Source organism: Electrophorus electricus, chromosome 14 (genome assembly GCF_013358815.1).
Source record: "Electrophorus electricus isolate fEleEle1 chromosome 14, fEleEle1.pri, whole genome shotgun sequence".
Classification (NCBI taxonomy): domain Eukaryota; kingdom Metazoa; phylum Chordata; class Actinopteri; order Gymnotiformes; family Gymnotidae; genus Electrophorus; species Electrophorus electricus.
In genome coordinates this window covers 19343314-19631671 of record NC_049548.1, presented here as the reverse complement: position 1 = coordinate 19631671, position 288358 = coordinate 19343314, and the positions used below count along the sequence as shown (strand labels likewise).

The following is a 288358-nucleotide window of genomic DNA, read 5'->3' as shown; positions in this document are numbered from 1 at the left end:
TACTTCACTTTGTCTTGGTAGTCTGTCCAGTTTATCCATGATTTTCAATGTCAGGTCAGCAGCTCTATTATTGAGGTTCGTGCATGGACTCACTGGGTCTTGGATTCCAAGTTTGTGGGGATGATGATGATGATGATGATGATGATGATGATGATGATGATGATGATGATATCTCCCCTCTTACCTGTTGTCCTGGCTCCCCTTTGCCATAGCATATGTGCTGTACCTCATAAATCTCAGGTTCTGATAGCAATTACCACTAGCAGATGTTGGAACACTGAGCTACCAGTTGTTTCTGAATTAGTCTAGATGTTGGGTTTGAAGAATCCATAGTTCCCACATCCTCTGCATACACCCCCTTACACTGGGGCTGCTTGTATAGTAGCATTCCAAAAGTCCTCTATTCTCCACTCTCATCAATGAGTGTCTTGTAATTGTTCAAGTAGTCCACTTTCATCAGATTGCCCTGGTCCCCCAACATCTGAGATAGACCTTGTTGACCTGGGTGACATCTGAGCTGGTGTGACTCATTTATTCTCATCTCTCATTGTTAATAAGGTAGACAGGCAGTGTTAAGGGCCTTGCCTAATGGACCACACTGGAGACACCCTGGTCAGGAGTTTTCTTAATGCTAAGATTTGTATTTCACACTTCCACCCATAAATTCTTTACTCCCAGGCAGGGCCACAATCTATGTTGGTCCACATTAATGTTTCCACATGAGTACAGGTATTTAAAACATTTGTAATTAATTATACCTTCCCAGGAGAATTCTCTCCATGATCTAGTGTTAGTGGAACTGTACTTTGTGTATATTATTCCATTCCTTTCCTGTTTCCTGCTTATACCAATTAAACCTTCTATTTGTGTGTTTTTATGTTAATGTATGATTGTCTCAGCCTACCATTTTGTTCTGAGAACTCCACCACAAGGATTGCCATAATATAGCCTAAGGCAAAGACCCATTCAAATGGAAAGAGAACCACTTGGAGATCTTCAATTGTTCGTTTACCATTTCCTAATGATCATAGAAAAAAGAGAAAATGGAGTGACTTACCAGAATTACTGTCATGGAAAGTAATTTATACACACATACAAAGTTACTGTGATTTCATTTTCATCAGTGTTAATAACTGGTTAACATAATTGAACATAACTACACACAGTTTATCATCTTTGTAAAATGTATGCTGTAAGTAAAATAATAAACTATAAACAATTCAGAAAATTAAATGCATCCAGTTCTTGAATTAAGAGTTTGACATTTTTTTCAAGTTATTAAACTGTAGTGTTTTAGTAGGTGAAACATAATGGAGCGGTAACGCTTACTTATGTGTTGACAGGATCTGCTCTGCTGATAGTGTAATAGAGTTCACCAAAAAGAGAACTGCTACTCCACACATACACAGTCTAGAGAAGGAAACTGGACAAGACCAAAAAGATGTTTCACTGGGAATCACTACGGTTTTCTGTTCTGCGTGAGAATCCCATCATACCACTGTCAACACTAATCTACTGCTCTCTGCAGTACTTTACTTACTGTCCATCTTTGTGTTTTTATATCTAGATTTTTTTCTGGTAAGGAAAGTCTAATCTTCTGTGAGGTAGAGTGGAGGAGCAGGTGATATCTGATTATGATGGATCAAACACTTAGACTGTCCTGGTGAATTATATTACAGATCAACAGGTTTTGCTGTCTGGGTTTGCCCTAGGTTTGCCATTCTGTCTAGCTCTAGGTCCCTAAGCATTGTAACTAGCCCTAGGTGTCTAAATCCCAGCACTAGGAAAGTACCCTTTGAAGCACACCTCTTCTACCACCAGTCATAAGTACTTGAGGTTTGGGGTGAAGTTCACATCATGACAAACTTGGTAATAGGTAGTCAAGGTCAGTGAGGCTTTGAGGGAACATTTAAATCAGCTGCCCCTCAGGGAACAAGGGTGTCACGTTCCCCCCCACCACTGGTGTCACAGTTCCGAGGGCCCTGCGTTATATGACTGTGTGGTTTTAGTTTAGCTTATGTCTCTGCCCCATTTCTTGGTCTGTTCTTCATGGTCTTTACTGCCTTCACTTGTTTCTTTCATTACTTCATCTTTTTAAACCTGTGCACTCATGTCTGACTTTGCTGAACCTCATTGGTTTTAGTGTTGTTTTTGTTTGTGATTTAACTCCTGATTCCTTTTGTTGATATATATATATATATATATATATATATATATATATATATATATATATATATATGTATGTATATATATATATATATATATATATATTTTTTTTTTTTTTTTTTTTTTTTTTTTTTTTTTTTTTCCTTTATATGTTTGACTACTGGTTCTCTGATTTTGGACTGTTCTTTCATCAACATCTTTGGAATTCCTTAATTAATAATATTTCCTTTTGTCCCTCATCATCCAGTGTTAGTTATCTGTATATCCATTTCTGCTTTAGTGGCTTTATTTTTCACATAGTCAGCCCAATTTATTGGTACATTATCAATAGGTATGTTTAGGAGTGTTGCAGCAATGTCCAATCAGATTCTTGTCATTCCCTTTACATTCAAGTATGCATCAGCAGTTCAGTGTAGTGCAAGTTTTATAATGGCAGAGTGTGTAGAGGAAGGTGAAGGCAACAGCTGTGGCTGTGATACACCCTGCCCGTATTTATGGAGGAAAACCACAACAGACTACAGTGGTGACATACAGCTGTGGACTTGTGTCTATGTAGTGTGTCTCAGGTGGTAATGGAACATTTATTTTGGAACTAAGGAAACAACAATTTTACCTGTTGGGCTGAAAAACAGCGAACATGTTACTCATACAAATCAGACTGAAGTGTTTAGGCCCAGGGAGAGGCTGTAAGTGAGTGGTGAGTTTCTCAATACTTAAGCTTTCAGCAAGGTAGTTCTACACATGATTACTGTCACACTGACTGCAGACCAGACCACCTCTGGACACCAGAGGGAAGCCTCCCAAGAATTCTCAATTCCTTGAGTACCATCTGCAAGTAGTTTATTATAATATCATGGGCCTTCTAATAGTAATGGCTTGTCACCTTCCACAAGGCCTGTACTCTAAAATGCTCAGAGATATAACTACCTTGGTTGCTAAAGTGACTGCCACAATCTTGTTTAGAAGACAATTTCTGTCTGCCTTCAACTATAATATTTCAGTGCACAAACACGATGTTCACTTTTAGTCTGTCACACTATAGGAGATGACACTGAAATCTTGACCCAACTGTCAGACTGAGCGATTACACCTGTGCTGAAGTTCAAACTATACAATAAAGATTTTTTGATGATAAGCCCATCGTTTTGATGTAAGAAAATTATACTGCTTTTGTCATCCAAATGCAACTTCTTTTTCCCAAAAAGACATCAAAAAGACATCCTGTCTGCTGCTACAATTCTAACATTCTTCTTTTTGACTCCCACATATTTTGTTTTTGTTTCACTATAATGCCTTTATATGTAGTTGGCACATGGCTTCTGTAATTCAAAATTTTTCTCTATTGTTTTTTTTTTTCTCTATTGTTTTTTGTTGTTATTCTCTCTTTGTTGGTTGTTTTTAATTTTTTTGGTTCCCTATTGGTTGCTTTTTTTGGTCTCTCTAAATCATCCACTATAAAGGATGACACGTTATGCAGCAAATCATCCACCATACAAGATAACACATTACACACTAAATCAGCCACCAAGAGGAAGACACAATACACACTAAATCATCCACTATAAAGGATGACACAATACATACTAAATCATCCACCATAGAGGATGACACATAATGCACTAAATCATCCACCATAGAGGATGACACATTACACACTATGTAGGCCACCATAGAGGATGACACATTATACACTTAAAGACAGCAGATTTTCACAACCACAGACGTCTTTCACAATTTGTGACTGTCATCTGTAACAACCTAATTGTTACAATAATCACACAGTGTAAAGCTGCTGTATAGGAAGCTGCAGCCCCCGCTTCTGTAGCTACAATTTAACATCAAAGTAGGCCCAACACCCTTTGGAACACCAGTCTCTGCCTGATTGACCACCTGGACCTTCAACTATTTGACAACTCAACCAACCGGACATTCAACTATGGGGCTGAAGAACTAAAAGACCATAAAGTATCCTGCTTGGAATTTAAAGATGACTTCACAAGATGGAATATTTGGATTAAGAAAAGCTTATGAAGACCACATTCTTGAAGGACTACTGGAATTTCACCTTTCCTATCCAAAAGGCCTTATTAACCATGTACAGTCATGTACCAAATTTTTGAGACTAGCACAAATTTTGGTTTTCACAAAGTTTGCTGCTTCAGTTTTTATGGTGGCAATTTGCATTAACTCTAGATTTTGAAGAGTGTTCAGATGAATTGCAATTAACTGCAAAAAGTCATTCCTTGCCATGGAAATTAACTTAATTACAAAAATTACTGCATTCCAGCCACTGTATTTCAGCCCTGCCACAAAACCTGTCCTGCTAACATCATTTTAGTCATCTTCTTGTTAGCTCAGGAGAAAGTATTAACGAGGACGAGGCAGATGATATTACTCTGTCATGCTGATTAGAAGAGCAGATTGGTTGCTTTAAAAGGGTGGTTGTGCATGAAGTTTTCTTCAGTTTAACCATGGTTACCTCTAAAGAAATACGTACAGTCATCATTGCATTGCATCAAAAGGGCTTCACAGGAAAGGACATTGTGCTTGTAAGATAGCACCTAAATTGACCAGTTATTCAATCATCTTCAAAGAACTTCAAGGAGAGGGATTGAATTGCAGTGAAGAAGGCTTCAGGGCAACCAGGAAAGTCAAGGAAGCACCAGGAATATCTCCTAAAGAGGATGCAGTTATGAAATTGGGTCACCACCAACGCAGAGCTTGCTCAGGAATGGCAGAAGGCAGGTGTGAGTGCATCTGCACACACAGTTAGACTTACAAAAGTGCTTTGCCATTTGCTCATAGAATAAATCCTAACAAGTAGAGTAGGTTAGAGTCCAATAAACCAATGAAGAATACTTTTGAAATACAGGGATTGATGCTGATGCCTAGAAGTACAAAATACATAAGCTCTATCTCAGATAAGGATAAGTGCAATAAACAATAAGTGCTACAGTTTGTTATTCAACATCAATGTAATAAACAAATATGCTACAATTACTAGTTTCAATTAGTCAAAATAGTCAGTGTTCATTTAAATATTCCACAAATAGATGAGTCTTCAGTCTGTGTTTAAAGACTGCAAGGGACTCTGCTGTCCAGAAAGCAAGTGGAAGTTCATTCCACCATCTAGGAGACAAGTCTCAATGCTTGTCTTCCATGAGACTTGAAGCATTGTATTTCAAGCTGAGCCGTACTTGAGGTTTTAAGTACACAAGGTAGGGATTGGGCTTTGATCATTGAAATCATGTATGTAGGGGCTGGTCCATTTTTGGCTTTTTTTTAGACAAGGTTTTAAATCTGATGCGTGCAGCTACTAGAAGCCAATGAAAGGAGCACAGCAGTGGAGTGATGTGTGAACTTTGGAAGATTGAAAACCAGTTGTGCTGCTGCATTCTGGACAAGTTGGAGAGGTCTGATGGCTCTTAGAGGAAGACCCGCAAGAAGCGAGTTGATCACAAGAGACTGCACAAGCAGATGGGCAGCTTCCTGCGAGAGAAAGGGCTGAATCCTTCATATGTTACAAAGGAGAAATCAGCAAGACTTGAATTGAGAACAATAACTGGTTGTCCAAAGTTATGCCCAGCTTCAGATAGTGATACCAGGGAGTTCTCAAAAGAAACTGCGAGGTAAAGATAAGAGTTGGGAGTTCCTTAGATGTTGGTTTTACTGGGTGCTGAGCTTCAAGTGGTGGTCTGACATCCATGATGCAATGCCATTCAAGCATGCTGACATATGTCTGGAGACTTGCATGTCAGAGAGTGGAAAAGAAATAAATAATTAAGTGTCATCAGCATAGAAGTGGTAGGAGAAGCCATGAAAAGATAATACATCACCAAGAGAATGAGTATGCAAAGAAAAGAGAAGAGGGCCTAATACTGAGCCTAGTGAAACACTGGCAGAGAGTCTACATGGTTTGGATGTGGAGCCTCTCCATGATAACTGATTGAACCGTCCCTCCAGATAGGACTGAGCCAGTGCAGAGCCAGTCACACCAAGGCTGGAGAGAACAGAAAGGAGAATGTTGTATTTTACTGTCAAATTCTGCCAAAAGGTGCAGAAGATTCAAGACAGATGCCAGTTTGGCAGCTTTAGCAGTATGATGTTTCTCCATGACCGCTATGAGGGCTGTTTCTGTTGAATGTGCTGGTTTGTAGCCAGGCTGATATGGCTCATGGAGCTGGCTCTGAGTGAGGACAAGAGATAATTTATTGTAAACTGCACGTTCAAGGGTTTTTGAGAGGAAAGAAATGATACCAGTCTGTAATTGGCAACGTTGGAGCCATTGAGTGTGGCCTTCTTGATGATTGGTACCACCCTGGTGGTTAGGTAAGGAGTTGTTGATGATGACAGAGATGAAAGGAAGTAGATCTCTTGAGATCATCTGCAACAGAGTGGAAGGAATAGAATCCAGCATGTAGTTGGACTGCTGGATGAAGTTGAAGAATTTCGTCTGAGGAGAGAGGAGAAAAAGAAGCCAGAGAGTTGGATGTTGGGGAATGAACACTGGTTGGAAGAGTAGGAATAGAGGAAAAGGACTGACTGATAGCTGCAACCTCCTCAAAGAAGGTGATGAAATCCTCAGGAGTAAGAGATGAGGGGGAGGGGGAGGGTTAAGGAGAGAAGAAAAAATAGTGAAGAGCTTGCATAGATCAAATGCTGATGATTCAAATTTCTCTCTTTAGTAGGATGATTTTGCAGATGTTACTTCCAGTAAGAACTTGGAAGGAAGAGACTGGTATAATCTGAGGTCAGATTCTAGGTGAGATTTAATCCACTGCCTCTCTGCAGTCCTTCATTCTCTCCTGTGGCAGCAGAGTGTTTCTATTAGCCAAGGGGCCGGGTGGGGAAGATTTTGCAGGTCTAGAGCAGAGAGGGCACAGAAGATTCATTGATGAGCAGAGTGTAGAAAGAGAGTCAGGGTGAGGAAGGGTGGACAAAATAGTAGACGTAAGGGAAGCAGGAATAATGGAGTACAGTTTTACATTTGTCTGACACTTTTATCCGAAGCAACTTATAATTATGACTGAGTGCAGCTTGAGCAATTAAGGGTTAAGGGCCTTGCTCAGGGGCCCAGCAGTGGCAACTTGAACAAGCAAGCTTCCAATTACAAGTCAAGTACCTTAACCACTGAGCTACCACTGATTGTGACAGAAGCTGCGATGGAAGGAGGAAGAACAACATTGGGGAGGACTGGATGGAAAGACAAGGGAGACAGAGAATGATAGAATGTGATGGATGGTGTCTGCAATGTCCAATGTTGTGGTGGTCTGGGTGAAAATCAGGTCCAGAACATTGCCTGATCTGTGAGTTGGAGGAGACTTGTTGAGGATGAGGTCAAATGTCCTTAACAGTGGAAGGATGCAGGAGGAATGTAACTTGTCTGAAATCACCAAGGAGAATGAGTGAATTTCCTTCAATGGGGAATTGACGCAGGAGGATGTCAAGCTTGTCACTGAAGTTATTATGGCAACCTGGAGGGGCGTATATGACAATGATATGAGGTTTTGTAGGGAAACACACTGTAATAGCATGACATTCAAAAGAGTAAATGGAAAGAGCAAAGAAATGAATTAAAAGAATGAAAGTGGAGTGAAACTCCACTCTTGAGGCAATAGTAAACCACCCGTGTGAAGACACTTTAGAGAATGTGTCAATGAAAAGGCAGAGGACAGAGCAGCTGGAGTCACCGAGTTCTCAGGGGAGATCCAGGTCTCTGTCAGAGCTAGGAAGTGTAGCAAGTGAGGGGATACTAGGGCTGAGATGAAGTCAGCCTTCTGGACAGCTGATTGGCAATTCCAGAGCCCTCGCGCCACCACAATCAGTGATGATGCCGAACGTTGTGAGTAAATAAGGTTTGCTGAGATTGTGACGTCTATGATGATAGTGTCTAGGAGATCTGTGGGATATGTGGATAGGAATTGCGAGACACATTTCAGATTGGATGCTAGGTTTGTGGATGTGAGATGAAAGTTTGAGATAGTGTGAGAAAAAAAGATACTTAGATGAGTTTGTGAGGTCCACTAGATGAGATGTAGAAGAGAAACTAATTTGAAAATCACAACAAAGCATTTACAGGTGTTGATTGCCACTACTGACATATAATCCAAGAGAAAAACCAAAGCACACTAAAATCTGAAGTTAATCATCCTAATTTATGTAACTTCAATAAGTGCTGAGTCCACCCCTCAAATCACACCTAAGGCCAAGGCGAAACTACACCTACAGTGAGTTACAGTGAATTACAGCTAACAGCAAACATACAACTAGGTTCAGACAAGAAGCCTTGAATTAAACAAAATCTAAAGCAAAAGTAAGTAAAGAGCCCTCCTTAACAAACCAGAGGAGGATCCCAGAGAAAAACAAAACAAAAAACAAAGCACATGAAAATGTAACTGCTCTCTTATAGAACATTGTGTGCTTTATATTGCTTATATTTTACTCTATCTCTGCATATGTGGATCAAATGGCTCAGGGGAATTAGAGTAATTGATCCCACCCATTATAGTTTAAAAGACATATATCTCATAACCAAATATTCCAAATATATCTAGTTGTTTTATTCCCATCTTTCTCTTCTTTTTGTAATTTTTTTTGATCATCTCACAAAAGCCATAGACGAGACAAAGAAGCATGAATATGAATGAGAAAAGCTAGGGATAATATGCCTCGCTCCTGCTACCAATCGAGGACAACCTTTGGTGCAGGGTCATCGTCAGCACAGAGAAGATTCGGGATCAGGTGTTATTTCCAGCCACACCATGGCCACACCTAATCTCCATTGATCCCCTTGCGTGGGTGGACCAGCCTTTCTACATCCCTTGAAATAGATGTAAGAGATGTATTTTCCATTCTTATTCCATCTCAGAGTGTCCGTAGCGAGTTGCATTTCATAGAGATTGTTCTGTCCGGGCTGATATTTCCTCCCCTCATTAGTCTATATAATAGAAATAGGACAATCCTCTCTTTCAGGCAACCCTCTGCTAGCTACACTAGTTCATTAAATCTTTGGATGGGCTACTTTGAACCATAGCTAAACAGTTCTTTGGGTTGTGCAAAAGTTCTCTCCTCTGATCCCAGTTCTTTCCATTGTTGTTTTGTTTATTATTATTTGATTGATTTATTTTCTCCCTCCATTGTCATATTGTCATTAAAGTTTTCTACATTTATTAATAAAGTTGTTCATCGTGGCAAATATATTTGAAGCAATGGTATTTGGTAACTGCACAAAATATGAACTAATTTAGAAATTAGACTGATACTGTTAATAAACCTTATGTGCTTTACAAATACTAGTTCTTATTTTCTCTATATTTTAGGGTGGTGCCCCCATTCCATAATTCATAGATTATACATTTTTGCTACACTGCCTTAAGTCTGTTACCCAAGTTCCTTGTGAGTATTTTGATCTCTGCTAATGGTTGTGCATTTTGCCCTCTGGTCTGTATTGGTCTCTGCACTTGGCTCCTAGTCTGGCATTGTTACAATTATAAATGATGGGAAATCATATTTTAAAAGGTAAGCTATAATATAAATCAAGTTAGAACAGATGCTGTAGCTACAGAGCATTTAGATGGTATTCACATATAAACATGATGCCAGACTCCTGCCTGCTTCCTGTATCTCCTGTATGAATGTATCTCTTGTAATGTATCTCTTGTAACACATTGCATGTTTCAAATGCAGAGCTGCTTTTATCTATGTGAATTCATGCACTGAATTACTGCAGTTGATTTTCATCTAATAATTGTGTGCTTTTGTACCTAGTGGTTGCTTTCTCAAGGGATTTTTTTTTTTACCTGTGTGGAAATGTGGCATATAAAGGAAACCCAGTAAAGTTGATTAGTCAGGTGTTTACACGCCTCTGATAATGATACTAAAATTCTATCTGCTCACATGTAATCCAAAATAGGGAATCTCCAGCAGAGATATATAATGATGCATTCATATTTAAATACATTCGTGCAGATTATGAGTACATTTAAACAAATTATATTTCCCCCCAAACATACTGAACAGGATTAATTTATAGTTTGCATTGTTACAATTGTCACACCACCTTGATACAACTGTCTTTCACATGTATCATAATTATAATGTCAAATACGCATCCTTTTTATTGAATGTCACAGGTTCCACAACACCTGCACCTCCTCAGTGCTCCACCTCCCTTAAGTACTGACCCACGTCATTAACAACTACATATTAAAACCATGTGCACCATCTCAGCACTGCATAGTATGAACACTCCAGCTAGTGTTGTGACGGCTGAACTCCCTGGTGTATTGAGGGCTGAACTCCCCAGTGTAGTGAGAGCTGAACTCCTTGGTGTTGTGAGGGCTGAACTCCCTGGTGTTTCTCCAAACCCCTCCCTCCAACACTGACCACACCTTAGCCTATATTCTTCTGTGTGCTGTGTGTGAACACTGTTGGCAGGCTGGGAGGACTGCCCCCTTGTAAAGCAGATTCTTGCTTTATCAAAACAGATTTTAGCTGCTCTATGAAGAGCCCAGGAAAGTCCGAGAAACATTAGTTTTCACAGGGCAGCTATTTTAGTGAGAGCTATCAGGCTTCAGATTACATGATTTCTGCTAAGTAAAAAGTAAATGGGAAAAAAAAATCAATGACACAGTAAACACAAAAATACTGTACCAGTAATGTCAAGCTCTGCAAATCCCAGTACAGTCAGAATGAAGAAAAGTACATTATCAAAGATCATTTCCATCTTATCTACAAAAAGGGAAAGACACAGAAATACAGTTTAATTAGAAGTGTATTCATGCATAAAGGTCTGTGAGTCATACCCCATAAAAGTTTACAAGAAAATTCATTGTGTTTTCCCTGGTGTCATGTACTCCTTTGTTTTGATTTCATTCCTGGTTCAGCCCTTTGTGTCAATTTTGTTCCTGCCCTTGATTTACTCCACCTCATTAGTCCTTGTATAATTATACTCCATGTTTAGTGCTCGTGTTCAATGGTCATTGCATGATCATTAATGTTTTATTATGTTTAATTCTATGAATATTGTTTTAAAAACAACACTTTTTAAAAAGTCTGAAACATGCCAAAAATATTTTGGAAAAAAATGGTGCAGTATGCTGGTACATACGACCTCATGCATGCTGGTATGTTACCTCGTGTATGCAGTGCATCTTGGTAAAGTGTTGGTGAAGCAGGCAGAGATGCTCCAGGACAAACACACATCCTTCTAGCAAACACATACTGAAAAACACCACTACTTACCTTTTACAATTTCTCTCCCATCAAAAATGAGAAAAAACGAAAGCAAACTCATGAAAAACATAACTCCTAATCCGATGTCAAATAGCCAGTCTGCAATGACATATTGTAAAACACATTATAAGTGACCTTGAGTCTGTGAAAAGGGCTATATACATTTTTTAAAATTGTATGCATTAGTGGGCTTCATTTAAGATATTTTGAATCAATTTTATTTAGTTTTAAATAAGAAATTGAAAATGTATGACTTTTGCGCTTTAATTATAATTAGTGTACATTAGTGTACAACAACTCTCAGAACCCTCAGCAAGAAGCCACTCCTCCCTCCTTCATTAGATCTACTTTTTCTACCAATCATCCTCACCTGTTTCCCATTTCACCTCATTTAGCTGTGTTTATGCCTTTCTTTAGCCCATGGTGAAGTCATGTTTTCAGTGTTTCAAAGCCCTTTCTGTAGAGATACTCTGTCTGATTATTTACCTCAACTGAGACAAATGGTCATGATGTGCTTACATGAGCTAAAGCCCTTCATGAGGTCAGATAGATATACCAGGCCATTATGTCCTTTAACTCTGATGCTATCATCAGGTGTAAAATGCAATAATGGAGAAATAAGAAAAAAAAAAAATTACTGCTCCAGTACAATGTAGTTTACCACTGTGTTCATACTTCACCTATTTCAGTATTACACACTTATTAACACAATAGTTAATGGCTAATTATTTAGTTGAATTTAAAATTTTATGTATATATAGCACACATATACAAATACATTTATAATCATGTGTATCATTCTCTCTCTGTATGTGTCTGGAAACCTTATGTATTTCACTACAATTTTGTACCTTTCAGCAGTTTTGTAGCAGAGCAAAGTGAATCCGAGTGAGAGCAAATATAAGTGAGCACATATATTTTGCATACAAGTAAAGTAAATCTGAGTGAGAGTGCTGTGTGAATGTTACTCTCGCATTTTAAAAATTTGCTCTCAACTATTGGTAGTAAAATAACGCCACAGCCCAGGAACAAGCTCTGAATACAAGATCAATAGAGGCTGAGATCTACCACACCAGGAAGGACCCCAGATGCAGGCTGTACAAAGATACCCCAAAGACAGTCCAGCACATAACAGCAGGATACAAGATGCTAGCGGGCAGCATGTACATGGAATGCCATAACCAAGTGGCTGACACAGTATACAGAAACATCTTTGCTAAGTGTGGGCTGAAAGTTCTATGTGGGGGAGAATGACCGAGCTGTGGGAGCACAGGGCAACAGACAAACAGCAGAAGTGGAACATAGTGATAGATGTAGCAATCCCAAGTGACAGCAAAATCAGGACCAAGGAACACGAGAAGCTCAAGAAATAGCAAGGGCTGAGAAAAAAGCTGGAAAGGATGAAGGTGAAGACAACAGTGATTCCTGTGATAATCGGAGCACTAGATGTTGTGACCCCAAACTGGGCTAATGGCTCCAGCAGACCCCCAGGAACAACATCTGAGATCTCCATCCAGAAGAGTGCAATCCTGGAAACCATCAAGTTTCCAGGCCTCTGAAGGACAAAGAGACTGCATGGAGGAGGGTGAGTGGGGAATTACTATATATATATATATATATATATATATATATATATATATATATATATATATATATATATATATATATATTGATTCAAGCAGCATTTGTCAAGTACAAGTAATAATGCTGATGACAAAATGGATTCGGGTGCATGTTGCTTTTTCTTGGAGCAAGAGTGTTGCAAAAGTGCAGTACTGTTATAGCAGAGTGCTACAACAGCAGAGTGCTACCATAGCTGAGTGCTGTCATAGTGAAGTGCTACCATAACTGAATGCTGTCACAGCGGATTGCTACCATAGTGGATTCAGTGCTTGGAAGTACAGTGGAGAAGCATGGTACACACACTGTATGGAATGGATCAATCAATTTTAGTTATTTAGCACTAACAAACTCAGTAGTTCCTACATGAAGCACTAGCAGTTCATACAGTTTCCTTGCATGGTGCCTGGTAAGTGAGCACCAGTCATTTCAAATCAACCTACACTTCACTGGTAGCAAGTGAAATGAGGCCAGCACTGGGCTAATGTGCTCACTATGCCTGAACCCAGTGATAAGATGAGCAACTGAGTTTTGAATCAGCTGGAGCTTCTTCAATACTCTTTAACTGAGACAGGTAAATATGTAATTACAATAACACAAATGCATGAACCACTCTCTCTATAGCCTATATCAACAGTATGCATGTAATTTTTGCTGTATTCTGCAGTTTGCAAAAAACCCATCCCTGAACAAGTTTCTTTACTGCAATGAAAAACTTAACTAAGAGTCAAAAATTAATTTTCAGAGAAGTCCTGGCATGAGTGGACCAGGACCTGCCTGCATGTCTATTGAAAAAGATCATCTGGACCGTAAATCAGGACCTCTGTGTGGTCCTCATTTAATTTTAAAACATTAAACCCCAGAGCTCCAATATTAATTACATCATTTAAACCCACAGCACTTTACATTCCTCTATACTCAATCTTTATAGTTTTTACTAATAATGAAATACCATACAACTCCTTTACATAACGCAGTTCCAGAAACCACATCACTATTAAAGGAATTATTTAATATGTTATTTATTTCCCTCTTTCCTTTATATTTTCACTGGGCTACACCTATATCAAAGTCTGATCTTTTCTTTAGTACCCCTGGTGGACATTAGTTTCTCAGTACATATTTATGGCTCTGCGAAAAATGTGCTCAGAGGTACATATATCATATTAGACCAGGTTGGCTCTTGGTTGAGTTGCCTGAATAAACTTGACAATGGCATTCAGTGTATTGATTAATTTGATTCTGCTTCTGACACTGTGACATAGTGACAAATTCTTTCTAATGGCTAATTTAAAAGCTTACATTTTATTTCCTGTTGTCAAACCAAAAATTAATCTTCTTAAGTCTTAGGGCATTTTCTCTGTTTTTGAACATTTGTAAAGCTGCTTTGTGTCAACATCTGTTGTAAAAAGCACCATATAAATACATTTTTGATTTTTGATTTAATTGAATATTATGTTAAATGAAGCTAGGATTAAACAGACTAATCTAACATCATTGTTATGCATAAAAGTCTAAACATGACTGTTGTGCTTGTACACAGTGAAAAATAACTATGAATAATTCAAAAGTACTCTAATATAAGAAGAACTGTAGATGAGGTAAATGTATTTTCATAGAAATCTACAGTATTTTTTTTACTTACAAAGAGACTCATATATAGGTGCAGACAATTTGTGTCTCAGCACTAAAGCCAAGATGGAACCTGAAATTGAGAGAATAATAAATTACATTGACACAATCCTTGTTATCACTAAGGTGCTGGTTTGCTTTTATGGATAGTAGTATTATCATTAGAACTTGCAGGGACAAACTGGACAAGACATATCATTCAGTTGGATATTTTTGACTCTTCAGGATGCTTTGTGTTTTGGACTACAAAATTAATTCATAAGAAATAAACCCATCTAACAAAAAGGCATGTGAAGATAAGGAAAAATGACTGCATGTCATACATTAAAATACTGATATATACAGTATAATAACAGAATAATTAAATGAAAATCCTACCTATGAAGAGGATTATAGTCATAATTCCACCTGCAATCAACATGATTCTATTTACTGCAGGCAAATCACATCCCAACATTACATGTGAAAAAAAAAAAAAAAAATTAAAGTCCTCTGCATTAAATGCACTGATTTGTATTGTACTGCACACTGCAGGAAGAAGCATCACTTGCCACCATGCAAGGCAGGGAACTGTGTGGGGCCCCATGCCAGTAAGGAGCCCCCCAAGGGGGCTGACAAACTTTAAGCTACAGCAGCAGCAATGTGCAAAGTTTGCAATATGAATATGAGACCAGAATTATCTTAGGGGACCCAGGAATTTTTGCCACTGACCAGAGGCCCTGGCCAATTTTAGTGCTGTATTGCAACTGTCTGAAAAATGTGCAAACAAACAAAGGATAACACTAATTTATTAACACTAATTTCTTACCATATGTCATAATATTAACAATCCAAATCTGCCTAATTGAGAAATAGACTGCAGTCTGTAAACATTGGACAGTGAAGGTTTTGCACTGTGTTCCCACTCACTGGATTTGAAATGATCCAGCGATGATGAGTTTAATGTGCAGAATATGAGCTTTAATTCAAGGGTGTTTACTCAGTACAAGTACATGAACCCTAGTTGCGCTGTGTACACGTACATGAAGTATACATGTACAATAGTTGTAAGCATACATGTACAATAGTTGTAAGCATACATGTGCAATCGTTGTAAGCATACATGTGCAATCGTTGTGCTCTGTACACATTCATTGAACTCTGAATTAACACCGTGGAGTTCATTCAGTATTTGGTCCTTTCCTTTTCTCTTCTTTTTTCTTTCCTCATTTTATCACTTTGTTGCAGTTTCATCTTCATCCTTCAGGCTTTTTGTGCACTTTTTAAAACTGACCTTCATGTTCTTGAGACTTTCCATTTGTCTGCCTCATGTGGCTAATTAACCTTAGTTAACCCTCTGAGTGTATCCCTCTGAGTGGAGTTAACCTTAGTTAACCCTCTGAGGTTAATTAACCTTAGTTATCTCTCTGAGTGGAGTTAACCTTAGTTAACCCACTGAGGTTAATTAACCTTAGTTATCCCTCTGAGTGGAGTTAAACTTAGTTAACCCACTGAGCTAAATTAACCTTAGTTATCCCTCTGAGTGGAGTTAACCTTAGTTAACCCTCTGAGGTATCCTTCATGTATCCTTTTTCTCAAGCAAATGATTTTGATACACTTATTGTTTTAGTCGTGTCTGTTTGATTCTGATACACCTTCTGTTTTTGTTCTGTCTGATTCTGATACACACAATGTTAAGACTGTGTCTGATTCTGACACACCCAATGTTTTAGTTGTGTGACTGATTGATTCTGATACACAATGTTTTGGCTGCATAACTGATTGAATCTGATACACCTAATGTTTTAACTGTCTGATTCTGATACAACTAGTGTTTTGACCATGATGGTTTTTGTGTTTTCATTCTCTTGATGGCCTACTTATTGGTATTCACACATATTTGATCGTCATGTCGAGACACATCAGTTACAGCATCCAGATGCATTATGACGTTGGCAAGGATGCAGACACGTCTCCAATGAAAAAAGTATTTAATTGCAAAAAAGAAACAAAAACACGAATTAAACACAGCAATGATAAAATATGTATGTAAACACTTGCAAAGCACAGCAGACAATAACTGACAACTAATATATTAGACAAAGGGGTTTATATATACACACTGATTGGGGAGAGAACAAGGAACATGTAAAACAAGAAATGGGCTAACAAGGGCGGCATGGCAACATGTGAGGGAGAGGTACACCCATGCACATAGTAACATGTCAACAGAAACAATTAAACAGAAGCACAAAGCCATGTGGCAAAGATGGATCTGTTATTAACTCATTCTTTTTGTCATTCTCAGGGACCTGAATTAATAATGCTGCATCCAACAGAAAAAAAAAATAAATAAATAAAATGAGCTGTAGTTCAAGCTTTAATCTCAAACCTATTCATTCATTCAATGTGCTAGGTAATAAAAGCAAGCATCTTTCTGTGATCCAAATAGTCTCAGCCTGGCAATATTGTGTAAGTGATAAAACAACATTTTAACAACATGTTAATGTTTTTATATTTTAACACGTAAGATGTTAAAGGAAGCCAATAAATACAGAAAAGAATAGGCCAGAGAACAGAGCCCTAGGGAAAACCCTGCTGTACTGGAACAGAATGAAATTTCTCACCACTGATAAAGACAAACTGAAAATGACTGGAGAGGTAAGACTTGAACCAGTCAAGCGCACTACAACACAGTCCAGTCCACCTTTACCCACAGTCACGTTTGAGAATGGCGGATGATGTCAAAACCAGCACTCAACTCAAGCAATACAAGGATGTTAATTGCCCCTGTGAACATGCTGAAATGAGGACGTCATTCACGACCTGCCACTACAGCTCTTTCAGTACTCAATAGCATCCATATCTTTTCAGTAGAATGCTCTAAAAAAAATCATATCAAATGGGTTTGATTCCTAATTCTGTTCAGGGAATGTACCAGGCACATTTGCATATGTTTTGAGAATGTGGGATTATTTCAAACTTTTAGCAGTTCGTAAATGCTGCCTCAATAGTAGTGTTAAATCTTCATTATGACCAGAACACTGCTCTTTGTTTACTGAACAGTGATGTACTTTTACACTTAATCAATGCAAGGTGCTGTTGTCTGTGTTTATGGCAGCTAGAAATTCCAAGCTTGAAGACAAGGCTGAATAAAGATTCGATATGTATGTGATTTGTAGGATCACAGTATGTTTTGAAGGGACCTTTCCTGTAGAAAGAAAGTAAATATCATAGTGATATGAGGAGCAAAGGATGACAAACACTTCTTTAAAAGTACAGCAGAAACATGATCAGGTATACATATGATTGACCTCATGTTTACTACCAACTTGGAAATAAAATCAATATTAACAACAGTAAATCTTGACAAAAACCAACAACAGAAAAATCACTGACAGTGACACTGTTATTAGATGTGTAGTACCTCATGCAATTGGACTGTAACTCACTCACTTATTCACTTGTGGTCAACAAGCAGTAAATCTTTCACTTGTTGGTGCTACTGGGAAAAAATACAACATGGCTATTATGTCACAGTGGTGCATTATATCAATCCTTGTTTTATGTATTTCCATATCAGGTTTGGGCTTATGGGGCAGAGAATTTTGATGGATATTGAAATGCTCAAAGATATTTAGGTTTGTCCAGTAATATTCACAGGATATTTCACAGTGGTGATCTGTGTGCCTAAATGTAAATGTGGTGAGGTGTCGCTGGTCATCCTATTGTTCTGGGATTCCTATCCAGGTGTTTTATTACAGTTGTAATATTTAGTGGTTGGTAATTAGAACATAAATAGTGATACAGTTTTTTATTACAGTTTTGTTGTTTGAACACAGAACTCAACATGTACTTCAATTAATTTCTCTGAACATATATATGATTGTTACTTTGCAATAAATGTAATAATCATGTTAACCTACCTAAATAAACAACCACCTAGAACACAGGACATTCTAATGCGGTTAGTTTTTTAATTATTTGTTGGATATTCCCTGTAACAATAGAAGAAAATTGGAACATGAAAAAAATTATATATTAATAATATCACAAACAACATTTCATATTGACATACTGTGGTAGCAGGGGCATGGTCAACCATTGTCTGTGGGGCAGAGAGGCAGCCCTATTGAAACAGCAGGTGATTAAAATTGGTGGGGTTAATGCACCTGTGTGGGTATAATACCATCTGTGTGGGATTAATGGCACCTTTGTGGGGTTAATGCCACCTGTGTTTAGGTTGTTGCTACCTGTGAAGGGATAATAGAACCTATGTGGGGATAATGGTAGCAGTAGGGGGGCTTAATGTCTTTTATAAACATTACCTTTTACATTCAGTGCTCTGTAAAAATATTTGGGTTCTCATCCCCTTTATTACTTTTAGGAGCCTCTTCCCCTTACTGAGATGAGTCCTGTATATATCCAACTATGCCCTTACTCTGAGTCAGCCTGAGTCCTGTATATACCCAACTATGCCTTCACTCTGAGTCAGTCTGAGTCCTGTATATACCCATCTCTGCCATCACAAAAAATATGACATGGTCCATTCTTGGTCATATTTTTGTACATGTGGAAAATGCAGTCTATAATCTATTATAAAATGTTAATCAGAGACAGAAAATGCGAAGTGTTTTTTGAAGGGTACTATAAATCTATAGTAAACAGTAAATTACTCTAAATCATATGAAGGTGCTTATGTGAAAACAAAAAAATGTTTTAAACCTAGACATCAGTTAAATTATAATTTAATATAAGAAAATATTTCTTAAAACGTACCTTGAAAACTGTCTATAAATGGAGTAAAATTTAATAGTTGAACAATCCTTAGGAGATTAACTGCAGAACAAACAGCTACCTCATTGAAAAATCCTGAAGTAAAGGCAGAATCAGTTTTATCAGTGGTTATTCACATCTGAAATCAATACAAAAGATACAAAATCTATGGTTTTAAAGTTATCTCACAGCATAACTGTTGACAGGACTGTGTTACAAAACCTCATTAAAAGCACAGTGAATATAGAATATAATTTCTAGATGTGTTTCTAGATGTGTTCATGTGCAGTCATATTTGAGGCTGTTTGAAATTCAGGTGATAGAGATTAAAGACCTAACATATAATACATAAACATTATAAAGATCATATAAAAATGTAATTTGTGTATTATATTAAACTAAAATGTTAAAAATTAAGCATTACTTTAAGAAGTAATGATTAAAAGGGTCAGGATGGGTCCTATACAATACATCTGGTTATAAATCTGAACATACAGGTCATAGTGATTTGAACAGCATTCTGTCTGAAGGACAGAGGTACTCAGTGGCCCTGTGAGATATAAAATATACATGACTTTGGCCTTATCAAGTAATAGCAATACTGGCATGAACAGCTCACTGGCATGATTCATCCACTCTATGAGCAGTTGCAGATGGCCTGACATTTTCCAGCATGGCTGATATCATCAACAATAATATACCAAGTCCTGAGTTTCTAGGGTGCAAGTCCAAGTCAAGTCTCAAATCACATGAACAACAAAAAATGATGAGGTTGCTGGTCGTATAAACTAATGTTCATTCTTGATCATAAAATCATGCAACTTGAAAGCTAATGTCAAATGTATGCTGGTCTGCAAAGACATCTTCTAAATAATTCTCCTTTTATGCAGAAGAGTTCCATAATGCCCTCAAACAAATATCTAATAATAAAGCACTCAGACCTGATGGATTTCCTGTTTTCGAATCATTTATGGACCATATAAGCCCCAGTTTTTATTAAAATGGCAGAGGAAATTAAACAAAATATGTCTATTCTCTCCACTCTTCACAATTTTTATAGGACTATTAGCAGCCATTATTTGCCAAAATACAAATCAAAGGTAATTGGACACAAAACCCACAACACAAAATCTTTATATATGTAGACTATATTTTACTCTTTCTTCAAAACCCCATTTCTGCAATTCATGAAACTATCTAAATAATAGAGGAATGCTTGAAAATATCAAATTATTCAATTAACTGGACCAAATCAACCATCCTACCACTCAATATGAAGATGTCAGTTCAGCAGAAAATACTTTACTATTTGTTGATTGAGACTCAAGTTTTAGCGTGTGGCCAACAATGAATCATTCTAGAATTGTCATCAAAAGCAAGGGTGGACCACATATTCACTGATGCCATTTTGGTTTGGTTATGTTGTAGGTTACATTCATTTTAATATACTGATCTTAGTGAACTCTGGTCATTATTAGCATTGTGCTCATAATCATCACTCTTAAGCATGTTCTCATATCTTTGTTTATTCAATAAACATACCCTTAGTTATAATGCTTGTGATTTAAGATATTCTAATATTTGGTAGACGAGAAATAATCACATTGTTGAACTTACCACTTCTATCAGTTGACACCAAATTAATAATAATTGATAAAATAATTAAAATTAATTTATTTTCCCTGTTAATCAGGCTGGTGCCCCACTTAATCTTATCAATTCTTATTGACAATTTATTAAAGTGTTAAAATTGCTACACCATACTGCAAAAATATTTTTTCTTCATTAATCTATGTGTTGTTAGTGTGTACTGTGTGTGACGGCAGCAGAAAGGAGGGAGTGATAGGCAAGTGAAAGTCGGGAGAGTCTTGACAGCAGTACAAGCAATAAAAGCGTTTAGCAACACAACAAACATTAGAGGCACTTAGTAGCAGCAGCAGGCATAGGTGACTGTCGCCAACAGCAGGTACCTGTGAGTTTCAATAATAGAGGAGAACAAAAGAGGGTGAATGGGAAACAGGTTTAGAGGCAGTAACAAATTGGGTGATTGGGAACATATACACTACGTGTGTGTGTGTGTGTGTGTGTTTGGGGGGTGGTGTCCCTCCTCAGTGCACCGTGACCCTGCAAAGTTCCTGAGGTAACTGAAACAGTGAGAATCTGTGATCATACATCATTTCTATAATACATTATTATTGTGCTAAATAGGTGCTTTAAATATATATAAAATACAAATTTAAAAAGGATAAAAAAGGACGTACAATGAAAAAGGATGTAAAAAGGGCTTTACAATAACATGCTTTGTTACCAAGCTTGTCAAGTCCCTGGGCACATCCATTCAATGAAAATTAATTGGTGCTGGGACTGAAACGGTTGACCAAAGGTTTTGTTTCCATGTATGTCAAGCCTATTGGCATTGAGCAATACAAGACGTATCGGCACTATGGTTTAAAATATACTATGATTAATTAAAAAAAATATATATTTGTCTCATTGGAAAATGTATTTTGATGAAAAAGTAATATAACTTTCAAACAGATTTGCATAAAATGGCAAAAAAGAAAATGCTGCCATCCCAATTCCTATTTAGGCTAAAATACATCTGGATGCCTCTGGTAGTGCTTAAACATTTGTTCCAAAGCAAACATGTGAGCTTAACACTAGCAGCACCATCTTAGCACTGGCAGCACACTGTAAAGAATTTTCTTCTTTCTTGGCCAAGAGTGATATTTTTGGTGTTAAGAAGAAACTAACATTGCTACCAAAACTAGTACCTAACATCACTGGCTGTCTTGACTTGGCATGCCAGCATAAGTCTAGACTGAAATGTGACTAACATTAAAGACATAATTTCAGCATGTAGATGTTGTGATTAACTTGCAGTGAACACTAGGGCTGACAATACTGAACTTAACAATAGCACGGCTGCTAGTTACAATGTCAGTGTATGCTTGATTTTTATACTTTCAGACCATGCAAATGAACACCACCAGGACACACATGCCTAATAAAAACAGCTGCAAGTTCAACTGTCCAAACAAAACTGGTGCATTAAAATATTGTTCACTGTGCACAAAATGACATCAATTGTATATTTATTTATTTTTAAGTTCACAATATTTTAAACTTCAAATTTAGTGTGCCATTTTGAATTCTAGACACTAAAATAGCCAAACCATCTTAGGACAGGGGAAAAATGGTTTAAAATAGTTAAACTGTGTCCATTTTAGAATGTATTGAATATTGAATAAAGTAATTACCCTCAAGTTGTCCCCACAGGATGAGGGCAAAGAACATAACAATGTTTGGACAAAAGACAAGGCCATGCTGTATTTTTATCATGCGGTTATCTGAAGAAGATATGAAGAAGAACTGCATATATGTTCCTTGCAGTGTAAGAAAACATTACCAAAAACATCAACAATATTCAAATGAAGATCTCACTTAACGTCCTCTTTAATACCCAACCATGGTATGCAGATAAGCAGAAGGGAAATTCCACAGAAACAAACCAAAGTACAAAGAAACAGCTCCAGATTGTGGGTGGCAGATAAACCTGTGACAAAAACTCATTATTATTCGTAATTAATTGTTAATTTATACAGAAAATAGCCCCACTGAATATGAGGTCCCATTCACTGTAGGGCCCTGTAAAAACATCACACAATAATGTAAAGTAAATGTACAATAAAATGTTAATAAAGCTAACGTTTAAAGCAATTTAAGAACAAAGAGGTTATTTTGAGGGTGCCCCAATGTCAGCAGCTTCCTTCACCACACCTATGTGTAATTGTTATAATATTTTATAAGCCGTTCCTGTTCTTATGAATGTTGTCGATCATTGATGCTGTTACACTAATTTACTTTAGTTATGGTTAGTGCACTTTTATGTTTGAGATGGAATTCAACATAGAGACTGTGAAACTGAGATGGAAAAGTATCTATGTAAGAATCTATGGAGCAATAGGTGTCCTGTTATTCTGTAGTGCCTGTTCTTACCATGATTAGCACAGGATGTCAAGAAAGCATATGCTTAATTTAGACTAAGCTGAGGCAGCAATAATATATTAAGCCTTAGAAGAAATTGGATGCAACTAAAGGAAACCTGCAGTGAATGTCTAGAGTGCAAGTTGAAGGAAGTGTTGTGTGTGAGAGGGACTATGAGAGGAAGAGAGACAAGAGCCTCAGGGCTCCTGTCCTCACAGAGAACTCCATGTGTAAGACACATTTTTTTCTGCAGAAATAAATGCACTTCACTTGTATGTGGTGTATGTCTGTTTATTCCACATAACTTCTGACTCCCAAAATTCAACAATGTTCAGCTTTGTTTTATTTGTTTCATTAAACTCTTCAGTTGGAGACACAACACACACACAACAACCTTAGATAGGGCACACGCAAGGTGATCATTGCTCAAGTAAGGAAGTAGAATGTCTTTTAATAATTCAAGGAACAGATGGAATGACCATAGACATGACTGGACAAACTGATGGTATTTCTTTTTTACTGTCTCTATCCTCGCAGCACTACATGAACAATTTGACTCTGATCATCTGGTTACACCTTTTGGTGTTTTGAAACAGAGCAGTTTACCAGCTATTCATATTACTAGATTAGCAAATTTGAAAGGTCATATATGCAAAAATGTTTCTTTTAAACAATCTAATATCATATTTTCAGAAACGTCTTTCCATTAGTTTTGTTTATTTTTAAATAGACAAATATGCATTGTCAGGTCCCAGTCCTGTACATCACTGTTATCGTGGAGATGTTCACTTACCCAACTGCAGTACTTCCACAGCTGTGTTAGCTGAGAACGCCTCATGGAGAACTTCACATATATACAGGCCTTTGTCTTCAGTTTGGATGTTCTTCAGTCTAAGTGAGAAATTTCCTTTGTGGATTTCCTCAGCCCTGAAAAGCTCAACTCTGTGTTTATATCTCTCATTAGTTGACTCTTGAATTTCACCCTGTACAAAGAGCAACACTACAATATCTTGATCGATTTTTTTCCATGAGACCTGTTCAAGCTCCTCTGGGGGGATGTGGGAGTGTACAGAGCAGCTCAGAGTGCTGTCGTCCCCCACATATGCAGACACAACATGTCCTCCAGACACAGTTAAATACTCTGAAAGAACAATCATTTGATATATTTCAGTTCAGTACTTAATTTGAAAACCTCAGGTCAAACGGATACATTTCATATTAAATTGAGCAAATTCTAAGAAATATAATGTGACTCTAGAATAAATTAACTAGTGGGATAATGTCTAAAGCACAGTTAAGTCAAAAGTATGATTCACCCACCACTCATCTTTATTTCAATCAAAGTTTCATTAGTTTCCTGGTTTCTGTAAACAACACACTTGTAGACTCCTGTATCCTTAGTGGTCACATCTGTAAGTAACAGTGAGAAGTTTCTATGGGCAATCGCCTCACTAAAGAAATGTGCCATAGTCAGGACACATGACTCATTAAGAGAAATGCAACTTGGAAGTAAAAATAGACCTTTGGACAACTGGTAGCACAAATAGTATTGGACATATTCAAAAAGAGGTATTCTGTCATTTTAGGTGTATAGCCTGTAGTCACTAACACCTTAAACTGCTATGGCTGGGAAATACAGTTTTGTGCTATACTGTCATAACCATAGTTTGTAGGTCTGAAGCACCCCCTTTAGGCCATGAGAGGAGAAATGTCTCATGGCTCACATCCAGGCTCACATCCAGATACTACATTCACTGTATTTACTTCATAAAGACCTGAAAATTGAGTCTGAATATATTGCTTTATATACTAGGTAAGAAATGTTATGTTATTTTAGAGGTGCTATATTTTACTTTACTTCTAAACTCTGAGTCATGTAGGATACCTGCTGTGTTGTGATCTGTGATAACTATGAGGAAATTAGCCAGCCTGTATTAAGTTCAGTCTTTGCCATAAACATTTGCAAATGTGTTTTTAAAATGATTTTCTCTGTTTCATTGTGTCTGTGCTGTAAGCTTAAATTATACTGTCCTGCATAACTATTTTTAGCTCAACTAATTTCATGTAGGCTAATTAATTGCCCATGTAGGTGCAATATGCACAACACATGCGTCTGCAGTTTAGAACTGTGAGAGGTGAAACATAAGAGAGAAGTAAATTAATAATTTTTTTGAGTCAGAAGCCAGGACATTTCCTAGACTCTGTAAATTATTGTTCCAGTAACCATATTCATATATTTCACTATTGGGTTACAAATGCACATTTAGGACTACATCTCAATTTTGCCGCCACAACTGATGATACCTGTCCACAGCCTATTTCTGTAAATTTGATATATGTAAAGGTGCGCTAGGTGTTTTTATTTCATTTTATAAGTAGTACAAACTAACTGCAATATATGAAAAACATTAATTAAAAACATTTTAAATATTTTAGTAATAGCATCAGCACAAGTGCATTCTGTGCCTGAGAAAAGGCACTCTGGACCAGAGTGGATGTTGTTGCTATTGAAGATTGCCCACTTGGCTGCAGGTGCATTGGTCAAGATTGGAGATTTAGGATGTGGCAGCTATGGAGGTGAATGACAATAACATGAATGGACTAGAGTACTTTTAAAAGAAAATACAGTTTTGCTCTTTTAGTTAAAAATTATTAAATGGTAATTTAAAAGAATAATTGTATTAAGCAAGCAAAACTGGTTATCCAGATTACTCCAGTAAACAGGTAATTTATCATTGTAAAAAAACCAAAAAAACAATTTTAGAGTTAATTTTATCAAAGCAGTTTCATTGTTTGAGTCATATTTGGCAATTTAAAATTCTGGCTGTATAATTAATATTTAATTCATCATCTTCTCTAACACTTTTTGTGTGCTATCACAACAGATTAAATTTTTTCAACTTGAAACAGATGGGGTTTACTTGCAAACCAAGCACAGAAATATACACCATGGAGACCATGGAAATATACACCATCTTTTATCCTACATCAAACAAGTTTGATACTCAATAATAAATAAACTAATGAATAAACATATTTTACTGTTACACACTGTACAGATAATTCACTTTACATATAAATATTTCAGAAGCAATATGTTAATTTTATTCTTCAAAATTCAAAGTTGTATAGGTCTAAATATTATTTGCCCCAAATGAAGGTTCAAGGTTCAAATGTTCAAGGTTCAAATCAAGTACTCCAGCTAAATATCAGGTTCTTAAATTGGATAATTAAGATGCATTGGGACTGGAAATACTTGAAACTGCTGTATAATATGACAATGTACACACACACACACACACACACACACACATCTTTTTTCTTTTTCACATGATAGCACAAGTACAGATTTGTCCAGGTCCTGACACAACAAATTATTGTTTTTATAAAATGAAATGAATCATATAGGCATAATATTTAATATACTGCCAGACAATACAAGAACAATGTGAAAAATTGCTCATTTAATAACTACAAAAACTGTATTGGAATAAGTGCTAGGTAATGTTACCTTAATGTCGCCTGTTGGTAAGTCATGAACTAACCAAAAGAACGAATAGATTACATTGCTGGTTCATAGTTTTTTACCTGGGGAAGTATGAAGAATAACAATATAGTGCTTTCAAGTACAGCGTGAGGAGAGAAATATGATGAGCATTGTGAAAAACATGCTGTCCAAAATTTGGCATTAGTAGTCTTCTGTTACAACTACAACTAACAACTGTCATCAGTAATGACAATGCCAAAAAAAAAAATCCAAACAAAAAAACGCCATGTGTCACCATGGGTAAAAAGCCTACACAATACATAGAAAGGCTAGTGTATGATTGGAATTTTGCATGATTGGATTTTTGGCACTTTCACTCCATTGGTCAGCTGCTTGAAAAGTCATTAGCTATTTTCTCTGGTGAGCTGCAGCAGTGGAAGTTTGACCTCTCTCCACATCAACGCTGATATTCACTCATGGGGAAGGCTTTTCTATAGGATCACTCATCTTTCAGGAGACTGCATTAGAAACATCATCCATTATACACAGCACTTTTAGATGTTATCAACATGTTTTTGATTTCACCACAACAGTCCTATGAATAAAATGGTAAAATATCCTGTTCAACATTCTTCTTACATGCTGCAAATATGACATTCCAGATGCCTTTTAAACATGAGCCTTATTGTCAGTTTTGGACAGTGTGCTTTATATTTTAATACAATAATTATGCCTTTTGTCTATGGTTAACATACACCATGTGACCACTCTAGCTCCTACTCGGGGAAATATCAACTCTTTTGTCTTACACAGACATACATGTGATATCAACAAAGATCCAAAGTTCCACTACTTCAGTTATTTCTTTCCTTCAACGGCAGAAACATGGAACTCATGCAAATGTAGTCTGTGACACTGTATCATCTGTGTGAGCAGAACCCGGCCCATACACATCCTGGCACTTATCTAGTCTTAACACTTGTAAATAAAGGATTCTGTGGCACAATTTCAGCACCATTAGAACCATTGTGTTAAATGAGGCCCTAGCACGTCTACAACTCTATTTACCATCTGTAGTGGCAGCTTATGAAAAATATTCTAGGTGTGGCTCTTTGTGACATAATCAATTTCAGCAAGCATTCAATCAGTCTTTGACAGATGACATCAACCAAAGTGAATTTTGGGGTTAGTCACCATTTTTAGTCACCTCTAAGATGTTAAAAAAATGTCTGCTTTATCCTGCTTGCCACTTCTTCTTCTTCTTCTTCTTCTTCTTCTTCTTCTTCTTCTTCTTCTTCTTATTCTGTACTGTACATACTTTACTGACATTTTCATAAATTGTATTCTTGATTTTTTCCTTGTCATCATACGCCAAATGAAGTTACCTAGCTTATGGAAACCAAATGTCATGCACATAGGGTAAGGTTTAGTGGTAGTGTGTGTGTGTGTGTGTGTGTGTGTGTGTGTGTGTGTGTGTGTGTGTGTGTGTGTGTGTGTGTGTGTGTGTTTTCAAAGTTGACAACTAAATACAAAGTTTGTCTTGGTATGTTTGCTTCTGCTTCTCCAGTTTATTTAATATGAGTTACTTACTTGAAAACTAGTGTTTAAACTAGTGTTTAAAACTAGTGTTTAAACTAGTGTTTACTGTACCGCTCACTGTATGTATACCTCCAAAATGGCGAATCAGTGATGTTACAGACTTCTCACACGTGACAGATAAAACTTAACACAAACTACTAGTGCTCTGTGAAATAGGCTGTAATTATATAATTGGCTTTAAAAACCCAAAGACTAATAATAAATATGCTCAGATAGAAGGTACAGTATGCATTACATTACATTTCAGACTGAGTATTGTTCAGAAACATATACTAGCAAACATGTTAACCAAAAATTAGGAATTTCTAGAGATTCCAATATTGATGGATGGTGTCTTATGCTACATACACAGAAATATAATTGCTATATATGATTTTATGTATGATGTGTAGATTAGTTTGTGGCTTCCAAAAATTAGAGCAACCCTGTGGGAGTTAAGAATTTTAGCTCATGCATCTTTTTATTTTGAAATGTAAAGCTGTTTTTATTAACATTCACAGTGAAAAACAATTGAATATTTTGTTAAATAAAGGAAAGCATTTTTAAACAAATATAAGGCTTGAATTTTAAATGTTAATACTGTTAACTGCCTTACATCATCTTGCTATAAATTTAGTATCAAAAAGAAAGGTCCTACTTACACATTACAACTGCCTAAACTATGTGTAAAGCGATTGATTTTGTCTTAGCACAGTTTGCCAGAACCACCACTAGAACACAGCTAGCTAGCTAACGTTAGCCAACAGTTAGGAAACAAGTTAGGTAGCTAATATTTCAGCAAATGATAGCTAGCTCAGTTCGCCATAACAACCACTAACTTAGCTACCCCCCCCAAAAAAAAGACTGCTAGAGAATTAGTGTTAGCTAACAATTAACTCACTATCAAGACCCCAAACCTATATTTCACTAGCTTAGTTAGTTCATTGATACATTGGTTCATTAGTACATGAATAGCCAGCCATCTTAGCGAGCGTTTCAGCAACATGTAGTTTCTCCACCAAAGTTCTCTCAATTGGATTTTAAAGAAGGTATCTTATTGAATTTGGGCACAGCTGAAATGCCCTTTCTTGATTAATCAAATTAATCACTGTCAATGTCATATGACTCTGCTCCAACAATGACTGATTCTGCGATAAATGAAGTGCACTGATTGGTTAAATTTATGTCTCTATGTGTGTATCTCGTGTCAGCAATTGGCTGCCTTGCTGCTCTGACTGGACAATATTTCTATGCCCCAGAAGAAACAAGACAAAGCAGGAAGCTAATTTTTCATAATGTAATTTATATTACGTTATTGTGCATTTGTAGCACACTAGAATTTAAAATAAGTAGTTATTGATTATTTTAAATATGTTTATTTTAAAAATGAAAATAATTACCACCAGTGAGGATGGCGCTCTATTGGCCAGCTGCTACTGACCATCTGACTGACTAGATCTTTTTTTATTTTTTGTCAGGATTAATCATCTATAGCCTTACATGAGAAAAGGTAACTATGGTCTGCATGATAAATACACTACAGAAGTCTATAAAATGCGTTTTTACTGTAGTGTCACTGTGACTAAAATTGTGACTATGGGATACATCTTACCTCTGCAAGATCCACTGGCTTTGAGGTAGAGCACAATAAATCTTTTAGTTCTTCTTCATTGTCTTCTTCCTTGTCACCTTCGTTTTTGTCATTTTCTCCTTTGTCTTTCTCTGTGTTTAAGAGGTAATTTGAACTGAGTTGTAAATTATAGATATTTAATATAAACCAGTTATCTTGATGGTAACTACCATACCAAGTACTTTTATATAAAACTTAATTCTAATAGAATTTTCACAAAAATGCATTCTTAAATGAGAAACGTAGCATTCTGTGATAGTTTGGCGCTGTGTTAAGGTGGTGTGTGCTACTAGATGTTATGATGCTCTGTTGCCAACAGTGCTCACTAATACACACCCATCTGAGCCAGCTGTTACAGTGGGGTCCATTAAGTTTCATTAACCTGTAAAACATGCTTTTAAAATAACAGATTTTACAAGCTAGTGGATTTTAGCCCTACTATACTAATGAACAGACAAATGTTAAATCATTAACTGCACTGCATTTTGAACATTTGTCTCCTTGCTATCTGACCATGCCCTACTTCTGTAACCCTGCCCCAATTTAAGTGTAAAATGTTTGTGTGTGTGTGTATATATATATATATATATATATATATATATATATATATATATATATATATATATATATATATATATATACACACACACACACACACACATACTACCAGATGTTGAGGGCAGCTATGAGTACCACAGAATCCCCCAGGCAAATGGGAATCATGAAGAGGCCACAAGGAAAGTAGTTACAGCCAAACACCTACCTTAGAAGTCATCTGAATGCGAAAAAAAACAAGAGTCGAGCTATCAACACATATGCCCTGCCAGTCCTCAGTTACCCCACTGGCATAATAAGGTGGCCAAAGGAGGAGATAGAAGCCACTGACATCAAGGCAAGGAATCTCCTCACAATGAACGTAGGGTTTCATCCCAAATCCAGCACTCTGAAACTACACTAAGCAGCAGGAGCACTATTCACGATGAAACAACCAAAATCCAGGAGTACACCAGGAAGATGGCCCCTCAGACAGCAGAAACAAAAGGTGGATGGAAATGAGGAGGTATAGGGACTATCATGGGAGGATAAATCACTGCATGGAATGTACAACCAGCAAATAGTGGATGTGGCTGATATGGAAAAATCCTACCAATGGCTGGAAAAATCTGTATTGAAAGGCAGGACAGAGGCACTTATCATGGCAGCACAGGAGCAAGCTCTGAATACAAGATCAATAAAGGTTGGGATCTACAATACCAGGAAGGACCCCAGATGTAGCGCTGTGTAAAGATGCACCTGAAAAAATCGAGCACATAAACTGCTCCTCTTTTATGTGAAATGCAGCGTCATGTTCTGGAGAAACTTTATTTCAGTACCCCCTCTCTGTAAATTAGGAGCACTCACTCTGCAGTTGTACCTACAGGGCACCAGCCCTAATTTCAGTCAATTCTCCTCAGAAGTTAATTGGCTGGTGGTGACTTCTTCTCTCCATTCTTCTCTACATTTTGTTCCATATTTCCTGTTTTTTTAATGCCTGGATATTTAATGTAACTATGCTACATCTGATGAATCTTATTCATAAGTATTTGCATAGTGCGAACATGTCACTCTAAAAAATATGCAAGATGCTCCAGTCTAGTACAGTACAACTGTTTTCAGAGGATAATAGTGCCAGCAGTAGTGAATTAAAAATTATAGTTGACTGTAAAAATGTAAGAGCGCCTGCTAGGTGCAGCTATAGAGTAGGGTTAGGTAAATTCACTAACTACTACTAATAATAATTAACTTTATAAAATGATCACTCTGTGTACAATGGAAACTTAAGGTCAGTAAAAAAGGTCAACCACTAAACAAATCACAGAAAGATGTCTAAATTATGTGCTGACCAACCATCTACCTCCTATGCAATAGGAAGAGATACACTGAAGAGATATGAACAAAAGTATTGGTACATACCTCTTTATCATGGAATTCAGGTGTTTCATTCAGTCTTATTGCTGTAGGTGTATAAAATCAAGCACCTAGTCTGGATTTACAAGCATTTGTGAAAGAATGGGGAACTTGAGTGTGGTACTGTAATAGGATGCCACCATTGCAAAAAGGTAGCTTGTGAAATTTCTTCCCTCCTAGATATTCCATGATCAACTGTGAGTGGTATTATTGAAAAGTTGAAGTGTTTAGGAACCACAGCAGCTCAGCCATGAAATGGCAGACCACAAGTTACAGATTTTGGTCACTGATTGCTGAGGCGTACAGTGCGTAAAAGTCACTAACACTGCTGATTCAATAACTGCAGCGTTCCAAGTCTCCTCTGGCGTTAACATTAGCACAAAAACTGTGCCAGGAGCTTTGTGGCATGGCCTTTCTTGGCCAAGTACCTGCATGCAAGTCTTACATAACCAAGAACAATGCCAAGTGTTGGATGGAGTGGTGTAAGGCATGCCACCACTGGACTCTGGAGCAGTGGAAAACTGTTCTATGGAGTGAAAAATCACGCTTCTCTGTCTGCCAGTCTGATAGATGAGTCTGGGTTTGGCAAACATTACCTGCCTGACTGCATTGTGCCAACGGTACGGATTGGTGGAGGAGGGATGATGCTATGGGGTGGTTTTTCAGGGGTTGGCCTAAGCCCCTTAGTACCAGTGAAGGGAAATCTTAATGCTTCGGCATACCAAGACATTTTGGACAATTGTATACTTCCAACTATGTGGGAACAGTTTGGGGAAGGCCCTTTTCTGTTCCACTCATGACTGTGCCCCAGTCCACAAAGCATGGTCCATAAAGGTATGGTTGGGTGAGTTTGGTGTGGAGCAACGTGACTGGCCTGCACAGAGCTCTGACCTGAACCCATCAAACAGCTTTGAGATGAACTAGAATGAAGACTGTGAGCAAGGCCCTCTTGACCAACATTAGTGTCTGACCTCACAAATGCTCTTCGGACACTCCAAAATTGTGTAGAAAGCCATCCCAGAATAGTGGAAGCTGTTGTAAAGGGAGTACCAACTCCATATTAATGCCTATGGATTTATAATGGCATGTCATAAGAGCTCCTATAGGTGTAAAGTGTAGGTGTCATAATAGCTTTGTCCATATAGTGAAGATGGGCATATAGCTGGAGATATGTTTATAAAGACATTCAAAAACTGTACCTCTTAATAAAGACCTTAAAAAGGAGCAGGAAGCAGCTGCCTCTTCCTTCACCTTCCTTCACACTGTTTGGAACATTTATACTAAGGAGTATATTCCATAGTAGCCTTGCTTGCCATAGTATCTTCTTGTCATCTTTAAAGTATCATTGGATTATCCTCTGTTGGATTGTCCTTTGTTACCTCATCAGTACATCACAAGCTGCACCCTGCATCTTGTTGAGGGCGAACACACGCAAAGTAAACGCCTGGGATATGAGAACTGACTGAATCAACGTCTAGGGAAGCCATACTAAGAACGAGTAAATAAACAGGCAGCATACATAAATGAATAACATAATACCATAGAAACAAATACAAACTCGAACGAAGGCAACATCAGGTTAACAGGAGAAGGATGAATAGCTCTCTACTGGAGTAAAACAGAAACTAAGGAAAATAAACACAAAGGCATAATTTAACAGAAGAGTATCAGCAAAACATAAAACCTATAAACATGATTAACGATCATAACGGAATACAAGGACAGGGAAATATACTGAACAGGGATACTTATCTAGACAAGCATCTAACTAGACTCAAACAGAGACACTTGTAACAGAACTAAGGGAAAGATCAGAGAGTTCAGAAAAGACAGGAGATTAAGGGAAAACTGGAAAATACTTGTGAATGCGAACAGAGAACATAATCTGAAGCAAAGAGAAGGAGCACAACAGCCTATGGAGGAGAGATTGATGAGCAAACACAAGACTAGAAAGCAAGGCTTAAATATTAACATGAACGAAGACAAACAAGGTGCAGCTGGAGCGAAAGGGCAGAGACAGGGGACCATAGAAACAGACGTTAGCAGGAAAACAAGGAAGTGATTCATGTAGCCAGGGAAACCGGAGATGCGCCGGTATGTGAGCATGACACATCTGCATGTTAATTATTATTTCAGTTCTATATTTCTCAGTGATCTAAATACATTTATTTAAAATTATCTTTATATAATTTTATATAAATATTGTGTTTGCTTATTTTATATTTCATTGCTTGGATTCGTATGCCTTTGGCTTCTCCTCCTGATTTACTGTTTGCTTTCTCCCTTGTTGGTCTGGCTACTATATGTCTCTTGAATATATTTTCCCATGTATAATAGTTCAGTAGGAGTGGCTGCCTTTTTGTTAGGGTGTGGGATTGTCTCTGTTTATGTCAGTGTAGTAATTGAAGTCACTATCTTTTTGTTATCTTAGTTGGATGTCTTTTTGCTTCTTTGGTTTTGTTGTGTTGGCCTAGGCCTCTCCTCAAGCATTTGCAGCAGTTTCTTGTACATTTCTGTATCTGAACACCAAACTTGTAAATACACTTGAATTTTGCCATCATTCTCTTTGTCTGGCTTGCATTTCATTATCTTTTGTTGTTACTGTTATCAATCAAACCCTATGTTATGGGTTCCCAGTCTAGACAGTGTCATAACAAAGGTCCTCTAGAATAATTAGTATCATGTATTAATATACATATAGCATGAGCCTGTCATATTAGTTAAATGACCAAATAAAAACAGTTCTTGGTTGTGAACTCTGCTGGACATTAACAAAGATCCCATATCCTCCTGCACTACTTACTTCTGGTCTGCTTCCCTCAACACCTCTTCAATACCTGATCAGGTCTAATTAGTGGAACACCTGAGTATGATTAGTGAATTCCTGGGTCTTATTACTGAACATCTGGGCCTGCATATTATAAACCCCTTTATCTGATTAGTGGAAACATGAGTATGATTAGTGCAACACTAAGGTGTTACACTAGACACAATAAGGAATTAATGTCTCCTGCAAAACAATCCTATAAATTGTCATAAGAAGTAGAGCTTATGTCTACTAGGCCTTCTGTGATTATTCATGTGTTTTGATGTTTCTGTATAATTGTCTCAGGCTACCTTTTTTTCTGAGGACTCCACCACATAGATTGCAATAATATAGCTGATGGCAAAAACCCATTCAAACGGAAGGAGAATCACTTGCAGATCTTCAATTGTTCGTTTACCATTTCCTAAAATGGAATATAAACAAATGAGAAAAATGTGTCGCTGGAATTGGAGAAAGCACATTCATGATATCATAATAAATTAGCATGAATACATTTTCAATAATATTGATAACTAATTAATTATTCTACTATGATGAAGGTTAATATAACAGATTATTGTTAAAAACTATATTTCCAATGAGTCTGCTGTAAATAAATAAGAAATGTTTAAAATGTACACTAGCTCCAAAAAAACAAACAAAAAAACTACTCTGATATATGCACCATACACTGATGCTCAGCAACAAGTATGTTTTTAAAAACATAAGTCCCTTCAGTTTGCTTAAAGGATTTTAAATTTAAAAAAATGAGACAACTGCGTACCAAAGTGCAAAAAAGTAGATCATCAAAGGGACAGGACAGACCAGGAGAAAAAAATAATTGCTTGGTAGTCTGGGATGAGTTTAACACTGGTGCTTGAAATAAAGTACAGGTGTGTGTGATTAAAGTATGAGTGCGTGTGATTGAAGTATAGGTGTATAATTGAAGTACAGGTGTGTGAAGGAAATACAGGTTTCAACATCTTTCACCCAAAGAAATCTGAGAAGCTGAGATTTCTGATTTTTGGAAGGAAAACAAAACTCAGACACACACAAATGAGCTTGTCTGGATTTTGTCAGTGAACACACAGACTGGTTCGTTTGGGTTTTGTCTGTGAACACAGACTGGTTCATCTGGATTTTGCCAGTGAACACCATTTACTTACTTGTTAAAAGGATCAGCTCAGATGATAGTGTTATGGAGTTCATCAAAAAGAGAACTGCTGTTGCACACATACACAGTTTAAATACCAAAGCTGTAATACAAGACCAAAAAAGAGAGGTTCCAAATACAATCCAGAATTTAAAAAAATTAAAAATAAAAAAATGTCTGTCTTCAATCCACAACACTTTTTGAAAAGGATATAGATAGATACTTTATGCATTTTATAGAATATATATACTTTATGCATTTTTAGGACACTCCATTGAATATCTCACTAACAACAATAGAAAATGGTCTACTAATGCAGGTCTTTGTGATAAGCCTAGTTATAAGCCTAAGGGAAGGAGGAAGTTTGTTCCTGGGTCTGTAAGAACAACAAAGCTTATGCGAGAAGAAACTAAGAAGTTTAACTTTAAAAAGCTAATAGCCTCTCACTAAGTCAATAAAAGTCCTAATCTTATTTTATTTTCTAGTTTAATTCCTTAACAAGTGTGTATTCATCTGAAGTCACTCATTAACTTCTGGACACAATAATGGGATTTCTAATTTCAGGTAGACGAGAAATAATAAAACTTGCAACTTTTATGAGTTGAGATCAATATATTCAATAATTAAATAATAATTAAAATGAATAGATTTTCCCTTATGATCTGGGTAGTGCCCCAATTAATCATATCGATTTTGATTACCAATTTATTAATCTGTTCACATTGCTACTTTTAAAAAGCTTAAAAACAGATTTAGAACTGTTGCAGTTGGCCCCTCCCTGGTCCTGTGCTTTATTTTGGCTTTATTTCCTGCTTTTCATTTCCATGTTCTTCTTTGTTTAGTTTTTTTTTTATGTTCTGCCCCCTTGTTTGGTTTCCCTGTCTGTCATTAGTTACACATGTTTCTAGTTCTTGTTTCTAGTCTCCTTGTTAGTCTATATAAGACCTGTGTTTGCTGTGTTTCTCTGCTGGTCATTTGTACCTAGACCATGTCATGTTCAATGTACATTTCCAATGCCTATGTAGTTTGCTTGTTTTCCTAGCCTGTGTCTTTATGTTTATTATCTCTTGTGGATCAAACAGTCTCTGTATTTCAGTTTTGGACTGTTCTACTGACCCTGATCACAGATTTTAAATCTCTTCTCAGTGTTTGCATTCACCTGCCTATTGTTCTACTTTCCAATAACAGTATTGGAAGTATTGGACTAGGAAAATCGAAGCTGACTACTGCCAAACTGTTCATGTTGATTGATAGACTCTATGCAGAGAACTCCATCTGGTGATTTTAGTTCTTTTATATAGAGCAACTCTTGTCACTAGGGTAGTACAGTCTAATAGCGCAGGCATATCTGCGGTGGAAGCACACCTCTTGAAACACTGGGCAAGGGTCATGAGGGACCTTGGGCCCACACAGTGATGTTTTGAGAGTATTTATGTGAACTGCACTTTATAGAACATAGCTGGATCATCACTTTAGTATCACATCAGTCGTGATGAAGTGCTTTGAAAAGCTAGTCAGAGACTTCATCACATCTTCACTGCCAGCCTCCATGGACCCACTGCAGTTTGCATACCGCCACAAACACTCCACTGACGATGCAATTGCACATCTGCTACACACTACACTGACTCACCTGGACGAAGGGGGAGGAAATTATGTTAAAATGCTATTTGTCGACTACAGTTCAGCATTTAACACTATCATCCTCTCCCTACTCACTACTAAGTTGGGGGATCTAGGACTGCATACATCCCTGTGCGACTGGATCTCCAATTTCCTAACAGACAGACCACAATCAGTACGGGTGGGCAACTGCGCCTCATCCACCCTCACCCTCAGCACTGGAGCTCCTCAGGGTTGTGTCCTAAGCCCCCTGCTCTACTCACTGTACACCTACGACTGCACAGCCACTTCCAGCTCCACCATCATTGTTAAGTTTGCTGACGACACCGTTGTCATGGGTCTGATCTCGGAAAATGACGAGAGGGCCTACCTGGAGGAGATTAAACACCTGGAAAACTGGTGCCAGGAAAATAATCTCCTCCTAAACGTCAGTAAGACAAAGGAGCTGATCGTGGATTGCAGCAAGAAGCAGGAGCGGCACTACCAACCTGTGAGGATCAGTGGAACCACGCTGGAGAGAGTAGATAGTTTCAGGTACCTTGGTGTTCACATCTCGCAGGACCTGTCCTGGTCGCGCCATACCAACTCTCTGGCAAAGAAGGCTCGTCAGCGTCTTTACCACCTCAGACGCCTAAGAGACTTCAGACTGCCCTCCAAGGTACTGCGGAACTTCTACACCTGCACTATCGAGAGCATCCTCACGGGGAACATCACAGTCTGGTTTGGGAACAGCACCAAGCAGGACAGACAAGCACTCCAAAGGGTAATGCATTCAGCAGAGCGCATCACTCACACGGAACTTCCTGACCTGCAGACCATCTACTACAAGCAGTGCCAGACCAAGGCCAGGAGGATTGTGAAGGACCCCATCCATCCCAACAATAGACTCTTTTCTCTGTTGAGGTCAGGGAGGCGCTTTCGCTCCCTGAAGACCAAGACAGAGAGGCTGAAGAGGAGCTTCTTCCCACAGGCCATTCGGGCACTGAATCAGGGAAACTGATAAACTGTGGGGCCCACCACCACCATGTAACATAACTGCATATCTGTATATATATATTTATATTCAATTACCTTGTTACACAACAACTGTAGATATGTTATTATACAAAATGGATCTGTACATTCTGTAGAATGTGTTCATATATACACAACCATATACGTTGTACATTGTGTTTATAATCATAATATACATATATTGTACATACATTGTTAATATATTTTGTACATGCATAGAATGTATATATTTATCTTTGCATATATATATTTCACATATAGAGAATATATATATTTCTCTACGCACCCCTGTTTTCTTTTCCTCAGTTTGGACAGAGCACTCTCCACCATTTCACTACGAGTTATACTGTGTATGACTATGTATGTGACGAATAAACCAAACTTGAACTTGAACTCGATTGTTGTGGACATCCTAGTGTAGCTGAGGAGACCTTCATGGAGGCCAGGACTACCAATGTAAACACAACCCTGAGATTTCTCGAGGGATTAGACGTAGAAGTCAGCAATGAATACATTTTAAAACGGTTCTTTTCAAATGGGTGTAAACTTTCTCTCTAATAGGCCAATATTCCATAAACATTTATTGACTATGGGCTACTTAATGGACTATAAGAGTCTGACAGCCTTTGGGGAGTTATGAAACATCATTGGACAATATATGCATACTAGAGAAAATGCATCTTGAAAAAGAAAGTTTTGCATATGTAATACAAAACTGCACACCCAGAGTGAGACATTCACTGTACTGCCAGTCTCCACAGTAACTTCAAGACAGAAGCAACATAGATCCTCAGAATCAATATTTGTAAATGCTAGATTTCTTAGCTACAGCAGGATACTGCTTTCTTTTTAATGGGAAAAACTGTATGAAAAACTGCTGTCACTGTAGAACATTTGGATGCTTTTCACATATAAACATGATGCCAGACACATGCACATTTATAAATGTTATTTCCTATAGAAATCTGAATGTAAACAACTGTTTTATCTCTCATATATATTCGGAGTGAACTACTGCATTGTGTTTTATTTTCCAAATATTGTGAGTTTATACTTCCTGGTTGCTTTACAGAAGCTGTATGAAAAAGAAAAAGTTAGCGTCAAGCGTTTACCAGCAAACCTACAGCTTTGTAGATTAGTGGTAATGCAAGTTACAATTATGATAAATCCCATTCAATTATATCAGAATTATAATCAAACTGTGTTCCCTCCACCCCCCACACAAACCCTACCTTACTACCGTGTGTAAATCAGACAATAGTTGTTGCATGCACTTTCTTTACAGTATACTGCACTAAATATGCATAAGTATTACACTGGCACCATATCCAATACAACATACTGTGTAAGCATTAAGTTTATATTGGACCTTGGTTCAGCTTTAAGTCCATTTCACCATTCGCTCCAACTCAGTATTATTGGAGAGTAAACAGTGAGAAGTCCAGTCGCAAATCAGAGCAAATCAGGTTTTGAATTACACACTGAATCCTGAAGCAAAAGGAAAGGAAAAAGGAGGAAAGGAAAAAAATCAAAACACCACAATAAATTCTGAATGCTGTACCAGTAAACCACCATTCTGTATTTGACAGTAAAATCACAATGAAGAGAAGTACATTCTGGAAGATCAGTCCCGTCTTATCTACAAAGGGAAAGAGACAAACATTTACACCGTTTAACTGACACAGTCATGCAAAGCTGTGTAATTCTATGAGTAATACAATAAAACTGCAAATTTCAATATACAGCATATACCAAGTGTTTGAGAACTTGGCTATATAAATGAATTATTTTAACTATTCAAATTGTGCAAGGCAAGTTTCTTTATTTAGCACATTTTATGCACAGAGCTAATTTTAAAGTGCTTTAAATAAGCCTGAACTGTGTGGCTAAGAACAGTATTTCTTCAGCCTGTGCTGGTTAGCATTCTAAAAGCAGCAGTGTCTGAATTAGCTGCAGGTATATAATGGTGTTTGGGGTTAGGGATAACAGTCTCTGAATAGACTGCAAGTGTCTAATGGTGTTTGAGGAGGCTTGTAAGGAGACCAGTCTGTGGGAAAGCATGAATGACTTAGTCTAGATCCTGTCTGGATATCAAATCACTTCATTTATGTTGTTCACTTCAGTCACACACATCAGTGATGTAAGTGATGTGTGTTCAGATCCATCCTGGATGCTGACTCTCATTACCCACTGAGTGCTCTGATATTTTGCACAAGTCATGTTGAATTGGCATCAGCGGTTGGCCATGAGGTAGGTTTTTGATTGGCTGTTCAATCTAACGTTTACCCAAAATAAGATACTATTGTCATAAGTTGCATAAGGGTTTTTGTTGCATTGTGGCTTGACCTACCAAGGAAGTGTGCTAGGCTAACATATTTTGCTACATGCTGCATGGTTTTGTTGTGCAATTTAGAGAACTGGTGGAACATTTGTCTTTAGTGGTAGCTCAGTGGTTAAGGTGCTTGACTTCTAATCAGAAGGTTATAGGTTCAAGCCTTCTGCCACTGTTGTGTCCCTGAGAAAGGCCCTCAAGCTGATACTCACTCATAATTGTAAGTTGCTTTGGATAAAAGTGTCAGCTAGCTGATGTAAATTTGTCATTACCTTGATGTGATGATATGCAATTTTATGGAAGGAAGGAGCTCAAGAAGAGGAGGAAGTTGCTCACAACTCACTATACTGATTATAAGAAGCCTGTAACTTCAGGAAGCACTCATTTCCTTTTGTGTTATTTTTGTTTTTGCTGGTGCAGAATGTACGTGTGTCATTCATCAGCTGTTTGGTGTGTTTGAGTGTAAATATACACAGGTGATAAGGGCAACAAGGGGCAATGGAAGGTGATCATCAGTCACTAGAAGTTGTTGTTAGTTGATCAGTGTCAGTGTGGTGTGTCCTTGTTCTAATAGTGGAGATCACAGTCAGAGTGTTTGGCAGAGCTGGGTGTTTGGCTGGGAGTTGCTGCTTCCTGGGTTGTTTATACCAGTTATCAGGCTCTTTGCTTTACACACCATAAACCACTACTGCCTCAGTTTGTCTATCTGTGCTGACCTCAGAATGGCTTGAATTATTCTTGTTTGTGCTAGGCAGTCTATCACAGTTGCGCTTTACCAAAAGTGCTTAAAGTATTTGAGAAAATGTTTGAATAAACTACATTTTATCTCATGCTTTATTGTGTATCTTTCCTGGTGTATTATTGGTAATGCAAGAATGCAAGTATCATCTAGTGCAAACACAGCCTTCTAGCAATCATCATACTTAAAAATCCTGTTACATACCTTTTTCCTCTCCTTTCCAGTTAACAATAAGGAAAACTGAAATTAAACTCAAGCCAAAGTGAGATTCTCTTGATAACCGAAAAAGGAATTCTGCAAATTACAATATATTAAGTTATCTCATTGAACCCTGTAGTAAAATATTCAACATTAAAACACGGTATGGTTTTGTGGCCCCTATTTAAATCCCTCTTTGGTTGCAGTGTTGAACAGATCCGAGAGCTGAAGTAATTCTTGACTGGGGATTTACACCTCTGTTGTTGCAGTGTTAAACTGACCTGAGAGCTGTAGCAGTTCCTGACTGCGATTTTGGACTTCTTTTTTTTTTTAAAGATTCTGTTTCAATTTTCTCGCCATTTCCTCCATGTTGGACGTGACTGCAGCTTGTAAACATTGTACCCTGGTGTAAATGACACAGGGGTCATAGGTCACATACTCTTACATGCTCACCATTCACCTTCTCCATCATTTTTGTGTTTTATTGTGGATGGGGGACTTCTGGAAAATGGATTGAAAATGCTACTGAAGCCAAAACACAAGAACGGCGTTTTACAATTTACTTGTGTTGGTGTGGATTAAAACGGCGTTTTCTAATTTACTCATGTTAGTCTGAGCTAAAAGAGCATTTTCCCATTTATGGACGAGGCCTCAAAGCACCATTACAGTTCTAAACGACTCTGGTATGTCCAAGATTCCACACAGAAACCACAGAAGGTAATGCAGCAACAGTCTATTAGTCAGTATCACCATGAGCTTCATAGAGTTCATCCTGGTCTGTAGCCTTCAGAGATTCATGGCCTCTCATGATGTCGAAACTCTCACCAGTTAGGAAGGGTTTGCAAAGAGTGAAGTGTCTCCGGAAACTACAACCTTACTATTACAAGCAGTTTTGTGACTGAAACTTCACTATGGTTCAGTATATGGTATCACGTGCTAGGTCAGAACTGGCAGAGAGTGGAATGTAAGTAACAAATGGTGTGGGAAAACTCACATGGCAAATAATAGAGCCTTGTACTGACAACAAACTGTTTAAAGTCCAGATTTCATATTCTGACATTCTGATGAGGGTTAAATGCTATAGAAAACCAATTATTAAACAACCAAGTCAAAAAACACTCTAGAATCCTTTACAACTATTCAAGAGCCAGAACTTACATCTCTGATCTCATGTTCAAAATCCTTCACTTGCTTAATAGGTTCATTGTCCACACACTCTTTTAAGGAAATCTGAAGTAATTGAACCTTTGCTAAATTGAATAAACTCCTCCTTCACCATTGGCTATGTATCTAAATAATTCAAATTGTCAGTTATCAGACCATATAAAAAAATTGTAACCTTGACCCATGTCAGCTGTCAAACTACAGGCCAATCTCAATGGACATGCTGATGTTCCAGGGTCCCTTCATGCCTGTGGTTCCTTCTGGCTGTATCCTTTTAGCTATGCTGCCATAGCTAGATCTGCCGGAGTTCCTCTTTGCACATTATAGTTCCCTAGTTGACACACTCTCATACCTGGACATGTCTAATAATCTAGTCTCTCTTTCTGCCGAAGTACACCTACACCAGATGTCATGATGTTACTGAGTCTCAACCTATCTCAGCTGCCATGGCTACTCCCACCACCCCCTGATGTCCCCTGCTGTAGCCCACCACAGCTCCATCCCCAGCCAACTACTTCTCCATTGCCCTTGATGGATGTTCATTTGCAGGATGTGTATCGAACATGCCCACTCCAAGGCAACCAGACTAGGACTTCTAGAAAACTGAACTAGACAATAATTGCATGGGTTTTTTTTCATTTTATTATTATTTATTCATTTTTCTCTTTCACTATTTATTCTGCTCCTTATTGTCAATATTGTTAATATTGTGGTGACTGTTGGGCCAGAGGAGGATGGGCCCCCCCTTTTGGGTCTTGGTTCCTCTCAAGGTTTCTTCCTCATGCTCTAGAGAGTTTTTCCTTGCCACCGTCATCCTTGGCTTGCTCACTGGGGGCTTGGACTCGAGCATTTGTAAAGCTGCTTTGTGACCACAAAAGCATAATATAATATAATATAAATAAATTTGACTTTGACTTTTGACTTTGCCAGATTCTCCTCCTGGGCTTCATGATCGAAACAGCAACAGTTTACAGTGGGAGATGCAGTGCTGCTCCATGATAACAGAGAGGATAAGAGATGGACATCAGGAGTGGGGACCAATCAGTGTGGGTTTCTTACACTGTGGTTTTTGGTGCTACAGAGGTATGGCAATGTCATGCCAATCAGTTTAAACCCCATCAGAACCAAACCACCCCTCAAAAACCTATGGATTCAGAGACAGCATTGTCATTTGAAATGGTTGCAGTGCCCTCGATTGCCCAGACATCACTAGTTGTCATTCTGCTCACAACATCTGGAAACACGTCTGGTGTTACACTCACTTACTCCAATTGATCATCATGTGTTATCGGATACCTCCTTAGCAAAAGAAATCATTATCCATTATCGCATTTGAAGAATTAGACACTATGGGACTGCACTATGAATGTTATGGGAAAGTAATGGGCTGTATGTAGTAATGGTAGAGAACCGGTTCTGCTATAAAACCAGTTCTGTTCACCGTTCACATTATGTGTGAGTGCCACCATTATATGTTAATAAACGTTTGTCACTGTCGAGGGAGTCTGTGCATCCTGCTCCGTGCCCTGCGGCTCTCGGCCGTTACAGTTGTGCTTGTAGAATGAGTGAAAGATGACTATGAATGATTCAAATGTACCCTCATAAAGAAAAGGTATAGACAAGATAAATTAATTTTCACAGGAATCTACAGCATTTCATTTTTACTTACCAAGACATTGAAATAGGGTGGGTCATAGGCAATTTGTGTTTCAGTTTTAAAGCCAAGACAAAACCTGAACTTAAGAGAACGATAAATTACATCAACATAGTTGTTGGTATCACTGAAGTACAGGTTTGATTTGACTGTTTATGCACTTAAACAGTAATATTATGACACTTCTAGTCCCTTTGAACTTAATTATCACAGTCTCCCATACTGTACATTCCTTATTAGTGTATCCTCATTTTCACCGTTCAAAATTGTTTTTCTTCTTGCTATATTTTCTGTATCTGTATTTCCAATTTTTTCAGCATTGGACTACGACCCCGACTACGATTATAGGTTTACCATCAATAAATTTGGCACATCTACATGACTGACTGTAATCCGACTCCTCCCAATCCCGCGTTACAGTACCACATTTACTCCCTGATAACTTTTATAGAGCTAACTGGACAAAGGCCAAGGAATTTCTAGTGCTCTAGCCAACATGTTAATTCATGTATATTTCTACTGTTTATATGTGCATAATTAAAAGAACAGCAACAGCTCAGTGAGAAACCATTTAGCTTAAGCCTTTTTACTTGCTGAATGATTGTTTTATATCCTCAGAGGTTTATTAATACAACATAAACCCATATAACCAACAGGCATGTGCAGACAGAGGAAAGAAATATGACCACAGAAAGACCTGACAGGCTACATAAGCAAATAGCATGCTCAAATACTTCATAATAACTTATAACCATGAAAAACCTACTTATAATGATGACTACTGTTATAACCCCAACAACAGGCAGTATGATTTTGCATTCTGCATCCCAGACATGCCAAAGCACTAGAGGAGAAAAAAGGAAAGAAATCATAAATGAAAGTCATTCTACAGTTCTACAATTATACAGATTACTGGTACAGATTATACCTGTTACGAATATATCTGTAACTTATTACAAAGGATTTACTATATTAAAATAACTTAAATAAACTACTTTCAGAAATGCCATCAAGATAATTTTTACTTAAGCTGTATGAAGTCATATGAAACAACTACTGTATCCACAAAAAAGAAACACCATGTGCACATAGAACAAATCCCCTGTTCAGCATATCAGATTGAAGGGTATTTAAATCTATTTTAGCTGAACAATACAGACAATACAGAAGCACAGAATGGTAGCAAAAAAAACATTATAAGTGGGTTCTGCAGTCAAAGGTCTCCATTAATTTCTTATTTTCATTTATTTATTTTTTTTTGCTGCCCTGACATCCAGAGGTTTTATAGACCTCCAAACTTCATATGGCCTTCAGATTAGTTGAATAACAGTGCGTAGAGAGCTTCATGGAATGGGTTTCCATGGGTGAGCAGTTGCATCCAAGCCTTACATCACCAAGCGCAATGCAAAGCGGTGGCATGGAATGCATGGAAAGCATGCCACCACTGGACTCTAGAGCAGTGGTGACATGTTCTCTGAATTTCTCTGAAGACACTTCTCTGTCTGGCAATCTGATGGACAAGTCTGGGTTTTGCAGTTTCCAGGAGAACGGTACTTGTCTGACTGCATTGTGACAAGTGTTAATTAGGTGGAGGGGGGGATTAAGCTGTGGGGATCTTTTTGAGGAGTTGGGCTCATCCCCTTAGTTCCAGTGAAAGGAACTGTTAATGCTTCAGCATACCAAGAGATTTTGGACAGTTTCATGTTCCAAACCTAGTGGGAACAGTTTGGTGATGGTCCCTTCCTGTTCCAACATGACTGTGCACCAGTGCACAAAGCAAGGTCCATAAAGACATGGATGAGCAAGTTTAGTGTGAAAGAACTTGACTGGCCTGCATAGAGTCCTGACCTCAACCTGATAGAACACCAGTAGACTTAGAGTGGAGACTGCGAGCCAGGCCTTCTCGTCCAACAACAGTGTCTAACCTCACAAATGCACTTCTGGAAGAATGGTAAAAAATTCCCTTTAACACAATTCTAAACCTTGTGGAAAGCCTTCCCAGAAGAGTTGAAACTGTTATAGCTGCAAAGGCTGGACATCATATTAAACCTTATGGATTAAGATTGGGAAGTCACTCAAAGTCATATGTGTGCGAAGGCAGACGAGCGAATACTTTTGGCTATATATATATATTGCCAAAAGTATTCTTTAAGAATACTTTTTTGGCTCTTTAAAAAAGCCTGTAATGACCATTTAATGGACGTAAAACAAACCAGTGTAGACCTTGTCAAGATAGGTGGCATTGTGTTTTTATGGAATTTATCTGACACGGTAACACTCATTTGTTTTGTCAGTAGGGGTGTGTGTGTGTGTGTGTGTGTGTGTGTGTGTGTGTGTGTGTATATATATATACATAAATGTAGTACTCATGTAGTCCTACCTGAATAAATAACGAGGAGCATCAAAGGACCTTCTACTACCGTTGACAGTTTAATTCCTGAAATAAAAAAAGAAAATTAATTCCACCTCTTTTAGATCACAGGCACCCTGGCATCCTGCTGTAGAGTTTCTGTTCATGGGTCTCTCATTCAATGCGAGCCATTCAGGCTCTGAGACAATAGAGCAGCCCCACACCATTATACTCGCTCCATCACGCTTCACACCATTATACTCCCTACATCATGGAGTGGCTCCAAGTATAATGCTGTGTACTTTTACCAAAAAGTTACATTTGTCTTTCATCCGTCCCCAGAATATGGCACCAGTAGTGATGTGAAACATCTGGTTTGCCTTTAACAAGCTAGATGACAGTAATGTTTTTAGAGAGCAGTGGATTCTTCTGTTGTAATCACCTACTGGTTATTGTTTTTATTCAGTGTGATTCTGCTGTGAAGTGCTGGAAACCAAAATCTCACGTTTTTTATGCCTAGGCAAATTTAGCTCTTGATTGATTGATTGAATTTATGGGAATAATATTACATATAACACTGCAGCACAGCCATTATACTAAAAATCACTAAGGATTTAAACACAGTGAAGCCCTAAAGCTTATTTCTATTGTTGTGGAGCACAAAACAGCAATACAATATGTAACAGCCAGACAACAGGCTTAACCATTTGTGTTTGGAACTTTAAAAATATCTAAATCCTATGCCATATATTTCTCATAATTCTATACATTATAACTCATGAACAGATAATAAACTCATCAGCCAATATGAGCAAACAGTTTTCATGGCTCCTGCTTTATTGGATGTAAATACCAGCAGAGAAACAGGAGACTTTATCTAAAAGACTCCAGTGGGCCAGACACTTATGGGGGCATACCTATGAGACAGGGGCCAGACATCTATGAGACAGGGGGCCAGACACCTATGGGGGGGGGGGGGGGGGGGGGGGAGACATCTATAAGAAATGGCTGAGGAGCATAGCTATTCATCAAAACTGTAGTCATTCTGTTGAGCTACCTTAACTGAGAACCTCTAACATCTTAGTTATGGCCCTCGGTGTGCAGTGTGCATACCTTTAGAAGTGAATGGAGAATAATACCCGAGTCGAAGAATCCTCATCAGATTAACAACTGAACAAACAGCTACTTCACCAAAAAATCCTGAAGCAAATTAAAATCAATTTTAAGTCAATATAAAGTCAGTATAAAGATATAAGCATTTGCAATGAGCTTTGAAAGCACTGAGACAGTTTAGCTGCTCATATGCTTCTGAAGTCAAAACCTTATTAAAAGACACAGTGATTGATTCTTGAGCTGCAAACTGCTGGCGTTAATTTAACTGTAATTTTTTAAAGTGTGTTCAGATGTGCTCATGTGCTGTTATAGTGAAGCTGAAGATGACTGGAAGAATGAACCTTAAGATGCTTTCCTAATACAGAAAGCCACACAAGTATGGTAAATGTAATGTGGGTACCATGGTACCATCTACTCAGTTTATATTCTTTACATATAACTGAGGTGCATTCAGCCCTGACTAGTAGCAGCACTTTAAACTCAATTCTGTAACTATTTGGAAGCCAGTATAAACATTTCAGGACTGGGGAAATATGCTCTCTCCTTTTAGTTTTAGTTAAAACTCTAGCAACAGTATTCTAAATGAGCTGTAGATGGGTAATGACCTTTTGGGCAGTCCAGTTAAAAGGCCATTATAGTAGTTCACCCCCAAAGATTAAAAGTGTGGATGAGCTTCTCTGGACATCAGATTCTTAATTCTGGTCATATTTTTTAAAGATGATCAAAGGCTATTTTGATGATGTCTTAGATGGGACTAATGAATGTGAGGTCTGAGTATATTAGAATGCCAAGATTTCAGACTTGGTCTTTGGTTTTTAAAGCTTGAGAACTGAGATGTTCTCTAATCCAAATTTTCGTCTCCTTGTTGCCAAACACAACAATCTTGGTTTTGTCGTTATTTTGTTGTAGGAAAAGTACATTTTATCCAGCAAATTTTGCCTATATTAATTGACATTTGTATATATTTATGGACATTTGTAAATACTGGAGGGTATATAGGAAAATGTTTTGTTTAATATATATTATTTTTATTGTACTATATATTGTTTCATTAACCACTAGCCATCAGTTTTATAGTTGTGTTCTATATGCTGTATTTTCTGCAAGCTAGCTAGATATCTCTCCCCTGTCACATAATAGCTACCAATTGGGGAGGATGCAGTAAGCTTCCTCCAAGATACGTGAAGCCCGGCACCACGTCTTCACAAGCTGCTGCCTTTACTGCAACATAGCAGCTGAACACACTCGAAGGAGAGTGCTAACTGCTCTCATCAGCAAGCACCTGCAAACAGACATCCCTGATTGGCTAATTTCACTGTGACTGACAGGAGACAGAGTTATGCCATCCCTCCCACCAGAGTTCAGTGTCGGTTCTACTCCAGAAGGTTGTAGCACAATGAAGGCTCAAACCAGCATCGCCATGACAATGGGCCAAACGCCAGTGTATCTTTAATTAGACAAATATACTATGTCAGGCCTCAGTCCTATACATCCCTGTTACCATAAAGATGTTCACTTACCCAGCTATAGTACTTCCACAGTTGTGTTAGCTGATAACGCCCCATGGAGAACTTCACATATATAGAGGCCTTTATCTTCAATATGGATGTTCTTCAGTCTAAATGAGAAGTTTCCTTTGTGGATTTCCTCAGGTTTGAAGATCTCCACTCGGTCTCTGTATTTCTCATGGGTCGACTCTGGTTTAATCTGACCCCTTACAAAGAGCAACACTAATATTTTGATCCATTTTTTTTCCATGAGACCTGTTCCATCTCTTCTGGGTGGATGTGGGAGTGTACAGAGCAGTTTAAAGTGGTGTCCTTCCCCACATATGGAAACACAACATGTCCTCCAGACACAGTCAGATACTCTGAAAAGAAAATCATTTGAAATATTGGTGTGCAGAACTTCATTTTAAAATTCAAGTCATATAATTTCATAATCCATCATTATTAATCAGCTATATAAATCTAGAATCAATTTAAGAAGTGCAATAAAGCATAATCAAATCAAAATTCTTTCCACAAAATGTTTAAACTATATGAAAAAAATAATTCACCCACCACTCATCTTTATTTCATTCAAAGTTTCATTAGAGTTGTAAAGGAAATACTATGTGCTTCAGTGATTCACATACATTCAGCAGTATCCTGTTCCCTAGCAAAAATGTTTATGTAAGCAAAGAACTTTAAGGGAGTGAGACAATAGATCAGATAAGCAGGAAAATGTCTCTCGTTTTATTGCCTGCAACTGCTTTATTGCTTGCAATTAAGAGATGACACTCAAGCAGATTGTTACCAGCCGGCCTGAAAGAGATAAGCAATGCTTAAAGCTGATTGGTGTATGAGCCATAGCAACAAGAGGCAGGAAGTCCGTGATTGGTCAAGGCATACAGTTAGACTTGTATATCAAGCAATGCTCTGTATGACTCGGGGCTTCTCGTGGTAGTGAGCCCCACACTCTGTGGAATCTTTCTTTTCTATTAAAACCTTTTTTACTTATCATCCACATCTGACTCCCCGTTTCATTGAATTTCCACCACAGACTCCTGCTTCCACAGTAGACTCCTGTATCCTTAGTGGTCACATCTGTTAGTAAGAGAGAGAAGTTTCCATGGCCGATCTCCTCAGTAAAGAAATGTGCCCTATCACGGTAAGCCTGGTCCTGAAACTCTGGTCAACTCTCTCCATCTTGGAACAAATGCGCTAAAGTTTCTGAGTCTGTTCTTCTCCACTCCACTTCCAGCTCTTCCACTGGTATGGGAGTTTGAACATAACAGGGCAGCATCACAGATCCTCCAGGCTGGACAGCCAGAGGACCAGAGGGGCCCAACACATGGAGTCCTAAAATAAATGAACATAAAAGCAAGGTTGATAATGTTCCATTTAAAATATTTATAAACAACCATGCTTCAAGTCAATTGCTGCATGCATTTTAACGTGGGCGCTAAAGGCTCAAATGTTAGCATTTACATCCCGGACACTAACAACCCTCCAGTTTACAGCGCAGTTACCAGCCAGAATCTAAAATAAACTAACAAAAAGGATAATGTTTAAAGCTTACCATCACAGATGACAACCACTGACAGAGCAATGCAAATGATCAGGATTGTCTTCATGTTTGGGACGCTTTCTGTCCGTTTGAATGGTGAAAGCTTTTACTTTCACTTTCCTACAAATAAGAATAATGTGTGACAGTGGATCAGATGTGGATTTTCCTTGAAAGTACCGAACTATTGAACAACTCGTGAAACATCATGTGAAAAACATTGAGAAATGTTACCCAGTTTGCTTGAATGTGCGAATAATAGACAGAACCCCAGCTGACCATTAAGTACACAGCACCCTTCACCATAAGCGTCAACAGTGTGGCAGATATCCAAAGGAAGAATGTGACTGGCTGTCTCAATCTTATTTTCTGAGAAAAATGATCTGGAGTTCTACCATTTTGCAGGCTGTTATGCTAGATACAGTGGTGCAGAAGTAGCCCAATAGTTCAGTAGGGTGTTTTTTTTTTTTTTGGTCTTATTGTTTATCTAAACACTTCAATGCATTCATTCATATTGCCATGTTATTAAATGTGCAACATCTTTAAAAGCTGTTAATACAGTAAAGGAAAGGATACCAAACACAATTTAAAATAAATTGTATCAAAAGTCTGAATTATGTGTGTCCCACAGTCAAGAAAACATGTGGTTTTGCATTCTTGTGTTCTCCTTTCCCTACTCTCTCTTTCTTAAAGTGATCTGTCTCTGTTCCCCATCTCCATGTTAATGTGATCTCTCTCTCTCTCTCTCTCTCTCTCTCTTTCTCTCTCTATTTATCTCTCTCTCTCTTTCTTCTTCGTCAATGTGGCCACGCCCTCCCTGTGTCTTACACCTGCTCCTCATTGTGTCATTATGTGTATAGAAGTCTGTTGTTTACGTGTTTCTGTTGTCAGTTTGACTCCATTAGTGTATGTGTCTGAATGTGAACGTTACATGTAAAATAAACGTATGCTTATGTTCAACGCGACTCATCCCTGCATCCTGCTTAGTCTAAGATAAGATGTTAGTTTTTTTTAAAGCATCAGTCTAGTATGAAATAATTACCTGGTATGTTTGTTGGGGGGTCCGTGGTCTGGGGGATCTGGGGTTGTTGGGTAGAGATTCCTAGCGCTGTCTCTTGGGTCTGTTTTTCTCTCTTGGGTCTAACTCTTGTCTTTAATGCTTTGAGTGGCACGGTCTCCACTTTGGAGGTCGCTCAGGCCTTTGCCGTAGTTTCCCCAGGGCTTGGGATTCCTCTGGCCCCTTTTTTCCCACTGGCCTCTTTATAGAGATTTACTGGCTTGTTAATAGAGTCACACTGTGTTGAAACAAACCTTTTTCCCCTCACACAACCCACCTTGCAAGAACTTGTGTAAATCACCCAGCAGTTGTTACATACTTTTAAAGTATACTGTACTATTGAAATATGTGTCAGCATAGTACAATATCAACAATACAACAGAATGTGTCAGCATAAAGCTTGTACTAGACATGTATTTGGTTTTAAGCTTTGGACAAAAGTGTCTGCCAAATCAATACATTTAAATATAAGAAGGAGTCATACCATTTCACTTTCTTGCACATTCAATGCAGCTTGGTATTTTAGGAGAAAGTAAAGAGTGAGAAAAAAAGACAGTAGGGACAATTAAGTATATGGATGTAGAGTTGATCTCCCCATCTCTGCTGGAGATCCTGAGAAACATGGGATCTTAAGAAGTGGTGTAATAGTGGTGTCCTGCCATTCAAAATACATGCAGATGTAAAATGAAGGATCTGACAGCTATCTTGGGACAGAGATGCATATGATACAGCATATGTAATATACAGGACGATTTTAGAACTTCTGTTTGGACAGTATTATTGCCCCCAGCAAAAATGAAAATTGTATTAGTGTGGCACTAAAGTTTCTTTCCTTAGAAAAAAAAGCTGTTTTTACCCCGACGTTGTCATCAGGAACACTAGGACACAGGTAGGTTTGGGTCCAAATGCAAAAGGCTTTAATGCATTCACAATACCGATAGGGACTGTATGAGGGGTTTGTAGGATCAGCATTAGTAACCAGGAGATCACGATGCAGAGAGTAGTCAGTCAAATCCAGGGTCAGAACCAGTAGGCAGAGTCCAGAGTGAACTGAAGAGCTAGGAGCGAGGTGTAGTCTGGGGAGGAAACAGAGATCAGCAGCCAGAAAAATCAGTAGGAAAAGAGAATGCTTGGTATGCATACTATTATGGCAATACATCATGAAGAGGTTTCAAGTTTCAAAGTTTCAAAGTTTTATTTGTTGCATATATAGTCATACATGGTATAACTGGCAGTGAAATGCTTTTTGTGACTACTCTGTCCGAGCTGAGGGGATACAGGGATACAGGGATAAATACAGTATATGTATAATATAATATGTATATATATATATATATATATATATATATATATACACAATGTACAATGTAAAATGCAAGGGGCTTAGAACACAATCCTGAGGAGCTCCAGTGCTGAGGGTGAGGGTGAATGAGGCACAGTTGCCCACCTGTACTGATTGTGGTCTGTCTGTTAGGAAGTTAGAGATCCAGTCACACAGGGATGGATGCAGTCCTAGATTGTCCAACTTAGTAGTGAGTCTGGAGGAGATGATGGTGTTAAATGCTGAACTGTACTCAACAAACAGCATTTTAACATAATTACCCCTCCTTTTGTTCAGGTGGGTCAGAGTGGTGTAGAGCAGATGTGTAATTGTGGAGCAGTTGTGACGGTATGCAAACTGCAGTGTGTCCATGGAGGCTGGTGGTGAAGAGGTGATGAAGTCACTGACTAACTTTTCGAAGCACTTCATCATGACCGATGTGAGGGCAACAGGGCGCTAGTCATTGAGGCTGGAAGGTTGAGGTTTCTTCAGGACAGGGTCGATGGTGAATCGCTTGAAGCCGGATGGGACGATACCGAGCGTCAGGAGAGAGTTTGAAGATGTCAGTGAATACCGGGGCTAGCTGGTCTGTGCAGGCTTTGAGGACACTACCGCAGATGCCATCCGGTCCCGCTGCCTTCCTGGTATTCACTCTTTTGAACACTCTCCTCACATCACTCTCCATGATGATGAGAGGGCGCTGGCCTATGGTGGGCTCTGTGCATGCGCCGTTGGCTGTGCCAAGAGCACCATTAGTGTTGTTAGCGCTAGTGCTGCTAGCATGACCGCTGCTCGATGTAGCCTCAAAGTGAGCGAAGAATGTTTTTAGCTCGTTCGCCAGAGACTCATCCGCACTCATCAGTCTGGAGGCTCCTGTAGTCCATGATCGTCCGCAGTCCCTGCCACGGGCATCTAAAGTCACTCTGCTGGAACTGTGACTCTAGTTTCCTCCCGTAGCGCCGCTTCGCCTCTCTCACCACCCTGCGCACTCCGTATGCCACAGACTTGTATTCATCCATGTTCCTGCTGACGATTCCCACGTTGTAGGCAGCAGTGCAAGAGTTTTTGTCCACCCAGGGTTTCTGTTTGGGAATCATCTTGATGGATCGTGTCGTCCACCAGTTTCCCAATGAACCCTACTACTGCCTACATAAACTCGCTGACATCATCAGTGCTGCACCAGAAAATGTCCCAGTCCACATCATCCAGAGCATCCTGCAGAGCAGCCACCGATTGGTCTGTCCAGTGCATGACCTCCCTCTGAACCGGAGTTTCCCATTTCTGCCTTTGTTTATATTTTGGTATGAGGAAGATGGCCGCAGGGTCCGATTTACCAAATGGTGGATGAGCTATTCATAACAGAACCCCCCGCGACAGGTGCATCCACAGATGGCCGAGAAAAAACTAGCCTCGGCCTACCCCGGCCTCTGGGACTTGGACAGTATGTTCCCTGAAGGAAGCCATGATTGTTCCTCTGGTTCATACCCCTCTCAATCAATTAGGTATTACAATTGACCCATACGCCTGTGAGAATCCAGGATCTCACTTTAAATAGGAAGCAGGAGGATTGACAAGAGCAGAGCCTGTAGAGAAAGGGCTATATTGAACTGGTTTTAGCAAGGAGACATGGAAGGTCAGAATGATACAATGTAACCGGGGGCTTATTTTACTGCAAGAAGACCCTGATCTCATGTTACATGTAGATACTCATACTCGCTGACCTGTATGGAACGCAGCTGTGGGGCGTCAGCGGCAGTTTGCAAACATTTGTGGGACAGGATGGTTCAGTTTAATTGAACAGTTGCCACTTTCCAGTTCTTGGCTCTGTTGTTGAACTAGTGTTGAACAAGTTGTTGAACTAGTGACATGCCAGAGCAGGGATGTCAGTAGAGGTGTCATCCCATGGGAAGAAGGCTGGCTGAAACACACTGAAAAGGAGTTATTTGTGTGGATGAGTACTTTAGTGAATTACGTGCATATTCTGCCCAAGGGAGCTATTGAGACCAGTTAGAATGAGTAGTACACTAGTTGCCTGAGGAATCATCCTAATTCCTGGTTTGTCCTCTATGCTGCTCTGTTGGACTGGGGATGATGACCTAAGGAAAGGTCTTGATGTGTCTCATGACGAGTCTCTCGAAGCACTTCATGATAATGGATGTGAGTGCGATGGGACGGTAGTAATTGAAACACGACAGCATGGGTTTCTTAGGCACGGGGACGATGGTGGTAGTCTTGAAGCATATTGGGACCACGGCACAGCTCAGAGAGATATTGAAGATGTCTGTCAGGACATCTGCAAGCTGGTCAGTACATTCTCTGAGCACATGACCCGGGATGTTGTCTGGTCCAGCAGCTTTCTGTGGGTTAACTCCACGCACATCAGCCTCACATCAGCCGCAGTCAGGCAGAGCACCTGGTCATTTTGCAGAGGGATGCATAGAAGTCATTCAGTGCATCTGGGAGGGTGACATCACTGTCACAGGAAGGTGATGTTTTCTTGTAGTCAGTAATGGCCTGGATGCCCTCCCACATGCGCCGTGTGTCACCAGTGTCTTTGAGGTGTCCATGGATCCTCTGTGCATGTGCACGCTTTGCTTCCCTGATCGCACGTGACAGTTTGGGTTCTCAGTAGCATGCACACCTCAGCAGTCATCCATGGCTTCTGGTTGGGGCGTGTGGTGATGGTCCTGGAGACAGTAACATTATCAATGCACTTGCTGATGTAGATAGTGGATGCTGTTTACAGTAAGCAGCTCATGCTCGAGTTGAGCCTTATAGGAATTTACTAAAGAGGTCCTCTATTACACTGCAGTTTGGGGATTCATATTTTGCAGACACGCTCGTATGAACAGGTTCCTGTCTGTCTCAGAGGTTGATCCAAGGCCCACCCGCTCAGCCCAGTCCTTAGTAAAACAGGAGAAAAGCCCCGAGCACAGCTCATCAGGCCCATATCTCTCCAAGAGGCCTGCACTTTAAGTAGGAATTGCCTCAGCAACTGAAAAGGTGTCAACGTTAGTGTGCCATTGCTATTCATATTTGGGAGGGTGTCATTGCTAACCAACTCCTCCTCAGTAAACCTGGGCTTTAAATATATCAGAACAGTCCAAAAATCAGGTTGTTAATTGAGCATATTTGGTGCCTTCCTCTAACACATCCAAAATTAGTCTGCATGAAGATTAGTCTGATCAGGTAAACTGTCACAAATATTTTTAATATCAGTCATGTTAGGAGGCATAACTACACACTCTCACCCAGCATCATGAATAGAGCAGAAATATTCATGGGGGGCTGGAGCCATGGTCCAAAGTCTCACCCTGCTGTCAAGAGATGTGGTTAGGATAGAGGGCTGGTGTGGGCTTGCCACCCACACCTCATCCAGAAGCCCCCCTCTCAGCTTCCTGATTTAGCTCTGATGCATCCATGGCCTTTGGCACAGAAACACACAAACCAACTTGATTTCTTCTAAATGCTATTTATTCTTTGAGAGTCTTTGTTGAGACTGGGGTTAACTGAAAATGAAGCCAAGAACACCATTGCTGGACCATAAAAGAGCTTGTGAAAACTGTGCTAGAAAAATGCCCATCAAATAAAGAATCATGGATCTCAGCAGAGAAGTTGTGGCATGGCTTGTTGCCACACCCGAAGAACCACTGCTTTCATCACCTTGCAAAGCTAGATTGAATTAATGCTGACCCTTGTGCTCCTTCAGACTGCAAGTAACCCATACAAATGAAGCAGGCAATATTACAAATACTTTATTCAAGTAACAAAACCAGAACCATTTTGAGAAAGACCATTACACTCAGTATCCCATTTAGACTGCATCAAACAGCCTCAAATTGGAACAGACGCTAGTGGTTTTACATTTGCCTCCAATAAGGAATCCTTGTCCCACCCACTGGAGTACATGCTTAAGAGCCCTTTGTCAATCCATATGCTGGATGAGGTTTGATCAACCTGTAAAACCCAAGTATAAAACATTGGATTTGTGAGGAGATTGACCTTCTGCATCTAGGATTGGGCAGCCTGTACTGAAAGCTGTTAGTGGCTGGAGAACTGGCCTTTTGAGACATCATGGGAATTCAGAGGTCCAGGAAACCGTTGCCTTTCATGTGCACCACCCCCTTCTGCCCGACGACTAGTAGAGGTCACACCAGAAGCCCACATTTGGGAACGGGCAGCCAGTCCGAACGGCTGAACCTTACTCGAGAAACGGGCAGCCTGTCCTGACCCCTGGACGGTGCTCAACAAACGGGCAGCTTGTCCTGATGCTTGGAAGTTGGGTACAACATGAGAATCCAGATATCCAGGAAACCGGTGGCTTGAACGTGCATCATTCCCTTCAGACTCACGATTGGTAGAGGTCACACCAGAAGCCCACATTTGGGAACGGGCAGCCTGTCCCAAAGCTTGGACAGGCCTTGAGGAGTGGCCAGCCTGTCCAGACACCTGGATGGGGCACAATGAAGGGGCAGTGGACAAATCATGGGAATATAGATTTCCAGAACCGCTTCTGGTCTTACATGGAACCATCCCATCAGATTCATGATGTGGGGAAACCAAACCAGGAGGCCACAAGCGATAATGTATTCTGATCTGAGGGCTGGTAGGGGCTGCCGGGGTTGCCTGCCTGGCCTCGAGGGCTGGTAGGGGGCTGCCGGGGCTGGCCTGCCTGGCCCGAGGGCTGGTAGGGGGCTGCCGGGGGTTGCCTGCCTGGCCCGAGGGCTGGTAGGGGCTGCCCGGTGTGGCCTGCCTGGCCCGAGAGGCTGGTTAAGGGGGCTGCCGGGGTTGACATGCCTGGCCACGAGGGCTGGTAGTGGGCTGCCGGGGTGGCCTGCCTGGCCCGAGGGCTGGAGGTGGCTGCACGGGGTGGCCTGGCCTTGGCCCGAGGGCTGGTAGGGGGGCTGCCGGGGTGGCCTGCCTGGCCCGAGGGCTGGTAGGGGGACTGCCCGGGGTGGCCTGCCTGGCCCGAGGGCTGGTAGGGGGACTGCCGGGGTGGCCTGCCTGGCCCGAGGGCTGTGGTGGCTGCCGGGGTGGGCTGCTGGCCTAGGGCGGGTGGGGGCTGCCGGGGTGGCCATGCCTGGCCCGAGGGCTGGTAGGGGGCTGCCGGGGTGCCTGCCTGGCCCGAGGGCTGGTAGGGGGCTGCCGGGGTGGCCTGCCTGGGCCCGAGGCTGGTAGGGGGCTTGCCGGTGGTGCCTGCCTGGCCCGAGGGCTGGTAGGTGGGCTGCCGGGGTGGCCTGCCTGGCCCGAGGGCTGGTTTGGGGGGGGGGGGCTGCCGGGGTGGGCCTTGCCTGGCCGAGGGCTGGGTAGGGGGCTGCCGGGGTGGCCTGCCTGGCACCGAGGGCGGGTAGGGGCCTTGCCGGGGTTGGCCTGCTCGGCCAGAGGGCTGGTAGGGGGCTTGCCGGGGTGGGCCTGCCTGGCCCGTGGGCTGGTGGGGGCTGCCGGGGTGGCCTGCCTGGCCCGAGGGCTGGTGGGGGCTGCCGGGGTGGCCTGCCTGGCCCGAGGGCTGGTAGGGGCTGCCGGGGTGGCCTGCCTGGCCCGAGGGCTGGTAGGGGCTGCCGGGGTGGCCTGCCTGGCCCGAGGGCTGGTAGGGGCTGCCGGGGTGGCCTGCCTGGCCCGAGGGCTGGTAGGGGCTGCCGGGGTGGCCTGCCTGGCCCGAGGGCTGGTAGGGGCTGCCGGGGTGGCCTGCCTGGCCCGAGGGCTGGTAGGGGCTGCCGGGGTGGCCTGCCTGGCCCGAGGGCTGGTAGGGGCTGCCGGGGTGGCCTGCCTGGCCCGAGGGCTGGTAGGGGCTGCCGGGGTGGCCTGCCTGGCCCGAGGGCTGGTAGGGGCTGCCGGGGTGGCCTGCCTGGCCCGAGGGCTGGTAGGGGCTGCCGGGGTGGCCTGCCTGGCCCGAGGGCTGGTAGGGGCTGCCGGGGTGGCCTGCCTGGCCCGAGGGCTGGTAGGGGCTGCCGGGGTGGCCTGCCTGGCCCGAGGGCTGGTAGGGGCTGCCGGGGTGGCCTGCCTGGCCCGAGGGCTGGTAGGGGCTGCCGGGGTGGCCTGCCTGGCCCGAGGGCTGGTAGGGGCTGCCGGGGTGGCCTGCCTGGCCCTCTTGGGAATCTAGATGTCCATAACGGCTACGGCTTTTACATGCTTCATGCTGGCCAGGTTGAGGGCTTGTGGACGTTACACCAGAACCCCACAGCTGGGATTCCTGAGACCACACTGCACTCTGGAGGCTGGATGTTTGCCCTTTCTTTGACAGCTGAAAAGGAGTGGTCCCATACAGGTGCCTGCTGCTACTTTGTTGAGCCCCCCTAGCAATCTGCTGCCTGTCAGAAGTGTATGGACTTCGAAATCCTTGAGCACTGGAATCGGTGTCTACACCATCAGAAGACCCATGGTACAAACGTCCTTGTGGAAAAAGGCGACTGGACAGAGGAGTATTTAATGCAACATTGCCACCAGTGTGTTCATGGGAAGAGGGACCCTGCAACTGGGTTTGGGTTACAGTTTCAGGAAGCTTCTGACCACTTTGGAGAACCGACTGGTAATATCCTGCTGTCCCAATTTCAGTCAGGTCTTCTGAAAAACCCTTTCCACTGCTGGAAGCCCACCTTGACTTGGCAGCTTCGTTCTCACTAGATTCTAGGCCTTGCTGCAAAAACGGGGAGCTACTTTCCATGGATGCAACACTAGAAGGCAAGTCTCCCATATCAGTAGCATTTCCAGGCTGACCTAAAGGATTTTCATTCCACACTTGCAGGACAAAGGAGAAAAAGCAAGGTTACATTCAGAACATTTGAGCAAGCACAAGAGAACCAATATCTTTCTCCAGTCTCATACCTCTATATCCCTCTGCATCTTTTACTAATAATAGTGCAGTGAGAAGTAACCAAAACCTACAAGACAAAAGAGCATTTGTTCATGAAGATAACTCCCTGTCAGTGTCAGACAAAATACCAGCACAAATGATCCACACCATATGTTTACCTCCTGCTCCACCACATCATGCCTCTAGACAGGATGACCCCAAACCCAGGGTGTAACAGCACCTTTGTCTCTCTCTGAGACTCACAGGCAAACAGATGCTTCCCTTCCTGCTTGTGTTCCTCTTAAGCCTCTCATTAAAGTTAACCTGATAAGGATCACCTGGTCAAACTCTTTTCAGCTGTTATATAAGCAGTTACAGGAACTGAGGCATGACCGACGCTGAAAAAAAAAAAAAAAATAGTTGGTGATAGTAAAGTATAACTGTGACATTGGTTTAGTACCAGAGACTGATTGTAGAAGAGTTAATGTGCAATTAATTTGTTTGTTTGTTGTATGGGTAACTGTGTGCCAATTTCACTTCTCTTTGTTTATGGCTGGTGAGTATTTTATTTTGCCAAATGTCCTTTACTAAGCTTATCATCCAAATTTTCTACAGTTCTATATTTGTTTGGTGCTATTGCCTGTCTTTTTGCACATCTTGATTATAGTTGTATATAATTGTAAATTATAGTAACATTTTTATATCTATCTAGGTTTCTCAAGAAATTCTGGACAAAGCCACTTTTATGGATTCACTGCCTCTGTAAAAAAAAACAAAAACAAACAAAAAAAACCCAACTATTAAAAACCATTCAGAATTCTAATTTGTGGGTAAACCAAGAGTGAATCCTCAATCCTGTAGTCATATGAAATGCACTGGTGAAAAATATTTAAGATTGCTTGACTGTGTGGAAATGGTACATTAGCAAATGAAAGTAATCAAAAATGTTGAAACGATGTATAACTCTTTATAATTTGAATCACATCATTAATAAATCTTCTGCATGCAGTTTTAAGAACATTCTCATTCCAGATTTGACTGCCATTCTGAAATTTGGCTTTAGTTTAGCTCAAGGAAACTTGCTGCATAGTAGGTTAGCTTCACAGTGTATGTTGCAGTAGCAACTATCCTACACTTTTGCTGAGCGAAAGGACCAGTTTACATGCTCTTGATCTCATTTAGTAATTCACTGAAATAAACAATTTTAAACTTGGGGGGAATTAATTTTTTTTTTCTTTTTTAGAACTTCTTAACTCGCCCAGCTCTGTGATGAAGACCTGTGTATTTCTCTTCTGAATTACATTTCAAAAGGCGGATCACATGACTGGTACTTTGCAACAGCTCTTGACATCCACTTCTCAACTTGCTCCTTTACCTATTTTTATTCAAAGTCTCATTTTGTGATTCAAACGTTCCATGAACTCAATTTTTAATTTGAACGATAACTATACTTAAAGTGACCAGTACTTCAGGTTCGATCTCCTCAGGTTACCCTCCGTCCTCTGTAGCCGCATCAATCCGGGGAAGTCGAGAGACACTGACACCAGTGTGAATCAAGAGAGTTCCACTTTATTGAGGAAAGCACAAAGTATACATGTGTCCTATATGTACTATCTAATCTACAGGATGATGGGGGCGGGGGGGAAGTCAGACATGTTCTAAGAGTCTATGTAGAAAGCAAAGAAGCAAGGCTAATACAGATTAGATGTTCACTGCATGAACAAGCAGGAGCTGTCCCTGTACCAGCCATTAGCTACTCCTGTGCTTAGAGAGAAAAGGAGGGGTAAAGGAGACAAGAGGAGGGAGCGGATGATCTCGGGAGACCGTCAAGCCGTCATGGCTGATGAGCAGAGACCTTGTGTTGGGTGCCTGAAGACAGAAAGGCTCCAGTGTCTAACACTCCCCCTTTGATTCCAAGAGGAATCATATATCAGTATATAGACTTTGCTCATACACAGGCACCAAGGCAACATTTGCATGATTAATCACAGTGGTGTGATTACAGGAGAACACGAGTTTATAAAACAAGATCATGGGAGAACATGTGTTTATAAACCAAGATCCCTGAGGTCCAATAAGGTCTGTCAGCCAACTGAACCAAGAATCATCAGCAGCTGGAGGCTCAGCAGTAGCGGCCTTCGTGTCAGTAATGTTCTTATAGTAACTAAAGATGTCAAAGCAACACGTTTCGTTAATGACCTAGCAGCCGCCTCCCTCCTTTGCCAAGAGGAGATCTAGGGCCAAGCGGTTTTGCAAGACAGCGGTTTGGATTTTATCTACTTCATCATTGAACAATGCCAGGGTGTTTTCAGTCCTATTGACTAAAGTAAGCACCTGCCATGCCAAGTCATTAATTTTGTTAAGTGCTGCAGTAGTTCCTCCTCCCAGGAACAAACTCCAAACCAAGTTTGCTCCAGGGTTAGTCCATGGGTTGGCCAGTATGTTCCCATCATACCTATTAGGGGGGGCCAGGAATTACAAACCATTTATTAGCCCTGCCCTGCGGTAACATGATCGACCGAGACCGGTACCCAGGGTGTATGGAACGCCTGACATACCAGACAATCCTTCTCTGGCTCTACCTCTCCTGCCGCTACCAGGGAGACCACACAGGCTAAATTACCATTACATTGCCGTTGATGAGTCTAAAAGCACTCCAGCCCCCTTTTGTACCCATCGAGACTGAAAGTAATGCCAATATTATCACACAGATGGGGCCCATTATTCATACAGTAAGGTTTTGCATACAATTATCAGGAAAACAAGGAGAGAAAGGACCAAAGAGTCTGCAAAGGATGTTAATAGGCAGATAGGATAGCTATCAATTTAAAATACCAATTTATAATATCAACAGGGCCAAGGAGTACTTCCTCTGTGTGGTGCAGCCGAGGGGCAGTCCCCCAGCATAACAAATTTTGTATCATATGTGAATGTGTTAAGGTGCATTTGGCTTGGCGGACGTGTCAGCTACTGGTAATTTCTTCGGCGGGTTGGCGTGTATCCACTGTACCGATCCCGATGTTAGCACAGCAGTTCGAGTCACTGCGATCACGGTTGTTGGGGTTCCGTACGCAGCTTCACCAACTTTCTGAGGGTTCAATGATTTGACTAAAACAGTGTCACCTGTAGTAGGCTTGTCTGTGGGAAGAGGGAGAGCACAAGAGACATTACCACGCACACTGTTCAATTTCTCAATCAACATTTAGGTGTAGTCTGCCAGGATCACGTCCGTGTCACCTGAATGAGAAACACCTGGGTTACCTCTGACCCATGGGGTAAATTATCCAGCAAAAATTAACTCAAATGGTGCCAATTTGGTGGTGGCACTGGGCGTCATTCTGATCTGACATAACATTGCTGGCAGTAGATCTATCCATTTCTTTCCTGTTTCCATCATAGCCTTTGTTAACATTTCTTTCAATGTATGATTAATTCTCTCAACAATGCCAGATGACTGAGGGATGTGAAACTTCCAGTCAAGAGTTAGGTAGGTGCATAGTTTCTGAGTTACCTTAGAAATGAAACAAAGTCCCTGATCTGAATCTATTACCTGAGGCACACCATACCTCTTTATTATCTTCTTGGCTAGGATTTTAACCACAGTGCAGCGTCTTCCTTAGAACAAGGAAACGCCTCAGTCCACTTGGAAAACCTGTATACAATCACTAGCCGATACTTCAACTGACCACAAGGTGGCATGTGAGTAAAGTCTATCTGTAGTCACTGAAAGGGATATTCAGGAGCCTTACCCTGGTTGCTTCTAGCATAGGTTAAACAGCTATCTAGGAAGAGTTTTATAGTTTTACATGTTTCAGGTATACAAAACTGCTTTTGAATGTTAGCCGTCACCCCCCCCCCCCCCCCCCCCCTTTGTGCAATATGTGAAATCCTGTGAAAAGGACGCACAAGAAATGGCAAAACAGATATAGGAAGGGCGATACACCCCTCCGGGTCACAGATTAGACCATTTTTATCATGACTACATCTTTGATCAGCCCAATGAGAGCAGTCCAGTCATGTACCCTGAGTCTTTAAGAAATGCAAATCGATATCAGTAGACACCGAGCAATGAGAAAACATGGAGACAGCTTCACATGTCGACGATACAGTGTATGGGCATGAGGGGGCATTAACAGCTGCCCAAAGTGCAACCTCATCTGCCAAGGCATTGCCAGTGTCTGTGTCAAATCCAGAGATCGTGTCCTGACCCCTGACCTTTTCGACAGTCAGCCGAGCTGGTAGTGTACATGCAGACAAAAGTGCAGACACTAATCCTGAATTAGAAATAGGCTTACCATCCGAGGTGCAGCACCCCCTGGAGTGCCAAATCTTACCGAAATTATGAGCAACCCCAAACGCATGACAGGAATCAGTATACATGGTGACAACCTGATCCCAGGATAGATGACAGGCCCTGGTCAATGCCATCAGTTCAGCTGGTGAGCAGACCTGTAAGGGCAGACAGAATATCCGCAGGGAAATTCGGAGTCAGACGGTGTAAAACATGAGGCATCTACAAAAATGTGATAGGCGTGCTAGCGAGATCAGAGTGCATGCTCAATGACTCAAGGATAGCCTCCATTCGTGGGGCACAGAGTCAGCAGAATGATTTAGCGATGTCAAAAGCGATTGTAACAGACTAGCAGATGAACTCAGGGTTGTGTGTGATTTAATGGTTCTGAGTGGCGCAGAGGATGGCCTCAAAGCCTGAACGGTGCTGTGCCATCATGTGCTGTGTTTGAATGTTATTGAGAATAATAATAACTTGATGTGAAGTGTGAAGAACCATGGTATGAGACAGTGCCAATTTCTCAGCGTCAGTGACTAGCAGGGCCGAGGCAGCCCTGGCGCGTAAGCAGGCCGGCATGCTTGAACGACCGAATCAAAAGTTTTGGAAAGGTAGGCCACAGGGCCATAACTGCCACCATGCTCTTGACCCAGGATGCCCACGGCTATGGAGCCGTTTTCAGAAACGTAAAGGTGGAAGGGCAGATTATAATTCAGCAGGCCAAGCGCTGAAGCAGAGCACAAGGCCGATTTCAGAGTCCTAAATGATGCATGGTTTCAGTCCAGACCAACGTATCAGGACAGTCTTTTCCACAGCCCTGCCTGTGGACTTTATCATGAAAGGAACAATCCAGCACCCATTAACCAGACCCAGGAAACTCAACATGTGTTGCTAGGCTGGCCCATCACGTCTGTAAACATAGAGATATTTGGTCTGGAATGGATCGTCATTTTGCCCTGTTCAAAAGAGAGAGAGAGAGATTCATTTTAAACATTAAATCATGACCCAACAGGTTCAATGGAGAACCAGGAATAACTACAAACCGATGCATCAAAAGAATTGAGGGGTCATCTGGACTTCTAACGGACAAAGAGTGCATTTTAGGACAGTTCACAGGGACCCCCAAAATTCCCACAGAACTAACGGACGAACCAGAAACCGGACCAGTGTAACAGTGCGAGCTAAAGGATGAATAGGTGGAACCGGAGTCCACCAAAAATGAATAAAAATGATTATCGATCAGCAGATCAATAAGGGAAGTGAACGAAAATCACCAGGGGTGAGCAGGGATGTTTGGGAATAGGCAAAAGATGGAGCTCGCTGCTGTGGAGAGCACGTGTGCAAGTTTGAGTGTATACTGTACAGGACATCACATAATCCCATATGTCATCAACCAGGGACTCCCACCAATACTTCCTCAGCAATAACTGGTAGTACGTGTAACCCCCAGATGTCCACTACACAATGAAGTATGTGCCCATCTCACAGGGTCACCTCTCAGGACTGTGGGTACATATTGTCTCCCTGGGGGTGACAAAAAGGAAAAGACGGAACTGGTTGATCTGGTTTAATCTCCCGAAAGCCTCCTCAGCCTATGTATTTCATCTTAGTCTCCTGTTAGCCTGCCCCTTGAGAAGATTGGTTAAGGGTGAAGCTATTGTGCCAAAATTCCTGATAAATTTTCTATAAAAATTAGCAAACTGCAGGAACCTTTGTAACTCCTTAATGCTTACAGGTACTTGCCAGTCTACAACAGCAGTAAGCTTTTCAGGATCCATTGAGATATTCCCCACAGAAATAGCACAGCTTAAGAAGGTTAGGGATGTCCAACGGAACTTACATTTAGCCTTGGCATAAAGGTTGTGTTGGGCTAGAACAGCAGCCACGTGTTGTAGATGTGGTAAATCTACATATTGTCGATATACACAATAAGGAATCTGTCTATCATATCATGAAACATCTCATCCATGAACACCTGGAATACAGGACTATTGGCCAGGTCTTACGGCAGTACCAGATACTCTGTGTGCTGTGACAAAACAAGCCTTCCACATAGCTCCTTGCAGCTTTTCATGTGCAAGGGAGATCAAGGGCAGGGGAAAAGAATACTTCATGGTTACCTCATTTAATACTCTGTAATCAATGCATGGTCGTAAACACCCCTCCATTCTTCTCCACAAAGAAGAATCCAGCTGCGAGGGTCATGTGGACAGTTTTCTATTAAGTCTAGGAATGGTTATGTGACTGGTTTCAGCTTGATTGATGGGTTAAGTAAATACCCCATATCATGTGAAATAAAACATTTATTAGAAGATTTGTGTCACAGTACACTGAACAATTTTGCGCCCTCAAACAAAACTGTCTACAAACAGTGTTAAAGCAGAAAAATAAATTGGAGGTTTTCAGATTACAATTACATTTATGGCATTTGGCAGACGCTCTTATGCTAAGCAACTTACAAACGTGCTTTGTCATTTACTCATAAAATGTATACTAGCCAGTACAGTAGGTCAGTGTTCAAGATACCATTGAACTAGATAAGCTTGGAGTGTAACGCGAGGAGGCAGAGCACGATGCGTGGACGAGTTGTGTAAAACACAATTAGACGTTTATTCCAATGCACAAGATGACGTAGCTTACAGGCTATCATGGGTTAAACATTGACTACAAGTAACGTTTAAACGAGACCTTAAATACACGCATGACAACGATGAAGAACGAGAACTAGTTGTGAGACATGGGGGGGGGGGGCGTGGTCCTACAAACGAACACACATACACACACACGGAGACGTCTGGGAGGAGGGGCCGTATCGTGACATGGAAAAAAACTTCTCATTAACTATCATCAAAATAAAGAATCTCATTATCTATCATCAGAATAGACAGAATAGAACAGCAGATAATGTTTATAAATTAATATTTCCATGTCGTGTCTTTGTTTTCCTTTACTTCCTTGTTTCATTCCTTGGTTTTGTTTTCTCCGCCCCTCGTCTGTTCCTCAGTTCCAGTCGGTGTTTTGGTTGTCCCTGCTATGTTCATCTTCGTCTGATTAAGCCTCGATTGTTCTGATTATTTAAGCTTTAGGTTTTGGCTTCTATTTTGTCAAGTCACGTTCTTCTCAGTCATGTTTATATTATGCTCCTAGTACTGTCGTCGCCATTTCTTTTCTATTTACTCCGGTCATGTATTATGTTACTCCCAGTGTTACCCCTTTGCCTCTTTGTATTTTGCCCTTATTAATAAACCGCTTCCTGCATTTGCGTTCTGCCTCTTGCCTCGTTCCTGCTGGAACTGTAACAACTGTAAATAAATTAAGATCAGGCCATTATTGAGTCCCAACTTCCTCCAGACATTACTAGCAACATGCGTTCAGATTTCTTCAGTATAGAGATTAGAATTAAGCAGCACATTTTCATCAGTTACAACCAAAAGGGCTTCTGAGGCTATGGAGTCTGAAGGTCTCGTCCTGCATTATGGAGCTCAGTCCTGTTGGGAATATCAATCTGTATGTTGTACTCTACACCAACCATGTGTGGACTGTAGATTCATTTGCAAAATTTTTAACAGCCAGAGGGGATCCCTTACTAAATATAAGCAATGTGTCTTAAAACAGCTTTGCTCTCATTTAACAACAAATAATAAGCATTAAATAACATGCACTTGCTGACCTTTGACCTGCCTGTGGTTGTTCTTGTTCTCATGTTATGCTCTAATTAAGCATGAACTTGAGTAGCATTCTAATGTAATAAAGTTAACATGCCTTATGCAAAGCACCTACCTCAGCGCTGGCTGTAATCAGACCTGATGATGTGAATTGTAGGTCTCTGAAGTGTAGGTCTCTCACACACAGAAAGGACAAACTGACCAGGCTCCACTATAATATTAACATGTGTACAGTCAAGACACTCAAGCCATAGTTAAACTCATAGGTTCTATGGCACCTCTTTGCAGTGTTGGTAAGTAATAGCCACTGCTAGTCAGCTTGCCCTAGAGAGTTCATCTCAAGCTTTCGCTTGTATGAAATGAAGTTCATCTTAATAACTTTTCAAAACCCAAATTCCCAGCCGTCTTAGTATTAGTTTGAAAGGGGCTGATCTGTTTCAGACAAAAATGCACCAATGTAAGTTGGCTGGTGGGTGCAGAGAGCCAGGTTTATGTGGAGACCAAAAATGTCTCCTCATGTCATAACTGTCTGATGCCATTACCCGAAACCCAATACAGGAATTCATAGACGGGGTAGGGAAGAGGAACCCAAAGAGAAGGTTGAAGGTGCTGAAATGTCTTTTGTCCACCCTGTGCCCCCTTAACTTTTGATGAATGGCTTCAACTGCTTTCTGTAAAGTGAGACGCCCACCTGACTCGGGTATGGTGGGGGCCGGCTGGGGACATTTTGTGAAATCTGGTTCAGATCAGCAGGTGCTGGTGTTGAGGAGTGTTGGATCTACCATCTGCACAAAAGCACACCCCACTGTCTTTGCTGCCCCCTGATCACAGAACCAGGTGGCATCTGAAGGCAGCTGGCAAACAAGCCCAATTTTGACAGATGCCCGAGATCCACTGAGCATGCTGCAGTCTAGGAGATACTCGGACTGACATATTTTCCCTTGTGCCATAGTGTTGCTGTAACCAGTAGTCAGAACAAATGCAAGAGCCATAAGTGGCTCTGATTAGCAAATAATAACAATCACTCACTTGCCAATTTGTAGGAACAACCAGTGCATCTTGTAAATGCACTGGAGTCTCAGCACTTTAATCTGTTTTATTAATAATAATTTTTGCTAGTTACACAATTTCACATTATATCTGAAATATCAAATTGGATTGTAGTTACCTGGCTTAAATCAACTTCTGAGCTCTCCTTAAAGGAAAATAACACAAGTTGTTTTTTTTCTGCATTTGTGGTCCCAGTTTGAGAGGAGCAACAGACTGCACTGCAACATTTGCATTAGAAACTTTTGCCATTTTCTCCCATACTGGTCAAAAGCATATGACCTGACTAGTTAGTGTGGGCAGTTTTAACATACTGAAAAAAAATTCAATTTCTCAACAAACAGGAACATGAAATGAAGTACAATGACATTATTAATGCTTATACCATAACAATTATAACACATATACAGTTATAGACGCAAACGCGCTAGATAGTTGTCTGTGAGCCAGGAGATTTCTGTGTGGTTATACAGAGGAGCAAGGAGAAACACAGCAGGCTACATTGCTGTCAGCTTCAGCTATAGTGGGCATGACCTGTAAAACACAAGATGGACTGTATGAGTGTGGATGTGTATTGTACATTGATGCTAATGAAGAAACCATAGAGTGTACAAATACAAACCCTTCCACAGTTTGCATCATTAAAAAGGGGGCTTTTGATGTGAAAATGACAAAAGTAGGATGAAGTGTGATTGGTCTGAGGGTACACAAGGGTGAGGAAACAATGATTTAACTGAGCATAGTTCGTTAAATTAAACTCTCAACACTGATTGTTGTACTCTGCCATGGTGGATATGTTCGGTATAAGGACAGAACATTGCTGTGCTGTGAGATGTGATATTATCCGAAGTATAATTATTCAAACTGGAGTCTATAGCTGTAGTGAGGAGCTCAAGAGAGCTCAATGATGGGAAGAACCTGTTCCTGAGCCAAGTGTTCTAGAACTGATACTCCTGTATCTGTAGGAGGTTATACAGAGTGTCACTTGGGTTCAAGGGGTCCCCAGTGATGCTATACACAGTGCTGATGATGATGATGATGATTATTATTATTATTATTAAGCTACATTTATTCAGTTCCTTTCTCAAACTCAAGGGCACTTTACAGTCAGATATCACAGACTGTCAATGGTAGGTAGCTGTGTCCCAATGACTTCTCACCTTCCTCTTCTGTCATTAAAATTGCATGTGTGCTCACTGGGAATGAAACCCATGACCCTGGTGTTGTATCAGGTACCAGCTACAGGACCACAATATTCATATTCATTTTTTAAAATATTTTATTCATATTCATTCAATATTTATATATGCTGATTTCTTTGTGTAAGGTGGGCTTGAATCCAGGTCAGCTGGGTGATGACACCAACTGCCTACTGGGTGAACAGTTAGATCTTGGATCAGGTAAAACAAAAGGAAAAAACTAAACACCACAGCGAGCGTGGAAAAAGGGAGAACAAAGGATGCCTCGGGAAGAAATTGCCACCCTGATGAACTGAGGAAAACCAAACTAAAACTTCCCAAACAAAACCAGAAAACAGGGAGGAACTAAGGGAAGCCTCGGGAGAGAGACAGACTCGAAAGGGGAGGAGACGTGTAAAAACACGGACACCCTCGCAGCACAGAAGTAAGGTGAAGCACAAGGGGGAAAACTGGAGAGGGAAGGGGACGTGTAAAAGCACAAACAACCTCAAAGACAAGAAGTGACATGTAGCACAAGGGCTCAAGCACCTAACATTACCAGCTAGGCACTTGGCTCAGAATTTTGGCAAAGACCCAGCACTGAATGATTGGGTCACTGGGCTTATATAAGGTCTAGCCCAGCTGTTGGGTGTTAAGCCTGTTTAGTGGTGTGTGTGAGACTTGAGGCCTCCCTCTGGTGGCCGGAGGGGGCCTCAGCCTGGCACCAACCCTTACAATTTGAACCTGCATTACATATTTATTTATATTCACACATATACGATGATACCTTTGATCTGTGTTACACATTTATTTATATTTACATTTAAATGAATTCTTATGAAACATATATAAAACAAATTCCCCACTTGCCCTCCCCTGGGTGGTCTTTTTGCTTCAAGCGTGGGTCCTCTACCAAAGGCCTGTAAGCTTGAGGATCCTGTGTAGTATTTTAGCTGTTCCAAGGACAGCACTCTTCTGGAGCTCTAGAATATTGTTCATGGGATCTGCTGGAGCCATTCTTCCACTTTGGGGGTCACAGCCCCTTATTGCTCTGATAATCACAGGAACCAATGTCACTTTCAACTTCCAACTTTCAACATCTCTAGCTCTTGTTTCATCCCTTGGCATCCCTTGGCATCTTTTCATGATGTTCCTGATGTTGCTATCACTTGGGCTTGTTCCATCTATCAGTATGGCCCTCTTCTACTGTTTGTCCCTCACTACTAGGTCCAGTTGGTCATTACCATTTTGTCAGTCTCTATCTAAATATCCTACAGGATCTTGGCATGGTCATTCTCCACTGCTTCTGTGGGTGTATCCCACTTAGACCTTGATACATCCAATCTGTACTCAGCACAGATGTTTCTGTATACTATGCCTGCCACTTGGTTATAGAATTCCATATATGCACAGTCTCAGTGCTGGATTTGGTGTGAAACCCTTTGTGTATTGTGAAGAGTATCAGGACAGGGCATCTCCTTGGCAAATCCTGTACTCAATGGTGACTCATTCTATTGGCCTGAAGTTGGCCCCTAGGGACATCTTACACAGCTCAACTGAGTTCTAATAAAAGCTCTTAGAGTCCTGTTGATGTTATACAGCCTCAAGCATTCCAGGATTGACTGAATCATAGGCTTTCTTATAGTGAATCCAGGTGACGCACAAGTTGGTCTTACAGTCTCGAGTGACTGTTTTATCCAGCAGTAGCTGAGGCTTAGCTCCTCTGGTGTTCTTGCCAGTGCCTTTTTTGGCCCTGCTCATGTATTAAGCCATGTGTCTACTCATCTAAGCCACAATGATTCCAGACAGGAGCTTTCATCTTGTTGAGGCAGGTTATTGGATGGAACTCAATCAAATCAAAATCAAAATTGATTTCTATTTTTATATTTACTTATAATAGCCATTAAGGGCAACAGAGAAGTAGTTGGCTTGGGTGGAGGTGTGGTGGGCTATGGGAGGGGACATCAGGGAGTGGTGGAAGTAGCGAGTGGTGATTAGGCCTAAAGAGAACTGCCCTTTTCTGGGGGTCCTTCAGGATCAGGACTGTCCTGCCATTCAGGGTGGGTTCTATCCATTAGCATCTGATTTAATTGTGTTGCCAGGTGTATATGAAGAGCAGTCAGCTTCTTCAGCCATTAGGCATAGACCATGTCTTGGACCTGTCCAGTTCTTCATACTTGAGACTCTGCCTGGATGTCTGCTAGTGTGATGCTTACTGGATCCTGTTCAGGGAGGTTGCTGTGGTCAGCTCTCAGGTTCGATAACCTCTGGACAATGTTGTGTGATACCTCCTTCTCCTTTATGCCATTCCAGTATTGTTTAGTCTCCAGCTTTGGGGGGTCTGTTCTCATGCTGTTACACTGCCACCAAGAGGGCACTTTGGATGGCCCATCGGAGAATATCCTGTTTATTCTCATGGCTTCTACTTCTCTTTGTATCTCTTCATGAACTGTTAATCTGTTAATCTCCAAGGCCTCAGGTATGGACAGATTGTTGCACTTCTCAGTTACATTTATCACTCCTTTCTGCATTTATGATATCTGGCTGACTTTCTGTGTTGCCTTTATCTTGGCCTCTAAGTATCAGTGATACTGTAGCATATATCAGCTGGTTGGTCTCAGTGATGGTTACAGTAGTGGTTGTCTGTAGTGCTGCATTCACATCTTCCAGCAGCCTCTCAGGAGCCTTCTTGGTCTTGGTAGTCTGCTACGACCGATGTCAAGGTTAGCCTTGATCTCAGGTCAGCAGCTCAGGTCAGCAGGAGGTGTTGAGCTTAGTGCATAGGTTCATTGGCTCTTGGTTCCCAAAACTGGTGTGTGTAGATGATGATGATATAATTTCTCCTCTAACCTGGCTCCACCTTGCCATAGCATTTGTGTTGTACCTTGTCAATTTCTAGTTGTGACAGCAGTTGCTGCTTTTAGATGTTAGAACACTGAGTTAGTAGTTGTTTCAGTGTTAGTCTAGATGTTTTGAAGCATCCATAGTTCCCACATTCTCTGCATATTCCCTGTCGCACTCAGCTCGCTTGTAGAGTAGCATTCCAACAGTCCTCTGTTCTCCACTCTTGTTCATGAGTGCCTTGTATTGATTCCAGTAACCCACTTTTTATCAGATTGCCCTGTTCCCCCAACATCTGACACAGACCTTGTCGACCTGGGTGGCATCCGAGCCAGTATAACTCTCTTATGCTCATCTCTCATTGTTATTGAGGTAGGCGGACAGCAATAAGGAACTTGCCTAAGGGACCACACTGCAGATGCCCTGGTCAAGGCATCAAACCTCTGGCTGGCTAGCTCCGTGGATTACACCACTGACTTCAGTAGAGGCAGTCAGGATTTTAAATCACAACATATATCTACGTATTTTTTAGTGAAATCTTACTTGCACTATACTTTGGCTATAACCAGTGAATTTTTAACAAAAAGGATGGCCAAAAAAGTAGTCAATCTTTGTCACTCTTTGTGTACATTAGAATGCCGTCATGTAATCAGGTTCCCTGGAAGTAAGAAGCTTAAGATATGGCCATGGATTTAATTTAATGCATCTTAGTGTTAATACATTTTCTTTACCTGTGAATGATTGACTGTTTAATATGCAAGAAAAAGTAACAAAAATGTTCATAATCAGTATTGTGATTTTGGTTGAACCCTTTCTTTACTTCAGTCCAAAGCAGCTTTGTTTCTCAGCTGATGCTATAGCTCATTGTGTATGTCAGCACTCAGATTGGGTCATGTTTATATATTATACTTACAGAATGCAGATATTGCTAAAGCAAGACAGCATATGGCAAAGACACATTCAGATGGCAGAAGAATCACTCTCAGATCCGTCAGTGTGCGTTCACCATGTCCTAATGATTGAAAGAGAAACGGCGATCACTAGGACTTTCTTTAAAGAAGATTTTGTGATTGTAGAACATGCACTCCTCAACCGATAAAACACAATTATGTAAAAATATGATCATATCTTCATGTAAATGCTGATATGAACAGACTGCTACATGTAGCAAAGGTATTCTGGTCTATTAATGTGAAGCTGCAATTTACTATAATATAAGAAAGTATATGTCTGTATAACAATAACAATAACAATAATAATAATAATAAAGAAGAAGAAAAATAATAATAAAATATAATACATGTCTAAGATTACAAATCAACACTACTTTAAACAGTTATGAACTGTAATTCAAAGAGTAAAGCAACATTTTGTTTAATTTTCATAGGTTACATAAAAGTGCCATTTATACATACACACAATTATACTAATTAGTAAAGGAAACAATTTAAAATGCAGAGCTCACTGACGTGTTTTCAGGATCAGTTCTGCTATTAATGAGATGGAGTTCACACAAATGAGCCCGACTGCCCCAAGCATGTATACAATTGTATATAATTGCCCTGTAATAGTATGCAAAAGGAAAAAATTATTAAGATCTAATTTTCTGAAGAAAACACTGACTTGATAAAATAGTTCAGTTAATCACACAATCGATGGGTTAAACACACACATGACGTTTAGTTTGGAGCTTAACAGTGAAAGTGCTGAAGTTGGATTTCTCCTGATGTCTCCTGATCTGACCATCAGGCTATTGTTACAGACAGAGCAGCATATTTCTGAAACCTCGTAGAAACAAATAAGATTTGATTTAATGCACTTTGAACCACTATAATGAAAACACTATAATGGACACACTATAAGGTCATTTATAAAGTCACACTATAAGGTGCGTGTGTGTGTGTGTGTGTGTGTAAATTATTCTCATACACTATATAACATTACTCTGCAAAGGTTGTAGGCACCTATGAAATTACATGGCAATAAGTGTTCCTTTGCAGGTAAAACAATAATATAAGAACAATATAACAATAACATATAAAAATAACAATATAATATAACAATAACAGCAACAACAATAATAATAAATATCTTGGGCATGACATTGAACTGCATCCAACAATGAATACACAAACAAGAATAAACCCATGCCACATTGCATAGGTAAAGAAGGGTCACGTACTCCAGTGACTGCTGAACAAGCTGTAGTAGAAAAATCAGCTATTGATTGCCCTGGTCCTCATGTAGTTACCTAATCAAGCCTCAATCTCAAGATGATCTATATTTTATGGCATCATCTGCGCAGGCAAAGTCCACCATATGGCTACTAAATGAACAAGACTAAAGTGGACTATGTAGGAGTAATACTACGCTGTTGAGAACAAGTTTGTTTACCACAAGGAGATGGATCAATAAAAAGAAGCTCCAGCTGCTGATGTCCGATGACAGTGTCCCACACCTGAAACCTTAGCTATGCTAGAGAATGTCAGAAACAGCATCTGTAATTACCATCGCAGTCCCCTTGGAAGGTGGCTCAAGACCCGAAATCGGACCAAGAACAATCAGCAAGCTGCAGGATACCATTTAATTAGCCATAACAAACCATTATCTTAACAAACCGCGCCTTACAAAGGCAATTTGTGAGCAAATAGCAGCTGTGAATCAAGTTCAAGTTCAAGTTCAAGTTCGGTTTATTTGTCACATACATAGTCATACACAGTATAACTCGGAGTGAAATGGTTGAGAGTGCTCTGTCCAAACTGAGGAAAAAGAAAACAGGGGTGCATAGAGAAATATATATCTTTGATATCCAAGAACGACTAAGTTAACCTCACCTCACCGAGTCAAAAAGCTGATGTAAGCAACAGCTACTGTCAATGCCAGAGACTAAAAATCATGACATGAACCCAGAGATTAATCAACATGGAAGAGAAAGAACTGGAACAAAATCAATAAGCATCTGAAAGACCATCCTTAGTGAACTGAAGAAACGAGTCAAAAGCAAACAAGTACACGCCCAGGCCAAGCTCATATTTCACTGAGCAAAAATGCAGAGCATTTGCATTGCATTTTTTAGATTTCGCTCATCTCTACCAAGAAATAAAAGTGAAGCTTCAGGCCACGACTCAGTGACTGAGGAGGTCCACAATGAGAAGAGAGCAGTTCTGATAAAACAAGTTCTTTGGTGAGGATGCTAAGAAATACTACCAGGAGCTCAAATGTCAGAAGAAGTCCTCATAGAACCAGCAGTAAAAGAGTGAGTCAAGGAATTCTGGCATGGAATCCTGGAAGACAGCATTGCCCACAACATATAGCAATGTGTAATACATGTCTAAAATCACCATTTGTACAATCGTTTACTGAGTAAAAGTGTCTGTCACTCTAATTTCACAAAATCTTAGAGGGCCTAAAATGTGACTGAACAATGACTTATATATATATATATATATATATATATATATATATATATATATATATATATATATATATATATATAAAGCTTCATGGAGTATCAATATGTCAAGCTTCATGTGTGCAATTAAAAATGTGCATTAAAACAACTATAACCAAAAAATTGCAAAATACAAAAAAGTCTCAACTGCACAGAACCGTATTTAATATCGCGAAAACATATGCATTCACCACCAGTTTACTTTCACACAAAAAACAAAGTAAATATTTACTAAAAGACTGTAAATTTTGTCAAACAAAAGTCATGACTATTATATTATAACATTGTAAAATAACATTAATTTAGCCATTGATCTCTGTAATTTTCATATTCTTCTTCAACAAAGTAATCAAACCCCTCAGGCTCTAAACTTCAGCAGCAGTTATCTTTTTGCACAACATTTTAGCTAGCTAACTAGATCTCAAATCAGCGAGGATGGAAATGTTTCTGACTTGAAGGGTTAATAGTTAATGATTTCATGATTGTTTATTGGTCACACAGACTGACACACAAATTAATCAATGACACAGAGTGGTTAGATGGATAAGGCTTGAGTGACACACAAGCACGCTAATCACATGGTGTGAGGCAGATGATGTGTATCTTAACCAATATCTATTCTCTATTGTTAGCAATATGTTGATACATTTTCTTATTTTAATAGCTAACTTCAGATTCTATAGTATAAGGTTTCAGTGATATAGGATATAATGTTTTTGTGTATAGTGTCGTGGAGCACAATTATTAGGCAAGTTGTATTTTTGAGGATGCATTTTATTATTGAACCACTACAGTGTTCTCGGTCAATCCAAAATGTTAATAAACCTCAAATCTGAATATTTATGTGAGGTTTTCGCTTTCTTAGAAGAATATCTATGTGTGCATAATTATTGGGCAACTATTATTGTGCAGAATTATTATGCAACTAAATGAAAAACTGACATATTCCCATCTCATTTGTCGATTTTCATCTGTTAAAGTGAGAATAATAAACAAACAACTCAAAATTTACAAATAAACATTTCTGACATAAAAAAAAATCAGTGACCCATATAGCCACCTTTCTTTTCTTTTCATAAGCCTCCCATTGATTCGGTCAATCTGTTGACGATCAACTTTTTGTGCAGCGGCAACCATAGCCTCCCAGCAACTGTTCAGAGAGCTGTACTATTTTCCTTCACTGTAAATCTCCCATTTAAGAAGAGCCCACAAATTCTCAATAGGGTTTAGGTAAGGTAAGGGCCATGTCATTATTCTTTCATCTTTAAGGCCATTACTGGCTAGCCACGCAGTGGAGTACTTCGATGCACGCGATGGAGCATTGTCCTGCATAAAAATCGTGGTCTTCTTGAAAGGTGCAGACTTTTCCCTGTACCACTGCTTGAAGAAAGTGTCTTCTAATAGGTTTGGCAATAGGTTTGGGAGTTGAGTTTGAGTCCATCTTCAACCCAAAAAGGTCCAACTAGCTTTAATAATATCAGGCCATAGCAGTACCCCACCTCTACCTTTCTCTGTCTCTGACTCTATGTGGAGCTCTGTGCCCGTTATTGATCCAGCCGTGGGCCCATCCATCTGGCCCGTCAAGAGTCATTCTCATCTCATCAGTCCATAAAGCCTTTGAAAAATCTGTATTCAGATATTTGTTGGCCAAGTCTTGATATTTTACCTTATGTGTCTTTTTCAGTGGTGGCCAGGTTTCAGCCTTCCTTACCTTGGCCATGTCCACACCTTGTAGGTCACAGTTTAGGAATATGACAGCACTGGAGGATAATGGGTTCCTGGATACTTCATGTTTGATTTTTCACAAATCCTTGGAAGTTAATTTGTGTCTTTTTTTCCTCAACACATTTTTTGCGACTCTGTTGACTATTTGCAACAAACGTTTGATGGTTCTGTGATTATACCCCAATATCTTAGTAATTTTAAGAGTGCTGCATCCCTCTATTGACCCCTTTGGCCCAAGGAAAAGAAGCTGCCTAATAATTTTGCACACCTTGATATAGGGTGCGGATCTGCTTATGCCACATCCTCCCTCATTACACAAATACACATCATGTGATATGCTTAAATCCAAAAAGCATTCAAGTTTATAGAGCTTGGAGTTGGAAAATATGTATATGCTCTCCAAAATATCAATATTAGCAGTCCCGGGAACACAGACTAAGATAAGCTTCTAATGAAATAAAGTTTTTAATGAAGTAAAAACAGATAAAGGTAGTTAAAGAGCAAGTTAATGGTGAATTGGAGAGCAAGCAGAGAATGTGTAATCTGGAACTAAACAATATATAATGTATAAATAAATCCTACTAAAAAGTAAAACATTTTAATATTGTTTCTTTTCAGTGTAAACTACAAGTAGGTGTTGTATCCAGACTTTAGTGCCTGTAACACAGTGCACTTTTGATTTGTAAAAAACATGAAAACATCAAACACACTAAAACACAATGAAGACCCGCATCTTGTCCACGAACAGAATGAGAACAGAACTTAAAATCAGGAGAAAAAAACATGAGAAAATATTTATAAAAATATATACATTTTTAAGTCGTCAAAGTTGAAAGAATAAACTTGGAAGAATTTTACATGGTGCCACATTTTGTTTAAGCAAGTAAATATATACTTTTAGCACCATCTTCTTGGGTACTTAAGATTTTATAAAGGAATACACACACACACACACACACACACACACACACACACACACACACACACACACACATTTATTTCCCTTTGAAATATTTGCAGTAGTACTTACCTGGAGATTGTTCTGTCTCAGTGTCATTAGAATTAGATCCTGTGTTGGAGTGAAGCATGACACATTGTGCATTAGATTTAATTATCCATGCAAAAAAGCAGGACATGTGAAAATAAACTTTAACCCATTGATTTATCACATGCCTTGGCACTTGCTTTGTTCTATATTTTAAATAAAAGCTAATTAAGAACATTTCCAGACACAATAGAACATTCCAAAGAGGTTCACTGTAGATTAATGTACAAGTTATTAATCAATGTAGAACAGTGTTTTATTCTGAAATTTTTATTCTGAAATTTATTTTAATTCTATTTCTGCTGGTAATTTATTTAACCTTCTAAACAGAGGGAGTTTGTGTTTACCTTGCATTCGCTGTGTCTCATCATGATTAGAATTAGATCCTATGAATGAGAAATTAAATGTGAATGAAATGTACCATTCCACAAAAAGATGTACTAGGGTACATATCCAACTCCAGAGGCAGGGGGCTTTTATGCCCTCAACAGAGGAGATTTATACTTACCCCTTACTAGCCAAGTCCTGGTGCTGATAGAATTAGATTCTGTGTTAAAGCGAGATGTGTGAAGGAAAAAGAGTCAAATTAATAGTGGAGCTCATGGGAGTGAATAAAATGTGCAATTTCACAACAAATGAATATACTGGGAAACATATGCATCAGAGGTAAAGTTACAATATGGAAAATGAATATTAGCCCATAAATCATCTAGGGGAAAATACTAATGTGTCTATGAATGACAGATTCAAATACACAGGGCATGAGCCAAATAAAAGATTTGAAAGTTATGAACTAATTAACTCAGTGTCTTTCTTTCCTTTTATAATGACATAACAACCCCTAGGTGGTTTGCATGATGAGGCAGAACACACACCAACTGAGTAAGACATGTTTAAAACAAAGACAAGAAGAAGTGAAACCAAAACATAAACAAATGCCCCATGCTCAACCACCGCTGCATGCTAGCATGTACCTGCAGGGGGATGGCACCGTGACAATTACAAAACAAATCTACCACTTGAATATACAGATTAACTCAGAATTTCAGGCATTCATGTGTAAATATAGCTGCATAATTACTGAAAAATATGTGAACATGATCAAAATAACTAATACTGTACCACATAAATGATCAAGATATTTAAAGCATGCAGTCAAAGACAAAATGTGGAGATACGTAGTAGCGCAGGTCAATGCCACACGTTCTGTAAAGAGGAAAAATATTTAATTAAGATTAAATATATTTAATCATTAAAATAGAATGATCTGAAATATGTAACTACAAAAAATTAAAAGGAAAATATTGTTTGGAAAAAATATTTGAAAATGTCATTACTAAATTTGTATTGGATGATCCTTATGAACTTAAGATACACTAAAATGTTATACAGTCACATGCTATGTGCATTTTAAAAATGTTTATTGGTTATAACCAAAGTAATGCATGTAGCATTTTTATATGCATTTATATGTAATGAAAATTTTCATAAGCATTTATATGTAATGAGCATTTGCATATGCCTCAGAAGCAGATAGCAGTGCTTTTGTCCTGAATGACCATAAATAATGTGAGAGAGGACATTATCAGGCTAAATTCTCAAATTATTGTAAATTATTACTTTACCTGTTTCTTCTATGAAGAATGTTAGAAATTTTTAATAAATATGAATTGTCAAACATCTCTATAATTTTATAAATACCTAATATGTTATACACCGAATATATAAATGAATCATGCTCACTCATCAATATTCCTACAAATGTTTTTTTTTTGTTTTGTTTTGTTTTGTTTTTTTATTTTTTATTTTTTATTTAGGGTTAAGAACTCTTTGATCATCCATGTGGACTTATCTTTAATACCCTGATTAAAGAGTCAACATGTGGCTGCTGGTGTAGGAAAGTGAGATGTTAGGATCATCCAGTACAAAAGCATCACATTATCCAACATTCAAAAGTAATGAAACAGGATTTATATCTACCTTTATCACCTTCCAATAATTCATTATGAAGATAGACTGATATTACTGTACTTAGGAACTCCAAGATACACAGAACTGATATCCAGGTCAAAACTGCAAAAGACAAAATGCTATAGAAGGTTTTGGCACAAATTGCAAAGTTTTTTTATGTCCAGTCATAGAAGACCAGGCTTTTGAATGGAGAATGGCCTATAAATCTGAAACTGATCACCAAGCAAACGTGAAGTCCCTGGTAAAATTGAGATTAAATTAAAATGGCATTAAGGATTTGCCTGTGTGTGTGTGTGTGTGTGTGTGTGTGTGTGTGTGTGTGTGTGTGTGTGTGTGTGTGTGTGTGTGTTTGTGTGTGTGGTTTTTGTATACATGGGTGAGGTAGGCTGTATGGCCAATGCATGATCACCTCTTGTAGCCTGTCACATTTTAATTTATTGTTAATTTATAATGACAATTTTCATTATTTAATTTATAGTTTTACAAGCTGCCATGGTAGAAGAAAAAAGAAGCAAACATTTATATTTGTTGGCATAGAACATCTGGATTTGGCCCTCTAACTGACATGGTCCCCTGGTCTACCCCTTCACCCACATGCTGAGATCCACCACATGGCTTTGTGTCTGTTGTCATTTTGTTGGTGTGTCGCCATGTACTTTCTGTTTACATTTACATTTCACACATGTTGCCTGAAAACGTATGTAATATGTAATGAATCATCTAAAAGTCCCTTGAGAATAAACTTGCATTTACACTTGGGAAACTGATTATACTATTCAGAATACACAAACTATTAATAGATGTACTTACATGGAACCCCCTGCTGAAAACCTAACCAGCATAGAGGCAGCAACAAAATACATCCCAGGAAAAAATTGGCTGAAAATAAGAAAAATAAGAGAATCATGCTTTTGTTATTTATTGTTTTTACTATTGTCAAAAAGCCAGGTTGCTTTATGCAATACTATTATAAAGCTAGTGTGCTTTTTCTTGAATCATAAAGTATTTGTCCTGACCCGATATGAACAGAATGTCCTAACTTTGTATGGAGGGATTTTGGTGGCTTTAATATAAATAAATACACAAAAAAATAAATAATTAAAATGATAATTGCTATGAACCCCAGGAACAACCCTCAGCGTTGCATAGCCACACCCACTGGCACACACTTCCAATCTGACTCACCTGGATTCTAGCACACACCTGATTCCCATTCCCCTCATTACCACCCCCTTTATAAGCTTTTTCTTCCCGGTTATCGACTCCTGCCTGCTTTCTAGATCTCGTCTCCTGCCTGGCCCTTGGACACCTCCCAGATGCTACCCTGTGTTTCGATGCCTGACTGACACGACCACACTTACCTTACCTGTCTGATTGGATCCTCTTCTGTGTGTGTGCAAACATTTTTCATTATATTAAATTATTATTTCATTTAATTAAATTACTATTTCAATAAATTGAATTATTTATTATTATTAAATGTTTTAAATGTTTTAAATTACTAAATTAATTATTTAAGTTAAAGAGAACATTATGCTCAAAAAGTTCACATCCACCAGAGTCACTAGGTGGGACAGATTTTGATGGCATGGTATGACTGCTGTGTCTGAGTTTGGCAGATTATAAATCATAGTCACTGCATCCCTTAACAGTCTGGGCAGCTTTTAGCTATTCTGCCTACACAGCTTAACCAATCAAACTGAAAACATCAGACTTAGGCCTGTCCACCTGTCCAACCATTGATGGATGATGTTTACATCAGTTATTTTGTGGTGCACAGTGAAAAATGCATCCATGACATAAATAAATAAATAGTTAAATGATGACAAATTATTTTTAATTAAATAATTAATTAAATATTCAAAGTGAATGTTTAAATGACAATTAAAGGAATATCAATAAATTGTATAAGCTTCTGTTGAAATGTGAGTTTAACCTGATTAATTAAATTATTAATGAATTCTCATTTTAATAATTTATTTATTTACTTATATTAAATATTCATATTCTTTCATAATATTCCCCCAAATCCCTCCAGACATTTATATTCTGGTACAACAACAAATAATAACTTCAGTAGCTAATACAAAAACTAATAGGCTACAGCCACATGCAGTCAGATATATAAGTAGGAAAATGTATTCTGAATTTTCAGATTATTTTAAGTGAAATGTTTGCCACAGAGAATATTTGTATATATAATGCTTGAAAATAATATGGTTGTATATATTGCAATTAAGCTTGGCTCAATGCACAACAGTAAGTAAACTAAATGATAACTTACCTATACTTTTCAAAGAATACCAAGTCATAATCATGAATATCCTAAATAAATTGTTTATGCATATACAGGCATATGCGCTGTTCGGGGATCCTATAAAACAACAACAAAAAATACATATTTTATACTGCAGAGCAACAGAAGGACAGAATAAACACCCACCTACTATGTGACTCTGCAAGGTAAAGTGTTTCTGATGAATAACAACAGTGACTCTACTTGGTGATGTGTTTCTGGTAAGCATCTCTTCTGTAACTCTACATGGTAAGGTGTTTCTGTTAAAGTGGCTGATGAATGTATAAGCTGTCAATTATTTCCATTCTAGGCTTTTCTCTGTGTAAACCGAGCATCCATACATTGTGTTTATCCATAGCTGGAATGGTTCACTCATTAACTCATTTACTATTCACTATACAGTGTTTGCTACATAGTGAACTGATTAGAGGACAACCAAAAACCTTTTTGGACACTATGTTTGGAAATGCTGCTCAAAGTTATATAATACTTTATGACAATAAATGGTCATCTTTTTATCATATTAATGACATTTCATCTTTTGGTCCTCTTGTACTTCCTATTTACTTTAGCCCTACATTGCTCCTATATCTGATCTCTATTATTTCCATTATTTTGTAAAAATAAAGTAAACAAAATACCTTTATGATGGAAGCTCAAGAAGAACAGCAGAAGCAGTAAAAAGAGCTGGGATGGCCAAGACAACACCATAAAAAAACTATCATTAGTGCTCTGGATGGCTTCATATTTATGCCAGTTATGCACAACCAAACCTAGAGCAAAATAAAACAACATCTTTTAAATCATATATACTCAAAGCTGAAGCAGAATAAACTCAACAGATTAATGCATTTATTGAACTGTGTAAGCCACTCTATACTTTAATGAACAGCTTGTTTCTGACATGTCATCAAGACCGGTATGGCTTGCACAGGGTTTAAGACATGATTAAGTCAGTTGATTACTGATGGGGGAATGGGGGTAGAGATAGGAGTGGGGGGCAGTGATGGGGGAGTGCAGGTGAGAGTGGTGGTGGGGGTAGGGTTACTCTGTTACTCTAGGGTTACTCTGTTATTCTAGGGTTACTCTGTTTACTCTAGGGTTACTCTGTTTACTCTATGGTGACTCTGTTACTCTAGGGTTACTCTGTTACTCTGTTTAATCTTCATCTCATTTGTCTATGAACCCATGTTCCAGGAATCAACTGACTTTTACATCTATGTTTTAACAAACTGTAACCAGGTCCCTTATGTTCCTAACAAGTACGTTCTGTCATGAAGAGTGGCGTGGCTTGTACTGTGTTTAAGACATGCCTTAAAAAAAGCTGATTACTGGGTAACTGTGGTCTGTATAAAGCATATAACACAATGCATCTCACGTCTGTCAATGATAATAGTTCGCTGTAAAATACTTTGTTGATTAAACCTAGATTTTCCATCCTAACTGCAGACACTCTGTCACTAATATAAGCCTCCCTGCATTAAACTGTAGAGCAGTTACTGACTAAACAGAGTCTCTTATGTTAACAGGAACTATCTACCCAGTGTCTGGTAAATGTTTACATATACAACTATTCATACATATTTCTATAAAACATCGAGGTAGCACATGCAATATGGGGGAGACAGGCATGTAAGAGGCTAATAGCATTTTAACCAAAAGACATACAGCATAATTCACTGTTGGTAAGAGTTAATAAGAATACCAAATGGTCATGATGGTTATTGATGCATGCGTATTTTGCATGTGAACAATTTTTAATTTTAGATTTTCTGTTTTATAGAGTTGACTATTTTAATTTGCAAAGCAATGATACATTAATCATTGTAGATCAGTGGAGGAAATCCAAATTTTATCTGCTAAAAGTTATATTTTATGTTATAGTAATTTTTGAGGTAAGAAAAGATTGAAAAGGATATTTGACACTGGATACCTTTGCAAGGTACTGTTCAGTTCCAATAACAAGCTGTGGTTTAGCACAAAATAAATTAATTGTTTAAATTTAATTTTATAATTTGTCCCAAAGATTTTGTTCACAAGATATAAGTAAGACAAATCAGTGCATTCAGAACATTCAGTTCATATTATTTTGAAAGTTGATATTGATAGATGTTACAAAATATTTAATTGCCCCCCATTGTTGAGTAAATAGTATTTTGCATACATACCTGAATAAATCACTGCAGTTATTAAAGCATATCCTTGAGAAACTGCAGTTTTTTTTATAAATCTTCTGATATTCTCTGTAATAGAATAATGTCAGAGGTTAAAACCATCATGAGCAAAATCATAAAATGACTCACTGTGAATCTGTCATCTCAATATGAAACAATTTCCAGATCTTCCATCTGAGTCTTAATGTAGACTTAATGCACTTGGATCCCAAGCATTGCTCATGGATTCATAGGTTAATTACATAGTCTACATAAATAATTTTTATGAGAATGGAAGTATAAGCTTAGTCTGTTTTTATTTATAGATACACAAACTGTTGGCAAGCAGCACTAGAACTTTGTGTTCTTGAAGAGAAAGATAAGAATTTGCTCAATCAATTTAGCGATCTAGATGCTTTAAATACTAATAATATTTATGATGATTTAAAATACTAATAATACTACACAGCAATAGCTAACTTTCAAAAACTTGGTTGGTCAGAGTTGCTTCGTTGAGTGTTTAGTGTTGTTTCTGTGCACACCACTGTAGTGGCTCCATTATTCTTAAAACAATCAAATTTAAATGTTTTTGCATTTTGGAGCACACAAGGATCATAGAAATTACTCAAACATCTACAGCAAGTATCAAATTACACTACAGAGAATTATTTACATTTACCTGACAATTTTATCCAACGCAGCTTACATTTATGACCCTTGAGGGTCAAGGGCCTTACTCAGGTGCCCAGCAGTAACAACTTGGTAGTGATGTGGCTTAAACCAGCAACCTTTTGAATATAAGTCAAGTACCTTAACCACTGACCTACCTGCAGCTAATAAGGTGACAATGATTGTAGAGATAGGGTAGTTGTATTCAAAGTAACAGAGTAGTTGATAAAGTGCATTTCTTTTTATATCTATTCATTAACTTCCATCATTCCCTGAAAGACTGCTTTATATAACATACCTGGAAATGTCTTGAAATGGGAAGTAACCCAAAGCAGGGAAAGAATCCTTAAAAGATTCAGAGCTGAGCAAGTAGCCACCTCAGCAAGAAACCCTGCAGAGAAACCAAATAATTAAATGTTAGTGATAAGCCCTTCACAGTCAAAACAGAGTGTTACAGCAACAAAATGAGCTTGGGTGGACAACCACATCAGGCCTTTGTGTGTGTCTCTGTAACCCAAAACTAAATGACATAGTCCAAGAGCAGTGAGCTAAGAAATAACTAACAAAATATACAGCAAGGGATAAAGAAGTGAAGTGAGTGGCAGAGGAATTCAGAATGATCAGTGAGAAGCAACAACTCATTCTGGCTAGAGTCCTCACAGGAAATATCTAAACACACTTTAACATGGGAGTTGATGGAGATGGTAATGAGTTGTTCATTAAAATGTTCATGCATAGTCTTTAATCTCATCAGGAGGGTGAGGAACACATGCAGATGAAGCGCAGATGGACGGTCATCCTCTATCTATTAAACTTGCTAACACAATGTGAAATATTACAATAGTTATGTAAAAGTTAGCTATGTTCAGTTAGTCATTTGTGCGATAGCATTAATGTGTTAATGTGTTAATCATTTCACACTGGTAATTTTTCAGTCAATTTTGCATGTTCTAAAAGACTAGTGTATTACATCAGTTAATGCTTTTGTTGGAAAGACCATTCCTAAAGGTATGCTTCATTAAGGAGTGACAACACATGCTACATCTGACATCACCAACAATAGTTCCAGAAGAGACATTGGAGCGAATGTAGCCAGTGACTGTTCCTCGTTATTCACATTTCTTGTGCAATGGCGTCCTTGACCTGATGTACGTTGATTACCTACTGTACATTTTAGTTAAGAGTACATGTTTGGCCATTGTCAATGTTTGCTTGAGATCTAACTTAGAATTGAATGTTATAAACACATTACGGTATTAGCCTACTGAGTTGCTAATTTAATACTCTTATTATTCCTCACTAATAATGTTTGTTATGTGATCTTGTCAACCTAGTTTTAGAACTTCACATGCAAGAATATAGAAGGATTACCACATTCTCCCCTTATAGAGGGAACTGATGGAAATCTAATTAATTTATGCATATTCATATTGCATAGCAGATTCACTGTGAATATATTACTCTATACGAATGACTAGCACTGATGATGATGGAATGATTATTTGAATGTATGTTCTGTTTTCTTATTCCAGACCGTACTTCTCATGCTCCATACTTCACTCTTCATATCCTCTACATACTTCTCACTTCATATTTTACACCTCAAATACCTAACCTTTTGTCTAAAATGAATAAACCTGAGCCTGTGTGTTAATGTGCATAGTGAATGTGCTGGTGTGCAAACATGCCTAATGTGTTGCATTGCTGAATTTTATTAAAGAGTTGAATATCACTACTAACACTCCAGTGTTCTGACTGACACTCTGAAGGAGGACAAATCGCCCCTTAGAACCTGCCTCATTATGCAGTCCACTTGCCTTACCTCTATCAAACAGCTTTATCTAGGTGAATAAGCAAATTTCTTGCATTTTTCAAACAGCCAGGAAATGAAAATGAGATTATTACAATTTTCAGCTGACCTAGACATCTGTAGTACTGTCAAAAACTAAGGAACCACTACAAGTTTTCATCTCTAACAAGAAGTCACTATTATTGCATGTTTACCGATTTATGAATCAAGCGATATCAAAATGTTAAAATTTAACAATATATCCTGTTTTTGCTATATTGATATTATTACAGTTAACATAACAATAACTAAAAAGTATAAAATATTAACTACAAATACCTACCCTCAGTCACACCCCAAAGGATGAAGGCAACAGCCAAAGCAATGGTTGGACAGCAGACAAATGTGCACTGTAGAGCCAAGTCTGATTTGGTGTTTTCTGTAGAGGAGATAAAACATGTGCATACAACTTCAAAGCGTCAACTTCATTAATATGTTTCATAACTTCTTAATTTTAGGAATAATCAAATCAACCTGACTTACTGTTATTTTTTATAGAAGTGTATGCTGCGTAGCCTAGCACAAGTAGAAGTACAAATGCCAGGATACAGAAACACAACACCCCTGTATGCATACTGGAAAAACCTGTGTGGCACAGAAATCAGTGCTTATACAATGTCATTCAAATGTAAAAATGAAAAATGTGAATGAAAAACAGAACCACTCCTGACTTGTGTAACTGTATTTTCTATTATACTAATTTGTGCTTCTAGCTGTGTTGTTTGTTTTTCAAAATTTGCATGGTGATGCTACTTTTTGAAATGCCAGGCAATGCATTAACAAATATATATATATATATATATATATATATATATATATATATATGGGCTACACCTAACAACTATCTGGGTAGTTAAAATATCTATTGATTTTTGAGGCGACTAATCAGCTATTCAGATTGTAGGTTTCACAACTAATAAGTGGATCTTATTTATGTAGCAGATTTTAAATACAGATTGATGTTTTAGGCATGTGCTAACTAATAATAAAAGTTATAAAGATTAATATTTAATTATATGTCTGTATATTTTTCATGATCCATTTTTTTCTGTCAAAATTTAAAAGAAGGACAAGCAAAGTATCAGCAAGAGAATAACAAAACTACAGCACTTTTCCTTAATCACATAAACCAGCCATCTAAATGTCAAAGAAATAAAGAGGGCGATGGGGTGAGAGGACAAACATAAACACACCCACAAATGATTTGAATTAATTCGAATGCAACCCACATTGGGCAAGCATGCACAGAGTTGTAAAATGTTTTGTGATCTAGAAACTTGTGCACTCAACAGCAACGTTGTAAATGACACTGTGCAACTGTAAATGTTGCCATGACAACAATGCATTGTTTAAGATGGCAAATTTAGAGCAGTAATGAATCCGCCATACAAAGAAAAAAAATTATCTCAGTACAGAACCTGAGAATGTTCTGCATTAAACTATGTGGAAAACTGCACTCACACTGCTACTGTGATATTAACAGACATTTCCTTACCATTCCCACAAGAATGTCAGAAAGTAAATATTTTCTTTCTTGTTTTAATACCCTTGGATTAAGTTACTAATATTCCAATTCCATTGCAATTATTTTGTATGTTTGATGGCATTAATTTATTGATCAAGAAAAAAGTATTTCATAATGTAAAATGTTATAGCTCATAACATGGATTAAAGTGGCTAATTTTAACATTAACACTAGATAGCTATCTAGCTAACTAATTTATCGAGACGAGTCTTCATCATCCATGTTCTTCCACTTCAGATGCTCCAGCGTAACTGATGTCCTTGAGTAGATGGAGCTCAGATATGTAGGGATCCCTGACAGCCCTTCTGGTTTAAACAGATTATGATTTAAACAGTGTTGGATTCTGGCTTGCTACTGTTTTTACCCTCTTGCTGTAAAATCATTAATGGAGTCATGGCTCCTGAGCAGATGGATATTTGTGCCTTCCTCATGTCCCAGCAGTGATTCACTGCATATTTGTTATGTCATGTTGTGCTCCAGCTCCCCTACATCACCCACATGCTTTGCACCACACCGAGAACAAAAATGCTTACTCACCCAGCTGCTGTACTTCCACTGTGGTGTTAGCTGATAAGTCTTCATGGAATACTTCACATATGTAGAAGCCTTTGTCTTCAATCTGAATGTTCTTCAGCCTAAGCGAGAAGTTTCCTTTGTGGATTTCCTCACGGCTGAAGAGCTCAACTCTGTCTCTGTATGCTTCATGGATTGACTCTGGCACAGTCTGACCATTTATAAATTGGAACACTACCATGTCTTCATCTGTTTTCCTTTTCTTCCATGAGACTTCTTCAAGCTCCTCAGGAGGGATGTGGGAGTGTACAGAGCAGTTCAGAGTGGTGTCCTCTCCCGCATACACAGAAACAACATGACCTCCAGACACAGTCAAATACACTAGAAGAATAATCATTGGAAATATTAAAGTTCTAAAGTCTCAGATAAAGTCTCGGTTTTTAGGTCTCAGATCAGACAATAAAATTGCACAATATATTCAGTTAATTCCTAGCTCTAAAAACTAATAAATATAATATTTAAAGTATAGACAACTTCATTTTTCAAGAGGACAATTTAAACTGTGTGACAATAATTGTGTGAATATTCACCCACCACTCATCTTTATTTCAATCAAAGTTTCATTAGATTCCTGGTTTCTGTAAACAACACACTTGTAGAGTCCTGTATCCTTAGTGGTCACATCTGTAAGTAAAAGAGAGAAGTTTCCACGGGCAATGTCCTCAATAAAGAAGTGTGCCCTATCATGGTAAGCCTGGTCCTGAGACTCTGGTTGACTCTCTCCATCTTGGAACAAATGCACAATCGTTTCAGAGTCTGTTCTCCTCCACTCCACTTCCAGCTCTTCCACTGGTATGGGAGTTTGAACATAACAGGACAGCATCACCGAGCCTCCAGGTTGGATAGCCAGAGGACCAGAGGGGCCTAACACATGGAGCCCTAAAATAAATTTAAAATAATTGCAATTTTGTTAATGTGTCATGTTCCATTTAAAATATTTAAACAATCATTCTTTGACTCACTGGCTGCATGCACTCTATTCCCTTGTACATCTTCCTTGTAATCTACAATGCAAATTAGTTGAGACAACTTGGCCGATGACAATGTTTGGTTTACAGATTTGCATATTAAATGTCCAAAGGTATAATATTTTCTTAAGGCTTCACACACATTGTCATATAGTCGAACAGACTATGGGGCATCAGCCTGTATATGCTAATGAGCTGGAGAGAGGACAAGCAGAGGTTTGTCATGCGTGCTAAAGGCTGAAATGGTGGCATTTACATCCCTGACACTAACATCCTTCCAGTTTACAGTTCAGTTACCAACCAGCAATACCACAATTTAAACCAGTAGCCCTCCAGTAGATAACATGCTCCTCTTTAACCACCAGACCATTTGTATTCAAATCCGGTCCTGCATTTCGTAATCCCTTGTAGTTGATTAAATGATTAATGTAACTTGGGCACTTGTCACACTCCTATATGAAGAGGGTGGAAACCTGGGATCTGGGATCTGAATACCACTGTACTAGACTATAATAGAGAGAATAGGCTATGCAGTATTACAAACATCAGGTTCATTAAATGAGTCCTCAAGAACAGCTGGGCATGTTGATTAATACTGTTCCTTGAAGTTTGGATTTCTTAGCTGTTATGTGGATGGTACATACACAGATGGCAGGATAAAGGTGATGATCTGTAGACAAAATGAGGCTCTAAGGTATTTGTGTAGAGGTATAATGGACAGATATCGTGTTTACGGTATTATGACTTATATTTAAGGTGCATCATTGTCCTGTTTGTTTTGTGTGTCTGCTAAGCCTACAAATTCAACTGCAGTGATAGTGTAATATATGTTGCATTAATCAAATATATCTACCTGGCACAACTACACATTGTAGTGTGGATAATATCATAAGATTTCACTTATTTTCAGGACAAACGTGCCACTATGCCAATATTTCGTAGCACACGTTTACTGCAATGTAAACATTTCTATTGATACCATTAAATCAAAGTCTTTCTTATAACTTTCGTTTTCTTTAACTAGATTAAAAGTTGTTTCAGAATTAAAATTCTGGGGTTATACAAACTTAAATGAATAAAAGGGTTATATAAAAAGGATATTACATCGGATGTTTAAATATTTTGAACAAAAGAATTTAGACGCACAATGAAATCTATGACCACAGCGATTGTTTTTTTTCTGTGTTTCTTAACGTGCACATTTAGTGATTTTTTTTCTCTTTTCTCTTTAGAGATCTGACTTTCGTTCTATTATCCACTTAGCTACTGATTCTACTGGCTCAGACGGTGCGTTCAACTCGTTGTAGAGCTGGGGGGCATTAGCCATTGTGTACGTCGCCACGTTTAACACTTCTCGCCGTTTATACAATTTAGTTTAAATCTAAAATATACTAACAAAAAAGAATATTGTTTAAAGCATAGCTTACCATTAGAGAGAACACTGACCGACAGAGCAAAGCAAATAACGAGGCTCGTCTTCATGTTTGGGAAGTTAACGGTCTTGCCACTTGAACGGTGAAAACTTATACTTTCACTTTCCTACAAATACACAGAATGTTATACTGAGTGGATTTGAACGTGCCAAAAATAGACAGAACTCCAGTGGACCATTAACTATACAGCACTCTTCACCGCAAGCGTCAAGGAAGAATGTGATTGGCCATCTCAATCTTATTTTCTGAGAAAAAAAAAAAGATCTGGAGTTCTGCCATTTTGCAGGCTGTTATGCTAGATACAGTGGTGCAGATGTAGTCCAATAGTCCACTAGGGTATTTTTTGGTTTTATTTTTATCTAAACACATAGTTCAATGCATTCATTCATTTTGGCATGATATTAAATGTGAAACATCTTTAAAAGCTGTTAATAGAGTAAAGGAAAGAATACCAAACACAATTTCAAATAAACTGTGTAAAAAGTCTGAATTATTTGTGTCCCACAGTCAAGAAAACATGTGGTTTTGCATTCTTGTGTTCTCCTTTCCCTACTCTCTCTTTCTTAAAGTGATCTGTCTCTGTTCCCCCTCTCTGTGTTATGGTGAATCCCCCCCCCCCCCCCGTTAAATTTATTGTCTGTGTTCCCTCCATCTTTGGTCACATCCTCTCTCTTTCTCTCTCTCTTTCTCTCCTTCTGTCGTTGTTTACACGTTTGTGTTGTTGGTTTGACTCCATTAGTGTGTGTGTTTGAATGTGAATGTTACATGTAAAATAAATGTATGCTTATGTTCCATGTGACTCGTCCCCGCATCCTGCTTAAACCTCCAATGTTACAAATTTTACATTTTGGTATCATATGTTATCTGACAGAGTGTTCAATTAAACTCTGTAAGAGTTCATTCAATACTAATTATCATGCTCATCCTGAAGTGGATCATGTAATCTAGAGCATAGCAGGACTGGATTGAAAATAAATTAAAGTTTTCAAAAAACCATAATTTAACATTTTTATATCAGTTGAAATATATTTCACTATGTGACCCCACAGCACCTAGTCCAGAGTATATGGATAATTTACACCATGTAATCCCACAGCACCTAGTCCAGGGAATAAAGTTGATATATACCATATGACACCATAGCTCATAATACAGGGTATATGTGATATCAGCAAAGAGCTAAAGATCCATTGCATCTCAAATTCACAGGCACCAGATATTCAGGTTCATGTTCTTGTCTGCTCTGAGTTGAAGATAAGATGTTAGTTTTTTTTAAAGCATCAGTCTAGTATGAAATACTTACCTGGTATGCTGTTTGTTGGGGGGGTCCGTGGTCTGGGGGATCTGGGGTTGTTGGGTAGAGATTCCTAGCGCTGTCTCTTGGGTCTGTTTTTCTCTCTTGGGTCTAACTCTTGTCTTTAATGCCTTGAGTTACACCTTCTCCACTTTGGAGGTCACTCAGGCCTTTGCTATAGTTTCCCCAGGGCTTGGGATTCCTCTGGCCCTCCTTCCCACTGGCCTCTTTATAGAGATTTACTGGCTTGTTAATACAGTCACACTGTGTTGAAACAAACCCTTTTTCCCCTCACACAACCCACCTTGCAAGAACTTGTGTAAATCACCCAGCAGTTGTTACATACTTTTAGAGTATACTGTACTACTGAAATATGTGTCAGCATTGTACAATATCAACAATACAATAGAATGTGTCAGCATAAAGCTTGTACTAGACATGTATTTGGTTTTAAGCTTTGGACAAAAGTGTCTGCCAAATAAATACATTTAAATATAAGAAGGAGTCATACCATTTCACTTTCTTGCACATTCAATGCAGCTTGTTATTTTAGGAGAAAGTAAAGAGTGAGAAGAAAAGACAGTAGGGACAATTAAGTATATGGATGTATAGTTGATCTCCCCATCTCTGCTGAAGATCCTAAGAAACTTGGGATCTTAAGTGGTGTAAAGGTGGTCTCCTGCCATTCAAAATACATGCAGATGTAAAATGAAGGATCTGACAGCTATCTTGGGACAGAGATGCATATGATACAGCATATGTAATATACAGGACAATTTGGAACTTCTGTTCTGACAGTGTTATTGCCCCCAGCAAAAATGAAAATTGTATTAGTGTGGCACTAAAGTTTATTTTCTTAGATAAAAAGTGAACTGAAGGGCTAGGAACGAGGTATAGTCTGGGAAGGAAAAAGAGATCAGTAGCCAGAAAAATCAGTAGGAAAAGAGAATGCTTGGTATGCATACTATTATGGCAATACATCACGAAGAGGTTTCAAGTTTCAAAGTTTCAAAGTTTTATTTGTCGCATATATAGTCATAGATGGTATAACTCGCAGTGAAATGCTTTTTGTCACTGCTCTGTCCGAGCTGAGGGGATGCAGGGATACAGTGATAAATACAGTATATGTATAATATAATATGTATATATACATATATATATACACAATGTACAATGTATATTTATATGTATATATGTGTATATACAAAGTGTAGAATTACCAGTTGCAATTTACAATTTATAGTTTACAATTTACAAGATAGTTGTCAAGATGTTATTGACATCATACGCAGTGCACAGAGTGGTCCCCACAGTTCATCAGTTGCCCTGATTCAGGGCCTGAATGGCCTGCGGGAAGAAGCTCCTCTTCAGTCTCTCTGTGTTGGTCTTCAGGGAGCAAAAACACTTCCCTGACCTCAACAGAGAGAAGAGCCTATTGTTGGGATGCGTGGGGTCCTTCACAATCCCCCTGGCTTTGGTCTGGCACCGCTTGTGATAGATAGTCTGCAGGTCAGGAAGTTCCATTTGAATGATGTGCTCTGCTGAATGCACCACCCTCTGGAGTGCTTTTCTGTCCTTTTTGGTGCTTGTAGCCTCAAAGCGAGCGAAGAATGTTTTTAGCTCATTCGCCAGAGACTCATCCGCACTCATCTGTCTGGAGGTTGGGCTCCTGTAGTCTGTTGTGGAATTTTGAACAAACAGCAAGTCAGATGTGATTAAGAGAGTAATTTAATAAGAAAAAGATCACAAAGTTTGGCTCGCCTCAGATAGGGAGCCCCGAGTATACAAAAGCATGGCTAGTTATACTACTCCTGTTCTGTTCTTTTAACCAATCATCTTTTCTCAAGCAGCTCTTCTTCCCTTTGTTGCTGTGGCTATAAGCCAATCAGCTCTTGGCTTGGTTTGTTCTCCAAACCAACCCAAACTGGTTCCAAACAGTGTGGGTTGTGTGTCAAGTTGACCTTGATGTTAACAGTTCCTGATACATGTTCAACTTAATCAGCAACAGGCAGATACAAATGTGCAGACAGCATTATTAATTTGGCAACAGAAGGATCAGCATGATTATATATGAATCACATAATACATAGTTTCATAACATTTTCCATCACATTTCCCCCCTTTGATTCTTATACGATCATTTGTTAATTATCAGAGAATACTTTGTGCAGATGCAAAGTGTTATCCTCATCCAGGTCCTCTTCAGTGACCTGAATGAGTTGGTATCTAGTATCCATGTTCATGCGAATAGTACTAAGCATACACTGGCATAACAAGGGTCCACAACATATAATCAAGGCAAGTAGTAAAATGGATGGGATCATCATAATTACAATACTTTTCCATGTTAAGAATAGAGATCCCCGTTTCCAGTCCCAAGGTCTCACTCCAGCTTCTTCAACACGAAGTTGGTCAGCAATCTTACTCATATGGTCCAAGGCCATGGAGATATTACCTCCAGGTGCATCATTGGGCAGTATGTACGTGCAACAATGGTCGCCTATCATTGAGCACACTCCCCGCTCCTTAGCGAGGAGCATGTCCAAGGCCATGCGGTTTTGTGTCGTCAGTAGTACTTGGAATGGTCCTCTCCACCTGGGTTGGCTCCACCGCTTCCTCCTGAAGTCTTTTATCAGCACCCAATCGCCTGGCTGATGCATGTGGAGGGGATTGTCTGTCACCTCAGGAAGGACTGCCTTCACCTGCTTAGACACATGGGAGAGAGATTTGTGCAGAGACACACAATACTGCAAAAGCGATTCATTGATCAGGTTAGTATCCCAATCGGGCGGACCTATCCCCGTGTTGGGAGACCGTCCAAACACTATCTCAAAAGCTGATAGTCCTGTTCGTGCCTGCGGCCTGGTTCGACATTGCCACAGGACGAGGGGAAGGCATTTTACCCAATTCATGCCTGTTTCCTGCATTAATTTAGCTAGACCCCCTTTAATGGTACCGTTTGCCCGTTCTACTGCCCCTGCACTAGCAGGGTGATAACTGCAGTGTTTTCTCATATCCACTCCTAGGTATTTAGTCAGAGCCTTTAGCCCTTCATGTACGAAGGGTGTTCCATTGTCACTAGACACTCGTTGTGGCAACCCCCACCAGGGAATAATTTCCCTCAGTAGCACTTTTGCTACTGCATCACTATCTTGTTTCCCTGTTGGGAAGGCCTCCACCCACTTACTGAACATGCACACACATACAAGCATATATCTCTACCCTTCTGCTGGTGTTAGTTCTACAAAATCTATTTGCCAATGTTGAAACGGTTCACTGGGCGGCGGGTGTCCGGCGGGTGCGTGTTTGGTATGATTGTCTCCGTGTGGTGTATTTTGTGCACATACCAGGCACCGGGAACAAAGATTTTGGGTGTGTGTGTTTATTCCTGGTGCATACCAATGTCTTGTTATGCTCTCCACTATCCCCCCTTTGCTCATGTGACTTCTCCCATGAGCAATCTCAATTAGTCCTTTCATATAAGAAGTGGGGAGACATGGTTTGCTCATATCCGGGTGTACCCATATTCCTCCTATTTGTTTACATCCCCCTTTTTTCCATTTTGCGTAGTCTTGTGGAGTGGCTTGTTTTTGTATGTCTTTGGTAGTTATTCTGGTTTCAGTGTCTGTTTGTGCCATTTGTGGTTTGAGCGGTTGTAACGCTGTGAGTTGAGCTACTTTATCCGCATAGGCATTCCCTTTTGACGCAGTGTCATCTGCTTTTGTGTGTGCAGCGCACTTTATGATTGCTACTTCCTTTGGTAGTTGGATTGCTTCCAACAGCTCTGCTACTAGGTGGTGGTTCTTTATCTTTGCTCCTGAGCTGGTGAGAAAGTTGTGATGTTTCCAAATGGCCCCAAAGTCATGTGCCACTCCCCAAGCATACCGGGAATCGGTCCAGACATTCACGGTCTTATCTTGTGCTAGCTTACATGCCTGTATGAGTGCGACAAGTTCAGCTGCCTGCGCTGAGTAGGTAGATGGGAGTGGTTCTGCTTTCACCACTTCTGTGTGTGACACGACGGAATATGCTGCTCGGTTAGTGCCTTGAGAGTCACGTCTGGCTGAACCATCCACAAACAATTCCAGGTCCGCATTAAGTATTGGTTCCTCCTTTAAATCTATTCTGGGAGATGTTGCAATTTCTAACACTTGTTGGCAGTCATGGGGCTCTCCCTCCTCCTCTGTAGGCAATAGAGTGGAGGGATTTAAACTGGGAATGCTTTCACAGTCACGTTTGGCATGTCTAATAAGGCTGTGTGGTATCTGAGCCACTGCTGAGTGGATAAATGCGCTACCTTTTGGTCCTGTAATACTCGTGATACTGCATGGGGAACGTGTAGGGTTAGATTGGCATACCCTACTATATCTCTGGACGCTACTAGAGCCCTCTCCGCTGCGGCTACTGCTCTTATGCAACAATGGCAGGCCTGCTGCAACTGCATCCAGCTTTCCTGAGAAGTAGGCTACTGGCCTCTGTTTGTCCCAGTGTTTTTGCGTTAAAACGCTTGTCATGTATTGTCCTTTCACATCTACTGTCTGCTCAAATGGTTTATTGGGATCTGGAATGCCTAAGGTGGGCATGACCTGTAGTAATTGCTTCAGTGCTGTAAAGGCTGTTTTGGCTTCTGGCGTCCATTCTAACTGAAAGGAATTCAACCCCTTGGTCGGTATTATATTCCTGAGTGGCCCCTCATGCTCTGCATAAGATGGTATGAACATTCTACAATAGGAACACATGCCTAAAAAGGACAGCAGCTGTTTTTTCGTCGTGGGCTTTGGTATAGTCAAAATGGTATTTACTTCGTCTTTAGTCAGCATGCGCGTTTGTTCAGTAATGTCATGTCCTAAAAGTGCACTTGCTGCTTACAAAACTGTAATTTGGATTTGGATGCCTTATGGCCTTCCCCTGCTAAATGATGTAGCAGTGCCACCGTGGCTTGTTTACACGCTTCTCGTGTTTTCCCACAAATCAAAAGATCATCAACGTATTGCAGCAAGGCTGTTCCTTCAGGGAGCTCTAAAGCTTCTAGGCTTCGGTGTAAGGCGGCGCTGTAAATGGTTGGTGATTCACAATACCCCTGACACAGTCTCGTAAATGTGTATAGCTTTCCTTCAAAAGTGAAAGCAAACCAAAATTGACTATCCTTGTGCACAGGTACACTAAAGAAAGCACTGGCCAAATCAACTACACTGAACCACTTACTGTCTGGTGGGATCTGAGAGAGAATGGTGTGCGGGTTTGGAACTTCTGGGGCTCTAGGGTGCACTGCCGCGTTGACAGCCTGCAAATCGTGCACAAATCTCCATTCATCTCTCCCTGGTTTCTTAACTGGGAAAATTGGAGTACGTACCGGTGAATCTGGGCACGGCACGATTACTCTTGTTTGTTTTAATGATTGGAACACTGGCCTAATACCCTCCGCTGCCTCTGGTTTCAGAAGGTATTGGTGCTAGTGTGGTCTATAATCAGATTTTGGGGTGATGTGGACAGGCTCACATCCTTTTAAGCCCACATAATTTTTTCCCTGTGCCCATAACCCTGCAGGAACTGTTTTCAGTTCCTCTTCCTCTTCCTCTGAGAGGGTAACAGAGGCTGCCATAATTACCATATTTGGACTCATGAGCTCGACCCCCCCTTTTACAGTTTAACCTATACGGGGCTGGCATTTTCCACACCCCTATGCTTGGGCTGTACATGATTTCACACTGGGGTTCTTTTATCCAATCAGTTGCGCTCAACACGCATTTTGTCCACAACCCTACTCTCTGCCAGTCTGGGTCAGCATGTGCGCTAGCCAGTGACACATGAGGTGCTGCATGTGAGATGGAATATAAAGATTTTTGTTTAGCTGAGAGCTGCACCACTCCCGCAGCCCACTCGCAATCCCATGTTATAGCTGTGATAATCAATCTGTCACTGCCCCCTAAGTCAAATTTCTGTTCAAAATCAACATCAGATCCCTCATGGACCTTCATTGTGCAGTGAATAGAGTCACTTTGTTTGACTGTCAGCTCACCAGGTAGCGTGTTATTAACTTCAGTCATAAAATGTGTTAGTACTTCCCCAGCAGTGCACTGCAATTCATACACGTACAAAGGGACTCCTGCCTCTAGCTGGACTCCCTGTGTAGGTGTTTCCCACGTGACAAATAACCCCTCTGGGTTGCTGCTAATTGTGCAGCCAAGTTTACACATTAAATCTCTAGCTAACAAATTAATTGGACAGGTTTCTGACACCAAAAAGCTGTTTGAATTGACTGTTTCCTAAACTACATCGGAGAGGCTCGGACATCCTTTCATCAATGGGATGACCTCCCACTCCAATTACTGTTATCCCATACCCTGGTCTCATTCTACATTCTATTAAACCTTCTCTCAACCCCGAGTGGGTGGCACCACTGTCAACCAAAAACTTAACATTTTTCCCTCTATGTTCACAATCACCTCGGGGAGGCCTCTTGACCCCTTACTAATCTGCTGTACTAGTTGGTAATTTAAATTTGTTACTTCCCTTTTGTCGTCTTCTCTCAGTGGTCCGTTGCTGTCCTGCCTCTCCACCGCCTGTCAGTCTAACTTGACTTCTGCAATTGTGGTGTCGACGTCTTCGTCCTCCCCCTCGGTACAGTCTCTTGCAAAATGTCCGAACTTCCCACAATTGTAGCACTCTTTCCCTTCTAGTCCTTTTCCTCGGCCTCTTCCTCTCCCTTGTCCATGTCCACGTCCTCTGCCACGTCCATGACCTCTTCCTCTGTCCCCTATTGTCTGGAGCATGGTCAGCATTGCCTGATGAGTGGTGTCAGCGCGCTGGCGCTCCCGTCTAGCGTCCTTCTTACCCAGGATGGTTTCATGATGCTTGCCGTGTTCTTCAATAGTCCACAAAGGGGCTCTACTATAGCCTATGCAGTTTTTTCTAAGGAAGCTTTTTCTCAAATGAGCTTCCCATGCCCCTACTTCTCCGGGGCCCGCTGCATGTTGTGCTGGTGCATTAATTCCACAGTGATCAGTATGGATGCATGTCAAACGAACGAGGAAATCAGCGACGGGCTCATCATCTCTTTGCTTGCATGCTGCTATCATATCAGTGTTAACAGTTGTTGGGTATGCTGCTTCCACTCTTTCGATGAGTCCTCTTATCATCTCTCTGTATGGGCCGTTTAGGTCAGGTTGGCCTTGGGGCGGTGCATTCCACTCAGGCAGATCGAGACGGACATCTCCATTCACCCAGCCTCTGTCAATGTGGTTATACTGCGGTCCGAGTTGAATCATCAGCAACCATCTCAATTCAGCCTGAGTTGGACTGCAGGACTGCACGAATGCTATCAGTTCTTGTCCGAAGCGTCGTCCGCCGATGTCACCTGGCTTGCTCAGGCCGTCGGCCGCTTTCATGATGTTGTCTGCAGTCCAGTGATGGTGGACCATAATCACTCTCTCAGGTCCAGATACCTCCACCATCGGGAACTGTGGGGCATAGCCTGTCTCAGGCTCTGCAGATGGCTTTATAGTGGTGTGACTTCGAGTGTGATGAGCCACTGGTGAGGTTATTGCCTCCAGTTGTCGTCTTGGTTCGTCATATGGAGACGGCTTTGATGTTAGCGATGAAGTCCCTGGCTCAGGATATGGAGGTGGATTTGTTAGCACTTGTGGCTGTTGAATCAGCTGGGGGCTCTTGGCGGGGCGGCATCGAGGTCAGGATCAGCTAAGGAAACACACTGAAACACTTCATTATTACCTTTTCTATGCCCTACCTGCTGCTTCTGTCTTTTTTCAGCTTCCTCTAACCACATTTTTGCCTTTTCCAGCATATCTTCACTGTTCTTACCAAAATATTTCCGTGCTTTCTTATCAGCCTCCCTTGGTTTAACCTTAACCTTGGTTTAACCTTAACTCTTTCAATCAATTTAAGTAAATATGCAACACTCAAAGTCCCCGATACATTAAACCCATAGTATTTAATCCAAAATGGGACGTGTTTATTTACATGTTCCCCATAGTCTTTACTCATTTGGAAGAACAGGCTACTGGAAAACTTGTCTTTGCTAAATTCATATTCCCTACTCTGTCCTTTACCCATTGTCATGTCGTTTTTTTTTTCTCTTTTTTTTATAAGGGTAAAGAGGGTACTAATATTTTATTTTTATTTTATTTTATTATTTTTTTTCTTTTCTCTCTGTTAATCACGTCTCCGACGTTGCTTTAATTTAGTTCTGCTCCACCAATCCGTGCTGGTTAACAGAGTTTTCACCTCTTACAGGGCGTCCTGTCGACCCGGGTCTATTCTTTAACACTCGTACGTCTACGCAATGTGCCTAACTCTCTTAGGCTGACGGAGTCCCAGACTCCAGAGTCCTCTTGACTCTCTGAGCACTAGTATCTCTTATACTACGCTGCTTTACAGGCCCACCCCAGGGCAAACTCTGGCGGAGCTCTATGTATCAGACTTCTCTAAGGATTAAATTACTGTAATTCCACCACTTACTTTCTGTTCGTTGGATCAGGCGGAGTACACCACCAGAGTCTAGCAGGACGTCACTCCCTGGTTAGGTACTTTCCAGTATTCTTGTCGGTTTCCCTCTTTCTCCAGCTCAGTTTTCTCTCTGAGGAGCATCCTCGAAGTTTAGTCACCGCTGCTCCGCGTGGTACCCCTCGCTGATCCTGCCGACTACGCCAATTTCTGTTTCTGTCAGACGTGATTAAGAGAGTAATTTCATAAGAAAAAGATCACAAAGTTTGGCTCACCTCAGAGAGGGAGCCCCGAGTATACAAAAGCATGGCTAGTTATACTACTCCTGTTCTGTTCTTTTAACCAATTATCTTTTCTCAAGCAGCTCTTCTTCCCTTTGTTGCTGTGGCTATAAGCCAATCAGCTCTCGGCTTGGTTTGTTCTCCAAACCAACCCAAACTGGTTCCAAACAGTGTGGGCTGTGTGTCAAGTTGACCTTGATGTTAACAGTTCCTGATACATGTTCAACTTAATCAGCAACAGGCAGATACAAATGTGCAGACAGCATTATTCATTTGGCAACAGAAGGATCAGCATGATTATATATGAATCACATAATACATAGTTTCGTAACATTTTCCATGGAAGTCCATGATCGTCTGCAGTCCCTGCCACAGGCATCTAGAGTCACTCTGCTGGAACTATGACTCTAGTTTCCTCCCATAGCGCCGCTTCGCCTCTCTCACCGCCCTGTGCACTCCGTATGCCACAGACTTGTATTCATCCATGTTGCCGCTGATGATTCCCATGTTGTAGACAGCAATGCAAGAGTTTTTGTCCACCCAGAGTTTCTGGTTGGGAAACATCTTGATGGTTGCTCTTGGGATCGTGTCATCCACCAGTTTCCCAATGAACCCTACTACTTCCTCCATAAACTCGCTGACATCATCAGTGCTGCACCGGAAAATGTCCCAGTCCACATCATCTAGAGCATCCTGCAGAGCGGCCATCAATTGGTCTGTCCAGTGCATGACCTCCCTCTGAACGGGAGTTTCCCATTTTGGTATGAGGAAGATGGCGGCATGGTCTGACTTACCAAATAGTGGATGAGCTATTCATAACAGAACACCCCCCCCCCCCCCCCCCCCGACAGGTGCATCCACAGATGGCCGAGAAAAAACTACCCTCAGCCTACCTTGGCCTCTGGGACTGGGACAATCTGGATAGGCAGCATGGAAGTCAGAGATGACTGAGTGGTCCAGTATGTTCCCCGAAGGTAGCCATGATTGTTCCTCTGGTTCATACCCCTCTCAATCAATTAGGTATTATGATTGACCCATACGCCTGTGAGAATCCAGGATCTCACTTTAAATAGGAAGGCTGGCCATCTATATTCAGAGGAGAAGGAGGATTGACAAGAGCAGAGCCTGTAGAGAAAGGGCTATATTGAACTGGTTTTAGCAAGGAGACATGGAAGGTCAGAATGATACAATGTAACCGGGGGCTTAATTTACTGCAAGAAGACCCTGATCTCATGTTACATGTGGATACTCATACTCGCTGACCTGTATGGAACACAGTTGTGGGGTGTCAGCGGCAGTTTGCAAACATTTGTTGTGACTGGATGGCTCAGTTTAATTGAACAGTTGCCACTTTCCAGTTCTTGGCTCTGTTGTTGAACTAGTGTTGAACAAGTTGTTGAACTAGTGACATGCCAGAGCAGGGATGTCAGTAGAGGTGTCATCCCATGGGAAGAAGGCTGGCTGAAACACACTGTAAAGGAATTATTTGTGTGGATGAGTACTTTAGTGAATTATGTGCATATTCTGCCCAAGGGAGCTATTCAGACCAGTTAGAATGAGTAGTACTCTATTGCCCGAGGAATCATCCTAATTCCTGGTTTGTCCTCTATGCCGCTCTGTTGGACTGGGGATGATGACCTAAGGAAAGGTTGACAATAATATTAAGCCATCTACAAAACTGTCTCCAATATTGAGAGGTAAATTGTATTCCTCTGTCAGACACTATGTCCTCAGGTAATCCAAAAAACCCTGAAAACAAAAGTAAATATAGCATCTGTTAGAAACTGGTTCAAAGTGACCAGTCCTTGAGGTTCGATCTCCTCCAAATTACCTTCTGCCCTCCATCCTCTGTAGCCAGATCCTTGGAAGTCAAGAGACACTGACACTAAGGTAGTGAATCAAGAGAGTTCCACTTTATTGAGGAAAGCACAGAGTATATATGTGTCCTATATCTACAATCTACAGGAGGATACAGAAAAGTGATGCATGTTCTAAGGGTCTACTTAGAAAGGAATGAGACAACGTTAGTATAGATTAGATGTTCTCTGCATGAATGAGTCACGAGCTGTTCCTGTGCCCACCATGAGCCACTCCTGTGCTTAAAGAGAGACAGGGAGAGAGAAAAAGAAAGGGAGGGGTAAAGGAGACAAGAAGAGGGAGCGAGCGACCAGCTCGTGGTCAAGCCGCCATGCCGCTTATAGGCAGAGACCTTGCGTTGGGTGCCTGATGACAGAAAGGCTCCAGTATCCAATACTCCCCCCTTTGATTCCAAAGGAATCACATATCAGTATATAGACCTTTCTCATATGCAGGCACCAAGGCAACATTAGCATGACTAATCACGGAGGTAAAAATGTGAGTTATGAAAGAAGACAGCAGTGACAATAAACAGGGTCCACAAATAAGAATCAACACAATAATCAGGAGTATGGTAAAACATATGTTTATGAGCCAAGATCCCCAAGGACCGACAAGGTCAGTTAAACAACTGAACCACGAATCATCGGCGGGTGGAGGCTCAGCAATAGCGGTCTTCATGTGCGAAATGATGTCAGTAATGATGTTATAGTAACTAGGGATGTCAAAGCAACACATTTCATTAATGACCTTGCAGATGCCTCCCTCCTTTGTCAAGAGGAGATCTAGGGCTAGGCGGTTCTGCGAGACTTCCTTAGATACATTTAACATAAACCCTACTCCCATATTGATTTGACAGCCTGATGAATTATGATTAAGTGCTGTTGCCATAACATTACCTACCAGGACCAGTACCCAGGGTGTATGGAATGCTTGACACACCAGACAGTCCTTCCCTGGCTCTACCTCTCCTGCCACTACCAGGGAGACCACACAAGCTAAATTACCATTACACTTTTGTTAATGACTCTGAAAGCCTACTATCCCCCATTTTGTACCTTTTGAGACTGAAAATAATGTCAATAAATAATAATGCCAATATTATCACACGAATTCAAATAGTAAGGTTCTACATGCACTTATCAGGAAAACCAGGAGAGAAAGGACCAAAGAGTCTGCACAAAGATGTTAATAGGCAGATAGGATATCTATCGTTATAATACCAATGTTAAAGTGTATTCACATACAGGGCCATGGAGTATTTCTTTGGTGTGTGGTGCCACCAAGGGGCAGTCCCTCAGCATGAAATTATATCACAAATGTTGTACTATATGTGAATGTGTTAAGGTGCGTTTTGCTCGTCGGACACGTCAGCTACCGGTGCTTTCTTCAGCTGGCTGGTGTGTATCCACTGTGCCGATCCCGATGTTAGCACAGTGGTTCGGGTCACTGCAATCATGGTTGTTGGGCGTCCGTAAACAGCTTCACCAATTTTCCGAGGGTTCAATGATTTGACCAAAGCAGTGTCACCTGGAGTAGGCTTGTCTGCGGGAAGAGGGAGAGTGCAAGACAGATTACCATGCACACTGTTCAATTTCTCAATCAACATTTGGGTGTAGTCTGCCAAGTTTACGTCCATGTCACCTGAATGAGAAACACCTGGGTTACCTCTGACCCATGGGGGAAATTATCCAGCAAAATTAACTCAAATGGTGCCAATTTGGTGGTGGCACTGAGCGTCATTCTGATCTGACATAACATTGCTGGCAGTAGATCTATCCATTTCTTTCCTGTTTCCATCATAGCCTTTGTTAACATTTCTTTCAATGTATGATTAATTCTCTCAACAATACCAGATGACTGAGGATGATAAGAGATGTGAAATGGCCAGTCAAGAGTTAGGTAGGTACATAGTTTCTGAGTTACCTTAGAAATGAAACAAGGTCCCTGATCTGAATCTATTACCTGAGGCACACCATACCTCTTTATTATCTTCTTGGCTAGGATTTTAACCACAGTGTGGCGTCTTCCTTAGAACAAGGAAATGCCTCAGTCCACTTGGAAAACCTGTATACAATCGCTAGCAGATACTTCAACTGACCACAAGGGGCATGTGCATAAAGTCTATCTGCAGTCACTGAAAGGGATATTCAGGAGCCAGCAAGGCATCATGTTTGGCTTGTGTTGTACCCTGGTTGCTTCTAGCACAGGTTAAACAGCTATCTAGGAAGAGTTTTATAGTTTTACATGTTTCAGGTATACAAAACTGTTTTTGAATGTTAGCTGTCTCCCCCCTTTGTGCGATATGTGAAATCCTATGAAAATGACGCACAAGAAATGGCAAAACAGATATAGGAAGGGCGATATGCCCCTCCGGGTCACGGATTAGACCATTTTTATCAAGACTACATCCTTGATCAGCCCAATGAGAGCAGTCCTGTCATGTACCCTGAGTCTGTAAGAAATGCAAATCGATATCAGTAGGCACCGAGCAATGAGAAAACATGGAGACAGCTTCACATGTCGACGATACAGTGTATGGGCATGAGGGGGCATTAACAGCTGCCCAAAGTGCAACCTCATCCGCCAAGGCCTTGCCAGTGGCCGTGTCAAATCCAGAGATCGTGTCCTGACCCCTGAGCTTTTCGACAGTCAGCCGAGCTGGTAGTGTACATGCAGACAAAAGTGCAGACACTAGTCCTGAATTAGAAATAGGCTTATCATTCGAGGTGCAGCACAACCTGGAGTGCCAAATCTCAAAGAAGTCATGAGCAAACCCAAATGCATGACGGGAATCAGTATACATGGTGACAACCTAATCCCAGGATAGATGACAGGCCCTGGTCAATGCCATCAGTTCAGCTGGTGAGCAGACCTGTAAGGGCAGACAGAATATCCACAGGGAAATTCCGAGTCAAACGGTGTAAAACATGAGGCATCTACCAAAAATGTGATAGCCGCCTTCGAGCGGCGTGCTAGCGAGATCAGAGTGCATGCTCAACGACTCAAGAATAGCCTCCATTCAGTCATGGGGCACAGAGTCAGCAGAATGATTTAGCGATGTCAAAAGCGATTGTAACAGACTAGCAGATGAACTCAGGGTTGTGTGTGATTTAATGGTTCTGAGTGGCGCAGAGGATGGCCTCAAAGCCTGAACGGTGCTGTGCCATCATGTGCTGTGTTTGAATGTTATTGAGAATAATAATAACTTGATGTGAAGTGTGAAGAACCATGGTATGAGACAGTGCCAATTTCTCAGCGTCAGTGACTAGCAGGGCCGAGGCAGCCCTGGCTCGTAAGCAGGCCGGCATGCTTGAACGACCGAATCAAAAGTTTTGGAAAGGTAGGCCACAGGGCCATAACTGCCACCATGCTCTTGACCCAGGATGCCCACGGCTATGGAGCCGTTTTCAGAAACGTAAAGGTGGAAGGGCAGATTATAATTCAGCAGGCCAAGCGCTGAAGCAGAGCACAAGGCCGATTTCAGAGTCCTAAATGATGCATGGCTTCAGTCCAGACCAACGTATCAGGACAGTCTTTTCCACAGCCCTGCCTGTGGACTTTATCATGAAAGGAACAATCCAGCACCCATTAACCAGACCCAGGAAACTCAACATGTGTTGCTAGGCTGGCCCATCACGTCTGTAAACATAGAGATATTTGGTCTGGAATGGATCGTCATTTTGCCCTGTTCAAAAGAGAGAGAGAGAGATTCATTTTAAACATTAAATCATGACCCAACAGGTTCAATGGAGAACCAGGAATAACTACAAACCGATGCATCAAAAGAATTGAGGGGTCATCTGGACTTCTAACGGACAAAGAGTGCATTTTAGGACAGTTCACAGGGACCCCCAAAATTCCCACAGAACTAACGGACGAACCAGAAACCGGACCAGTGTAACAGTGCGAGCTAAAGGATGAATAGGTGGAACCGGAGTCCACCAAAAATGAATAAAAATGATTATCGATCAGCAGATCAATAAGGGAAGTGAACGAAAATCACCAGGGGTGAGCAGGGATGTTTGGGAATAGGCAAAAGATGGAGCTCGCTGCTGTGGAGAGCACGTGTGCAAGTTTGAGTGTATACTGTACAGGACATCACATAATCCCATATGTCATCAACCAGGGACTCCCACCAATACTTCCTCAGCAATAACTGGTAGTACGTGTAACCCCCAGATGTCCACTACACAATGAAGTATGTGCCCATCTCACAGGGTCACCTCTCAGGACTGTGGGTACATATTGTCTCCCTGGGGGTGACAAAAAGGAAAAGACAGAACTGGTTGATCTGGTTTAATCTCCCGAAAGCCTCCTCAGCCTATGTATTTCATCTTAGTCTCCTGTTAGCCTGCCCCTTGAGAAGATTGGTTAAGGGTGAAGCTATTGTGCCAAAATTCCTGATAAAGCTTCTATAAAAAATTAGCAAACTGCAGGAACCTTTGTAACTCCTTAATGCTTACAGGTACTTGCCAGTCTACAACAGCAGTAAGCTTTTCAGGATCCATGGAGATATTACCGAGAGAAATAGCACAGCCTAAGAAGGTTAGGGATGTCCAATGGAACTTACATTTCTTAGCCTTGGCATAAAGGTTGTGTTGGGCTAGAACAGCAGCCACGTGTTGCAGATGTGATAAATCTACATATTGTGGATATACACAATAAGGAATCTGTCTATCATATCATGAAACATCTCATCCATGAACACCTGGAATACAGGACTATTGGCCAGGTCTTACGGCAGTACCAGATACTCTGTGTGCTGTGACAAAACAAGCCTTCCACATAGCTCCTTGCAGCTTTTCATGTGCAAGGGAGATCAAGGGCAGGGGAAAAGAATACTTCATGGTTACCTCATTTAATACTCTGTAATCAATGCATGGTCGTAAACCTCCTCCATTCTTCTCCACAAAGAAGAATCCAGCTGCGAGGGTCATGTGACAGTTTTCTATGAAGTCTATAATGGGTCGTGTGACTGGTTTCAGCTTGATTGATGGGTTAAGTAAATACCCCATATCATTGAAATAAAACATTAGTTAGAATATTTGTGTCATAGTACACTGAACAATTTTGCACCCTCAAACAAAACTGTCTGCAAAGAGTGTTAAAGCAGAAAAATAAATTGGAGGTTTTCAGATTACAATTAGATTTATGGCATTTGGCAGACGCTCTTATGCTAAGCAACTTACAAATGTGCTTTATCATTTACTCATAGAATATTTACTAGCCAGTACAGTAGGTCAGTGTTGAAGATACCATTGAACTAGATAAGCTTGGAGTGTAACGCGAGGAGGCAGAGCAGGATGCGTGGACGAGTTGTGTAAAACACAATTAGACGTTTATTCCAATGCACAAGACGACATAGCTTACAGGCTTTCATGGGTTAAACATTGACTACAAGTAACGTTTAAACGAGACCTTAAATACACGCATGACAACGATGAAGAACGAGAACTAGTTGTGAGACATGGGGGGGCGTGGTCCTACAAACGAACACACATACACACACACGGAGACGTCTGGGAGGAGGGGCCGTATCGTGACATGGAAAAAAACTTCTCATTAACTATCATCAAAATAAAGAATCTCTCATTATCTATCATCAGAATAGACAGAATAGAACAGCAGATAATGTTTATAATTTAATATTTCCATGTCTTGTCTTTGTTTTCCTTTACTTCCTTGTTCCATTCCTTGGTTTTGTTTTCTCCGCCCCTCGTCTGTTCCTCAGTTCCAGTCGGTGTTTTGGTTGTCCCTGCTATGTTCACCTGCGTCTGATTAAGCCTCGATTGTTCTGGTTATTTAAGATTTAGGTTTTGGCTTCTATTTTGTTAAGTCACGTTCTTCTCAGTCATGTTTATATTATGCTCCTAGTACTGTCGTCGCCATTTCTTTTCCGTTTACTCCGGTCATGTATTATTTTACTCTCAGTGTTACCCCTTTGCCTCTGTGTATTTTGCCCTTATTAATAAACCGCTTCCTGCATTTGCGTTCTGCCTCTTGCCTCGTTCCTGCTGGAACCATAACAACTGTAAATAAATTAAGGTCAGCCCATTATTGAGTCCCAACTTCCTCCAGACATTAGTAGCAACATGCGTTCATATTTGTTCAGTATAGAGATTAGAATTAAGCAGCACACTTTCATCAGTCACAACCACAAGGGCTTCTGAGGCTATGGAGTCTGAAGGTCTCGTCCTGCATTATGGAGCTCAGTCCTGTTGGGAATATCAATCCGTATGTTGTACTCTACACCAACCATATGTGGACTGTAGATTCATTTGCAAAATTTTTAACAGCCAGAGGGGATCCCTTACTAAACATAAGCAATGTGTCTTAAAACAGCTTTGCTCTCATTTAACAACAAATAATAAGCATTAAATAACATGCACTCGCTGACCTTTGACCTGCCTGTGGTTGTTCTTGTTCTCATGTTATGCTCTAATTAAGCATGAACTTGAGTAGCATTCTAATGTAACAAAGTTAACATGCCTTATGCAAAGCACCTACCTCAGCGCTGGCTGTAATTAGACCTGATGATGTGAATTGTAGGTCTCTGAAGTGTAGTCAGATTTCTCTCTGTGATTGAGTAATTGCTCTCCCTTGCACTTACTTGCTAATTGTTTGCACTTTTCCTGAGCCAGTAGTACACAGCCAATATCCTTCACCTGTTCACATTAGTAAATACAATCAGAACTTGCTCACTCATGTTTGCTCACCTTATTCAGATAGAAGGGAGAGCCTGAAAGCAAGGACTCTGGATATTGTTTCATCAGAATAAGTAGACAGTGAGGAGTAAGGAAGAGACTTAATAAAGGAAACTTTCATGCTCTCACACACAGAAAGGACAAACTGACCAGGCTCCATTATAATATTAACATGTGTGCAGTCAAGACACTTAAGCCATAGTTCAACTCATAGATTCTATGGCACCTCTTTGCAGTGTTGGTAAGTAATAGCCACTGCTAGTCAGCTTGCCCTAGAGAGTTCATTTCAAGCTTTCGCTTGTATGAAATGAAGTTCATCTTAATAACTTTTCAAAACCCAAATTCCCAGCCGTCTTAGTATTAGTTTGAAAGAGGCTGATCTGTTTCAGACAAAAATGCACCAATGTAAGTTGGCTGGTGGGTGCAGAGAGCCAGGTTTATGTGGAGACCAAAAATGTCTCCTCATGTCATAACTGTCTGATGCCATTACCCGAAACCCAATACAGGAATTCATAGACGGGGTAGGGAAGAGGAACCCAAAGAGAAGGTTGAAGGTGCTGAAATGTCTTTTGTCCACCCTGTGCCCCCTTAACTTTTGATGAATGGCTTCAACTGCTTTCTGTAAAGTGAGACGCCCACCTGACTCGGGTATGGTGGGGGCCGGCTGGGGACATTTTGTGAAATCTGGTTCAGATCAGCAGGTGCTGGTGTTGAGGAGTGTTGGATCTACCATCTGCACAAAAGCACACCCCACTGTCTTTGCTGCCCCCTGATCACAGAACCAGGTGGCATCTGAAGGCAGCTGGCAAACAAGCCCAATTTTGACAGATGCCCGAGATCCACTGAGCATGCTGCAGTCTAGGAGATACTCGGACTGACATATTTTCCCTTGTGCCATAGTGTTGCTGTAACCAGTAGTCAGAACAAATGCAAGAGCCATAAGTGGCTCTGATTAGCAAATAATAACAATCACTCACTTGCCAATTTGTAGGAACAACCAGTGCATCTTGTAATGCACTGGAGTCTCAGCACTTTAATCTGTTTTATTAATAATAATTTTTGCTAGTTACACAATTTCACATTATATCTGAAATATCAAATTGGATTGTAGTTACCTGGCTTAAATCAACTTCTGAGCTCTCCTTAAAGGAAAATAACACAAGTTGTTTTTTTTTCTGCATTTGTGGTCCCAGTTTGAGAGGAGCAACAGACTGCACTGCAACATTTGCATTAGAAACTTTTGCCATTTTCTCCCATACTGGTCAAAAGCATATGACCTGACTAGTTAGTGTGGGCAGTTTTAACATACTGAAAAAAAATTCAATTTCTCAACAAACAGGAACATGAAATGAAGTACAATGACATTATTAATGCTTATACCATAACAATTATAACACATATACAGTTATAGACGCAAACGCGCTAGATAGTTGTCTGTGAGCCAGGAGATTTCTGTGTGGTTATACAGAGGAGCAGGAGAAACACAGCAGGCTACACTGCTGTCAGCTTCAGCTATAGTGGGCATGACCTGTAAAACACAAGATGGACTGTATGAGTGTGGATGTGTATAATACATTGATGCTAATGAAGAAACCATAGAGTGTACAAATACAAACCCTTCCACAGTTTGCATCATTGAAAAAACAACAAAAAAAAAAACAACAACAACAACAAAAAACTGTTCTACATTGAATACATTTCACTTGGTTCAGATATTCTTATTCTGTTTTCCATTGTGTTAATTTGGCTAATATTCCTTTGTCAACAACAGTAATTCAACTCAAGTTTGTGGAATATTCTAGGACCCCCACACAGATCACAGATGGTTCACAAACACTGAACACCTTGTACATTCATGATGCAAACTTGGATTAAGCAAATTCAGTTTAATTCATTTCAGTAGTTATTTGTCTAATACTTTTACAATAGACATTGTCACAAAACAGCATTACAGAAATTCAGTTCCAGACCCCTCAGTAACAAGCCAGAAGTGAAAAGGGACAGACTAAATCTCCGAGTTGATAGGAGGATGAATCCTGACGAGGCGAGAGCCTCGCAAGAGGAAGTCGTTCTCCTCTGGGATGTAGCTGAAAGGGGGCTTTTGATGTGAAAATGACAAAAGTAGGATGAAGTGTGATTGGCCTGAAGGTACACAAGGGTGAGAAAATACTGATTTAACCGACCATAGTTCGTTAAATTAAACTCTCAACACTGATTGTTGTACTCTGCCATGGTGGATATGTTCAGTATAAGGACAGAACATTGCTGTGCTGTGAGATCTGATATTATCTGAAGTATAATTATTCAAAATGGAGTCTATAGGTGTAGTGAGGAGCTCAAGAGAGTTCAATGATGGGAAGAAACTGTTCCTGAGCCAAGTGTTCTGGAACTGATACTCCTGTATCTGTAGGAGGTTATACAGAGTGTCGCTTGGGTGGGAGGGGTCCCAAGTGATGCTATACACAGTGCTGATTATTATTATTATTATTATTATTATTATTATTAAGTTACATTTATTCAGTTCCTTTCTCAAACTCAAGGACACTTTACAGTCAGATATCACAGACTGTCAATGGCGGGTAGCTGTGTCCCAATGACTTCACACCTTCCTCTTCTGTCATTAAGATTGCATGTGTGCTCACTGCGAATGAAACCCATGACCTTGGTGATGTATCAGGTACCAGCTACAGGACCACAATATTCATATTCATTTTTTAAAACATGTTTTATTCATATTCATTCAATATTTATATATGCTGATTTATTTGTGTGGGCTTGAACCCAGGTCAGCTGGGTGATGACACCAACTGCCTACTGGGTGAACAGTTAGATCTTGGATCAGGTAAAACAAAAGGAAAAAAACTAAACACCACAGCGAGCGTGGAAAAAGGGAGAACAAAGGATGCCACGGGAAGAAATGGCAACCCTGATGAACTGAGGAAAACCAAACTAAAACTTCCCAAACAAAACCAGAAAACAGGGAGGAACTAAGGGAAGCCTCAGAAGAGAGACAGACTCGAAATTGGAGGAGACGTGTAAAAACACGGACACCCTCGCAGCACAGAAGTAAGGTGAAGCACAAGGGGGAAAACTGGAGAGGGAAGGGGACGTGTAAAAGCAAAAACAACTTCAAAGACAAGAAGTGAGGTGTAGCACAAGGGCTCAGAACTTTGGCAAAGACCCAGCACTGAATATTTGGGTCACTGGGCTTATATAAGGTCTAGCCCAGCTGTTGGGTGTTAAGCCTGATTAGTGGTGTGCGTGACTTGAGGCCTCCCTCTGGTGGCCGGAGGGGGCCTCAGCCTGGCACCAACCCTTACAATTTGTACCAGCATTACACATTTATTTATATTCACATGTATACGCTGATTCATTTATACCTGCTTTACACATTTATTGATACAGTATTTATATGAATACGCTGATTCATGTATACCTGCCTTACACATGTATTTATATTTACCTGTATATGCTGATTCATTTAGATGCACGAATATTTTGTCAGCTTTATACATACGCTTTCTTGGGGTTAGGAGTTATGAATAGGGTTAATGTGGACTACATCTCACCTCCTAAGACCTCTGCTGAGAAGCAGGAACAGCAGGATTCTCCAATTCATGGTTTTCTACTGGTGGGTCCTGTGTTTAAGGGAAACATGAAATTTCGATGGTATTATTTGTATTATTGCCATTTGAAGTTACATGTAATAAAAGGAAACTGAGTAGCATTTTCTGGCAGAAATAAAATTACATCCTTTTGAATATATATGACAGTAAAAAAAATATATATATATATCATAAAGAAAACAACTACCTATTTGAATTTCATGAAATTTAACTATGTAGAGCAGTGACTGCAAACCCTCTAGTGGTGCATGAGGAAGTATAAATAACGTTGTTTTAGTACCCATATGTTAGAAGAGGGATTCTAAGTGCTGCTGGTATGCATTATCATTTATCTTTAATTTCACTGATAATGTTCACATGGCACATGTTCTGGGTTTACTGTTCTGGTTAATAATCGAGACTTTATGTAGGTAGGTGGTGCTTCTTTCTGTGCGATGTGTGATGCTACTACAATGGTCTACTAGGGTGCACTCAACAGTGCACTCAACCTTGAAGGCATCTGGTAGACCACACACACACACACACACACACACACACAATATATATATATATATATCCCAAATAAAATTGAGTTTCAAATGGGGTTTTCTAGCAGTCCTGCTCAATCCAGCCAATCACATTCTGTGCCTTCTGCAAGTATGCCCTATCAGTTTGGGGGTCTATATGCATTCTAATTTTGCATCAATAGTATATATAAAATTGGGTTTACTGCTCCTTTAATATTCTATAGTGACGTACTTACCCTTGATGTCTGTGTACGTCTGCACAAATGACGCCAGTAGTTTATGTGTTTTTTTAATCTAATAGTGACACCATAAAGAAGTAGTAAATAAAGGCAAATATTTACATTAATAACAAACAAATCTTGATATAATCTTCAACAATGTTTCAACAATGTAAACTTACCTTTCTTTTTCCTTCCTCCCTGTGTGACACAAAGAGTAACAAATTTAGATTAAGTGGCATTTAGACATTCTGGGTACACATAACAGTAAATTGATCAGCATATGCACATGAAGGCCTATTCCACAGTTCGGTATAATTTGAACTATGATTAGGTTTACAGTAGTTTTTTTAGATTGTGTAGCAGGCAAGACGGGGAGTCGAATTTGTGGGCAAATTGCAGCAGAATCCAAAGACATTACCAACAGACAGAGTAAGGCAGGGAAACAAGTTAAATAGAGCAATCCAAAATACGACAGGAAAAAAGGCAGAAAACATAATAATAAAGCATCAGTTCATAATCAGGAAATGAATGATAAAAGTAATAGTAAAAATAAGATTTCATAAATGGAAGATAGAACAAGAGGCAATCAGAATCAAAGTAAATAGGAACCCACCAGTCCCCAGAATTCTAATCACACCTGTTCTTAATTACTTTGATTCTTGTTAATATAGCTTCTTGTTCTGTCTTTCTGGGAAACAGGTCCTGGCAGGTGTTACAAGTATAAATGAATTCTTATGAAACATATATAAAACAAATTCCCCACTTGCCCTCCCCTGGGTGGTCTTTTTGCTTCAAGTGTGGGTCCTCTACCAAAGGTCTGTGAGCTTGAGGATCCTGTGTAGTATTTTAGCTGTTCCAAGGACAGCACTCTTCTGGAGCTCTTGAATATTGTTCATGGGATCTGCTGGAGCCATTCTTCCACTTTGGGGGTCACAGCCCCTTATTGCTCTGATAATCACAGGAACCAATGTCACTTTCAACTTCCAACTTTCAACATCTCTAGCTCTTGTTTCATCCCTTGGCATCTCTTGGCATCTTTTCATGATGTTCCTGATGTTGCTATCACTTGGGCTTGTTACATCTATCAGTATGGCCCTCTTCTACTGTTTGTCCCTCACTACTATGTCCAGTTGGTCATTACCATTTTGTCAGTCTCTATCTAGATATCCTACAGGATCTTGGCATGGTCATTCTCCACTGCTTCTGTGGGTGTATCCCACTTAGACCTTGGTACATCCAATCTGTACTCAGCACAGATGTTTCTGTATACTATGCCTGCCACTTGGTTATAGAATTCCATATATGCACAGTCTCAGTGCTGGATTTGGTGTGAAACCCTTTGTGTATTGTGAAGAGTATCAGGACAGGGCATCTCCTTGGTAAATCCTGTACTCAATGGTGACTCATTCTATTGGCCTGAAGTTGGCCCCTAGGGACATCTTACACAGCTCAACTGAGTTCTAATAAAAGCTCTTAGAGTCCTGTTGATGTTATACAGCCTCAAGCATTCCAGGATTGACTGAATCATAGGCTTTCATATAGTGAATCCAGGTGACGCACAAGTTGGTCTTACAGTCTCGAGTGACTGTTTTATCCAGCAGTAGCTGAGGCTTAGCTCCTCTGGTGTTCTTGCCAGTGCCTTTTTGGGCCCTGCTCATGTATTAAGCCATGTGTCTACTCATCTAAGCCACAATGATTCCAGACAGGAGCTTTCATCTTGTTGAGGCAGGTTATTGGATGGAACTCAATCAAATCAAAATCAAAATTGATTTCTATTTTTATATTTACTTATAATAGCCATTAAGGGCAACAGAGAAGCAGTTGGCTTGGGTGGAGGTGTGGTGGGCTATGGGAGGGGACATCAGGGAGTGGTGGAAGTAGTGAGTGGTGATTAGGCCTAAAGGGAACTGCCCTTTTCTGGGGGTCCTTCAGGATCAGGACTGTCTGGCCATTCAGGGTGGGTTATATCCATTAGCATCTGATTTATTTGTGTTGCCAGGTGTATATGAAGAGCAGTCAGCTTCTTCAGCCAGTAGGCATGGACCATGTCTTGGACCTGTCCAGTTCTTCATACTTGAGACCCTGCCTGGATGTCTGCTAGTGTGATGCTTACTGGATCCTGTTCAGGGAGGTTGCTGTGGTCAGCTCTCGGGTTCGATAACCTCTGGACAATGTTGTGTGATACCTCCTTCTCCTTTATGCCATTCCAGTATTGTTTAGTCTCCAGCTTTGGGGGGTCTGTTCTCATGCTGTTACACTGCCACCAAGAGGGCACTTTGGATGGCCCATCGGAGAATATCCTGTTTATTCTCATGGCTTCTACTTCTCTTTGTATCTCTTCATGATCCGTTAATCTGTTAATCTCCAAGGCCTCAGGTATGGACAGATTGTTGCACTTCTCAGTTACATTTATCACACCTTTCTGCATTTATGATATCTGGCTGACTTTCTGTGTTGCCTTTATCTTGGCCTCTAAGTATCACTGATACTGTAGCATATATCAGTTGGTTGGTCTCAGTGATGGTCACAGTAGTGGTTGTCTGTAGTGCTGCATTCATATCTTCCAACAGCCTCTCAGAAGCCTTCTTGGTCTTGGTAGTCTGCTATGACCGATGTCAAGGTTAGCCTTGATCTCAGGTAAGCAGTTCAGGTCAGCAGGAGGTGTTGAGCTTAGTGCATAGGTTCATTGGCTCTTGGTTCCCAAAACTGGTGTGTGTAGATGATGATGATATCATTTCTCCTCTAACCTGGCTCCACCTTGCCATAGCATTTGTGTTGTACCTTGTCAATTTCTAGTTGTGACAGCAGTTGCTGCTTTTAGATGTTAGAACACTGAGTTAGTAGTTGTTTCGGTGTTAGTCTAGATGTTTTGAAGCATCCAAAGTTACACATTCTCTGCATATTCCCTGTCGCACTCAGCTCACTTGTAGAGTAGCATTCCAACAGTCCTCTGTTCTCCACTCTTGTTCATGAGTGCCTTGTATTGATTCCAGTAACCCACTTTTTATCAGATTGCCCTGTTCCCCCAACATCTGACACAGACCTTGTCGACCTGGGTGGCATCCGAGCCAGTATGACTCTCTTATGCTCATCTCTCATTGTTATTGAGGTAGGCGGACAGCAATAAGGAACTTGCGTAAGGGACCACACTGCAGATGCCCTGGTCAAGGCATCAAACCTCTGGCTGGCTAGCTCCGTGGATTACACCACTGACTTCAGTAGAGGCAGTCAGGATTTTAAATCACAACATATATCTACGTATTTTTTAATGAAATCTTATTTGCACTATACTTTGGCTATAACCAGTGAATTTTTAACAAAAAGGATGGCCAAAAAAGTAGTCAATCTATGTCAATCTATGTGTACATTAGAATGCCGTCATGTAATCAGGTTCCCTGGAAGTAAGAAGCTTAAGATATGGCCATGGATTTAATTTAATGCATCTTAGTGTTAATACATTTTCTTTACCTGTGAATGATTGACTATTTAATATGCAAGAAAAAGTAACAAAAATGTTCATAATCAGTATTGTGATTTTGGTTGAACCCTTTCTTTACTTCAGTCCAAAGCAGCTTAGTTTCTCAGCTGATGCTATAGCTCATTGTGTATGTCAGCACTCAGATTGGGTCATGTTTATATATTATACTTACAGAATGCAGATATTGCTAAAGCAAGACAGCATATGGCAAAGACACATTCAGATGGCAGAAGAATCACTCTCAGATCCGTCAGTGTGCGTTCACCATTTCCTAATGATTGAAAGAGAAACGGCGATCACTAGGACTTTCTTTAAAGAAGATTTTGTGATTGTAGAACATGCACTCTTCAACCGATAAAACACAATTATGTAAAAATATGATCATATCTTCATGGAAATGCTGCTATGAACAGACTGATACATGAACAGACTGAAACATACCAAAGGTATTCTGATCTATTAATGTGAAGCTGCAATTTGCTATAATATAAGAAAGTATATGTCTGCATAACAATAATAATAATAATAATAATAATAATAATAATAATAATAATGAAGAAGAAGAAGAAGAAGAAGAAGAAGAAGAAGAAGAAAAATAACACTAAAATATAATACATGTATAAGATTACAAATCAACACTAAACAGTTATGAACTGTAATTCAAAGAGTAAAGCAACATTTTGTTTAATTTTCATAGGTTACATAAAAGTGCCATTTATACATACACACAATTATACTAATTAGTAAAGGAAACAATTTAAAATGCAGAGCTCACTCACGTGTTTTCAGGATCAGTTCTGCTATTAATGAGATGGAGTTCACACAAATGAGCCCGACTGCCCCAAGCATGTGTACAATTGTATATAATTGCCCTGTAATATCATGCAAAAGAAAAAATTTATTAAGATCTAATTTTCTGAAGAAAACACTGACTTGCTAAAATAGTTCAGTTAATCACACAATCAATGGGTTAAACACACACATGAGGTTTAGTTTGGAGCTCAATAGTGAAACTGCTGAAGTTGGATGTCTCCTGATGTCTCCTGATCAGTCCTGATCTGACCATCAGGCTATTGTTACAGACAGAGCAGCATATTTCTGAAACCTTGTAGAAACAAATAAATAAGATTTGATTTAATGCACTTTGAACCACTATAATGAAAACACTATAATGGACACACTATAAGGTCATTTATAAGGTCACACTATAAGGTGCGTGTGTGTGTGTGTGTGTGTGTGTGTGTGTGTATAAATGATTATCATACACGATATAACATTACTCTGCAAAGGTTGTAGGCACCCATGAAATTACATGGCAATAAGTGTTCCTTTACAGGTAAAACAATCATATAAGAACAATATAACAATAACATATAAAAATAACAATATAACATAACAATAACAGCAACAACAATAATAATAAATATCTTGGGCATGACGTTAAACTGCATCCAACAATGAATACACAAACAAGAATAAACCCATGCCACATTGCATAGGTAAACAAGGGTCACGTACTCCAGTGACTGCTGAACAAGCTGTAGTAGAAAAATCAGCTATTGATTGTCCTGGTCCTCATGTAGTTACCTAATCAAGCCTCAATCTCAAGATGATCTATATTTTATGGCATCATCTACACAGGCAAAGTCCACCATATGGCTAGTAAATCAACAAGACTAAAGTGGGCTATGTAGGAGTACTACTATGCTGCTGAGAACAAGTTTGTTTACCACAAGGAGATGGATCAATAAAAAGAAGCTCCAGCTGCTGATGTCCAATGACAGTGTCCCACACCTGAAACCATAGTTATGCTAGAGAATGTCAGAAACAGCATCTGTAATTACCATCGCAGTCCCCTCGGAAGGTGACTCAAGACCCGAAATCAGACCAAGAACAATCAGCAAGCTGCATGATACCGTCTCATTAGCCATAACAAACCATTAGCTTAACAAACCATGCCTTACAAAGGCAATTTGTGAGCAAATAGCAGCTGTGAATCAAGTTCAAGTTCAAGTTCATATTCAAGTTTGGTTTATTTGTCACATACATAGTCATACACATTATAACTCACAGTGAAATGGTTGAGAGTGCTCTGTCCAAACTGAGGAAAAAAGAAAACAGGGGTGCATAGAGAAATATATATATCAGGCCCTCTTTGATATCCAAGAATGACAAAGTTAACCTCACTTCACCAAGTCAAAAAGCTGATGTAAGCAACAGCTACCGTTAATGCCAGAGACTAAAAATCATGACATGAACCCAGAGATTAATCAACTTGGAAGAGAAAGAACCGGAACAAAATCAATAAGCATCTGAAAGACCATCCTTAGTGAACTGAAGAAACGAGTCAAAAGCAAACAAGTACACGCCCAGGCCAAGCTCATATTTCACTGAGCAAAAATGCAGAGCATTTGCATTGCATTTTTTAGATTTCGCTCATCTCTACCAAGAAATAAAAGTGAAGCTTCAGGCCACGACTCAGCGACTGAGGAGGTCCACAATGAGAAGAGAGCAGTTCTGATAAAACAAGTTCTTTGGTGAGGATGCTAAGAAATACTACCAGGAGCTCAAAGGTCAGAAGAAGTCCTCATAGAACCACCAGCAAAAGAGTGAGTCAAGGAATTCTGGCATGGAATCCTGGAAGACAGCATTGCCCACAACATATAGCAATGTGTAATAAATGTCTAAAATCACCATTTGTACAATCGTTTACTGAGTAAAAGTGTCTGTCACTCTAATTTCGCAAAATCTTAGAGGGCCTAAAATGTGACTGAACAATATATATATATAAAGCTTCATGGAGTATCAATATGTCAAGCTTCATGTGTGCAAGAAAAAATGTCCTTAAAACAACTATAACCAAAAAATTGCAAAAAACAAAAAAGTCTCAACTGCACAGAACCGTATTTAATATGGCGAAAAACATATGCATTGATCACCAGTTTACTTTCACACAAAAAAACTAAGTAAATATTTACTAAAGGACTGTAAATTGTGTCAAACAAAAGTCATGACTATTGTATTATAACATTGTAAAATAACATTAATTTAGCCATTGATCTCTGTAATTTTCATATTCTTCTTCAACAAAGTAATCAAACCCCTAAGGCTCTAAACTTCTGCAGCAGTTATCTTTTTGCACAACATTTTAGCTAGCTAACTAGATCTCAAATCAGCGAGGGAGGAAATGTTTCTGACTTGAAGGGTTAATAGTTAATGATTTCATGATTTTTTATTGGTCACACAGACTGACACACAAATTATGACACACAATGTTAATAAACCTCAAATCTGAATATTTACGTGAGGTTTTGGCTTTCTTAGAAGAATATCTATGTGTGCATAAATATTGCGCAACTATTATTGTGCAGAATTATTATGCAACTAAATGAAAAACTGACATTTTCCCATCTCACTTGTCGATTTTCATCTGTTAAAGTGAGAATAATAAACAAACAACTCAAAATTTACAAATAAACATTTCTGACATTAAAAAAAAATCAGTGACCCATATAGCCACCTTTCTTTTCTTTTCATAAGCCTCCCATTGATTCGGTCAATCTGTTGACGATCAACTTTTTGTGCAGCGGCAACCATAGCCTCCCAGCAACTGTTCAGAGAGCTGTACTATTTTCCTTCACTGTAAATCTCCCATTTAAGAAGAGCCCACAAATTCTCAATAGGGTTTAGGTAAGGTAAGGGCCATGTCATTATTCTTTCATCTTTAAGGCCATTACTGGCTAGCCATGCAGTGGAGTACTTCGATGCACGCGATGGAGCATTGTCCTGCATAAAAATCGTGGTCTTCTTGAAAGGTGCAGACTTTTCCCTGTACCACTGCTTGAAGAAAGTGTCTTCTAATAGGTTTGGCAATAGGTTTGGGAGTTGATTTTGAGTCCATCCTCAACCCAAAAAGGTCCAACTAGCTTTAATAATATCAGGCCATAGCAGTACCCCCACCTCCACCTTTCTCTGTCTCTGACTCGATGTGGAGCTCTGTGCCCGTTACTGATCCAGCCATGGGCCCATCCATCTGGCCCGTCAAGAGTCATTCTCATCTCATCAGTCCATAAAGCCTTTGAAAAATCTGTATTCAGATATTTGTTGGCCAAGTCTTGATGTTTTACCTTATGTGTCTTTTTCAGTGGTGGTCAGGTTTCAGCCTTCCTTACCTTGGCCATGTCCACACCTTGTAGGTCACAGTTTAGGAATATGACAGCACTGGAGGATAATGGGTTCCTGGATGCTTCATGTTTGATTCTTCACAAATCTTTGGCAGTTAATTTGTGTCTTTTTTTCCTCAACACATTTTTTGTGACTCTGTTGATTATTTGCAACAAACGTTTGATGGTTCTGTGATTATACCCCAATATCTTAGCAATTTTAAGAGTGCTGCATCCCTCTATTGACCCCTTTGGCCCAAGGAAAAGAAGCTGCCTAATAATTTTGCACACCTTGATATAGGGTGCTGATCTCCTTATGTCACATCCTCCCTCATTACACAAATACACATCATCTGATATGTTTAAATCCAAAAAGCATTCAAGTTTATACAGCTTGGAGTTGGGAAATATGTATATGCTCTCCAAAATATCAATATTAGCAGTCCCGGGAACACAGACTAGGATAAGCTTCTAATGAAATAAAGTTTTTAATGAAGTAAAAACAGATAAAGGTAGTTAAAGAGCAAGTTAATGGTGAATTGGAGAGCAAGCAGAGAATGTGTAATCTGGAACTGAACAATATATAATGTATAAATAAATCCTACTAAAAAGTAAGACATTTTTATATTGTTTCTTTTCAGTGGAAACTACAAGTAGGTGTTGTATCCAGACTTTAGTGCCTGTAACACAGTGCACTTTTGATTTGTAAAAAACATGAAAACATCAAACACACTAAAACACAATGAAGACCCGCATCTTGTCCACGAACAGAACGAGAACAGAACTTAAAATCAGGAGAAAAAACAAGAGAAAAGATTTTTAAAAATAAATACATTTTTAAGTCGTCAAAGTTGAAAGAATAAACTTGGAAGAATTTTACATGGTGCCACATTTTGTTTAAGCAAGTAAATATATACTTTTAGCACCATCTTCTTGGGTATTTAAGATTTTGTAAAGGAATACACACACACACACACACACACACACACACACACATTTATTTCCCTTTGAAATATTTGCAGTAGTACTTACCTGGTGATTGTTCTGTCTCAGTGTCATTAGAATTAGATCCTGTGTTGGAGTGAAGCATAAAGCATTGTGCATTAGATTTAATTATGCATGCAAAAAAGCAGGACATGTGAAAATAAACTTTAACCCATTGATTTCTCACATGCCTTGGCACTCGCTTTGTTCTATATTTTAAATAAAAGCTAATTAGGAACATTTCCAGACACAATATAACATTCCAAAGAGGTTCACTGTAGATTAATGTACAAAGAGTTAAAATAATGCAGTTATTAATCAATGTAGAACAGTGTTTTATTCTGAAATTTTTATTCTGAATTTTTTTTTAAATTCTATTTCTGCTGGTAATTTATTTAACCTTCAAAACAGAGGGAGTTTGTGCATTCGCTGTGTCTCATCATAATTAGAATTAGATCCTATGAATGAGAAATTAAATGCGAATGAAATGTACCATTCCACAAAAAGATGTACTGGGGTACATATCCAACTCCAGAGGTAGGGGGCTTTTATGCCTCAGGGTACATATCCAACTCCAGAGGTAGGGGGCTTTTATGCCCTCAACAGAGGGCATTTATACTTACCCCATACTAGCCAAGTCCTGGTGTTGATAGAATTCGATTCTGTGTTAAAGCGAGATGTGTGAAGGAAAAAGAGTTAAATTAATAGTGGAGCTCATGGGAGTGAATAAAATGTGCAAATTCACTACAAATGAATATCCTGGGAAACATAAGCATCAGAGGTAAAGTTAAAATATGGAAAATGAATATTAGCCCATAAATCATCTAGGGGAAAATACTAATGTGTCTATGAATGACAGATTCAAATACACAGGCCATGAGCCAAATAAAAGATTTGAAAGTTATGAACTAATTAACTCAGTGTCTTTCTTTCCTTTTATAATGACATAACAACCCCTAGGTGGTGTGCACGATGAGGCAGAACACACACCACCTGAGTAAGACATGTTTAAAACAAAGACAAGAAGAAGTGAAACCAAAACATAAACAAATGTCCCATGCTCAACCACCACTGCATGCTAGCATGTACCTGCAGGGGGATGGCACCGTGACAATTACAAAACAAATCTACCACTTGAATATACAGATTAACTCAGAATTTCAGGCATTCATGTGTAAATATAGCTGCATAATTACTGAAAAATATGTGAACATGATCAAAATAACTAATACTGTACCACGTAAATGATCAAGATATTTAAAGCATGCAGTCAAAGACAAAATGTGGAGATACTTAGTAGCACAGGTCAATGCCACACGTTCTGTAAAGAGGAAAAATATTCGATTAAGATTAAATATATTTAATCATTAAAATAGAATGATCTGAAATATGTAACTACAAAAAAATTAAAAGGAAAATATTGCTTGGAAAAAATATTTGAAAAAGTCATTACTAAATTTGTACTGGATGATCCTTATGAACTTAAGAAATACTAAAATGTCATACAGTCACATGCTATGTGCATTTTAAAAATGTTTATTGGTTATAACCAAAGTAATGCATGTAGCATTTCATATGCATTTATATGTAATGAAAATTTTCATAAGCATTTATATGTAATGAGCATTTGCATATGTCTCAGAAGCAGATAGCAGTGCTTTTGTCCTGAATGACCAGAAACAATGTGAGAGGGAACGTTATCAGGCTAAATTCTCAAATTATTGTAAATTATTACTTTACCTGTTTCTTCTATGAAGAATGTTAGAAATTTTTAATAAATATGAATTGTCAAACATCTCTATAATTTTATAAATACCTAATATGTTATACACCGAATATATAAATGAATCATGCTCACTCATCAATATTCCTACAAATGTTTTTTTTGTTTTGTTTTGTTTTTTTATTTTTTATTTTTTATTTAGGGTTAAGAACTCTTTGATCATCCATGTGGACTTATCTTTAATACCCTGATTAAAGAGTCAACATGTGGCTGCTGGTGTAGGAAAGTGAGATGTTAGGATCATCCAGTACAAAAGCATCACATTCTCCAACATTCAAAAGTAATGAAACAGGATTTATATCTACCTTTATCACCTTCCAATAATTCATTATGAAGATAGACTGATATTACTGTACTTAGGATCTCCAAGATACACAGAACTGATATCCAGAGCAAAACTGCAAAAGACAAAATGCTATAGAAGGTTTTGGCACAAATTGCAAAGTTTTGTTTATGTCCAGTCATAGAAGACCAGGCTTTTGAATGGAGAATGGCCTATAAATCTGAAACTGATCTGGTAAAATTGAGATTAAATTAAAATGGCATTAAGGATTTGCCTTCGTTGCCTGAAATAAGGAAAAAAATATTCCATTATGTCCACAACAAGAGGGGAAAAGGTTTGATAGCACCAACCTTCTTAATGGCAGATCCTACGGTAGTGGATCACCTCTTCTTTTCTGTGAAGCATCATAGGTGCTGCCTCAAGTGATCACCTCTTGTAGCCTGTCATGATCACCTCTTGTAGCCTGTCACATTTTAATTTATTGTTAATTTATAATGACAATTTTCATGATTTAATTTATAGTTTTACAAGCTGCCATGGTAGAAGAAAAAAAGAAAAAAGAAGCAAACATTTATATTTGTTGGCATAGAACATCTGGATTTGGCCCTCTAACTGACATGCTCCCCTGGTCTACCCCTTCACCCACATGCTGAGATCCACCACATGGCTTTGTGTCTGTTGTCATTTTGTTGGTGTGTCTCCATGTACTTTCTGTCTACATTTACATTTCCCACATATTGCCTGATATGTATGAATCATCTAAAAGTTCCTTGAGAATAAACTTGCATTTACACTTGGCAAATTGATTATACTATTCAGAATACACAAACTATTAATAGATGTACTTACATGGAACCCCCTGCTGAAAACGTAACCAGCATAGAGGCAGCAACAAAATAAATCCCAGGACAATATTGGCTGAAAATAAGAAAAATAAGAGAATCATGCTTTTGTTATTTATTGTTTTTACTATTGTCAAAAAGCCAGGTTGCTTTATGCAATACTATTATAAAGCTAGTGTCCTTTTTCTTGATTCATAAAGTATTTGTCCTGACCCGATATGAACAGCATGTCCTAACTTTGTATGGAGGGATTTTGGTGGCTTTAATATAAATAAATACACACAAAAAAAAAAAATTAAATGATCATTGTTACGAACCCCAGGAACAAACCTCAGCCTTGCATAGCCACACCCACTGGCACTCACCTCCAATCTGACTCACCTGGATTCTAGCACACACCTGATTCCCATTCCCCTCATTACCACCCCCTTTATAAGCTTCTCCTCCCCGTGTACACGTCACGAAGTATTGCTTTACTTATGTGGTGTACCAAGCGTTTCCTTATCCTGTGTGTCTTCCCGGTTATCGACTCCTGCCTGCTTTCTAGATCTCATCTCCTGCCTGACCCTTGGACACCTCCCAGATGCTACACTGTTTCGATGCCGGACTGACACGACCACACTTACCTTACCTGTCTGATTGGATCGTCTTCTGTGTGTGTGCAAACATTTTTCATTATATTAAATTATTATTTCATTTAATTAAATTACTTTTCAATAACTTGAATTATTTATTATTATTAAATGTTTTAAATGTTTTAAATTACTAAATTAATTATTTAAGTTAAAGAGAACATTATGCTCAAGAAGTTCACATCCATTAATAATTAAATTATTAATGAATTCTCATTTTAATAATTTATTTATTTACTTATATTAAATATTCATATTCTTTCATAATATTCCCCCAATTCCCTTCAGACATTCATATTCTGGTACAACAATAAATAGTAACTTCAGTAGCTAATACATAAACTAATAGGCTACAGCCAAATGCAGTCAGATATATAAGTAGGAAAATGTATTCTGAATTTTCAGATTATTTTAAGTGAAGTGTTTGCCACAGAGAATATTTGTGTATACAATGGTTGAAAATAATATGGTTGTATATATTGCAATTAAGCTTGGCTCAATGCACAACAGTAAGTAAACTAAATGATAACTTACCTATACTTTTCAAAGAATACCAAGTCATAATCATGAATATCCTAAATAAATTGTTTATGCATATACAGGTATATATGTTGTTCGGGGATCCTATAAAACAACAAAAAATACATATTTTATACTGCAGAGCAACAGAAGGATAAGAATAAGCACCCACCTACTATGTGACTCTGCAAGGTAAAGTGTTTCTGATGAATAACAACAGTGACTCTACTTGGTGATGTGTTTCTGGTAAGCATCTCTACTGTAACTCTACATGGTAAGGTGTTTCTGTTAAAGTGGCTGATGAATGTATAAGCTGTCAGTTATTTCCATTCTAGGCTTTTCTCTGTGTAAACTGAGCATCCATACATTGTGTTTATCCATAGCTGGAATGGTTCACTCGTTAACTCATTCACTATTCACTATACAGTGTTTGCTACATAGTGAACTGATTAGAGGACAACCAAAAACCTTTTTGGACACTATGTTTGGAAATGCTGCTCAAAGTTATATAATACTTTATGACAATAAATGGTCATCTTTTTATCATATTAATGACATTTCATCTTTTGGTCCTCTTGTACTTCCTATTTACTTTAGCCCTACATTGCTCCTATATCTGATCTCTTTTATTTCCATTATTTTGTAAAAATAAAGTAAACAAAACACCTTTATGATGGAAGCTCAAGAGGAACAGCAGAAGCAGAAAAAAGAGCTGGGATGCCCAAGACAACACCATAACAACACTATCAGTAGTGCTCTGGATGGCTTCATATTTATGCCAGTTATGCACAACCAAACCGAGAGCAAAATAAAACAACATCTTTTAAATCATATATACTCAAAGCTGAAGCAGAATAAACTTAACAGATTAATGCATTTATTGAACTGTGTAAGCCACTCTATACTTTAATGAACAGCTTGTTTCTGACATGTCATCAAGACTGGTATGGCTTGCACAGGGTTTAAGACATGATTAAGTCAGTTGATTACTGATGGGGGAATGGGGGTAGAGGTAGGAGTGGGGGGGAGTGATGCAGGAGTGCAGGTGAGAGTGGTGGTGGGGGTAGGGTTACTCTGTTTACTCTAGGGTTACTCTGTTTACTCTAGGGTTACTCTGTTTACTCTAGTGTTACTCTGTTACTCTGGGGTTACTCTGTTATTCTAGGGTTACTCTGTTTACTCTAGGGTTACTCTGTTTACTCTAGGGTTACTCTGTTTATTCTAGGGTTACTCTGGTTACTCTAGGGTTACTCTGGTTACTCTAGGGTTACTCTGTTACTCTAGGGTTACTCTGTTACTCTGTTTAATCTTCATCTCATTTGTCTATGAACCCATGTTCCAGGAATCAACTGACTTTTACATCTATGTTTTAACAAACTGTAACCAGGTCCCTTATGTTCCTAACAAGTACGTTCTGTCATGAAGAGTGGCGTGGCTTGTACTGTGTTTAAGACATGCCTTAAAAAAAGCTGATTACTGGGTAACTGTGGTCTGTATAAAGCATATAACACAATGCATCTCACGTCTGTCAATGATAATAGTTCGCTGTAAAATACTTTGTTGATTAAACCTAGATTTTCCATCCTAACTGCAGACACTCTGTCACTAATATAAGCCTTCCTGCATTAAACTGTAGAGCAGTTACTGACTAAACAGAGTCTCTTATGTTAACAGGAACTATCTACCCAGTGTCTGGGAAATGTTTACATATACAACTATTCATACATACTTCTATAAAACATCGAGGTAGCACATGCATTATGGGGGAGACAGGCATGTAAGAGGCTAATAGCATTTTAACCAAAAGACATGCAGCACAATTCACTGTTGGTAAGAGTTAAGAATACCAAATGGTCATGACGGTTATTGATGCATGTGTATTTTGCATGTGAACAATTTTTAATTTTAGATTTTCTGTTTTATAGAGTTGACTATTTTAATTTGCAAAGCAATGATACATGAATCATTGTAGATCAGTGGAGGAAATCCAGATTTAATCTGCTAAAAGTTATATTTTATGTTATAGTAATAGTTGAAGTAAGAAAATATTGAAAAGGATGTTTGACACTGGATACCTTTGCAAGGTACTGTTCAGTTCCAATAACAAGCTGTGGTTTAGCACAAAAGAAATTAATTGTTTAAATTTCATTATATAATTTGGCCCAAAGATTTTGGTCACAAGATATAAGTAAGACAAATCAGTGCATTCAGAACATTCAGTTCATATTATTTTGAAAGTTGATATTGATAGATGTTATAAAAAAAGTCTGTTTATATTTATAGATACACAAACTGTTGGCAAGCAGCACTAGAACTTTGTGTTCTTGAAGAGAAAGATAAGAATTTGCTCAATCAATTTAGCGATCTAGATGCTTTAAATACTAATAATATTTATGATGATTTAAAAATACTAATAATACTACACAGCAATAGCTAACTTTCAAAAACTTGGTTGGTCAGAGTTGCTTCGTTGAGTGTTTAGTGTTGTTTCTGTGCACACCACTGTAGTTGGTCCATTATTCTTAAAACAGTCAAATTTAAATGTTTTTTGCATTTTGGAGCACACAAGGATCATAGAAATTACTCAAACATCTACAGCAAGTATCAAATTACACTACAGAGAATTATTTACATTTAGCTGACACTTTTATCCAAAGCAGCTTACATTTATGACCCTTGAGGGTCAAGGGCCTTACTCAGGTGCCCAGCAGTAACAACTTGGTAGTGGTGGGGCTTAAACCAGCAACATTTCGAATACAAGTCAAGTACCTTAACCACTGACCTACCTGCAGCTAATAAGGTGACAATGATTGTAGAGATAGGGTAGTTGTATTCAAAGTAACAGAGTAGTTGATAAAGTGCATTTCTTTTTATATATATTCATTAACTTCCATCATTCCCTGAAAGACTGCTTTATATAACATACCCGGAAATGTCTTGAAATGGGAAATAACCCAAAGCAGGGAAAGAATCCTTAAAAGATTCAGAGATGAACAAGTAGCCACCTCAGCAAGAAACCCTGCAGAGAAACCAAATAATTAAATGTTAGTGATAAGCCCTTCACAGTCAAAACAGAGTGTTACAGCAACAAAATGAGCTTGGGTGGACAACCACATCAGGCCTTTGTGTGTGTCTCTGTAACCCAAAACTAAATGACATAGTCCAAGAGCAGTGAGCTAAGAAATAACTAACAAAATATACAGCAAGGGATAAAGAAGTGAAGTGAGTGGCAGAGGAATTCAGATTGATCAGTGAGAAGCAACAACTCATTCTGGCCAGAGTCCTCACAGGAAACATCTAAACACACTTTAGCATGGGAGTTGATGGAGATGGTAATGGGCTGTTCATTAAAATGTTCATGCATAGTCTTTAATCTCATCAGGAGGGTGAGGAACACATGCAGATGAAGCGCAGATGGACGGTCATCCTCTATCTATTAAACTTGCTAACACATTGTGAAATATTACAATAGTTATGTAAAAGTTAGCTATGTTCAGTTAGTCATTTGTGCGATAGCATTAATGTGTTAATGTGTTAATCATTTCACACTGGTAATTTTTCAGTCAATTTTGCATGTTCTAAAAGACTAGTGTAGTACATCAGTTACTGCTTTTGTTGGAAAGACCATTCCTAAAGGTATGCTTCATTAAGGAGTGACAACACATGCTACATCTGACATCACCAACAATAGTTCCAGAAGAGACATTGGAGCGAATGTAGCCAGTGACTGTTCCTCGTTATTCACATTTCTTGTGCAATGGCGTCCTTGACCTGATGTACGTTGATTACCTGCTGTACATTTTAGTTAAGAGTACATGTTTGGCCATTGTCAATGTTTGCTTGAGATCTAACTTAGAATTGACTGTTATAAACACATTACGGTATTAGCCTACTGAGTTGCTAATTTTATACTCTTATTATTCCTCACTAATGATGTTTGTTATGTTATCTTGTCAAACTAGTTTTAGAACTTCACATGCAAGAATATAGAAGGACTACCACATTCTCCCCTTCTAGAGGGCAATGATGGAAACCTAATTAATTAATGCATATTCATATTGCATAGCAGATTCACTGTGAATATATTGCTCTATACGAATGACTAGCACTGATGATGATGGAATGATTATTTGAATGTATGCTCTGTTTTCTTATTCCAGACCGTACTTCTCATGCTCCATACTTCACTCTTCATATCCTCTACATACTTCTCACTTCATATTTTACACCTCAAATACTTAACCTTTTGTCTAAAATGAATAAACCTGAGCCTGTGTGTTAATGTGCATAGTGAATGTGCTGGTGTGCAAACATGCCTCATATGTTGCATTGCTGAATTTTATTAAAGAGTTGAATATCACTACTAACACTCCAGTGTTCTGACTGACACTCTGAAGGAGGACAAATCGCCCCTTAGAACCTGCCTCATTATGCAGTCCACTTGCCTTACCTCTATCAAACAGCTTTATCTAGGTGAATAAGCAAATTTCTTGCATTTTTCAAACAGCCAGGAAATGAAAATGAGATTATTACAATTTTCAGCTGACCTAGACATCTGTAGTACTGGCAAAAATTAAGGAACCTCTCCAAGTTTTCATCTCTAACAAGAAGTTACTATTATTGCATGTTTACCGATTTATGAATCAAGCGATATCAAAATGTTAAAATTTAACAATATATCCTGTTTTTGCTATATTGATATTATTACAGTTAACATAACAATAACTAAAAAGTATAAAATATTAACTACAAATACCTACCCTCAGTCACACCCCAAAGAATGAAGGCAAGGGCCAAAGCAATGGTTGGACAGCAGACAAATGTGCACTGTAGAGCCAAGTCTGATTTGGTGTTTTCTGTAGAGGAGATAAAACATGTGCATACAACTTCAAAGCGTCAACTTCATTAATGTTTCATAATGTTTCATAACTTCTTAATTTTAGGAATAATCAAATCAACCTGACTTACTGTTATTTTTTATAGAAGTGTATGCTGCGTAACCTAGCACAAGTAAAAGTACAAATGCCAGGATACAGAAACACAACACCCCTGTATGCATATTGGAAAAACCTGTGTGGCACAGAAATCAGTGCTTATACAATGTCATTCAAATGTAAAAATGAAAAATGTGAATGAAAAACAGAACCACTCCTGACTTGTGTAACTCTATTTTCTATTATACTAATTTGTGCTTCTAGCTGTGTTTGTTTTTCAAAATTTGCATGGTGATGCTACTTTTTGAAATGCCAGGCAATGCATTAACAATAATATATATATATATATATATATATATATATATATATATATATATATATATATATATATATATATATATATATATATATATATATGTGGGCTACAACTAACAACTATCTTGGTAGTTAAAATATCTATTGATTGTTGAGGCGACTAATCAGCTATTCAGATTGTAGGTTTCACAACTAATAAGTGGATCTTATTTATGTAGCAGATTTTAAATACAGATTGATGTTTTAGGCATGTGCTAACTAATACTAAAGGTTATAAAGATTAATATTTATATGTCTTTGTATATTTCTGGTTTTGTAAGACAAAAAATATACATCCTTTTCAATTTCAGTATCCATTTTTTCTGTCAAAATTTAAAAGAAGGACAAGCAAAGTATCAGCAAGAGAATAACAAAACTACAGCACTTTTCCTTAATCACATAAACCAGCCATCTAAATGTCAAAGAAATAAAGAGGGTGATGGGATGAGAGGACAAACATAAACACACCCACAAATGATTTGAATTAATTTGAATGCAACCCACATTGGGCAAGCATGCACAGAGTTGCAAAATGTTTTGTGATTTAGAAACTTGTGCACTCAACAGCAACATTGTAAATGACACTGTGCAACTGTAAATGTTGCCATGACAACAATGCATTGTTTAAGATGGCAAATTTAGAGCAGTAATTAATCCGCCATACAAAGAAAAAAAATTATCTCAGTACAGAACCTGAGAATGTTCTGCATTAAACTATGTGGAAAACTGCACTCACACTGCTACTGTGATATTAACAGACATTTCCTTACCATTCCCACAAGAATGTCAGAAAGTAAATATTTTCTTTCTTGTTTTAATACCCTTGGATTAAGTTACTAATATTCCAATTCCATTGCAATTATTTTGTATGTTTGATGGCATTAATTTATTGATCAAGAAAAAAGTATTTCAGAATGTAAAATGTTATAGCTCATAACATGGATTAAAGTGGCTAATTTTAACATTAACACTAGATAGCTATCTAGCTAACTAATTTATCGAGAAGACTCTTCATCATCCATGTTCTTCCACTTCAGATGCTCCAGCGTAACTGATGTCCTTGAGTAGATGGAGCTCAGATATGCAGGGATCCCTGACAGTGCTTCTGGTTTAAACAGATTATGGTTTAAACAGTGTTGGATTCTGGCTTGCTACTGTTTTTACCCTCTTGCTGTAAAATCATTAATGGAGTCATAGCTCCTGAGCAGATGGATATTTGTACATTCCTCAAGTCCCAGCAGTGATTCACTACATATCTGTTATGCCATGTTGTGCTCCAGCTCCCCTACATCACCCACATGCTTTGCACCACACCGAGAACAAAAATGCTTACTCACCCAGCTGCTGTACTTCCACTGTGGTGTTAGCTGATAAGTCTTCATGGAATACTTCACATATGTAGAAGCCTTTGTCTTCAGTCTGAATGTTCTTCAGCCTAAGCGAGAAGTTTCCTTTGTGGATTTCCTCACGGCTGAAGAGCTCAACTCTGTCTCTGTATGTTTCATGGATTGACTCTGGCACAGTCTGACCATTTATAAATTGCAACACTACCATGTCTTCATCTGTTTTCCTTTTCTTCCATGAGACTTCTTCAAGCTCCTCAGGAGGGATGTGGGAGTGTACAGAGCAGTTCAGAGTGCTGTCCTCTCCCGCATATACAGAAACAACATGACCTCCAGCCACAGTCAAATACACTAGAAGAATAATCATTTGAAATATTAAAGTTCTAAAGTCTCAGATAAAGTCTCAGTTGTTAAGTCTCAGATCAGACAATAAAATTGCACAATATATTCAGTTAATTCCTAGCTCTAAAAACTAATAAATATAATATTTAAAGTATAGACAACTTCATTTTTCAAGAGGACAATTTAAACTGTGTGACAACAATTGTGTGAATATTCACCCACCACTCATCTTTATTTCAATCAAGGTTTCATTAGATTCCTGGTTTCTGTAAACAGCACACTTGTAGAGTCCTGTATCCTTAGTGGTCACATCTGTAGGTAAAAGAGAGAAGTTGCCACGGGCAATGTCCTCAATAAAGAAGTGTGCCCTATCATGGTAAGCCTGGTCCTGAGACTCTGGTTGACTCTCTCCATCTTGGAACAAATGCACAATCGTTTCAGAGTCTGTTCTTCTCCACTCCACTTCCAGCTCTTCCACTGGTATGGGAGTTTGAACATAACAGGGCAGCATCACCGAGCCTCCAGGTTGGATAGCCAGAGGACCAGAGGGGCCTAACACATGGAGCCCTAAAATAAATTAAAATAATAGCAATTTTGTTAATGTGTCATGTTCCATTTAAAATATTTAAACAATCATTATTTGACTCACTGGCTGCATGCACTCTATTCCCTTGTACATCTTCCTTGTAATTTACAGTGCAAATTAGTTGAGACAACTTGGCCGATGACAATGTTTGGTTTACAGATTTGCATATTAAATGTCCAAAGGTATAATATTTTCCTAAGGCTTCACACACATTGTCATATAGTCGAACAGACTATGGGGCATCAGCCTGTATATGCTAATGAGCTGGAGAGAGGACAAGCAGAGGTTTGTCATGAGTGCTAAAGGCTGAAATGGTGGCATTTACATCCCTGACACTAACAACCTTCAAGTTTACAGTCCAGTTACCAGCCAGCAATACCAGAATTTAAACCAGTAGCCCTCCAGTAGATAACATGCTCCTCTTTAACCACCAGACCATTTGTATTCAAATCCGGTCCTGCATTTTGTAACCCCTTGTAGTTCATTAAATGATTATTGTAACTTGGGCACTTGTCACACTCCTAAATGAAGAGGGTGGAAACTCTGTAGGACCTGGAGGACTGGGATCTGAATACCACTGTACTCTAGTACATAGAGAGAATAGAGAATAGAGAATAGAGAGAATAGGCTATGCAGTATTACAAACATCAGGTTCATTAAATGAGTCCTCATGAACAGCTGGACATGCTGATTAATACTGTTCCTTGAAGTTTGGTTTTCTTAGTTGTTATGTGGATTGTACATGTTATGTGGATGTGTGTCTGCTAGGCCTACCAATTCAACTGCAGTGATAGTGTAGTATATGTGGCATTAATCAAATATATCTACCTGGCACAACTACACATTATATTCTGGCTAATATCATAAGATTCCACTTATTTTCAGGGCAAACGTGCCACTATGCCAATATTTCGTAGCACACGTTTACTACAATGTAAACATTTCTATTGATGCCATTAAGTCAACGTCTTTCTTATAACTTTCGTTTTCTTTAACTAGATTAAAAGTTGTTTCAGAATTAAAATTCTGGGGTTATACAAACTTAAATGAAAAAAAGGGTTATATAAAAAAAGATATTACATCGGATGTGTTTAAATATTGTGAACAAAAGACTTTAGATGCACATTGAAATCTATGACCATAGCGATTGGTTGTTTTCTGTGTTTCTTAACGTGCACATTTAGTGATTTTTTTTCTCTTTTCTCTTTAGAGATCTGACTTTTGTTGTATTATGCGCTTAGTTACTGATTCTACTGGCTCACACGGCGCGTTCAACTCGTTGTAGAGCTGGGGGGCGTTACCCATTGTGTACGTCGCCACGTTTAACACTTCTCGCCGTTTATACAGTTTAGTTTAAATCTAAAATAAACTAACAAAAAAGAATAATGTTTAAAGCATAGCGTACCATTAGAGAGAACAACGACCGACAGAGCAAAGCAAATAACGAGGCTCGTCTTCATGTTTGAGAAGTTAGCGGTCTTGCCATTTGAACGGTGAAAGCTTTTACTTTCGCTTTCCTACAAATACGCAGAATGTTATACTGAGTGGATTAGAATAGACAGAATTCCAGTCGACCATTAACTACACAGCACTCTTCACCGCAAGCGTCAAGGAAGAATGTGATTGGCTCAATCTTATTTTCTGAGAAAAAAAAAAAAGATCTGAAGTTCTGCCATTTTGCAGGCTGTTATGCTAGATACAGTGGTGCAGACGTAGTCCATTAGTCCACTAGGATGTTTTTTTTTTTTTTTTGGTCTGATTGTTTATCTAAACACTTCAATGCATTCATTCATATTGGCATGATATTAAATGTGAAGCATCTTTAAAAGCTGTTAATACAGTAAAGGATACCAAACACAATTTAAAATAAATTGTATCAAGTCTGAATTATTTGTGTCCCACCGTCAAAAAAACATGTGGTTTTGCATTCTTGTGTTCTCCTTTCCCTACTCTCCCTCTCTCCCTCTCCCTCTCTCCCTCTCCCTCTTCCTCTCCCTCTCTCCCTCTCCCTCTCCCTCTCCCTCTTCTATTCCCCCCCTTGTGTTAAATTTATTGTCTGTGTTCCCTCCATCTTTGGTCACCTCTCTTTCTCTCTGTTCCCTCCCTCTTTCTCTCTGTGTTGGTCTTCATGGAGCGAAAGCGCTTCCCTGACCTCAACAGAGAGAAGAGCCTATTGTTGGGATGCGTGGGGTCCTTCACAATCCCCCTGGCTTTGGTCTGGCACCACTTGTGATAGATAGTCTGCAGGTAAGGAAGTTCCATTTGAATGATGTGCTCTGCTGAACGCACCAGCCTCTGGAGTGCTTGTCTGTCCTGCTTGGTGCTGTTCCCAAACCAGGCTGTGATGTTCCCTGTGAGGATGCTCTCAATATTGCAGGCGTAGAAGTTCCGCAGCACCTTGGAGGGCAGTCTGAAGTCTCTTAGGTGTCTGAGGTGGTAAAGACGCTGACGAGCCTTCTTTGCCAGGGAGTTGGTGTTGCGGGACCAGGACAGGACCTGTGAAATCTGAACTCCTAGGTACCTGAAACTGTCTACCCTCTCCACCGTGGTTCTGTTCCTCACAGCTTGGTAGTGCCGCTGCTGCTTCTTGCTGTAGTCCACAATCAACTCCTTTGTCTTGCTGACGATTATTTTCCTGGCAGCAGTTCTCCAGGTGTTTAATCTCCTCCAGGTAGGCCCTGTTGTCCAAGATCAGGCCCATGACGACGGTATTGTCAGCAAACTTGACAATGGTGGTAGAGCTGGAAGTGGCCATGCAGTCGTAGGTGTACAGTTAGTAGAGCAAGGGGCTTAGAACACAACCCTGAGGAGCTCCAGTGCTGAGGGTGAGGGTGAATGAGGCACAGTTGCCCACCTGTACTGATTGTGGTCTGTCTGTTAGGAAGTTAGAGATCCAGTCACGCAGGGACGGATGCAGTCCTAGATTCTCCAACTTAGTTGTGAGTCTAGAGGAGATGATGGTGTTAAATGCTGAACTGTAGTCAACAAACAGCATTTTAACATAATTACCCCTCCCTTTGTTCAGGTGGGTCAGGGTGGTGTGGAGCAGATGTGTAAATGTGGAGCAGTTGTGACGGTATGCAAACTGCAGTGTGTCCATGGAGGCTGGCAGTGAAGAGGTGATGAAGTCACTGACTAACTTTTCGAAGCACTTCATCACGACCGATGTGAGGGCAACAGGGCGCTAGTCATTGAGGCTGGAAGGTTGAGGTTTCTTCAGGACAGGGTCGATGGTGAATCGCTTGAAGCCGGATGGGACGATACCGAGCGTCAGGAGAGAGGTTGAAGATGTCAGTGAATACCGGGGCTAGCTGGTCTGCGCAGGCTTTGAGGACACTACCGTAGATGCCATCCGGTCCCGCTGCCTTCCTGGTATTCACTCTTTTGAACACTCTCCTCACATCACTCTCCGTGATGATGAGAGGGCGCTGGCCTATGGTGGGCTCTGTGCATGCGCCGTTGGCTGTGCCAATAGCACCATTAGTGTTGTTAGCACTAGTGCTGTTAGCATGACCGCTGCTAGATGTAGCCTCAAAGTGACTCTAGTTTCCTCCCGTAGCGCCACTTCACCTCTCTCACCACCCTGCGCACTCTGTATGCCACAGACTTGTATTCATCCATGTTCCTGCTGACGATTCCCACGTTGTAGGCAGCAGTGCAAGAGTTTTTGTCCACACAGGGTTTCTAGTTGGGAAACATCTTGATGGTGGCTCTTGGGATCGTGTCGTCCACCAGTTTCCCAATGAACCCTACTACTGCCTCCATAAACTCGCTGACATCATCAGTGCTGCACCAGAAAATGTCCCAGTCCACATCATCCAGAGCGTCCTGCAGAGCGGCCACCGATTGGTCTGTCCAGTGCATGACCTCCCTCTGAACCGGAGTTTCCCATTTCTGCCTTTGTTTATATTTTGGTATGAGGAAGATGGCGGCATGGTCCGACTTACCAAATGGTGGATGAGCTATTCATAACAGAACCCCCCCCCCCCCCCCGACAGGTGCATCCACAGATGGCCGAGAAAAAACTAGCCTCGGCGTACCCCGGCCTCTGGGACTTGGACAGTATGTTCCCTGAAGGTAGCCATGATTGTTCCTCTGGTTCATACCCCTCTCAATCAATTAGGTAATACAATTGATCCATACGCCTGTGAGAATCCAGGATCTCACTTTAAATAGGAAGCAGGTGGATTGTCAAGAGCAGAGCCTGTAGAGAAAGGGCTATATTGAACTGGTTTTAGCAAGGAGACATGGAAGGTCAGAATGATACAATGTAACCGAGGGCTTATTTTACTGCAAGAAGACCCTGATCTCATGTTACATGTAGATACTCATACTCGCTGACCTGTATGGAACACAGCTGTGGGGCGTCAGCGGCAGTTTGCAAACATTTGTTGTGACAGGATGGTTCAGTTTAATTGAACAGTTGCCAAATTCCAGTTCTTGGCTCTGTTGTTGAACTAGTGACATGCCAGAGCAGGGATGTCAGTAGAGGTGTCATCCCATGGGAAGAAGGCTGGCTGAAACACACTGAAAAGGAGTTATTTGTGTGGATGAGTACTTTAGTGAATTACGTGCATATTCTGCCCAAGGGAGCTATTGAGACCAGTTAGAATGAGTAGTACACTAGTTGCCTGAGGAATCATCCTAATTCCTGGTTTGTCCTCTATGCTGCTCTGTTGGACTGGGGATGATGACCTAAGGAAAGGTCTTGATGTGTCTCATGACGAGTCTCTCGAAGCACTTCATGATAATGGATGTGAGTGCGATGGGACGGTAGTAATTGAAACACGACAGCATGGGTTTCTTAGGCACGGGGACGATGGTGGTAGTCTTGAAGCATATTGGGACCACGGCACAGCTCAGAGAGATATTGAAGATGTCTGTCAGGACATCTGCAAGCTGGTCAGTACATTCTCTGAGCACATGACCCGGGATGTTGTCTGGTCCAGCAGCTTTCTGTGGGTTAACTCCACGCACATCAGCCTCACATCAGCCGCAGTCAGGCAGAGCACCTGGTCATTTTGCAGAGGGATGCATAGAAGTCATTCAGTGCATCTGGGAGGGTGACATCACTGTCACAGGAAGGTGATGTTTTCTTGTAGTCAGTAATGGCCTGGATGCCCTCCCACATGCGCCGTGTGTCACCAGTGTCTTTGAGGTGTCCATGGATCCTCTGTGCATGTGCACGCTTTGCTTCCCTGATCGCACGTGACAGTTTGGGTTCTCAGTAGCATGCACACCTCAGCAGTCATCCATGGCTTCTGGTTGGGGCGCGTGGTGATGGTCCTGGAGACAGTAACATTATCAATGCACTTGCTGATGTAGATAGTGGATGCTGTTTACAGTAAGCAGCTCATGCTCGAGTTGAGCCTTATAGGAATTTACTAAAGAGGTCCTCTATTACACTGCAGTTTGGGGATTCATATTTTGCAGACACGCTCGTATGAACAGGTTCCTGTCTGTCTCAGAGGTTGATCCAAGGCCCACCCGCTCAGCCCAGTCCTTAGTAAAACAGGAGAAAAGCCCCGAGCACAGCTCATCAGGCCCATATATCTCCAAGAGGCCTGCACTTTAAGTAGGAATTGCCTCAGCAACTGAAAAGGTTGCTATTCATATTTGGGAGGGTGTCATTGCTAACCAACTCCTCCTCAGTAAACCTGGGCTTTAAATATATCAGAACAGTCCAAAAATCAGGTTGTTAATTGAGCATATTTGGTGCCTTCCTCTAACACATCCAAAATTAGTCTGCATGAAGATTAGTCTGATCAGGTAAACTGTCACAAATATTTTTTAATATCAGTCATGTTAGGAGGCATAACTACACACTCTCACCCAGCATCATGAATAGAGCAGAAATATTCATGGGGGGCTGGAGCCATGGTCCAAAGTCTCACCCTGCTGTCAAGAGATGTGGTTAGGATAGAGGGCTGGTGTGGGCTTGCCACCCACACCTCATCCAGAAGCCCCCCTCTCAGCTTCCTGATTTAGCTCTGATGCATCCATGGCCTTTGGCACAGAAACACACAAACCAACTTGATTTCTTCTAAATGCTATTTATTCTTTGAGAGTCTTTGTTGAGACTGGGGTTAACTGAAAATGAAGCCAAGAACACCATTGCTGGACCATAAAAGAGCTTGTGAAAACTGTGCTAGAAAAATGCCCATCAAATAAAGAATCATGGATCTCAGCAGAGAAGTTGTGGCATGGCTTGTTGCCACACCCGAAGAACCACTGCTTTCATCACCTTGCAAAGCTAGATTGAATTAATGCTGACCCTTGTGCTCCTTCAGACTGCAAGTAACCCATACAAATGAAGCAGGCAATATTACAAATACTTTATTCAAGTAACAAAACCAGAACCATTTTGAGAAAGACCATTACACTCAGTATCCCATTTAGACTGCATCAAACAGCCTCAAATTGGAACAGACGCTAGTGGTTTTACATTTGCCTCCAATAAGGAATCCTTGTCCCACCCACTGGAGTACATGCTTAAGAGCCCTTTGTCAATCCATATGCTGGATGAGGTTTGATCAACCTGTAAAACCCAAGTATAAAACATTGGATTTGTGAGGAGATTGACCTTCTGCATCTAGGATTGGGCAGCCTGTACTGAAAGCTGTTAGTGGCTGGAGAACTGGCCTTTTGAGACATCATGGGAATTCAGAGGTCCAGGAAACCGTTGCCTTTCATGTGCACCACCCCCTTCTGCCCGACGACTAGTAGAGGTCACACCAGAAGCCCACATTTGGGAACGGGCAGCCAGTCCGAACGGCTGAACCTTACTCGAGAAACGGGCAGCCTGTCCTGACCCCTGGACGGTGCTCAACAAACGGGCAGCTTGTCCTGATGCTTGGAAGTTGGGTACAACATGAGAATCCAGATATCCAGGAAACCGGTGGCTTGAACGTGCATCATTCCCTTCAGACTCACGATTGGTAGAGGTCACACCAGAAGCCCACATTTGGGAACGGGCAGCCTGTCCCAAAGCTTGGACAGGCCTTGAGGAGTGGCCAGCCTGTCCAGACACCTGGATGGGGCACAATGAAGGGGCAGTGGACAAATCATGGGAATATAGATTTCCAGAACCGCTTCTGGTCTTACATGGAACCATCCCATCAGATTCATGGATTGTGGAAACCAAACCAGGAGGCCACAAGCGGGATAATGTATTCTGATCTGAGGGCTGGTAGGGGCTGCCGGGGTGGCCTGCCTGGCCCGAGGGCTGGTAGGGGCTGCCGGGGTGGCCTGCCTGGCCCGAGGGCTGGTAGGGGCTGCCGGGGTGGCCTGCCTGGCCCGAGGGCTGGTAGGGGCTGCCGGGGTGGCCTGCCTGGCCCGAGGGCTGGTAGGGGCTGCCGGGGTGGCCTGCCTGGCCCGAGGGCTGGTAGGGGCTGCCGGGGTGGCCTGCCTGGCCCGAGGGCTGGTAGGGGCTGCCGGGGTGGCCTGCCTGGCCCGAGGGCTGGTAGGGGCTGCCGGGGTGGCCTGCCTGGCCCGAGGGCTGGTAGGGGCTGCCGGGGTGGCCTGCCTGGCCCGAGGGCTGGTAGGGGCTGCCGGGGTGGCCTGCCTGGCCCGAGGGCTGGTAGGGGCTGCCGGGGTGGCCTGCCTGGCCCGAGGGCTGGTAGGGGCTGCCGGGGTGGCCTGCCTGGCCCTCTTGGGAATCTAGATGTCCATAACGGCTACGGCTTTTACATGCTTCATGCTGGCCAGGTTGAGGGCTTGTGGACGTTACACCAGAACCCCACAGCTGGGATTCCTGAGACCACACTGCACTCTGGAGGCTGGATGTTTGCCCTTTCTTTGACAGCTGAAAAGGAGTGGTCCCATACAGGTGCCTGCTGCTACTTTGTTGAGCCCCCCTAGCAATCTGCTGCCTGTCAGAAGTGTATGGACTTCGAAATCCTTGAGCACTGGAATCGGTGTCTACACCATCAGAAGACCCATGGTACAAACGTCCTTGTGGAAAAAGGCGACTGGACAGAGGAGTATTTAATGCAACATTGCCACCAGTGTGTTCATGGGAAGAGGGACCCTGCAACTGGGTTTGGGTTACAGTTTCAGGAAGCTTCTGACCACTTTGGAGAACCGACTGGTAATATCCTGCTGTCCCAATTTCAGTCAGGTCTTCTGAAAAACCCTTTCCACTGCTGGAAGCCCACCTTGACTTGGCAGCTTCGTTCTCACTAGATTCTAGGCCTTGCTGCAAAAACGGGGAGCTACTTTCCATGGATGCAACACTAGAAGGCAAGTCTCCCATATCAGTAGCATTTCCAGGCTGACCTAAAGGATTTTCATTCCACACTTGCAGGACAAAGGAGAAAAAGCAAGGTTACATTCAGAACATTTGAGCAAGCACAAGAGAACCAATATCTTTCTCCAGTCTCATACCTCTATATCCCTCTGCATCTTTTACTAATAATAGTGCAGTGAGAAGTAACCAAAACCTACAAGACAAAAGAGCATTTGTTCATGAAGATAACTCCCTGTCAGTGTCAGACAAAATACCAGCACAAATGATCCACACCATATGTTTACCTCCTGCTCCACCACATCATGCCTCTAGACAGGATGACCCCAAACCCAGGGTGTAACAGCACCTTTGTCTCTCTCTGAGACTCACAGGCAAACAGATGCTTCCCTTCCTGCTTGTGTTCCTCTTAAGCCTCTCATTAAAGTTAACCTGATAAGGATCACCTGGTCAAACTCTTTTCAGCTGTTATATAAGCAGTTACAGGAACTGAGGCATGACCGACGCTGAAAAAAAAAAAAAAAAATAGTTGGTGATAGTAAAGTATAACTGTAACATTGTTTTAGTACCAGAGACTGATTGTAGAAGAGTTAATGTGCAATTAATTTGTTTGTTTGTTGTATGGGTAACTGTGTGCCAATTTCACTTCTCTTTGTTTATGGCTGGTGAGTATTTTATTTTGCCAAATGTCCTTTACTAAGCTTATCATCCAAATTTTCTACAGTTCTATATTTGTTTGGTGCTATTGCCTGTCTTTTTGCACATCTTGATTATAGTTGTATATAATTGTAAATTATAGTAACATTTTTATATCTATCTAGGTTTCTCAAGAAATTCTGGACAAAGCCACTTTTATGGATTCACTGCCTCTGTAAAAAAAACAAAAACAAACAAAAAAAACCCAACTATTAAAAACCATTCAGAATTCTAATTTGTGGGTAAACCAAGAGTGAATCCTCAATCCTGTAGTCATATGAAATGCACTGGTGAAAAATATTTAAGATTGCTTGACTGTGTGGAAATGGTACATTAGCAAATGAAAGTAATCAAAAATGTTGAAACGATGTATAACTCTTTATAATTTGAATCACATCATTAATAAATCTTCTGCATGCAGTTTTAAGAACATTCTCATTCCAGATTTGACTGCCATTCTGAAATTTGGCTTTAGTTTAGCTCAAGGAAACTTGCTGCATAGTAGGTTAGCTTCACAGTGTATGTTGCAGTAGCAACTATCCTACACTTTTGCTGAGCGAAAGGACCAGTTTACATGCTCTTGATCTCATTTAGTAATTCACTGAAATAAACAATTTTAAACTTGGGGGGGAATTAATTTTTTTTTTCTTTTTTAGAACTTCTTAACTCGCCCAGCTCTGTGATGAAGACCTGTGTATTTCTCTTCTGAATTACATTTCAAAAGGCGGATCACATGACTGGTACTTTGCAACAGCTCTTGACATCCACTTCTCAACTTGCTCCTTTACCTATTTTTATTCAAAGTCTCATTTTGTGATTCAAACGTTCCATGAACTCAATTTTTAATTTGAACGATAACTGTACTTAAAGTGACCAGTACTTCAGGTTCGATCTCCTCAGGTTACCCTCCGTCCTCTGTAGCCGCATCAATCCGGGGAAGTCGAGAGACACTGACACCAGTGTGAATCAAGAGAGTTCCACTTTATTGAGGAAAGCACAAAGTATACATGTGTCCTATATGTACTATCTAATCTACAGGATGATGGGGGCGGGGGGGAAGTCAGACATGTTCTAAGAGTCTATGTAGAAAGCAAAGAAGCAAGGCTAATACAGATTAGATGTTCACTGCATGAACAAGCAGGAGCTGTCCCTGTACCAGCCATTAGCTACTCCTGTGCTTAGAGAGAAAAGGAGGGGTAAAGGAGACAAGAGGAGGGAGCGGATGATCTCGGGAGACCGTCAAGCCGTCATGGCTGATGAGCAGAGACCTTGTGTTGGGTGCCTGAAGACAGAAAGGCTCCAGTGTCTAACACTCCCCCTTTGATTCCAAGAGGAATCATATATCAGTATATAGACTTTGCTCATACACAGGCACCAAGGCAACATTTGCATGATTAATCACAGTGGTGTGATTACAGGAGAACACGAGTTTATAAAACAAGATCACGGGAGAACATGTGTTTATAAACCAAGATCCCTGAGGTCCAATAAGGTCTGTCAGCCAACTGAACCAAGAATCATCAGCAGGTGGAGGCTCAGCAGTAGCGGCCTTCGTGTCAGTAATGTTCTTATAGTAACTAAAGATGTCAAAGCAACACGTTTCGTTAATGACCTAGCAGCCGCCTCCCTCCTTTGCCAAGAGGAGATCTAGGGCCAAGCGGTTTTGCAAGACAGCGGTTTGGATTTTATCTACTTCATCATTGAACAATGCCAGGGCGTTTTCAGTCCTATTGACTAAAGTAAGCACCTGCCATGCCAAGTCATTAATTTTGTTAAGTGCTGCAGTAGTTCCTCCTCCCAGGAACAAACTCCAAACCAAGTTTGCTCCAGGGTTAGTCCATGGGTTGGCCAGTATGTTCCCATCATACCTATTAGGGGGGGCCAGGAATTACAAACCTTTTATTAGCCCTGCCCTGCGGTAACATGATCGACCGAGACCGGTACCCAGGGTGTATGGAACGCCTGACATACCAGACAATCCTTCTCTGGCTCTACCTCTCCTGCCGCTACCAGGGAGACCACACAGGCTAAATTACCATTACATTGCCGTTGATGAGTCTAAAAGCACTCCAGCCCCCTTTTGTACCCATCGAGACTGAAAGTAATGCCAATATTATCACACAGATGGGGCCCATTATTCATACAGTAAGGTTTTGCATACAATTATCAGGAAAACAAGGAGAGAAAGGACCAAAGAGTCTGCAAAGGATGTTAATAGGCAGATAGGATAGCTATCAATTTAAAATACCAATTTATAATATCAACAGGGCCAAGGAGTACTTCCTCTGTGTGGTGCAGCCGAGGGGCAGTCCCCCAGCATAACAAATTTTGTATCATATGTGAATGTGTTAAGGTGCATTTGGCTTGGCGGACGTGTCAGCTACTGGTAATTTCTTCGGCGGGTTGGCGTGTATCCACTGTACCGATCCCGATGTTAGCACAGCAGTTCGAGTCACTGCGATCACGGTTGTTGGGGCTCCGTACGCAGCTTCACCAACTTTCTGAGGGTTCAATGATTTGACTAAAACAGTGTCACCTGTAGTAGGCTTGTCTGTGGGAAGAGGGAGAGCACAAGAGACATTACCACGCACACTGTTCAATTTCTCAATCAACATTTAGGTGTAGTCTGCCAGGATCACGTCCGTGTCACCTGAATGAGAAACACCTGGGTTACCTCTGACCCATGGGGTAAATTATCCAGCAAAAATTAACTCAAATGGTGCCAATTTGGTGGTGGCACTGGGCGTCATTCTGATCTGACATAACATTGCTGGCAGTAGATCTATCCATTTCTTTCCTGTTTCCATCATAGCCTTTGTTAACATTTCTTTCAATGTATGATTAATTCTCTCAACAATGCCAGATGACTGAGGGATGTGAAACTTCCAGTCAAGAGTTAGGTAGGTGCATAGTTTCTGAGTTACCTTAGAAATGAAACAAAGTCCCTGATCTGAATCTATTACCTGAGGCACACCATACCTCTTTATTATCTTCTTGGCTAGGATTTTAACCACAGTGCAGCGTCTTCCTTAGAACAAGGAAACGCCTCAGTCCACTTGGAAAACCTGTATACAATCACTAGCCGATACTTCAACTGACCACAAGGTGGCATGTGAGTAAAGTCTATCTGTAGTCACTGAAAGGGATATTCAGGAGCCTTACCCTGGTTGCTTCTAGCATAGGTTAAACAGCTATCTAGGAAGAGTTTTATAGTTTTACATGTTTCAGGTATACAAAACTGCTTTTGAATGTTAGCCGTCACCCCCCCCCCCCCCCCCTTTGTGCAATATGTGAAATCCTGTGAAAAGGACGCACAAGAAATGGCAAAACAGATATAGGAAGGGCGATACACCCCTCCGGGTCACAGATTAGACCATTTTTATCATGACTACATCTTTGATCAGCCCAATGAGAGCAGTCCAGTCATGTACCCTGAGTCTTTAAGAAATGCAAATCGATATCAGTAGACACCGAGCAATGAGAAAACATGGAGACAGCTTCACATGTCGACGATACAGTGTATGGGCATGAGGGGGCATTAACAGCTGCCCAAAGTGCAACCTCATCTGCCAAGGCATTGCCAGTGTCTGTGTCAAATCCAGAGATCGTGTCCTGACCCCTGACCTTTTCGACAGTCAGCCGAGCTGGTAGTGTACATGCAGACAAAAGTGCAGACACTAATCCTGAATTAGAAATAGGCTTACCATCCGAGGTGCAGCACCCCCTGGAGTGCCAAATCTTACCGAAATTATGAGCAACCCCAAACGCATGACAGGAATCAGTATACATGGTGACAACCTGATCCCAGGATAGATGACAGGCCCTGGTCAATGCCATCAGTTCAGCTGGTGAGCAGACCTGTAAGGGCAGACAGAATATCCGCAGGGAAATTCGGAGTCAGACGGTGTAAAACATGAGGCATCTACAAAAATGTGATAGGCGTGCTAGCGAGATCAGAGTGCATGCTCAATGACTCAAGGATAGCCTCCATTCGTGGGGCACAGAGTCAGCAGAATGATTTAGCGATGTCAAAAGCGATTGTAACAGACTAGCAGATGAACTCAGGGTTGTGTGTGATTTAATGGTTCTGAGTGGCGCAGAGGATGGCCTCAAAGCCTGAACGGTGCTGTGCCATCATGTGCTGTGTTTGAATGTTATTGAGAATAATAATAACTTGATGTGAAGTGTGAAGAACCATGGTATGAGACAGTGCCAATTTCTCAGCGTCAGTGACTAGCAGGGCCGAGGCAGCCCTGGCGCGTAAGCAGGCCGGCATGCTTGAACGACCGAATCAAAAGTTTTGGAAAGGTAGGCCACAGGGCCATAACTGCCACCATGCTCTTGACCCAGGATGCCCACGGCTATGGAGCCGTTTTCAGAAACGTAAAGGTGGAAGGGCAGATTATAATTCAGCAGGCCAAGCGCTGAAGCAGAGCACAAGGCCGATTTCAGAGTCCTAAATGATGCATGGTTTCAGTCCAGACCAACGTATCAGGACAGTCTTTTCCACAGCCCTGCCTGTGGACTTTATCATGAAAGGAACAATCCAGCACCCATTAACCAGACCCAGGAAACTCAACATGTGTTGCTAGGCTGGCCCATCACGTCTGTAAACATAGAGATATTTGGTCTGGAATGGATCGTCATTTTGCCCTGTTCAAAAGAGAGAGAGAGAGATTCATTTTAAACATTAAATCATGACCCAACAGGTTCAATGGAGAACCAGGAATAACTACAAACCGATGCATCAAAAGAATTGAGGGGTCATCTGGACTTCTAACGGACAAAGAGTGCATTTTAGGACAGTTCACAGGGACCCCCAAAATTCCCACAGAACTAACGGACGAACCAGAAACCGGACCAGTGTAACAGTGCGAGCTAAAGGATGAATAGGTGGAACCGGAGTCCACCAAAAATGAATAAAAATGATTATCGATCAGCAGATCAATAAGGGAAGTGAACAAAAATCACCAGGGGTGAGCAGGGACGTTTGGGAATAGGCAAAAGATGGAGCTCGCTGCTGTGGAGAGCACGTGTGCAAGTTTGAGTGTATACTGTACAGGACATCACATAATCCCATATGTCATCAACCAGGGACTGCCACCAATACTTCCTCAGCAATAACTGGTAGTACGTGTAACCCCCAGATGTCCACTACACAATGAAGTATGTGCCCATCTCACAGGGTCACCTCTCAGGACTGTGGGTACATATTGTCTCCCCGGGGGGTGACAAAAAGGAAAAGACGGAACTGGTTGATCTGGTTTAATCTCCCGAAAGCCTCCTCAGCCTATGTATTTCATCTTAGTCTCCTGTTAGCCTGCCCCTTGAGAAGATTGGTTAAGGGTGAAGCTATTGTGCCAAAATTCATGATAAATTTTCTATAAAAATTAGCAAACTGCAGGAACCTTTGTAACTCCTTAATGCTTACAGGTACTTGCCAGTCTACAACAGCAGTAAGCTTTTCAGGATCCATTGAGATATTCCCCACAGAAATAGCACAGCTTAAGAAGGTTAGGGATGTCCAACGGAACTTACATTTAGCCTTGGCATAAAGGTTGTGTTGGGCTAGAACAGCAGCCACGTGTTGTAGATGTGGTAAATCTACATATTGTCGATATACACAATAAGGAATCTGTCTATCATATCATGAAACATCTCATCCATGAACACCTGGAATACAGGACTATTGGCCAGGTCATACGGCAGTACCAGATACTCTGTGTGCTGTGACAAAACAAGCCTTCCACATAGCTCCTTGCAGCTTTTCATGTGCAAGGGAGATCAAGGGCAGGGGAAAAGAATACTTCATGGTTACCTCATTTAATACTCTGTAATCAATGCATGGTCGTAAACACCCCTCCATTCTTCTCCACAAAGAAGAATCCAGCTGCGAGGGTCATGTGGACAGTTTTCTATTAAGTCTAGGAATGGTTATGTGACTGGTTTCAGCTTGATTGATGGGTTAAGTAAATACCCCATATCATGTGAAATAAAACATTTATTAGAAGATTTGTGTCACAGTACACTGAACAATTTTGCGCCCTCAAACAAAACTGTCTACAAACAGTGTTAAAGCAGAAAAATAAATTGGAGGTTTTCAGATTACAATTACATTTATGGCATTTGGCAGACGCTCTTATGCTAAGCAACTTACAAACGTGCTTTGTCATTTACTCATAAAATGTATACTAGCCAGTACAGTAGGTCAGTGTTCAAGATACCATTGAACTAGATAAGCTTGGAGTGTAACGCGAGGAGGCAGAGCACGATGCGTGGACGAGTTGTGTAAAACACAATTAGACGTTTATTCCAATGCACAAGATGACGTAGCTTACAGGCTATCATGGGTTAAACATTGACTACAAGTAACGTTTAAACGAGACCTTAAATACACGCATGACAACGATGAAGAACGAGAACTAGTTGTGAGACATGGGGGGGGGGGGGCGTGGTCCTACAAACGAACACACATACACACACACGGAGACGTCTGGGAGGAGGGGCCGTATCGTGACATGGAAAAAAACTTCTCATTAACTATCATCAAAATAAAGAATCTCATTATCTATCATCAGAATAGACAGAATAGAACAGCAGATAATGTTTATAAATTAATATTTCCATGTCGTGTCTTTGTTTTCCTTTACTTCCTTGTTCCATTCCTTGGTTTTGTTTTCTCCGCCCCTCGTCTGTTCCTCAGTTCCAGTCGGTGTTTTGGTTGTCCCTGCTATGTTCATCTTCGTCTGATTAAGCCTCGATTGTTCTGATTATTTAAGCTTTAGGTTTTGGCTCCTATTTTGTCAAGTCACGTTCTTCTCAGTCATGTTTATATTATGCTCCTAGTACTGTCGTCGCCATTTCTTTTCTGTTTACTCCGGTCATGTATTATTTTACTCTCAGTGTTACCCCTTTGCCTCTTTGTATTTTGCCCTTATTAATAAACCGCTTCCTGCATTTGCGTTCTGCCTCTTGCCTCGTTCCTGCTGGAACTGTAACAACTGTAAATAAATTAAGATCAGGCCATTATTGAGTCCCAACTTCTTCCAGACATTAGTAGCAACATGCGTTCAGATTTCTTCAGTATAGAGATTAGAATTAAGCAGCACATTTTCATCAGTTACAACCAAAAGGGCTTCTGAGGCTATGGAGTCTGAAGGTCTCGTCCTGCATTATGGAGCTCAGTCCTGTTGGGAATATCAATCTGTATGTTGTACTCTACACCAACCATGTGTGGACTGTAGATTCATTTGCAAAATTTTTAACAGCCAGAGGGGATCCCTTACTAAATATAAGCAATGTGTCTTAAAACAGCTTTGCTCTCATTTAACAACAAATAATAAGCATTAAATAACATGCACTTGCTGACCTTTGACCTGCCTGTGGTTGTTCTTGTTCTCATGTTATGCTCTAATTAAGCATGAACTTGAGTAGCATTCTAATGTAATAAAGTTAACATGCCTTATGCAAAGCACCTACCTCAGCGCTGGCTGTAATCAGACCTGATGATGTGAATTGTAGGTCTCTGAAGTGTAGGTCTCTCACACACAGAAAGGACAAACTGACCAGGCTCCACTATAATATTAACATGTGTACAGTCAAGACACTCAAGCCATAGTTAAACTCATAGGTTCTATGGCACCTCTTTGCAGTGTTGGTAAGTAATAGCCACTGCTAGTCAGCTTGCCCTAGAGAGTTCATCTCAAGCTTTCGCTTGTATGAAATGAAGTTCATCTTAATAACTTTTCAAAACCCAAATTCCCAGCCGTCTTAGTATTAGTTTGAAAGAGGCTGATCTGTTTCAGACAAAAATGCACCAATGTAAGTTGGCTGGTGGGTGCAGAGAGCCAGGTTTATGTGGAGACCAAAAATGTCTCCTCATGTCATAACTGTCTGATGCCATTACCCGAAACCCAATACAGGAATTCATAGACGGGGTAGGGAAGAGGAACCCAAAGAGAAGGTTGAAGGTGCTGAAATGTCTTTTGTCCACCCTGTGCCCCCTTAACTTTTGATGAATGGCTTCAACTGCTTTCTGTAAAGTGAGACGCCCACCTGACTCGGGTATGGTGGGGGCCGGCTGGGGACATTTTGTGAAATCTGGTTCAGATCAGCAGGTGCTGGTGTTGAGGAGTGTTGGATCTACCATCTGCACAAAAGCACACCCCACTGTCTTTGCTGCCCCCTGATCACAGAACCAGGTGGCATCTGAAGGCAGCTGGCAAACAAGCCCAATTTTGACAGATGCCCGAGATCCACTGAGCATGCTGCAGTCTAGGAGATACTCGGACTGACATATTTTCCCTTGTGCCATAGTGTTGCTGTAACCAGTAGTCAGAACAAATGCAAGAGCCATAAGTGGCTCTGATTAGCAAATAATAACAATTACCAAATAACACAGAAAACATCACTCACTTGCCAATTTGTAGGAACAACCAGTGCATCTTGGTAATGCACTGGACTCTCAGCACTTTAATCTGTTTTATTAATAATAATTTTTGCTAGTTATACAATTTCACATTATATCTGAAATATCAAATTGGATTGTAGTTACCTGGCTTAAATCAACTTCTGAGTTCTCCTTAAAGGAAAATAACACAAGTTGTTTTTTTTCTGCATTTGTGGTCCCAGTTTGAGAGGAGCAACAGACTGCACTGCAACATTTTCATTAGAAACTTTTTCCACTTTCTCCCATACTGGTCAAAAGCATATGACCTGACTAGTTAGTGTGGGTGGTTTTAACATACTGAAAAAAAATTCCATTTCTCAACAAACAGGAACATGAAATGAAGTACAATGACATTATTAATGTTTATACCATAACAATTATAACACATATACAGTTATAGACGCAAACTCGCTAGATAGTTGTCTGTGAGCCAGGAGATTTCTGTGTGGTTATACAGAGGAGCAAGGAGAAACACAGCAGGCTACATTGCTGTCAGCTTCAGCTATAGTGGGCATGACCTGTAAAACACAAGATGGACTGTATGAGTGTGGATGTGTATTGTACATTGATGCTAATGAAGAAACCATAGAGTGTACAAATACAAACCCTTCCACAGTTTGCATCATTAAAAAGGGGGCTTTTGATGTGAAAATGACAAAAGTAGGATGAAGTGTGATTGGTCTGAGGGTACACAAGGGTGAGGAAACAATGATTTAACTGAGCATAGTTCGTTAAATTAAACTCTCAACACTGATTGTTGTACTCTGCCATGGTGGATATGTTCGGTATAAGGACAGAACATTGCTGTGCTGTGAGATGTGATATTATCCGAAGTATAATTATTCAAACTGGAGTCTATAGCTGTAGTGAGGAGCTCAAGAGAGCTCAATGATGGGAAGAACCTGTTCCTGAGCCAAGTGTTCTAGAACTGATACTCCTGTATCTGTAGGAGGTTATACAGAGTGTCACTTGGGTTCAAGGGGTCCCCAGTGATGCTATACACAGTGCTGATGATGATGATGATGATATTATTATTATTATTAAGCTACATTTATTCAGTTCCTTTCTCAAACTCAAGGGCACTTTACAGTCAGATATCACAGACTGTCAATGGTAGGTAGCTGTGTCCCAATGACTTCTCACCTTCCTCTTCTGTCATTAAAATTGCATGTGTGCTCACTGGGAATGAAACCCATGACCCTGGTGTTGTATCAGGTACCAGCTACAGGACCACAATATTCATATTCATTTTTTAAAATATTTTATTCATATTCATTCAATATTTATATATGCTGATTTCTTTGTGTAAGGTGGGCTTGAATCCAGGTCAGCTGGGTGATGACACCAACTGCCTACTGGGTGAACAGTTAGATCTTGGATCAGGTAAAACAAAAGGAAAAAACTAAACACCACAGCGAGCGTGGAAAAAGGGAGAACAAAGAATGCCTCGGGAAGAAATTGCCACCCTGATGAACTGAGGAAAACCAAACTAAAACTTCCCAAACAAAACCAGAAAACAGGGAGGAACTAAGGGAAGCCTCGGGAGAGAGACAGACTCGAAAGGGGAGGAGACGTGTAAAAACACGGACACCCTCGCAGCACAGAAGTAAGGTGAAGCACAAGGGGGAAAACTGGAGAGGGAAGGGGACGTGTAAAAGCACAAACAACCTCAAAGACAAGAAGTGACATGTAGCACAAGGGCTCAAGCACCTAACATTACCAGCTAGGCACTTGGCTCAGAATTTTGGCAAAGACCCAGCACTGAATGATTGGGTCACTGGGCTTATATAAGGTCTAGCCCAGCTGTTGGGTGTTAAGCCTGTTTAGTGGTGTGTGTGAGACTTGAGGCCTCCCTCTGGTGGCCGGAGGGGGCCTCAGCCTGGCACCAACCCTTACAATTTGAACCTGCATTACATATTTACTTATATTCACACATATACGATGATACCTTTGATCTGTGTTACACATTTATTTATATTTACATTTAAATGAATTCTTATGAAACATATATAAAACAAATTCCCCACTTGCCCTCCCCTGGGTGGTCTTTTTGCTTCAAGCGTGGGTCCTCTACCAAAGGCCTGTAAGCTTGAGGATCCTGTGTAGTATTTTAGCTGTTCCAAGGACAGCACTCTTCTGGAGCTCTAGAATATTGTTCATGGGATCTGCTGGAGCCATTCTTCCACTTTGGGGGTCACAGCCCCTTATTGCTCTGATAATCACAGGAACCAATGTCACTTTCAACTTCCAACTTTCAACATCTCTAGCTCTTGTTTCATCCCTTGGCATCCCTTGGCATCTTTTCATGATGTTCCTGATGTTGCTATCACTTGGGCTTGTTATCAGTATGGCCCTCTTCTACTGTTTGTCCCTCACTACTAGGTCCAGTTGGTCATTACCATTTTGTCAGTCTCTATCTAAATATCCTACAGGATCTTGGCATGGTCATTCTGCACTGCTTCTGTGGGTGTATCCCACTTAGACCTTGGTACATCCAATCTGTACTCAGCACAGATGTTTCTGTATACTATGCCTGCCAGTTGGTTATAGAATTCCATATATGCACAGTCTCAGTGCTGGATTTGGTGTGAAACCCTTTGTGTATTGTGAAGAGTATCAGGACAGGCTATCTCCTTGGCAAATCCTGTACTCAATGGTGACTCATTCTATTGGCCTGAAGTTGGCCCCTAGGGACATCTTACACAGCTCAACTGAGTTCTAATAAAAGCTCTTAGAGTCCTGTTGATGTTATACAGCCTCAAGCATTCCAGGATTGACTGAATCATAGGCTTTCATATAGTGAATCCAGGTGACGCACAAGTTGGTCTTACAGTCTCGAGTGACTGTTTTATCCAGCAGTAGCTGAGGCTTAGCTCCTCTGGTGTTCTTGCCAGTGCCTTTTTGGCCCTGCTCATGTATTAAGCCATGTGTCTACTCATCTAAGCCACAATGATTCCAGACAGGAGCTTTCATCTTGTTGAGGCAGGTTATTGGATGGAACTCAATCAAATCAAAATCAAAATTGATTTCTATTTTTATATTTACTTATAATAGCCATTAAGGGCAACAGAGAAGTAGTTGGCTTGGGTGGAGGTGTGGTGGGCTATGGGAGGGGACATCAGGGAGTGGTGGAAGTAGCGAGTGGTGATTAGGCCTAAAGGGAACTGCCCTTTTCTGGGGGTCCTTCAGGATCAGGACTGTCCGGCCATTCAGGGTGGGTTCTATCCATTAGCATCTGATTTATTTGTGTTGCCAGGTGTATATGAAGAGCAGTCAGCTTCTTCAGCCAGTAGGCATAGACCATGTCTTGGACCTGTCCAGTTCTTCATACTTGATACCCTGCCTGGATGTCTGCTAGTGTGATGCTTACTGGATCCTGTTCAGGGAGGTTGCTGTGGTCAGCTCTCAGGTTCGATAACCTCTGGACAATGTTGTGTGATACCTCCTTCTCCTTTATGCCATTCCAGTATTGTTTAGTCTCCAGCTTTGGGGGGTCTGTTCTCATGCTGTTACACTGCCACCAAGAGGGCACTTTGGATGGCCCATCGGAGAATATCCTGTTTATTCTCATGGCTTCTACTTCTCTTTGTATCTCTTCATGAACTGTTAATCTGTTAATCTCCAAGGCCTCAGGTATGGACAGATTGTTGCACTTCTCAGTTACATTTATCACACCTTTCTGCATTTATGATATCTGGCTGACTTTCTGTGTTGCCTTTATCTTGGCCTCTAAGTATCACTGATACTGTAGCATATATCAGCTGGTTGGTCTCAGTGATGGTTACAGTAGTGGTTGTCTGTAGTGCTGCATTCACATCTTCCAGCAGCCTCTCAGGAGCCTTCTTGGTCTTGGTAGTCTGCTACGACCGATGTCAAGGTTAGCCTTGATCTCAGGTCAGCAGCTCAGGTCAGCAGGAGGTGTTGAGCTTAGTGCATAGGTTCATTGGCTCTTGGTTCCCAAAACTGGTGTGTGTAGATGATGATGATATAATTTCTCCTCTAACCTGGCTCCACCTTGCCATAGCATTTGTGTTGTACCTTGTCAATTTCTAGTTGTGACAGCAGTTGCTGCTTTTAGATGTTAGAACACTGAGTTAGTAGTTGTTTCGGTGTTAGTCTAGATGTTTTGAAGCATCCATAGTTCCCACATTCTCTGCATATTCCCTGTCGCACTCAGCTCGCTTGTATAGTAGCATTCCAACAGTCCTCTGTTCTCCACTCTTGTTCATGAGTGCCTTGTATTGATTCCAGTAACCCACTTTTTATCAGATTGCCCTGTTCCCCCAACATCTGACACAGACCTTGTCGACCTGGGTGGCATCCGAGCCAGTATGACTCTCTTATGCTCATCTCTCATTGTTATTGAGGTAGGCGGACAGCAATAAGGAACTTGCCTAAGGGACCACACTGCAGATGCCCTGGTCAAGGCATCAAACCTCTGGCTGGCTAGCTCCGTGGATTACACCACTGACTTCAGTAGAGGCAGTCAGGATTTTAAATCACAACATATATCTACGTATTTTTTAGTGAAATCTTACTTGCACTATACTTTGGCTATAACCAGTGAATTTTTAACAAAAAGGATGGCCAAAAAAGTAGTCAATCTATGTCAATCTATGTCAATCTATGTGTACATTAGAATGCCATCATGTAATCAGGTTCCCTGGACGTAAGAAGCTTAAGATATGGCCATGGATTTAATTTAATGCATCTTAGTGTTAATACATTTTCTTTACCTGTGAATGATTGACTGTTTAATATGCAAGAAAAAGTAACAAAAATGTTCATAATCAGTATTGTGATTTTGGTTGAACCCTTTCTGTACTTCAGTCCAAAGCAGCTTAGTTTCTCAGCTCATGCTATAGCTCATTGTGTATGTCAGTGCTCAGATTGGGTCATGTTTATATATTATACTTACAGAATGCAGATATTGCTAAAGCAAGACAGCATATGGCAAAGACACATTCAGATGGCAGAAGAATCACTCTCAGATCCGTCAGTGTGCGTTCACCATTTCCTAATGATTGAAAGAGAAACGGCGATCACTAGGACTTTCTTTAAAGAAGATTTTGTGATTGTAGAACATGCACTCCTCAACCGATAAAACACAATTATGTAAAAATATGATCATATCTTCATGTAAATGCTGATATGAACAGACTGCTACATGTAGCAAAGGTATTCTGGTCTATTAATGTGAAGCTGCAATTTACTATAATATAAGAAAGTATATGTCTGTATAACAATAACAATAACAATAATAATAATAATAATAAAGAAGAAGAAAAATAATAATAAAATATAATACATGTCTAAGATTACAAATCAACACTACTTTAAACAGTTATGAACTGTAATTCAAAGAGTAAAGCAACATTTTGTTTAATTTTCATAGGTTACATAAAAGTGCCATTTATACATACACACAATTATACTAATTAGTAAAGGAAACAATTTAAAATGCAGAGCTCACTGACGTGTTTTCAGGATCAGTTCTGCTATTAATGAGATGGAGTTCACACAAATGAGCCCGACTGCCCCAAGCATGTATACAATTGTATATAATTGACCTGTAATAGTATGCAAAAGGAAAAAATTATTAAGATCTAATTTTCTGAAGAAAACACTGACTTGCTAAAATAGTTCAGTTAATCACACAATCGATGGGTTAAACACACACATGACGTTTAGTTTGGAGCTTAACAGTAAAAGTGCTGAAGTTGGATTTCTCGTGATGTCTCCTGATCTGACCATCAGGCTATTGTTACAGACAGAGCAGCATATTTCTGAAGCCTCGTAGAAACAAATAAGATTTGATTTAATGCACTTTGAACCACTATAATGAAAACACTATAATGGACACACTATAAGGTCATTTATAAAGTCACACTATAAGGTGCGTGTGTGTGTGTGTGTGTGTGTGTGTAAATTATTCTCATACACTATATAACATTACTCTGCAAAGGTTGTAGGCACCTATGAAATTACATGGCAATAAGTGTTCCTTTGCAGGTAAAACAATAATATAAGAACAATATAACAAAAACATATAAAAATAACAATATAATATAACAATAACAGCAACAACAATAATAATAAATATCTTGGGCATGACGTTGAACTGCATCCAACAATGAATACACAAACAAGAATAAACCCATGCCACATTGCATAGGTAAAGAAGGGTCACGTACTCCAGTGACTGCTGAACAAGCTGTAGTAGAAAAATCAGCTATTGATTGCCCTGGTCCTCATGTAGTTACCTAATCAAGCCTCAATCTCAAGATGATCTATATTTTATGGCATCATCTGCGCAGGCAAAGTCCACCATATGGCTACTAAATGAACAAGACTAAAGTGGACTATGTATGAGTAATACTACGCTGTTGAGAACAAGTTTGTTTACCACAAGGAGATGGATCAATAAAAAGAAGCTCCAGCTGCTGATGTCCGATGACAGTGTCCCACACCTGAAACCTTAGCTATGCTAGAGAATGTCAGAAACAGCATCTGTAATTACCATCGCAGTCCCCTTGGAAGGTGGTTCAAGACCCGAAATCGGACCAAGAACAATCAGCAAGCTGCAGGATACCATTTAATTAGCCATAACAAACCATTATCTTAACAAACCGCGCCTTACAAAGGCAATTTGTGAGCAAATAGCAGCTGTGAATCAAGTTCAAGTTCAAGTTCAAGTTTGGTTTATTTGTCACATACATAGTCATACACAGTATAACTCGGAGTGAAATGGTTGAGAGTGCTCTGTCCAAACTGAGGAAAAAGAAAACAGGGGTGCATAGAGAAATATATATCAGGCCCTCTTGATATCCAAGAACGACTAAGTTAACCTCACTTCACCAAGTCAAAAAGCTGATGTAAGCAACAGCTACCGTTAATGCCAGAGACTAAAAATCATGACATGAACCCAGAGATTAATCAACTTGGAAGAGAAAGAACCGGAACAAAATCAATAAGCATCTGAAAGACCATCCTTAGTGAACTGAAGAAACGAGTCAAAAGCAAACAAGTACACGCCCAGGCCAAGCTCATATTTCACTGAGCAAAAATGCAGAGCATTTGCATTGCATTTTTTAGATTTCGCTCATCTCTACCAAGAAATAAAAGTGAAGCTTCAGGCCACGACTCAGCGACTGAGGAGGTCCACAATGAGAAGAGAGCAGTTCTGATAAAACAAGTTCTTTGGTGAGGATGCTAAGAAATACTACCAGGAGCTCAAAGGTCAGAAGAAGTCCTCATAGAACCACCAGCAAAAGAGTGAGTCAAGGAATTCTGGCATGGAATCCTGGAAGACAGCATTGCCCACAACATATAGCAATGTGTAATAAATGTCTAAAATCACCATTTGTACAATCGTTTACTGAGTAAAAGTGTCTGTCACTCTAATTTCGCAAAATCTTAGAGGGCCTAAAATGTGACTGAACAATATATATATATATATATATATATATATATATATATATATATATATATATATATATAAAGCTTCATGGAGTATCAATATGTCAATTAAAAATGTGCATTAAAACAACTATAACCAAAAAATTGCAAAATACAAAAAAGTCTCAACTGCACAGAACCGTATTTAATATCGCGAAAACATATGCATTCATCACCAGTTTACTTTCACACAAAAAACAAAGTAAATATTTACTAAAGACTGTAAATTTTGTCAAACAAAAGTCATGACTATTATATTATAACATTGTAAAATAACATTAATTTAGCCATTGATCTCTGTAATTTTCATATTCTTCTTCAACAAAGTAATCAAACCCCTCAGGCTCTAAACTTCAGCAGCAGTTATCTTTTTGCACAACATTTTAGCTAGCTAACTAGATCTCAAATCAGCGAGGATGGAAATGTTTCTGACTTGAAGGGTTAATAGTTAATGATTTCATGATTGTTTATTGGTCACACAGACTGACACACAAATTAATCAATGACACAGAGTGGTTAGATGGATAAGGCTTGAGTGACACACAAGCACGCTAATCACATGGTGTGAGGCAGATGATGTGTATCTTAACCAATATCTATTCTCTATTGTTAGCAATATGTTGATACATTTTCTTATTTTAATAGCTAACTTCAGATTCTATAGTATAAGGTTTCAGTGATATAGGATATAATGTTTTTGTGTATAGTGTCGTGGAGCACAATTATTAGGCAAGTTGTATTTTTGAGGATGCATTTTATTATTGAACCACTACAGTGCTCTCGGTCAATCCAAAATGTTAATAAACCTCAAATCTGAATATTTATGTGAGGTTTTCGCTTTCTTAGAAGAATATCTATGTGTGCATAATTATTGGGCAACTATTATTGTGCAGAATTATTATGCAACTAAATGAAAAACTGACATATTCCCATCTCATTTGTCGATTTTCATCTGTTAAAGTGAGAATAATAAACAAACAACTCAAAATTTACAAATAAACATTTCTGACATAAAAAAAAAATCAGTGACCAATATAGCCACCTTTCTTTTCTTTTCATAAGCCTCCCACTGAGTCAGTCAATTTGTTGGCGATCAACTTTTTGTGCAGCGGCAACCATAGCCTCCCAGCAACTGTTCAGAGAGCTGTACTATTTTCCTTCACTGTAAATCTCCCATTTAAGAAGAGCCCACAAATTCTCAATAGGGTTTAGGTAAGGTAAGGGCCATGTCATTATTCTTTCATCTTTAAGGCCATTACTGGCTAGCCACGCAGTGGAGTACTTCGATGCACGCGATGGAGCATTGTCCTGCATAAAAATCGTGGTCTTCTTGAAAGGTGCAGACTTTTCCCTGTACCACTGCTTGAAGAAAGTGTCTTCTAATAGGTTTGGCAATAGGTTTGGGAGTTGATTTTGAGTCCATCCTCAACCCAAAAAGGTCCAACTAGCTTTAATAATATCAGGCCATAGCAGTACCCCCACCTCCACCTTTCTCTGTCTCTGACTCGATGTGGAGCTCTGTGCCCGTTACTGATCCAGCCATGGGCCCATCCATCTGGCCCGTCAAGAGTCATTCTCATCTCATCAGTCCATAAAGCCTTTGAAAAATCTGTATTCAGATATTTGTTGGCCAAGTCTTGATGTTTTACCTTATGTGTCTTTTTCAGTGGTGGTCAGGTTTCAGCCTTCCTTACCTTGGCCATGTCCACACCTTGTAGGTCACAGTTTAGGAATATGACAGCACTGGAGGATAATGGGTTCCTGGATACTTCATGTTTGATTTTTCACAAATCCTTGGCAGTTAATTTGTGTCTTTTTTTCCTCAACACATTTTTTGCGACTCTGTTGACTATTTGCAACAAACGTTTGATGGTTCTGTGATTATACCCCAATATCTTAGCAATTTTAAGAGTGCTGCATTCCTCTATTGACCCCTTTGGCCCAAGGAAAAGAAGCTGCCTAATAATTTTGCACACCTTGATATAGGGTGCTGATCTCCTTATGTCACATCCTCCCTCATTACACAAATACACATCATCTGATATGCTTAAATCCAAAAAGCATTCAAGTTTATAGAGCTTGGAGTTGGAAAATATGTATATGCTCTCCAAAATATCAATATTAGCAGTCCCGGGAACACAGACTAAGATAAGCTTCTAATGAAATAAAGTTTTTAATGAAGTAAAAACAGATAAAGGTAGTTAAAGAGCAAGTTAATGGTGAATTGGAGAGCAAGCAGAGAATGTGTAATCTGGAACTAAACAATATATAATGTATAAATAAATCCTACTAAAAAGTAAAACATTTTAATATTGTTTCTTTTCAGTGGAAACTACAAGTAGGTGTTGTATCCAGACTTTAGTGCCTGTAACACAGTGCACTTTTGATTTGTAAAAAACATGAAAACATCAAACACACTAAAACACAATGAAGACCCACATCTTGTCCACGAACAGAATGAGAACAGAACTTAAAATCAGGAGAAAAAAACAAGAGAAAATATTTATAAAAATAAATACATTTTTAAGTCGTCAAAGTTGAAAGAATAAACTTGGAAGAATTTTACATGGTGCCACATTTTGTTTAAGCAAGTAAATATATACTTTTAGCACCATCTTCTTGGGTACTTAAGATTTTATAAAGGAATACACACACACACACACACACACACACACACACACACACACACACACACACACACACACACACACACACACACACACACACACACACACACATTTATTTCCCTTTGAAATATTTGCAGTAGTACTTACCTGGAGATTGTTCTGACTCAGTGTCATTAGAATTAGATCCTGTGTTGGAGTGAAGCATGACACATTGTGCATTAGATTTAATTATCCATGCAAAAAAGCAGGACATGTGAAAATAAACTTTAACCCATTGATTTATCACATGCCTTGGCACTTGTTTTGTTCTATATTTTAAATAAAAGCTAATTAAGAACATTTCCAGACACAATAGAACATTCCAAAGAGGTTCACTGTAGATTAATGTACAAGTTATTAATCAATGTAGAACAGTGTTTTATTCTGAAATTTTTATTCTGAAATTTATTTTAATTCTATTTCTGCTGGTAATTTATTTAACCTTCTAAACAGAGGGAGTTTGTGTTTACCTTGCATTCGCTGTGTCTCATCATGATTAGAATTAGATCCTATGAATGAGAAATTAAATGTGAATGAAATGTACCATTCCACAAAAAGATGTACTAGGGTACATATCCAACTCCAGAGGTAGGGGGCTTTTATGCCCTCAACAGAGGACATTTATACTTACCCCTTACTAGCCAAGTCCTGGTGCTGATAGAATTAGATTCTGTGTTAAAGCGAGATGTGTGAAGGAAAAAGAGTCAAATTAATAGTGGAGCTCATGGGAGTGAATAAAATGTGCAATTTCACAACAAATGAATATACTGGGAAACATATGCATCAGAGGTAAAGTTAAAATATGGAAAATGAATATTAGCCCATAAATCATCTAGGGGAAAATACTAATGTGTCTATGAATGACAGATTCAAATACACAGGGCATGAGCCAAATAAAAGATTTGAAAGTTATGAACTAATTAACTCAGTGTCTTTCTTTCCTTTTATAATGACATAACAACCCCTAGGTGGTTTGCATGATGAGGCAGAACACACACCAACTGAGTAAGACATGTTTAAAACAAAGACAAGAAGAAGTGAAACCAAAACATAAACAAATGCCCCATGCTCAACCACCGCTGCATGCTAGCATGTACCTGCAGGGGGATGGCACCGTGACAATTACAAAACAAATCTACCACTTGAATATACAGATTAACTCAGAATTTCAGGCATTCATGTGTAAATATAGCTGCATAATTACTGAAAAATATGTGAACATGATCAAAATAACTAATACTGTACCACATAAATGATCAAGATATTTAAAGCATGCAGTCAAAGACAAAATGTGGAGATACGTAGTAGCGCAGGTCAATGCCACACGTTCTGTAAAGAGGAAAAATATTTAATTAAGATTAAATATATTTAATCATTAAAATAGAATGATCTGAAATATGTAACTACAAAAAATTAAAAGGAAAATATTGTTTGGAAAAAATATTTGAAAATGTCATTACTAAATTTGTATTGGATGATCCTTATGAACTTAAGATATACTAAAATGTTATACAGTCACATGCTATGTGCATTTTAAAAATGTTTATTGGTTATAACCAAAGTAATGCATGTAGCATTTTTATATGCATTTATATGTAATGAAAATTTTCATAAGCATTTATATGTAATGAGCATTTGCATATGCCTCAGAAGCAGATAGCAGTGCTTTTGTCCTGAATGACCATAAATAATGTGAGAGAGGACATTATCAGGCTAAATTCTCAAATTATTGTAAATTATTACTTTACCTGTTTCTTCTATGAAGAATGTTAGAAATTTTTAATAAATATGAATTGTCAAACATCTCTATAATTTTATAAATACCTAATATGTTATACACCGAATATATAAATGAATCATGCTCACTCATCAATATTCCTACAAATGTTTTTTTTTGTTTTGTTTTGTTTTGTTTTTTTATTTTTTATTTTTTATTTAGGGTTAAGAACTCTTTGATCATCCATGTGGACTTATCTTTAATACCCTGATTAAAGAGTCAACATGTGGCTGCTGGTGTAGGAAAGTGAGATGTTAGGATCATCCAGTACAAAAGCATCACATTATCCAACATTCAAAAGTAATGAAACAGGATTTATATCTACCTTTATCACCTTCCAATAATTCATTATGAAGATAGACTGATATTACTGTACTTAGGAACTCCAAGATACACAGAACTGATATCCAGGTCAAAACTGCAAAAGACAAAATGCTATAGAAGGTTTTGGCACAAATTGCAAAGTTTTTTTATGTCCAGTCATAGAAGACCAGGCTTTTGAATGGAGAATGGCCTATAAATCTGAAACTGATCACCAAGCAAACGTGAAGTCCCTGGTAAAATTGAGATTAAATTAAAATGGCATTAAGGATTTGCCTGTGTGTGTGTGTGTGTGTGTGTGTGTGTGTGTGTTTGTGTGTGTGGTTTTTGTATACATGGGTGAGGTAGGCTGTATGGCCAATGCATGATCACCTCTTGTAGCCTGTCACATTTTAATTTATTGTTAATTTATAATGACAATTTTCATTATTTAATTTATAGTTTTACAAGCTGCCATGGTAGAAGAAAAAAGAAGCAAACATTTATATTTGTTGGCATAGAACATCTGGATTTGGCCCTCTAACTGACATGGTCCCCTGGTCTACCCCTTCACCTACATGCTGAGATCCACCACATGGCTTTGTGTCTGTTGTCATTTTGTTGGTGTGTCGCCATGTACTTTCTGTTTACATTTACATTTCACACATGTTGCCTGAAAATGTATGTAATATGTAATGAATCATCTAAAAGTCCCTTGAGAATAAACTTGCATTTACACTTGGGAAACTGATTATACTATTCAGAATACACAAACTATTAATAGATGTACTTACATGGAACCCCCTGCTGAAAACCTAACCAGCATAGAGGCAGCAACAAAATACATCCCAGGAAAAAATTGGCTGAAAATAAGAAAAATAAGAGAATCATGCTTTTGTTATTTATTGTTTTTACTATTGTCAAAAAGCCAGGTTGCTTTATGCAATACTATTATAAAGCTAGTGTGCTTTTTCTTGAATCATAAAGTATTTGTCCTGACCTGATATGAACAGAATGTCCTAACTTTGTATGGAGGGATTTTGGTGGCTTTAATATAAATAAATACACAAAAAAATAAATAATTAAAATGATAATTGCTACGAACCCCAGGAACAACCCTCAGCCTTGCATAGCCACACCCACTGGCACACACTTCCAATCTGACTCACCTGGATTCTAGCACACACCTGATTCCCATTCCCCTCATTACCACCCCCTTTATAAGCTTTTTCTTCCCGGTTATCGACTCCTGCCTGCTTTCTAGATCTCGTCTCCTGCCTGGCCCTTGGACACCTCCCAGATGCTACCCTGTGTTTCGATGCCTGACTGACACGACCACACTTACCTTACCTGTCTGATTGGATCCTCTTCTGTGTGTGTGCAAACATTTTTAATTATATTAAATTATTATTTCATTTAATTAAATTACTATTTCAATAAATTGAATTATTTATTATTATTAAATGTTTTAAATGTTTTAAATTACTAAATTAATTATTTAAGTTAAAGAGAACATTATGCTCAAGAAGTTCACATCCACCAGAGTCACTAGGTGGGACAGATTTTGATGGCATGGTATATGACTGCTGTGTCTGAGTTTGGCAGATTATAAATCATAGTCACTGCATCCCTTAACAGTCTGGGCAGCTTTTAGCTATTCTGCCTACACAGTTTAACCAATCAAACTGAAAACATCAGACTTAGGCCTGTCCACCTGTCCAACCATTGATGGATGATGTTTACATCAGTTATTTTGTGGTGCACAGTGAAAAATGCATCCATGACATAAATAAATAAATAGTTAAATGATGACAAATTATTTTTAATTAAATAATTAATTAAATATTCAAAGTGCATGTTTAAATGACAATTAAAGGAATATCAATAAATTGTATAAGCTTCTGTTGAAATGTGAGTTTAACCTGATTAATTAAATTATTAATGAATTCTCATTTTAATAATTTATTTATTTACTTATATTAAATATTCATATTCTTTCATAATATTCCCCCAAATCCCTCCAGACATTTATATTCTGGTACAACAACAAATAATAACTTCAGTAGCTAATACAAAAACTAATAGGCTACAGCCAAATGCAGTCAGATATATAAGTAGGAAAATGTATTCTGAATTTTCAGATTATTTTAAGTGAAATGTTTGCCACAGAGAATATTTGTATATATAATGCTTGAAAATAATATGGTTGTATATATTGCAATTAAGCTTGGCTCAATGCACAACAGTAAGTAAACTAAATGATAACTTACCTATACTTTTCAAAGAATACCAAGTCATAATCATGAATATCCTAAATAAATTGTTTATGCATATACAGGCATATGCGCTGTTCGGGGATCCTATAAAACAACAACAAAAAATACATATTTTATACTGCAGAGCAACAGAAGGACAGAATAAACACCCACCTACTATGTGACTCTGCAAGGTAAAGTGTTTCTGATGAATAACAACAGTGACTCTACTTGGTGATGTGTTTCTGGTAAGCATCTCTTCTGTAACTCTACATGGTAAGGTGTTTCTGTTAAAGTGGCTGATGAATGTATAAGCTGTCAATTATTTCCATTCTAGGCTTTTCTCTGTGTAAACCGAGCATCCATACATTGTGTTTATCCATAGCTGGAATGGTTCACTCATTAACTCATTTACTATTCACTATACAGTGTTTGCTACATAGTGAACTGATTAGAGGACAACCAAAAACCTTTTTGGACACTATGTTTGGAAATGCTGCTCAAAGTTATATAATACTTTATGACAATAAATGGTCATCTTTTTATCATATTAATGACATTTCATCTTTTGGTCCTCTTGTACTTCCTATTTACTTTAGCCCTACATTGCTCCTATATCTGATCTCTATTATTTCCATTATTTTGTAAAAATAAAGTAAACAAAATACCTTTATGATGGAAGCTCAAGAAGAACAGCAGAAGCAGTAAAAAGAGCTGGGATGGCCAAGACAACACCATAAAAAAACTATCATTAGTGCTCTGGATGGCTTCATATTTATGCCAGTTATGCACAACCAAACCTAGAGCAAAATAAAACAACATCTTTTAAATCATATATACTCAAAGCTGAAGCAGAATAAACTCAACAGATTAATGCATTTATTGAACTGTGTAAGCCACTCTATACTTTAATGAACAGCTTGTTTCTGACATGTCATCAAGACCGGTATGGCTTGCACAGGGTTTAAGACATGATTAAGTCAGTTGATTACTGATGGGGGAATGGGGGTAGAGATAGGAGTGGGGGGCAGTGATGGGGGAGTGCAGGTGAGAGTGGTGGTGGGGGTAGGGTTACTCTGTTACTCTAGGGTTACTCTGTTATTCTAGGGTTACTCTGTTTACTCTAGGGTTACTCTGGTTACTCTATGGTGACTCTGTTACTCTAGGGTTACTCTGTTACTCTGTTTAATCTTCATCTCATTTGTCTATGAACCCATGTTCCAGGAATCAACTGACTTTTACATCTATGTTTTAACAAACTGTAACCAGGTCCCTTATGTTCCTAACAAGTACGTTCTGTCATGAAGAGTGGCGTGGCTTGTACTGTGTTTAAGACATGCCTTAAAAAAAGCTGATTACTGGGTAACTGTGGTCTGTATAAAGCATATAACACAATGCATCTCACGTCTGTCAATGATAATAGTTAGCTGTAAAATACTTTGTTGATTAAACCTAGATTTTCCATCCTAACTGCAGACACTCTGTCACTAATATAAGCCTTCCTGCATTAAACTGTAGAGCAGTTACTGACTAAACAGAGTCTCTTATGTTAACAGGAACTATCTACCCAGTGTCTGGTAAATGTTTACATATACAACTATTCATACATATTTCTATAAAACATCGAGGTAACACATGCAATATGGGGGAGACAGGCATGTAAGAGGCTAATAGCATTTTAACCAAAAGACATACAGCACAATTCACTGTTGGTAAGAGTTAATAAGAATACCAAATGGTCATGATGGTTATTGATGCATGCGTATTTTGCATGTGAACAATTTTTAATTTTAGATTTTCTGTTTTATAGAGTTGACTATTTTAATTTGCAAAGCAATGATACATGAATCATTGTAGATCAGTGGAGGAAATCCAAATTTTATCTGCTAAAAGTTATATTTTATGTTATAGTAATTTTTGAGGTAAGAAAAGATTGAAAAGGATATTTGACACTGGATACCTTTGCAAGGTACTGTTCAGTTCCAATAACAAGCTGTGGTTTAGCACAAAATAAATTAATTGTTTAAATTTAATTTTATAATTTGTCCCAAAGATTTTGTTCATAAGATATAAGTAAGACAAATCAGTGCATTCAGAACATTCAGTTCATATTATTTTGAAAGTTGATATTGATAGATGTTACAAAATATTTAATTGCCCCCCATTGTTGAGTAAATAGTATTTTGCATACATACCTGAATAAATCACTGCAGTTATTAAAGCATATCCTTGAGAAACTGCAGTTTTTTTTATAAATCTTCTGATATTCTCTGTAATAGAATAATGTCAGAGGTTAAAACCATCATGAGCAAAATCATAAAATGACTCACTGTGAATCTGTCATCTCAATATGAAACAATTTCCAGATCTTCCATCTGAGTCTTAATGTAGACTTAATGCACTTGGATCCCAAGCATTGCTCATGGATTCATAGGTTAATTGCATAGTCTACATAAATAATTTTTATGAGAATGGAAGTATAAGCTTAGTCTGTTTTTATTTATAGATACACAAACTGTTGGCAAGCAGCACTAGAACTTTGTGTTCTTGAAGAGAAAGATAAGAATTTGCTCAATCAATTTAGCGATCTAGATGCTTTAAATACTAATAATATTTATGATGATTTAAAATACTAATAATACTACACAGCAATAGCTAACTTTCAAAAACTTGGTTGGTCAGAGTTGCTTCGTTGAGTGTTTAGTGTTGTTTCTGTGCACACCACTGTAGTGGCTCCATTATTCTTAAAACAATCAAATTTAAATGTTTTTGCATTTTGGAGCACACAAGGATCATAGAAATTACTCAAACATCTACAGCAAGTATCAAATTACACTACAGAGAATTATTTACATTTACCTGACAATTTTATCCAACGCAGCTTACATCTATGACCCTTGAGGGTCAAGGGCCTTACTCAGGTGCCCAGCAGTAACAACTTGGTAGTGATGTGGCTTAAACCAGCAACCTTTTGAATATAAGTCAAGTACCTTAACCACTGACCTACCTGCAGCTAATAAGGTGACAATGATTGTAGAGATAGGGTAGTTGTATTCAAAGTAACAGAGTAGTTGATAAAGTGCATTTCTTTTTATATCTATTCATTAACTTCCATCATTCCCTGAAAGACTGCTTTATATAACATACCTGGAAATGTCTTGAAATGGGAAGTAACCCAAAGCAGGGAAAGAATCCTTAAAAGATTCAGAGCTGAGCAAGTAGCCACCTCAGCAAGAAACCCTGCAGAGAAACCAAATAATTAAATGTTAGTGATAAGCCCTTCACAGTCAAAACAGAGTGTTACAGCAACAAAATGAGCTTGGGTGGACAACCACATCAGGCCTTTGTGTGTGTCTCTGTAACCCAAAACTAAATGACATAGTCCAAGAGCAGTGAGCTAAGAAATAACTAACAAAATATACAGCAAGGGATAAAGAAGTGAAGTGAGTGGCAGAGGAATTCAGAATGATCAGTGAGAAGCAACAACTCATTCTGGCTAGAGTCCTCACAGGAAATATCTAAACACACTTTAACATGGGAGTTGATGGAGATGGTAATGAGTTGTTCATTAAAATGTTCATGCATAGTCTTTAATCTCATCAGGAGGGTGAGGAACACATGCAGATGAAGCGCAGATGGACGGTCATCCTCTATCTATTAAACTTGCTAACACAATGTGAAATATTACAATAGTTATGTAAAAGTTAGCTATGTTCAGTTAGTCATTTGTGCGATAGCATTAATGTGTTAATGTGTTAATCATTTCACACTGGTAATTTTTCAGTCAATTTTGCATGTTCTAAAAGACTAGTGTATTACATCAGTTAATGCTTTTGTTGGAAAGACCATTCCTAAAGGTATGCTTCATTAAGGAGTGACAACACATGCTACATCTGACATCACCAACAATAGTTCCAGAAGAGACATCGGAGCGAATGTAGCCAGTGACTGTTCCTCGTTATTCACATTTCTTGTGCAATGGCGTCCTTGACCTGATGTACGTTGATTACCTACTGTACATTTTAGTTAAGAGTACATGTTTGGCCATTGTCAATGTTTGCTTGAGATCTAACTTAGAATTGAATGTTATAAACACATTACGGTATTAGCCTACTGAGTTGCTAATTTAATACTCTTATTATTCCTCACTAATGATGTTTGTTATGTGATCTTGTCAACCTAGTTTTAGAACTTCACATGCAAGAATATAGAAGGATTACCACATTCTCCCCTTATAGAGGGAACTGATGGAAACCTAATTAATTTATGCATATTCATATTGCATAGCAGATTCACTGTGAATATATTACTCTATACGAATGACTAGCACTGATGATGATGGAATGATTATTTGAATGTATGTTCTGTTTTCTTATTCCAGACCGTACTTCTCATGCTCCATACTTCACTCTTCATATCCTCTACATACTTCTCACTTCATATTTTACACCTCAAATACCTAACCTTTTGTCTAAAATGAATAAACCTGAGCCTGTGTGTTAATGTGCATAGTGAATGTGCTGGTGTGCAAACATGCCTAATGTGTTGCATTGCTGAATTTTATTAAAGAGTTGAATATCACTACTAACACTCCAGTGTTCTGACTGACACTCTGAAGGAGGACAAATCGCCCCTTAGAACCTGCCTCATTATGCAGTCCACTTGCCTTACCTCTATCAAACAGCTTTATCTAGGTGAATAAGCAAATTTCTTGCATTTTTCAAACAGCCAGGAAATGAAAATGAGATTATTACAATTTTCAGATGACCTAGACATCTGTAGTACTGGCAAAAACTAAGGAACCACTCCAAGTTTTCATCTCTAACAAGAAGTCACTATTATTGCATGTTTACCGATTTATGAATCAAGCGATATCAAAATGTTAAAATTTAACAATATATCCTGTTTTTGCTATATTGATATTATTACAGTTAACATAACAATAACTAAAAAGTATAAAATATTAACTACAAATACCTACCCTCAGTCACACCCCAAAGGATGAAGGCAACAGCCAAAGCAATGGTTGGACAGCAGACAAATGTGCACTGTAGAGCCAAGTCTGATTTGGTGTTTTCTGTAGAGGAGATAAAACATGTGCATACAACTTCAAAGCGTCAACTTCATTAATATGTTTCATAACTTCTTAATTTTAGGAATAATCAAATCAACCTGACTTACTGTTATTTTTTATAGAAGTGTATGCTGCGTAGCCTAGCACAGGTAGAAGTACAAATGCCAGGATACAGAAACACAACACCCCTGTATGCATACTGGAAAAACCTGTGTGGCACAGAAATCAGTGCTTATACAATGTCATTCAAATGTAAAAATGAAAAATGTGAATGAAAAACAGAACCACTCCTGACTTGTGTAACTGTATTTTCTATTATACTAATTTGTGCTTCTAGCTGTGTTGTTTGTTTTTCAAAATTTGCATGGTGATGCTACTTTTTGAAATGCCAGGCAATGCATTAACAAATATATATATATATATATATATATATATATATATATATATATATATATATATATATATATATATATATATGTGGGCTACAACTAACAACTATCTTGGTAGTTAAAATATCTATTGATTGTTGAGGCGACTAATCAGCTTTTCAGATTGTAGGTTTCACAACTAATAAGTGGATCTTATTTATGTAGCAGATTTTAAATACAGATTGATGTTTTAGGCATGTGCTAACTAATACTAAAGGTTATAAAGATTAATATTTATATGTCTTTGTATATTTCTGGTTTTGTAAGACAAAAAATATACATCCTTTTCAATTTCAGTATCCATTTTTTCTGTCAAAATTTAAAAGAAGGACAAGCAAAGTATCAGCAAGAGAATAACAAAACTACAGCACTTTTCCTTAATCACATAAACCAGCCATCTAAATGTCAAAGAAATAAAGAGGGTGATGGGATGAGAGGACAAACATAAACACACCCACAAATGATTTGAATTAATTTGAATGCAACCCACATTGGGCAAGCATGCACAGAGTTGCAAAATGTTTTGTGATTTAGAAACTTGTGCACTCAACAGCAACATTGTAAATGACACTGTGCAACTGTAAATGTTGCCATGACAACAATGCATTGTTTAAGATGGCAAATTTAGAGCAGTAATTAATCCGCCATACAAAGAAAAAAAATTATCTCAGTACAGAACCTGAGAATGTTCTGCATTAAACTATGTGGAAAACTGCACTCACACTGCTACTGTGATATTAACAGACATTTCCTTACCATTCCCACAAGAATGTCAGAAAGTAAATATTTTCTTTCTTGTTTTAATACCCTTGGATTAAGTTACTAATATTCCAATTCCATTGCAATTATTTAGTATGTTTGATGGCATTAATTTATTGATCAAGAAAAAAGTATTTCATAATGTAAAATGTTATAGCTCATAACATGGATTAAAGTGGCTAATTTTAACATTAACACTAGATAGCTATCTAGCTAACTAATTTATCGAGACGAGTCTTCATCATCCATGTTCTTCCACTTCAGATGCTCCAGCGTAACTGATGTCCTTGAGTAGATGGAGCTCAGATATGTAGGGATCCCTGACAGCCCTTCTGGTTTAAACAGATTATGATTTAAACAGTGTTGGATTCTGGCTTGCTACTGTTTTTACCCTCTTGCTGTAAAATCATTAATGGAGTCATGGCTCCTGAGCAGATGGATATTTGTGCCTTCCTCATGTCCCAGCAGTGATTCACTGCATATTTGTTATGTCATGTTGTGCTCCAGCTCCCCTACATCACCCACATGCTTTGCACCACACCGAGAACAAAAATGCTTACTCACCCAGCTGCTGTACTTCCACTGTGGTGTTAGCTGATAAGTCTTCATGGAATACTTCACATATGTAGAAGCCTTTGTCTTCAATCTGAATGTTCTTCAGCCTAAGCGAGAAGTTTCCTTTGTGGATTTCCTCACGGCTGAAGAGCTCAACTCTGTCTCTGTATGCTTCATGGATTGACTCTGGCACAGTCTGACCATTTATAAATTGGAACACTACCATGTCTTCATCTGTTTTCCTTTTCTTCCATGAGACTTCTTCAAGCTCCTCAGGAGGGATGTGGGAGTGTACAGAGCAGTTCAGAGTGGTGTCCTCTCCCGCATACACAGAAACAACATGACCTCCAGACACAGTCAAATACACTAGAAGAATAATCATTGGAAATATTAAAGTTCTAAAGTCTCAGATAAAGTCTCGGTTTTTAGGTCTCAGATCAGACAATAAAATTGCACAATATATTCAGTTAATTCCTAGCTCTAAAAACTAATAAATATAATATTTAAAGTATAGACAACTTTATTTTTCAAGAGGACAATTTAAACTGTGTGACAATAATTGTGTGAATATTCACCCACCACTCATCTTTATTTCAATCAAAGTTTCATTAGATTCCTGGTTTCTGTAAACAACACACTTGTAGAGTCCTGTATCCTTAGTGGTCACATCTGTAAGTAAAAGAGAGAAGTTTCCACGGGCAATGTCCTCAATAAAGAAGTGTGCCCTATCATGGTAAGCCTGGTCCTGAGACTCTGGTTGACTCTCTCCATCTTGGAACAAATGCACAATCGTTTCAGAGTCTGTTCTCCTCCACTCCACTTCCAGCTCTTCCACTGGTATGGGAGTTTGAACATAACAGGACAGCATCACCGAGCCTCCAGGTTGGATAGCCAGAGGACCAGAGGGGCCTAACACATGGAGCCCTAAAATAAATTTAAAATAATAGCAATTTTGTTAATGTGTCATGTTCCATTTAAAATATTTAAACAATCATTCTTTGACTCACTGGCTGCATGCACTCTATTCCCTTGTACATCTTCCTTGTAATCTACAATGCAAATTAGTTGAGACAACTTGGCCGATGACAATGTTTGGTTTACAGATTTGCATATTAAATGTCCAAAGGTATAATATTTTCTTAAGGCTTCACACACATTGTCATATAGTCGAACAGACTATGGGGCATCAGCCTGTATATGCTAATGAGCTGGAGAGAGGACAAGCAGAGGTTTGTCATGCGTGCTAAAGGCTGAAATGGTGGCATTTACATCCCTGACACTAACATCCTTCCAGTTTACAGTTCAGTTACCAACCAGCAATACCACAATTTAAACCAGTAGCCCTCCAGTAGATAACATGCTCCTCTTTAACCACCAGAGCATTTGTATTCAAATCCGGTCCTGCATTTCGTAATCCCTTGTAGTTGATTAAATGATTAATGTAACTTGGGCACTTGTCACACTCCTATATGAAGAGGGTGGAAACCTGGGATCTGGGATCTGAATACCACTGTACTAGACTATAATAGAGAGAATAGGCTATGCAGTATTACAAACATCAGGTTCATTAAATGAGTCCTCAAGAACAGCTGGGCATGTTGATTAATACTGTTCCTTGAAGTTTGGATTTCTTAGCTGTTATGTGGATGGTACATACACAGATGGCAGGATAAAGGTGATGATCTGTAGACAAAATGAGGCTCTAAGGTATTTGTGTAGAGGTATAATGGACAGATATCGTGTTTACGGTATTATGACTTATATTTAAGGTGCATCATTGTCCTGTTTGTTTTGTGTGTCTGCTAAGCCTACAAATTCAACTGCAGTGATAGTGTAATATATGTTGCATTAATCAAATATATCTACCTGGCACAACTACACATTGTAGTGTGGATAATATCATAAGATTTCACTTATTTTCAGGACAAACGTGCCACTATGCCAATATTTCGTAGCACACGTTTACTGCAATGTAAACATTTCTATTGATACCATTAAATCAAAGTCTTTCTTATAACTTTCGTTTTCTTTAACTAGATTAAAAGTTGTTTCAGAATTAAAATTCTGGGGTTATACAAACTTAAATGAATAAAAGGGTTATATAAAAAGGATATTACATCGGATGTTTAAATATTTTGAACAAAAGAATTTAGACGCACAATGAAATCTATGACCACAGCGATTGTTTTTTTTCTGTGTTTCTTAACGTGCACATTTAGTGATTTTTTTTCTCTTTTCTCTTTAGAGATCTGACTTTCGTTCTATTATCCGCTTAGCTACTGATTCTACTGGCTCACACGGCGCGTTCAACTCGTTGTAGAGCTGGGGGGCATTAGCCATTGTGTACGTCGCCACGTTTAACACTTCTCGCCGTTTATACAATTTAGTTTAAATCTAAAATATACTAACAAAAAAGAATATTGTTTAAAGCATAGCTTACCATTAGAGAGAACACTGACCGACAGAGCAAAGCAAATAACGAGGCTCGTCTTCATGTTTGGGAAGTTAACGGTCTTGCCACTTGAACGGTGAAAGCTTATACTTTCACTTTCCTACAAATACGCAGAATGTTATACTGAGTGGATTTGAACGTGCCAAAAATAGACAGAACTCCAGTGGACCATTAACTATACAGCACTCTTCACCGCAAGCGTCAAGGAAGAATGTGATTGGCCATCTCAATCTTATTTTCTGAGAAAAAAAAAAAGATCTGGAGTTCTGCCATTTTGCAGGCTGTTATGCTAGATACAGTGGTGCAGACGTAGTCCAATAGTCCACTAGGGTATTTTTTGGTTTTATTTTTATCTAAACACATAGTTCAATGCATTCATTCATTTTGGCATGATATTAAATGTGAAACATCTTTAAAAGCTGTTAATAGAGTAAAGGAAAGAATACCAAACACAATTTCAAATAAACTGTATAAAAAGTCTGAATTATTTGTGTCCCACAGTCAAGAAAACATGTGGTTTTGCATTCTTGTGTTCTCCTTTCCCTACTCTCTCTTTCTTAAAGTGATCTGTCTCTGTTCCCCCTCTCTGTGTTATGGTGAATCCCCCCCCCCCTGTTAAATTTATTGTCTGTGTTCCCTCCATCTTTGGTCAAATCCTCTCTCTTTCTCTCTCTCTTTCTCTCCTTCTGTCGTTGTTTACACGTTTGTGTTGTTGGTTTGACTCCATTAGTGTGTGTGTTTGAATGTGAATGTTACATGTAAAATAAATGTATGCTTATGTTCCATGTGACTCGTCCCCGCATCCTGCTTAAACCTCCAATGTTACAAATTTTATATTTTGGTATCATATGTTATCTGACAGAGTGTTCAATTAAACTCTGTAAGAGTTCATTCAATACTAATTATCATGCTCATCCTGAAGTGGATCATGTAATCTAGAGCATAGCAGGACTGGATTGAAAATAAATTAAAGTTTTCAAAAAACCATAATTTAACATTTTTATATCAGTTGAAATATATTTCACTATGTGACCCCACAGCACCTAGTCCAGAGTATATGGATAATTTACACCATGTAATCCCACAGCACCTAATCCAGGGAATAAAGTTGATATATACCATATGACACCATAGCTCATAATACAGGGTATATGTGATATCAGCAAAGAGCTAAAGATCCATTGCATCTCAAATTCACAGGCACCAGATATTCAGGTTCATGTTCTTGTCTGCTCTGAGTTGAAGATAAGACGTTAGTTTTTTTTAAAGCATCAGTCTAGTATGAAATACTTACCTGGTATGCTGTTTGTTGGGGGGGTCCGTGGTCTGGGGGATCTGGGGTTGTTTGGTAGAGATTCCTAGCGCTGTCTCTTGGGTCTGTTTTTCTCTCTTGGGTCTAACTCTTGTCTTTAATGCCTTGAGTTACACCTTCTCCACTTTGGAGGTCACTCAGGCCTTTGCTATAGTTTCCCCAGGGCTTGGGATTCCTCTGGCCCTCCTTCCCACTGGCCTCTTTATAGAGATTTACTGGCTTGTTAATACAGTCACACTGTGTTGAAACAAACCCTTTTTCCCCTCACACAACCCACCTTGCAAGAACTTGTGTAAATCACCCAGCAGTTGTTACATACTTTTAGAGTATACTGTACTACTGAAATATGTGTCAGCATTGTACAATATCAACAATACAATAGAATGTGTCAGCATAAAGCTTGTACTAGACATGTATTTGGTTTTAAGCTTTGGACAAAAGTGTCTGCCAAATAAATACATTTAAATATAAGAAGGAGTCATACCATTTCACTTTCTTGCACATTCAATGCAGCTTGTTATTTTAGGAGAAAGTAAAGAGTGAGAAGAAAAGACAGTAGGGACAATTAAGTATATGGATGTATAGTTGATCTCCCCATCTCTGCTGGAGATCCTAAGAAACTTGGGATCTTAAGTGGTGTAAAGGTGGTCTCCTGCCATTCAAAATACATGCAGATGTAAAATGAAGGATCTGACAGCTATCTTGGGACAGAGATGCATATGATACAGCATATGTAATATACAGGACAATTTGGAACTTCTGTTCTGACAGTGTTATTGCCCCCAGCAAAAATGAAAATTGTATTAGTGTGGCACTAAAGTTTATTTTCTTAGATAAAAAGTGAACTGAAGGGCTAGGAACGAGGTATAGTCTGGGAAGGAAAAAGAGATCAGTAGCCAGAAAAATCAGTAGGAAAAGAGAATGCTTGGTATGCATACTATTATGGCAATACATCACGAAGAGGTTTCAAGTTTCAAAGTTTCAAAGTTTTATTTGTCGCATATATAGTCATAGATGGTATAACTCGCAGTGAAATGCTTTTTGTCACTGCTCTGTCCGAGCTGAGGGGATGCAGGGATACAGTGATAAATACAGTATATGTATAATATAATATGTATATATACATATATATATACACAATGTACAATGTATATTTATATGTATATATGTGTATATACAAAGTGTAGAATTACCAGTTGCAATTTACAATTTATAGTTTACAATTTACAAGATAGTTGTCAAGATGTTATTGACATCATACGCAGTGCACAGAGTGGTCCCCACAGTTCATCAGTTGCCCTGATTCAGGGCCTGAATGGCCTGCGGGAAGAAGCTCCTCTTCAGTCTCTCTGTGTTGGTCTTCAGGGAGCAAAAACACTTCCCTGACCTCAACAGAGAGAAAAGCCTATTGTTGGGATGCGTGGGGTCCTTCACAATCCCCCTGGCTTTGGTCTGGCACCGCTTGTGATAGATAGTCTGCAGGTCAGGAAGTTCCATTTGAATGATGTGCTCTGCTGAATGCACCACCCTCTGGAGTGCTTTTCTGTCCTTTTTGGTGCTTGTAGCCTCAAAGCGAGCGAAGAATGTTTTTAGCTCATTCGCCAGAGACTCATCCGCACTCATCTGTCTGGAGGTTGGGCTCCTGTAGTCTGTTGTGGAATTTTGAACAAACAGCAAGTCAGATGTGATTAAGAGAGTAATTTAATAAGAAAAAGATCACAAAGTTTGGCTCGCCTCAGATAGGGAGCCCCGAGTATACAAAAGCATGGCTAGTTATACTACTCCTGTTCTGTTCTTTTAACCAATCATCTTTTCTCAAGCAGCTCTTCTTCCCTTTGTTGCTGTGGCTATAAGCCAATCAGCTCTTGGCTTGGTTTGTTCTCCAAACCAACCCAAACTGGTTCCAAACAGTGTGGGTTGTGTGTCAAGTTGACCTTGATGTTAACAGTTCCTGATACATGTTCAACTTAATCAGCAACAGGCAGATACAAATGTGCAGACAGCATTATTAATTTGGCAACAGAAGGATCAGCATGATTATATATGAATCACATAATACATAGTTTCATAACATTTTCCATCACATTTCCCCCCTTTGATTCTTATACGATCATTTGTTAATTATCAGAGAATACTTTGTGCAGATGCAAAGTGTTATTCTCATCCAGGTCCTCTTCAGTGACCTGAATGAGTTGGTATCTAGTATCCATGTTCATGCGAATAGTACTAAGCATACACTGGCATAACAAGGGTCCACAACATATAATCAAGGCAAGTAGCAAAATGGATGGGATCATCATAATTACAATACTTTTCCATGTTAAGAATAGAGATCCCCGTTTCCAGTCCCAAGGTCTCACTCCAGCTTCTTCAACACGAAGTTGGTCAGCAATCTTACTCATATGGTCCAAGGCCATGGAGATATTACCTCCAGGTGCATCATTGGGCAGTATGTACGTGCAACAATGGTCGCCTATCATTGAGCACACTCCCCGCTCCTTAGCGAGGAGCATGTCCAAGGCCATGCGGTTTTGTGTCGTCAGTAGTACTTGGAATGGTCCTCTCCACCTGGGTTGGCTCCACCGCTTCCTCCTGAAGTCTTTTATCAGCACCCAATCGCCTGGCTGATGCATGTGGAGGGGATTGTCTGTCACCTCAGGAAGGACTGCCTTCACCTGCTTAGACACATGGGAGAGAGATTTGTGCAGAGACACACAATACTGCAAAAGTGATTCATTGATCAGGTTAGTATCCCAATCGGGCGGACCTATCCCCGTGTTGGGAGACCGTCCAAACACTATCTCAAAAGCTGATAGTCCTGTTCGTGCCTGCGGCCTGGTTCGACATTGCCACAGGACGAGGGGAAGGCATTTTACCCAATTCATGCCTGTTTCCTGCATTAATTTAGCTAGACCCCCTTTAATGGTACCGTTTGCCCGTTCTACTGCCCCTGCACTAGCAGGGTGATAACTGCAGTGTTTTCTCATATCCACTCCTAGGTATTTAGTCAGAGCCTTTAGCCCTTCATGTACGAAGGGTGTTCCATTGTCACTAGACACTCGTTGTGGCAACCCCCACCAGGGAATAATTTCCCTCAGTAGCACTTTTGCTACTGCATCACTATCTTGTTTCCCTGTTGGGAAGGCCTCCACCCACTTACTGAACATGCACACACATACAAGCATATATCTCTACCCTTCTGCTGGTGTTAGTTCTACAAAATCTATTTGCCAATGTTGAAACGGTTCACTGGGCGGCGGGTGTCCGGCGGGTGCGTGTTTGGTATGATTGTCTCCGTGTGGTGTATTTTGTGCACATACCAGGCACCGGGAACAAAGATTTTGGGTGTGTGTGTTTATTCCTGGTGCATACCAATGTCTTGTTATGCTCTCCACTATCCCCCCTTTGCTCATGTGACTTCTCCCATGAGCAATCTCAATTAGTCCTTTCATATAAGAAGTGGGGAGACATGGTTTGTTCATATCCGGGTGTACCCATATTCCTCCTATTTGTTTACATCCCCCTTTTTTCCATTTTGCGTAGTCTTGTGGAGTGGCTTGTTTTTGTATGTCTTTGGTAGTTATTCTGGTTTCAGTGTCTGTTTGTGCCATTTGTGGTTTGAGCGGTTGTAACGCTGTGAGTTGAGCTACTTTATCCGCATAGGCATTCCCTTTTGACGCAGTGTCATCTGCTTTTGTGTGTGCAGCGCACTTTATGATTGCTACTTCCTTTGGTAGTTGGATTGCTTCCAACAGCTCTGCTACTAGGTGGTGGTTCTTTATCTTTGCTCCTGAGCTGGTGAGAAAGTTGTGATGTTTCCAAATGGCCCCAAAGTCATGTGCCACTCCCCAAGCATACCGGGAATCGGTCCAGACATTCACGGTCTTATCTTGTGCTAGCTTACATGCCTGTATGAGTGCGACAAGTTCAGCTGCCTGCGCTAAATAGGTAGATGGGAGTGGTTCTGCTTTCACCACTTCTGTGTGTGACACGACGGAATATGCTGCTCGGTTAGTGCCTTGAGAGTCACGTCTGGCTGAACCATCCACAAACAATTCCAGGTCCGCATTAAGTATTGGTTCCTCCTTTAAATCTATTCTGGGAGATGTTGCAATTTCTAACACTTGTTGGCAGTCATGGGGCTCTCCCTCCTCCTCTGTAGGCAATAGAGTGGAGGGATTTAAACTGGGAATGCTTTCACAGTCACGTTTGGCATGTCTAATAAGGCTGTGTGGTATCTGAGCCACTGCTGAGTGGATAAATGCGCTACCTTTTGGTCCTGTAATACTCGTGATACTGCATGGGGAACGTGTAGGGTTAGATTGGCATACCCTACTATATCTCTGGACGCTACTAGAGCCCTCTCCGCTGCGGCTACTGCTCTTATGCAACAATGGCAGGCCTGCTGCAACTGCATCCAGCTTTCCTGAGAAGTAGGCTACTGGCCTCTGTTTGTCCCAGTGTTTTTGCGTTAAAACGCTTGTCATGTATTGTCCTTTCACATCTACTGTCTGCTCAAATGGTTTATTGGGATCTGGAATGCCTAAGGTGGGCATGACCTGTAGTAATTGCTTCAGTGCTGTAAAGGCTGTTTTGGCTTCTGGCGTCCATTCTAACTGAAAGGAATTCAACCCCTTGGTCGGTATTATATTCCTGAGTGGCCCCTCATGCTCTGCATAAGATGGTATGAACATTCTACAATAGGAACACATGCCTAAAAAGGACAGCAGCTGTTTTTTCGTCGTGGGCTTTGGTATAGTCAAAATGGTATTTACTTCGTCTTTAGTCAGCATGCGCGTTTGTTCAGTAATGTCATGTCCTAAAAGTGCACTTGCTGCTTACAAAACTGTAATTTGGATTTGGATGCCTTATGGCCTTCCCCTGCTAAATGATGTAGCAGTGCCACCGTGGCTTGTTTACACGCTTCTCGTGTTTTCCCACAATCAAAAGATCATCAACGTATTGCAGCAAGGCTGTTCCTTCAGGGAGCTCTAAAGCTTCTAGGCTTCGGTGTAAGGCGGCGCTGTAAATGGTTGGTGATTCACAATACCCCTGACACAGTCTCGTAAATGTGTATAGCTTTCCTTCAAAAGTGAAAGCAAACCAAAATTGACTATCCTTGTGCACAGGTACACTAAAGAAAGCACTGGCCAAATCAACTACACTGAACCACTTACTGTCTGGTGGGATCTGAGAGAGAATGGTGTGCGGGTTTGGAACTTCTGGGGCTCTAGGGTGCACTGCCGCGTTGACAGCCTGCAAATCGTGCACAAACTCCATTCATCTCTCCCTGGTTTCTTAACTGGGAAAATTGGAGTACGTACCGGTGAATCTGGGCACGGCACGATTACTCTTGTTTGTTTTAATGATTGGAACACTGGCCTAATACCCTCCGCTGCCTCTGGTTTCAGAGGGTATTGGTGCTGGTGTGGTCTATAATCAGATTTTGGGGTGATGTGGACAGGCTCACATCCTTTTAAGCCCACATAATTTTTTCCCTGTGCCCATAACCCTGCAGGAACTGTTTTCAGTTCCTCTTCCTCTTCCTCTGAGAGGGTAACAGAGGCTGCCATAATTACCATATTTGGACTCATGAGCTCGACCCCCCCTTTTACAGTTTAACCTATACGGGGCTGGCATTTTCCACACCCCTATGCTTGGGCTGTACATGATTTCACACTGGGGTTCTTTTATCCAATCAGTTGCGCTCAACACGCATTTTGTCCACAACCCTACTCTCTGCCAGTCTGGGTCAGCATGTGCGCTAGCCAGCGACACATGAGGTGCTGCATGTGAGATGGAATATAAAGATTTTTGTTTAGCTGAGAGCTGCACCACTCCCGCAGCCCACTCGCAATCCCATGTTATAGCTGTGATAATCAATCTGTCACTGCCCCCTAAGTCAAATTTCTGTTCAAAATCAACATCAGATCCCTCATGGACCTTCATTGTGCAGTGAATAGAGTCACTTTGTTTGACCGTCAGCTCACCAGGTAGCGTGTTATTAACTTCAGTCATAAAATGTGTTAGTACTTCCCCAGCAGTGCACTGCAATTCATACACGTACAAAGGGACTCCTGCCTCTAGCTGGACTCCCTGTGTAGGTGTTTCCCACGTGACAAATAACCCCTCTGGGTTGCTGCTAATTGTGCAGCCAAGTTTACACATTAAATCTCTAGCTAACAAATTAATTGGACAGGTTTCTGACACCAAAAAGCTGTTTGAATTGACTGTTTCCTAAACTACATCGGAGAGGCTCGGACATCCTTTCATCAATGGGATGACCTCCCACTCCAATTACTGTTATCCCATACCCTGGTCTCATTCTACATTCTATTAAACCTTCTCTCAACCCCGAGTGGGTGGCACCACTGTCAACCAAAAACTTAACATTTTTCCCTCTATGTTCACAATCACCTCGGGGAGGCCTCTTGACCCTTACTAATCTGCTGTACTAGTTGGTAATTTAAATTTGTTACTTCCCTTTTGTCGTCTTCTCTCAGTGGTCCGTTGCTGTCCTGCCTCTCCACCGCCTGTCAGTCTAACTTGACTTCTGCAATTGTGGTGTCGACGTCTTCGTCCTCCCCCTCGGTACAGTCTCTTGCAAAATGTCCGAACTTCCCACAATTGTAGCACTCTTTCCCTTCTAGTCCTTTTCCTCGGCCTCTTCCTCTCCCTTGTCCATGTCCACGTCCTCTGCCACGTCCATGACCTCTTCCTCTGTCCCCTATTGTCTGGAGCATGGTCAGCATTGCCTGATGAGTGGTGTCAGCGCGCTGGCGCTCCCGTCTAGCGTCCTTCTTACCCAGGATGGTTTCATGATGCTTGCCGTGTTCTTCAATAGTCCACAAAGGGGCTCTACTATAGCCTATGCAGTTTTTTCTAAGGAAGCTTTTTCTCAAATGAGCTTCCCATGCCCCTACTTCTCCGGGGCCCGCTGCATGTTGTGCTGGTGCATTAATTCCACAGTGATCAGTATGGATGCATGTCAAACGAACGAGGAAATCAGCGACGGGCTCATCATCTCTTTGCTTGCATGCTGCTATCATATCAGTGTTAACAGTTGTTGGGTATGCTGCATTCCACGGTGCATTCCACTCAGGCAGATCGAGACGGACATCTCCATTCACCCAGCCTCTGTCAATGTGGTTATACTGCGGTCCGAGTTGAATCATCAGCAACCATCTCAATTCAGCCTGAGTTGGACTGCAGGACTGCACGAATGCTATCAGTTCTTGTCCGAAGCGTCGTCCGCCGATGTCACCTGGCTTGCTCAGGCCGTCGGCCGCTTTCATGATGTTGTCTGCAGTCCAGTGATGGTGGACCATAATCACTCTCTCAGGTCCAGATACCTCCACCATCGGGAACTGTGGGGCATAGCCTGTCTCAGGCTCTGCAGATGGCTTTATAGTGGTGTGACTTCGAGTGTGATGAGCCACTGGTGAGGTTATTGCCTCCAGTTGTCGTCTTGGTTCGTCATATGGAGACGGCTTTGATGTTAGCGATGAAGTCCCTGGCTCAGGATATGGAGGTGGATTTGTTAGCACTTGTGGCTGTTGAATCAGCTGGGGGCTCTTGGCGGGGCGGCATCGAGGTCAGGATCAGCTAAGGAAACACACTGAAACACTTCATTATTACCTTTTCTATGCCCTACCTGCTGCTTCTGTCTTTTTTCAGCTTCCTCTAACCACATTTTTGCCTTTTCCAGCATATCTTCACTGTTCTTACCAAAATATTTCCGTGCTTTCTTATCAGCCTCCCTTGGTTTAACCTTAACCTTGGTTTAACCTTAACTCTTTCAATCAATTTAAGTAAATATGCAACACTCAAAGTCCCCGATACATTAAACCCATAGTATTTAATCCAAAATGGGACGTGTTTATTTACATGTTCCCCATAGTCTTTAGTCATTTGGAAGAACAGGCTACTGGAAAACTTGTCTTTGCTAAATTCATATTCCCTACTCTGTCCTTTACCCATTGTCATGTCGTTTTTTTTTTTTCTCTTTTTTTTTATAAGGGTAAAGAGGGTACTAATATTTTATTTTTATTTTATTTTATTATTTTTTTTCTTTTCTCTCTGTTAATCACGTCTCCGACGTTGCTTTAATTTAGTTCTGCTCCACCAATCCGTGCTGGTTAACAGAGTTTTCACCTCTTACAGGGCGTCCTGTCGACCCGGGTCTATTCTTTAACACTCGTACGTCTACGCAATGTGCCTAACTCTCTTAGGCTGACGGAGTCCCAGACTCCAGAGTCCTCTTGACTCTCTGAGCACTAGTATCTCTTATACTACGCTGCTTTACAGGCCCACCCCAGGGCAAACTCTGGCGGAGCTCTATGTATCAGACTTCTCTAAGGATTAAATTACTGTAATTCCACCACTTACTTTCTGTTCGTTGGATCAGGCGGAGTACACCACCAGAGTCTAGCAGGACGTCACTCCCTGGTTAGGTACTTTCCAGTATTCTTGTCGGTTTCCCTCTTTCTCCAGCTCAGTTTTCTCTCTGAGGAGCATCCTCGAAGTTTAGTCACCGCTGCTCCGCGTGGTACCCCTCGCTGATCCTGCCGACTACGCCAATTTCTGTTTCTGTCAGACGTGATTAAGAGAGTAATTTCATAAGAAAAAGATCACAAAGTTTGGCTCACCTCAGAGAGGGAGCCCCGAGTATACAAAAGCATGGCTAGTTATACTACTCCTGTTCTGTTCTTTTAACCAATTATCTTTTCTCAAGCAGCTCTTCTTCCCTTTGTTGCTGTGGCTATAAGCCAATCAGCTCTCGGCTTGGTTTGTTCTCCAAACCAACCCAAACTGGTTCCAAACAGTGTGGGCTGTGTGTCAAGTTGACCTTGATGTTAACAGTTCCTGATACATGTTCAACTTAATCAGCAACAGGCAGATACAAATGTGCAGACAGCATTATTCATTTGGCAACAGAAGGATCAGCATGATTATATATGAATCACATAATACATAGTTTCGTAACATTTCCATGGAAGTCCATGATCGTCTGCAGTCCCTGCCACAGGCATCTAGAGTCACTCTGCTGGAACTATGACTCTAGTTTTCCTCCCATAGCGCCGCTTCGCCTCTCTCACCGCCCTGTGCACTCCGTATGCCACAGACTTGTATTCATCCATGTTGCCGCTGATGATTCCCATGTTGTAGACAGCAATGCAAGAGTTTTTGTCCACCCAGAGTTTCTGGTTGGGAAACATCTTGATGGTTGCTCTTGGGATCGTGTCATCCACCAGTTTCCCAATGAACCCTACTACTTCCTCCATAAACTCGCTGACATCATCAGTGCTGCACCGGAAAATGTCCCAGTCCACATCATCTAGAGCATCCTGCAGAGCGGCCATCAATTGGTCTGTCCAGTGCATGACCTCCCTCTGAACGGGAGTTTCCCATTTTGGTATGAGGAAGATGGCGGCATGGTCTGACTTACCAAATAGTGGATGAGCTATTCATAACAGAACACCCCTCCCCCCCCCGCCCCCGACAGGTGCATCCACAGATGGCCGAGAAAAAACTACCCTCAGCCTACCTTGGCCTCTGGGACTGGGACAATCTGGATAGGCAGCATGGAAGTCAGAGATGACTGAGTGGTCCAGTATGTTCCCCGAAGGTAGCCATGATTGTTCCTCTGGTTCATACCCCTCTCAATCAATTAGGTATTATGATTGACCCATACGCCTGTGAGAATCCAGGATCTCACTTTAAATAGGAAGGCTGGCCATCTATATTCAGAGGAGAAGGAGGATTGACAAGAGCAGAGCCTGTAGAGAAAGGGCTATATTGAACTGGTTTTAGCAAGGAGACATGGAAGGTCAGAATGATACAATGTAACCGGGGGCTTAATTTACTGCAAGAAGACCCTGATCTCATGTTACATGTGGATACTCATACTCGCTGACCTGTATGGAACACAGTTGTGGGGTGTCAGCGGCAGTTTGCAAACATTTGTTGTGACCGGATGGCTCAGTTTAATTGAACAGTTGCCACTTTCCAGTTCTTGGCTCTGTTGTTGAACTAGTGTTGAACAAGTTGTTGAACTAGTGACATGCCAGAGCAGGGATGTCAGTAGAGGTGTCATCCCATGGGAAGAAGGCTGGCTGAAACACACTGTAAAGGAATTATTTGTGTGGATGAGTACTTTAGTGAATTATGTGCATATTCTTCCCAAGGGAGCTATTCAGACCAGTTAGAATGAGTAGTACTCTATTGCCCGAGGAATCATCCTAATTCCTGGTTTGTCCTCTATGCCGCTCTGTTGGACTGGGGATGATGACCTAAGGAAAGGTTGACAATAATATTAAGCCATCTACAAAACTGTCTCCAATATTGAGAGGTAAATTGTATTCCTCTGTCAGACACTATGTCCTCAGGTAATCCAAAAAACCCTGAAAACAAAAGTAAATATAGCATCTGTTAGAAACTGGTTCAAAGTGACCAGTCCTTGAGGTTCGATCTCCTCCAAATTACCTTCTGCCCTCCATCCTCTGTAGCCAGATCCTTGGAAGTCAAGAGACACTGACACTAAGGTAGTGAATCAAGAGAGTTCCACTTTATTGAGGAAAGCACAGAGTATATATGTGTCCTATATCTACAATCTACAGGAGGATACAGAAAAGTGATGCATGTTCTAAGGGTCTACTTAGAAAGGAATGAGACAACGTTAGTATAGATTAGATGTTCTCTGCATGAATGAGTCACGAGCTGTTCCTGTGCCCACCATGAGCCACTCCTGTGCTTAAAGAGAGACAGCGAGAGAGAAAAAGAAAGGGAGGGGTAAAGGAGACAAGAAGAGGGAGCGAGCGACCAGCTCGTGGTCAAGCCGCCATGCCGCTTATAGGCAGAGACCTTGCGTTGGGTGCCTGATGACAGAAAGGCTCCAGTATCCAATACTCCCCCCTTTGATTCCAAAGGAATCACATATCAGTATATAGACCTTTCTCATATGCAGGCACCAAGGCAACATTAGCATGACTAATCACGGAGGTAAAAATGTGAGTTATGAAAGAAGACAGCAGTGACAATAAACAGGGTCCACAAATAAGAATCAACACAATAATCAGGAGTATGGTAAAACATATGTTTATGAGCCAAGATCCCCAAGGACCGACAAGGTCAGTTAAACAACTGAACCACGAATCATCGGCGGGTGGAGGCTCAGCAATAGCGGTCTTCATGTGCGAAATGATGTCAGTAATGATGTTATAGTAACTAGGGATGTCAAAGCAACACATTTCATTAATGACCTTGCAGATGCCTCCCTCCTTTGTCAAGAGGAGATCTAGGGCTAGGCGGTTCTGCGAGACTTCCTTAGATACATTTAACATAAACCCTACTCCCATATTGATTTGACAGCCTGATGAATTATGATTAAGTGCTGTTGCCATAACATTACCTACCAGGACCAGTACCCAGGGTGTATGGAACGCCTGACATACCAGACAATCCTTCTCTGGCTCTACCTCTCCTGCCGCTACCAGGGAGACCACACAGGCTAAATTACCATTACATTGCCGTTGATGAGTCTAAAAGCACTCCAGCCCCCTTTTGTACCCATCGAGACTGAAAGTAATGCCAATATTATCACACAGATGGGGCCCATTATTCATACAGTAAGGTTTTGCATACAATTATCAGGAAAACAAGGAGAGAAAGGACCAAAGAGTCTGCAAAGGATGTTAATAGGCAGATAGGATAGCTATCAATTTAAAATACCAATTTATAATATCAACAGGGCCAAGGAGTACTTCCTCTGTGTGGTGCAGCCGAGGGGCAGTCCCCCAGCATGAAATCGTATAACAAATTTTGTATCATATGTGAATGTGTTAAGGTGCATTTGGCTTGGCGGACGTGTCAGCTACTGGTAATTTCTTCGGCGGGTTGGCGTGTATCCACTGTACCGATCCCGATGTTAGCACAGCAGTTCGAGTCACTGCGATCACGGTTGTTGGGGGTCCGTACGCAGCTTCACCAACTTTCTGAGGGTTCAATGATTTGACTAAAACAGTGTCACCTGTAGTAGGCTTGTCTGTGGGAAGAGGGAGAGCACAAGAGACATTACCACGCACACTGTTCAATTTCTCAATCAACATTTAGGTGTAGTCTGCCAGGATCACGTCCGTGTCACCTGAATGAGAAACACCTGGGTTACCTCTGACCCATGGGGTAAATTATCCAGCAAAAATTAACTCAAATGGTGCCAATTTGGTGGTGGCACTGGGCGTCATTCTGATCTGACATAACATTGCTGGCAGTAGATCTATCCATTTCTTTCCTGTTTCCATCATAGCCTTTGTTAACATTTCTTTCAATGTATGATTAATTCTCTCAACAATGCCAGATGACTAAGGGATGTGAAACTTCCAGTCAAGAGTTAGGTAGGTGCATAGTTTCTGAGTTACCTTAGAAATGAAACAAAGTCCCTGATCTGAATCTATTACCTGAGGCACACCATACCTCTTTATTATCTTCTTGGCTAGGATTTTAACCACAGTGCAGCGTCTTAATTAGAACAAGGAAACGCCTCAGTCCACTTGGAAAACCTGTATACAATCACTAGCCGATACTTCAACTGACCACAAGGTGGCATGTGCGTAAAGTCTATCTGTAGTCACTGAAAGGGATATTCAGGAGCCTTACCCTGGTTGCTTCTAGCACAGGTTAAACAGCTATCTAGGAAGAGTTTTATAGTTTTACATGTTTCAGGTATACAAAACTGTTTTTGAATGTTAGCCGTCACCCCCCCCCCCCCCCCCCTTTGTGCAATATGTGAAATCCTGTGAAAAGGACGCACAAGAAATGGCAAAACAGATATAGGAAGGGCGATACACCCCTCCGGGTCACAGATTAGACCATTTTTATCATGACTACATCTTTGATCAGCCCAATGAGAGCAGTCCAGTCATGTACCCTGAGTCTTTAAGAAATGCAAATCGATATCAGTAGGCACCGAGCAATGAGAAAACATGGAGACAGCTTCACATGTCGACGATACAGTGTATGGGCATGAGGGGGCATTAACAGCTGCCCAAAGTGCAACCTCATCTGCCAAGGCATTGCCAGTGGCCGTGTCAAATCCAGAGATCGTGTCCTGACCCCTGACCTTTTCGACAGTCAGCCGAGCTGGTAGTGTACATGCAGACAAAAGTGCAGACACTAATCCTGAATTAGAAATAGGCTTACCATCCGAGGTGCAGCACCCCCTGGAGTGCCAAATCTTACCGAAATTATGAGCAACCCCAAACGCATGACAGGAATCAGTATACATGGTGACAACCTGATCCCAGGATAGATGACAGGCCCTGGTCAATGCCATCAGTTCAGCTGGTGAGCAGACCTGTAAGGGCAGACAGAATATCCCCAGGGAAATTCGGAGTCAGACGGTGTAAAACATGAGGCATCTACAAAAATGTGATAGGCGTGCTAGCGAGATCAGAGTGCATGCTCAATGACTCAAGGATAGCCTCCATTCGTGGGGCACAGATAGCCTCCATTCGTGGGGCACAGCGATTGTAACAGACTAGCAGATGAACTCAGGGTTGTGTGTGATTTAATGGTTCTGAGTGGCGCAGAGGATGGCCTCAAAGCCTGAACGGTGCTGTGCCATCATGTGCTGTGTTTGAATGTTATTGAGAATAATAATAACTTGATGTGAAGTGTGAAGAACCATGGTATGAGACAGTGCCAATTTCTCAGCGTCAGTGACTAGCAGGGCCGAGGCAGCCCTGGCGCGTAAGCAGGCCGGCATGCTTGAACGACCGAATCAAAAGTTTTGGAAAGGTAGGCCACAGGGCCATAACTGCCACCATGCTCTTGACCCAGGATGCCCACGGCTATGGAGCCGTTTTCAGAAACGTAAAGGTGGAAGGGCAGATTATAATTCAGCAGACCAAGCGCTGAAGCAGAGCACAAGGCCGATTTCAGAGTCCTAAATGATGCATGGTTTCAGTCCAGACCAACGTATCAGGACAGTCTTTTCCACAGCCCTGCCTGTGGACTTTATCATGAAAGGAACAATCCAGCACCCATTAACCAGACCCAGGAAACTCAACATGTGTTGCTAGGCTGGCCCATCACGTCTGTAAACATAGAGATATTTGGTCTGGAATGGATCGTCATTTTGCCCTGTTCAAAAGAGAGAGAGAGAGATTCATTTTAAACATTAAATCATGACCCAACAGGTTCAATGGAGAACCAGGAATAACTACAAACCGATGCATCAAAAGAATTGAGGGGTCATCTGGACTTCTAACGGACAAAGAGTGCATTTTAGGACAGTTCACAGGGACCCCCAAAATTCCCACAGAACTAACGGACGAACCAGAAACCGGACCAGTGTAACAGTGCGAGCTAAAGGATGAATAGGTGGAACCGGAGTCCACCAAAAATGAATAAAAATGATTATCGATCAGCAGATCAATAAGGGAAGTGAACGAAAATCACCAGGGGTGAGCAGGGACGTTTGGGAATAGGCAAAAGATGGAGCTCGCTGCTGTGGAGAGCACGTGTGCAAGTTTGAGTGTATACTGTACAGGACATCACATAATCCCATATGTCATCAACCAGGGACTGCCACCAATACTTCCTCAGCAATAACTGGTAGTACGTGTAACCCCCAGATGTCCACTACACAATGAAGTATGTGCCCATCTCACAGGGTCACCTCTCAGGACTGTGGGTACATATTGTCTCCCTCGGGGTGACAAAAAGGAAAAGACGGAACTGGTTGATCTGGTTTAATCTCCCGAAAGCCTCCTCAGCCTATGTATTTCATCTTAGTCTCCTGTTAGCCTGCCCCTTGAGAAGATTGGTTAAGGGTGAAGCTATTGTGCCAAAATTCATGATAAATTTTCCATAAAAATTAGCAAACTGCAGGAACCTTTGTAACTCCTTAATGCTTACAGGTACTTGCCAGTCTACAACAGCAGTAAGCTTTTCAGGATCCATTGAGATATTCCCCACAGAAATAGCACAGCTTAAGAAGGTTAGGGTTGTCCAACGGAACTTACATTTAGCCTTGGCATAAAGGTTGTGTTGGGCTAGAACAGCAGCCACGTGTTGTAGATGTGGTAAATCTACATATTGTGGATATACACAATAAGGAATCTGTCTATCATATCATGAAACATCTCATCCATGAACACCTGGAATACAGGACTATTGGCCAGGTCATATGGCAGTACCAGATACTCTGTGTGCTGTGACAAAACAAGCCTTCCACATAGCTCCTTGCAGCTTTTCATGTGCAAGGGAGATCAAGGGCAGGGGAAAAGAATACTTCATGGTTACCTCATTTAATACTCTGTAATCAATGCATGGTCGTAAACACCCCTCCATTCTTCTCCACAAAGAAGAATCCAGCTGCGAGGGTCATGTGGACAGTTTTCTATTAAGTCTAGGAATGGTTATGTGACTGGTTTCAGCTTGATTGATGGGTTAAGTAAATACCCCATATCATGTGAAATAAAACATTTATTAGAAGATTTGTGTCACAGTACACTGAACAATTTTGCGCCCTCAAACAAAACTGTCTACAAACAGTGTTAAAGCAGAAAAATAAATTGGAGGTTTTCAGATTACAATTACATTTATGGCATTTGGCAGACGCTCTTATGCTAAGCAACTTACAAACGTGCTTTGTCATTTACTCATAAAATGTATACTAGCCAGTACAGTACGTCAGTGTTCAAGATACCATTGAACTAGATAAGCTTGGAGTGTAACGCGAGGAGGCAGAGCACGATGCGTGGACGAGTTGTGTAAAACACAATTAGACGTTTATTCCAACGCACAAGATGACGTAGCTTACAGGCTATCATGGGTTAAACATTGACTACAAGTAACGTTTAAACGAGACCTTAAATACACGCATGACAACGATGAAGAACGAGAACTAGCTGTGAGACATGGGGGGGGGGGCGTGGTCCTACAAACGAACACACATACACACACACGGAGACGTCTGGGAGGAGGGGCCGTATCGTGACATGGAAAAAAACTTCTCATTAACTATCATCAAAATAAAGAATCTCATTATCTATCATCAGAATAGACAGAATAGAACAGCAGATAATGTTTATAAATTAATATTTCCATGTCGTGTCTTTGTTTTCCTTTACTTCCTTGTTCCATTCCTTGGTTTTGTTTTCTCCGCCCCTCGTCTGTTCCTCAGTTCCAGTCGGTGTTTTGGTTGTCCCTGCTATGTTCATCTTCGTCTGATTAAGCCTCGATTGTTCTGATTATTTAAGCTTTAGGTTTTGGCTCCTATTTTGTCAAGTCACGTTCTTCTCAGTCATGTTTATATTATGCTCCTAGTACTGTCGTCGCCATTTCTTTTCTGTTTACTCCGGTCATGTATTATTTTACTCTCAGTGTTACCCCTTTGCCTCTTTGTATTTTGCCCTTATTAATAAACCGCTTCCTGCATTTGCGTTCTGCCTCTTGCCTCGTTCCTGCTGGAACTGTAACAACTGTAAATAAATTAAGATCAGGCCATTATTGAGTCCCAACTACCTCCAGACATTAGTAGCAACATGTGTTCAGATTTCTTCAGTATAGAGATTAGAATTAAGCAGCACATTTTCATCAGTTACAACCAAAAGGGCTTCTGAGGCTATGGAGTCTGAAGGTCTCGTCCTGCATTATGGAGCTCAGTCCTGTTGGGAATATCAATCTGTATGTTGTACTCTACACCAACCATGTGTGGACTGTAGATTCATTTGCAAAATTTTTAACAGCCAGAGGGGATCCCTTACTAAATATAAGCAATGTGTCTTAAAACAGCTTTGCTCTCATTTAACAACAAATAATAAGCATTAAATAACATGCACTTGCTGACCTTTGACCTGCCTGTGGTTGTTCTTGTTCTCATGTTATGCTCTAATTAAGCATGAACTTGAGTAGCATTCTAATGTAATAAAGTTAACATGCCTTATGCAAAGCACCTACCTCAGCGCTGGCTGTAATCAGACCTGATGATGTGAATTGTAGGTCTCTGAAGTGTAGGTCTCTCACACACAGAAAGGACAAACTGACCAGGCTCCACTATAATATTAACATGTGTACAGTCAAGACACTCAAGCCATAGTTAAACTCATAGGTTCTATGGCACCTCTTTGCAGTGTTGGTAAGTAATAGCCACTGCTAGTCAGCTTGCCCTAGAGAGTTCATCTCAAGCTTTCGCTTGTATGAAATGAAGTTCATCTTAATAACTTTTCAAAACCCAAATTCCCAGCCGTCTTAGTATTAGTTTGAAAGAGGCTGATCTGTTTCAGACAAAAACGCACCAATGTAAGTTGGCTGGTGTTTGCAGAGAGCCAGGTTTATGTGGAGACCAAAAATGTCTCCTCATGTCATAACTGTCTGATGCCATTACCCGAAACCCAATACAAGAACTCATAGCCGGGGTAGGGAAGAGGAACCCAAAGAGAAGGTTGAAGGTGCTGAAATGTCTTTTGTCCACCCTGTGCCCCCTTAACTTTTGATGAATGGCTGGCTTCAACTGCTTTCTGTAAAGTGAGACCCCCACCTTGACTCGGGTATGGTGGGGGCCGGCTGGGGACATTTTGTGAAATCTGGTTCAGATCAGCAGGTGCTGGTGTTGAGGAGTGTTGGATCTACCATCTGCACAAAAGCACACCCCACTGTCTTTGCTGCCCCCTGATCACAGAACCAGGTGGCATCTGAAGGCAGCTGGCAAACAAGCCCAATTTTGACAGATCCCCGAGATCCACTGAGCATGCTGCAGTCTAGGAGATACTCGGACTGACATATTTTCCCTTGTGCCATAGTGTTGCTGTAACCAGTAGTCAGAACAAATGCAAGAGCCATAAGTGGCTCTGATTAGCAAATAATAACAATCACTCACTTGCCAATTTGTAGGAACAACCAGTGCATCTTGTAAATGCACTGGAGTCTCAGCACTTTAATCTGTTTTATTAATAATAATTTTTGCTAGTTACACAATTTCACATTATATCTGAAATATCAAATTGGATTGTAGTTACCTGGCTTAAATCAACTTCTGAGCTCTCCTTAAAGGAAAATAACACAAGTTGTTTTTTTTCTGCATTTGTGGTCCCAGTTTGAGAGGAGCAACAGACTGCACTGCAACATTTGCATTAGAAACTTTTGCATTTTCTCCCATACTGGTCAAAAGCATATGACCTGACTAGTTAGTGTGGGCAGTTTTAACATACTGAAAAAAAATTCAATTTCTCAACAAACAGGAACATGAAATGAAGTACAATGACATTATTAATGCTTATACCATAACAATTATAACACATATACAGTTATAGACGCAAACGCGCTAGATAGTTGTCTGTGAGCCAGGAGATTTCTGTGTAGTTATACAGAGGAGCAGGAGAAACACAGCAGGCTACACTGCTGTCAGCTTCAGCTATAGTGGGCATGACCTGTAAAACACAAGATGGACTGTATGAGTGTGGATGTGTATAATACATTGATGCTAATGAAGAAACCATAGAGTGTACAAATACAAACCCTTCCACAGTTTGCATCATTGAAAAAAAAAACAAAAAAAAAACCAACAACAACAAAAAACTGTTCTACATTGAATACATTTCACTTGGTTCAGATATTCTTATTGTGTTTTCCATTGTGTTAATTTGGCTAATATTCCTTTGTCAACAACAGTAATTCAACTCAAGTTTGTGGAATATTCTAGGACCCCCACACAGATCACAGATGGTTCACAAACACTGAACACCTTGTACATTCATGATGCAAACTTGGATTAAGCAAATTCAGTTTAATTCATTTCAGTAGTTATTTGTCTAATACTTTTACAATAGACATTGTCACAAAACAGCATTACAGAAATTCAGTTCCAGACCCCTCAGTAACAAGCCAGAAGTGAAAAGGGACAGACTAAATCTCCGAGTTGATAGGAGGATGCATCCTGACGAGGCGAGAGCCTCGCAAGAGGAAGTCGTTCTCCTCTGGGATGTAGCTGAAAGGGGGCTTTTGATGTGAAAATGACAAAAGTAGGATGAAGTGTGATTGGCCTGAAGTTACACAAGGGTGAGAAAATACTGATTTAACCGACCATAGTTCGTTAAATTAAACTCTCAACACTGATTGTTGTACTCTGCCATGGTGGATATGTTCAGTATAAGGACAGAACATTGCTGTGCTGTGAGATCTGATATTATCTGAAGTATAATTATTCAAAATGGAGTCTATAGGTGTAGTGAGGAGCTCAAGAGAGTTCAATGATGGGAAGAAACTGTTCCTGAGCCAAGTGTTCTGGAACTGATACTCCTGTATCTGTAGGAGGTTATACAGAGTGTCGCTTGGGTGGGAGGGGTCCCAAGTGATGCTATACACAGTGCTGATTATTATTATTATTAAGTTACATTTATTCAGTTCCTTTCTCAAACTCAAGGACACTTTACAGTCAGATATCACAGACTGTCAATGGCGGGTAGCTGTGTCCCAATGACTTCACACCTTCCTCTTCTGTCATTAAGATTGCATGTGTGCTCACTGGGAATGAAACCCATGACCTTGGTGATGTATCAGGTACCAGCTACAGGACCACAATATTCATATTCATTTTTTAAAACATGTTTTATTCATATTCATTCAATATTTATATATGCTGATTTATTTGTGTGGGCTTGAACCCAGGTCAGCTGGGTGATGACACCAACTGCCTACTGGGTGAACAGTTAGATCTTGGATCAGGTAAAACAAAAGGAAAAAACTAAACACCACAGCGAGCGTGGAAAAAGGGAGAACAAAGGATGCCACGGGAAGAAATGGCAACCCTGATGAACTGAGGAAAACCAAACTAAAACTTCCCAAACAAAACCAGAAAACAGGGAGGAACTAAGGGAAGCCTCAGAAGAGAGACAGACTCGAAATTGGAGGAGACGTGTAAAAACACGGACACCCTCGCAGCACAGAAGTAAGGTGAAGCACAAGGGGGAAAACTGGAGAGGGAAGGGGATGTGTAAAAGCAAAAACAACTTCAAAGACAAGAAGTGAGGTGTAGCACAAGGGCTCAGAACTTTGGCAAAGACCCAGCACTGAATATTTGGGTCACTGGGCTTATATAAGGTCTAGCCCAGCTGTTGGGTGTTAAGCCTGATTAGTGGTGTGCGTGACTTGAGGCCTCCCTCTGGTGGCCGGAGGGGGCCTCAGCCTGGCACCAACCCTTACAATTTGTACCAGCATTACACATTTATTTATATTCACATGTATACGCTGATTCATTTATACCTGCTTTACACATTTATTGATACAGTATTTATATGAATACGCTGATTCATGTATACCTGCCTTACACATGTATTTATATTTACCTGTATATGCTGATTCATTTATATGCACGAATATTTTGTCAGCTTTATACATACGCTTTCTTGGGGTTAGGAGTTATGAATAGGGTTAATGTGGACTACATCTCACCTCCTATGACCTCTGCTGAGAAGCAGGAACAGCAGGATTCTCCAATTCATGGTTTTCTACTGGTGGGTCCTGTGTTTAAGGGAAACATGAAATTTCGATGGTATTATTTGTATTATTGCCATTTGAAGTTACATGTAATAAAAGGAAACTGAGTAGCATTTTCTGGCAGAAATAAAATTACATCCTTTTGAATATATATGACAGTAAAAAAATATATATATATATATCATAAAGAAAACAACTACCTATTTGAATTTCATGAAATTTAACTATGTAGAGCAGTGACTGCAAACCCTCTAGTGGTGCATGAGGAAGTATAAATAACGTTGTTTTAGTACCCATATGTTAGAAGAGGGATTCTAAGTGCTGCTGGTATGCATTATCATTTATCTTTAATTTCACTGATAATGTTCACATGGCACATGTTCTGGGTTTACTGTTCTGGTTAATAATCGAGACTTTATGTAGGTAGGTGGTGCTTCTTTCTGTGCGATGTGTGATGCTACTACACTGGTCTACTAGGGTGCACTCAACAGTGCACTCAACCTTCAAGGCATCTGGTAGACCACACACACACACACACACACACACACACACACACACACACTATATATATATATATATATATATATATATATATATATATATATATATATATATATATATATATATATATATATATATATGTATTCAAAGATGATTAGAGTATAACCGCAGTGCACTATAGTAAGGGATGTAGAGGTACTCAGTAGTACTTTACTACAATTCTAAATATCTATCTATCTATCTATCTATCTATATATATATATATACACACAATTTATTTATTCTACAGCAACACAAATAAAATTGAGTTTCAAATGGGGTTTTCTAGCAATCCTGCTCAATCCAGCCAATCACATTCTGTGCCTTCTGCAAGTATGCCCTATCAGTTTGGGGGTCTATATGCATTCTAATTTTGCATCAATAGTATATATAAAATTGGGTTTACTGCTCCTTTAATATTCTATAGTGACGTACTTACCCTTGATGTCTGTGTACGTCTGCACAAATGACGCCAGTAGTTTATGTGGTTTTTTAATCTAATAGTGACACCATAAAGAAGTAGTAAATAAAGGCAAATATTTACATTAATAACAAACAAATCTTGATATAATCTTCAACAATGTTTCAACAATGTAAACTTACCTTTCTTTTTCCTTCCTCCCTGTGTGACACAAAGAGTAACAAATTTAGATTAAGTGGCATTTAGACATTCTGGGTACACATAACAGTAAATTGATCAGCATATGCACATGAAGGCCTATTCCACAGTTCGGTATAATTTGAACTATGACTAGGTTTACAGTAGTTTTGTTAGATTGTGTAGCAGGTAAGACGGGGAGTCGAATTTATGGGCAAATTGCAGCAGAATCCAAAGACATTACCAACAGACAGAGTAAGGCAGGGAAACAAGTTAAATAGAGCAATCCAAAATATGACAGGAAAAAAGGCAGAAAACATAATAATAAAGCATCAGTTCATAATGAGGAAACGAATGATAAAAGTAATAGTAAAAATAAGATTTCATAAATGGAAGATAGAACAAGAGGCAATCAGAATCAAAGTAAATAGGAACCCACCAGTCCCCAGAATTCTAATCACACCTGTTCTTAATTACTTTGATTCTTGTTAATATAGCTTCTTGTTCTGTCTTTCTGGGAAACAGGTCCTGGCAGGTGTTACAAGTATAAATGAATTCTTATGAAACATATATAAAACAAATTCCCCACTTGCCCTCCCCTGGGTGGTCTTTTTGCTTCAAGTGTGGGTCCTCTACCAAAGGTCTGTGAGCTTGAGGATCCTGTGTAGTATTTTAGCTGTTCCAAGGACAGCACTCTTCTGGAGCTCTTGAATATTGTTCATGGGATCTGCTGGAGCCATTCTTCCACTTTGGGGGTCACAGCCCCTTATTGCTCTGATAATCACAGGAACCAATGTCACTTTCAACTTCCAACTTTCAACATCTCTAGCTCTTGTTTCATCCCTTGGCATCCCTTGGCATCTTTTCATGATGTTCCTGATGTTGCTATCACTTGGGCTTGTTACATCTATCAGTATGGCCCTCTTCTACTGTTTGTCCCTCACTACTATGTCCAGTTGGTCATTACCATTTTGTCAGTCTCTATCTAGATATCCTACAGGATCTTGGCATGGTCATTCTCCACTGCTTCTGTGGGTGTATCCCACTTAGACCTTGGTACATCCAATCTGTACTCAGCACAGATGTTTCTGTATACTATGCCTGCCACTTGGTTATAGAATTCCATATATGCACAGTCTCAGTGCTGGATTTGGTGTGAAACCCTTTGTGTATTGTGAAGAGTATCAGGACAGGGCATCTCCTTGGTAAATCCTGTACTCAATGGTGACTCATTCTATTGGCCTGAAGTTGGCCCCTAGGGACATCTTACACAGCTCAACTGAGTTCTAATAAAAGCTCTTAGAGTCCTGTTGATGTTATACAGCCTCAAGCATTCCAGGATTGACTGAATCATAGGCTTTCATATAGTGAATCCAGGTGACGCACAAGTTGGTCTTACAGTCTCGAGTGACTGTTTTATCCAGCAGTAGCTGAGGCTTAGCTCCTCTGGTGTTCTTGCCAGTGCCTTTTTGGGCCCTGCTCATGTATTTAAGCCATGTGTCTACTCATCTAAGCCACAATGATTCCAGACAGGAGCTTTCATCTTGTTGAGGCAGGTTATTGGATGCAACTCAATCAAATCAAAATCAAAATTGATTTCTATTTTTATATTTATAATAGCCATTAAGGGCAACAGAGAAGCAGTTGGCTTGGGTGGAGGTGTGGTGGGCTATGGGAGGGGACATCAGGGAGTGGTGGAAGTAGCGAGTGGTGATTAGGCCTAAAGGGAACTGCCCTTTTCTGGGGGTCCTTCAGGATCAGGACTATCTGGCCGTTCAGGGTGGGTTATATCCATTAGCATCTGATTTATTTGTGTTGCCAGGTGTATATGAAGAGCAGTCAGCTTCTTCAGCCAGTAGGCATGGACCATGTCTTGGACCTGTCCAGTTCTTCATACTTGAGACCCTGCCTGGATGTCTGCTAGTGTGATGCTTAGTGGATCCTGTTCAGGGAGGTTGCTGTGGTCAGCTCTCGGGTTCGATAACCTCTGGACAATGTTGTGTGATACCTCCTTCTCCTTTATGCCATTCCAGTATTGTTTAGTCTCCAGCTTTGGGGGGTCTGTTCTCATGCTGTTACACTGCCACCAAGAGGGCACTTTGGATGGCCCATCGGAGAATATCCTGTTTATTCTCATGGCTTCTACTTCTCTTTGTATCTCTTCATGATCCGTTAATCTGTTAATCTCCAAGGCCTCAGGTATGGACAGATTGTTGCACTTCTCAGTTACATTTATCACACCTTTCTGCATTTATGATATCTGGCTGACTTTCTGTGTTGCCTTTATCTTGGCCTCTAAGTATCACTGATACTGTAGCATATATCAGTTGGTTGGTCTCAGTGATGGTCACAGTAGTGGTTGTCTGTAGTGCTGCATTCACATCTTCCAACAGCCTTTTAGGAGCCTTCTTGGTCTTGGTAGTCTGCTATGACCGATGTCAAGGTTAGCCTTGATCTCAGGTAAGCAGTTCAGGTCAGCAGGAGGTGTTGAGCTTAGTGCATAGGTTCATTGGCTCTTGGTTCCCAAAACTGGTGTGTGTAGATGATGATGATATCATTTCTCCTCTAACCTGGCTCCACCTTGCCATAGCATTTGTGTTGTACCTTGTCAATTTCTAGTTGTGACAGCAGTTGCTGCTTTTAGATGTTAGAACACTGAGTTAGTAGTTGTTTCGGTGTTAGTCTAGATGTTTTGAAGCATCCAAAGTTACACATTCTCTGCATATTCCCTGTCGCACTCAGCTCACTTGTAGAGTAGCATTCCAACAGTCCTCTGTTCTCCACTCTTGTTCATGAGTGCCTTGTATTGATTCCAGTAACCCACTTTTTATCAGATTGCCCTGTTCCCCCAACATCTGACACAGACCTTGTCGACCTGGGTGGCATCCGAGCCAGTATGACTCTCTTATGCTCATCTCTCATTGTTATTGAGGTAGGCGGACAGCAATAAGGAACTTGCGTAAGGGACCACACTGCAGATGCCCTGGTCAAGGCATCAAACCTCTGGCTGGCTAGCTCCGTGGATTACACCACTGTAGAGGCAGTCAGGATTTTAAATCACAACATATATCTACGTATTTTTTAATGAAATCTTATTTGCACTATACTTTGGCTATAACCAGTGAATTTTTAACAAAAAGGATGGCCAAAAAAGTAGTCAATCTATGTCAATCTATGTGTACATTAGAATGCCGTCATGTAATCAGGTTCCCTGGAAGTAAGAAGCTTAAGATATGGCCATGGATTTAATTTAATGCATCTTAGTGTTAATACATTTTCTTTACCTGTGAATGATTGACTATTTAATATGCAAGAAAAAGTAACAAAAATGTTCATAATCAGTATTGTGATTTTGGTTGAACCCTTTCTTTACTTCAGTCCAAAGCAGCTTAGTTTCTCAGCTGATGCTATAGCTCATTGTGTATGTCAGCACTCAGATTGGGTCATGTTTATATATTATACTTACAGAATGCAGATATTGCTAAAGCAAGACAGCATATGGCAAAGACACATTCAGATGGCAGAAGAATCACTCTCAGATCCGTCAGTGTGCGTTCACCATTTCCTAATGATTGAAAGAGAAACGGCGATCACTAGGACTTTCTTTAAAGAAGATTTTGTGATTGTAGAACATGCACTCTTCAACCGATAAAACACAATTATGTAAAAATATGATCATATCTTCATGGAAATGCTGCTATGAACAGACTGATACATGAACAGACTGAAACATACCAAAGGTATTCTGATCTATTAATGTGAAGCTGCAATTTGCTATAATATAAGAAAGTATATGTCTGCATAACAATAATAATAATAATAATAATAATAATAATAATAATAATAATAATAATAATGAAGAAGAAGAAGAAGAAGAAAAATAATACTAAAATATAATACATGTATAAGATTACAAATCAACACTTAACAGTTATGAACTGTAATTCAAAGAGTAAAGCAACATTTTGTTTAATTTTCATAGGTTACATAAAAGTGCCATTTATACATACACACAATTATACTAATTAGTAAAGGAAACAATTTAAAATGCAGAGCTCACTCACGTGTTTTCAGGATCAGTTCTGCTATTAATGAGATGGAGTTCACACAAATGAGCCCGACTGCCCCAAGCATGTATACAATTGTATATAATTGCCCTGTAATATCATGCAAAAGAAAAAAATTATTAAGATCTAATTTTCTGAAGAAAACACTGACTTGCTAAAATAGTTCAGTTAATCACACAATCAATGGGTTAAACACACACATGAGGTTTAGTTTGGAGCTCAATAGTGAAACTGCTGAAGTTGGATGTCTCCTGATGTCTCCTGATCAGTCCTGATCTGACCATCAGGCTATTGTTACAGACAGAGCAGCATATTTCTGAAACCTTGTAGAAACAAATAAATAAGATTTGATTTAATGCACTTTGAACCACTATAATGAAAACACTATAATGGACACACTATAAGGTCATTTATAAGGTCACACTATAAGGTGCGTGTGTGTGTGTGTGTGTGTGTGTGTGTGTATAAATGATTATCATACACGATATAACATTACTCTGCAAAGGTTGTAGGCACCCATGAAATTACATGCCAATAAGTGTTCCTTTACAGGTAAAACAATCATATAAGAACAATATAACAATAACATATAAAAATAACAATATAACATAACAATAACAGCAACAACAATAATAATAAATATCTTGGGCATGACGTTAAACTGCATCCAACAATGAATACACAAACAAGAATAAACCCATGCCACATTGCATAGGTAAACAAGGGTCACGTACTCCAGTGACTGCTGAACAAGCTGTAGTAGAAAAATCAGCTATTGATTGTCCTGGTCCTCATGTAGTTACCTAATCAAGCCTCAATCTCAAGATGATCTCTATTTTATGGCATCATCTACACAGGCAAAGTCCACCATATGGCTAGTAAATCAACAAGACTAAAGTGGGCTATGTAGGAGTACTACTATGCTGTTGAGAACAAGTTTGTTTACCACAAGGAGATGGATCAATAAAAAGAAGCTCCAGCTGCTGATGTCCAATGACAGTGTCCCACACCTGAAACCATAGTTATGCTAGAGAATGTCAGAAACAGCATCTGTAATTACCATTGCAGTCCCCTCGGAAGGTGACTCAAGACCCGAAATCAGACCAAGAACAATCAGCAAGCTGCATGATACCGTCTCATTAGCCATAACAAACCATTAGCTTAACAAACCATGCCTTACAAAGGCAATTTGTGAGCAAATAGCAGCTGTGAATCAAGTTCAAGTTCAAGTTCATGTTCAAGTTCAAGTTCAAGTTTGGTTTATTTGTCACATACATAGTCATACACATTATAACTCACACTGAAATAGTTGAGAGTGCTCTGTCCAAACTGAGGAAAAAGAAAACAGGGGTGCATAGAGAAATATATATATCAGGCCCTCTTTGATATCCAAGAATGACAAAGTTAACCTCACGTCACCAAGTCAAAAAGCTGATGTAAGCAACAGCTACTGTTAATGCCAGAGACTAAAAATCATGACATGAACCCAGAGATTAATCAACTTGGAACAGAAAGAACCGGAACAAAATCAATAAGCATCTGAAAGACCATCCTTAGTGAACTGAAGAAACGAGTCAAAAGCAAACAAGTACACGCCCAGGCCAAGCTCATATTTCACTGAGCAAAAATGCAGAGCATTTGCATTGCATTTTTTAGATTTCGCTCATCTCTACCAAGAAATAAAAGTGAAGCTTCAGGCCACGACTCAGCGACTGAGGAGGTCCACAATGAGAAGAGAGCAGTTCTGATAAAACAAGTTCTTTGGTGAGGATGCTAAGAAATACTACCAGGAGCTCAAATGTCAGAAGAAGTCCTCATAGAACCACCAGCAAAAGAGTGAGTCAAGGAATTCTGGCATGGAATCCTGGAAGACAGCATTGCCCACAACATATAGCAATGTGTAATAAATGTCTAAAATCACCATTTGTACAATTGTTTACTGAGTAAAAGTGTCTGTCACTCTAATTTCGCAAAATCTTAGAGGGCCTAAAATGTGACTGAACAATATATATATATATATATATATATATATATATATATATATATATATATATATATATATATATATATATAGCTTCATGGAGTATCAATATGTCAAGCTTCATGTGTGCAAGAAAAAATGTGCATTAAAACAACTATAACCAAAAAATTGCAAAAAACAAAAAAGTCTCAACTGCACAGAACCGTATTTAATATGGCGAAAAACATATGCATTCATCACCAGTTTACTTTCACACAAAAAAAACAAAGTAAATATTTACTAAAGGACTGTAAATTGTGACAAACAAAAGTCATGACTATTGTATTATAACATTGTAAAATAACATTAATTTAGCCATTGATCTCTGTAATTTTCATATTCTTCTTCAACAAAGTAATCAAACCCCTAAGGCTCTAAACTTCAGCAGCAGTTATCTTTTTGCACAACATTTTCGCTAGCTAACTAGATCTCAAATCAGCGAGGAAGGAAATGTTTCTGACTTTAAGGGTTAATAGTTAATGATTTCCTGATTGTTTATTGGTCACACAGACTGACACACAAATTATGACACACAATGTTAATAAACCTCAAATCTGAATATTTACGTGAGGTTTTGGCTTTCTTAGAAGAATATCTATGTGTGCATAATTATTGGGCAACTATTATTGTGCAGAATTATTATGCAACTAAATGAAAAACTGACATTTTCCCATCTCACTTGTCGCTTTTCATCTGTTAAAGTTAGAATAATAAACAAACAGCTCAAAATTTACAAATAAACATTTCTGACATTAAAAAAAAAATCAGTGACCCATATAGCCACCTTTCTTTTCTTTTCATAAGCCTCCCATTGAGTCGGTCAATCTGTTGACGATCAACTTTTTGTGCAGCGGCAACCATAGCCTCCCAGCAACTGTTTAGAGAGCTGTACTATTTTCCTTCACTGTAAATCTCCCATTTAAGAAGAGCCCACAAATTCTCATTAGGGTTTAGGTAAGGTAAGGGCCATGTCATTATTCTTTCATCTTTAAGGCCATTACTGACTAGCCATGCAGTGGAGTACTTCGATGCACGCGATGGAGCATTGTCCTGCATAAAAATCGTGGTCTTCTTGAAAGGTGCAGACTTTTCCCTGTACCACTGCTTGAAGAAAGTGTCTTCTAATAGGTTTGGCAATAGGTTTGGGAATTGATTTTGAGTCCATCCTCAACCCAAAAAGGTCCAACTAGCTTTAATAATATCAGGCCATAGTAGTACCCCCACCTCCACCTTTCTCTGTCTCTGACTCGATGTGGAGCTCTGTGCCCGTTACTGATCCAGCCATGGGCCCATCCATCTGGCCCGTCAAGAGTCATTCTCATCTCATCAGTCCATAAAGCCTTTGAAAAATCTGTATTCAGATATTTGTTGGCCAAGTCTTGATGTTTTACCTTATGTGTCTTTTTCAGTGGTGGTCAGGTTTCAGCCTTCCTTACCTTGGCCATGTCCACACCTTGTAGGTCACAGTTTAGGAATATGACAGCACTGGAGGATAATGGGTTCCTGGATGCTTCATGTTTGATTTTTCACAAATCTTTGGCAGTTAATTTGTGTCTTTTTTTCCTCAACACATTTTTTGTGACTCTGTTGATTATTTGCAACAAACGTTTGATGGTTCTGTGATTATACCCCAATATCTTAGCAATTTTAAGAGTGCTGCATCCCTCTATTGACCCCTTTGGCCCAAGGAAAAGAAGCTGCCTAATAATTTTGCACACCTTGATATAGGGTGCTGATCTCCTTATGTCACATCCTCCCTCATTACACAAATACACATCATCTGATATGTTTAAATCCAAAAAGCATTCAAGTTTATACAGCTTGGAGTTGGGAAATATGTATATGCTCTCCAAAATATCAATATTAGCAGTCCCGGGAACACAGACTAGGATAAGCTTCTAATGAAATAAAGTTTTTAATGAAGTAAAAACAGATAAAGGTAGTTAAAGAGCAAGTTAATGGTGAATTGGAGAGCAAGCAGAGAATGTGTAATCTGGAACTGAACAATATATAATGTATAAATAAATCCTACTAAAAAGTAAGACATTTTTATATTGTTTCTTTTCAGTGGAAACTACAAGTAGGTGTTGTATCCAGACTTTACTGCCTGTAACACAGTGCACTTTTGATTTGTAAAGAACATGAAAACATCAAACACACTAAAACACAATGAAGACCCGCATCTTGTCCACGAACAGAATGAGAACAGAACTTAAAATCAGGAGAAAAAACAAGAGAAAAGATTTTTAAAAATAAATACATTTTTAAGTCGTCAAAGTTGAAAGAATAAACTTGGAAGAATTTTACATGGTGCCACATTTTGTTTAAGCAAGTAAATATATACTTTTAGCACCATCTTCTTGGGTATTTAAGATTTTGTAAAGGAATACACACACACACACACACACACACACACACACACACACACACACACACACATTTATTTCCCTTTGAAATATTTGCAGTAGTACTTACCTGGTGATTGTTCTGTCTCAGTGTCATTAGAATTAGATCCTGTGTTGGAGTGAAGCATAAAGCATTGTGCATTAGATTTAATTATGCATGCAAAAAAGCAGGACATGTGAAAATAAACTTTAACCCATTGATTTCTCACATTCCTTGGCACTCGCTTTGTTCTATATTTTAAATAAAAGCTAATTAGGAACATTTCCAGACACAATATAACATTCCAAAGAGGTTCACTGTAGATTAATGTACAAAGAGTTAAAATAATGCAGTTATTAATCAATGTAGAACAGTGTTTTATTCTGAAATTTTTATTCTGAATTTTTTTTAAATTCTATTTCTGCTGGTAATTTATTTAACCTTCAAAACAGAGGGAGTCTGTGCATTCGCTGTGTCTCATCATAATTAGAATTAGATCCTATGAATGAGAAATTAAATGCGAATGAAATGTACCATTCCACAAAAAGATGTACTGGGGTACATATCCAACTCCAGAGGTAGGGGGCTTTTATGCCCTCAACAGAGGGCATTTATACTTACCCCATACTAGCCAAGTCCTGGTGTTGATAGAATTCGATTCTGTGTTAAAGCGAGATGTGTGAAGGAAAAAGAGTTAAATTAATAGTGGAGCTCATGGGAGTGAATAAAATGTGCAATTTCACAACAAATGAATATCCTGGGAAACATAAGCATCAGAGGTAAAGTTAAAATATGGAAAATGAATATTAGCCCATAAATCATCTAGGGGAAAATACTAATGTGTCTATGAATGACAGATTCAAATACACAGGCCATGAGCCAAATAAAAGAGTTGAAAGTTATGAACTAATTAACTCAGTGTCTTTCTTTCCTTTTATTATGACATAACAACCCCTAGGTGGTGTGCACGATGAGGCAGAACACACACCACCTGAGTAAGACATGTTTAAAACAAAGACAAGAAGAAGTGAAACCAAAACATAAACAAATGTCCCATGCTCAACCACCACTGCATGCTAGCATGTACCTGCAGGGGGATGGCACCGTGACAATTACAAAACAAATCTACCACTTGAATATACAGATTAACTCAGAATTTCAGGCATTCATGTGTAAATATAGCTGCATAATTACTGAAAAATATGTGAACATGATCAAAATAACTAATACTGTACCACGTAAATGATCAAGATATTTAAAGCATGCAGTCAAAGACAAAATGTGGAGATACTTAGTAGCACAGGTCAATGCCACACGTTCTGTAAAGAGGAAAAATATTCGATTAAGATTAAATATATTTAATCATTAAAATAGAATGATCTGAAATATGTAACTACAAAAAAATTAAAAGGAAAATATTGCTTGGAAAAAATATTTGAAAAAGTCATTACTAAATTTGTACTGGATGATCCTTATGAACTTAAGATATACTAAAATGTCATACAGTCACATGCTATGTGCATTTTAAAAATGTTTATTGGTTATAACCAAAGTAATGCATGTAGCATTTTCATATGCATTTATATATAATGAAAATTTTCATAAGCATTTATATGTAATGAGCATTTGCATATGTCTCAGAAGCAGATAGCAGTGCTTTTGTCCTGAATGACCAGAAACAATGTGAGAGGGAACGTTATCAGGCTAAATTCTCAAATTATTGTAAATTATTACTTTACCTGTTTCTTCTATGAAGAATGTTAGAAATTTTTAATAAATATGAATTGTCAAACATCTCTATAATTTTATAAATACCTAATATGTTATACACCGAATATATAAATTAATCATGCTCACTCATCAATATTCCTACAAATGTTTTTTTTTTGTTTTGTTTTGTTTTTTTTATTTTTTATTTTTTATTTAGGGTTAAGAACTCTTTGATCATCCATGTGGAATTATCTTTAATACCCTGATTAAAGAGTCAACATGTGGCTGCTGGTGTAGGAAAGTGAGATGTTAGGATCATCCAATACAAAAGCATCACATTCTCCAACATTCAAAAGAAATGAAACAGGATTTATATCTACCTTTATCACCTTCCAATAATTCATTATGAAGATAGACTGATATTACTGTACTTAGGAACTCCAAGATACACAGAACTGATATCCAGAGCAAAACTGCAAAAGACAAAATGCTATAGAAGGTTTTGGCACAAATTGCAAAGTTTTGTTTATGTCCAGTCATAGAAGACCAGGCTTTTGAATGGAGAATGGCCTATAAATCTGAAACTGATCGCCAAGCAAACGTGAAGTCCCTGGTAAAATTGAGATTAAATTAAAATGGCATTAAGGATTTGCCTTCGTTGCCTGAAATAAGGAAAAAAATATTCCCTTATGTCCACAACAAGAGGGGAAAAGGTTTGATAGCACCAACATTCTTAATGGCAGATCCTACGGTAGTGGATCACCTCTTCTTTTCTGTGAAGCATCATAGGTGCTGCCTCAAGTGATCACCTCTTGTAGCCTGTCATGATCACCTCTTGTAGCCTGTCACATTTTAATTTATTGTTAATTTATAATGACAATTTTCATGATTTAATTTATAGTTTTACAAGCTGCCATGGTAGAAGAAAAAAAGAAAAAAGAAGCAAACATTTATATTTGTTGGCATAGAACATCTGGATTTGGCCCTCTAACTGACATGCTCCCCTGGTCTACCCCTTCACCCACATGCTGAGATCCACCACATGGCTTTGTGTCTGTTGTCATTTTGTTGGTGTGTCTCCATGTACTTTCTGTCTACATTTACATTTCCCACATATTGCCTGATAGGTATGAATCATCTAAAAGTTCCTTGAGAATAAACTTGCATTTACACTTGGCAAATTGATTATACTATTCAGAATACACAAACTATTAATAGATGTACTCACATGGAACCCCCTGCTGAAAACATAACCAGCATAGAGGCAGCAACAAAATAAATCCCAGGACAATATTGGCTGAAAATAAGAAAAATAAGAGAATCATGCTTTTGTTATTTATTGTTTTTACTATTGTCAAAAAGCCAGGTTGCTTTATGCAATACTATTATAAAGCTAGTGTCCTTTTTCTTGATTCATAAGGTATTTGTCCTGACCCGATATGAACAGCATGTCCTAACTTTGTATGGAGGGATTTTGGTGGCTTTAATATAAATAAATACACACAAAAAAAAAAAAAATTAAATGATCATTGTTACGAACCCCAGGAACAGCCCTCAGCCTTGCATAGCCACACCCACTGGCACTCACCTCCAATCTGACTCACCTGGATTCTAGCACACACCTGATTCCCATTCCCCTCATTACCACCCCCTTTATAAGCTTCTCCTCCCCGTGTACACGTCACGAAGTATTGCTTTACTTATGTGGTGTACCAAGCGTTTCCTTATCCTGTGTGTCTTCCCGGTTATCGACTCCTGCCTGCTTTCTAGATCTCATCTCCTGCCTGACCCTTGGACACCTCCCAGATGCTACACTGTTTCGATGCCGGACTGACACGACCACACTTACCTTACCTGTCTGATTGGATCGTCTTCTGTGTGTGTGCAAACATTTTTCATTATATTAAATTATTATTTCATTTAATTAAATTTCTTTTCAATAACTTCAATTATTTATTATTATTAAATGTTTTAAATGTTTTAAATTACTAAATTAATTATTTAAGTTAAAGAGAACATTATGCTCAAGAAGTTCACATCCATTAATAATTAAATTATTAATGAATTCTCATTTTAATAATTTATTTATTTACTTATATTAAATATTCATATTCTTTCATAATATTCCCCCAATTCCCTTCAGACATTCATATTCTGGTACAACAATAAATAGTAACTTCAGTAGCTAATACATAAACTAATAGGCTACAGCCAAATGCAGTCAGATATATAAGTAGGAAAATGTATTCTGAATTTTCAGATTATTTTAAGTGAAGTGTTTGCCACAGAGAATATTTCTGTATACAATGGTTGAAAATAATATGGTTGTATATATTGCAATTAAGCTTGGCTCAATGCACAACAGTAAGTATACGAAATGATAACTTACCTATACTTTTCAAAGAATACCAAGTCATAATCATGAATATCCTAAATAAATTGTTTATGCATATACAGGTATATATGTTGTTCGGGGATCCTATAAAACAACAAAAAATACATATTTTATACTGCAGAGCAACAGAAGGATCAGAATAAGCACCCACCTACTATGTGACTCTGCAAGGTAAAGTGTCTCTGATGAATAACAACAGTGAGTCTACTTGGTGATGTGTTTCTGGTAAGCATCTCTACTGTAACTCTACATGGTAAGGTGTTTCTGTTAAAGTGGCTGATGAATGTATAAGCTGTCATTTATTTCCATTCTAGGCTTTTCTCTGTGTAAACTGAGCATCCATACGTTGTGTTTATCCATAGCTGGAATGGTTCACTCATTAACTCATTCACTATTCACTATACAGTGTTTGCTACATAGTGAACTGATTAGAGGACAACCAAAAACCTTTTTGGACACTATGTTTGGAAATGCTGCTCAAAGTTATATAATACTTTATGACAATAAATGGTCATCTTTTTATCATATTAATGACATTTCATCTTTTGGTCCTCTTGTACTTCCTATATACTTTAGCCCTACATTGCTCCTATATCTGATCTCTATTATTTCCATTATTTTGTAAAAATAAAGTAAACAAAACACCTTTATGATGGAAGCTCAAGAGGAACAGCAGAAGCAGAAAAAAGAGCTGGGATGCCCAAGACAACACCATAACAACACTATCAGTAGTGCTCTGGATGGCTTCATATTTATGCCAGTTATGCACAACCAAACCTAGAGCAAAATAAAACAACATCTTTTAAATCATATATACTCAAAGCTGAAGCAGAATAAACTCAACAGATTAATGCATTTATTGAACTGTGTAAGCCACTCTATACTTTAATGAACAGCTTGTTTCTGACATGTCATCAAGACTGGTATGGCTTGCACAGGGTTTAAGACATGATTAAGTCAGTTGATTACTGATGGGGGAATGGGGGTAGAGGTAGGAGTGGGGGGGAGTGATGCAGGAGTGCAGGTGAGAGTGGTGGTGGGGGTAGGGTTACTCTGTTTACTCTAGGGTTACTCTGTTACTCTAGGGTTACTCTGTTACTCTAGGGTTACTCTGTTTACTCTAGGGTTACTCTGTTACTCTAGGGTTACTGTGTTATTCTAGGGTGACTCTGTTACTCTAGGGTTACTCTGGTTACTCTATGGTGACTCTGTTACTCTAGGGTTACTCTGTTACTCTAGGGTTACTCTGTTACTCTGTTTAATCTTCATCTCATTTGTCTATGAACCCATGTTCCAGGAATCAACTGACTTTTACATCTATGTTTTAACAAACTGTAACCAGGTCCCTTATGTTCCTAACAAGTACGTTCTGTCATGAAGAGTGGCGTGGCTTGTACTGTGTTTAAGACATGCCTTAAAAAAAGCTGATTACTGGGTAACTGTGGTCTGTATAAAGCATATAACACAATGCATCTCACGTCTGTCAATGATAATAGTTAGCTGTAAAATACTTTGTTGATTAAACCTAGATTTTCCATCCTAACTGCAGACACTCTGTCACTAATATAAGCCTTCCTGCATTAAACTGTAGAGCAGTTACTGACTAAACAGAGTCTCTTATGTTAACAGGAACTATCTACCCAGTGTCTGGGAAATGCTTACATATACAACTATTCATACATATTTCTATAAAACATCGAGGTAGCACATGCAATATGGGGGAGACAGGCATGTAAGAGGCTAATAGCATTTTAACCAAAAGACATACAGCACAATTCACTGTTGGTAAGAGTTAAGAATACCAAATGGTCATGATGGTTATTGATGCATGTGTATTTTGCATGTGAACCATTTTTAATTTTAGATTTTCTGTTTTATAGAGTTGACTATTTTAATTTGCAAAGCAATGATACATGAATCATTGTACATCAGTGGAGGAAATCCAAATTTAATCTGCTTAAAGTTATATTTTATGTTATAGTAATAGTTGAAGTAAGAAAATATTGAAAAGGATGTTTGACACTGGATACCTTTGCAAGGTACTGTTCAGTTCCAATAACAAGCTGTGGTTTAGCACAAAATAAATTAATTGTTTAAATTTAATTATATAATTTGGCCCAAAGATTTTGGTCACAAGATATAAGTCAGACAAATCATTGCATTCAGAACATTCAGTTCATATTATTTTGAAAGTTGATATTGATAGATGTTACAAAATATTTAATTGCCCCCCATTGTTGAGTAAAGAGTATTTTGCATACATACCTGAATAAATGACTGCAGTTATTAAAGCATATCCTTGAGAAACTGCAGTTTTTTTTTATAAATCTTCTGATATTCTCTGTAATAGAATAATGTCAGAGGTTAAAACCATCATGAGCAAAATCATAACATGACTCACTGTAAATCTGTCATCTCAATACGACACAATTCCCAGATCTTCCATTTGAGTCTTAATGTAGACTTAATGCACTTGGATCCCAAGCATTGCTCATGGATTCATACGTTAATTACATAGTCTGCATAAATAATTTTTATGAGAATGGAAGTATAAGCTTAGTCTGTTTATATTTATAGATACACAAACTGTTGGCAAGCAGCACTAGAACTTTGTGTTCTTGAAGAGAAAGATAAGAATTTGCTCAATCAATTTAGCGATCTAGATGCTTTAAATACTAATAATATTCATGATGATTTAAAATACTAATAATACGACACAGCAATAGCTAACTTTCAAAAACTTGGTTGGTCAGAGTTGCTTCATTGAGTGTTTAGTGTTGTTTCTGTGCACACCACTGTAGTGGCTCCATTATTCTTAAAAACAGTCAAATTTAAATGTTTTTGAATTTTGGAGCACACAAGGATCATAGAAATTACTCAAACATCTACAGCAAGTATCAAATTACACTACAGAGAATTATTTACATTTACCTGAAACTTTTATCCAAAGCAGCTTACAATTATGACCCTTGAGAGTCAAGGGCCTTGCTCAGGGGCCCAGCAGTAACAACTTGGTAGTGGTGGGGCTTAAACCAGCAACCTTTTGAATACAAGTCAACTACCTTAACCACTGACCTACCTGCAGCTAATAAAGTGACAATCATTGTAGAGATAGGGTAGTTGTATTAAAAGTAACAGAGTAGTTGATAAAGTGCATTTCTTTTTATATCTATTCATCAACTTCCATCATTCCCTGAAAGACTGCTTTATATAACATACCTGGAAATGTCTTGAAATGGGAAGTAACCCAAAGCAGGGAAAGAATCCTTAAAAGATTCAGAGGTGAGCAATTAGCCACCTCAGCAAGAAACTCTGCAGAGAAACCAAATAATTAAATGTTAATGATAAGCCCTTCACAGTCAAAACAGAGTGTTACAGCAACAAAATGATCTTGGGTGGACAACCACATCAGGCCTTTGTGTGTGTCTCTGTAACCCAAAACTAAATGACATATAGTCCAAGAGCAGTGAGCTAAGAAATAACTAACAAAATATACAGCAAGGGATAAAGAAGTGAAGTGAGTGGCAGAGGAATTCAGATTGATCAGTGAGAAGCAAGAACTCATTCTGGTCAGAGTCCTCACAGGAAACATCTAAACACACTTTAGCATGGGAGTTGATGGAGATGGTAATGAGCTGTTCATTAAAATGTTCATGCATAGTCTTTAATCTCATCAGTAGGGTGAGGAACACATGCAGATGAAGCGCAGATGGACGGTCATCCTCTATCTATTAAACTTGCTAACACAATGTGAAATATTACAAAAGTTATGTAAAAGTTAGCTATGTTGAGTTAGTCATTTGTGCGATAGCATTAATGTGTTAATGTGTTAATCATTTCACACTGGTAATTTTTCAGTCAATTTTGCATGTTCTAAAAGACTAGTGTAGTACATCAGTTAATGCTTTTGTTGGAAAGACCATTCCTAAAGGTATGCTTCATTAAGGAGTGACAACACATGCTACATCTGACATGACCAACAATAGTTCCAGAAGAGACATTGGAGCGAATGTAGCCAGTGATTGTTCCTCGTTATTCACATTTCTTGTGCAATGGCGTCCTTGACCTGATGTACGTTGATTACCTGCTGTACATTTTAGTTAAGAGTACATGTTTGGCCACTGTCAATGTTTGCTTGAGATCTAACTTAGAATTGACTGTTATAAACACATTACGGTAGTTGCTAATTTAATACTCTTATTATTCCTCACTAATGATGTTAGTTATGTTATCTTGTCAAACTAGTTTTAGAACTTCACATGCAAGATTATAGAAGGACTACCATATTCTCCCCTTCTAGAGGGCAATGATGGAAACCTAATTAATTAATGCATATTCATATTGCATAGCAGATTCACTGTGAATATATTACTCTATACGAATGACTAGCACTGATGATGATGGAATGATTATTGGAATGTATGTTCTGTTTTCTTATTCCAGACCGTACTTCTCATGCTCCATACTTCACTCTTCATATCCTCTACATACTTCTCACTTCATATTTTACACCTCAAAAACAGAACCACTCCTGACTTGTGTAACTGTATTTTCTATTATACTAATTTGTGCTTCTAGCTATGTTGTTTGTTTTTCAAAATTTGCATGGTGATGCTACTTTTTGAAATCCATCTAAATGTCAAAGAAATAAAGAGGGCGATGGGGTGAGAGGACAAACATAAACACACTCACAAATGATTTGAATTAATTCGAATGTAACCCAATTTGGGCAAGCATGCACAGAGTTGTAAAATGTTTTGTGATTTAGAAACTTGTGCACTCAACAGCAACACTCCGTGCAACTGTAATGTTGCCATGGTAACAATGCAACGTTTAAGATGGCAAATTTAGAGCAGTACTTTATCCGCCATACAAAGAAAAAAATTATCTCAGTACAGAACCTGAGAATGTTTAGGATTAAACTATGTGGAAAACTGCACTCACACTGCTACTGTGATATTAACAGACATTTCCTTACCATTCCCACAAGAATGTCAGAAAGTAAATATTTTCTTTCTTGTTTTAATACCCTTGGATTAAGTTACTAATATTCCAATTCCATTGCAATTATTTTGTATGTTTGATGGCATTAATTTATTGATCAAGAAAAAAGTATTTCAGAATGTAAAATGTTATAGCTCATAACATGGATTAAAGTGGCTTATTTTAACATTAACACTAGATAGCTATCTAGCTAACTAATTTATCGAGACGAGTCTTCATCATCCATGTTCTTCCACTTCAGATGCTCCAGCGTAACTGATGTCCTTGAGTAGATGGAGCTCAGATATGCAGGGATCCCTGACAGTGCTTCTGGTTTAAACAGATTATGGTTTAAACAGTGTTGGATTCTGGCTTGCTACTGTTTTTACCCTCTTGCTGTAAAATCATTAATGGAGTCATAGCTCCTGAGCAGATGGATATTTGTGCATTCCTCAAGTCCCAGCAGTGATTCACTACATATCTGTTATGCCATGTTGTGCTCCAGCTCCCCTACATCACCCACATGCTTTGCACCACACCGAGAACAAAAATTCTTACTCACCCAGCTGCTGTACTTCCACTGTCATGTTAGCTGATAGGTCTTCATGGAATACTTCACATATGTAGAAGCCTTTGTCTTCAGTCTGAATGTTCTTCAGCCTAAGCGAGAAGTTTCCTTTGTGGATTTCCTCATGGCTGAAGAGCTCAACTCTGTCTCTGTATGTTTCATGGATTGACTCTGGCACAGTCTGACCATTTATAAATTGCAACACTACCATGTCTTCATCTGTTTTCCTTTTCTTCCATGAGACTTCTTCAAGCTCCTCAGGAGGGATGTGGGAGTGTACAGAGCAGTTCAGAGTGGTGTCCTCTCCCGCATATACAGAAACAACATGACCTCCAGACACAGTCAAATACACTAGAAGAATAATCATTTGAAATATTAAAGTACAGTTGTAAAGTCTCAGATCAGACAATAAAATTGCACAATATATTCAGTTAATTCGTAGCTCTGAAAACTGAAACACAATATTTAAAATATAGACAACTTTATTTTTCAAGAGAACAATTTAAACTGTGTAACAATAATTGTGTGAATATGTGAAAAAAATAATGTCATGATTCACCCACCACTCATCATTATTTCAATCAAAGTTTCATTAGATTCCTGGTTTCTATAAACAATACACTTGTAAACTCCTGTATCCTTAGTGGTCACATATTTAAGTAAGAAAGAAAAGTTTCCATGGCTGATCTCCTCAGTAAAGAAATGTGCCCTATAATTGTAAGCCTGGTCCTGAGACTCTGGTTGACTCTCTCCATCTTGGAACAAATGCACTACAGTTTCAGAGTCTGTTCTTCTCCACTCCACTTCCAGCTCTTCCACTGGTATGGGAGTTTGAACAAAACAGGGCGGCATCACAGAGCCTCCAGGCTGGACAGCCAGAGGACCAGAGAGGCCCAACACATGGAACCCTAAAATAAATTGTAATAAAAGTAATTTTGTTAATGTTTCACTTTTACATTTAAAATATTTAAACAATCATTCATTGACTCCCTGGCTGTGTGCACTCTAACCCCTTTTACACCTTCCTTGTAATTTCCAATGCAAATTAGTTGAGACAACTTGGCCAATGACCTTGTTTGGTTTATAGATTTGCATGTTAAATGTCCAAATGTATAATGTTATCCTTGGGCTCCACAAACATTCTCATATAGTTAAATGGAATCTGTGGCACCAGCCCATATATGCTTATGAGCTGGACAGAGGACAAGCAGTTTGTCATGGGCACTAAAGGCTCAAATGGTAGTATTTACATTACTAACAAACCTCCAGTTTACAGCCCAGTTACCAGCCAGAACTACAAGAATTCAAACCAGCAGCCCTCCAGTAGTTAACATGCTCCTCTTTAACCACCAGACCATTGGTATTTGGCCTTGAAACCAAATTTGGTCCTAGATTTTGTAATCACTTGATTAAATGTTTCTGTGTATCAGTTGGACCTGGATCTTGTGGACTGAGATCTGAAAATCACTGTATTAAAGACTCAGTTCTATTTTAACCTGTAGGACCTCAACCGTGAGGACTGACATCTGAATACCACTGCAGTAGACTATTTGCCACCCAAATGCAGACAACTATGACAGAGAGAATAAGCTACACAGTATTAAAGACATCAGGTCCATTAAATGAGTCCTTCTCATGGCACAGAAATCAATGCTTATACAATGTCATTCCAATGTAATAATTATATGTGAAGAAAAAACAGTACCACTCCTGACTTGTATAACTCCTGTATACTGTTGTATACCAGTACCACTCCTGACTTGTATTATTCTAATTTCTGCTTTTAGGCAAATGGTTTTATATATAAATATATATATATATATATATATATATATATACACACACACACACACACACACACGCACACACACAGAGATTATGGGGTTAATGAGATGCAATGTCACAGTTAGTCCCTCCCAGCTTCCATGTTCCCTGTTTTCCCTGTCTTGTGTATTTTAGTTCTATTCCGTAGTTTCGTTTTCTTAGCCCATCATTTGATTTTCCATACCTGTCTCTCATTTCGAGTCTTGTTAAGTTCATGTATTTAAATCTTGTTGCGTTCCTTGTGATATTTGAATGGTTGTATTTGGTTTTTAATATATTGGATGTAGTAAGCTCATCTGTGTGGAAGATAGACGCATATTGATATCTATGACCACAACGATTGATTGTTTCTTAAGGTACACATTTAGTGATAGAGGGTTTAGAGGGTTTTGTCTTTAGAGATCTTACTTTAAAAACCATTTTATTATCCACTTAGCTACTGATTCTAGTGGTTCAGACAATGCATTTATGCTCATGTTGTAGAGCTGGATGGTGTTAGCCATTGTGTACATCTCTATATTTACACTTCTCACCATTTAAATCTATACAATTTAGTGTAAATCTAAAATAAACAAACAAAAGGAATGATGTTTAAAGCATAGTTTACCATCAGAGACAGCAACGACCCACAGAGCAGCGCAAATAATCAGGCTCATCTTGCCGTTTGAATTTCTCTTTCTTCCAAATACGCAGAAATGTGCATTTTACTTGAGTGTGTGAAAAATCAATAGAACCCCAGCCGTCCATTAACTACACAAAACTCTTCACCGCAAGCGTCAATGGTGTGGCAGATATCTGAAGGAAGAATGGCTGTCACTATCTTATTTTCTGAGAAAAGGTATCGATTTCTGCCATTCTGCAAGTTGTTATGCTAGATACAGTGGTGAAGAAGTAGTCCAGTAGGGTGGTATTTTGGTGTTCTTTTTTCATCTAAACCCTTGGATTCGTTGCCTGACAAATTATTCATATTGACATGCTATTAAAATGTGACATCTTTAAAAGCTGGTTAATAGAAAAAAAAAGGAGTAAAGGAAATAATAACAAAGACAATTTAAAATAAATTGTATAAAAGTCTGTCTTATTTGTGTCCCACAATCAAGATAGCAAGTGGTTTTTGGATTCTTTTGTTCTCCTATTCGCTGAGGTAATATGGAGAAAGTGAAACAACAACATGAGACAAGGAAACCAAGGAAACATGGACGATAAGAGGGACCAACAGTGACAGCCAGGACATCTTGGCCTGGCACCAGACAAACAATAATATTGCTATGGGCACCAGGTAGCTTAAATGAGATCACTTTTTGAAAAAAAATAAAACAGTTTACGGATGGATATAATGGTACCAAACTCTAAATGGCATAAGTATTGCATATCAAATTGCATAATGTAAATATTGCATTTTTTGGACATAATGGTGGAAACCCTGAAAAGTAGTATGTAAAAAAAGAAAGTGGTTATGTAACTTTGGATTCTGAATCCAAATGTAAAATTCTGACAATTATTATAACCATCGCAATTTTGCAAAATAAACAGAACTGCTTTTCTGAACTACTTCAGTGCATTTTTATTGTCCAGATAATGTGTGTTTACACTGGTATGTCTCTGTTAATGTTTTTGTGTTTCATGTCTGTACAGTGCAGTTTCCCTCTGGATTCTTATCATTCCACTCCAGTCCAGATTCCATTCTGGGGATGAACAGAGAGAGGCTAAGATGATAAGAGAGAGGCTTTTGGGCAGACTTTTGGTAGATGTCTGTTCTGCTTTTATACTCTGTTATTTGAAGTGCTATTTCTTGGATGCTGAGAGAGTTCGCTTACAGATCATTTTGGCTGTTAGTTTGATACTGTAAACCACAAGCAAATGTTTTGTCTTTGGTTAATTTGCTTTGTATTAATGGCAGTAAGGACTGACTGCCTTTATGTTATGGTTTGGGTTGTCTGTCTGTTTTGTATAAGGGAGGTACTGTAGGATTATACTTTGGTCAAATGTCAAGTCAAGTCAAATTTATTTATATAGCGCTTTTTACAACAGACGTTGTCACAAAGCAACTTTACAAATGTTTGAGTCCAAGCCCCCCATGAGCAAACTAAGGGTGAGAGTGGCAAGGAAAAACACCCTAGAGCATGAAGAAGTAACCTTAAGAGGAACCAAGACTCAAAGGGGGGGCCTGTCCTCCTCTGGCCGACAGTGGTCACCACAAAATTAATAATATATACAATAAGGAGCAGAATAAATAGTGAGAGAGAAAAACAAATAAATAATAATAAAATGTCAAGTCTGGTTTTCTAGAAGGCCTAGTCTGGTCCCAGTGGTGTGTGTCTGAAACCCATCCCGCATGAGAACATCCATCATGGGCAAGAGGGAAGTAGTTGGCTGGGGTGGAGCTGTGGTGGGCTACAGCAGGGGACAGCAGGGTTGGTGGGGGTTGCCATGGCAGCTGAGATGGGTTGAGGCTGAGTAACATCATGTCATCTGGGGTAGGTGTACCTCAGCAAAAAGAGAGAATAAATTATTAGGCATGTCCAGGTACAAGGGTGTTTAAATTAGGTAACAATCATGTGGAAAAAATGGACTCTGGCAGATCTAGCTATGGCAGCACAGCTAAAAGGAAAAAGCCAGAAGGAACCAAAGGCATGGGGGCATCATGGAACATCAGCACTCTGCTGCTTTCAGTCAACAAACTTTCCACCCTCCCTCTTTTTGGCCTTCCCTCCACCCTCCCTTCCTCTGGCTTTCTCTCCACCCTCCGTTCTTAGGGCTCTCTCTCCATCCTCCATCCTCCCTCTGGATCTTCGTGTGGGTTCTCCAGGAGGTCTGCCTCTTTGTAGAGAGGTTTACTGGCTGGTTAATACAGCCACACTGTGTTCAAAGTTTAAATAACTAAATACAGAATCCAGGACTGTCACAGTGTCATTTTTTGCTCAGAGCAACAATTTTAGTCGTAGTTATCAGGATGTAACTGTGTTTCAGCCAGTGTTCCCAAAACAAAAGACTTAGAGTAGGTTTAAAGCTTCCTTTTAAGAGGTCATCTGATCACCAGACCTGCTCAAACACTGCTTCTACCCGTAACACACCCCACCTTGAACTTGTGTAAATCACCCAGCAGTTGTTGAAATACCTTTCTTTTAGAGTTTACTGTACTCAGTATTGTCAGTATTGTGCTTGATCAGAAATACAACAGAATGTGTCAGCATAAAGCTTGTATTAGACATTGATTCAGTTTTAAGGTTTGGATATATATATATATATATAGAGAGAGATGATCTGCCCATCTCTTCTAGAGATCTTGAGATTCACAATATTCACAATATATGCAGATGTAAATGGAGGACCTGACAGCCATCTATGGAGGTTTGTAACAAAAGTAATAAGGGTGCAGAGAGTACATATGTCTATGTGTTCTAGTTACCTACACAGCCCTCAATGATGGCTGCATATCCGCAAATAAATAACTAAAATGATTAGTTGGCAAGAAACGAAAACCGTTAAAAACAATTCTATCCTGAGCATGGTTCTAATTGTGGCAAAGATCTTTTTGACAACAGACTGAAGTTTAATAAAAACACAGAAATGATTTGCAGAAAATGCCACCAAAGGCATTTATTAAATTAAACTCTTTTGGGGCAAAACAAAAATATTCCCAGTACTTATTATTCTGCTTTTATAGAGCATTCTTTCATTTTCCTGTATATGTTGGTTTTATTCACCTAATCTTAAAGACAGCAAGCATTTCCCTCAGACTGTGAATATTTGTTCAAAAACAGCTGGGAGTACAGTGTCACCCCTGGCCCACTGTGATCAGCAGACACATAGGATGTCATCACAGCTGCTTGCTCTTACCACACTCTTACCTCACTTTTATCACACTCTTAATTCACTCTTACCTCACTTTTACTGCACTTGAGTTTACTGTTGGTATAATTACAGATGGATACAGTCCACCAGATCTTGATGATAGCATAGCATTACCATAGCATTAGGCTACGTGAAGCAGCTCATATCACTGCTGGTGATTTTAACTATGCAAATTTAAAAACCACTCTTCAGAAATATGATCATTAAACATGCTACCAGGGGTATAAGGTTTACTGAACCATTAAGACCAGTTTTCAGACAACAATACTACCACACTTTCAACTTTAGTGTCCTGTTGGGGAAACTTGGTTTGCAGATAGAACATATATACAAACATATATATATTTAATGTATATACAGTACATAAATACATACATTTACATATGCAAATTAGAAAAATTATCACTTGATAGACAGTATTACCTTGATTCATTTTATTTTATATTTATTTATTTTTCTTAAACCAAGAAATCCTAAATCTACAACCTGAAAGAAGAATACCACACTCGAAATAAAGAGGCTACTCCATGTTTCCCAATGCCTTGTGAAGAACCTGCTGATTAGAAATATTCAGCAGAGGAGTTTGAGCTGCACCAATCACTTTACCATATTTTAAATATTGCTGATGTTTTCTGTCGATCACAATCACGTTGCATCCAATGCACTCAAAGAGAAGGTGAGAACTGATTCAATAAAAGACTTCAAAAATACAACCATTATCTTCCTACTTCCTAAAAAAGTACAAGCATGTTGAAGTCTTATAACAAATAATTTTTGCATTAACATTACATTTCAGACTCTAATCAATAGGAGTGCTTGGTTTAATTATCTCCAATTGTGTTGTGTATAGTCCATTAGACATGACACAAGATGTTGTAAACCGTTCCACACATTGTTAATCAATAGTCACCCCTATTTCTTTACTTCCATGGTATGGCCCTATATCATGGAAAGAGAAACATTTACCGCTGAAGTGTGGTGTGCTTCATTAAATGCTGAGTCATGGTAAATGACTCTGACCCTAGGCCGAGGGATTCGGAAGAAGAAAAACATTCCACGTCTGACCAGCAAAGGAGGAAAGAAGCTTATCTCTTGTTTTTTCTTCAACAAAAGATGGAAGAAGCTTGCGTTCTTATGTCTTCAGTCTCTGAGGAAATGTTAGTATTATTTGGTCTTTATTAAATGCTGAATATGCTGATTTTTGTTTTCCTTTACAGATAAGGTGTACAGACAATGAGTCTCTTCTTGTGCAAAAGTTTAAACACTGGGAACTCCAGGGAAGCCTTCTGTAAAATCAATGGAATATGATATTGAATATATCAGTAGTATACAAAAAAATGACTTTCATTTACTTAACTTAACTAGTTATGGTAGTTTTGAAACATAAAGTAAAATACAATGATCTATCACAAATTGTTAAGTACTAGTCTTAGTCAGAGACATGCAGTGGTCAGGTAACATGGCCATGAATAAAATTACACTTTTTATACAAACACCAGGCACTATTCTGAGCCTAGCATTAACAGCACAAAACTCCTCTTGATCTAGATAGATAGATTAAACTTTATTAATGAAATAATAAATTAATTTGGTCAGTGGTGCAGAAAACAGTAGAGAATTCAATTACCAACACACATTTCCCCCACTTGCCCACACCCACCAATGCACAAAATATACAGAACCATTTCAAATAAATATACAATGTGTAAAACCAACAAAGAGGGAGCCAATAATGGGGTTCCAAATCCAAACACTTTGATTCACATAGAGCAGCAGCAAGGAAGGTCTTCCCATAGCTAGTCGTTTTGATTCTGTCCTGTTGGCTGATTTGAAATTTCAGATGTAAGGGGTGTGTAGAAAGTTTTTTTGAAGACCAGGACAGTGTGTATCTGTTATAGATGTGTAGAGTCTTTGATAACACACTGAAGTTTGTATAAGACAGGGTCAAGGTGGATCTGAGTATGTGGCAACTACTCAGTTCCTATTATGTTAACTAATCGCTGATATTTATTTTGGTATTGGACAAGTGTTTCCAAACACACACATCAGAGAAAAAACTAAAACACTCCATAAATGTATAAAAAAGGTGCAGAACAGAACTATGAACATTATAGTAACTGTAAAACAGATATATAGATGGAACATTTATAGTTAATCAACCTCTTGAACAATTTGTGCAGTAACTTTATTTTACTTTTTTTTTACCCTTGCCTCCGGGTCAATTCATAGCACAGCAATTGCTGCAATCATTATATTGTTTCTCTAACCTGTCCAGGAACATTCCCACCACAAGGTGCAGAACAGAAGCATGAGCATTACAGTAACTGTAAAACAGATCTATAGAAAAGATGCAGAACAGAACTATTAACATTACAGTAACTGGTGTAAGACAAGCCTTCTCGCTGCTCTTATTTGTTTAGATGCTGCACAATCTGTGAATTCAAGCGTATCAATCTCCAGTCCAGGATGTTTATGTACACATGAAGTGCAGAGACTAAAGATTATTATATTATAAAGAGGACAAATTAAAATGTTTGTATTAAAAGAGAAAACCCTGTTCCAGTGGTAGAGGGATGCGAGGGTACAGAGGACACAGTCTTCTACTGGGTAGCAGAAGAGGAGCTCTGCTGGAGCTCATTAGCTTCAGCCTGCTGGTAGTCTGGAGAGCAGAGAATAGCAGTGGTTTAGGTACTTGACTTGTAATCAGAAGGTTGCTGGTTCAAACCCCACTGTTGGGCCCTGGAGCAAGGCCCTTCATGCTCAAGTTGTACTCACTCGTAATTGTAAGTTGCTTTGCATAAAAGTGCCAGGTAAGTGTTAACTGTGCTAGCAACTATATAGAATGAATACTCTCTAACACGCTGTATGATACTGGCAAACATACTACACTGGGATTGCAAGTGCTGTGTACTAGAATTGTGAACAAATGCCAGTGTTTGATCATAATTCATCAGGACACTAATAGAACTCTCACTAGTCTTAGATTCCTTGGGGTGTTCACAAAACAAGTTTATTTGTTAAAGGGCTTGTTCGCAGAGGTCGGAAGTAATGAAGTATGTATACCTCTTTACTGTACTTAAGTCATATAAACTCATATTTGTATATATGATGCATATTATCAGTGACCTTGTGATATTCACTTTGTTTTCCTCAGGACTCTTTCACAAACACAAACAAGGACGGGGTGGTGCGACTAACACACAAACTAACGCTGAAATGTAGGACATTTAATAACTCCCCCTCCCCAAACATGTGTATACAACAACAAACCCTACAAGTAGTAATACACAAATATAGCCAACACAAAATCACACATCAGGTCATCCACTTTGACACTTTGGTAGATATGTCACGGGTGTAGTTCAGGGGAGGACTCCTACAGGCCCGTAACGGACTATGAAAGCTGGTACCAGGGAGACCAGTATCAAGGTCTGGACTCTGCGGGGTCCTATTCAAGTTCAAGTTTCAAATTCAAGTTTGGTTTATTTGTCACGTACATAGTCATACACGATATAACTCGCAGTGAAATGGTTTGAGAGTGCTCTGTCCAAACTGAGGAGAAAAAAAAACAGGGGTGGATAAGGAAAATATATATATATATATATATATATATATATATATATATATATATATATATATATATATATATATATATATATATATCCCCACAGTTTATCAGTTGCCCTGATTCAGGGCCCGAATGACCTGTGGGAAGAAACTCCTCTTCAGTCTCTCTGTACTGGTCTTCAGGGAGCGAAAGCGCTTTCCTGACCTCAACAGAGAGAAGGGCCTATTGTTGGGATGGGTGGGGTCCTTCACAATCCTCCTGGCCTTGGTCTGGCACCGCTTGTAATAGATGCCCTGCAGGTCAGGAATGTGGTGTGGAGCAGATGTGCAATTGCGTCATCAGTCGAGCTATTGTGGCGGTATGCAAACTGCAGTGGGTCCATGGAGGCTGGCAGTGAAGAGGTGATGAAGTCTCTGACTAGCTTTTCAAAGCACTTCATCACGACTGATGTGAGGGCAACAGGGTGGTAGTCATTGAGGTCGGAGGGTCGAGGTTTCTTTGGGATGGGTCGCTTGAAGCTGGATGGGACGGTACCGAGTGTCAGGAAGATCTTAAAGATGTCGGTGAATACCGGGGCTGCCTGGTCTGCGCAGGCTTTGAGGACTCTCCCGCAGATAGCGTCTGGTCCTGCCGCCTTCCTGGTATTCACTCTTTTAAACACTCTCCTCAAGTCACTCTCCATGATGTTGAGAGGGCGTTGTTCTGTGTTGGGCTCTGCGCATGCACCATTGACTGCGCTGATAGCACCATTAGCGTTGTTAGCGTAAGTGCTGTTAGCATTAGCGCTGTTAGTATTAGCGTTGCTAGATGTAGCCTTGAAGCGAGCGAAGAATGTGTTTAGCTCGTTCGCCAGAGACTCATCTGCACTCATCAGTCCAGAGGGTGGGCTCCTGTAGTCCACGATCGTCCATAGTCCCTGCAACAAGGATATAGAGCCACTCTGCTGGAACTGTGACTCCAGTTTCCTCCCGTAGCACCGCTTCATCTCCCTCACCGCCCTGTGCACTCCGTATGCCGCAGACTTGTACTTGTCCATGTTCCCACTGATGATCCCCACGTTGTAGGCAGCAGTGCAAGAGTTCAGAGCCTCGTGGATGGTTTTGTCCACCCAGGGCTTCTGGTTGGGAAACTTCTTGATGGTGGTTCTTGGAATCGTGTCGTCCACCAGTTTCCCAATAAACTCTACTACTGCCTCCGTAAACTCACTGACTTCATCAGTGCTGTGCCGGAACATGTCCCAGTCTGCGTCATCCAGAGCATCCTGCAGAGCGTCCACCGATTGGTCTGTCCACCACGCGACCTCCGTCTGAACCGGAGCTTCCCGTTTCAGCCTTTGTTTATATTTTGGTAGGAGGAAGATGGCGGCGTGGTCCGACTTACCGAACGGTGGATGAGCTAGTGCCTTGTAGCTGTCCTTGTATGGGGTGTAGCAGTGGTTGAGTGTCCTATTCTCCCTGGTGGGGAAGGTTACATGCTGGTAAAGGTTGGGCACTGCATGCTTGAGGTTAGCGCTGTTGAAATCCCCAACCACGATAAGTGCAGCGTCCCGGTGCTGTGCCTGAAACTGTGTGAGAGCCTCATGAAGTTCACACAGTGCAGTGTCCATGTTGGCCTGAGGTGGGATGTACACGGTGTTGATGATGACCGAAGTGAACTCCCAGGGAAGGCAGAAAGAACGAAGCTTGAGGGCGAGCAGCTCCAGGTTAGGTGAGCAGGAGCAGGCGAGAGTAACAACATTGGCATTGTTGCACCAGTTGTTGTTTACCATCACACACACTCCACTGCCTCTCGACTTCCCCAAATCTGCCGTCCTGTCCATACGGTGAACTGAGAAGAACTTGGCCAGCTGAATGGTGTGGTTTGGTACCGCTGGGTTCAGCCACGTCTCGGTGAAGCAGAGGAGATTGCAGTCCCGAATGTCCCTCTTTATCCTGGCCCAGAGGTCGTCGAGCTTGTTGTTCAGAGACTGGACATTGGCTAGCAGGATGCTGGGTAAGGGAGCTCGGTGTGCCCGAGCCCTTAGCCTGTTCCTGACGCCAGCTCGCTTCCCTCGAGGCCTTTTCCTCACGTCACGTCCTTTGTTTTCCCTCAGGATCTCTGTCGGCCATCTTGGGTCCGGGGTTAGAGACGGCTTGAGGTGAGTGCTATGTAGATTAAAAGAAATAAGGGCCTCTCTGCTGTACGAGATACGCGTCATGGTGTGGATAGAAGGGCTGCGGAGAAATCAGGGATAGCGGGAAGAGCGAAAAGAACGAAAAAAGTGCCAGTTCTGGACGGAGCAGTCGTGACGGCAGCCGACCTCACCAGCGCCATCTTGCATCTTGCAAGTTGGAGATCCAGTCGCACAGGGATGTATGCAGTCCTAGATCCTCCAACTTAGTAGTGAGTAGGGAGGGGATGATGGTGTTAAATGCTGAACTGTAGTCGACAAACAGCATTTTAACATAATTACCCCTCCCTTTGTCCAGGTGGGTCAATGTGGTGTGGAGCAGATGTGCAATTGCGTCATCAGTGGAGCAGTTGTGGCGGTATGCAAACTGCAGTGGGTCCATGGAGGCTGGCAGTGAAGAGGTGATGAAGTCTCTGACTAACTTTTCAAAGCACTTCATCACGACTGATGTGAGGGCAACAGGGTGGTAGTCATTGAGGGTCGAGGTTTTTTTGGGACAGGGATGATGGTGGATCGCCTGAAGCTTGATGAGACGGTACCGAGTGTCAGGGAGAGCTTAAAGATGTCGGGGCTAGCTGGTCTGCGCAGGCTTTGAGGACTCTTCCGCAGATAGCGTCTGGTCCTGCCGCCTTCCTGGTATTCACTCTTTTAAACACTCTCCTCACGTCACTCTCCGTGATGATGAGAGGGCGTTATTCTGTGTTGGGCTCTGCGCATGCGCCGCTGGCTGCGCCGATAGCACCAAGTTCAAGTTCAAGTTCAAGTTTGGTTTATTTGTCACATACATAGTCATACACAGTATAACTCACAGTGAAATGGTTGGAGAGTGCTCTGTCCATACTGAGGAAAAAAAAAACAGGGGTATATAGGGAAATATATATCTATATATATACAAAATATATTAACAATGTATGTACAATATATGTATAATATGTTTATATACACAATGTACAATGTATATATGGATATGTGTAAATGTATGTACACAATGTACACAATGTACAGTTCCAGCTTACAGTTGACATATTTACAGTTACATGGTGGTGGTCCCCACAGTTTATCAGTTTCCCTGATTCAGGGCCCGAATGGCCTGTGGGAAGAAGCTCCTCTTCAGTCTCTCTGTCTTGGTCTTCAGGGAGCAAAAGCGCTTCCCTGACCTCAACAGAGAGAAGAGCCTATTGTTGGGATGGGTGGGGTCCTTCACAATCCTCCTGGCCTTGGTCTGGCACCGCTTGTGTGTTCCATATGAGTGATGCGCTCTGCTGAACGCACAACACTTTGGCGTGCTTGTCTGTCCTGCTTGGTGCTGTTCTCAAACCAGACTGTGATGTTCCCCACGAGGATGCTCTCGATAGTGCAGGTGTAGAAGTTCCGCAGTACCTTGGAGGGCAGTTTGAAGTCTCTTAGGCGTCTGAGATGGTAAAGACGCTGATGAGCCTTCTTTGCCAGGGAGTTGGTGTGGCAGGACCAGGACAGGTCCTGCGAGATGTGAAAACCAAGGTACCTGAAACCATCTACTCTCTCCACCGTGGTTCCACTGATCCTCACAGGTTGGTAGTGCCACTCCTGCTTCTTGTTTCAATCCATGATCAGCTCCTTTGTCCTCCAGGTAGGCCCTCTCATCGTTGTCCGAGATCAGGCCCATGACGACGGTACCGTCAGCAAACTTGACAATGATGGTGGAGCTGGAAGTGGCTGCGCAGTCGTAGGTGTACAGTGAGTAAAGCAGGGGGCTTAGGACACAACCCTGAGGAGCTCCAGTGCTGAGGGTGAGGGTGGATGAGACACAGTTGCCCACCCGTACTGATTGTGGTCTGTCTGTTAGGAAGTTGGAGATCCAGTCGCACAGGGATGTATGCAGTCCTAGATCCTCCAACTTAGTAGTGAGTAGGGACATACACGGTGTTGACGATGACTGAAGTGAACTCCCAAAGAAGGTAGAAAGGATGAAACTTGAAGGCGAGCAGCTCCAGGTTGGGTGAGTAGAAGTGGGAGAGTGTAACAACATTGGCATTGTTGCACCAGCTGTTGTTTACCATCACACACACTCCACCGCCTCTTGATTTCCCCGAATCTGCTGTTCTGTCCATGTGGTGAACCGAGAAGAACTCGGCCAGCTGGATAGCATGGCTCTGTACCACTGGGTTCAGCCACGACTTGGTGAAGCAGAGGAAGTTGCAGTTCTGAGTGTCCCTCTGGAACTTTACCCGGAGGTCATCGAGCTTGTTGTCCAGAGACTGGACATTGGCTAGCAGGATGCTAGGTAAGGGAGCTCGGTGATGCCGGCTCGCTTCCCTTGAGGCCTTTTCCTTGTGTCGCGTCGTTTGTTCTCCCTCAGGATCTCCGTTGGCCATCATGGGTCCGGGGTTAGAGACGGTTTGAGACGGTCGGCGGATTCTGAAAGCGAAGAGTCTCCGGAGCCCAAGGTACCACCTAAGGCTCTGCCTAGGAGGCTCTGCTCCGGAATAAGCAGGCGGCCCAATGGGGCTTGCGGGGAGGTATCGTCCTCAGATGAGGACACTCCCTCCATGAAGGCTCACAGCCCCAGAACTCACATGCCTAAGCCGAAGCCACGCAAAGACAAGAATGTGGCGTCACCGGTGCCTGCTCCCGAGATGGGCCAATCAGTTGAGCCGTCTCCGGAAGCACGCATGCGCCCCACACGTCAGAGAGAGAGGATCCCTTCCAGCCGGGGCAGACTCTCATCCAGCTGATGAGTGGCGGATTAGCTGGGGCTCCTGCTACCTTCCCTGGACTGTGTAGTAGCCATTTATATAATCCTGTTTTTTACTAGTCCCGATCACTGTGCCTGTCCCTGTCTTGATCACAGTACCTGTTAGCTTGTCTCCCTTTATGTCAGTGCCTGTTCCTGTCAGTGTGGCCATACCTATGTCTGTTGTTGTCTTGGTCCCTGTCTTACCCCCTCCTGTACTGCACGTGCTCGCCTGTATTGGGTCGCTTGGTCCTCCGGCCTCGCCATTCGGCATGGGCTTCAGGGCCGTAGCCTGATAGGCTGGTGCGCCGGGAGTCGGGCCATTGAGGAGGGGCTCTGTTACGGTATGGCCCCTCCCCCCAAACATCTCCCTGTGTGTGTGTGCGTGTGTGTGTGTGTGTGTGTGTTCATCTGTAAGGCCACACCCTCCCTGTGTTTCACATCTTCTCCTTATTGTGTCATTAGTGTGCGTGTATATAAGTCTTGGGTCTGAGTATAGGTGGTGTCGATGTTTGAACCAGGTTAGCTCGCTAACCATGTTGTCTTTGTTTCAAATAAATGTTTCTTGTGTTAGACACGGCTTGTCCTCACATCCTGCCTTGCCTCCATACGTCACAAGATAGGAAAGCGAAGTTCATAAATCCCTCAGCAAAACTCCATCAACAGTCAATGATTCCTCGGGGTAAAAGAAAAAATAATCCTACTCTTTCAGGTGTATTCCCACTGTGCGAAAGTGGAGGGAGAAGATGCAAACTTTCCGCAAGTGAAGTCCCACGACCTGACGCTTCCATGTGTTCAAAAAACCTATCCCTTCTGGTTCCTGTGATTCCCTATTTCATTATTGGTCAATTCATGATCGCCCTGCCCATTGGGTGATCAGTCATCTACAGTCATCTTCTCCAGAAGGGAGGAGCCCTGAACTCATGTGCCACGCACCCTCCTTATGGGGTGTGCTCAACAGAATACACGAGTACAAGAAACAAAAAGGAAAACGGTTGACACACAATTACACATTATTTATCATATGTGATTGTTACAACCTATATACACTGATTTAAAATAAGTTAATCTTGAAAATAAGAATTAGTAGAGGAGGTATTAATTAGTATACATTTAGTATGAGACTGGACTGTTAGTTAAATGACCTAATAAAAACAGTTCTTGGTTGTGGTCTCTGCTGGACATTAACAGGTCCCATATCTTGCTGCACTATCTGCTTCTGGTCTGCTTCCTTCAACACCTCTTCAATACTCTTCAATACTGAATAAACAGATCTGATTAGTGAACTCCTGTGTCTGATTACTGAACACCTTGAGTTGAATAGTGAACAGTTGAATCTGATTTCCACTTCATTTTTGTATTTTGCAGTTAGTTAGTGTAACAAAAATAAGTCACCATGGAGATGCATGCAAACATTACATCCAAAATTGAGCATATAAAACACATAGGTAATTGGTTTTCGTAAGTCAGGGTTTACACACAACTCATTTCCTCAGTATCTTTCCCATTTTCCATTTTGTAATCTCAGTACATAAGTCATAATTCAATCTTTCTGTCACAGTACCCCCCTCCCTAGCACCTATTTGCTTTCCCCTCTCTGGGTATTTGAACTGTGCCTGCCTTTATTACTACTACCTGGATCTTTGCTCTGTCTGGATCTGCACCTTTGTACAGTACAGCTTATACCTATTAAACCTTCTGTTATTATCTGCGTGACCCTCTCCACCTACCATTTTTTCCTGTGTACTCCACCACAGCCATTGCAATAATGCAGCCTAAGGCAAAGACCCATTCAAACGGAAGGAGAATCACTTGGAGATCTTCAATTGTTCGTTTACCATTTCCTAATGATCATAAACAAAAGAGAAAATGGAGTGATGCACATTTTCACTTATCAGAATTACTGTAGTTGTGGAAATTAGTCATGAGTTCATGAGAAATGACTATGATTTCAGTGTTAATAAAGGGTTAACACAATTGAACATACACAATTTAGCGTCTTTGCAAAATGTATGCTGCAAGTAAAATGATTTAAAAAAAAAAAACTACAAACAATTCAGAAAACTAAATGCACCCAGTTATTATAGTAAATTATAGTGTGCTAATAGTTGGAACATTTCTGGTGAGATAGTGCATACTTACGCATTGACAGGATCAGCTCTGCTGTTAGTGTTAAAGAGTTCACCAAAAAGAGAACTGCTACTCCACACATACACAGTCTAGAGAACGGAACTGAAATACAAGACCGAAAAGGAATTGTTTCACTGGCAATCCCGAACTGTTTTCTGTTCTGCATGAGAATCAGATTACAGCAGTGTCAATACAGAAATTAAGCAAAAACTAAACTTCTGCTCTCTTCAGTATTCTCCTTCCTGTTTATCTTTGTGTTTTTATATCTAGACTCTGTTTTTATGGTAGGGCAGTACCCTGTAAGAACACCTTTTCTCCCACCAGTCATGTTTACCTGGGGTTCGGGGTGAACTTCACACCTTGACCCACAGAGTATAAAGGTCATTGGGGTCAGGGAGGCTTTGAGGTTACAAAGGGCTGGATGTCATTGTTTCTTGTTATCCCTTCATTATGTCATCAATTTAAATCTGTATAATCCTGTCAGGCTTTGCTGAGTCTTGTTAGTTTTAGTGTTGTTTTTGGTTGTGATTTAACTCCTGAATATTTTTGTTGATTTAGTTTTCTTCTTTACATGCTTGACTACCTGTTTGCTGACCTTGAACTGTTCTTTCATCAACAATATATTTCCATAATTTATAACAATTCCTCCAGTCTCTCCTCATCCAGTGTTACAGTGATCTGTATCTCCATCTCTGTTTTAGTGAGTTTCATTTTCACACAGTCAGCTCTATTTATTGGTACATTATCAACAGGTGTGGAGTTCCCTTTAAATTCAAGTATGCACCTGCAGTTCAGCATAGTAAAAATTTTATAATGGCAGTAGACGAGGATAATGCTCCTCAACTTCCATCCGTGGACTTGTGCCCCGTGCAAAACGACGACCTCCACAAGGAGATCGCCCATTTATTTATTCTTGTTGGTTTACTCATAGTTTGTTTGTTCAACCAGTTTTCGCTAGCAAGTGTAAAGATCTGCAGTAAAACATTCACAGATGGCTGGACCTCCACGAATTCCTTCCTCAAGTCGAGAGAGATCTTCCCTGGGAACACATCAGCAAGCTAACCATCATCATCAACTGACAGCTGGATGATAAAGGTATCTGGACAGAATAACGTGATCCAATGTAACTTTCACTTTAAAGTGCAGGAAAGGCTCACCCCCACGAAGCCACCTGACGTTCTGCAAGGGCCGTGAACAAAGCAACGACAGAATGTTGAAGAACTGAGTTTAATATCTAGCAATGTACTTTTTTTTGCTGTGTTTTATGTAGAGATTTAATTTGGTGCTACAACACTGTAGATCCAAGATAAAGGAATCTGTTTGTTAAAGGCCAAACTCAAAACACATATGAGGGGGCACGTCCATTAAGACCAACCATTAAAACCATAAAGTAGTCCCCCAGTGTGTGTGTGTGTGTGTGTGTGTGTGTGTGTGTGTGGTGGAAGGGGGGGGGGGTAATTAATAAAACAATTAAATACATAACTAAATATAAATGAGAGCAGAATAGATGACTGAAGAGGAGAAGAGAAGAAGTGCCAGAGATGAAGAAAGACAAGTTGAGCAGAGAAGAGATGACAGAGGAGAGGAGAGGAGAGGAGAGGAGAGGAGAGGAGAGGAGAGGAGAGGAGAGGAGAGAGGAGAGGAGAGAGGAGGAACGGAAAAGATGACTGGAGAACAGAGAAGAGGAGAGATCTACAGAGGAGAGGAGGAACCGAAAAGATGATTGGAGAGCAGAGGAGAGGAAAAGACATGACTGTAAAGGAGATTAGAATATAGGACCAGAGGAGAGAGGGTTGGAGAGGAGAAGTCGAGAGGTTAAAATGCGAGGAGAGCAGAGAAGAGCAGATGTACCTGATGCCCTCCCAAGTGTACTTGTAAGTAAATGACATCAATTTCCTAAACCTTGGTCACAATATCTGTACTTGTCTTCATATAACAATACATAGATTTCTGGTTATATGAATATTGTTATACATTATTATTATTATTATTATTATTATTATCATTGTTATTATTATTAATAAGGTACTAATAATTTCATCTTATGAGTTAGTGAATTCCCTGCCCGCCGGGGAGATTTGTTCACCCACACCCACAGTTTATGGCTACGGCCTTCCCTTGATCTCTCTATCTCTCGCTCTCTCTCCTTTTCTCCTTTTTCCACATGCGAACTCCCCTTAATTTCTGATTGACTCAGATTTAACCACTCGATCTTTATCTCTGTTGCCTTGAGAGCAATAAATAGCAGTATATGCTACTGCTTAGCAGTATAATTGATGCTTTGGTATGGTTGTGTACATGCTGTGCTTCCTTTATGATTATGTTGTAAACAGTTATTGTGATTATGTTGTAAACAGATCCCAGTGACTCTCCGTACCACACAGAGCGGTCTTAATCCACCCGTCTACTAACCTAACATCACATGTTTGTGGGTATAGATTTGAATATGGTTGAATTTCGTATCATAGTCTCTCCCTTTATATCAGGATCCTATACTCCTATACTCCTCCCCCCACACACAAGCACGAATGTACACACACACACCCACATACGCACACGCATGCACATAGTCAGTAGTTCACCCAGTGTCTCCCCATTTGTTATAACTGTGTTGTTGTGACGTTTTAACTAATAAATGTGTCTCGTATGTTGAACCCCGTTACCTGAATTGTTGTCTCTCATTTATAACCTGAGTCCAGAACTACTATCGAACTATCCTTTAGAGTATAATTATACCACCAATACACCAATTACCACCAATACAATTTACTGTAGATGTTTGACTTGGTTGATAAGATTAAAATAAATAGTTGGAATTTTAATGCAGTGTAAACTAAATTTCCAATATTTTGTTGGTAATTTTATGAGACTGACAGCTTTAAGAAACTTGTCTGGCACCTACAGCAGAGTGTGCAGAGAAAAATAAACACCCTACTTGTATATATGAAGGAAAGCCAAGACAGACTACAGTGGTAATGCACAGCTGTGGACTTGTGTCTATGTAGTGAGTTTTAGGAGGTGGTAATTTAACATTTATTTTGGAACAAAGGAAACAACAATTTTACCTGTTGGACTGAAAAACAACAAACATGTCACTCATACAAACCAGGCTAAAGTGTTTAAGCACACTGAGAGGCTGAATGTGTGTGTCCCAGTGAAAGGCCCAGTGATAGGCTGAATGTGTGTGTCTAAGCCCAGTGAGCGACTGAATGTGTGTCTCCAAGACCAGCGAGAGGCTGAATGTGAGTGTTTAGTCAAGTGTGAGACTCAATATGTGTGTCTTAGACCGGTGAGAGGCTGAATTGGTGCTTAAATCCAGTGAGAGGCTCAATATATGTGTCTAAGCCCAGTGTGAGGCTGAATATGTGTGTCTAAGCCCAGTGAGAGGCTGAATATGTGGGTCTAAGCCCAGTGTGAGGCTGAATATGTGTGTCTAAGCCCAGTGAGATGCTATAAATGAGTGGTGTTTCTCAGTACTAAAGCATTCAGCAAGGTTGTTATACACATGATTATTGTCACATGGCTCCAGGCAACACCACCTCTGGCCACTAGATGGCAGTCTGCTCAATTTTCCCCAAGTTCCATGTGCAAATAGTTTATTATAACATCATGGGCCTTCTAAGAGTCATTGCTTGTAATTTTCCACAAGGCCTTTACTCTAAAATGCTCAGAGAGATTTCTTCACATATCATTCTCTACCTTGGTTGCTAAGGTGACTGCCCTTGTCAGCCACCATAGAGGATGACACATTACACACTAATTTAGCCACTATAGAGGATGGCACATTACACACTGAATCGGCCACCTTAGAAGATGGCAAATTACACAATTAAAGCAGATTTTCAGACTCACAACCACATCTTTCACGATTTGTGACTGTCATTATGTAACAATATGATTGTTACATTAATCAAAGTGTAAACCTGCCTTAAGCCTGTTACCCAGGTTCCTTGTGAAGTCTTGCTCCCAATTTTACAGCATGCATTGCTGAGTGTTTCCCTTGTTTTGTCTCTGAGTATTTTGACCTCTGCTAATGGTTGTACAATTTGCCCTCTGGTCTCTATTGACCTCTGCACTTGACTCCTTGACACCTGCCTTGTCTGGCATTGTTACAATTATAAATGATGGCATTAAAATTTAATAAGGTAACCTTTAATATAAATGAGGCAGAACAGATGCTGTAGCTGCAGAACATTTAGATGCTGCTCACATGTAAACATGATGCCAGACATGAGTGTTCATATACAAGTTATTTCATGTATTTTGTCTCACTTTATGTGTCATACATTTTTCAAATGCAGAGCTCCTTTTATCTATGTAACATCTAAGGACTGAACTACTGCATTAGATTTTCATATAATACATTTTTGTACTTACCTAGTGGTTGTTTTCTCAGAGGCTTTTGTCGACCTGTTTGGAAATGTGACATGTAAGGGAAACCCAGTAAAATTCCTTCTGCTCACATGTGATCAAAAATAGGGAAAAGCTAATTAACCAATGATGCCATCATATTTGAATAAATTCATTTTAAAAAAGACCCGACATTGTTGCTGGTTCAGACAAACATTCATGCAGATTTTGAGCACATTTAATCAAATTATATTTTCCCCACAAACATACTGAGTAGGATTTATACAGTTCTCATTGTTGGAATGTCACACCCTCTTGATATAACTGTCTTTCACATGTATCTGTCACAGCACCCCTCTCCTAGAATCCTCCCCTGTTCATGTGTGTGTGTGTGTGTGTGTGTGTGTGTGTGTGTGTGTGTGTGTGTGTGTGTGTGTGTGTGTGTCTATTGTCATGCCCCTAACGTCTTACCGTGTTACCATGTGTCACACCTGTCCTTAGTTATATTCGCTGTTAGCACATGTATTTAAAACCCTTTTGTACTGTAGGTTGTTTTTGGTGTTTGACTCTACACGTAACATCATGCCAGTGTCTTCAGGTTTAACTGATCGATAAGTTGTTGTGGTTTAGAGTGTTTTTGTTCCATTCTTCGTGTTTTGGTTTCAGTTTTGTTTGTGTTATTAATAAACATGTTATTGGTTAGGGAGACTTGCGTCTGCATCCCACTTCCTCATCATGTCTTGTCACAGTATTATAATTATAATGTCAAACATGTGTCACCTTTTTGTTGAGTTTCACAGGAATGTCACAGAAACACATTTTTTTCAGGGCAACTATTGTAGTGACAGAACAATAAAATAAATGATGAACACTTAAAAATAAATGATGAACACAATAAATGCAAAAATACTGTACCAGTAATGCCAAGTTCTGCAAATGCCAGTACAGTCACAATGAAGAGAAGTACAATATCAAAGATCAGTCCCATAAAATCTACAAAAGGGAAAAAGACCCAAACATGTATAAAGTTTATTTAGAAGTGAATTCATGCTTAAAGGCCTGTGAGTTATACCCTATAAAGATTTAAGGCTTCCAGAAAAGCTTACAAAGCTTCAGGATTTATGTTGCATTTATAATTTTATAGTTAAATATGAAGATATCTTGTTCTTATTTCACCTAATTTTCTCACCTTGCTATTCTTTGCTGGTACGTTACCTCATGTATGCTAGTACGTGTTACCTCATGTATGCTGGTGCATATTACCTCATGTATGCTGGTACGTTACCTCATGCATGCTGGTACATTACCTCATGTATGCTGGTGCATGTTACCTCATGTTTGCTGGTGCATGATACCTCATGTGCTGGTGCATGTTACCTCATGCATGCTGGTACATGCTACCTCATGCATGATGGTACATGCATGCTGGTACATGTTACCTCATGTATGCTGATGCATGTTACCTCATGTGTCTTGGTGCAGTGTTGGTAAAGCAGGCACACATGTTGCAGTGCAAACACAAAGCTTTTTAGCAATCACACATATTAGAAAACACCTCTGCTTACCTTTATCATTTCTTTTCCAGTAATAAATGAGAAAAAATGAAAGGAAACATATGGAAAACAATACTCCTAATCCGATGTCAAACAGACGGACTGCAAAGAGAGAAAAACATATTGCAGACATTAGTATGGGCTTCATTTACATTATTTTACAATATTTTTCATTTTAAATATTCCTTTAAAATAATAAAATGAAAATATATACATCTAAAATTAATGTGTACATTAGCTTCAATTATATTATGGCGTCTCCCACAGAGACCAACTTCATTTCCTAGAACCCTCAACTAGAGGACACCTTCCTTCAGTAGATCTAGTTTGTCTACTAATCATCCTCACCTTTCCCATTTCACCATATCATATATATATATATATGTAGACATATCCTGATCCCCATCTAACTACTGGCCGATAACCTGCCTCTGCACAACATGGAAGCTCCTGTCAGGCACCATTGTGGCTATGATGAACAGGGCCCTATAAGAAAGCGGTTTTGTTTGTAACCACACCTGCACCTTCTTCATCTAAATGTATATAAACCCGTGCCAAAGTGTGGAGGGTGTTGGTTATTGTAGGCATAACGTGTGGATGTTTTATGTTAATGTAAAACATACTCTTGTATCTGTCTAACGTTAACTGTTTCATCCATCTCACCAGGATATACAGCAATGACATCGGAATGCCGTTTGAACTGGATAAGTGTGCTTGTATGGTCACAAGGAGAGGGAAGGTGGCTAGAACAGAGGGCTCACAGGCTCACACTACCAGAGGGTAATATAGCATATGTTAAGGGCAGCTAAAAATATCTTGGAAGTCAAAAGGGGATGACGAAGAGGCCACAAGGAAAGTAGCTACAGCCAAATACAAAGAATGAGGTAAGTCCTGCTAAATCAGCTGAATAGGAAAAATAAGCTATCCAAGCTATCAGCACTTACACTCTACTAGTCTTCAGATACCCCGCTGGCATAATAAGCTGGCCTAAGGAAGAGACAGAAGCCACTGACATCAAGACAAGGAAACACCTCACAATGCATGCAGGGTTTCATCCCAAATCCAGCACACTGAGACTATACACTAAGTGGAAGGATGGAGGCTGAGGACTAGTGAGCTCCAGAGCCACTATCCAGGATGAAACAACCAAGACCCAGGAATATACCAAGATAAAGGCCCAAAGTGAAAGTGCTTAGTGAGCACCTCAGACAGCAGAAACCCAAGGAGGATGGAAGTGAGGAGGAACAGGGACCATCATAGGAGGACAAACCCCTGCACAGTATGTACCACAGGCTGATAGCAGTAGTGGCTGATATGGAGAAATCCTACCAATGGCTGGAAAAGCCTGAATTGAAAGACAGCAGTGCCTCTGACTAATCATGCCAGCACAGAAACAAACACTAAGCACAAGCTCAGTAGAGGCTGGGATGTACCACACCAGCCAGAACCACTGATGCAGGCTGTGCAAAGATGCCCTTAAGACAATCCAGTGCATAATAACAGGCTACAAGATGCTAGCAGGCAGGGCATACATGGAATGCCATAACCAAGTGGCTGGCATAGTGTACAGAAATATCTGTGCCAAGTACACACTGGATGTTCCAAGGTGTATGTGGGATACACCCCTGAAGATTCTCTGGGACTTAGTAATGGCTAACCATCCAGATATAGTAGTGGTGGACAAACAGAAAAAGAGGGCTGTAGTGATAGGTGTGGCATTCCTGAGTGATAGCAACATCAGGAAAAAGGAACATCAGAAGACTGAGAAATACCAAGCACTGAAGGAAGAGCTAGAAAAGATGTGGGGGGTGAAGGCAACTATGGTAATTGGAGCAATTCACAGACTGGGAGAATAGCTCCAACAGATACCAGGAACAACATCCGAGATCTTGGTCTAGAAGAGTACAATCCTTTGTACAGCTAGGATGCTATGCAGGACTTTTAGTCTCCCAGGCCTCTGGTTGAGGATCCGAGCTTGAAGGAAAAAGACCGCCCAACATGGGCGAATTGAAAATGTATACACAAATTTATGGCATTTAGCTGACACTTTTATCCAAAGCAACTTACAATTGTGACTAAGTACAACAAGTAATTGAAGGCCTTTCTCAGGGGCCCAACAGTGGTAACTTGGCAGCAGTGGTGCTTGAATTGGCAACCTTCTTATTACTAGTCAAAGACCTTAACCTGTGATATTTGTGTGTGTGTGTGTGTGTGTGTGTGTGTGTGTGTGTGTGTGTGTGTGTGTGTGTGTGTGTGTGTGTGATCTGTATATATTACTGTTATTAACATGAATATGCCAAATATCAAAAAGGATCTAGGGTAAATGGAGATGTGTGCTGACACTCTACATGTTGACTTCACATACAGATACAAATTCACCTTTAATTAATGTCATTAGTCTTTTAGCAGTTTGTCATAGGCATATTGACACCTGCCATCCAGAGAATCATCACAGTATAATGACTCACCTCTTCCTCTCTGTCTACATGATAGATACATGATGGCAGAAAGCTAACAGCTATAATTCACATCAGGGCCACAAAAATACAGGTTTAGATGTGGTGAAAGTAGCACCTGCTCAAAGTGATGGCATAATTAAACCCTTCATTACAGTCAAAATACATGCAGAGCTGACATAACAGGATACAAAGTATCTTATTACATTTATCTGACACTTGCACCCAAAGCAACTTACAATTATGATTGAGTACAATTTGAGTAATTGTGGGATACAAGCATTGCTCAGGGGTCCAACAGTGGCAACTTGGCAGTGGTGGAGCCTGAATGTTATATTTGATAACAGTCATTATTGTGAGTGTATATAAGTCTTCTTTAGTCATGGATGTTGGTCATTATTTAACCTTCCGTTAGCCTTTGTGCTATGTTGTCTTATGTTGTGTGCAAATAAACATTACTGTGTTCTACATGGCTCACCTTTGCATTCTGCTTAGCCTCCCAGCATTACAGAAACATAGACTGCCAAAGGATGCCCGGGAGGAAGAACAAAAAGAAAAGGAAAGGAATGAAAACGTGTAACCGCTCCTCCCCAGTCCTTGCAGGGAAACCTTCCATACTCTTGGGCACGCTCTCTACTGGCACAATGGGGGAGAGAGCCCCTGAAGATTTTTTTTTTTTTTTGGGGGGGGGGGCTCAGAGTATGGTTCAGGGTCTGGACTCTGCAGAGTCTTACAGACCCCCATCGGACTACCGGAACTGGGAAGATGAGAACCAGTATCCAGGGTTGGACTCTGGGGTCTTACTATCCTATGAGGACTATTGAGAGGGCTATGAGGATTATGGATGGAGTGAAGAGTTCTACAAAGTCAGCCTCCAGTCGGACTTGGAGGTTGACCGCTTGGAGGATCTAGCAATGGAGGTGAGGATCCTCCCTCTGTGATGGACATTTGGTCAGCAGATTCCGAGAGCGATGAGCCTCCGGTGACCAAGGCACGCCACTCTAGAGCCAGCAAGTTGCCCTGCATGACTCGCAGAAGGTGGCAGCAACATCATCTGAAGACACTCCCTCACCTAAGGCACACAGCCCCAGAGCTCGTGAGCCTACACGTAAGCAGCAAAGTGGCAAGAAGGAGGTGTGACCAGTGCCCACCCCAGAGACAGGCAAAACAGCTGATGCGCTTCCTGGGTCATCTGCCCGAAAGCCAGAGAAGCCTCCACCAACCAAATCAGTGAGGGGTGATCCCCCACAGACTGGTTGGACTTCAACCCAGCTGACGACTGGGGGACAGGCTGGGGTTCCTGCCAGCTTCCCTGGAATACTTCACAACCCTTTGTGTAGTTTTGTTCACATGCCTGTCCCTGTCACTGTAACCGTCCCTGTCACACTTAATGTGCCGGTCACTTTGTCCCCCTTTGTGTCTGTGCCTGTTCCCGTCATTCTGTCTGTCATCCCTGTGTCTGTTGTCATCTTAGTCCCTGTCTTCCTCCCCTTAGTCCTGCTCGCGCTGGCCCGTGTCAGGTCGCTCGGTCCTCCAGACTTGCCATTTGGTGTTGGTCTAGGGGCCATAGCCCGATAGGCTGGCGCACCAGGAGTCGCGACATTGGGGAAGGGCTCTGTCATGGTATGCCCCCCCCCCATGTCTCCGTGTGTGTTCGTTTGTATGGCCACGCCCTCCCGTGTTTCACACCTGTTCCTCGTTTTGTGCCGTTATCATGAGTGTATATAATTCTTGTTTAGTCATGGATGTGGTTCGGTGTTTAACCTTCCGTTACACAATACACACAATTCAAGGAATCTCTGGCTCATCCATAAGCCAGCTAGAAAAGATGGATTTAAACATACAAGCATGCTACTCATGTACATTAACGGCATTTTGCAGATGCTCTTATCCAGAATAACTTACAAAAGTGCTTTGTCATTTACTCACCCTAACAGTAGGTTAGAGTCCAATATACCAATGAACTAGAATACTTGAAATACAAGGATCAATGCTGATACCTAGAAGTGTGAAACAACTATAAGCTCTATAACAGACAACAATAAGTGCAATAACAAACAATATCAAACAATGCTAGAATTTTGGTTATTCAACAGGTATAGGATCAATGGTCATTCTAAATATTCCATAAATAGATAAGTCTTCATTTTGCATTTGAAGACTTCCAGGGACTCTGCTGTCCAGACAGCCAGTTGAAGATCATTCCACCATCTGGGAGCCAGGACAGAGATGTTTGGACTCAGCAACACTGAATGCCCCATCACCAAGAGTACACAGCTTAAAGGATCTTTAATCAAGAAGAAGTTAGAGAAATGGAGGGTGTGCACTAGAGACTACGACTGTAGAAGTCTACCAAGGTAAAAGGGAGCGAGGCCATGCAAAGATTATAACCCAGAACAAGCAATTTATTATTGATATTGTACTGGGAGCCAATGAAGATTTGTCAAAGTCAGACTGATGTTCTCTCAGGATCTATTATGGGTTAAAACCCTTGCAGCTGAATTTTGCAAATAATGCAGCCTGTTCAAAACCTAAGCAAGGAGTTCATACAGTCGATTCTAGATACTATTTGTAACCACGCACACTTGTTAGCACACACCTGCATCTAATGTAATCTCATTATGCTTGTATGTATTTAAAGCCTTGTTGGTGTGTGCATTGTTGTTGGTCATTGTTCACATTCATGTTTATGGTCACAATGTTTTGGTTTCCATGTTAGCCATAGCTGTATTTATATTCCCTGTTATGTGCTTTCATCAGTTCCACCACAGTATGGTATTAGAATTATATTACTCTGGAACAGAAGAATATACATGTCTATGATCAGAACTGCACAGTCCATTTCAGGAGCAGTCTTCCCTGCATAGACATACTGCTCTAGGGACATCATCATGATGGACAATACACACCCCCAAAACAGCCTCATCATACTTGTATTTTATAGGATTATATAGAAGTGTGAAGTCCAGAACAACAATGCTAACAAACAGCTTTTACCCACAAGATATCAGGCTTGTGAATGACCTCCACCCATTGACCCTCCTCGCACTGCAAGTACTGCCCACACACAGTGAAGGCAGGACTCCACACATTCACAGACAGTAACTATGACCATTGTAACTGAAATTGTAATATTGCACAACAACATTGCACATTGCACTTTATGAACACTATATGACTGCCTTCACTGTATAGTAGTTAAGTCCTGTTTCTTTTGTCAAATGTTGGTCATTGTACTAAGCCTTTATCTGAGTTCTTCATCATCTACATTTCTGTTAGATATACTGCCTTGGTATCTGTTTCACCTCATTAGCCTGTTTATTTTTGTATTTTGCCTTCATTTTGTATTTGTATTTTGTTCTGTTCCTTTTGTAACCATGTATTCTGGTTTTGTTCCTTGTCTGATTCATATACCTTTTCAACCCCAGACTGTTCTCATGACCATGATTTTGGATTTGCCCTCAATAAAAGTCACTCTTATCAGCACTTGTGTCCTGCCTCCACTTACCTTTATGGTTTTACTGTGCATATGACAGAAAAAAAAAATCTTGAAATCTTTAATCTTGATACTGATAATTTAGCTAAAATTTACATTGGAAAAACAGTAGGCTACTGCATAGCAAAAGTAAACCCATGCACACTGAATCTAATCTTCAGGACGTAACTTTTACATGCAGATTTCACACAGGCTGTTTCTGAATATAAAACCTGATATATGGTCATTTAGGTGGAATATTATAATGAAAGTAAAATAAAACTGAGGCAAGGATTAAACAGAGTAATCGAATATGAATGTTTGCTTGTACACTGAGTGAAAAATGACTATGAATGATTCAAAAATACCTCAATAAAGAAAAAAAATGTAGATGAGAAAAGAATTTATACAAGAATCTACAGCATTTGATTTTTACTTACGAAAATCTCTGAACAGGGCATCAGGCAATTTCTCTTGCAGCAATGTGAAGAAGACATAACCTGAAATTAAAAGAATGATAAATTACATCAACATAATGTTTGGTATCGCTGGTTTGCTTTTACTGGATAGTAGTAGTATTATGGGACAAACTGGACAAAGGTAAAGGAAAGACACATGCAAGTGCTCTACATCTGTGTGAAATATATTACATGTACAGTATATGTATAAATAAATGTGTATAATTAACAACAGTTAAAGTGTAAAAAACAATTGGGATACCATTAAGCTTGAAATTTGATTGCAGAATGTTCAAAAATAACATAAACAAATGTAATTCATGACATAGATTCATATAACCAACAGGTATGTTCAGATAAAAGAAGGAAAAATTACTGCATGTCTCACACTCAAATACTGATATACAGCATATAAACATAACGATGAAATAAAATTCCTACCTATGAAGAGACTCAGAGTTATTATTCCAATAGCAATCATCGCAATTTCATATTCTAGACGCCAAAAACTCCTCAGCACTAGACGTGAAAGGAAAAAAAAAATCAAAGTCCATTTACATAAAACTCATTGATTTATGCCTCACAATTCTGGACATCAGGTGCTCTGCTCACTGTTATTGCTGCATTGTAGCTGTCTGAAAAGTGTGCAAATAACCAGAAACACTAAATATTTAATCTTTTTTTTATCATATGTCATAATAGTACCAATACAAGAGAGATCGCAAGTGCAGTCTGTAAACACTCGACAGTGATGGTTTTGCTCTGCGTTCCCACTCACTGATCATTTGAAATGATCAAATGATGATGAGGTTAAAGTGCAGAATATCAGATGCAATTCAAGGGTTTTTACATCTATAATAAGAAAATACAAGACACACGGGCATGTTCATGGAGCCATTTTTGGTTCCTGTTTATTTTGTGTACTTTGATTTCAGTCTTGTTTTACCTAATGGAAGGACGTGTTCAGGGGATTAAATTAGCCACAAAAGAAATGACACAGGGAAAAAGTATAAAACACATGAAGAAAGAGAGGTGCAAAAAGCAATGGAAAGTCATGACACCAGCTGAAATCTATCAGTAATTAGAAGGCAATCCTGCCACTTAGTGTAAATTAATATCAGATGGTTCAACTGACGGCCTATAAAAAGATGTCTCATTAACAAGGTGCCACACAAGAAACATCTCATGATGAGTAAAACCAGTAAGCTCTCTCAAGACCTTCGCAACCCTATTGTTGCAAAACATACTGGTGGCATTGGTTACAGAAGAATTTCTAAACTACTGAAGGTTCCAATGAGCACTGTCAGGGCCATAATCCGGAAGAGAAAAGAACATCATTTCACCATAAACCAGCCACAACCAGGTGCTCCCCACAAGATTTCAGACAGAGGAGTGAAAAGAATTATCAGAAGAGTTGTCCAAGAGCCAAGGACCACCTGTGGAGAGCTACAGAAAGATCTTGTATAATTGCTTCGAAGAAAACAATAAGTAATGCACTCAACCTCCATGGCCTGTATGCACGCTCACCATGCAAGACTCCATTGCTGAATAAAAAGCATGTTGAAGCACATTAGACATTTAGCCAAGTCTATGAAATATTTGGAGAATATAGTCTGGTCAGATGAGACCAAAATTGAACTCTTTGGATGCCATAATACACGCCATGTTTGGAGGTCAAAAGGCACTGCATATCACCCCCAAAACACCATAACAACAGTAAAGTTTGGAGGTGGGAACATCATGGTGTGGGGCTTTTGGCTCTGGCATGCTTTATATAATTGAAGGAAGGATCAATGGACAAATGTACCGAGACATTCTTGATAAAAATTTGCTGCCATATACCAGGATGATGAAGATCAAATGAGGATGGACATTTCAGCAAGACAATGATGCCAAACACACAGCCAAGGAAACTCAATTGGTTTCAGAGAAAGAAAATGAAGCTGCTAGAATGGCCCAACCAATCACCTGACCTGAATCCAATTGAAAATCTATGGAAGGAACTAAAGCTCAGAGTTCATAGAAGCAGCCCATGGAACCTTCAGGATTTGAAGAGTGTTTGTGTGGAAGAATGGGCCAAAATCACACCTGAGCAATGCATGTGACTAGTTTCTCCATACAGGAGGCATCTTGAAGCTGTCATCACCAACAAAGGCTTTTGTACAAAGTATTTAATAAATTTTAGTAAGCGTGTTCAATACTTTTTCTCTGTGTCATTTCTCATTATTGCACATATCTTAATTTATGGACATCTATGGTTTGATTTCTTTGCATGTGTGGATTGGATGGGGTGTTACTGGTTTGGATGTGGATTGGATGGGTTGTTACTGTTACTGGACATCTGGTGAGAATTTCATGTCAATAGCACATTTAGAAATGTATTTACTTAGAAAATGGGTGACGTGTTTAATACTTATTTCACCCACTGTATATGCCTACATTTTGGATAGTGTCCTTGATCTGTTTAAAATTATTTCTGCATGACTGAAAGTGTTCTTCAGTCATCTATTACTGAATGCTTCCATGGTCTACCAGATTAATTGAATTACTTATGTCACCTGTGCATACTTTTTTTCTCAAGCAATTTATTCTGACACATCAAGCATTTTGTTTTGTCTTTGATTTGATCTGATGGACCTGATGTTTTGGCTATACTTGATTTTTAGTTTTCATTCTCTTGCTGGCATGCTTTACTGGTATTCACACTTATTAAATCATCATGTTGAGACACATCAGTAACAGCATCCAGATGCAAATCACACCATTGGGCCATGCTTCTCCTATTCTGGGCTGTACTCCTCCAAGGCCACCAGATATTGCAGCTGCCCTCCTCTCAATCTGGCAGTGGTCCTGCTGTCTGCAAGAGGTCCCACCATTACAGCACCATCTTTCATGGCCACCCATAACTTGTCTCCAGGCTGGTAGTTAGGTGTGTCTCCTTGCCAATGGTTTCCCTTCTGCTTGTAGTCGGTGATGACTCCAGTGAATTTCCTCCCAGATGCACTCACTGAGCTTGCACCATGTCTGGAAAACAGGCTGGTCTGATGCCCAGGGGTGTCAGGGATACAGCAGAGATTGGTACCTTAGAATGCACTTGAAGGAGATAAGCCCTGTAGCTGCACAGCGATGAGAGCTCTGGGCATATTCTGCACAGAGGTTAAAAGCTCACCAGGCTTGTGGGTTCTGCTGGCAGTAGAGCGAAAGGAACTTCCCCTGTTCCTGATTAACTCTCTACACTTGTCTGTTGGGAGCGTGGCATGTGTGCTGTCTTGCTGTGTGCACGTTTCGCACATGACGACACATGCTGCACAATGTTCCAGTGCATCACCAGCCACTGGTAGCGTGCTGTCAGAAGCGGTGCTGTGCATGTGGATTCGAGATGTTCTGAGCTCACGGAGGTGTGTGTCCAAGTGATAAGCACCGTACAACATTATGGAGGGATGTAGAGACAGATAGGTGGGCAGTGAGGGCGAAGGTTATCCACAGCGATGTCTCAGTCCTGGTCCCAACAGATTACTCCCATGAAGCACAGTGGAGAGAGAACAGGCTCCTGGCAGGTGGTTTTACCTCAATACCGTACTGCCAGGAGAGCGTGTACACCTTTATGTTTTTCTCTCCTGGTCTGTAGATGACCTGGAAGAAAAAACAAAAGAAAAACACAGACCACCAAGCCTTCCTGGAGTTGAGTCTCTTTGTTGTCTGGAGGTACTCCAGGAATTTGTGGTCGGTGATCATCGTGAAGGGGTGCTATGCTCCCTCAAGGCAATTCCTGCAGTCCTTGCAGAGGTGGCACTTGCATTTCTACAAATTGTAACATAAATTATTGCACAAGAGAGTGCTGAGGACTTGTCGCACACCATGCACATGTTGGTCGTAAGAGGGTGAATAGACCAGGACACCATTGATGTAAGCGATGCTGGATCCACCCAGGAACTCCCTTAGGACTTCATTAATGTATGCCTGAAAGATGGAAGGTGCTGTGGCTAGGCCGTACAGAAGAACCAGGTCCTCATAGTGTCTTCAAGCCATCCTAAAGGCCTCCCATTTATCACCTTCCTTTATTCTAATAAGATTATAAGCAAAGTGGTGGTCTAGCTTCATGAAGTACTGCACTCCCCTCAGCTTCTCAAGGGCAGGTGTTACTAGAAGTGCACTAAGACCTCTATAACCTGTGCATGGCCTCAGTATATCTCACACTAGCTGAGGCAGGCGAGGTGAAGGGGTGGATGTAACCCTGGGCCAGGGCCTCCTGGATGTACTCCTACTGGACCTGTTCCTGTTCCTGGGACTGTGGATACACCCGGCACCATGGGGGGACAGGTCCTTCCTTGAGCTTGATGGCACAGTCATAGTCCTGATAAGGAGGAAGCTAACAAGGGGCACAGCCATGTACAGTGACTAGAACAGTGATGGGGCCCACTTAATGATATTGTTACATGCCCAGGATGTGTGTGGGTCGTGTGTGCAGAGCCATGAGAGACCCATAGTGACTGGCTGGGACAGGGAAGTTAACAAATAAAAGGTAATCTACTTTATGTAGAATGTGTCTGTTTCTAGCCAGACACAGGAGGTGAAGTGAGTTATAAACCCTTAAGATCTCCATACAGCGTGTACGCACTCAGCAGAGATGGCAGAGGGTTGGGCCGGATACGCAGTCGGGCAAGTGCCCAATCTGAGTCCCAATGCCAGCTGCTCCGTAATTGATCATCACTATAATTAGAGAAGAGCGACTTGTGTGTAACCCTCACCAACTCGTGAAATATCACAGAGACAGGAGTGTTTTTTCATCTTCTCTCATGTTCCTTTGCATTCACTGCACATACACCAGCACTGGTTCATTCCAGTAGGTCCCGACTGCTAGTGTCTGAAACTCTATGGCATATTCTGCTGCTGAGGGCTGACCATGTCTAAGGTGCAACTGGGCCTGGCCACAAACTCTACCACAGCAGGGATAGTGAAAGACTGCCTTGACTTCCTTTACAAACTCAGGGTGGTCAGTGAGCAGTGGAGGGATGCAGGACACCAGCACAGTCCGCCAAGTCTTAGCCCTCCCCATGAGATGAAAAACATGATTTGGCAGGCATGACTAGCATGATCAAGCAGGCACAACTGGTAAGTGAAGTACAGTTTGCATTGTACAAAGGAACTCCTCCCAGTGTTTTGGGTCTCGTCTGTAGACCTCAGGAGTAGAAAAGTAACAGTGTATTCTCTTGGAGGCTTGCAGATTAGTCTGCTCACCAGACCAAACTCAGTGTCCCATGGTGAGGGCCTCCATGAAGTGACCATGGCAGTCTACCACAAACTGGAGCTCTCCCAGTTCTTGTTGTTGCTACCCAAGAGTGGCCACTGGAGCAGCCTTCACGCAAATCTAGTTAGGGCTGCTTGCTTCATTCCCAGGTGACTACACATTCTGTAACAGCAGCAAGGAGGGAGCAAGATCCGTGTGTGGTTGCAGGGAGTCTTTTTTTCTCTATAGAAAGTTCAGAACACAGCAGCAAGTGAAAAAGGGAAAAAAGAAAATCAGTATTACAAAAGCAGCAGTAACTCTCAGAATACCCAAGCAGCAGTAATTCTTGTAGCGCTGAAGCCACAAAATGCTTTCATGCTTTGAGCAGGGAGTAATGTGGGCGTAAATAGAGGGAAATACATGCATGGAATTAATAATCAGGTGATTGAGAGTGGGACAGGTGCAGTGTGTGTGTGTATATGTTTGTGTGTGTGTGTGTGTGTGTGTGTGTGTGTGTGTGTGTGTGTGTGTGTGTGTGTGTGTGTGTGTGTGTGTGTGTGTTTCTCCCTCTGGGCACACCATTACATATACATTTGGGTATCATCTGCACAGGATGAAAACCCAGACCAAACTTCCCAAAAATATCCCCAAGTGACGAATAAGCCTGAGAATAGCGCCCTGAGGAAGACCCTGCTATACTGGAACAGAATGAGAATGCTTACCAAAGATAAAGACAAACTGAAAGCGATTGTAAAGATAAACACAGTGCCACACAGTCCAATCCACCTTTGCAGCAGGTCAAGTAGAAGAGAATGGCTGATCATATCAAAACCAGCACTCAAATCAAGCAAATACAAGGATGCGCACAGGTGTACCTAATAAAGTGGCCAATGTGTGTAACTTCCATGTGGAACAAAGAGCTTGAGTTTTATGATCTTAGCCCAAGTTGGAATAATATCTTTCACTCACATCCAAGAATTTAGTTCATCAATTAATCAAATATAAAATCATACACAGAGTATACTATACTCATTACAAATGTTATAAAATGAGTTTGATTCCCAGTTACAATCACCAGTTCTGCTCTGGGAATCTAGCAAATGAATTTCTACTCAATTTGAAATTATTTTAAACTTATGGCAATTTTCCCTGAATTATAACATGAGAGAACCATGAAAGCACCTTGTGTTTACAACCAGCTAAAAAATCCTGCTCTTAAATCAGCCTTCACAAGTTTGTAGTTTATGTTCTCATGTGGGTAAATCAGGGGTACAATAGACTTTTTTAAAACAACCAGCATGTGGCATAGTGCAAAGTTCTGGGCCCCACTACAACAAGCCTGGTGGAGATCCCTTAAAAAAGTTGTATTATTTTTTAAGTGACAATCCCCTCCTGGGGGCTGAGGGTTGGGGTGGGGCACTCGGGTGCATACACTAGTGCAGAGTGTCAAGATTATAACAAATAGTGATACCGTTCTTTATTATACTTCAGTTGTTTGAACACATACTTCAATACATTTCTGTGATTCACATGATTATTACATTTATTGCATAGGGACAATCATGAAAACCTACCTGAATAAACAACGATATATAACACAGGACATTCTAATGAAGTTGATATTTTAATTCTTTGTTGGACTTTCCCTGTAACAATAAAAGAAAATTGTAACAAAAAAAAAAAAAAATAGATTAATACCTTCAACAAAATTTTAGATTGGCATGCTGCCCCATTGTCTGTTGGGCAGAGAAACAGTGCTAGTGAATCAGTGGGTGATTAAAATTGACTACAATTTGTGTGGGGTTAATGGCTGCAGTTTGAGGTTAATGTCATCTGTAAACATTACCTGTTGTTTAATTTGAGACAGTAAATTTAAAAAATGTGTTTTGCCAGGTACTATCACTCTACAGTAAAGTATGCTAAATCATATGGAGGTGCTTATGTGAAGGCAGAAATTTGGATGTTTTTATAGTCAGACATCATCTGAATGATAATTTAATACAAGAAAATATTTCTTAAATCTTACCTTCAAAATTGGCTATAAATGGAGTAAAATTTAATAGTTGAGCAATCCTTAGGAGATTAATGGCTGAACAAACAGCTATCTCACTAAAAAATCCTGAAGCAAAAATAAAATCAATTATACCAGTGGTCATTCACTTCTCAAGTCAAAACAAAATATACAAAACTATGATTTTAAAGTATTCTCACAGCACAATTGTTGATGTGGCTGTTTTAGAAAACAATTAAAAACATAGTTTTTAAGTCTGCCTAGATGTGCTTAAGTGCAGTCACATTTGAGGCTGTTTGGAAATTAAATCACCAGGTGACAGGAGCTTAATGACATGAGGAATGCATAAAAATTAAACTTTTGTATATTATTAAACCATAGTGTTAAACATTAAGCAAAAATAACAAACCAAAAAAACAAAAACCTTGAAATAATGTCATGGCTGGCCCCTCCTTTGTGTCTCTATTGCCCTGGCAACCCTGTCTCCTTTCTGTTTTTCTTTGATTCCTCATTCTCTTTGCTCTGCCCATCATTTGGTTTTTCCCACCTGCTATTATTTTTACCTGTTCCCCCTTTTTACATTGCTAGCTTGTGTATTTAGGCCCCATGTTTGCCTGCCATTGGTCATTTGTACTAAGCCTGTCAGTGTTCGCATGGTTTGCCTGCATGCATGTCCCCTGTTATGTTTTCATGTCTTTTTGCTTTTTGTTTAAGATGTATTCTCGGTCTTTTCGACTTTGCTCATTGACCTTGGACCATTCTAACGACCCTTATTTTGGATTTCCAATTAATAAATTCATAAATAAAAGGTTGATAAATATAACACAGTAAAAGTACATTTTTTACTTCACAAATGTACTTCAGAAAGAGCATAAAGTCACTATTTTAAACAACTCAAGTAAAATTTGATCAAAAAGGTACTTTAGTAAAGGTAACTCATTGTGTAAATGTAGTTCATTACTATTCACCTCTACTATGTACACAGATTATTTTATTAAGATACAGAATATCTATGATCCATTATGTTTTATGTTACTAATATTTCTAATTCAATGTGTTTTTTCCTGTAAATACTCTTCATTACCTCAAGTTATGATTAATCTTCATGCACATGAATATAAAAGCATGACATCTGTAACAAACAGCCAATCATGTGAAACATGGAGTGAAGTTGAATGGAGGAAGAAAATAGAGGGCAATAGAATGCTGTAGATGGAAAATTCAAGGTTGGATCAAAGTGTAAATTTAGCTGCCTAAATGATAACTCCTGCTTCAAGACAAAACCCAGCTCTCAAAATAGCCTGAAGATACATTATGCTGTTAGTGCTTAAACATTTGTTACAAAGCAAACATGCCAACATAACACTGGCAGCACACTGTAAAGAATTTTCTTAGTTGTTGGCCAAGAGCAATATTTTTGGTTTTAAGAAGAAAATTCCTAACATTGCTACCAAAACTGCTAGCCAATATCACTGGCTGACTCCACTTGACATGCCAGGAAAGTCCAGACTGAAATATGAAGACTAAAGACATAATTTCAGATTGTAGGTGATGTTGGGATTATTTTACAGTGAAGACTATGGCTGACATTACTGACTTTAACAATAACACTGTTGCTACTAACTTGGTCAATGTATGCTTGATTTTTATACTTTCAGGCCATTCAAGACTGGCATTGAGTGCAATAAGTCTTATGACTGCAAATGAACACCAGGACACACACGCTTAATAAAAACAGCTGCAAAGTCAATTGTACAAATAATTTTGGTGTATTCTTGACTATGCACAAAATATACCATAAATTGTATATTATTTTTTTAAAGTTCACAATATTTTAAACATTACATTTAGTATGCCATTTTGAATTCCAAACAGTTTGAGGAACCAAACCGTCAAACCATTATAGGACCAGAACGATTTTTTTAAATGGCTAAACAAACAATGTCCATTTTAAGGAAAATAAATTCAAATAAATACTTACCATCAAGTTGTCCCCATATGATGAAGGCAAGAAACATAACAATGTTTGGACAAAAGACGAGGGCATGCTGTATTTTTATCATGTGGTTATCTGAAGAGATTAAGAAGAACTGCATTTAAGTTCCCTGCAGTGTAGTAAAACTCCATTGGCAAAAACATCAACAGTATTTAGATGAAGATCTCACGTACCATCCAGTTTTATACAAGTCCATGGTATGCAGGCAAGTAGAAGAGAAATTCCACATAAACAAACAAAAGCACAGAGAAACAACTCCAATTTGTGGATGGCAGAGTAACCTGTGGCAAAGACACATAATTACTGCATCTAACTAAAATGTATTATTGTGAAATTTGCTCACTGAGTACAGTCTCATTCACTGTAGGTCCCTGTAAAAACAGCATAACATAATATAAAAAAAGTTATACAATAAAATAAAAATATAGAAAAAAAACCATTTAAAGGAACTTTAAAACAAAATTGCAATAATTTAACTACTTAATACATAAAATTAATAAAACAAGACCAATTTAGAGATACTAATAGATCTCAGATGTACATCTTTGAAATGTGGGAGGAAACTCTACACAAAATAATGGCAAAATAATGTTGTGATTCACTCACCACTTATCTTTACTTCAATCAAAGTTTCATTATATTCCTGGTTTTTGTAAACAACACACTTGTAGACTCCTGTATCCTTAGTGGTCACATCTTTAAGTAAGAGTGAGAAGTTTCCATGGCTGATCTCCTCAGTAAAGAAATTTGCCCTATCACGGTAAGCCTGGTCCTGAGACTCTGGCTGACTCTTTCCATCTTGGAACAAATGCACTACAGTTTCAGAGTCTGTTCTTCTCCACTCCACTTCCAGCTCTTCCACTGGTATGGGAGTTTGAACATAACAGAGCAGCATCACCGAGCCTCCAGGTTGGATAGCCAGAGGACCAGAGGGGCCCAACACATGGAGCTCTAAAATAAATTAAAATAAAAGCAAATTTGTTAATGTTTCACATTTCCATTTAAAATATTTAAACAATCATTCTTGGCTCACTGGCTGCATGCACTCCATCTCCTTGTTCATCTTCCTTTTAATTTACAATGCAAATTAGTTGAGACAGCTTGGCCAATGACAATATTTGGTTTACAGATTTGGATGTTAAATGTCCAAATGTATAATATTTTTCTAAGGCTCCACACACATTGTCATATAGTTGAACAGAATCTGTGGCATCAGCCCGTATATGCTAATAAGCTGGAGAGAGGACAAGCAGAGGTTTGTCATGGACACTAAAGGCTGAAATGGTGGCATTTACTTCCCTGACACTAACAAGTTTACAGTCCAGTTACCAGCCAGCAGTATCAGAATTCAAACCAGTAGCCCAGTAGCCCTCAGTAGATAACATACTCCTCTTCAACCACCAGACCATTTGTATTCAAATCCGGTCCTGCATTTTGTAATCCCTTGTAGTTGATTAAATGATTAATGTAACTTGGGCACTTGTCACACTCCTAGATGAAGAGGGTGGAAACCTGGGATCTGGGATCTGAATACCACTGTACTAGACTATAATAGAGAGAATAGGCTATGCAGTATTACAAACATCAGGTTCATTAAATGAGTCCTCAAGAACAGCTGGGCATGTTGATTAATACTGTTCCTTGAAGTTTGGATTTCTTAGCTGTTATGTGGATGGTACATACACAGATGGCAGGATAAAGGTGAAGATATGTAGACAAAATGAGGCTCTAAGGTATTTGTGTAGAGGTATAATGGACAGATATCGTGTTTACGGTATTATGACTTATATTTAAGGTACATCATTGTCCTGTTTGTTTTGTGTGTCTGCTAAGCCTACAAATTCAACTGCAGTGATAGTGTAATATATGTGGCATTAATCAAATATATCTACCTGGCACAACTACACATTATAGTCTGGATAATATCATAAGATTTCACTTATTTTCAGGACAAACGTGCCACTATGCCAATATTTCGTAGCACACCTTTACTACAATGTAAACATTTCTATTGATACCATTAAATCAAAGTCTTTCTTATAACTTTCGTTTTCTTTAACTAGATTAAAAGTTGTTTCAGAATTAAAATTCTGGGGTTATACAAACTTAAATGAATAAAAGGGTTATATAAAAAGGATATTACATCGGATGTGTTTAAATATTTTTGAACAAAATAATTTAGACGCACATTGAAATCTATGACCACAGCGATTGTTTTGTTTTTTTTCCTGTGTTTCTTAACGTGCAAATTTAGTGATTTTAAAGGGTTTTTTCTTTAGAGATCTGACTTTCGTTCTATTATCCGCTTAGTTACTGATTCTACTGGCTCAGACGGCGCGTTCAACTCGTTGTAGAGCTGGGGGGCGTTACCCATTGTGTACGTCGCCACGTTTAACACTTCTCGCCGTTTATACAATTAACAACTAACAAAAAAGAATAATGTTTAAAGCATAGCTTACCATTAGAGAGAATACCGACCGACAGAGCAAAGCAAATAACGAGGCTCATCTTCATGTTTGGGAAGTTAACGGTCTTGCCACTTGAACGGTGAAAGCTTTTACTTTTACTTTCCTACAAATACGCAGAATGTTATACTGAGTGGATTTGAACGTGCCAAAAATAGACAGAACCCCAGTCGACCATTAACTATACAGCACTCTTCACCGCAAGCGTCAAGGAAGAATGTGATTGGCTCAATCCTTATTTTCTGAGAAAAATGATCTGGAGTTCTGCCATTTTGCATACTGTTATGCTAGGTACAGTGGTGCAGACGTAGTCCAATAGTCCACTAGGGTATTTTTTGGTTTTATTTTTATCTAAACACATAGTTCAATGCATTCATTCATTTTGGCATGATATTAAATGTGAAACATCTTTAAAAGCTGTTAATAGAGTAAAGGAAAGAATACCAAACACAATTTCAAATAAACTGTGTAAAAAGTCTGAATTATTTGTGTCCCACAGTCAAGAAAACATGTGGTTTTGCATTCTTGTGTTCTCCTCTCCCTACTCTCTCTTTCTTAAAGTGATCTGTCTCTGTTCCCCCTCTCTGTGTTATGGTGAATCCCCCCCCCCCCTGTTAAATTTATTGTCTGTGTTCCCTCCATCTTTGGTCACATCCTCTCTCTTTCTCTCTCTCTTTCTCTCCTTCTGTCGTTGTTTACACGTTTGTGTTGTTGGTTTGACTCCATTAGTGTGTGTGTTTGAATGTGAATGTTACATGTAAAATAAATGTATGCTTATGTTCCATGTGACTCGTCCCCGCATCCTGCTTAAACCTCCAATGTTACAAATTTTACATTTTGGTATCATATGTTATCTGACAGAGTGTTCAATTAAACTCTGTAAGAGTTCATTCAATACTAATTATCATGCTCATCCTGAAGTGGATCATGTAATCTAGAGCATAGCAGGACTGGATTGAAAATAAATTAAAGTTTTCAAAAAACCATAATTTAACATTTTTATATCAGTTGAAATATATTTCACTATGTGACCCCACAGCACCTAGTCCAGAGTATATGGATAATTTACACCATGTAATCCCACAGCACCTAATCCAGGGAATAAAGTTGATATATACCATATGACACCATAGCTCATAATACAGGGTATATGTGATATCAGCAAAGAGCTAAAGATCCATTGCATCTCAAATTCACAGGCACCAGATATTCAGGTTCATGTTCTTGTCTGCTCTGAGTTGAAGATAAGATGTTAGTTTTTTTTAAAGCATCAGTCTAGTATGAAATACTTACCTGGTATGCTGTTTGTTGGGGGGGTCCGTGGTCTGGGGGATCTGGGGTTGTTGGGTAGAGATTCCTAGCGCTGTCTCTTGGGTCTGTTTTTCTCTCTTGGGTCTAACTCTTGTCTTTAATGCCTTGAGTTACACCTTCTCCACTTTGGAGGTCACTCAGGCCTTTGCTATAGTTTCCCCAGGGCTTGGGATTCCTCTGGCCCTCCTTCCCACTGGCCTCTTTATAGAGATTTACTGGCTTGTTAATACAGTCACACTGTGTTGAAACAAACCCTTTTTCCCCTCACACAACCCACCTTGCAAGAACTTGTGTAAATCACCCAGCAGTTGTTACATACTTTTAGAGTATACTGTACTACTGAAATATGTGTCAGCATTGTACAATATCAACAATACAATAGAATGTGTCAGCATAAAGCTTGTACTAGACATGTATTTGGTTTTAAGGTTTGGACAAAAGTGTCTGCCAAATAAATACATTTAAATATAAGAAGGAGTCATACCATTTCACTTTCTTGCACATTCAATGCAGCTTGTTATTTTAGGAGAAAGTAAAGAGTGAGAAGAAAAGACAGTAGGGACAATTAAGTATATGGATGTATAGTTGATCTCCCCATCTCTGCTGGAGATCCTAAGAAACTTGGGATCTTAAGAAGTGGTGTAATAGTGGTCTCCTGCCATTCAAAATACATGCAGATGTAAAATGAAGGATCTGACAGCTATCTTGGGACAGAGATGCATATGATACAGCATATGTAATATACAGGACAATTTTGGAACTTCTGTTCTGACAGTGTTATTGCCCCCAGCAAAAATGAAAATTGTATTAGTGTGGCACTAAAGTTTATTTTCTTAGATAAAAAGCTATTTTTCCCCAGATGTTGTCATCAGGAACGCTAGGACACAGGTAGGTTTGGGTCCAAATGAAAAAGGCTTTAATGCATTCACAATACAGATAGGGACTGTATGAGTGGTTTGCAGGATCAGCATTAGTAACCAGGAGATCACGATGCAGAGAGTAGTCAGTCAAATCCAGGGTCAGAACCAGTAGGCAGAGTCCAGAGTGAACTGAAGGGCTAGGAACGAGGTATAGTCTGGGAAGGAAAAAGAGATCAGTAGCCAGAAAAATCAGTAGGAAAAGAGAATGCTTGGTATGCATACTATTATGGCAATACATCACGAAGAGGTTTCAAGTTTCAAAGTTTCAAAGTTTTATTTGTCGCATATATAGTCATACATGGTATAACTCGCAGTGAAATGCTTTTTGTGACTGCTCTGTCCGAGCTGAGGGGATGCAGGGATACAGTGATAAATACAGTATATGTATAATATAATATGTATATATACATATATATATACACAATGTACAATGTATATTTATATGTATATATGTGTATATACAAAGTGTACAATTACCAGTTGCAATTTACAATTTATAGTTTACAATTTACAAGATAGTTGTCAAGATGTTATTGACATCATACGCAGTGCACAGAGTGGTCCCCACAGTTCATCAGTTGCCCTGATTCAGGGCCTGAATGGCCTGCGGGAAGAAGCTCCTCTTCAGTCTCTCTGTGTTGGTTTTCAGGGAGCAAAAACACTTCCCTGACCTCAACAGAGAGAAGAGCCTATTGTTGGGATGCGTGGGGTCCTTCACAATCCCCCTGGCTTTGGTCTGGCACCGCTTGTGATAGATAGTCTGCAGGTCAGGAAGTTCCATTTGAATGATGTGCTCTGCTGAATGCACCACCCTCTGGAGTGCTTTTCTGTCCTTTTTGGTGCTTGTAGCCTCAAAGCGAGCGAAGAATGTTTTTAGCTCATTCGCCAGAGACTCATCTGCACTCATCTGTCTGGAGGTTGGGCTCCTGTAGTCTGTTGTGGAATTTTGAACAAACAGCAAGTCAGATGTGATTAAGAGAGTAATTTAATAAGAAAAAGATCACAAAGTTTGGCTCGCCTCAGATAGGGAGCCCCGAGTATACAAAAGCATGGCTAGTTATACTACTCCTGTTCTGTTCTTTTAACCAATCATCTTTTCTCAAGCAGCTCTTCTTCCCTTTGTTGCTGTGGCTATAAGCCAATCAGCTCTTGGCTTGATTTGTTCTCCAAACCAACCCAAACTGGTTCCAAACAGTGTGGGTTGTGTGTCAAGTTGACCTTGATGTTAACAGTTCCTGATACATGTTCAACTTAATCAGCAACAGGCAGATACAAATGTGCAGACAGCATTATTCATTTGGCAACAGAAGGATCAGCATGATTATATATGAATCACATAATACATAGTTTCATAACATTTTCCATCACATTTCCCCCCTTTGATTCTTATACGATCATTTGTTAATTATCAGAGAATACTTTGTGCAGATGCAAAGTGTTATCCTCATCCAGGTCCTCTTCAGTGACCTGAATGAGTTGGTATCTAGTATCCATGTTCATGCGAATAGTACTAAGCATACACTGGCATAACAAGGGTCCACAACATATAATCAAGGCAAGTAGTAAAATGGATGGGATCATCATAATTACAATACTTTTCCATGTTAAGAATAGAGATCCCCATTTCCAGTCCCAAGGTCTCACTCCGGCTTCTTCAGCACGAAGTTGGTCAGCAATCTTACTCATATGGTCCAAGGCCATGGAGATATTACCTCCAGGTGCATCATTGGGCAGTATGTACGTGCAACAATGGTCGCCTATCATTGAGCACACTCCCCGCTCCTTAGCGAGGAGCATGTCCAAGGCCATGCGGTTTTGTGTCGTCAGTAGTACTTGGAATGGTCCTCTCCACCTGGGTTGGCTCCACTGCTTCCTCCTGAAGTCTTTTATCAGCACCCAATCGCCTGGTTGATGCATGTGGAGGGGATTGTCTGTCACCTCAGGAAGGACTGCCTTCACCTGCTTAGACACATGGGAGAGAGATTTGTGCAGAGACACACAATACTGCAAAAGCGATTCATTGATCAGGTTAGTATCCCAATCGGGCGGACCTATCCCCGTGTTGGGAGGCCGTCCAAACACTATCTCAAAAGCTGATAGTCCTGTTCGTGCCTGCGGCCTGGTTCGACATTGCCACAGGACGAGGGGAAGGCATTTTACCCAATTCATGCCTGTTTCCTGCATTAATTTAGCTAGACCCCCTTTAATGGTACCGTTTGCCCGTTCTACTGCCCCTGCACTAGCAGGGTGATAACTGCAGTGTTTTCTCATATCCACTCCTAGGTATTTAGTCAGAGGCTTTAGCCCTTCATGTACGAAGGGTGTTCCATTGTCACTAGACACTCGTTGTGGCAACCCCCACCAGGGAATAATTTCCCTCAGTAGCACTTTTGCTACTGCATCACTATCTTGTTTCCCTGTTGGGAAGGCCTCCACCCACTTACTGAACATGCACACACATACAAGCATATATCTCTACCCTTCTGCTGGTGTTAGTTCTACAAAATCTATTTGCCAATGTTGAAACGGTTCACTGGGCGGCGGGTGTCCGGCGGGTGCGTGTTTGGTATGATTGTCTCCGTGTGGTGTATTTTGTGCACATACCAGGCACCGGGAACAAAAATTTTGGGTGTGTGTGTTTATTCCTGGTGCATACCAATGTCTTGTTATGCTCTCCACTATCCCCCCTTTGCTCATGTGACTTCTCCCATGAGCAATCTCAATTAGTCCTTTCATATAAGAAGTGGGGAGACATGGTTTCTTCATATCCGGGTGTACCCATATTCCTCCTATTTGTTTACATCCCCCTTTTTTCCATTTTGCGTAGTCTTGTGGAGTGGCTTGTTTTTGTATGTCTTTGGTAGTTATTCTGGTTTCAGTGTCTGTTTGTGCCATTTGTGGTTTGTTGAGCTACTTTATCCGCATAGGCATTCCCTTTTGACACAGTGTCATCTGCTTTTGTGTGTGCAGCGCACTTTATGATTGCTACTTCCTTTGGTAGTTGGATTGCTTCCAACAGCTCTGCTACTAGGTGGTAGTTCTTTATCTTTGCTCCTGAGCTGGTGAGAAAGTTGTGATGTTTCCAAATGGCCCCAAAGTCATGTGCCACTCCCCAAGCATACCGGGAATCGGTCTAGACATTCACGGTCTTATCTTGTGCTAGCTTACATGCGACAAGTTCAGCTGCCTGCGCTGAGTAGTTAGATGGGAGTGGTTCTGCTTTCACCACTTCTGTGTGTGACACGACGGAATATGCTGCTCGGTTAGTGCCTTGAGAGTCACGTCTGGCTGAACCATCCACAAACAATTCCAGGTCCGCATTAAGTATTGGTTCCTCCTTTAAATCTATTCTGGGAGATGTTGCAATTTCTAACACTTGTTGGCAGTCATGGGGCTCTCCCTCCTCCTCTGTAGGCAATAGAGTGGAGGGATTTAAACTGGGAATGCTTTCACAGTCACGTTTGGCATGTCTAATAAGGCTGTGTGGTATCTGAGCCACTGCTGAGTGGATAAATGCGCTACCTTTTGGTCCTGTAATACTCGTGATACTGCATGGGGAACGTGTAGGGTTAGATTGGCATACCCTACTATATCTCTGGACGCTACTAGAGCCCTCTCCGCTGCGGCTACTGCTCTTATGCAACAATGGCAGGCCTGCTGCAACTGCATCCAACTTTCCTGAGAAGTAGGCTACTGGCCTCTGTTTGTCCCCGTGTTTCTGCGTCAATACACTCATCATGTATTGTCCCTTCACATCTACTGTCTGCTCAAATGGTTTATTGGGATCTGGAATGCCTAAGGCGGGCATGACCTGTAGTAATAGCTTCAGTGCTGTAAAGGCTGCTTTGGCTTCTGGCGTCCATTCTAACTGAAAGGAATTCAACCCCTTGGTCGGTATTATATTCCTGAGTGGCCCCTCATGCTCTGCATAAGATGGTATGAACATTCTACAATAGGAACACATGCCTAAAAAGAACAGCAGCTGTTTTTTCGTCGTGGGCTTTGGTATAGTCAAAATGGCATTTACTTCGTCTTTAGTCAGCATGCACGTTTGTTCAGTAATGTCATGTCCTAAAAGTGCACTTGCTGCTTACAAAACTGTAATTTGGATTTGGATGCCTTATGGCCTTCCCCTGCTAAATGATGTAGCAGTGCCACCGTGGCTTGTTTACACGCTTCTCGTGTTTTCCCACAAATCAAAAGATCATCAACGTATTGCAGCAAGGCTGTTCCTTCACGGAGCTCTAAAGCTTCTAGGCTTTGGTGTAAGGCGGCGTTGTAAATGGTTGGTGATTCACAATACCCCTGACACAGTCTCGTAAATGTGTATGGCTTTCCTTCAAAAGTGAAAGCAAACCAAAATTGACTATCCTTGTGCACAGGTAAACTAAAGAAAGCACTGGCCAAATCAACTACACTGAACCACTTACTGTCTGGTGGGATCTGAGAGAGAATGGTGTGCGGGTTTGGAACTTCTGGGGCTCTAGGGTGCACTGCCGCGTTGACAGCCTGCAAATCCTGCACAAATCTCCATTCATCTCTCCCTGGTTTCTTAACTGGGAAAATTGGAGTACGTACCGGTGAATCTTGGCACAGCACGATTACTCCTGTTTGTTTTAATGATTGGAACACTGGCCTAATACCCTCCGCTGCCTCTGGTTTCAGAGGGTATTGGTGCTGGTGTGGTCTATAATCAGATTTTGGGGTGATGTGGACAGGCTCACATCCTTTTATTAAGCCCACATAATTTTTTCCCTGTGCCCATAACCCTGCAGGAAATGTTTTCAGTTCCTCTCCCTCTTCCTCTGAGAGGGTAACAGAGGCTGCCATAATTACCATATTTGGACTCACGAGCTCGACCCCCCTTTTACAGTTTAACCTATACGGGGCTGGCATTTTCCACACCCCTATGCTTGGGCTGTACATGATTTCACACTGGGGTTCTTTTATCCAATCAGTTGCGCTCAACACGCATTTTGTCCACAACCCTACTCTCTGCCAGTCTGGGTCAGCATGTGCGCTAGCCAGTGACACATGAGGTGCTGCATGCGAGATAGAATATAAAGATTTTTGTTTAGCTGAGAGCTGCACCACTCCCGCAGCCCACTCGCAATCCCATGCTATAGCTGTGATAATCAAACTGTCACTGCCCCCTAAGTCAAATTTCTGTTCAAAATCAACATCAGATCCCTCATGGACCTTCATTGTGCAATGAATAGAGTCACATTGTTTGACCGTCAGCTCACCAGGTAGCATGTTAGTAACTTCAGTCATAAAATGTGTTAGTACTTCCCCAGCAGTGCACTGCAATTCATACACGTACAAAGGGACTCCTGCTTCTAGCTGGACTCCCTGTGTAGGTGTTTCCCACGTAACAAATAACCCCTCTGGGTTGCTGCTAATTGTGCACCCAAGTTTACACATTAAGTCTCTAGCTAACAAATTAATTGGACAGGTTTCTGACACCAAAAAGCTATGTTTGAATTGGCTGTTTCTTAAACTACATCGGAGAGGCTCGGACATCCTTTCATCAATGGGATGACCTCCCACTCCAATTACTGTTATCCCATACCCTGGTCTCATTCTACATTCTATTAAACCTTCTCTCAACACCGAGTGGGTGGCATCACTGTCAACCAAAAACTTAACATTTTTCCCTCTACGTTCACAATCACCTCGGGGAGGCCTCTTGACCCCTTACTAATCTGCTGTAGTAATTGGTAATTTAAATTTGTTACTTCCCTTTTGTCGTCTTCTCTCAGTGGTCCGTTGCTGTCCTGCCTCTCCACCGCCCGTCAGTCTAACTTGACTTCTGCAATTGTGGTGTTGACGTCTTCGTCCTCCCCCTCGGTACAGTCTCTTGCAAAATGTCCGAACTTCCCACAATTGTAGCACTCTTTCCCTTCTAGTCCTTTTCCTCGGCCTCTTCCTCTCCCTCGTCCGTGTCCACGTCCTCTGCCACGTCCACGACCTCTTCCTCTGTCCTCTACTGTCTGGAGCATGGTCAGCATCGCCTGATGAGTGGTGTCGGCGTGCTGGCACTCCCGTCTAGCGTCCTTCTTACCCAGGATGGTTTCATGATGCTTGGCGTGTTCTTCAATAGTCGACAAAGGGGCTCTACTGTAGCCGATGCAGTTTTTTCTAATGAGGTCACTAATGTCCTTTTTCATGTTCATAAGGAAGCTGTTTCTCAAATGAGCTTCCCATGCCCCTACTTCTCCGGGGCCTGCTGCACATTGTGCTGGTGCATCAATTCCACAGTGATCAGTATGGACGCGTGTCAAACAAACAAGGAAATCAGCGACGGGCTCATCATCTCTTTGCCTGCATGCTGCTATCATATCAGTGTTAACAGTTGTTGGGTATGCTGCTTCCACTCTTTCGATGAGTCCTCTTATCATCTCTCTGTATGGGCCGTTTATGTCAGGTTGGCCTTGGGGCGGTGCATTCCACTCAGGCAGATGGAGACGGACATCTCCATTCACTCAGCCTCTGTCAATGCGGTTATACTGCGGTCCGAGTTGAATCATCAGCAACCATCTCAATTCAGCCTGAGTTGGTCTGCAGGACTGCACGAATGCTATCAGTTCTTGTCCGAAGCGTCGTCCGCCAATGTCACCTGGCTTGCTCAGGCCATCAGCCGCGTTCAGGATGTTGTCTGCAGTCCAGTGATGGTGGAACATAATCACTCCCTCAGGTCCAGATACCTCCACCATCGGGAACTGCGGGGCATAGCCTGTCTCAGGCTCTGCAGATGGTTTTATAGTGGCGTGACTTCAAGTGTGATGAGCCACTGGTGAGGTTATTGCCTCCAGTTGTCGTCTTGGTTCGTCATATGGAGACGGCTTTGATGTTAGCGATGAAGTCCCTGGCTCAGGATATGGAGGTGGATTTGTTAGCACTTGTGGCTGTTGAATCAGCTGGGGGCTCTTGGCGGGGCGGCATCGAGGTCAGGATCAGCTAAGGAAACACACTGAGACACTTCATTATTACCTTTTCTATGCCCTACCTGCTGCTTCTGTCTTTTTTCAGCTTCCTCTAACCACATTTTTGCCTTTTCCAGCATATCTTCACTGTTCTTACCAAAATATTTCCGTGCTTTCTTATCAGCCTCCCTTGGTTTAATCTTAACCTTGGTTTAACCTTAACTTTTTCAATCAATTTAAGTAAATATGCAACACTCAAAGTCCCCAATACATTAAACCCATAGTATTTAATCCAAAATGGGACGTGTTTATTTACAGGTTCCCCATAGTCTTTACTCATTTGGAAGAACAGGCTACTGGAAATCTTGTCTTTGCTAAATTCATATTCCCTACTCTGTCCTTTACCCATTGTCGTGTCGGTTTTTTTTACTAATATTTTATTTTTTACTAATATTTTATTTTTATTTTATTTTATTATTTTTTTATTTTCTCTCTGTTAATCACGTCTCCGACGTTGCTTTAATTTAGTTCTGCTCCAGCAATCCGTGCTGGTTAACAGAGTTTTCACCTCTTCCTATGGGGCGTCCTGTCGACCCGCATCTATTCTTTAACACTCGTACATCTACGCAATGTGCCTAACTCTCTTAGGCTGATGGAGTCCCAGACTCCGGAGTCCTCTTGACTCTCTGAACACTAGTATCTCTTATACTACGCTGCTTTACAGGCCCACCCCAGGGCAAACTCTGGCGGAGCTCTATGTATCAGACTTCTCTAAGGATTAAATTACAGTAATTCCACCACTTACTTTCTGTTCGTTGGATCAGGCGGAGTGCACCACCAGAGTCTAGCGGGACATCACTCCCTGGTTAGGTACTTTCCCGTATTCTTGTGGGTTTCCCTCTTTCTCCAGCTCAGTTTTCTCTCTGAGGAGCATCCTCGAAGTTTAGTCACCGCTGCGCCGCGTGGTGCCCCTCGCTGATCCTGCCGACTACGCCAATTTCTGTTGTGGAATTTTGAAAAAACAGCAAGTCAGACGTGATTAAGAGAGTAATTTAATAAGAAAAAGATCACAAAGTTTGGCTCGCCTCAGATAGGGAGCCCCGAGTATACAAAAGCATGGCTAGTTATACTACTCCTGTTCTGTTCTTTTAACCAATCATCTTTTCTCAAGCAGCTCTTCTTCCCTTTGTTGCTGTGGCTATAAGCCAATCAGCTCTCGGCTTGGTTTGTTCTCCAAACCAACCCAAACTGGTTCCAAACAGTGTGGGTTGTGTGTCAAGTTGACCTTGATGTTAACAGTTCCTGATACATGTTCAACTTAATCAGCAACAGGCAGATACAAATGTGCAGACAGCATTATTCATTTGGCAACAGAAGGATCAGCATGATTATATATGAATTACATAATACACAGTTTCGTAACATTTTCCATCACAAGTCCATGATCGTCCGCAGTCCCTGCCACGGGCATCTAGAGTCACTCTGCTGGAACTGTGACTCTAGTTTCCTCCCGTAGCGCCACTTCGCCTCTCTCACCGCCCTGTGCGCTCCGTATGCCGCAGACTTGTATTCATGCATGTTGCCGCTGATGATTCCCATGTTGTAGACAGCAGTGCAAGAGATTTTGTCCACCCAGGGTTTCTGGTTGGGAAACACCTTGATGGTGGCTCTTGGGATCGTGTCGTCCACCAGTTTCCCAATGAACCCTACTACTTCCTCCATAAACTCGCTGACATCATCAGTGCTGCACTGGAAGATGTCCCAGTCCACATCATCCAGAGCATCCTGCAGAGTGGCCATCAATTTGTCTGTCCAGTGCATGACCTCCCTCTGAACAGGAGTTTCCCATTTTGGTATGAGGAAGATGGCAGCATGGTCTGACTTACCAAATGGTGGATGAGCTATTCATAACAGAACACCCCCCCCCCCCCCCGCCCCCAACAGGTGCATCCACAGATGGCCGAGAAAAAACTACCCTCAGCCTACCCCGGCCTCTGGGACTGGGACAATCTGGATAGGCAGCATGGAAGTCAGAGATGACTGAGTGGTCCAGTATGTTCCCCGAAGGTAGCCATGATTGTTCCTCTGCTTCATACCCCTCTCAATCAATTAGGTATTATGATTGACCCATACGCCTGTGAGAATCCAGGATCTCACTTTAAATAGAAAGGCTGGCCATCTATATCCAGAGGAGCAGGAGGATTGACAAGAGCAGAGCCTGTAGAGAAAGGGCTATATTGAACTGGTTTTAGCAAGGAGACATGGAAGGTCAGAATGATACAATGTAACCGGGGGCTTAATTTACTGCAAGAAGACCCTGATCTCATGTTACATGGAGATACTCATACTCGCTGACCTGTATGGAACACAGTTGTGGGGCGTCAGCGGCAGTTTGCAAACATTTGTTGTGACAGGATGGCTCAGTTTAATTGAACAGTTGCCACTTTCCAGTTCTTGGCTCTGTTGTTGAACTAGTGTTGAACAAGTTGTTGAACTAGTGACATGCCAGAGCAGGGATGTCAGTAGAGGTGTCATCCCATGGGAAGAAGGCTGGCTGAAACACACTGAAAAGGAGTAATTTGTGTGAATGAGTACTTTAGTGAATTATGTGCATATTCTGCCCAAGGGAGCTATTCAGACCAGTCAGAAGGAGTAGTACTCTTTTGCCCGAGGAATCATCCTAATTCCTGGTTTGTCCTCTATGCCGCTCTGTTGGACTGGGGATGATGACCTAAGGAAAGGTTGACAATAATATTAAGCCATCTACAAAACTGTCTCCAATATTGAGAGGTAAATTGTATTCCTCTGTCAGACACTATGTCCTCAGGTAATCCAAAAAACCCTGAAAACAAAAGTAAATATAGCATCTGTTAGAAACTGGTTCAAAGTGACCAGTCCTTCAGGTTCGATCTCCTCCAAATTACCTTCTGCCCTCCATCCTCTGTAGCCAGATCCTTGGAAGTCAAGAGACACTGACACTAAGGTAGTGAATCAAGAGAGTTCCACTTTATTGAGGAAAGCACAGAGTATATATGTGCCAATTTCTCAGTGTCAGTGACTAGCAGGGCCGAGGCAGCCCTGGCGCGTAAGCAGGCCGGCATGCTTGAACGACCAAATCAAAAGTTTTGGAAAGGTAGGCCACAGGGCCACAACTGTCACCATTTTCCTTTGTGCCATAGTGTTGCTGTGACCAGTAGTCATAACAAATGCAAGAGCCATAAGTGGCTCACAGACATCTCTGATCAGCAAATAATAACAATTACCAACTAACACAGAGAACATCCATTCCCTTGTCAATGAGCAACTAACAGAAAACATCACTCACTAGCCAATTTGTAGGAACAACCAGTGCATCTTGTCCACTGGAGTCTCAGCTCTTTAATCTGTTTTATTAATAATAATTTTTGATAATTATACAATTTCACATTATATCTAAAATATCAAATTGTACTGTAGTTAACTGGCTTAAATCAACTTCTGAGTTCTCCTTAAAGGAAAATAACACAAGTTGTTTGGTTTTTTTTCTGCATTTGTGGTCCCAGTTTGAGAGGAGGAACAGACTGCACTGCAACATTTTCATTAGAAACTTTTGCCATTTTCTCCCATACTGGTCAAAAGCATATGACCTGACTAGTTAGTGTGGGCAGTTTTAACATACTGAAAAAAAAAAATTCCATTACTCAACAAACAGGAGCATGAAATGAAATACAATGACATTATTAATGCTTATACCATAACAATTATAACACATATACAGTTATAGACACAATCTCGCCAGATAGTTGTCTCCAGGAGATATCTGTGTGATTATAGAGAGGAGCAGGAGAAACACAGCAGGCTACACTGCTGTGAGCTTCAGCTATAGTGGGCATGACCAGTAAAATACAAGCTGGACTGTATGAGTGTGGATGTGCATTGGACATTGATGCTAATGAAGAAACCATATAGTGTACAAATACAAACCCTTCCACAGTTTGCATCATTAAAAAAAAAAAAAAAAAACTGTTCTACAGTGAATACATTTAACTTGGTTCAGATATTTTTATTCTGTTTTCCATTGTGTTAATTTGGCTAATATTCCTTTGTCAACAACAGTAATTCAACTCAAGTTTGTGGAATATTCTAGGACCCCCACACAGATCACAGATGGTTCACAAACACTGAACACCTGGTACATTCATGATGCAAACTTGGATTAAGCAAATTCAGTTTAATTCAGTTCAGTAGTTATTTGTCTAAGACTTTTACAATAGACATTGTCACAAAACAGCTTTACAGAAATTCAGTTCCAGACCCCTCAGTAACAAGCCAGAAGTGAAAAGGGACAGACTAAATCTCCGAGTTGATAGGAGGATGAATCCTGACGAGGCGAGAGACTCGCAAGAGGAAGTCGTTCTCCTCTGGGATGCAGCTGAAAGGTGGCTTTTGATGTGAAAATGACAAAAGTAGGATGAAGTGTGATTGGCCTGAGGGTACACAAGGGTGAGGAAACACTGATTTAACTGAGCATAGTTCGTTAAATTAAACTCTCAACACTGATTGTTGTAACTATAAATAGCCTTTTGTTCTCTTACATTTTCTCTGCCATGGTGGGTATGTTCAGTATAAGGACAGAACATTGCTGTGCTGTGAGATCTGATATTATCTGAAGTAAACAGAAGATGCTGAAATAGTCTACTAGTAGGGTTTATAGCCTAAAGATGTTGGTAAATTGGGCAAAAACATATTAGATGCTTTTTCAGTGTTCAGAGAAAATATTTACTGAACAAGATCAATGCCATTATAAAGTCAAGTGGTGAAATAAAATATGAAGCTAAATGTGGGTAAAAAGAAGTGATCTGATGGTCTGTAATCTGTCCTCTGCTGTAATCCAGCCTGGAGAAACATCTGTGCAGTGTAATCAATCTCTCCAAAAAAAAAAAAACTTTTAATGGAATCAATGAAGAAAAGTACCATTGATTTCCACACACTCCGCCACCATTTTTAGCCATTACTCACTGTATCTCAGATCTGCCACACTGCTATATAGGCTAATAGCATTTTGTATAGAGTGACCTATTTGTAAAGTGCAACACTTTCACTATGGTGTGCCATTACTGCGTCTCTCTCTCTCTCTCTCTCTCTCTCTCTCTCTCTCTCTCTCTCTCTCTCTCTCACACACACACACACACACACACACACACACAAAGTAACTTTGTACATATGCTGCCCTCTGTCTGACTCAATTATATTGCAACAATTTAGGCTCCAAAAACAGGTTGGTATAAGATACATGTTTCTGAGAAATATAACACAACTACACAGTTTGCATTCTCTAAATTGGCTTACTGGCCATGATACCCAAACCTACATTATTTCTCTCTATGTATATGTATGCCACTCAAATAGAGATTCTGATGGCTACAGTTTCATCTCTGTCTTCAATTAAATGCAAATATATTTGAAAACACAGCCTATCTACACATTATTATTCGTCTCTGAGAGAAATGCTCTTCAGTGAGACTGAAGCTTTCAGGTTTAGGTTTTATGTTTAATCACCTAAAACTAGTACAGTAGAGATGGATGCTGTGTTTAGACACATTATTTCAGGTAGCACATGACTCATTATTGTGTAGTGCTGTGCATATTTTGTGTCCAAATACAAATCAGAGCATGAATTTACACTCAGCCAACAAATCCCAGGGTTCTAATCCCAAGAAAAACAACGCCACACAACTCTTAAGTCTTCAAGATGGTTTGTAAGTTAGCATAATTACTGAATACACAGAATATAATACTTGTATATATACACACAATATAACTATTGTGAGTATTTCTGATGTTACTACTGTTACTAGGGTAGCTTCAGGAGTATTGGAGTATGGGTCAACACTCTGAGACACTCTGCGCATCCCTCACTATAGATGTACTCTAGTGTCCTCTGCTGGAAAAGTGCAGTGGCAGCAGGCATCCAGCACACCTGCAGCAAAAAAAGGCTTCAGAAAAGAGAGGATAGTTACAGTGTGCATGTGAACACAAAAACAGAGTACACGGCACTACAGCTCCTGAACCCCTCCACACTGATGACTGCAAGGTCTCCCATGGTAGCCCAAAGTCCTACTCACTAGTTCTATGTCAGAGAGGAACACAAAAGGTCCTGCTGTGGTAACTGAAATAAAAATATATTTTGTCTTGACCCATTACGTATATCACTGACGATAACTGACACCACACCAAGAACAGACATCCATCTCCATTGAATATTGAGCCTAAAAATTAATTTACTGCAATGAATGACAGTCTTCATTTAAAAAATTAAACATGTTGGATTAAACTTCTTTTTTTATCCTTTACTTCTCTACATGTGTTGTATTTTTGTGATACCCTGAGTGCAAATATGTTCTCCTTTACCTTGCCATTGGTGTGACACTGATGCATCAGAACCACAGACAAACTGTTATGTATCTCTCCAGAAGGGAAGAGGGTATTCAGCATGTATCCCACTGTCACTAATTAATTGTTATCTTATATATCTTTAGGTATTTGTAATGATCCCATTCAATAAAATATTTGAATACTAATAAAATAATATGTTCTAAAAATCTAATTAAGGAATGCAAGGATGTGGGGAAAATCTATTTTCATACTTTCCTGCTCTGTAGAATGTGAACTTGAAATAATTTGTTACTACACTAAACTATAGAGAATGGCAAAATCAGCTTTCTATTTTCTCACTGGTGAACAGGGTTTGGCTAGAGATGGATAAGAAATTTTGTTACTTTGCCCAGTTTGACATGGAGAAGGTGTTGATGCCATTGGGAAAATGGTTGAACACTTCTCTAAGTGCTTTTCATAAGTTTTTCATAAGCTTTTCATAAGTCATAAGTTTGAGAGCCCAGGGGGTACAAGTTCCACACCCCAGTAGCCCAACACAGAGCCTTACCAGTGATCAGAAAGAATGATCACTAACACATTTTCACAGGGGAAAGCAGAAGGCTGTGGGCTGAAATAAAGCGAGCACTTGATATGAAAGACTTTACACTGACGTGATGAGCCATCATGCTTTTCTGAGCTGGTGATGGGAACAGAACTAATGTTCCTCTCACTCTGGTGAGGTTGGAAATGCTGGACTGAGCTGGGGCACATGAGGAATAATCTTGAATATCACACACGTGAGCCAGTTCATCCACAGCCCTCACACATCTGAGTCATTTCAGTTCGGCTTGGCCAAGATGCATTGGACTGGCTTTAGCTTTGATTACAAAATGCATTCATCATTTCCACAAGCTTCTGCAATGTCACAACATTTATTTCTGTCCAGAGTTGCATTAATTTTTCCCCAAGATCTTGTATTGATGATGGGAGATTTGGACCACTGTGCAAAGTCTTCTCCAGCACATCCTAAACATCCTTGATGGGGTTTGGGTCTGGACTCTGTGGTGGCCAATCCTTGTGTGAAAATGATGTCTCATGCTCCCTGAACCACCCTTTCACAATTTGAGCCTGATGAATCCTGGCATTGTCATCTTGGAATATGCTCGTGCCATCAGGGAAGAAAAAATCCATTGATGGAATAACCTGGTCATTCAGTATATTCAGGTAGTCATCTGACCTCATTCTTTGGGCACATAACGATGCTGAACCTAGACCTGACCAACTCCAGCAACCCCGATCATAGCACTGCCCCCCACAGGCTTGTACATTAAGCACTAGGCATGATGGGTGCATCACTTCAGCTGCCTCTTTTCTTATACTGATGTGCCCATCACTCTGGAACAGGGTAAATCTGGACTCATCAGAGCACATGACCTTCTTCCTTTGCTCCAGAGTCCAATCTTTATGCTCCCTGGCAAATTGAAGCCATTTTTGCCTCACTGACAAGTGGTTTTCTTAAGGCTACACAGCTGTTTAGTCCAAATCCCTTGAGTTCGCTTTGCATTCTGCATGTGGAAATGCTCTTACTTTCACTATTAAACATATTCCTGAGTTCTACTGTTGTTTTTCTACGATTTGATTTCACCACATATTTAAGTGATGGCCGACCATGATCATTCAAGATTTTTTCCAACCACATTCCTTCCTCAAAGATGATGTTCCCCCACTGTCCTTCCACTTTTTAATAATGTGTTGGACGGTTCTTAACCCGATTTTAGTAGTTTCAGCAATCTCCTTAGATGTTTTCTCTGTTTGATGGTGATGCTATTTTTTCAAATGCCAGGCAATGCATTAACAAATTGTGATGGAAAATATTATTTGATCATGTATTATCATGTGATTCATATGTAATGATTCATATATATTCATGTTAATCCTTTCCATCATATAATCCTATATGAATGGTTTAGTCTGCATACTCTGTCTCTGTATATTGTGTGAACAAATGACTGTGGGAATGTTGCTTTATGACCTGCATGTGACCTGCAGGGGTCGTAAAGAGGGATTAGGCTTTTGTTTTCTTGCAAATGGTGTCTGTCCTTTGAAGCGTCCTGGCATATGCAGAAATGTTCATCACCAAATGGAGCAGGGAGTGCGTAAATAAGATCACAGAGCACCCCCTCCCTGGGAAGGGGGTTGAAGTTTGGATATAAGGAGTAGAGTCAGTCTACCCCTTTAGAGCTTTCGCTTTCGAGCATTAGCTCTCACACAGCTGTGTTTTGTGTGTCCTATTTTCTTTATTAAATTACTCTCTTAATCACGTCTGTCTGACTTGCTGTTTGTTCAAAATTCCACCACACATATATATATTTGTTAAGGCAAATATATGCATATATATATATATATATATATATATATATATATATATATATATATATATATATATATATATATATATATATTCTATTATAATATATATATTTTTGTTAAGGCAAATATATGCATATATATATATTCTATTATAATAGATAATAAGTGATTTAATCCCTGGAGTTTGAATCAATTTCAGGTTGCCGTTTATGGGAGACCAGTGCTAACTAGCGCTACACCTAACAACTATCTGGGTAGTTAAAATATCTATTAATTGTTGAGGCTGACCTTGACCACTATCTGACCCACCCAGGTTTTTGACACTAATGATGGGAAGATAGGGGCAGCAGAACAAAACAACCCCTAGCAGGGAGTTGTTCCTTTTTCTCACTAACTATGAACAGGATAAAGGTGCACTGAGAGAGGGGGGAAGTCGTCCTCTCCCTTACACATGTGAAGTGCCTAGCCCTTATCGACGCTTCTGTTTGTAACTGAGACACCCTCAGGCTTTGAATAAACTTAATTTTTGTTTGTTACTGTTGCTTCCAAGTCAATTCATAGCACAGCAATTGCTGTAATCATTATATTGTTTCTCGGACCTGTCCAGGGAGATTTCCATTACACTGTACTATAAACAATAGACATATAATACGTTTTTTTTTGTTGTTGTTTTTTGATAACTAGAACAGTAGCCAACAGTACATTCTAATCTTATAATCTGCACTTCTACACACATAAAATCACAATTTTGTTCTGTAAAAAAAAAACTGATAAGAGCAGTGTATTCTGTTTCTTGACACCAGAATGGATACTTTTTGCTAGATGTGATATTTTTTCCAGGAGTGAACAGCAGTGTCAGAAAAGCGGGTGCCATTGCTGACCAACATGATGTGTTGTTTGCCTGTGTACAGTCAAGGTGGGGCTTCTCATATATGCATGCACTAATAGTCTTGACCTTGGGTTCAAGAAAGCAGCAACTAACAACAACTATGACTTTACATCTGTGTTGGTATTAAACAAACATCTTAAACTGTTAGAGCAGCAAGAGAACTCATACAGAGTATTTATCCAAATGATCTTGAACTCCACTAATGTGAGAAGAGACAACCTACTCAAGAACATCTTATGTACTTACAAGCTGAAATATGTGACTTAAAACTCACTCAGCAGCCTGTTTTGGGTGCTTTAACTTCCTTAAGCAGATGTGCCTTTGGTAACATTTTCTGGCAATCCTTTCTGTATTTTTATCAAGCTTCACTCTGTTGAAAAGATCTTTGCCATAGATGGCTGTCTGGTCTTTCTATTACATCCACATATATTGTGAACAGCAGAAGAACCACTTCTCAAGAAGAGATGGGCATATACTTAAATGGGCCAACTGTCTAGTAGTAATTTGGCAGCAGTGGGGCTTGAACCAGCAACCTTCAAATTACAAGGCAAGTACCTTAGCCAGTGAGCTACTACTGCCCTGTTGAGAAAGTGCAAGATAGTGGTAAATGGCCCCTTCTTATATTTACATGTATTTGTTTTTGGCAGACACTTTTGTCAAAACCTTAAAACTGAATCAATTTCTAATACAAGCTTTATGTTGACATATTTTCTTGTATTGCTTATATTGCACAATACTGACATATATTTCAGTAGTGTGATGGCCCAGGGGCCACAGGGCAAGGAACAGGAAACACAGACCTCCCTCAAATTAGACAGACATTTATTAAACATGAACAATAAATAAAATAGCACTCACAGGACGGTGGAGAGGGGATGGAGGGAGGGCCAGAGGAATCCCAAGGCCTGGGGAAACTCTGGCAAAGGCTTGAGGGACCACCAGAGCTGAGAAGATGCAACTGAAGGCTTTAAAGACAAGAAAGAACCCAAACCCAAGAGAGAAAAACAGACAATGCAAATGATTTTAAACTCTTCTGGGGTTTTTATAGTGTTCATCCATTTTCCTGTATATGTTGGTTTTGTTAATTTAATCTTAAGGGCATCTTTGCGCATTCTGCATCGGTGGTCTTGGCTGGTGTGGTACATCCCAGCCTCTACTGATCTCGTACTTAGCGTTTGGTTCTCTGCTGCCATGATTACTTCAGAGGCACTGCTGTCTTTCAATTCAGCCTTTTCCAGCCATTGGTAGGATTTCTCCATATCAGCCACTACCGCAATCTGCCTGTGGTGCATACTGTGCAGGGGTTTGTCCTCCTATGATGGTCCCTGTTCACTTCCATCCTCCTGTTTGTCCTGCTATGATGGTCCCTGTTCCTCCTCACTTTCATCCTCCTTCGGTTTCTGCTGTCTGAGGTATTCACTAAGCACTTTCACTTTGGGCCTTTATCTTGGTATATTCCTGGGTCTTGGTTGTTTCATCCTGGATAGTGGTTCTGGAGCTCACTAGTCCTCAGCCTCCCTCCTTCCACTTAGTGTATAGTCTCAGTGTGCTGGATTTGGGATGAAACCCTGCATGCATTGTGAGGAGTTTCCTTTTCTTGATGTCAGTGGCTTCTGTCTCTTCCTCAGGCCAGCTAATTATGCCAGCGGGGTGTCTGAAGACTGGTAGAGTGTAGATGCTGATAGCTTGGATCTTGTTTTCCCATTCAGCTGACTTAGCAGGACCTACCTCACTCTTTGTATTTGACTGCATCTGCTTTCCTTGTGGCCTCTTCGGAATCCCCTTTTGCCTGTGCAATTCCAAGATATTTTAGCTGTCCGTAATATATGTTATATGACCATGCTCGGGCAACACTTGAAAGCAGTCATATTAGGCAGAAACATTATTATGACCAAAGACGCCGTAATGTGTCCTACCATGAGGGTGACTTAGTTTAAATAAAAACCCACGCCAAATCTTATGCACTCGCAAATTTCACAGCTAAGTTAGCCCCTGTATATGCTGGGCCCTACCATGTCTCACAAAGGCTATCAGATGTGAATTTCAGATTGTCAAGGGAGGATATGGGTGAGGACGCAGGTGTTTTTCATGTGGTCAATATGCAAACATTCCACACATGGGAGTCAACCACTCCACCCGGGGACAACCAATGTTCATCAGGAGCGCGTGAGCTGTCAACATGGATAGAGGACCTACCTGCTGGCATGGATGTGAACAATATGGGCGCTCATGATGACTTGCGCTGACCCTGACATTGACTTCAGAGCTCGGGACAAGACCGACTGCGACAGTGAACATGCAGGAACACACTACTCACTAAGGCCTAGACGCATACCTAGGATCACCTCCGGATGGTCGGAAACAAAATGGACTAACCCCTATCACTCTCAAAGACTAGGCTTCTGAGTGGGTTACTTTAATAGACTGCTGGGGTTTGTTACATGCCCCTGCACTATAGTGTTTGGTTATTTGGGAGCTGTTGGAGCCTTGTAAAAAAATAAATAAATAAAAAATAGTTTTCTGTACTGCTTGGTGTGTTATACTACATGACTGTATTTTGTTTTCTTCAGGGAATATGTTATACTGTCATGTATTCCTGGTATTTACATGTTACTCTGTATGCCATCATTGTATGTGGTAATAACTTCTGTTTCTTGAGTTAAAGCTGAGGGCAGCCTTTAAATTGCCTGGGGGAAATATGTAACGATCAGTAATTTGCTTACTGTCCCCTTAAGTTACATTTACATAAAAAGCGTGTGCACGTAGGCCACGCAGAAGAGTTTTTGTTTTGTACTGTGCATGGCGGACATTGCTGGACCCAGCTCTTCACTTATCACTGTTTACTTCTTCAGTAACGCATTATGAGCTTTGGATGTTTTTACAACTCATGTATGAGCTGTCTACAATACTCCAGGAGCGAGCCTATGTCACGTGGCGAATAAACCAGCAAGTTTACTACTAAACTGAGTGAGTCTGGTCTGTATCTCCTCCACGTGCTTTACAGAACTTCTCTCTACCTGTCCCAAAGCTCTGCTCATCTGGGTTAGAGTGTAACTAAAATAACCCCAACTCCAAGCGTTACATGGTGACTCATGCTATTGGCTTGAGGTTTGCCTCTAGGATCATCTTCCATAGCCTTAGTGAGTTCTTGATGAAGGCTCTTAGAGGCCTGTTGATGTTACACAGCCTCAAGCATTCCAGTTTGGGGCATTGAATCACAGGCTTTCTTATAGGCAATCCAGGCAGTGCACAGGTTGGTGTGTCTGGTCTTACAGTCTCGAGTGACTGTTTTATCCACCAGCAGGTGGTACTTGCTGTTGGTGTTCTTGCCAATGCCCTTGTGGGCCCTGTTCATCATAGCCACAATGGTGCCTGACAGGAGCTTCCATGTTGCGCAGAGGCAGGTTATCGGCCAGTAGTTGGATGATTAGTAGAAAAACTAGATCTACTGAAGGAAGGTGTCCTCTAGTTGAAGGTTCTGGGAGATGAAGTTGGTCTCTGTGAGAGATGCCATAATATAATTGAAACTAATGTAGACATTAATTTTAGTTGTATATATTTTCATTTTATTATTTTAAAGGAAGATTTAAAATGAAAACAATTGTAAAATATTTTTAAATGAAGCCCATACTAAGGTCTACAATATGTTTTTCCTCTTCGCAGTCCGTCTGTTTGACATCGGATTAGGAGTATTGTTTTCCACTATTTTTTTTTCATTTTTTCACATTTATTACTGGAATATAAATATAAAAGGTAAGCAGAGGTGTTTTCTAATATGTGTGATTGCTAAAAAGCTTTGTGTTTGCACTGCAGCATGTGTGCCTGCTTTACCAACACTGCACCGACACACTGCATACATGACGTAACATGCACCAGCATACATGAGGTAACGTACCAGCATACATGACGTAACATGCACCAGCATACATGAGGTAACATGCACCAGCATACATGAGGTATCACATACCAGCATACATGAGGTAATATGCACCAGCATACATGAGGTAGCATGTACCAGCATACATGAGGTAACGTACCAGCATGCATGAGGTAGCATGTACCAGCATACATGAGGTATCACATACCAGCATACATGAGGTAACATGCAGCGGCATAGAAGAGCAAGGTGAGAAAAATAGGTGAAATAAGAACAAGATATCTTCATATTTAACTATAAAATTATAAATGCAACATAAATCATAAATGCCTAAAGCTTTGGAAGCTTTTTTGGAAGCCTTTATAATGTTTATAGGGTATGACTCACGGGCCTTTAAGCATGAATACACTTCTAAATAAACTTTATAAATGTTTGGGTCTTTTTCCATTTTCTAGATAAGATGGGACTGATCTTTGATATTGTACTTCTCTTCATTCTGACTGTACTAGCATTTGCAGAACTTGGCATTACTGGTACAGTATTTTTGCATTTATTGTGTTCATCATTTATTTTTAAGAGTTCTGTCACTACAATAGTTGCCCTGAAAAAAATGTTTCTGTGACTTTCCTATGGAACTCAACAAAAAGGTGACACATGTTTGACATTATAATTATAATACTGTGACAAGACATGATGAGGAAATGGGATGCCGAGGCAAGTCTCCCTAACCAATAACGTGTTTATTAATAACACAAACAAAACTGAAACCAAAACACAAAGAACAGAACAAAAACACTCTAAACCACAACAACTTATCGATCAGCAAAACCTGAAGACACTGGCATGATGTTACATGTAGTACACATGGAGTCAAACACCAACAACAGCATACAGTACAACAGGGCTAACAATGAACATAACTAAGGACAGGTGTGACACATGATCAATTAACACGGTAGGGGCAGGACGATACACACACACACACACACACACACACACACACACACACACACACACACACGAACATGGGGAGGATTCTAGGAGAGGGGTGCTGTGACAGATACATGTGAAAGGCAGTTGTATCAAGAGGGTGTGACAGTTCCATCAATGAGAACTGCATAAATCCTGCGCAGTATGTTTGTGGGGAAAATATAATTTGATTAAATGTACTCAAAATCTGCATGAATGTTTGTGATGGCATCATTGGTTAATTAGCTTTTCCCTATTTTGGATCACATGTGAGCAGAAGGAACTTTACTAAACACTTGACTAATCAACTTTACTGGGTTTCCTTTACATGTCACATTTCCAAACATTTCCAGGTCGACAAAAGCCTCTGAGAAAACAACCACTAGGTAAGTACAAAAACGTTTTAGATGAAAATCGAATGCAGTAGTTCAGTCCATAGATGTTAGATAAAAGGAGCTCTGCATTTGAAAAATGTATGACACATAAACTGAGACAAAATACCTGCAATAACTTGTATATGAAAACTCGTGTCTGGCTTCATGTTTACATGTGAGCAGCATCTAAATGTTCTGCAGCTACAGCATCTGTTTTGCCTCATTTATATTAAAGGTTACCTTATTAAAATATTATTTCCCATCATTTATAATTGTAACAATGCCAGACAAGGCAGGTGTCAAGGAGTCAAGTGCAGAGGTCAGTAAAGACCAGAGGGCAAAATGCACAACCATTAGCAAAGGTCGAAATACTCAAAACAAGGGAAACGCTCAAAACAAGAGAAATGTTCAGCAATCCATGCTGTAAACGTGGGAGCAAGACTTCACAAGGAACCTGGGTAACAGACTTAAGGCAGGTTTACACTTTGATTAATGTAAAAATCTTATTGTTACATATGACAGTCACAAATCATGAAAGATGTGGTTGTGAGTCTGAAAATCTGCTTTAATTGTGTAAGGTGCCTGATTCAGTGTGTAATGTGCCATCCTCTATAGTGGCTAAATTAATGTGTAATGTGTCATCCTCTATGGTGGTTGACAAGGGCAGTAAAGGCTTTGTGGAGTAAAGGCCTTGTGGAAAGTTACAAGCAATGACTCTTAGAAGGTCCAAGATATAATAAACTACTTGCACATGGAACTCGAGGAACTCAGTATTCTGGGCAGACTGCCATCTAGTGGCCAGAGGTGGTGTTGCCTGGAGCCATGTGACAATAATCATGTGTATTACTACCTTGATGAATGCTTTAGTACTGAGAAACTCAATTCATTTATAGCATCTCACTGGGCTTAGACACATATTCAGCCTCACACTGGTCTGAGACACATATTCAGTGGTAATACTAATAATTATACTCTAAAGGATAGTTCGATAATAGTTCTGGCCTCAGGTTATAAATAAGAGACAGCAATTCAGGTAACGGGGTTCAACATACGAGACACATTTATTAGTTAAAACGTCACAACTACACAGTTATAACAAATGGGGAGACACTGGGTGAACTACTGACTATGTGCATGCGTGTGCGTATGTGGGTGTGTGTGTGTACATGCGTGCTTCTGTGTGTGGGGGGGGGGGGGGGCGGAGTATAGGAGTATAGGATCCTGATATAAAGGGAGAGACTATGATACGAAATTCAACTATATTCAAATCTATACCCACAAACATGTAATGTTAGGTTAGTAGATGGAGGATTAAGTAGATGATAGATGGAGAAGATGGTGGATTAAGACCGCTCTGTGTGGTACGGAGAGTCACTGGGATCTGTTTACAACATAATCACAATAACTGTTTACAACATAATCATAAAGGAAGCACAGCATGTACACAGCCATACCAAAGCATCAATTATACTGCTAAGCAGTAGCATATACTGCTATTTATTGCTCTCAAGGCAACAGAGATAAAGACTGAGTGGTTAAATCTGAGTCAATCAGAAATTAAGGGGATTTTGCATGTGGAAAAAGGAGAAAAGGAGAGAGAGCGAGAGATAGAGAGATCAAGGGAAGGCCGTAGCCATGAACTGTGGGTGTGGGTGAACAAATCTACCCGGCGGGCAGGAAATTCAATAACTCATAAGATAAAATTATTAGTACCTTATTAATAATAATAATAACAATAATAATAATAATAATAATAACAATAATAATAATAATAATAATAATAATAATAATAATAATAATGTATAACAATATTCATATAACCAGAAATCTATGTATTGTTATATGAAGACAAGTACAGATATTGTGACCAAGGTTTAGGAAATTGATGTCATTTACTTACAAGTACACTTGGGAGGGCATCAGGTACATCTGCTCTTCTCTGCTCTCCTCGCATTTTAACCTCTCGACTTCTCCTCTCCAACCCTCTCTCCTCTGGTCCTATATTCTAATCTCCTTTACAGTCATGTCTTTTCCTCTCCTCTGCTCTCCAATCATCTTTTCGGTTCCTCCTCTCCTCTGTAGATCTCTCCTCTTCTCTGTTCTCCAGTCATCTCTTTTCCGTTCCTCCTCTCTCCTCTCCTCTCTCCTCTCCTCTCCTCTCCTCTCCTCTCCTCTCCTCTGTCATCTCTTCTCTGCTCGACTTGTCTTTCTTCATCTCTGGCACTTCTTCTCTTCTGCTCTTCAGTCATCTATTCTGCTCTCATTTGTATTTAGTATTTAATTGTTTTATTAATTACACCCCCATTCCTCCACACACACACACATACACACACACACACACACACACACACACACACACACACACACACACACTGGGGGACTACTTTATTAGTCTTAATGGTTGGTCTTAATAAACATGCCCCCCCCAATATGTGTTGTGACTACGTCCTTTAACAAACAGATTCCTTTATCTTGGATTTACAATGTTCTAGCACCAAAATGAAATCTCTTCATATAGCGAACAAAGCATGTACATTGCTAGATATTAAACTCACTGCTTCAATGTTCTGCCAAGATGTACACTCTTGCTTGGTGTCGCTGTTTTGTTCACGGCCCTCGCAGAACGTCAGGTGGCTTCGTGGGGGTGAGCCTTTCCTGCTTTTTAAAGTGAAAGTTACACTGGATCACGTTATTCTGTCCAGATACTTTTGTTGTCCAGCTGTCAGTTGATGATGATGGCTAGCTTGCTGATGTGTTCCCAGGGAAGATCTCTGTCGACTTGAGGAAGGAATTCGTGGAGGTCCAGCCATCTGTAAATGTTTTACTGCAGATCTTTACACTTGCTAGTGAAAACCGGTTGAATAAACAAACTATGAGTAAACCAACAAGAAGAAATAAATGGGCAATCTCCTTGTGGAGGTCGTCGTTTTGCACGGGGCACAAGTTCAGAACAAAGACCGCCTTGTCCACGGATGGAAGTTGAGGAGCATTATACTCCTCTACTGCCATTATAAAATTTTTACTGCTGAACTGCAGGTGCAAACTTGAATTTAAAGAGAGCTCCTAACCACACCTGTTGATAATGTACCAATAAATAGAGCTGACTGTGTGAAAATGAAAGTCACTAAAACAGAGATGGAGATACAGATCACTGTAACACTGGATGAGGAGAAGTTGGAGGAAATGTTATAAATTAGGGAAATATATTGTTGATGAAAGAACAGTTCAAGGTCAGCAAACGGGTAGTCAAACATGTAAAGGAGAAAACTAAATCAACACAAATTTTCAGGAGTTAAATCACAACCAAAAACAACACTAAAACTAACAAGATTTAGCAAACCCTGACATGAAATAGAGAATCCCAGGAACCAGAAGGGAGAGTTGTTGTTTTTTTAACACACAGAAGCATCAGGTTGTGGGACTTCACTTGGGGAAAGTTGGCATCTATGAATACATATATTTTTAAAAATTGACTTAAGTACAGTAAGGAAGTACATATACTTAATTACCTCCCACCTTTGTAAACAAGCCCTTTAACAAATAATTTTGTGTGCATGTTGTGAACACCCCAAGTTATCTCAGACTGATGATGAGTGTCTATTAGAATTATGACATTTATATGATACACAGTAAACAGCATTTGCAGTCCCAGTGTAGTATTTTTGTCAGTATCATACAGCGTGTTAGAGAGTCTTCATTCTATATAGTTGCTAGCACAGTTAACACTTACCTGGCACTTTTATGCAAAGCAACTTACAATTACGAGTGAGTACAACTTGAGCATTAAGGGCCTTGCTCCAGGGCCTAACAGTGGCAGGATTTGAAGCAGCAACCTTCTGATTACAAGTCAAGTACCTAAACCACTGCTATTCTCTGCTCTCCAGACTACCAGCAGGCTGAAACTAATGAGCTCCAGCAGAGATCCTCTTCTGCTACCCAGTAGAAGACTGTGTCCTCTGTACCCTCGCATCCCTCTACCACTGGAACAGGGTTTTCTCTTTTAATACAAACATTTTAATTTGTCCTCTTTATAATATAATAATCTTTAGTCTCTGCAGTTCATGTGTATATAAACATCCCGGACTGGAGATTGATAATCTTAAATTCACAGATTGTGCAGCATCTAAACAAATAAGAGCAGCGAGAAGGCTTGTCTTACACCAATTACTGTAATGTTAATAGTTCTGTTCTGCATTTTTTCTATAGATCTGTTTTATAGTTACTGTAATGCTCATGCTTCTGTTCTGCACCTTGTGGTGGGAATGTTCCTGGACAGGTTAGAGAAACAATATAATGATTGCAGCAATTGCTGTGCTATGAATTGACCCGGAGGCAAGGGTAAAAAAAAAGTAGATCCACCTTGACCCTGTCTTATACAAACTTCAGAGTGTCATCAAAGACTCTACACATCTATAACAGATACACACTGTCCTGGTCTTCAAAAAAACTTTCTACACACCCCTTACATCTGAAATTTCAATCAGCCAACAGGATCAAAACGAATAGCTACGACCTTCCTTGCTGCTGCTCTATGTGAATCAAAGTGTTTGGATTTGGAACCCCATTATTGGCTCCCTCTTTGTTGGTTTTACACATTGTATATTTATTTGAAATGGTTCTGTATATTTTGTGCATTGGTGGGTGTGGGCAATTGTGGGAAACGTATGTGGGTAATTGAATTCTGTACTGAGCTTTCTGCTTGACTGACCAAATTAATTTGCTCTTTGGATAATAAAGTTTCGATCTAGATCAACAGGTGTTTTGTGTTGTTTATGCTAGGCTCAGAATAGTTATGCCTGATGTTTGTATAAAAAGTGTTATTTTGTTCAAGCCTATGTTACCTGACCACTGCATGTCATGAGTAACTGACTAACACTAGTACTTAACAATTTGTGATAGATCATTGTATTTTACTTTATGTTTCAAAACTACCATAACTAGTTAAATAAATAAAAGTCAATTTTTTGTATATTACTGACATATTCAATATCATATTCCATTGATATTACAGAAGGCTTCCCTGGAGTTCACATTGTTTAAACCTTTGCACAAGAAGAGATAGACCTATTGTCTGTACACCTTATCTGTACAGAAAAACAAAAATCAGCATATTCAGCATTTAATAAATATCAAATAATACTAACATTTCCTCACAGACTGAAGACATAACAATCAAGCTTCTTCCCTCCTTTGCTGGTCAGACGTGGAATGTTTTGCTTCTTCTGAATCCCTCTGTCTAGGGTCAGAGTCATTTACCATGACTCAGCATTTAATGAAGCACACCACACTTCAGCGGTAAATGTGTCTCTTTCCATGATGTAGGGCCATACCATGGAAGTAAAGAAATCGGGGTGAATGGTAATTAAATGCTATTGACTAAAAATGTGTGGAACAGGTTGCAACATCTTGTGTCATGTCTAATGGATTATACATAACACAATTGGAGATAATTAAACCAAGCACTCCTATTGATTAGTGTCTGAAATGATGATACAGAAATTATTTGTACTAAGACTTCAATATGCTTGTACTTATTTAGGAAGTAGGAAGAAATGTTTCAAAGTGTTTTTGAATCAGTGCTCACCTTCTCCATGAGTGCATGGGATGCAACCTGATTGTGAGTGACAGAAAACATCAGCAATATTTTAAATATAGT

General features: G+C 40.1%; 9 protein-coding genes across 29 annotated transcripts; all 9 read right to left on the bottom strand.

Moving 5' to 3' along the window:
* Nucleotides 1-57972: 57972 nt before the first annotated feature.
* On the bottom strand, nucleotides 57973-60778 carry LOC118242425 (DNA-directed RNA polymerase II subunit RPB1-like). Its single transcript, XM_035533574.1, has 6 exons — nucleotides 60578-60778; nucleotides 60431-60486; nucleotides 59675-60343; nucleotides 58900-59046; nucleotides 58174-58321; nucleotides 57973-58057 (listed from the first exon to the last, which is right to left on the bottom strand). The coding sequence occupies exons 1-6, from the start codon at nucleotides 60595-60597 to the stop codon at nucleotides 57973-57975; spliced, it is 1125 nt and encodes a 374-aa protein (XP_035389467.1). The 5' UTR covers nucleotides 60598-60778.
* A 3508-nt stretch (nucleotides 60779-64286) lies between these two features.
* Nucleotides 64287-93154, bottom strand: LOC118242396. 6 transcript variants are annotated; one of them, XM_035533305.1, is made up of 18 exons: nucleotides 93070-93154; nucleotides 91209-91553; nucleotides 90639-90995; nucleotides 89060-89161; nucleotides 88860-88955; nucleotides 87026-87118; nucleotides 86074-86148; nucleotides 84547-84678; nucleotides 83894-83983; nucleotides 82420-82488; nucleotides 81619-81711; nucleotides 80761-80844; nucleotides 80147-80185; nucleotides 79986-80024; nucleotides 79624-79662; nucleotides 74887-74979; nucleotides 74331-74429; nucleotides 64287-64847 (listed from the first exon to the last, which is right to left on the bottom strand). In XM_035533305.1, the coding sequence occupies exons 1-18, from the start codon at nucleotides 93122-93124 to the stop codon at nucleotides 64831-64833; spliced, it is 1917 nt and encodes a 638-aa protein (XP_035389198.1). In that variant the 5' UTR covers nucleotides 93125-93154; the 3' UTR covers nucleotides 64287-64830. The 6 variants fall into 6 exon arrangements, with proteins under 6 accessions (XP_035389198.1, XP_035389197.1, XP_035389201.1 ...); XM_035533304.1 differs by lacking the exon at nucleotides 64287-64847 and adding an exon at nucleotides 69381-69932; XM_035533308.1 differs by lacking the exon at nucleotides 64287-64847 and adding an exon at nucleotides 69381-69932 and having other exon boundaries at nucleotides 82420-82440; nucleotides 83960-83983.
* A 1326-nt stretch (nucleotides 93155-94480) lies between these two features.
* Nucleotides 94481-97640, bottom strand: LOC118242424 (protein NYNRIN-like). Its single transcript, XM_035533573.1, has 3 exons — nucleotides 96825-97640; nucleotides 95936-96045; nucleotides 94481-94633 (listed from the first exon to the last, which is right to left on the bottom strand). The coding sequence occupies exons 1-3, from the start codon at nucleotides 97579-97581 to the stop codon at nucleotides 94481-94483; spliced, it is 1020 nt and encodes a 339-aa protein (XP_035389466.1). The 5' UTR covers nucleotides 97582-97640.
* A 10154-nt stretch (nucleotides 97641-107794) lies between these two features.
* Nucleotides 107795-177481, bottom strand: LOC113568944. 12 transcript variants are annotated; one of them, XM_035533293.1, is made up of 21 exons: nucleotides 177376-177481; nucleotides 175515-175859; nucleotides 174945-175301; nucleotides 173301-173402; nucleotides 173101-173196; nucleotides 171267-171359; nucleotides 170315-170389; nucleotides 168788-168919; nucleotides 168135-168224; nucleotides 166659-166727; nucleotides 165890-165982; nucleotides 165033-165116; nucleotides 164419-164457; nucleotides 164258-164296; nucleotides 124704-124742; nucleotides 120288-120380; nucleotides 119681-119779; nucleotides 116210-116228; nucleotides 116046-116103; nucleotides 115247-115315; nucleotides 112700-113205 (listed from the first exon to the last, which is right to left on the bottom strand). In XM_035533293.1, the coding sequence occupies exons 1-20, from the start codon at nucleotides 177428-177430 to the stop codon at nucleotides 115250-115252; spliced, it is 2043 nt and encodes a 680-aa protein (XP_035389186.1). In that variant the 5' UTR covers nucleotides 177431-177481; the 3' UTR covers nucleotides 112700-113205; nucleotides 115247-115249. The 12 variants fall into 12 exon arrangements, 10 of the variants coding, with proteins under 10 accessions (XP_035389192.1, XP_035389186.1, XP_035389188.1 ...); XM_035533295.1 differs by having other exon boundaries at nucleotides 166659-166679; nucleotides 168201-168224; XM_035533302.1 differs by having other exon boundaries at nucleotides 175515-175604; nucleotides 177376-177478.
* On the bottom strand, nucleotides 126752-137854 carry LOC113569062 (butyrophilin-like protein 2). Of its 2 annotated transcripts, XM_035533312.1 has the most exons (9): nucleotides 137679-137854; nucleotides 135910-136254; nucleotides 135340-135696; nucleotides 133683-133784; nucleotides 133475-133570; nucleotides 131641-131733; nucleotides 127571-127639; nucleotides 127072-127184; nucleotides 126752-126836 (listed from the first exon to the last, which is right to left on the bottom strand). In XM_035533312.1, the coding sequence occupies exons 1-8, from the start codon at nucleotides 137731-137733 to the stop codon at nucleotides 127171-127173; spliced, it is 1131 nt and encodes a 376-aa protein (XP_035389205.1). In that variant the 5' UTR covers nucleotides 137734-137854; the 3' UTR covers nucleotides 126752-126836; nucleotides 127072-127170. The 2 variants fall into 2 exon arrangements, with proteins under 2 accessions (XP_035389205.1, XP_035389207.1); XM_035533314.1 differs by lacking the exon at nucleotides 133683-133784 and having other exon boundaries at nucleotides 137679-137851.
* A 1302-nt stretch (nucleotides 177482-178783) lies between the features above and the next one.
* Nucleotides 178784-181943, bottom strand: LOC118242423 (protein NYNRIN-like). Its single transcript, XM_035533571.1, has 3 exons — nucleotides 181128-181943; nucleotides 180239-180348; nucleotides 178784-178936 (listed from the first exon to the last, which is right to left on the bottom strand). Exons 1-3 carry the CDS (start codon nucleotides 181882-181884, stop codon nucleotides 178784-178786), a joined length of 1020 nt encoding a protein of 339 aa, XP_035389464.1. The 5' UTR covers nucleotides 181885-181943.
* A 15175-nt stretch (nucleotides 181944-197118) lies between these two features.
* Nucleotides 197119-216200, bottom strand: LOC118242397. Of its 4 annotated transcripts, XR_004776835.1 has the most exons (16): nucleotides 216130-216200; nucleotides 215176-215251; nucleotides 213556-213687; nucleotides 212905-212994; nucleotides 211744-211812; nucleotides 211279-211357; nucleotides 210896-210988; nucleotides 209427-210124; nucleotides 208896-208934; nucleotides 204601-204723; nucleotides 204398-204490; nucleotides 203800-203898; nucleotides 200339-200357; nucleotides 200175-200232; nucleotides 199151-199219; nucleotides 197119-197130 (listed from the first exon to the last, which is right to left on the bottom strand). XR_004776835.1 is itself a non-coding variant. In XM_035533315.1 (15 exons), exons 6-14 carry the CDS (start codon nucleotides 211053-211055, stop codon nucleotides 199154-199156), a joined length of 657 nt encoding a protein of 218 aa, XP_035389208.1. In that variant the 5' UTR covers nucleotides 211056-211357; nucleotides 211744-211812; nucleotides 212905-212994; nucleotides 213556-213687; nucleotides 215176-215251; nucleotides 216130-216200; the 3' UTR covers nucleotides 197119-197130; nucleotides 199151-199153. The 4 variants fall into 4 exon arrangements, 1 of the variants encoding a protein (XP_035389208.1); XR_004776836.1 differs by having other exon boundaries at nucleotides 204394-204490; nucleotides 210896-211357; XR_004776834.1 differs by having other exon boundaries at nucleotides 210896-211357.
* Nucleotides 216201-225771: 9571 nt separating this feature from the next.
* On the bottom strand, nucleotides 225772-258808 carry LOC113569021. Its single transcript, XM_035533311.1, has 14 exons — nucleotides 258707-258808; nucleotides 256854-257198; nucleotides 256421-256528; nucleotides 256233-256322; nucleotides 254267-254359; nucleotides 253815-253886; nucleotides 247455-247532; nucleotides 246996-247055; nucleotides 240637-240726; nucleotides 239987-240064; nucleotides 239099-239131; nucleotides 234734-234823; nucleotides 234322-234435; nucleotides 225772-226799 (listed from the first exon to the last, which is right to left on the bottom strand). The coding sequence occupies exons 1-14, from the start codon at nucleotides 258759-258761 to the stop codon at nucleotides 226741-226743; spliced, it is 1365 nt and encodes a 454-aa protein (XP_035389204.1). The 5' UTR covers nucleotides 258762-258808; the 3' UTR covers nucleotides 225772-226740.
* Nucleotides 258809-260107: 1299 nt separating this feature from the next.
* Nucleotides 260108-263471, bottom strand: LOC118242422 (protein NYNRIN-like). Its single transcript, XM_035533570.1, has 3 exons — nucleotides 262656-263471; nucleotides 261767-261876; nucleotides 260108-260260 (listed from the first exon to the last, which is right to left on the bottom strand). The coding sequence occupies exons 1-3, from the start codon at nucleotides 263410-263412 to the stop codon at nucleotides 260108-260110; spliced, it is 1020 nt and encodes a 339-aa protein (XP_035389463.1). The 5' UTR covers nucleotides 263413-263471.
* Between the last annotated feature and the right edge of the window lie 24887 nt (nucleotides 263472-288358).

Coding starts and splice junctions, on each gene's coding strand:
- LOC118242423 (XM_035533571.1), bottom strand. CDS start 181,884: ATGCTTGTATGTGTGTGCATGTTCAGTAAGTGGGTGGAGGCCTTCCCA. Junction 180,349..181,127: donor GCCCAATGATGCACCTGGAG/GTAATATCTCCA, acceptor ATTCCACAACAG/ACTACAGGAGCCCAACCTCC. Junction 178,937..180,238: donor GCACCAAAAAGGACAGAAAA/GCACTCCAGAGG, acceptor GTTTCAACACAG/TGTGACTGTATTAACAAGCC.
- LOC118242396 (XM_035533304.1), bottom strand. CDS start 93,124: ATGAAGACGAGCCTCGTTATTTGCTTTGCTCTGTCGGTCAGTGTTCTC. Junction 88,956..89,059: donor CACTTCTATAAAAAATAACA/GTAAGTCAGGTT, acceptor TCTCCTCTACAG/AAAACACCAAATCAGACTTG. Junction 74,980..79,623: donor TGAGACAGAACAATCTCCAG/GTAAGTACTACT, acceptor ATACTATTACAG/GGCAATTATATACAATTGTA.
- LOC113569021 (XM_035533311.1), bottom strand. CDS start 258,761: ATGAAGATGAGCCTCGTTATTTGCTTTGCTCTGTCGGTCGGTATTCTC. Junction 253,887..254,266: donor ATTTATAGCCAATTTTGAAG/GTAAGATTTAAG, acceptor TTATTGTTACAG/GGAAAGTCCAACAAAGAATT. Junction 247,533..253,814: donor ATATATCGTTGTTTATTCAG/GTAGGTTTTCAT, acceptor TTTCACGTCTAG/TGCTGAGGAGTTTTTGGCGT.
- LOC118242422 (XM_035533570.1), bottom strand. CDS start 263,412: ATGCTTGTATGTGTGTGCATGTTCAGTAAGTGGGTGGAGGCCTTCCCA. Junction 261,877..262,655: donor GCCCAATGATGCACCTGGAG/GTAATATCTCCA, acceptor ATTCCACAACAG/ACTACAGGAGCCCAACCTCC. Junction 260,261..261,766: donor GCACCAAAAAGGACAGAAAA/GCACTCCAGAGG, acceptor GTTTCAACACAG/TGTGACTGTATTAACAAGCC.
- LOC118242425 (XM_035533574.1), bottom strand. CDS start 60,597: ATGATGTGGTGGAGCAGGAG. Junction 60,344..60,430: donor AGATGCAGAGGGATATAGAG/GTATGAGACTGG, acceptor TTGTCCTGCAAG/TGTGGAATGAAAATCCTTTA. Junction 58,058..58,173: donor TTATCGCTTGTGGCCTCCTG/GTTTGGTTTCCC, acceptor TGCCCCATCCAG/GTGTCTGGACAGGCTGGCCA.
- LOC118242424 (XM_035533573.1), bottom strand. CDS start 97,581: ATGCTTGTATGTGTGTGCATGTTCAGTAAGTGGGTGGAGGCCTTCCCA. Junction 96,046..96,824: donor GCCCAATGATGCACCTGGAG/GTAATATCTCCA, acceptor ATTCCACAACAG/ACTACAGGAGCCCAACCTCC. Junction 94,634..95,935: donor GCACCAAAAAGGACAGAAAA/GCACTCCAGAGG, acceptor GTTTCAACACAG/TGTGACTGTATTAACAAGCC.
- LOC113568944 (XM_035533293.1), bottom strand. CDS start 177,430: ATGAAGACGAGCCTCGTTATTTGCTTTGCTCTGTCGGTCAGTGTTCTC. Junction 173,197..173,300: donor CACTTCTATAAAAAATAACA/GTAAGTCAGGTT, acceptor TCTCCTCTACAG/AAAACACCAAATCAGACTTG. Junction 164,297..164,418: donor CAGGACTTGGCTAGTAAGGG/GTAAGTATAAAT, acceptor TCTCATTCATAG/GATCTAATTCTAATCATGAT.
- LOC113569062 (XM_035533312.1), bottom strand. CDS start 137,733: ATGAAGACGAGCCTCGTTATTTGCTTTGCTCTGTCGGTCGTTGTTCTC. Junction 135,697..135,909: donor GATTGAAATAAAGATGAGTG/GTGGGTGAATAT, acceptor TTATTCTTCTAG/TGTATTTGACTGTGGCTGGA. Junction 131,734..133,474: donor TCTTTGGGGTGTGACTGAGG/GTAGGTATTTGT, acceptor GTTTCTCTGCAG/GGTTTCTTGCTGAGGTGGCT.
- LOC118242397 (XM_035533315.1), bottom strand. CDS start 211,055: ATGACTGGACATAAACAAAACTTTGCAATTTGTGCCAAAACCTTCTAT. Junction 210,125..210,895: donor ATTATTGGAAGGTGATAAAG/GTAGATATAAAT, acceptor TCCTCTTTACAG/AACGTGTGGCATTGACCTGT. Junction 199,220..200,174: donor GACGTACACAGACATCAAGG/GTAAGTACGTCA, acceptor CCTTAAACACAG/GACCCACCAGTAGAAAACCA.